The 271753-nt window shown below is 43.5% G+C and overlaps 4 protein-coding genes and 1 long non-coding RNA gene across 10 annotated transcripts; 3 read left to right on the top strand and 2 right to left on the bottom strand.

Annotated features, from left to right (window-relative positions):
• The first annotated feature begins 40722 nt into the window (after positions 1–40722).
• On the top strand, positions 40723–103968 carry PAQR8 (progestin and adipoQ receptor family member 8). 4 transcript variants are annotated; one of them, XM_075201224.1, is made up of 2 exons: positions 40723–40813; positions 100692–103968. In XM_075201224.1, exon 2 carries the CDS (start codon positions 100728–100730, stop codon positions 101787–101789), a length of 1062 nt encoding a protein of 353 aa, XP_075057325.1. In that variant the 5' UTR covers positions 40723–40813; positions 100692–100727; the 3' UTR covers positions 101790–103968. The 4 variants fall into 4 exon arrangements, with proteins under 4 accessions (XP_075057325.1, XP_075057328.1, XP_075057326.1 ...); XM_075201227.1 differs by lacking the exon at positions 40723–40813 and adding an exon at positions 81960–81984; XM_075201225.1 differs by lacking the exon at positions 40723–40813 and adding an exon at positions 89523–89557.
• A 1388-nt stretch (positions 103969–105356) lies between these two features.
• EFHC1 (EF-hand domain containing 1) lies at positions 105357–150687 on the top strand. Of its 2 annotated transcripts, none has more exons than XM_075200482.1 (10): positions 105357–105662; positions 128272–128493; positions 129677–129964; positions 131071–131220; positions 134853–135045; positions 139266–139486; positions 140691–140831; positions 142079–142292; positions 142511–142658; positions 150546–150687. In XM_075200482.1, the coding sequence occupies exons 1-10, from the start codon at positions 105612–105614 to the stop codon at positions 150595–150597; spliced, it is 1680 nt and encodes a 559-aa protein (XP_075056583.1). In that variant the 5' UTR covers positions 105357–105611; the 3' UTR covers positions 150598–150687. The 2 variants fall into 2 exon arrangements, with proteins under 2 accessions (XP_075056583.1, XP_075056582.1); XM_075200481.1 differs by lacking the exon at positions 105357–105662 and adding an exon at positions 118280–118557.
• A 966-nt stretch (positions 150688–151653) lies between these two features.
• On the bottom strand, positions 151654–187330 carry TRAM2 (translocation associated membrane protein 2). Its single transcript, XM_075201223.1, has 11 exons — positions 187083–187330; positions 169303–169366; positions 167880–167989; positions 167501–167617; positions 165328–165386; positions 164998–165082; positions 161232–161302; positions 160087–160191; positions 159108–159254; positions 157922–158088; positions 151654–156952 (listed from the first exon to the last, which is right to left on the bottom strand). The coding sequence occupies exons 1-11, from the start codon at positions 187197–187199 to the stop codon at positions 156879–156881; spliced, it is 1116 nt and encodes a 371-aa protein (XP_075057324.1). The 5' UTR covers positions 187200–187330; the 3' UTR covers positions 151654–156878.
• A 33027-nt stretch (positions 187331–220357) lies between these two features.
• On the bottom strand, positions 220358–240892 carry XKR5 (XK related 5). Of its 2 annotated transcripts, XM_075201221.1 has the most exons (7): positions 240780–240892; positions 238373–238556; positions 232406–232593; positions 229581–229790; positions 229073–229242; positions 225154–225265; positions 220358–223986 (listed from the first exon to the last, which is right to left on the bottom strand). In XM_075201221.1, the coding sequence occupies exons 1-7, from the start codon at positions 240847–240849 to the stop codon at positions 222842–222844; spliced, it is 2079 nt and encodes a 692-aa protein (XP_075057322.1). In that variant the 5' UTR covers positions 240850–240892; the 3' UTR covers positions 220358–222841. The 2 variants fall into 2 exon arrangements, with proteins under 2 accessions (XP_075057322.1, XP_075057323.1); XM_075201222.1 differs by lacking the exons at positions 238373–238556; positions 240780–240892 and adding an exon at positions 236937–237003.
• A 211-nt stretch (positions 240893–241103) lies between these two features.
• On the top strand, positions 241104–249577 carry LOC142142605 (uncharacterized). Its single transcript, XR_012689237.1, has 3 exons — positions 241104–241254; positions 246883–247134; positions 249387–249577. It is a non-coding gene; the product is annotated as an uncharacterized LOC142142605 (long non-coding RNA).
• Positions 249578–271753: the final 22176 nt, after the last annotated feature.

The following is a 271753-nucleotide window of genomic DNA, read 5'->3' as shown; positions in this document are numbered from 1 at the left end:
GGTGAGAGCGGTGAGGCAGACACAGGTGCAGCAGGGTAAGGCAGACACAGGTGCGGCGGGGTAAGGCAGACACAGGTGCGGCGGGGTAAGGCAGACACAGGTGCACGCGGGGTAAGGCAGAAACTGGTGAAGGTGGGAGTGGTGAGGCAGACACAGGTGAAGGTGGGAGTGGTGAGGCAGACGCAGGTGAAGGTGGGAGTGGTGAGGCAGACACAGGTGCACGTGGGGTAAGGCAGACACAGGTGAAGGTGGGAGTGGTGAGGCAGACGCAGGTGAAGGTGGGAGTGGTGAGGCAGACACAGGTGAAGGTGGGAGTGGTGAGGCAGACGCAGGTGAAGGTGGGAGTGGTGAGGCAGACACAGGTGCACGTGGGGTAAGGCAGACACAGGTGAAGGTGGGAGTGGTGAGGCAGACACAGGTGAAGGTGGGAGTGGTGAGGCAGACACAGGTGAAGGTGGGAGTGGTGAGGCAGACACAGGTGAAGGTGGGAGTGGTGAGGCAGACGCAGGTGAAGGTGGGAGTGGTGAGGCAGACGCAGGTGAAGGTGAGAGTGGTGAGGCTGATACAGGTGCAAGCAGGGTAAGGCGGACACAGGTGAAGGTGAGAGTGGTGAGGCTGATACAGGTGCAAGCAGGGTAAGGCAGACACAGGTGAAGGTGGGAGTGGTGAGGCTGATACAGGTGCAGCAGGGTAAGGCGGACACAGGTGAAGGTGAGAGTGGTGAGGCTGATACAGGTGCACACGGGGTAAGGCAGACACAGGTGCACACGGGGTAAGGCAGACACAGGTGCGGCAGGGTAAGGCAGAAAAGAAACAGGTGAATGTGGAAGTGGTGAGACAGACACAGGTGAAGGTGAGAGTGGTGAGGCTGATACAGGTGCAGCAGGGTAAGGCAGACACAGGTGAAGGTGAGAGTGGTGAGGCTGATACAGGTGCAGCAGGGTAAGGCGGACACAGGTGAAGGTGAGAGTGGTGAGGCTGATACAGGTGCAAGCAGGGTAAGGCGGACACAGGTGAAGGTGAGAGTGGTGAGGCAGACACAGGTGAAGGTGGGAGTGGTGAGGCAGACACAGGTGAAGGTGAGAGTGGTGAGGCTGATACAGGTGCAAGCGGGGTAAGGCAGATACAGGTGAAGGTGGGAGTGGTGAGGCAGACACAGGTGAAGGTGAGAGTGGTGAGGCTGATACAGGTGCAGCAGGGTAAGGCAGACACAGGTGAAGGTGGGAGTGGTGAGGCAGACACAGGTGCACACGGGGTAAGGCAGACACAGGTGCGGCAGGGTAAGGCAGAAAAGAAACAGGTGAATGTGGAAGTGGTGAGACAGACACAGGTGAAGGTAGGAGTGGTGAGGCAGACACAGGTACAGCGGGGTAAGGCAGACACAGGTGCAGCGGGGTAAGGCAGATACAGGTGAAGGTGGGAGTGGTGAGGCAGACGCAGGTGAAGGTGAGAGTGGTGAGGCAGACACAGGTGCAAGCGGGGTAAGGCGGACACAGGTGAAGGTGAGAGTGGTGAGGCAGACACAGGTGAAGGTGGGAGTGGTGAGGCAGACACAGGTGAAGGTGGGAGTGGTGAGGCAGACACAGGTGAAGGTGAGAGTGGTGAGGCTGATACAGGTGCAAGCGGGGTAAGGCAGATACAGGTGAAGGTGGGAGTGGTGAGGCAGACACAGGTGAAGGTGAGAGTGGTGAGGCTGATACAGGTGCAGCAGGGTAAGGCAGACACAGGTGAAGGTGGGAGTGGTGAGGCAGACACAGGTGCACACGGGGTAAGGCAGACACAGGTGCGGCAGGGTAAGGCAGAAAAGAAACAGGTGAATGTGGAAGTGGTGAGACAGACACAGGTGAAGGTAGGAGTGGTGAGGCAGACACAGGTACAGCGGGGTAAGGCAGACACAGGTGCAGCGGGGTAAGGCAGACACGGGTGTGGTGGAGTAAGGCAGACACAGGTGAAGGTGGGAGTGGTGAGGCATAGGTGGAGACATCATGTAAGTCATCTTTTGCAGGTCATAGCATTTTCCATATGACAGGGAATGATTTGCTATTCATGTCAAAGAAAACTGAACATATGACTGGGTATAGCACTGGGCACATCCCATCTGCTGGGCACTGTACTGTCCCCTGAACATCTGGCTGGGCATGGTAATGGGCATGATGTATCTCCGTGGGCATGATGCATTTGGATGAGCTTAGTACTGGGCACTTCAGATTTGACTTTACATCTTGCTGGGCATTTTATGGGTATTTTATATCTTGCTGGGTATGTTACAGAGCATATAGCTGGCACTTACCTGTGCACCAGTTTTCAAATATGTTCCCTTTAGGTTTGTTGTTTACCTTAAGTTACATGTCTACTTTGGTTATGATCATCATTTATTTATATAGCGCCACCAATTCCACAGCGCTGTATAGATAATATTTTTTGTCATTCACATCAGTACCTGCCCCACATGTTTCTGGAGTGTGGGAGGAAACCCACGCAAACTCCACACAGATAAGGCCATGGTCAGGAATCAAACTCATGACCCCAGTGCTGTGAGGCAGAAGTGCTAACCACTAAGCCACCGTGCTGCTAACATGACACTTTATTGATACAAGTCCCAGTAATATGGCAGCTAGCAGTGGCACACGCTCTTCTACAACATCTATCAATACTTTATTTGCACTCTAATACAATTACGCATGGCAAGAAAGACAGTACAGCAATGGTCAATCTCTTTAGACGCAGAGGTCTGCAGTAAACGCAGATAAACAAAACTATACATTTATTTTTAGAATTCTTTGGATTGTTGACCTCTCCACGCGGTCTCAAATTAACTTGAATAAATGACACAGGACCTCTGCTAACAATGATCAATGAACACGGCCAGACACAGAATTAATGACTGTAATGTTTATTAAATAATTCTGGGTGCGCTAAAACATCATTGCTCCCATCATCTAAGCCAAAAATCAAAGATTCTCCGAAAGTAGAGCTATTTGACCGATTTAATCAAACAAAATCTGGGTAGTTCGTTTATCAGTAAGTGTACCTATCCGTTACACACAGAGGAGGCTGGAATTTTCCTGAACCATAATTAATCAGATTTGCATCCTATCAATTCACGACTTCCTAGGCGCCTGTTTATCATTAGATCCCTGATCACATTGAGAAGTCTCATTTATTGCTGCAATAAATCACTTATCGACGGCATTACTAAAAAATATACCTGAGCTTATGCAGTGGAAGTGAAAGACCTGATTTAGGCTTCAGTTCCACTAAGAAAAAATACTTAAGTATAAAATAAGGTTTTTTTTGTAAATTAATATTTATAAATATTCTTGAATTTAAAAAATGCGTTATAAACGCAAGGTATATATTCTGTATAGACAGCGTAAAATGTTTCTATAGTAACGTGAATAGTTTATTCCCGATTTGTACCCCCTAAACCAGTCCTAGTCAATCTGTGGCTCTCCAGATGTTGTGAAACTGCAAGTCCCAGCATGACCTGACAGTTATCAGCTGGCTTTCTACTGGCAAAGCATCCTGGGACTTCTAGTTTCACAACTAGATCTGAACGATCCATTATTTTGCCATTTAATTGAGGGTCGAGAGTCCTCTTCATTATCTCGCATCTGTTTGTTTTCAGTTTGTAATGTCTGTGCCCCTCTTAGAACTGTACAGGACAATGTAGATTGTTGGCACTTCATGAATAATTGACTATAATAATATCTATTATAAATAATGTTCTTTTTATTACAGTTCAGGGACTAGGCAGATCACTCCCATCTAGTAGTAACACAGTGACAATGAAGTTACTGTAAGGGTCTGTGAGGACAATTCTTGCCAAATTGCCAAATTCTGATCTCTGAGAATGAGGTTTTGTTCCTTCCCCTGTAGGACTAGGAAAAGGAAAATATGAAAAAAACAACCGGGAGAGGTTCTGTGAACGAAAAACCTCAGGGCAGCAACGAGAACTGTTCAGTCTGAACTCTAGTAAACTAGGAAATAAAAGGCCGCTCAAGTCTTTCAGTATTGACACTGAGCACTGTCAATGCTCTTGGAGTGACTCCAAGGTTTGTTAAAATGAATGAAGTGTAGGAGGAGAAAGACAGGCCCCACTAAAACACAATACCTTCCACTTTCTCCAGCAGTCCCAACAAAAGCGCGCTGGGAATAAGCTCCTTAATAACGTGTGAATGGAGCTTTTGTCACCAGTTTAAGCAACCAAAACCTTATTTTCTCCTTCTGTGAGTTTTTCCCTAGTCAATGATCAGACTGCGGAATCTCATCTGGAGGAAACAAATGAAGATTTATGCAATGGGGGAAGTTTTAACAATAAAATATCACTGAAAAAAGAAAATGTTCAACATGTGATATAAATGAAACATAATTTATGCATTATTCCCTCGATATTACACTTCTGGACAACTTTATAAATGATCCTATTGACTACAGTGATATCACACGACTAACTGGAATGTCACACTTTTGCCAATAAAACTTCCCACAAATGGAAGAATATCATCCGCGAAATCAGGGAAGTGCTCCAATATCAGATAGCATAAACGCTAACTATTGCGATGTCTGGTAATAATCTTACGGAGCATATTATACTAACATTAACATATGTATTATTAACATTATTAATATTTTTGTTATTGATATCTAAGGCCCACAGTCTTCCTAAGTGCCGGACAGTGGGTAAAACAGAGTATAGATAAAATAAGGACATAAAAGGTAAACAAAATAAATACAGACGTGAAAACATAAGGTAGGTGTTATGATCTGCCTTGTTTCTTTGTGTGTATTTTTATGTTATGATCTGCCTTGTTTCTTTGTGTGTATTTTTGTTATGATCTGCCCTGTTTCTTTGTGTGCATTTTACCCTGTGTTATGATATGCCTTGTTACCCTGTGTGCACATTACCCTGCAGTATCTGTGATTCTCCAGAGGAGCTGCTGTCCGGCCATTCCTCTATTAGGGGTTAACTAGATTGCTAATTAATTATCCTCACCTGTCTGTGGCCTATATATGCCTGCTTATTCCTGAATCCTTTGCTGGTCATTGATGTTCCTAGCCTGCTCATGTGTCTCTCTGTTCCTGGATTACCTGCATGTTTCTGGCTGCTACTACAAACTGGTTTCAGTTAAGTCATCTGCTGCATTTCTTTATTATTTACTGCTTGTTTGCCAAGATCTGGAAATCCATTGTTCCATTCAGCCTGAACTGTTACTGTTTATTTTTGCCTTACCTGGACTTTACTGCAGTAAACAGTTTAAACGTTTATATCACGTGTCTGGCTCCATGGCTGTAATTAAGGAAGTGGTTGTGAACAGAACCCTAACAGGATGACCAGCCAAAAAGAAAGCCTTGAAGTCATGTGGAAAAACCCTGCTTCAGATTTCACCTGGAACTCTCATTGCAATTGATTTCATTTGTTTTCTCCCTGCAAACATGTCTGCTCTACAAATGGCTGAACAGCCTCTGCTTCAGTGTCTGCAAACTGACATAATTTTGTTACGCTCTCAGCTGGCTCAATTTTCTGCTATACTTTTGGACCCACTCAGGAGACTATCAGAATCTGTTTCTCTGAAATCCAATACTGTTGATTTGCTTCAGCCAACTCTGTCTGCTGCTGAAACTGTGCTGCCAGCACCTCTTAATAGTACTATGACAAATTTGCATTTAACTAACAACTACAGTGTAACAGATGCCCGGTTCACAGGTGGTCCACGCCCCCACCTGACCGAAGCGGAGCAGCGGTGCAGAATAACCAACAAACTGTGTCTCTACTGTGCAAGTAATATACACTACTTACAAGCCTGTCCTCTCCGCAGACCACGACAGCCTACCAAACCATCTTCTGTTGTTACTTCTCCGCATTCTGGATTTGTTTATACTTCACCTATTCTGCTCCCTGGCATGAGACCCAATTTGCCAACCCCAGTTACCAGCTCTTTGGTGCCAGCTCCAGCCGCCTGTCCCGAGGTGCCAGCCTCTGTCTCCTGTTCCGAGGTGCCAGCCTCTGTCTCCTGTTCCGAGGTGCCAGCCTCTGTCTCCTGTTCCGAGGTGCCAGCCTCTGTCTCCTGTTCCGAGGTGCCAGCCTCTGTCTCCTGTTCCGAGGTGCCAGCCTCTGTCTCCTGTTCCGAGGTGCCAGCCTCTGTCTCCTGTTCCGAGGTGCCAGCCTCTGTCTCCTGTTCCGAGGAGCCAGCCTCTGCCTCCAGCTCTGAGGTCACATCCTCTGCCTCCAGCTCTGAGGTCACATCCTCTGCCTCCAGCTCTGAGGTCACATCCTCTGCCTCCAGCTCTGAGGTCACATCATCTGCCTCCAGCTCTGAGGTCACATCATCTGCCTCCAGCTCTGAGGTCACATCATCTGCCTCCAGCTCTGAGGTCACATCATCTGCCTCCAGCTCTGAGGTCACATCATCTGCCTCCAGCTCTGAGGTCACATCATCTGCCTCCAGCTCTGAGGTCACATCATCTGCCTCCAGCTCTGAGGTCACATCATCTGCCTCCAGCTCTGAGGTCACATCATCTGCCTCCAGCTCTGAGGTCACATCATCTGCCTCCAGCTCTGAGGTCACATCATCTGCCTCCAGCTCTGAGGTCACATCATCTGCCTCCAGCTCTGAGGTCACATCATCTGCCTCCAGCTCTGAGGTCACATCATCTGCCTCCAGCTCTGAGGTCACATCATCTGCCTCCAGCTTGGAGCCTGCTGCCACTGTGTCCGGTCCTGAGCCTGCTGCCACTGTGTCCGGTCCTGAGCCTGCTGCCACTGTGTCCGGTCCTGAGCCTGCTGCCACTGTGTCCGGTCCTGAGCCTGCTGCCACTGTGTCCGGTCCTGAGCCTGCTGCCACTGTGTCCGGTCCTGAGCCTGCTGCCACTGTGTCCGGTGCTGAGCCTGCTGCCACTGTGTCCGGTCCTGAGACTCCTGCTGCAGCCGTTGCACCCGAGTCTCCTGCCACTGTGCTGCCCGGTTCCGAGTCTTCAGCCGCTGCCTCCAGTTCCGAGTCACAAACTGCTGTCGTTGTTCCTGCCCTTACAGTCCGCTCCAGAGGGGGCGCTGCCCTTACAGTCCGCTCCAGAGGGGGCGCTGCCCTTACAGTCCGCTCCAGAGGGGGCGCTGCCCTTACAGTCCGCTCCAGAGGGGGCGCTGCCCTTACAGTCCGCTCCAGAGGGGGCGCTGCCATTACAGTCGCTCCAGAGAGGGCCCTGTCCCATGCGGTTCAGCCCGAGTTGCCAGCCCATGCGGTTCAGCCCTAGTTGCCAGTCCATGCGGTTCAGCCCGAGTTGCCAGTCCATGCGGTTCAGCCCGAGTTGCCAGTCCATGCGGTTCAGCCCGAGTTGCCAGTCCATGCGGTTCAGCCTGAGTTGCCAGTCCATGCGGTTCAGCCCGAGTTGCCAGTCCATGCGGTTCAGCCCGAGTTGCCAGTCCATGCGGTTCAGCCCGAGTTGCCACTTGGTGCTGTCTGCTCTGCGGCTCCTCACAGTGCTGTCTGCTCTGCGGCTCCTCACAGTGCTGTCTGCTCTGCGGCTCCTCACAGTGCTGTCTGCTCTGCGGCTCCTCACAGTGCTGTCCAGTCCGAGTGGTGTGCTCAGTTTGGGCAATCCATCCAATGTGCCCAGCTTGCCGTCCCAGTGGGGGACTCATGCTCTGCCGTCCCAGTGGGGGACTCATGCTCTGCCGTCCCAGTGGGGGACTCATGCTCTGCCGTCCCAGTGGGGGACTCATGCTCTGCCGTCCCAGTGGGGGACTCCTGCTCTGACGTCCCAGTCAGGGACTTATGCTCTGCCATCCCAGTGAGGGATTCTCCAGAGATTGCTGCTCAAGTTGAAGACTCCCCAGAGTTTCCTAGTGAGCCAGAATGCCCAGATGCCTCTTCCAAGTCATCAGATCCTCCTCCAGTCTTCTTTGATGGAGACATCAAACAGTTTATTTTGGTTCTTCAGCTTTCCATGAAACTGTTTCAAGACTCGCCAGATTACTTTGCCAGCCAATTTAACCAAGTGGGTTCTATGATCATGAATTTTAGAGGGGAGCCACAGACCTGGGCCTTCTCCCTTTTAAATTCCGATAACCCCATTATCCATAATACCATGGACTTTGTTAACGCTGTGTGCAAGAAGTACTCTCCATCAACAGTTGAGTTTCCTGGTCATAGTTCTTCTGTTTCCATTCCAGCCTGTGTCTCTGCACCTAAGCTTATTCACAAGTCATCGATGTCTGTTGCTTCCATTGGTCAGCCTATATCTTCAAAAAATAAAAAGAACAATCACAAACAACAAACCTTGGTTACCGGCTTCATGGGCATTTCACCATCTTCTCATAAAATTAACAGTCCTGTTCCGACTCTAGGCTGGGACTTAGACTCTGAAAGCAAATTTTTGGAGGATACTAGAGAGTTAGTGGACGAACTTGCCAATTCTTCTGCTTCTGAAGAATTGGGTCTTCTCTGTACTCCATTAGAGAAGAGCCCAATTGTGTCTCCAGGGAGATCTTATAAAAAGAAAAAGAAGAGGAGAAAAACCTGAAAGGAGCATGTATGGAGCGTCTGGAATCCGCTCCTTAAAGGGGGGGGCTATGTTATGATCTGCCTTGTTTCTTTGTGTGTATTTTTGTTATGATCTGCCCTGTTTCTTTGTGTGCATTTTACCCTGTGTGATGATATGCCTTGTTACCCTGTGTGCACATTATCCTGCAGTATCTGATTCTCCAGAGGAGCTGCTGTCCGGCCATTCCTCTATTAGGGGTTAACTAGCCTGCTAATTAATTATCCTCACCTGTCTGTGGCCTATATATGCCTGCTTATTCCTGAATCCTTTGCTGGTCATTGATGTTCCTAGCCTGCTCATGTGTCTCTCTGTTCCTGGATTACTTGAGCGGCTAGTCTGCTGTCGTCTCACCAATTACCTCTCAGACAATTCCCTCCTCGACCCTCTCCAATCTGGCTACCGCCCCGTCCACTCTACCAAAACCGCCCTGGCCAAAGTCACCAATGACCTCCTCTCAGCCAAATCCAGGGGTCACTTCTCCATACTCATCCTCCTCGACCTCTCTGCGGCCTTTGACACTGTGGATCACCCCCTCCTTCTGCAAACTCTTCTCTCTCTTGGCCTCTCTGGTTCTGTCCACGCCTGTTTCTGCTCTTATCTCGCCAACCGCACCTTCTCTGTCTCCACATCTGGCTCTGCCTCCACCCCCGCCCCTCTCCCGGTTGGTGTCCCCCAGGGCTCTGTTCTCGGCCCCCTACTATTCTCGCTCTACACTTCCTCTCTCGGGACTCTCATCTCCTCCTACGGTCTTCAGTATCACCTCTATGCTGACGACATTCAGCTCTACGTATCTTCTCCTGATCTCTCTCCCACTCTCCTCTCTCGTGTATCTGACTGCCTCTCTGCCATCTCCTCCTGGATGTCCTCGCGCTTTCTCAAAATTAATATCTCTAAAACTGAACTAATTGTCTTCCCTCCCCCCAGGCTCCCCTCTCACCACAACCTCTCTATCGTGGTTAATAATTCAACCATCTCCTCTGTCACCCAGCTCCGTTGCCTGGGTGTCACCCTTGACTCCTCTCTCTCCTTTGTCCCCCACATCCAATCTCTAGCCCAAACCTGCCGCTTCCAGCTGCGTAACATTGCCCGCATCCGGCCCTTCCTCTCACAAGATGCCACCAAAACCATCATACATGCTCTCATCATCTCCCGCCTCGACTACTGCAACCTTCTCCTTACTGGCCTCCCCCTCTCCCACCTCGCCCCCCTTCGCTCTGTTCTCAATGCGGCCGCCCGACTCATCTTTCTCTCACGCCGCTCCTCCTCTGCCTCCCCACTCTGCCTTGCCTTACACTGGATCCCCTTCCCCTACAGGATCCTTTTCAAGCTCCTCACCACCACTTACAAAGCCCTCTCCCAGTCTACTGCCCCCTATATCTCCAACCTCCTCACCATTCACACCCTGCCCGCTCCCTGCGCTCGGCCAATGACCGTCGCCTCTCCTCCACTCTGATCACGTCTTCCCACTCCAGAATCCAAGACTTCTCCCGAGCTGCTCCCCTCCACTGGAACGACCTCCCTCGCTCCATCCGTCTCTCACCCAGTCTGTGCTCCTTCAAACGGGCACTCAAAACTCACCTATTCCTCAAAGCCTACCAACAATCCACTTAACCCTTACCTTGTTGCACCTTCGCAAACATCCTTCTCTCGTTCTCCCCTCTCTCCACCAGCCCCGCCTTTCTCTCCCTTACTTTAATGGCTCCCTCCTGTGCCTGTTTGTCCACCCTCCCTTAGGATGTGAGCTCATATGAGCAGGGCCCCTCTCCCCTCCTGTCTCCATACCTGTTCTTCTACTCCATCTTCGCTCATATGTCTGCCCGGAGTTCTGAAGTATTGGTACTTTGTGTTTATTGCTCTGTACTATGTCACCCTGAATGGTCTCCTGTTTGTATTATGTACGGCGCTGCAGAAACCTTGTGGCGCCTAACAAATAAATGATAATAATAATAATACCTGCATGTTTCTGGCTGCTACTACAAACTGGTTTCATAGTAACATAGTAACATAGTTGATGAGGTTGAAAAAAGACACCAGTCCATCAAGTTCAACCTATTTTGGATCTCCTGCGATCCTGCACTTATATTTGAAATTAATCCAGAGTAGGCAACCGCCCATCTGTTTCAATTTTGAAAATCCCCCCAGACTCAATATTGCAATCCAATTTTTACCCTATATCCACTACTATCCTTTATTTTGAATTTACGGTCGTATCCCTGGATACACCTTTCCGCTAAAAATTTGTCTAACCCTTTCTTAAACATATCTATTGAATCTGCCATCACAACCTTCCCTGGCAATGAATTCCATATCTTGACTGCCCTTACTGTAAAGAACCCCTTCCTTTGCTGGTTGTGAAATTTCCTCTCCTCTAACCTTAGGGGATGACCACGTGTCCTGTGTATGGTCCTTGGGGTAAAAAGTTCCCATGAAAGCTCTCTGTATTGACCAATAATGTATTTGTACATAGTAATCATATCTCCCCTTAGGCGCCTCTTTTCTAAAGTAAACATGCCTAAACTGGCTAACCTTTCCTCATAACTTAATGACTCCATACCCTTTATCAATTTTGTCGCCCTTCTCTGAACCCTTTCTAGTTCCAAATTATCTTTTTTATAGAGTGGTGCCCAGAACTGTACTGCATATTCAAGATGAGGTCTTACCAATGATTTATACAGTGGCAAAATTACACTGTCTTCCCTTGCATCTATGCCCCTTTTTATGCATGCCAATACTTTGTTTGCCCTTGCAGCTGCTGCTTGACATTGAGCACTATTGCTAAGTCTACTGTCTACGAGCACTCCCAAATCCTTTTCCATTATAGATTCTCCCAAATTAATTCCATTTAATTTATAGATTGCGTTCTTGTTTTTGATCCCTGAATGCATAACCTTACATTTATCTGTGTTAAACCTCATATTCCATTTAGCCGCCCAATCCTCCAGTTTATTTAAGTCCCTCTGTAGAGAAGCTACATCTTGCTCTGATTTTATTACCTTACAGAGTTTAGTGTCATCTGCAAAAATAGAAACTTTACTCTCTAAACCATCATCAAGGTCATTAATAAATATATTAAAAAGGAGTGGTCCCAGCACGGAACCTTGAGGAACTCCACTTAAGACCTTTGACCAATTAGAAAATGTTCCATTTATCACAACTCTCTGTTCCCTATTCTCTAACCAGTTTTCGATCCAAGTACAAATTTTGATTTCTAGACCCAGTTCCCTTATTTTGTAAACCAACCTCTTGTGTGGCATTGTATCAAAGGCCTTTGCAAAATCTAAGTAGACCACATCTACTGTCCTGCCCTGGTCTAAGTTCCCACTAACTTCCTCGTAGAAACTAATTAGATTAGTTTGACATGACCTATCCCTCAGAAATCCATGTTGATTCCCACTAATAATTTTATTGCGTACCAAGTAATCCTGAATACTGTCCCTTAAAATACCTTCCAGTAGTTTCCCCACTATTGATGTCAGGCTTACAGGTCTATAATTCTCTGGTTGTGATCTCGTCCCCTTTTTAAACAACGGCACCACATCTGCTATTCGCCAATCCCTTGGTACTGAGCCTGATGAGATTGAATCTCTGAAAATTAAGAATAGCGGTCTAGCTATTTCCGAGTTTAATTCCATAAGGTCCCTTGGGTGTATGCCATCTGGACCTGGAGCTTTATTTATCTTAATATTCTTCAGTCGCCTTTGGACTTCTTCCTCTGACAACCAAGTATTAATTAATGGCATGGTTTCATTTCCATTTTTATGTATTACTCCTGCCATTTGTTCCTCTCTGCTAAATACTGAAGAAAAGAACGTGTTTAATATCTCTGCTTTTTCCTTAGTATCATTTATCAATTCACCCATCTCACTTCTTAGTGGTCCTATATTATCTTTTTTAATCCTTTTGCCATTTATATACTTAAAAAACTTTTTGGGGTTTGTCTTACTTTCTTTTGCAACGTGCCTTTCATTTTCTAATTTAGCCAATCTAATTTCCTTTTTGCATGTTTTATTACATTCCTTGTACCTATGGAAGGACTCCTCTGACCCTTCAGACTTAAACAATTTAAATGCACGCTTCTTCCTTTGCATTTCTTCTCTTACCTTTTTATTTAGCCACATTGGTTTAGACTTAATGCTTTTACATTTATTTCCCATAGGAATGAACTTATACGTGTATGTTTCCAACAACATTTTAAAGACAGCCCACATTTCTTCCGTATTTTTTCCTTCAAAGGCTTTGTCCCAGTCTATGCTCTTTATAGACTCCTTTAGCATATTAAAATTTGCCTTTTTAAAGTTTAAAGTCCTAGTTGATCCCTTATACTGTGGTTTCTGGAAACTAATTTCAAATGAGACCATATTATGATCACTGTTTCCCAAGTGCTCCTTTACTTGAATATTTGATATTACGTCTACATTGTTTGTTATTACTAGGTCCAGTATAGTCCGGTTCCTAGTTGGTTCCTCAACTAATTGGGACATGTAATGGTCTTTTAGCGTGCTCAGAAACCTATTTCCCCTAGCTGTACCGCAGGTCTCAGTACTCCAATCAATGTCCGGATAATTAAAATCCCCCATAATTAAAATTTGACCTAGTTGTGTAGCCTTTTCAATTTGCTGTAGAAGTTGGGCTTCCTCAATCGTACTAATATCTGGCGGTTTATAGCATATCCCTATCAGAAACTTCTCTGAACTTTTTCCTCCGCTGGATATTTCCACCCACAATGCCTCTATATTATCACCAATATTCTCGTATATAACTTCCTGAATACTTGGTTTTAATTCTGGCTTAATATAAAGACATACTCCTCCTCCCCTTTTATTTACCCTATCCCTCCTGAAGAGAGAATAGCCTTCCAAGTTGACTGCCCAGTCATGTGCATCATCCCACCAGGTCTCAGTAATACCTATAATATCATACTGCTCATTCATTGCTACTAGTTCTAACTCCCCCATTTTACCTGTCAGGCTTCTTGCATTTGCAAGCATACACTTAAGTCTATTGGCTCCCTTAGGTATTTCTTTTTGCTTTAAAAAGGGCTGCTCCTTATCGGCTATGCTTCCCTTTCCAACCTCTCCACCCCCTTTACTCTTGTTAAATTCCTCTTTACTACTCTCAATGTCTATCCCATAAATACTTGCTTGCCCCTCCCCCCCGGAGCCTAGTTTAAAATCTCCAACCTTCTAACCATCCTCTCCCCTAGCACTGCAGCCCCCTCCTCATTCAGGTGCAATCCATCACGACAATAAAGATGGCAACTGACCGAGAAATCAGCCCAGTGCTCTAAGAATCCAAAACCCTCCTTCCTACACCAATCTTTTAGCCACGCATTAACCTCCCTAATCTCCCGCTGCTTCCCTGGACTAGCGCGTGGCACAGGTAGTATTTCCGAAAATACTACCTTGGATGTCCTTGCCTTAAGTTTGCGACCTATGTCCCTGAAATCATTCTTTAGGACACCCCTTCTTCCTCTAACTCGGTCATTGGTGCTAACATGCACCAAAACCGCTGGGTCATTCCCAGCCCCTCCCAACAATCTGTCCACCCGATCCGCAATATGCCGAGCCCGAGCACCCGGGAGACAACACACTGTTCGGCATGCACGGTCCCGGTAACAGATTGCCCTATCTACCTTCCTAATAATTGAATCCCCTACCACCACAATCTGCCTGGGTCCCTGAGTAACTTTGGTCCCCTCTGTGCTGGAGAGACCATTCCCCTGGTTGCTAGAGGAAGCAGTGTCATCCAACTCTACCAATTCTGAACTGCCTTCCACAGTATCTTCATCCAATCTGGCAAATCTGCTGGGATTGCCTAGCTCAGAACTGGCCTGCCTCTTCCTCCCTCTGCTACCCCTAGTAACTGTTACCCAGCTGCCTACTTGTGCATCCTCCTCTGTCTCTGCTCCACCCTGCTCAGCTAACGCATCAACGGTGAGCTGTAAACTCTGCTCCAGGTTGGCAATGTCTCTCAATGTTGCAATGGTCTGCTTTAGATCAGTTACCTGGGCTTCCAAAGAGACCAATTGCTCACATTTCTCACAGAGGTATAAACCTTGGAACACTTGCTCCAAGTGTGCATACATATGACAAGATATGCATTGAGTGAGATCATCAAGCCTGCTACTACTCATCTTATTATGGCTAACCTAACTTCTTATAGCCTACAGTGAACTTTAGTACTAGCCTTTCCTAGCCACTTACCAGTTTAAACCCCTTCCTGGATTCAACTCCTTAATGGAACCAACTCCACACTTTAAACAAAAACAGCACTTGAAATCAAAAAAGCAGTGAAATCACAAGCTCAATGAAATCGCTTGCTGCCTCAGTTAAGTCATCTGCTGCATTTCTTTATTATTTACTGCTTTTTTGCCAAGATCTGGAAATCCATTGTTCCATTCAGCCTGAACTGTTACTGTTTATTTTTGCCTTACCTGGACTTTACTTTACCGCAATAAACAGTTTAAACGTTTATATCACGTGTCTGGCTCCATGGCTGTATATAAGGAAGTGGTTGTGAACAGAACCCTAACAGTAGGGAGAGCCCTGCGCAGGAGAGAAGTTGCAATTTAGTGATACAAGAGGAACGAGTGTGGCTCTGTGAAGATTGGGACAATAACCAGGGTGTACCAGTGTGAGTCGTGTAGGTGGGAGTAGGATAAGCGCTAATTAAAAAAATAAAAGGGTCTTCAGAGAGTGGTTAAAGATTTGAAGGCTGTGAAAAAGTTTGGTAGAGAATTTGTTCGGTGGGTAGAGGCACGGGAGTAGTCTTGTCATTAAGATGTAGTTATCATAGATGAGGCGATGGGCAGATCAGCGGTAGGTGTAAGAGGGCAGAAGAGTATTTCAAAATAAGGGTTGAGATGTATGAAAAAGTGTGTGTTTAGGGCTTCGTAAGTGAGGGTAGGTAATTTTTATTGGATTTTATAGGATATGGGGAGTCAGTTTATGGTCTGGAGAATGCTGCAACAGATGTGGAGCAGTGAGAGAAAGATCTGGCTGATGTAGAGAGGTTGTTGTTAGTTGGGCATCACAGTGACTCAGTGGTTAGCACTTCTGACTCACAACACTGAGGTCATGAGTTTCATTCCCGACTATGACCTTATCTGTGGGGAGTTTGTATGTTCTCCCCGTGTTTGCATGGGTTTCCTCCAGGTGTTCCTGTTTCCTCCCACACTCCAATAACATACTAGTAGGTTAATTGGCAGCTATCAAATTGACCCTAGTGTGTATATTATGGAATTTAGAGTGTAAGCTCCAATGGGGCAGGGACTGATGTGAGCAAGTTCTCTGTGCAGCACTGCAGAATTAGTGGCGCTATATAAATAACTGATGATGATGGGAGTATAGATATGAATTTTAGGTAGGGAAAGGGAGTGTACCAGCAACACCGGGAAGATGAAGGCAACAGGACTGTGTGAATTAAATTAGAGTACAGAGTCAAGTGTGACACCATGGCAATTCTTTGGGAGACCGAGGAAATTGTGGTGTTATTGATGGCGAGGGAGATTTGTGGGGAGTCAATGACTCTGGGAGAAGGGAAGATGAGTTCTATTTTGAACGTGTTGAGCTTTAGATAATGTTTGGACATTAATGTCACAATAACAGAGACAGTGGGTCACACAATATATTCGAGAAGGGGGAAGGAGGGGGTAGATTTGAGTGTCATCAGCATGGAGTTGGTACTGAAAACCAAACGAAAAGATGAGTTCACCAAGAGACGAGTTGTACAGTGAGAAAAGCAGAGGCTTGTAGGACCCTAACAGATAATGGAATTGCACAAGGTGGACTCTCTGAAGGAGTGCTTGGACAGCAAGGAAGTAAACCAAAAAAGAACTGTATCACAAAGGCCAATGGTGTGAAAAAGCAGCAGAGAGATCCAGTAGGATGAGTATGGAAAAGTGACCCGCAGATTTAGCTGTAAGTAGCTCATTGATAAGTTTTATGCAGAGTGTCAGTGGAATGTTGGTGGAAAACCCGCAGGGAGGAGAGAAAATGAGATAGGCAGTTGTACACAAGTTGTTTAAATAGTTTGGAGGTAAAAGAAACAGGGCAGTAGTTGGAGAGAGACTTGGTTAAGCAATGGTCTCTTCAGGAATGGTGAGAAAAGAATGTGTTAAAAAGAAGTTTGTAAGTGTCAATGGAGAGAGACAGGTTGAAGAGCGTAGCTAGAGGTAGTGTTATGCACGTTTTGTCGCTATCCAATAAAGATTGTCGAATCTCGATTTGTGTTTCCAACACATAAATATTTATTCTCAAAAAGTAGCAGAATAATTCAAGTGAAACAATAGTAAGTACAGCCGTTACTTATCGCAGGCGCTCTGGATCCAGCGAACAGTCATTCAGTCCTGAAGTCTGTGGACAAGATGTCTGATCACTGGATCAAAAGCTCCTGCTTATATGCAAACAGAAAAACAGTGAAACAATGCGGATGGTGTGGCTTGCTCCTATTGGTCCAGGTATAAGGAAGGTCCAGGGGGTTGTAGATCATAGGCTGGTTCAATCTAAGGAATCCAAAGGTGGGGGTCATCTCTCCAGGGGATGTGCTCTGTTCTTCCCGCCAAAATTCCAATTACAACCAGTCCATTAGCATTTTACAGTCAGCATCATATTAAAGGTTTATTCCCTAACATCAATAACTAGAGTATGCAATGTGCGATCTCTTCGCCGAATGCCCTGGACAGCTGCTGATGTAAAGGGGATCAATATGATATCAGACATGACACATTTCCTTTAACCTGAACCATATGTATCACTAATATGCATATAACTTATATATTACACATAAACACTACTATATTTTGACATAAATAACTATGTGTTGCGACAACGATTAATGTGTACTATTACAAATGTGTGTGTTTGTGTGAATGTATACAAAAATGTAAAAAATGTTATTGCCACGTATTGCAGCTGGATACGCCCTTCCACGCCGTAGCATGCTCTACGCATAATTTCAGACAAAGACAATCATGTTTGCTCGATATTAATTGAAATGACTTTATCTAATTTTCTGACTTCGACAGCTCCACCCTTTGATAGTGTTATAAACTATCACCTAATCACTGTCTCAAGTTCAGGATTATACAACACTTCTTCACATAACATGATCTCGGTATCTCTCACCACCCTTTCAGTCTCGTTTTCAGTGATTCTCCCAGAAGACTGTACTCGGAGTCACCCAGGAATAAGCTTTTCTCCCACAAACAAAGTACACATCATCAGGGAGAACATAAGGAACAGTATGCACATTAATTATATCGCATAAGGTTTTGACAAAACTACCCATGCCTAGTGCCTCCATTTGCTCGAGACATGTGTAAGCATGGATGACATTCTTACAATTACCTATAGAGACCTTTCCAATGGATACTTCCTTATGTTTAGTTGCACGCCCTAATTTGTGGTGTCCATCCACAGTCCTGCTTATTGGTGACCTTGCAAGTCTCCCTCCAACATGAGTGTGGTGAGCCATTGTCTGATCTGATAGGTCAGCTTCCCAATTCTCCAGACGCTTTGCATGAGAGATGTTTAGGCACAGTAAAGATCTGTCTAAGGAGTATTGTCGAAGCTTCAGACTAGGGGACCTAGTGTTATTATACCTCCCTTCTATGGGCCTCCCTCTCCTCAATTCTAGTAGCTCAGAGATGTTTAGTGGGAATGGTACTAGTCCTATGTTATGCTGTCCCTGAGGCACATGTGAGCACACCCAGCACTCAGTTTGATTTAGAACCTTACCCACTAAGGAGTGATAATCCTTCAGAGGATGCCCGCCCATGTCCAGGGTACTGGTGAACTGGCATCGCTGGATGCACTTTTCTTCAACTAGGGAGTCACAAAATTTACAGATACAATACTCATCAGACAATAGCCCCTCACACTGTCTCTGAGTTCCCGAGCTAGCAGACCTTTTCATAACCCTTGGACCAAGCTTGATATTGGGCTGCTCGGGGTATTCTAATAACTCCATCTCATCTGTATCACTACCAGAACCTGCCTCTGTCCTCCATCCTCCTTCACAAAAATCGAGTGTCCTAGAAAAAGTAAAAACAAGGAAAATTCTGGAACAAAAGAAAAACAAAAACCGCCACTCCATCGCTGGACAGATAGTTCTGAGGCAACGTCTCTGGTTCAGGTGTCTTGACTGCAGGCTTTAGGTCTCCCGGAACAGATTTACGAGTGACAGATCAGTGTTGTCGTTCTCAGCTTTATCTCGCACTTTCTCCGGGTTACTGACTCTCCTGCAGTGGGTGGAATGGACCCAAGTGTCTCTCTCTGCAACCTTCAGTGATGTGGGACTGGTCAGCAGCACTTGGTACGGGCCTTCCCAACGGTCTGTTAAACAACCTGAGCGTAAGAAATTGCGGATCATAACATAGTCCCCAGGTTCAACATCATGACAGTTAGTTTCTGGCATACCAGGTGACAGCATTTTGAGTTTTTGTTGTTGTTGTTTTAGCTGTCTGCTTATTTTGATAAGATATTGTACAGTCACTTCATTATTACACTTTAAGTTGTCTTGCGGACTCACGATCAAATGAGGTTGTCGGCCGAACAGTATCTCAAAGGGGGACAGATTAAGAGGAGGTCTAGGAGTGGTTCGGATGCTATGGAGGACTAGTGGCAAAACTTCAGGCCACGCTAACCCAGTTTCAGCCATTACCTTACCAAGTTTGTTCTTAATAGTACCATTTACTCTTTCCACCTTACCACTGGCTTGTGGTCGGTAAGGGGTGTGAAGTCTGCTACTGATTCCCATGAGCTTACATATATTTTGGAAGATATCACCAGTAAAGTGGGTACCCCTATCACTTTCAATGATTCTAGGGATACCGAACCTACACACAAACTCTTGTACAATTTTCTTTGCAGTGAACACAGCAGTATTAGTGGCTGCCGGATATGCTTCTACCCAACTGGAAAACACATCAATACATACTAACACATACTTTAGATTCCTGCAAGGTGGTAATTGGATATAGTCAATTTGTATTACCTGAAAAGGTCCGTCTGTAGGAGGGATGTGGGATGGCTCAGTTGGAATAGTTTTCCCAACATTTTTCCTCAAACAGGCATGGATAGTATGTTCGGGGAGCTACAGTCTTACCTTGTCCATCCCTCCAGAGTCCTGAGGACTCTTGACCACATCCCTTCGCCTTCCAGACCGCCTTTTCCTGCAGGGAACACAAGTCTTGCATTTCAATTAATTTCTGCATGTCTAATGTCTGAAAAACCATCATAGTCTCGGTCGATACAGTCATAGGTTGCCCTGCTGCCCATTTAGCAGCTTCGTCCGTCCTGTTGTTGCCCAATGACACCGGGTCTTCTTCAGAGGTATGGGCTTTACACTTTATGACGGCTACCGTCCTGGGTAACTGTATCGCTGTCAAAAGTCCTTTTATGTGTTGTGAGTGTGCCACTGGTGTGCCTGCTGCTGTCGTAAAGTTTCTAAGACACCAAAGGGCCCCAAAATCGTGCACTACCCCGAAGGCGTACCTAGAGTCAGTATATATATTAGCTGATTTACCTTTTGCCAACTCACAAGCTCTCCTTAATGCTGCTAGTTCCGCCACCTGGGCTGAATGAGGTGGGCCAAGGGGTTCAGCTTCTACAACATCCTGATCATCTACAACAGCGTAACCAGTACATAGTTCTCCCGTCTCTGTCTGTCTGACAACTCCCGTCTGTATAAAACATAAAATCATTTTCTAAGGGGGTGTCACGTATGTCGGGCCTTGCAGTAAAGGTCTGGTTCAGGTATTCCATACAATCATGCGTATCAGTACTCTTGCCAAACTCATCGCCACCCAGGGTCTCCTCACCTCCCACCCTTTGTGTCTCTCGAGACACATATGGAAGGTATGTAGCTGGATTTAAGGTGCTACATCGTTTGATGGTAATGTTTGAGGGTGCCATCAGAGCTAGTTCCCATTTTGTGAATCTAGCTGAGGAAACCTGTCTGGTTTGAGCTGAGTTCAACAGAGCTGATACAGCATGGGGTGTATAAACAGTTGAATCATGTCCTAATACTACGTCCTCGCTCTTACTTACCAGAAGAGCTGTTGCTGCTACACTTCTGAGACATGTTGGGAGTGATCTTGCCACAGTGTCCAATTGTGCACTGTAGTATGCTACCGGTCTGCTAGCATCACCATGTTTCTGTGCGAGGACGCCTGCTGCACAACCATCAGCTTCCGTACAGTATAGCTCAAAAGGCTTTTCATAATCAGGTATTCCCAATGCAGGTGCTCTAGTCAGACTATCTTAAAGATTAAAGAACGCTTGCTCTAACTCTTCTATGTGTACGATACGTTCTGGTTTTGAGGAAGAGACTAGCTCCTGCAATGGTAATGCCAGAATAGAAAAACCTGAGATCCAGGATCTACAATATCCACACATCCCCAGGAAGGTACGAATTTGCTTCTGGCTCTGCGACAGATTCATGTGTTGTATGGCCTCAATTCTGTCGGTCGTCAAATGTCTTAGCCCCTGGGTGAGACAATGTCCCAAGTATTTGACCTTAGTCTGACATGGCTGTAACTTGTCCTTTGCCACTTTGTGCCCTGTTTGCGAGAGATGGAGGAACAACAATTTAGTTTCATGTAAACATGACATAAAAGAATCAGAGCACAACAACAAATCATCCACATATTGAATTAGAACAGACCCATTGCTAGGCTGGAAAGTTTGTAAACAGTCATGTAAGGCTTGAGAGAAAATACTTGGGCTGTCAATGAACCCCTGGGGAAGTCTGGTCCATGTATATTGCACCCCCCGGTAGGAGAATGCATTAAGGTATTGACAGTCAGGGTGAAGAGGGACTGAGAAGAAAGCAGAACATAGATCAATGACAGTGAAATGACTAGCAGACGGTGGAATCTGCTTAAGGATGACAGCTGGATTCGGCACTACGGGGAATTGGCTCTCAACAACTTTATTAATTCCCCTTAAGTCCTGGACTAATCTATAGCCCCTCCCCCCACTCTTCTTCACAGGGAAAATGGGACTATTTGCTGTGCTGGATGTACGAATTAAAATACCTTGTTGCAACACCCTCTCAATAACAGGATATACCCCTAGTTGCATTTCCGGTTTTAATGGATACTGTGGGATTTTTGGAGCTATCCTACCACTTTTTAGATTTACCATCACAGAAGCTACGTTTGCCATTAATCCAGTGTCCTGTCCATCTCTGGTCCATAGGGAACCCGGTATTTCCAGAAACATCCCCTTTACTTGAGATGGACTTTGTTATATAACGGTAGAGTGCAACATTAACCTTTGAGGGGTGTCTAATATATCCTGTACCTCATGCACGAACTTCTCTTGTATATCTAGGAATACACCATCTGGGGTACAGTATATGACACATCCCATTTTACATAACAAGTCTCTTCCCAGCAAGTTAGTAGGGGCTGCTGCAGCCAAGAGAAATGAATGCTTGGTATGCAGGGGCCCAATAGTAATTTCTGTGGGTTTAGTTAAAGTATAATGTAACACTCTTCCCGTTACCCCCATAGCTGGAATAGTTTTACTGGTCACCTGTAGATTGAAAGGAGAGGTTATCGCAGATCTGGCCACCCCTGTATCTACAAGAAAAGTGTGTTTTCTACCAGCTATGTCAACTATCATTGTTGGCTCTTCTCTCAGACTCTCAGTTAACCTCACTGGCTGTAGACTACAGGTATGACCTGACCCCTAGCGCTGACTATCGCTTTCCCGCGCAGCATTTGCTGCTATTACATGCACGGGTAGATGTGAGTCTTCTAGTCTATGTGAATTCCTCCTTGGAGGATATCTACGTGACCCACCCCTATGTGCATTGAGTCTTTCCTTCTTACAATCTCTCATGTAATGTCCTTCCATGTTACAGTTGAAACACCTGATCATTTTATGTTTCTTGTTATGTGGGTTGAATGCTGGTGGTTGTGTATGCATTCCCTCTAGAGCCTGTATACTTACCATCATTAACCTATCGCTTTTCTCTTCCTTTTTCCTAAAGATATTTTTGTCATGCTCCACAGCAGACTCCCTAAGAGAATCTACTGTGATGCCTCTCCAATTAGGTAATGAGGTTTGTACCCTCGTCTTTAAATTTTCCTTAAGACCATCCATTAATACCCCTACAGCTACTTCCCTGTGATGTGGATCCTCACCTATGTTTGATACCCCAGTGAACCGTGTTATCGCTGCTATAACTCTACTGAAGTAATCTGCTGCTGTTTCACTATCTTTCTGTTTAATAGTGAAAATTTTACTCCAGTTCACTACTACTGGAAAATAGATGGCTAAATGTTTGACAATTTGTTCTGTATTCTCTTGATTCACCTCATCTGTCAAGGTATCGTCTTCTTCCAACGAACAATCTTTAATACATTTTTGTATGCTAGTATTGGGAGGAAGACATGCCCTCAACACTACACGCCAATCCTTATTGGTTGGTTCGTGTGCATTTCCTAAGTCTTTAACAAATTTCTGACACTTAGCCAACTCTTTTCTAGGATCTGGCAATTCAGTCATAATGGAACGTAATTCAGATCTAGTCCAAGGACAATGCATTGTAACATTTCTTAAAGGAACTACACTATCCTTGTCCGCCTTCCCATTAGGAACTGATATTGTGTGGACTGGATACGTACCCACTGGTTCACTATCTTCAGGATTAACTACTTCAGTACTTTGGATGTTTTCCCTCCTAGTGGTCACACTACTCTCCCCTATCTCAGCCATTGCCCCGTTTCCATACTTACGCTGAACCTCTAGCATATTAACAGCATGGGCAATGGCTGAAATTACAGTGGGTTCATCTTCTTCTTCAGAAACACTTGCTTTAAACTGACTTAAAACAGGATATAACTTAGCAATTTCCTTTTTTTCATTTTTAATAACGGCTGTACTTACTCCTCCCGCCACATAGGGTGGCGGGGGCGCGCTTGCACTGAGTTCTCCACGCTTCTCAACGGCCACTTCCGCTGTGCGCGTGCTTTTCGCCACGCCTACTTCCGCTGTGCACTTGCTGCTCTGCCACGTGTTGCCTTCCATTTGCCACAATTTTAAACAATCATTATGTTTATTTGTCACTTTTGTTAACTTAATCAACCACACTTTATCTTTTACATTATTCAGTACCTCTGAATTAAAACTTCCTATTGTTGGGAAAGGCCTAACACAATCCTTAGTCATCTTGACCCACGTATCGCAATAAACTGTTGCGTATTCACCATATTTCTTACACATAAGAAACCTCTCTGAACCAATAGGCCCTTCCCTAGGCAGCACACTGACCATCTCTAGCGTATGCTTAGCACCCATGTTGAACAGTACCAATCTATGCGGATCACACTTCCACAAACACTTTCAACGCTTTGCTACAACAATCTACCGCTAGAGATCTCTAATGGCCGTGGACGTATTTCCGCTAGCCACGTCCACTCGCTTCTTCTCGCACCCGGCGAGGACCCATAACACAGAAATATCACTGTGGGCCCCAAGGGCTATCAGCTCCTCGATACCCTGGCTCAACCACAAAATCTGCTGAGTTTATTATAACTGGTAGCACCAAGTTGATACAATAAACCAGCCTTTCCAATATAATTCCTCCAAGCTGCTCTTCCAATTCGCACTCACGGTTGTCGTGCGGTTAGATTGCACCGCCTACTGATACTAATTAGCAGGAAACTTTGCGATCTATTTGTGGCGCTTTTGCAAAAAACCCCCTTTGTCTTCGCATTTGGTATACCTGCCCCGTATACCGTCCTTCAGTTGGGCAACCTGCCTCGTCAGACAGCAACTGAGCACAATCCACAATAAAACAGTGTATTTACGTTACAAAATCACACACTATACACCTTTTCTGCGGAGAAAATCAAAAGTTCCCAACAATAGTAATAACGTTTCAGAGGCTTTCACAAGTGATTATATGATTATATTATGCGTATATAACAACTATCAAAACAATTGTTTAACCACGTGGAAAATCTACCGGAAGTTCACATACGCAAAGCAGGAAGTACACATACGCTAAGCAATGCAATACATTTAAAACGCAATATGACAATAAATAGAAACAGTTTTCTCTTTTGTCCCTAGATTCAAGTTAGCACACCTTAGATAATGCAAAACGGACATTCGGTTTCACAACACAGAGTAAAATTCAGGTTTTGAACACATTGCGTTCTTACCCGTATATGACGCGTCTCCACCCTTTGTTGCGGAACCGAAATTCATTAGTCTTGCGTATCGTCCGGCAACGAAACCTCCTCTGCGAGCCCCCAAATTGTTATGCACGTTTTGTCGCTATCCAATAACGATTGTCGAATCTCGATTTGTGTTTCCAACGCACAAATATTTATTCTCAAAAAGTAGCAGAATAATTCAAGTGAAATAATAGTAAGTACAGCCGTTACTTATCGCAGGCGCTCTGGATCCAGCGAAAAGTCATTCAGTCCTGAAGTCTGTGGACAAGATGTCTGATCACTGGATGAAAAGCTCCTGCTTATATGCAAACAGAAATACAGTGAAACAATGCAGATGGTGTGGCTTGCTCCTATTGGTCCAGGTTTACGGAAGGTCCAGGGGGTTGTAGATCATAGGCTGGTTCAATCTATGGAATCCAAAGTTCGGGTCATCTCTCCAGGGGATGTGCTCTGTTCTTCCCGCCAAAACTCCAATTACAACCAGTCCATTAACATTTTACAGTCAGCATCATTTTAAAGGTTTATTCCCTAACATCAATAACAAGAGTATGCAATGTGCGATCTCTTCGCCGAATGCCCTGGACAGCTGCTGATGTAAAGGGGATCAATATGACATCAGACATGACACATTTCCTTTAACCTGAACCATATGTATCACTAATATGCATATAACTTATATATTGCACATAAACACTACTATATTTTGACATAAATAACTATGTGTTGCGACAACGATTAATGTGTACTATTTACAAATGTGTGTGTTTGTGCGAATGTATACAAAAATGTAAAAACTGTTATTGCCACGTATTGCAGCTGGATACGCCCTTCCACGCCGTAGCGTGCTCTACGCATAATTTCAGACAAAGACAATCATGTTTGCTCGATATTAATTGAAATGACTTTATCCAATTTGCTGACTTCGACAGTAGGCATGCTATGTAGGAGAGGAAGTGAAGCAGTTGAGAAGGAATGAGGTCAAAGACAGCATGGATGGTCAGAAGTGAAGTTATGACAGAGAATTTATTCTCAGTTACCGGGAAGAATGACCTGAGGGTGGAACAGAGCAGAAAATATCCAGGGACAGGTGTCCACAACCATAGGGAGGTGAGCAATGACAGGGGCCATGCTACTCTGAGGTACAATATTTTATCCTATACACGCTGGAGGAAAACTGGGTATGAGCGAGACAGAGGGGAGAGAATGATCTGGTCTTATTAATATAAGGTTGAAGAGAGCATGCTCCTGCATGTTCTGAGTGACATTAGAGAGGATGTAGTGTGCTATGAGTCTGTAGTCTCTGCAGGCAATCAAGTAGAATGTCACAGACTTGCAAAGTTGCAGCAAGTACCACTTGAGGGCTTGTTCACAAATGGAGTGCTTCAGGAACATATGGGGCAATGGCAGAAACAGGGTGGGGATACATGCTGGTGATTTAAGGATGTCCAATGTAAGTGGAGTCCCGTATGCAGATTCAGACATGAATGCTCAGGTTGTGGAGTGGGCAAGCAATCACTAAATATTTCAAAAGGGGAAGGCAAGAAAGGCATGCCGGACTTGTGGGAAGACGGAACAACACTGTTTAGAATAAATGTGATGTGACTACTGGTTTAGGATATGTCCAGACAGTGAGGCTGCATTCTTATTGGAGAAAGGATTTGAGGAGGGCTTCTGGATCCAGTATAGATAACCTAAAGAGATGAAGGAGTTTGGGAACCTGAAGTCAACTAGGAAATACCAATAGATGTTATCCTTTGATGTAAGAGTGCTCACCCCACATCACTTAATAAGGGTAAATGAGGAGCCAAGATATGATTTAAGAACGAGATAAATTTCTGTGCAGCTACAATGGTAGGTCGATGTGGCTAACTGAGGTTTGTTCAAACATAGCATGAGTAGTGGGATTAGGAGCATTGTTCTAATTGTTCTCCCCCCTCTACCTAGCCCTTCACTGGCTCCCATTCCCCTTCAGAATCCTCTTTAAGCTCCTCACACTCACCTACAAGGCCCTCGCCAACTCCACTGCGCCCTACATCTCCACCCTCCTCTCTATTCATGCTCCATCCTGCCCTCTCCGTTCTGCCTCTGACCGTCGCCTCTCTTCCCCCCTTATAACCTCCTCCCACGCGCGTATCCAAGACTTCGCCCGCGCTGCCCCCCTCCACTGGAACAAGCTCCCTCCCTCCATCAGAACTTCCCCTAATCTGTCCAGCTTCAAACGGGCCCTAAAAACCCACCTTTTTCTTAAAGCCTTTCTGTCTCCCACTTAACTTCCTATCTTATCTTCTGCCTCTGTCCCCCTACTCTCCCTCTCTCCCCTGCGTCTCTCTGTCTGTCCACCCCTCCCCTTAGATTGTACGCTCCTCTGAGCAGGGCCATCTCTCCTCCTGTTTCCACCACTTCTAACTCTGCTCTCCAGCTACTTAGCCCTCCTCCTCGAGGGTCCTCCACCCCATGTCCACTCTCGCTCCCTCCTCTCCCCTGGGGGTCTCCCTGTCTTCCGCGCCCTCCTTCTTGGGCCCCGTCATTTGCGGATCCTCCCTCCCCCTTCCCCGCCCTCTCTAGCTGTGCATTGAGCGTACTGAGTTGCTGTGTTTTCTGTACTGTGCTGTCTCCCATTGTATTGTGATTTTGTTTGTCTCTGTACGGCGCTGCGGATGTCTTGTGGCGCCTTATAAATAAATATTAATAATAATAATAATAATGTAAAGGGTCCAATTGTAAGACAGTGGTGTTGGTGGTGGAGTTATGGGGAAAAGGCTTTCAGAATAGGAGAGTATGCTGTCACTGTTATACCATTAGTGTGGCCTTGGTCATTAATACCCGATGCTTAACCTATTACAAATATTTGTTCTGCTGTTTTTAAAGGGGAACATTTTCTATTAAGCGAAGCACATGCCAGAGGTTGAGAATGGTGTAGCTAATGCTTTATCTCTATTCCAGAAGGAAGACTGTATACTGCTTCTAGCAGCAGATGGACACAACTGCAAATGCCCAGGGGTTTGTGTGGCTGACAAATTGTGAGAGAAGAAGTCAGAGGTGGGATGGTCACTGTAAGGCAGCCAATGGTGCAGCATTGGTACTGTATGGAGTGAGTGTCAGAGCTGGCTGACTACGGCTCTGGAGTTCAGATGACTAGTTCTCCAGGGGAACAGTGCTTGCTTCGAATAAGCACCATCCGCAGAAAACACAGTGACATATTGGAGATACGCCACAGAAAAAGACATTGACACCTCAGAAGACCTTATTGCCAAAGTTAAAAATATTGACACACAAAGGACCACCAGCATATAGACTCCACAAAGGACAAAGTGGTAAAAACACCTGGGGGTAAATGTATCAAGGTGCGATTTTGCAAATCCAGCGATTTTTCTCGGGAGAGTTGAAACTCGTTGATGTATTAACCTGAGATTTCATGTAAATCGCCAGAGTTGTGCTTCTGTCAAAATCGCTATTTTCAAAATCGGTAGAGATCAAAGTCCAGACTGTGTGCCACTCCAGCTATACAAGTCTCAAATGTATGAAGCTGCGATTTAACAAACTCTCCTGAGTGTGCTTGAAAACACGCCAGATACAACACGCTTCATTCTAGCATGTTGGCACTTGGAGAACCACAAGTAGCTACAGGCCCTGACACCCACGGCTGGCTGACACCTGTAGTTCCACAAAAGAAAATGTTAAATAAACCAACACACCCTCATTAAAACCACATACATTTAATAAAAATAATAAAACCCCAATAATGACACTAAACACCCTCATTTATACCACATATTTTTATTAAAAATAATAAATGCCCTTATACTCACCACTGATGTTTTCATCTGTTGTCAGCAGCTTTTAATCTGAAAATGGCTGTAAATCAAGTCCCAAATATATTTGTATCCAATAGTCCGGCTTGATCAAGTCCAAAATAAATTTGTAATTCCCAAAGTCCAGCTTGAAATGTCCCAAAAAAATTTGTATACAAAAGTTCCTGCTTGAAATGTCTTCTCTTCTTCTTGGGCATTAAACCCCCCTTGTTGCTTGAAGTATTCGCTGCCTGACCAGCCGGCTATACAGCACGCTGGTCCGGTGGCTGTATAGCTGCATTGCCGTTTTAGTGCCGGCAGTGTGATTATCAGCAGTTTCACTGTCAGCAATCACCTGCTGTTATTTTCTCCATGTTGGTATTTACACTGTTGGTATTTTGATGTTAGTATTATTCCCATTGGTACTTTCGCAGTCCACAATTCTTACCCAACCCAACAAAGCTGCTATGAACCTATGTAACACAGGCTGGTAAATGCTCAGAATTCCAATTAGATTGTTGAGGTTAGATTATACACTCGGACAGCAGGTATTAGAGTCTCTATTAAGGACGTAAATAGACATGGATGGGACCAATAATAAAATTTTGTATGTGACTCCAAGTACTGTCCATTAGTGAAATACTTCCATACAGACATTGGCATTGGCAGGAAGGGTGACTTTCCTCAGGTGCAGGGGTGCAGCTTTTATGGGACCCACAGCTATAGCAGTTACACAAGAGGAGGGATGGCAGATTTTAGCCCAGGGGCTAGACTCAACTCAGCAGCCAATTAGGAACATTTTAGAGGAAAAAAAATGCAGGTGGCCCAGTGACCCAGCCCCAGGTAGCCCAGTAAGGGACCAGCTCAGCCAGCCCCTGAGTTACACCCTTGTTTTCTATTGTCCAGGCCACCACAAAGTGGATGTATTGTACACTGACCATCAGACAATTGGCTCTGCTATATAACCATACATCATTTATATAAACCACACCAAAAAACCCCCACTTAAGTCACTCCTATTGTTGTTGCAGCTCGCTGTGGATGGGTGTATTAGGGAGAGGATTGGATTCTTCATAGGGGGCCTTATTTTGTCATGATTTTGCACTTTTTAATGAATGATTGTATGTATGTTTGTAACGAGTTCACTGGTATGTAATTCATAATGCTTATTTTTCTCTTCATTCAGATCCTGAAGCATCCAATATAACTGGATAAGTGGGGAGAGGTTTGTATAGCTGTTTATTTTTCATTTGGCACCTAAAAGAAAGTATTGGCTGGACACATGGTTCCCCAGATTTTATAGGAGCCCTGTCCGTGGACCAGCTAGGTGGCATCTTGTGACTGTTTCGTGGCAGCAAGGCGCAGCTCTGCTCTCTGGGTATGGCACTGGTAATTTGCCAATAAGAGTGGTTGGAGGTCTCCACACACTGATTGGTCATTCACTGGAACTATCCACCAATCAGAGTGCAGACTGCATTATAAAGCCACCAGATATCCAGCATCTATACAGTAAAGCCACCATAGGTTTTGGGGGTCTACATAATAAATCCACCATATAGTAGGGCTGGCATCTGTATAGTAAAGCCATGAGATATTTGTGGTTTGTAAAGCCACCAAAGATTGGGTGTAGTCTGCCTTATAAAGCTTCTAGAAATTTCGGTGTCTGCATTTTAATGTGGTCTCCAGAACAGAATTGGCATTGACGAGCATTGTGTTTTGACTAGTGGTTATGAGAATGCTCTCTGTGTTGAGGTTACTAGAATGCTCTCTGTGTTGAGGTCACTAGAATGCTCCCCGTGTTGAGTTCACTAGAATGCTCTATGTGTTGAGATCACTAGAATGCTCTCCGTGTTGAGATCACTAGAATGCTCTCTGTATTGAGGTCACTAGAATGCTCTCCGTGTTGAGATCACTAGAATGCTCTCTGTGTTGAGATCACTAGAATGCTCTATGTGTTGAGAACACTAGAATGCTCTATGTGTTGAGATCACTAGAATGCTATATGTGTTGAGGTCACTAGAATTCTCTCTGTGTTGAGGTCACTAGAATGCTCTGAGTTGAGATAGCTAGAATGCTCTCTGTGTTGAGGTCACTAAAATGCTCTCTGTGTTGAGGTCACTAGAATGCTCTCTGTTGAGGTCACTAGAATGCTCTCTATTGTATATTGTTAGTTGAGATGTCCTGTGTATTGTATAGGTGTCCCTGGAATGATCTCTGTACTGTATACAGGACGCTAGAATGTTCTGTGTATTGTAAATTTGTCATTAGAATGCTCTGTGTGCATAAAGGACCCTCACGGCAGGTTATGATTTCATGGGTGGAACGGAGGGGGGGGGGGGGGGGGGGGGGGGGTTAGGAAGGGGTGTATACACATAATCAATGTACAGTAAGGGCGTGCCAAGCTCTAGCGTCAGATTTAAACTTTGGGAATCTCAAAGGTACATGTTTTACTGTTGCATCACTAGCACCAGCTACAGGTCTGGTGTAAATGCTGATTACTAGTGATGATTGACGCGTATCCATGCTAGAACATGTGTTTACACTCAGGTGCAACTGTAAAAATATATTTTATGTACAGTAGACAATAATTACATCGTAATAAATATATTTTATTGGAAAAAGAAAAGTCAAAATGTTTAGTCATTTTTGACTATATTATTAATAGGAGACATTAATTGAATATTTTTTTTCTTCTGTTCCTTCTTTTGTGACTTTAATTCCCACATATGTATTTCAGGTATCCTGCGGTGTGAGAATAGAGCAGACCTAGAGTCCTATTCACCAACAAATGTATCTTTTACATCTGCTCCTTGAAGGCGGTCGTGCGCATGCCCAATTTGTGTGCATTTTTAAAAATATGCACAAGGCGTTTGTTTTGTGTGCCTCAATAAATCAAGTCCTTTATATTTCCAGTTCAGTGGGTGACAGGAAAACCCAGCAAAATGCCTTGATTTTTACACATCCTAAAAGGTGTTGGATATTGGGTATCAGGATGTATTTTCATTATGACACTTTCTGCACCATGCAGATGTTTTTTCTACAGGAAAGAGCATGTGTAGGAACACAATAAAACCATAGGAAAAAACAGTACAGATGTGTGGAAATGAAGACAGTCCTGACACCTTACTCTTATTTATTTAATACAAAAATGAGGTTCCAATAAGCAACATTTTGCCAACATGCATATTCCAATGTCACGTCGTAATCCCCAAATTGTTCCAAAAACATCTGCGCAGAAAGTGGGTGTATACTTGTGTGCAGGACAATCAGGTAGACGCGTTTCTTCTCTGCTATGTGTCCGTATTTTTTCTGGACCCTTAGAAACTTTCTTAAAGCAATATAATTTAGAGGTGTTTCTAAAAATAGTGATATCACTAAAATCTCTGTGTGACGCTGAGCTGCCTTTATACTGTCAGTGAAAGGGAAGTTCAAAGTGTCCCCCACACAGAAATATTTCCATAGTAACTATAGGAAGTGTCTCTGAAACAAGCGATTGATGTGTAAATAGAGGAAGCTCCATACAGAATATAAATTAACGTCACGTTCTCCTGAGAGGGATTCAGAGCGGAATCCAGGACAACAAGATAACATATGCAGATATAAAGAGTCTATAACTTCAAAAGTTTGCTCAAGTGTGTTAATGCAACCGAATGTATATGATATACATCATCATCAGCTGTTTATATAGCGCTGCTAATTCCGCAGCGCTGTACAGAGAACTCACTCACATCAGTCCCTGCCCCATTGGAGCTTACAGTCTAAATTCCCTAACATACACAAACACGCAGAGACTAGGGTCAATTTTGATAGCAGCCATTTAACCTACCAGTATGTTTTTGGAATGTGGGAGGAAACCCACACAAACACAGAGAAAACATACAAACTCCACACAGATAAGGTCATGGTCGGGAATCGAACTCATGACCCCAGTGTTGTGAGGCAGAAGTGCTAACCAACCAAAAATACTAATTAATTTACAAATATATTGGTAAGAGGCATCGCCATTCAATGCAGGGTATGGTGTAAGTTGATACAATAGCCTCTCAAACTAGTTGGGGCAGCACGGTGGCTAAGTGTTTAGCACTTCTGCCTTACAGCACTGGGGTCTTGAGTTCGATTCCTGACCATGGCCTTATCTGTGAGGAGTTTGTTTGTTCTCCCCATGTTTGCGTGGGTTTCCTCTAGGTGCTCTGGTTTCCTCCCACACTCCAAAAACATACTGGTAGGTTAATTGGCTAATAACAAAATTGACCCTAGTCTGTCTGTCTGTATGTTTGGGAATTTAGACTGTAAGCTCCAATGGGGCAGGGACTGATGTGAGTGAGTTCTCTGTACAGCGCTGCGGAATTAGTGGCGCTATATAAATAAATGGTAATAATAGTATCTAAAATAGACAGAAAAACAAATCAAAAACATAATTATAGATGCAGCAAAACATGTATTTAAAAGTAATATAAAATGCAATTATATTAAACTAATAGTTAAACAGACTTTAAATTAACAGCAGCAGAGTAGCAATGAAAGTTACACATACTTTTTTTTCTTTGAAGTACTTTGGTGGTATCTACAATACATTTTATTGTTTGAATCATTTAGTGTTGCTTGTGTTACGTTGTATCATATATTGATGTGGTAAGGAAGTTATGGACTGTGTTACAGTGTATCTGGTAGTGATGTGATGAGGAAGTTGTGCCCTGTGTTACATTGTATCTGGCAGTGATGTAATGAGGAAGTTGTGCCCTGTGTTACATTGTATCTGGTAGTGATGTGATGAGGAAGTTGTGCCCTGTGTTACAGTGTATCTGGTAGTGATGTGATGAGGAAGTTGTGCCCTGTGTTACATTGTATCTGGTAGAGATGTGATGAGGAAGTTGTGCCCTGTGTTACAGTATATCTGGCAGTGATGTGTTGAGGAAGTTGTGCTCTGTGTTATATTGTATCTGGTAGTGATGTGGTAAGGAAGTTATGGACTGTGTTACATTGTATCTGGTAGTGATGTGATGAGGAAGTTGTGCCCTGTGTTACATTGTATCTGGCAGTGATGTGATGAGGAAGTTGTGCCCTGTGTCACATTGTATCTGGTAGTGATGTGATGAGGAAGTTGTGCCCTGTGTTACATTGTATCTGGTAGTGATGTGATGAGGAAGTTGTGCTCTGTGTTACATTGTATCTGGTAGTGATGTGGTAAGGAAGTTATGGACTGTGTTACATTGTATCTGGTAGTGATGTGATGAGGAAGTTGTGCCCAATGTTACATTGTATCTGGTAGTGATGTGATGAGGAAGTTGTGCTCTGTGTTACATTGTATCTGCTAGTGATGTGGTGAGGAAGTTGTGCCCTGTGTTACATTGTATCTGGTAGTGATGTGATGAGGAAGTTGTGCTCTGTGTTACATTGTATCATATATTGATGTGGTAAGGAAGTTATGGACTGTGTTACATTGTATCTGGTAGTGATGTGATGAGGAAGTTGTGCCCTGTGTTACATTGTATCTGGTAGTGATGTGGTGAGGAAGTTGTGCTCTGTGTTATATTATATCTGGTACAGATGTGATGAGGAAGTTGTGCTCTGTGTTACATTGTATCTGGTAGAGATGTGATGAGGAAGTTGTGCTCTGTGTTATATTGTATCTGGTACAGATGTGATGAGGAAGTTGTGCTCTGTGTTACATTGTATCTGGTAGAGATGTGATGAGTAAGTTGTGTACTATGTTACATTGTATCTGGCAGTGATGTGATGAGGAAGTTGTGCCCTGTGTTACATTGTATCATATATTGATGTGGTAAGGAAGTTATGGACTGTGTTACATTGTATCTGGTAGTGATGTGATGAGGAAGTTGTGCTCTGTGTTACATTGTATCATATATTGATGTGGTAAGGAAGTTATGGACTGTGTTACATTGTATCTGGTAGTGATGTGATGAGGAAGTTGTGCCCTGTGTTACATTGTATCTGGCAGTGATGTGGTGAGGAAGTTGTGCTCTGTGTTATATTGTATCTAGTACAGATGTGATGAGGAAGTTGTGCTCTGTGTTACAGTATATCTGGCAGTGATGTGATGAGGAAGTTGTGCCCTGTGTTACATTGTATCTGGTAGAGATGTGATGAGTAAGTTGTGTACTATGTTACATTGTATCTGGCAGTGATGTGATGAGGAAGTTGTGCTCTGTGTTACATTGTATCTGGTAGAGATGTGATGAGGAAGTTGTGCTCTGTGTTACATAGTATCTGGTAGAGATGTGATGAGTATGTCGTGTACTATGTTACATTATCTCTGGCAGTGCTGTGATAAGGAAGTTGTGCTCTGTGTTACATTGTATCTGGCAGTGATGTGGTGAGGAAGTTGTGCTCTGTAATACAGTATATCTGGCAGTGATGTGACGAGGAAGTTGTGCTCTGTGTTACATTGTATCTGGCAGTGATGTGATGAGGAAGTTGTGCTCTGTGTTACAGTATATCTGGCAGTGATGTGACGAGGAAGTTGTGCTCTGTGTTACATTGTATCTGGTAGGGATGTGATGAGGAAGTTGTGCTCTGTGTTACATTGTATCTGGTAGTGATGTGGTGAGGAGGTTGTGCTCTGTGTTATATTGTATCTGGTAGAGATGTGATGAGGAAGTTGTGCTCTGTGTTACATTGTATCTGGTAGTGATGTGATGAGGAAGTTGTGCTCTGTGTTACATTGTATCTGGTAGTGATGAGATAAGGAAGTTGTGCTCTGTGTTACATTGTATCTGGTAGTGATGAGATGAGGAAGTTGTGCTCTGTGTTACATTGTATCTGGTAGAGATGTGATGAGGAAGTTGTGCTCTGTGTTACATTGTATCTGGTAGTGATGTGATGAGAAAGTTGTGCTCTGTGTTACATTGTATCTGGTAGAGATGTGATGAGGAAGTTGTGCCCTGTGTTACATTGTATCTGGTACAGATGTGATGAGGAAGTTGTGCTCTGTGTTACATTGTATCTGGTAGAGATGTGATGAGGAAGTTGTGCCCTGTGTTACATTGTATCTGGTAGAGATGTGATGAGGAAGTTGTGCCCTGTGTTACATTGTATCTGGTAGTGATGTGATGAGGAAGTTGTGCTCTGTGTTACATTGTATCTGGCAGTGATGTGATGAGGAAGTTGTGCTCTGTGTTACATTGTATCTGGTAGAGATGTGATGAGGAAGTTGTGCCCTGTGTTACATTGTATCTGGTACAGATGTGATGAGGAAGTTGTGCTCTGTGTTACATTGTATCTGGCAGTGATGTGATGAGGAAGTTGTGCTCTGTGTTACATTGTATCTGGTAGAGATGTGATGAGGAAGTTGTGCTCTGTGTTACATTGTATCTGGTAGTGATGTGATGAGGAAGTTGTGCTTTGTGTTACATTGTATCTGGTAGAGATGTGCTGAGGAAGTTGTGCTCTGTGTTACATTGTATCTGGTAGAGATGTGATGAGGAAGTTGTGCCCTGTGTTACATTGTATCTGGCAGTGATGTGATGAGGAAGTTGTGCCATGTGTTACATTGTATCTGGTAGAGATGTGATGAGGAAGTTGTGCCCTGTGTTACATTGTATCTGGTACAGATGTGCTGAGGAAGTTGTGCTCTGTGTTACATTGTATCTGGTAGAGATGTGATGAGGAAGTTGTGCTCTGTGTTACATTGTATCTGGTAGTGATGTGATGAGGAAGTTGTGCTCTGTGTTACATTGTATCTGGTAGTGATGTGATGAGAAAGTTGTGCTCTGTGTTACATTGTATCTGGTAGAGATGTGATGAGTAAGTTGTGTACTATGTTACATTGTATCTGGCAGTGATGTGATGAGGAAGTTGTGCCCTGTGTTACATTGTATCATATATTGATGTGGTAAGGAAGTTATGGACTGTGTTACATTGTATCTGGTAGTGATGTGATGAGGAAGTTGTGCTCTGTGTTACATTGTATCATATATTGATGTGGTAAGGAAGTTATGGACTGTGTTACATTGTATCTGGTAGTGATGTGATGAGGAAGTTGTGCCCTGTGTTACATTGTATCTGGCAGTGATGTGGTGAGGAAGTTGTGCTCTGTGTTACAGTATATCTGGCAGTGATGTGATGAGGAAGTTGTGCCCTGTGTTACATTGTATCTGGTAGAGATGTGATGAGTAAGTTGTGTACTATGTTACATTGTATCTGGCAGTGATGTGATGAGGAAGTTGTGCTCTGTGTTACATTGTATCTGGTAGAGATGTGATGAGGAAGTTGTGCTCTGTGTTACATAGTATCTGGTAGAGATGTGATGAGTATGTCGTGTACTATGTTACATTATCTCTGGCAGTGCTGTGATAAGGAAGTTGTGCTCTGTGTTACATTGTATCTGGCAGTGATGTGGTGAGGAAGTTGTGCTCTGTGTTACAGTATATCTGGCAGTGATGTGACGAGGAAGTTGTGCTCTGTGTTACATTGTATCTGGCAGTGATGTGATGAGGAAGTTGTGCTCTGTGTTACAGTATATCTGGCAGTGATGTGACGAGGAAGTTGTGCTCTGTGTTACATTGTATCTGGTAGGGATGTGATGAGGAAGTTGTGCTCTGTGTTACATTGTATCTGGTAGTGATGTGGTGAGGAGGTTGTGCTCTGTGTTATATTGTATCTGGTAGAGATGTGATGAGGAAGTTGTGCTCTGTGTTACATTGTATCTGGTAGTGATGTGATGAGGAAGTTGTGCTCTGTGTTACATTGTATCTGGTAGTGATGAGATAAGGAAGTTGTGCTCTGTGTTACATTGTATCTGGTAGTGATGAGATGAGGAAGTTGTGCTCTGTGTTACATTGTATCTGGTAGAGATGTGATGAGGAAGTTGTGCTCTGTGTTACATTGTATCTGGTAGTGATGTGATGAGAAAGTTGTGCTCTGTGTTACATTGTATCTGGTAGAGATGTGATGAGGAAGTTGTGCCCTGTGTTACATTGTATCTGGTACAGATGTGATGAGGAAGTTGTGCTCTGTGTTACATTGTATCTGGTAGAGATGTGATGAGGAAGTTGTGCCCTGTGTTACATTGTATCTGGTAGAGATGTGATGAGGAAGTTGTGCCCTGTGTTACATTGTATCTGGTAGTGATGTGATGAGGAAGTTGTGCTCTGTGTTACATTGTATCTGGCAGTGATGTGATGAGGAAGTTGTGCTCTGTGTTACATTGTATCTGGTAGAGATGTGATGAGGAAGTTGTGCCCTGTGTTACATTGTATCTGGTACAGATGTGATGAGGAAGTTGTGCTCTGTGTTACATTGTATCTGGCAGTGATGTGATGAGGAAGTTGTGCTCTGTGTTACATTGTATCTGGTAGAGATGTGATGAGGAAGTTGTGCTCTGTGTTACATTGTATCTGGTAGTGATGTGATGAGGAAGTTGTGCTTTGTGTTACATTGTATCTGGTAGAGATGTGCTGAGGAAGTTGTGCTCTGTGTTACATTGTATCTGGTAGAGATGTGATGAGGAAGTTGTGCCCTGTGTTACATTGTATCTGGCAGTGATGTGATGAGGAAGTTGTGCCATGTGTTACATTGTATCTGGTAGAGATGTGATGAGGAAGTTGTGCCCTGTGTTACATTGTATCTGGTACAGATGTGCTGAGGAAGTTGTGCTCTGTGTTACATTGTATCTGGTAGAGATGTGATGAGGAAGTTGTGCTCTGTGTTACATTGTATCTGGTAGTGATGTGATGAGGAAGTTGTGCTCTGTGTTACATTGTATCTGGTAGTGATGTGATGAGAAAGTTGTGCTCTGTGTTACATTGTATCTGGTAGAGATGTGATGAGTAAGTTGTGTACTATGTTACATTGTATCTGGCAGTGATGTGATGAGGAAGTTGTGCCCTGTGTTACATTGTATCATATATTGATGTGGTAAGGAAGTTATGGACTGTGTTACATTGTATCTGGTAGTGATGTGATGAGGAAGTTGTGCTCTGTGTTACATTGTATCATATATTGATGTGGTAAGGAAGTTATGGACTGTGTTACATTGTATCTGGTAGTGATGTGATGAGGAAGTTGTGCCCTGTGTTACATTGTATCTGGCAGTGATGTGGTGAGGAAGTTGTGCTCTGTGTTACAGTATATCTGGCAGTGATGTGATGAGGAAGTTGTGCCCTGTGTTACATTGTATCTGGTAGAGATGTGATGAGTAAGTTGTGTACTATGTTACATTGTATCTGGCAGTGATGTGATGAGGAAGTTGTGCTCTGTGTTACATTGTATCTGGTAGAGATGTGATGAGGAAGTTGTGCTCTGTGTTACATAGTATCTGGTAGAGATGTGATGAGTATGTCGTGTACTATGTTACATTATCTCTGGCAGTGCTGTGATAAGGAAGTTGTGCTCTGTGTTACATTGTATCTGGCAGTGATGTGGTGAGGAAGTTGTGCTCTGTGTTACAGTATATCTGGCAGTGATGTGACGAGGAAGTTGTGCTCTGTGTTACATTGTATCTGGCAGTGATGTGATGAGGAAGTTGTGCTCTGTGTTACAGTATATCTGGCAGTGATGTGACGAGGAAGTTGTGCTCTGTGTTACATTGTATCTGGTAGGGATGTGATGAGGAAGTTGTGCTCTGTGTTACATTGTATCTGGTAGTGATGTGGTGAGGAGGTTGTGCTCTGTGTTATATTGTATCTGGTAGAGATGTGATGAGGAAGTTGTGCTCTGTGTTACATTGTATCTGGTAGTGATGTGATGAGGAAGTTGTGCTCTGTGTTACATTGTATCTGGTAGTGATGAGATAAGGAAGTTGTGCTCTGTGTTACATTGTATCTGGTAGTGATGAGATGAGGAAGTTGTGCTCTGTGTTACATTGTATCTGGTAGAGATGTGATGAGGAAGTTGTGCCCTGTGTTACATTGTATCTGGTACAGATGTGATGAGGAAGTTGTGCTCTGTGTTACATTGTATCTGGTAGAGATGTGATGAGGAAGTTGTGCCCTGTGTTACATTGTATCTGGTAGAGATGTGATGAGGAAGTTGTGCCCTGTGTTACATTGTATCTGGTAGAGATGTGATGAGGAAGTTGTGCCCTGTGTTACATTGTATCTGGTACAGATGTGATGAGGAAGTTGTGCTCTGTGTTACATTGTATCTGGCAGTGATGTGATGAGGAAGTTGTGCCCTATGTTACATTGTATCTGGTACAGATGTGATGAGGAAGTTGTCCTCTGTGTTACATTGTATCTGGTAGTGATGAGATGAGGAAGTTGTGCTCTGTGTTACATTGTATCTGGTAGTGATGAGATAAGGAAGTTGTGCTCTGTGTTACATTGTATCTGGTAGTGATGTGATGAGAAAGTTGTGCTCTGTGTTACATTGTATCTGGTAGAGATGTGATGAGGAAGTTGTGCCCTGTGTTACATTGTATCTGGTACAGATGTGATGAGGAAGTTGTGCTCTGTGTTACATTGTATCTGGTAGAGATGTGATGAGGAAGTTGTGCCCTGTGTTACATTGTATCTGGTAGAGATGTGATGAGGAAGTTGTGCCCTGTGTTACATTGTATCTGGTAGAGATGTGATGAGGAAGTTGTGCCCTGTGTTACATTGTATCTGGTACAGATGTGATGAGGAAGTTGTGCTCTGTGTTACATTGTATCTGGCAGTGATGTGATGAGGAAGTTGTGCCCTGTGTTACATTGTATCTGGTACAGATGTGATGAGGAAGTTGTCCTCTGTGTTACATTGTATCTGGTAGTGATGAGATGAGGAAGTTGTGCTCTGTGTTACATTGTATCTGGTAGAGATGTGATGAGGAAGTTGTGCTCTGTGTTACATTGTATCTGGTAGTGATGTGATGAGGAAGTTGTGCTTTGTGTTACATTGTATCTGGTAGAGATGTGCTGAGGAAGTTGTGCTCTGTGTTACATTGTATCTGGTAGAGATGTGATGAGGAAGTTGTGCTCTGTGTTACATTGTATCTGGTAGTGATGTGATGAGGAGGTTGTGCTCTGTGTTATATTGTATCTGGTACAGATGTGATGAGGAAGTTGTGCTCTGTGTTACATTGTATCTGGTACAGATGTGATGAGGAAGTTGTGCTCTGTGTTACATTGTATCTGGTAGAGATGTGATGAGGAAGTTGTGCTCTGTGTTACATTGTATCTGGCAGTGATGTGATCTCGTGCTGCCTCCTCCTCCCTCCTCCTCTCTCACTTCTCATAAACACACCCTGTTTGTGATCTGTTTCTGGCTGAACATTCAGCTCCGCTGCTTATCCCAGTCTGACAGCCCCAGGAGGGTCAGCCCTGAACTCTGAGGGGGACTCTGAGCAGGTACCGCAGCTCTGTGTCAGTCTTTTGTTGTGTGAGGAGTGGATGTTATTGCAAGTGCAAGTCCTATTGTTATTTAGTGTCCTAGATACTTCACTGACCTGTGAGGGCTGCACTTACTTCATGTTCTCAACCACCCTCTGTGCTGAAGCTATTTGATCTTGTACAGATACTGTGTTACCATTAGCCTGTGTTTACCACTGTAAAACAAACTGGGTCCATCAGAGCATTAGGTAAAGTTCAAGATGTAGATGTTATCCCAAGAGGTTCTGAAGCAGCTGTGGTCCAGTGTCTCCAATGTGAGCTCTAAGGATGTTTGTGCTTACAGAACTGGCTATAGTTTTATTAGGAGGGCTAGTGGTGGTGTTAGGTGCAATATATAACTTAGAGGTTTCTCCTTCTGAGAACCTGCCCAATACAGGGTCAAGCGACTGACCTGTGGATACCTACCAGCTTGTTTTGTGACCGGTACTTCATCAATAGCTTTACTGTCACATGTTCACGTTAGTTCAGAAGTTATCCAACAATGTAGAACTGGTTACAGATACTAAGTCAGGTCTTTCAGACTATATGCAAGGAGAAGGTTACATTAAGAAGGGGATTGTCCAAACGTGGAAAATCCCTGTAAGGAGTAAGATGACTAATGGTAGTAATGATTGCAGGACGTCCTGCATCTGGAGGAAGAGAGTGTGGCAGTAACAATGAGAGGAGAGGTAAGAAGTGGAGCCTGTATTGTACACTAGCTTCCAAAGAGTGGGCTCTACATTGTGTACTAGTAATCTGAATAGGGGGTCCGCATTGTACACTGATCGCCATGTAGCAGGACAGAGGTAAGCAGCGTCCACCAGAAGATTAGGCTGTTGTTCAGGGTCTGGCTGGAAAACGTTAGCAGAGTCCCCCCAGCAAAGACAGTCCCTGCTGTTGTTGTACACTAGCCACCAGTTCAGGGTCTGCACTGTGTACAAGCCGGCAAATCCTTATAAACTGGTCACACCGCACTTAATAATTGTATCATGAATAAAATGAGTGTGTGTGTATATATATATATATATATATATATATATATATATATATATATAATATATAATATATATATTGCGTTTTTGTCAGTATGTGCATCTTTCTGCATGATATACTTTACCAAGATGGAAAATTATTTTTTGTTTGTTTTCTAACCAGTTTAATATTTAAGTGATGTTCCTCTGTGAAACCACATCCCTTGAAGATAAATCATGTCCGTGAAGTAGTCACTCAAATATATTATGTCTTTAGTTTATCCAACAGTCTTACCCTTGTAAAGACCATGTGCTGTCATTATATAGTTCATTACACTTCTAAACTTCTATTTTGGAGAGTTACCTATTGTGAAAGCTGTAGAAATCTTGGATTAGATTTTAGGTTCGATATAACGACTTATGGTTTATATATATATATATATATATATATATGGCTGTCAGAGCTAAGGGCTCTGCTTCTTGTCATCATTATTTTGCTGAGCTTTGTAGAAATGTTTAACCATCTAGAACACACAGTTGTATAATGGTGCTGGCATTTATCATGTACGTGATCAAGTTGTCGTTTTATGTCTGTGCTGGCATTGATCTTTATATGGCTGTGTTTCCATTTACCATGTCTATTGGTCATACTGTAATTGTCAGCTTGGTATGTTATTGTTCATGACCACTGGTTATGGGACTGGGTTGGCATTTGGCAAGTTCAATGGTCAGGCTGTAGTTTTTATAGTTGCTTTGACATTATGTTTATGGCGCACCCTGTAGATGCAGTGGTTGGTTGGGTCAGTCAGTAGTTGTACAGGGTGATAACATTGATCATGTGATGGATCAGCCTGTAGTTGCAGTAGTATATTGATCATGACATTGATCATGTACAGGGTCAGTCGGTAGTTGTACTGTACAGAGTGGTACAAATTGATCATGTGCATGGGTCAGTCGGTAGTAGCAGTGATCATGTGCATGGGTCAGTCGGTAGTAGCAGTGGTGTGTAGATATTGATCATGTGCATGGGTCAGTCGGTAGTAGCAGTGATCATGTGCATGGGACAGTCGGTAGTAGCAGTGGTGTGTAGATATTGATCATGTGCATGGGTCAGCCTGCAGTTGCAGTGGTGTGTAGACACTGATCGTGTGCATCGGTCAGCCTGTAGTTGCAGGGGTGTGTAGATATTGATCATGTGCATGGGTCAGCCTGTAGTTGCAGGGGTGTGTAGATATTGATCATGTGCATGGGTCAGTCGGTAGTAGCAGTGGTGTATAGATATTGATTGTGTACATGGGTTAGCCTGTAATTGCAGTGGAGTGTAGTTATGGTTAATGTGCATGGGTTAACCTGTATTTGCAGTGGTGTGTAGATAATGATCAAATACATGGGTCAGCCTGCAGTTGTAGTGGTGTGTAGACACTGATCGTGTGCATGGGTCAGCCTGTAGTTGCAGGGGTGTGTAGATATTGATCATGTGCATGGGTCAGCCTGTAGTTGCAGGGGTGTGTAGATATTGATCATGTGCATGGGTCAGCCTGTAGTTGCAGGGGTGTGTAGATATTGATCATGTGCATGGGTCAGCCTGTAGTTGCAGTGGTGTGTAGAATATATATTGATTATGTGCATGGGTCAGCCTGTAAATGCAGTGGTGTATAGATATTGATTATGTGCATGGGTCAGCCTATAGTTGCAGTAGTGTGTAGATATTGATCATGTGCATGGGTCAGCCTGTAGTTGCATTAGTGTGTAGATATTGATCATGTGCATGGGTCAGCCTGTAGTTGCAGTGGTGTGTAGATATTGATCATGTGCATGGGTCAGCCTGTAGTTGCAGTGGTGTGTAGATATTGATCATGTACATGGGTCAGCATGTAGTTACAGTGGTGTGTAGATATTGATCATGTGCATGGGTCAGCCTGTAGTTGCAGGGGTGTGTAGATATTGATCATGTGCATGGGTCAGCCTGTAGTTGCAGGGGTGTGTAGATATTGATCATGTGCATGGGTCAGTCGGTAGTAGCAGTGGTGTATAGATATTGATTGTGTGCATGGGTTAGCCTGTAATTGCAGTGGAGTGTAGTTATGGTTAATGTGCATGGGTTAACCTGTATTTGCAGTGGTGTGTAGATAATGATCAAATACATGGGTCAGCCTGCAGTTGCAGTGGTGTGTAGACACTGATTGTGTGCATGGGTCAGCCTGTAGTTGCAGGGGTGTGTAGATATTGATCATGTGCATGGGTCAGCCTGTAGTTGCAGGGGTGTGTAGATATTGATCATGTGCATGGGTCAGCCTGTAGTTGCAGGGGTGTGTAGATATTGATCATGTGCATGGGTCAGCCTGTAGTTGCAGTGGTGTGTAGAATATATATTGATTATGTGCATGGGTCAGCCTATAAATGCAGTGGTGTATAGATATTGATTATGTGCATGGGTCAGCCTATAGTTGCAGTAGTGTGTAGATATTGATCATGTGCATGGGTCAGCCTGTAGTTGCATTAGTGTGTAGATATTGATCATGTGCATGGGTCAGCCTGTAGTTGCAGTGGTGTGTAGATATTGATCATGTGCATGGGTCAGCCTGTAGTTGCAGTGGTGTGTAGATATTGATCATGTGCATGGGTCAGCCTGTAGTTGCAGTGGTGTGTAGATATTGATCATGTACATGGGTCAGCCTGTAGTTACAGTGGTGTGTAGATATTGATCATGTACATGGGTCAGCATGTAATTGCAGTAGTGTGTAGATATTGATCATGTGCATGGGTCAGCATGTAGTTACAGTTGTGTGTAGATATTGATCATGTTCATGGGTCAGTCTGTAGTTACAGTGGTGTGTAGATATTGATCATGTACATGGGTCAGCCTGTAGTTACAGTGGTGTGTAGATATTGATCATGTGCATGGGTCAGCCTGTAGTTACAGTGGTGTGTAGATATTGATCATGTGCATGGGTCAGCCTGTAGTTGCAGTGGTGTGTAGATATTGATCATGTGCATGGGTCAGCCTGTAGTTGCAGTGGTGTGTAGATATTGATCATGTGCATGGGTTAGTTACAGTGGTGTGTAGATATTGATCATGTGCATGGGTTAGCTACAGTGGTGTGTAGATATTGATCATGTACATGGGTCAGCCTGTAGTTACAGTGGTGTGTAGATATTGATCATGTGCATGGGTCAGCCTGTAGTTGCAGTGGTGTGTAGATATTGATCATGTGCATGGGTTAGTTACAGTGGTGTGTAGATATTGATCATGTGCATGGGTCAGCCTGTAGTTGCAGTATTGTGTAGATATTGATCATGTACATGGGTCAGCCTGTAGTTGCAGTAGTGTGTCGATATTGATCATGTGCATGGGTCAGCCTGTAGTTACAGTGGTGTGTAGATATTGATCATGTGCATGGGTCAGTCTGTAGTTACAGTGGTGTGTCGATATTGATCATGTGCATGGGTCAGTCTGTAGTTACAGTGGTGTGTAGATATTGATCATGTACATGGGTCAGCCTGTAGTTGCAGTGGTGTGTAGATATTGATCATGTGCATGGGTCAGCCTGTAGTTGTAGTGGTGTGTAGATATTGATCCTGTACATGGGTCAGCCTGCAGTTGCAGTAGTGTGTAGATATTGATCATGTGCATGGGTTAGTTGCAGTGGTGTATAGATATTGATCATGTGCATGGGTCATGCTCAGTCTGTATTTGTATGGCTATTTTGCTAATCTGTGTCATGCCCATGGAATAGGCTGTAGCTTTAGAGCTGTGTGACACTGAACAGGTACTTCGTTCAGGCCGTAGTTTAAGGGTTTTTAGAGATGTTAAGGTAGGTAACAGGAACAAATTATGAAACATTACCTAGTGATTGTCTTACTTGTTAGGTTAATCATTATGTACAAGTATTTATCACTTTCTGCAGTGGATAAAACAGAGTCCAGCCGTCTGTCTCGCAACTGCCACATGCTACAATTTCAGAAAACCAGACAGACGCCAGAGAGGAGTTTATTCCAATGGTCGGAATGAGTTCTAACAAGTGAGTCGCCGTGTTAGATATATGAAAACAATGGAAACTCATATCCAAACAGCTGACAATCTAATGAAGTGCCACTTTACTATTATGTAGTAGATGTCGGTAATTATTGGGAAACTTTAAGATGACCAGGTAAAGTTTCAAAAGTATTATGAAAAGCACATGTCTATACTAAAAAAAATTATACAAATAAAGAGATTTACACTTACAAGATTTGCTTTATGTATAGACTTTGCAGAGTCTTTAAATACTGTCCCCCGTCTGCTGTTTGCAGTCAAATTAGAATATACCCATCTCCGTTCTGCGCCTAATTAACTCAACGAGCCCCATTCGGGATCCTCAGTTACCTTTGAAGTGACAATTGTGAAGTTGCTTTGACAACCATGTCTGGGTGAGAGCGGGTTCAAAGGAACAGCAGGTGTCTTTAAATATTAGGAATTGCAGTACATGCGAGGGTCTGTGTTTTCTGTCTTGGGGAACAGTGTCGGGGGGCCTGCATGAAAATACATACCAGAATGGGGTGTGTTAAGAACCGCAGATGGTGGGGTGTACTGTAACTTCATACCCTTTACAGTAATTCCATACAGCGTATTCTACAATGGGGTATATCAGCAAAATAGCAGTGTATAAGCAGAGGAGTGCTGCACAATTACAGACTGATACTTTAACGATAATATAAAAAATCTATTTGTTCTTTTAATTCTGTCCAGCAGTCGAGTAGTTAAAAGAGGAGGGGGGGTGTTTCATAAGCCTGTTCTGAATCCCACCTCATGGTAACAATGGGACTGGCACCAGTGTGCACTGCAGTGAATTGTAACGCTTCTAGAGAGAGTTTGCGGCACAAAGACATTACGTTATACAACACACACATTGCCCGTCAATCTGTATTCCTATCAGGCCGCCGGTGAAGTTAAACTTTAGCAGAGCAGGAATCTACAGGTTGCTCCTGGAAGAACATAATCCTGAAAGCTGTTATAGAATAGAGATTCGGCAACTTGACCTACAGAGCAAGAACACGTATATAAATGTACTATTAAAAATAATAATAAAAGTAATTATAAGTGAGTATTATTTTATTATCGTAATAAAATAAGATAACACAATTTAATACAAAGCTATGTCATACTTGCTAACTTTCTGTTGGTGGAGTCCGGGAGATCGTGGTGGGAGGATAGAAGGGGGCAGGGCGGGGCAAATTGTGACATTTTGGCCCCACCCCTGCGGTATAATCATTTTCCGCGGGGCCAAAATGACGCGATTCATCGCAAATTGCTTCTTTTAGGATCACTACGAGCAGGATGTGGGAGAATTGCCAGCTCTCCTGGGATTCGGGAGTCTCCCAGACATTCCAGGAGAGTTAGCAAGCATGAGCTACGTTCTGCTATACTATATAGACATACTAAACTCATTGGGTGAATTGAGCCTTCTATGGATATCTAGTTATGACTGTCTGCCTCTCTGCCCACATTGGCAGTCGCATCGCGCCAGATTCATATTCGAACATAAATCCATTTGCTCGTCGTATCTAGCGGGATTTCGCTCTGCGCATGCATCAGAACGAGATTTACGCCAATAAACGCAATTGCACTAAAAACATGTCCGAACGCAAATGACACTTATGACTGCTCACAATTTGAAGGGCAAAACGGGGGAAGGGGGAGCGGCAGACGGATGTAGGTAGTGATACCATTTGGACCTCCAAAGGGCAAGTGCTGGGTGGTGTGATGACACAGAAGGGGGGGCCTTCTGTTCCGTTAGTCCAAGAGGGACTTGACAAAATGTGGGAGTCGCTGTGAATTTCCAGGGGAGTAGGAAGGTGTGTAATACATCCACCCTGTTTACTTTAGCTACTGGGTGCACTGGTTCTATCAGATGGGATAGTAGGCAGCTGGTAACAGAGAAAGAAATGGCCAAACCTACAGTACACAAACTGGAACACTATTCCAGTGTGTCCTTTGGTTCGTTAGACACGCACATTGTGTAATTTTTGTTTCCGGGTTCGTTAGTGAGTTTTTTTTAAGTCTAAATTTGTACACATACAACACATACTTGCCAACTCTCCCGGAATGTCCGGGAGACTCCCGCATTTTGCGAGAGTCTCCCGGACTCCCGGGTGAGTGTGGCAATTTCCCGAATTCTGCCCACTTCACTAGGAAGTGCCCCACTTCCTAGTGAAGTGGGCAGAATTAGCTGCCAAACGCCACGATTCCTGGGGAATCGCGGTGTTTGGCCCCGCCCCCTGCTGTCAAATGACACGTTTTGCGTCATGACGTCACGGGAGCGGGTCCAAAATGACGCGCATTTTGGAGCCCCGCCCCCGTAATGCCCACCTCCCATGACAGGCTCCCGGAAACCAACTATTCAAAGTTGGTAAGTATGATACAACATAATGCACATTTCCTCATATATTACGCCTTGACAGATACTCTGTGCATATCGTGGGTGTATTTGATATATATGTTTACCCTGCAAGGACATAAATAACAATATGTAGTCATATGGACCATAAAGTAAGTATAATAATTTTGGCAACTTAGTTACCATTGTTTGAGTGAGTGGATTTGGTAGATATATAAATAATTATTTATTTATTTATAAAGTGCCTTTCTCCCAGTAGGACTGAAATCACTTCTATCCTAGCATATACAATAAGCTCATTTCCTAAGAAGGATTCTTAACACATGACCTTGCTTTACAGCTGCTGCAAAATCTTGTGATATTATGTCATGCCCCAAGTGGAGAAAATAAAACAAAAGTATGTAAAATGTATAAGTAATGTGTATTTCTTTATTTGTTGATCTGTATTTGGTAAAAGGTGTTTTTCTGAGAAGTGAACTTTCATTTTCTGTAAAAAGTGGAAGGCGGAGCCATAACCAAACCTGCCACCAAATTAGGCCACTTCATGATTTGGACATTGGGACGTTTTGCAGGTATACATAACGACCCTACAGAGCTCAAACCATGCAGTGGCCTCTCACACTTTATACCATTATTTACTGCATCAAAGCAGCAACCACCTGGAAAATGAGGTGTGTTTTCTAACATAAACTCTGGCAGGCTATAAGAAGAATGTTGGAATTTACCATTTTCCTCTGTTTGTTTCTTCAGGCTGCTATCAATGATTTATAATTCTGCACAATGCCATGGGCTACCATGGCAACCACAGTCACATGGCACATGATGCAATGAGCAGAGAATCTTTGGAACACCCCTCTGAGCTCTGTCTGCTCTGTGTAATATAGACTTTTGCCCTTCCTCCTCTTCCCTCTGCCATCACATGACATACTGAGAGCTGTGAGCCAGGGTCTGTGCAACTTTTCACATTTAGATATTTAGAATATGCAAAGAGACTTTAAAAAGGAGTGATGATTTTAGTTATTATGTTCTTAACTTTTTATTAAACTTTCTAAAGGAGATTGTTGCTTTAAGATACATAGGAAGAGAGAGATCAAGAGGTAAACAGAATAGATAGATAGATAGATATACGTGTGGGTGTGTGAATTACTCAGGAGAATAATATGCATGAAATAACTTGGAATACTTATACAAAATATGTCCACAATGCTATCTTTCACCCATCTGCAGCAGATCACCATGTTAGGACTGAGGTGTTTCTCTGACTGAACAGGCAGAGTTTGAATGACAGCTTGACAGACTTGACACGCAGAAATGCACTGTGATCCCATTAGGACACGGTCTTAAAAATGCGGGAGGGGCTTCAGATGTCTGTAGTGGCAGTAATTATAGAGTTGCAACATGTCCACCAATCTCGGGTGATCATTAGGAATAATTATTTTCATGATATGACATGTTGGGAGTCTTATACATCCAGTTCTAGTGCTCTGTGCTTAACTAGATACAAATTTAGTGGGGTTCGGGTGCAGTAGCATATCCTAAAGCACTGATAGGCAACCTGATGATTGCCTATCACTGCATGGATGGCCCTCTGACCGTCAAAAGGGCCACACATCACCCTGAGTCTCAGTAAGAAGTTAAAACATTAATGTATTAAAATAAAGAGACACCTATCTGCAATAACATATCAGCAGACAAGTGTTCTAAACCTTAACAAACAATTCTGACAATAGAGCAGGAATGAGCTGAAGGTGAAGGCTTGGAGGGCCACATGCGGCCCTAGAGTGTGATCCAAGACACCTGCTATGTACACAAATATCAGGGGATCAGTGGTACAGCCAAGATTACCATATCTGTAGATAGTTCTACACATATCTCATATCATGGTGGACGTGAGCTGGTGTACAGGGGTATGTCATACCGTCACTTCGTCACTTCTCCTATGGCTCAGATTACCTTCACTTACACTTTCCATACCGCCACTTCTAAATTTACACTTCGACCACTGGTTCCACCATAACAGCACAAACACTACAAAGCATACTTGCCTACTCCCGGGAGACTCCCGGACTCCCGGAAGAGCAGACAATCTCCCTGATCCTTATGGAGGGGGGCGTGGTGACGTCATAAAGCCATAGCCCCGCACCCTACCGAAATTCATGGCATTGAATAGTGGGGGGGTTGGGCTTAATGGCACGATCGCATCATTAAGCCCCACCCCCTGCTACTCAATGCCACGAATTTCAGCATTTTCTAGTAGAGGGCTGCGCTATGGTGGCACAACGATTTCACCACCCACCCCCTCCTACCCCCTGTCACATGACCTGTCCTCCGGTATCTCCCGGACAGGTTATAAAAGTTGTCAAGTATAGTATAAAATGACAAGAAGGGACACCAATAAGATAGGACATTTCTGTAGGTTATACTTAGATTGTAGTGTGATATCATCCCCAGCAGAGATATATGACATAAATTGCTAGAAATTACAAATAATAAAGATAAATCAATTTTATAAATAATCTGGGACACTGTGCTTGGACTCCGCGGCCTGAGCCCCTAGTACCACGACCTAGTAACGCCCCTGGTCTAAGAAGACAGTTATGTCTGAGGTTGAAGGGAGCAATACTACATACTTGCCAATGTTGGCAGCATTATCTCCAGGAGGGGGCTCCATCTTGGGGGGCGTGGCCATGCAAAGCGCATTGTTAGACCCGCCCTCTGCCAATCTTTACCAATATCGGCCTATCACAACATGGGGTGGGGCCAGGATGATGCAATTAGCCCCGGCCCCACCCACTCCACCAACGAAGAGGGCAGGATGAGGGAGGTTGCTCGGCTCTCCCAGGAGTGCTGGAGAACCCAACAAAATTCGGGAGTCTCCTGGAAATTCTGGGAGAGTAGGAGACTTTGTAATACTAACAATATCATGTGCAGGTTTAATCAATAGCTTGGGACATGGTGTTTAAAAGGGGAGAATCCTGTGTTCCAAATCTATGCAAAGCATCCTGGGTAATGTCCTTTGTACCAACATATCTGGTAATCCACTGAAATAGGCATCTAGAGGGAAACTAATTAGCACTAATTCATATTTTCCTGTAATGCGGAGATTGCTTTTTCCGCGGCGTTGACTTGTGTTTTTAGTAGCCTGGCTGGATTATAAACCACATGCACGGAAAAGCTGTTTAGCTGAAACTATTGTGACAATTAGTCCTGTGCTGGGAGACAAGAAATTGCATTAGTTTTCATTCGTTTAGAGGTAACAAATGCCGAGAGCCTGATGTCACTCGGTAATAAAGACAAATGTGCGCTTTCATCTAATTGGATTAAGCTTCAAACTTTATGTCAGAGATACAGGAAAAAATGATATTCCTTTCGGCCTGTGGACACAACATTACAGAGAACTGATATATCATACTTGCCAACTCTCCCGGAATGTCCGGGAGACTCCCGCATTTTGGGGGAGTCTCCCGGACTCCCGGAGGAGTATGGCAAAATCCCGCATTTACAGAAATAGGGCCACAATACCGCGATTCTCCGGGAATCGCGGCATTTGGCCCCGCCCCTGACTGTAAAATGACGCGTTTGCGTCATTGCGTCACGGGGGGCGGGTCCAAAATGACGCGATTTTGGAGCCCCGCCCCCCGCACGCCCACCTCCTCCACTGAATCTCCCGGAAAGCAATGGGAGAAAGTCGGCAAGTATGTGATATATAGCATTATAAGCACAATATATTTTAATGTCTACTCGTAGCTCCATAATGCCAACATATATTGTCATTATGCACTATATAGCTTCTTGATGCCCACAATAGCCTCTTGGTGCCCACATAATACCCGCATATAGACTCTTATACCCTATATACCTATCATGTCATCTACTACCATATAGGCTCTTATAGCCATCCTCCATTCCATAGTGCCCGCATATAGCCTCACATACCTTACATAGCCTAATTAGGTGCAAAAATAGCTCCATAATGCCAATATATTTTCTCATAATGCCACTGATTACCCAGATATGCCACAATTTTGCCCATGTACTAACATCTAGGGGTAAATGTATCAAGCTGAGAGTTTTCCGGCGGGTTTGAAAAAGTGGAGATGTTGCCTATAGCAACCAGTCAGATTCTAGCTGTCATTTTGTAGAATGTACTAAATAAATAAGAGCTGGAATCTGATTGGTTATTCGAACCTGCCGGAAAACTCTCAGCTTGATACATCTACTCCCTAGTCTCTTACAGCAACCATATACCTCAATACAGAGCCGTAACTTAGAATTCTAGCGCCTGGGGTGAGAAAGACAAATGCCGCCCCCTAGCCCTCAATTTGAACCAAATTAACCTAAAATATTTCTAAATTGCGCCCCCCTTCAGCGTTGCGCCCTGGGCGGTCGCCCCTGTCGCACAGCCCTAGTTACGGCCCTGCCTCAATAATATCCCCGTGTTCCCAATATAGGCTAATAAAATTTGCACATAGTTCCGTAGCTCCAACATATATTCTCATAAAGCCATCGTATGGCCTCATAATGTCCACATATTGAATCTGAATACCCACATATTTAGCCCACATGCCACCATCTAGCGCCTCTGACACTCTGGAGGGGCGTGGCCTCCTGGAAAAGGGGTGTGCCCTTGTCCAAAACTTATATTTTTTCGCAAACTAGAAGTGTGGCCGGTATTTATGACAATGTCTCCATCAGGAATGCTGGCAGATGTGTGAGAATGTTTGGGATAATCTTGTGCATTTAATACCATATACATTTGATTGAAGGACTTGAACTTGCCAGTTTTGAACCAGTAAGAACTGCAGCGAGACTGTCCCTGTAATCACTCACCTCCCTGTCCTCTCAGCCTTAATCCCACTTGGACAAGAGATTAAGAACAAACATCATTAGTTGCCTTAATGAATCCCAGAAGAATAAATCAGGAATGTGGATCCAGCTTGTTGACTCTGGGCTTAAGCTGTCACAATGTACATGAATAATCAATTGAGCGATTGTAGTGTGTCAAAACATGTCACCTCACTCTATTCCTGCACACACCCGGGAGCCCCACCACTGTGATGTAACTAGAGCTGGATTAAGGCTTTGGGGGGCCCGGGACACTTAAAACAGGGGGGCCCCTAAGATCTGAAATTAAGAGCATAGTGTCATCATGCACGAGAGAGCGTTACAAGTAGGTGGTGAATATTTAAAAGACAATCTGACCAATTCTATCATAAAAGGAATATTTATTTAACATGTATCTAAACATAATAATGTTCTGTATATGGGACAATCGTTTATTCAGGAATCACACAGGAGCTTCAGGATACAAACAGTCAGAACGATGTGACCTGAAATGGAGGCTCAGAGTCTAACGAAGGCTAGGTGTTCACCTTCTTACAGGTATTGGACGTGATCAGCAAGTAGATGAAACCAGGGGGGTGCAGAGGTACACACAGAGTAAAGCCCAAAACCCACTGTTGTAGATGAAATTAACCAGGAACACACTGGAACAGATGGAATTAACCAGGAACAGACTGGAACAGATGGAATTAACCAGGAACACACTGGAACAGATGGAATTAACCAGGAACACACTGGAACAGATGGAATTAACCAGGAACACACTGGAACAGATGGAACGAACCAGGAACACACTGGAACAGATGGAACTAACCGGGAACAGATGGAACTAACAAGGAACACACTGGAACAGATGGAATTAACCAGGAACACACTGGAACAGATGGAACGAACCAGGAACACACTGGAACAGATGGAATTAACCAGGAACACACTGGAACAGATGGAACGAACCAGGAACACACTGGAACAGATGGAACTAACCAGGAACAGATGGAACTAACAAGGAACACACTGGAACAGATGGAACGAACCAGGAACACACTGGAACAGATGGAACTAACCGGGAACAGATGGAACTAACAAGGAACACACTGGAACAGATGGAACTAACCAGGAACACACTGGAACAGATGTAACTAACAAGGAACACACTGGAACAGATGGAACTAACCTGGAACAGACTGGAACAGATGGAACTAACCAGGAACACACTGGAACAGATGGAATTAACCAGGAACAGACTGGAACAGATGGAACTAACCAGGAACAGATGGAACTAACAAGGAACACACTGGAACAGATGGAACGAACCAGGAACACACTGGAACAGATGGAACTAACCGGGAACAGATGGAACTAACAAGGAACACACTGGAACAGATGGAACTAACCAGGAACACACTGGAACAGATGGAACTAACCAGGAACACACTGGAACAGATGGAACTAACAAGGAACACACTGGAACAGATGGAACTAACCTGGAACACACTGGAACAGATGGAATTAACCAGGAACAGACTGGAACAGATGGAACTAACCAGGAACACACTGGAACAGATGGAACTAACCAGGAACACACTGGAACAGATGGAACAAACCAGGAACACACTGGAACTAACCAGGAACACACTGGAACAGATGGAACTAACCAGGAACAGATGGAACTAACGAGGAACACACTGGAACAGATGGATTTATCCAGGAACAGACTGGAACAGATGGATTTATCCAGGAACACACTGGAACAGATGGATTTATCCAGGAACACACTGGAACAGATGGATTTATCCAGGAACAGACTGGAACAGATGGATTTATCCAGGAACACACTGGAACAGATGGATTTATCCAGGAACACACTGGAACAGATGGATTTATCCAGGAACACACTGGAACAGATGGATTTATCCAGGAACACACTGGAACAGATGGATTTATCCAGGAACAGACTGGAACAGATGGATTTATCCAGGAACACACTGGAACAGATGGATTTATCCAGGAACAGACTGGAACAGATGGATTTATCCAGGAACACACTGGAACAGATGGATTTATCCAGGAACAGACTGGAACAGAAAGAATTAACCAAGGACACACTGGAAAAGATGGAATTCACAAGGAACACATTGGAACAGATGGAATTAACCAGGAATACACTGGAGTAAACAGGTTAACGGCTCAGGCCTCCCTAGGTTAATATACTCATAGTGACCCTCGCCTTCAAAGCCAGGTTAATACATAGTAGGGAAAGACAAGCTCCTTCTTGATTTAAAAACTGGCTTCTTTAACCATCTTCCCCATCAGTGTTTATGTTCCCATGTTGGAGAAACTCGACTCCATTTGACTTTTTAAAACGGTCCCAACAATCTTTGTCACTCATTCTGTTTTCATTAAAATCAGAACTGTATAGTAGAACAGAGGCGTGAACGAGTGCTACGGAGGGTGGAGCTGTGATGGGGAGGGGGCTGTCACGCCACCGCTTGTCGCCATCCGTGACTCTCCTACTTACCTATCCTCAAGAACCTGCCCATGGATGACTCATTGTCTTCAGCTTTTACTATGGGAAAACATCAAGATTATTATGATTAATCTTTTTTTTTTTTTTACTTTGGAGAGCAACTATCCTCTTATATTTTAGTTTATATCTCTCCCTGTTACACCCCCTAAAATGTTGCTACAACCCCAAAAGCTTTGCGCCCTAGGCTGCAGCCTAGTTAGCCCATTCAATAATCAGGCCCTGGGAACAAATGGAATTACCAAGAACGCTCTCAGAGGAGCCAGAGGACAACTTCACAGAACAAGAGACTTCATAAACTGACTCTATCTTGTATCCTAAGCAGCCTATATAGTGGGAGGAAAATGGGGGGAGTGCAAGCTGTAAATCCATAAGAGGAGAGGGATCAAATAGAATGGGCATGCACTGGCTGGCTGCCATCTTCGTATATCGGCGGTGGCACCGGGGAGTGGAGGCGCCGCCCAACGGTTGCAAGAAAGTGGTAGGTAAATTGGACTGTCCGGTGCGTGACACATTTTGAGCATGTATGCATGATATCATCTCAACTACATAGACACAATCTGGCTTATTTAATGACGCTCAAATTTAAAATGAACAAACTTGCATAGAGGAATGTATTTGTATACTTGCCAATAGTCCCAAATATTTCTTTGACCATTCTCATTTCCAGGGCCCAAAAGAGGCGGCATTATATGGTTGTGACTGTAGCCTGACCAACAGACAAATATGTCCTGAATGGAATTGGTGAGGGCAATGTCTCTGATCAACTAACCACGTCTTCTGACGTTGGCCCAGAGGTAATTGAGCACAAAAAGAGGCATAGTCACGCCTAACCAAAAGGAGCATCCCCAGTTTTTCTGAATCATCACATCCTTGATAAAGGATGCTATGGTAAACATTGTGGTGGCCAAGTGGTTAGCACTTCTGCCTTACAGCACTGGGGTCATGAGTTCAATTCCCGACCATGGCCTTATCTGTGAGGAGTTTGTATGTTCTCCTCGTGTTTGCGTGGGTTTCCTCCAGGTGCTTCGGTTTCCTCCCACACTCCAAAAAAATACTGGTAGGTTAATTGGCTGCTAACAAATTGACCCTAGTCTGTGTGTGTGTGTGTGTGTGTGTGTGTGTTTGTGTGTATGTTAGGGAATTTAGACTGTAAGCTCCAGTGGGGCAGGGACTGATGTGAGCGAGTTCTCTGTACAGCGCTGCGGACTTAGTGGTGCTATATAAATAAATGATGATGATAACGTTTTTCTTCTACTATCAAGTAAGAAGTCCAGGATCGCTTAGTTGCTTGGTTTCTCTATATGTAGACCACAGAACAAAGCACTCCTGGGACTTCATACGTTTATACTAGAAGAAAAATTGTATTTTTCTTTATTTTCATTGAATTACCTCCAGGTCAATTTTAGGAGGTATGATTAATTGATCGGAGACGTTACCCTCACCAATTCCATCCAGGAAATATTTGTGTGCTCCCAAACTTCCATTGACTTTCTGACTGAATTGAACAGGGATCAGTTAAATAATTAATAAAAAATTTATATATCGATGAAGTAAGTCAGCCCAGGTTACTTCAGTCAAAATAAAAAAACAGCTACAGGTGTAGATGTATGTCTCCTGGACAAAAAAATATGGTCCTGGTGACAATTCTCATTGACGGGTCAGGGTGACATTTTTGATTGATGTACCTAGATTTCTTGAAGAGTAATTAATATTTGTGAACTAAGAGTAATGAAACACAGAGGGGTATATTTACTAAACTGCGGGTTTGAAAAAGTGGAGATGTTGCCTATAGCAATCAGATTCTAGATGTCATTTTGTAGAATGCACTAAATAAATGAAAGCTAGGATCTGATTGGTTGCTATAGGCAACATCACCACTTTTTCAAACCCACAGTTTAGAAAATCTAGCCCAGAGAGTTTTGCCCTAACCTTTCTTTTCATTATCTAAATTGTGCACAAAAAAATAATTTTGTAAACCTGGTGGTTCTTTTTTTTGTTTTTCTATTGTGCACATGACATTATTTTGGCTTTGCAACAGGACAAAGCACTAATACAAATGCCCATTGTTACGGTGTAAATGTAAGATGACCTCATGGTATTTCTGGGGTCATTTCAGTTCTTCATGAGCACAGAAACAAATGGTTTTATTGAGGCAAAACAATACAATTGTATTTTTCCCTCACATGCCTCACAAACAATGCACCGAATAGCTAAACTAAGCTCTTAGGGAGCAGACCTTATTTTTATTACCACAAAAAATAGAGGGTTTTGTTTTTTTTTATAAAAGAAATACATTAAAATCTTGCTATTCAATGCAATAGAAAAATACACATAAATTTTATTAGATATATGGTTTTGCTTCATTTTAATATTACTTCTTAAAATAGAGTCAAGTAGTTGTTTTACTCTTTATCTGTCAGTGTTATTACAATTGCCTTCTATAAGATTGAAGGCAATTAGCCTTCAATCTTATAGCAGGTATGGTAAAGAACATACCTGCCTCTGTTAAACTAGAGAAATATTCCAATTGAAGATATTGGATCATTTCCAGCCAACCTACCTTTGAACAAGCGTCTGAGGACAAGATTGACAATTCCTCCGCAGCTTTTATGCTCCAACACAGTTGTCAGCCCAGGTCAACAGCTGCTGGAGGCAGCATGGTGGCTCAGTGATTAGCACTTCTGCCCTACATCACTGGGGTCATGAGTTCGATTCCCAACCATGGCCTTATCTGTGTGGAGTTTGTATGTTCTCCCCGTGTTTGCGTGGGTTTCCTCCGGGTGCTCCAGTTTCCTCCTACACTCCAAAAACATACTAGTAGGTTCATTGGTTGCTATTAAATTTCCCTTAGACTCTCTGTCTGTGTGTGTGTGTGTGTGTGTGTGTGTATGTTAAGAGATTTAGATTGTAAGCTCCAATGGGGCAGGGACTGATGTGAATGAGTTCTCTGTACAGCGCTGCGGAATTAGTGGCGCTATATAAATAAATAGATGATGAGAGGCAAAGGATACACCCAAGAACATGGACAGGAGAACGAACGTTCCATTGGCAAATTGAGATAATTCCGGCCACTAGTCAAAGTGTTTTATGCCAGTCCTCCAGCAGATCCCAATAAGGTGGAGCTACGTAGCCCTTCCTCCTCTTCTCCAAAAAACATCTGTACAATTCTCCTCAATATTGTTATGTTTTGATTATTTGTAGACTTTCTCTTTCACTGGGAAGGAGTTTTGGTGGTAGTTTGGTGAATTCCGTTACATTTATTACCACTGACATGAGGTTGTAGTGAGAGAGCTGGTGTATCCGTTCTCCGACATATTTACTTTTCTCTCTCGATGAATGAGCTGTTTGTGTCGGCGTTTCTTAGCAATGCTCAATGTCACTCACCGGACTGTGAGTGCTACTTCTCGTGTGTTTAGGAACCGTGGCCGTCCACCATCCTGAGGGTCTGCGCATGTGCAGCCCTTTCAAACCTTCAGTACATGTTCCTTTTAGTTAATTGGCTGATCAGGCAACACTCCCTATTTAAAGCACCTGTGGTCAATACCTCGTTGCCTGATCTTGGAGTCTCATTCCCCATGAGCCTCTGAAGGTGTTCTTGTGTTTCCTCGTGTATTCAGCTCCTGCTGATTCCTGTTGTTCGTTTGTGGTTTCCAACTCACTTCAACTCTCCTGTGTTTCATCGTGACTGCACCAGCTGATTCCTATCCGCTGCCTCCGTGCTTCTACAGTTTCGAAACCACTTCTACTCTCCCGTGTTTCATTGTGACTGCACCAGCTGATTCCTATCCGCTGCCTCCGTGCTTCTACAGTATCCTGCTCACCTCAACTCTCCCGTGTTTCATCGTGACTGCACCAGCTGATTCCTATCCGCTGCCTCCGTGCTTCTACAGTATCCTGCTCACCTCAACTCTCCCGTGTTTCATCGCGACTGCACCAGCTGATTCCTATCCGCTGCCTCCGTGCTTCTACAGTATCCTGCTCACCTCAACTCTCCCGTGTTTCATCGCGACTGCTCAGCTGATTCCTATCCGCTGCCTCCGGGTTTCTGCAGTATCCTGCTCATCGCAACTCTCCAGTGCTCATCGTGTCTGCAGCCAGCTGATCCGCTCTCCGTGCTTCTACAGTGTTCCTGCTTGTGTCATCTCGCCTGTCTGCATCGGATCAACGCCCCGCTGCTTTCATCTCAGCTAGACCGCCTCAACTCTCCCGTGTTCTCCAGGTGTCCAGTTCTATATACTACTGCTTCCTGAGTATTGTTTCATTCCATGCTGGTCTACCTACCGTGCGCTGCACCTACTTGGTTACCGCTTCCACCCTCCTGGGACTTCTCATTCCTGCCGGCCTCCAGCCGTTCAGGTATCCCTGCACCTCTCTCTGACAGCCTGCTCTCCTGAACCACGGTATGCATACTTCTCATTGACTGTGCTGGTGTATTGCATATCTAGCTGGACTGAGTTGTTCTCCTCCGGAGTTTCCTATCCACTGAGACTATTGCTATCATTTGACTGTGTTTCCTTTTAGCCTGGATAGTTCTTATGACTTTGTATATTTGTGCAGTGCTGCTCAGTTATTATTATTTTGTGCCTATCATCGTGAGATCAAGTTCAGTGTGCCCGTGTATACTCTGCATTGCATTTATCTCCCCGTCCTCCTCCTCACTTATATATTTCAGTGGTACAACTTGCTAGAGGCAGACCACTGTTCCCTGTTTCCTGAGTCACCAGTTTCCAGTATCCTTTCACATAGCAGTGGTACAACTTGCTAACGCAGACCACTGACTCCCCGGATACCTTCACCTGGATTCCATTCCTTCACCTAGACAGCGGTACAACTTGCTATACGCAGACCGCTGACTCTCATCACCTCCTCGTTACTTCTGGACATTCCTTCACTATAGCAGTGGTACAACTTGCTATACGCAGACCACTGACTACCCTCTCGTTTCCTTGTCCATCCAGTTTCTCGTGTACAGTTATCTACCTATTACCAGTGCTGCTAGTCATAGACTTTCCTCGGGCATTCTCTTACCATCTGCTGTCTCCTGTTCCGTGATCACCCCGCTACCAGAGTACCATAATACCAACTATACTGCTCTGGTAAGTCCATCATCTGGTGATACCTGGGTAAAGACTCCTAGTGCCCGTGACACTCAAGCTTTCACTTCCTTTCACATGCTGCAAAAATGTCTCCATTTTCCATTTGTGTGTTAACAAAGGCACCAGTTGATATAAAATGAATTGCATGTGCGTATCTAAAACTCCATTAGTAATGACACTAAAGAAAAGTATTAAGAAATGCGCTTAGTGCATTTTAACAAATACACTGAATGAGATCACAATAAACTTGATTTTTGTGCCCCAATATAATATTTGGCAATGCTCCCGGGCACCCTGGGGTGCAGGCTATTATCCCGCATCCTGCCCACTTCCCAGTGAAGTGGGCAGAATGGCATCCTCCTTGTTGCAATTTGTGGCAAAACGCGTCATTTTGTCCACACCGCCGGAGGGCCACTAGAAAACGTGGGCAACTATACCCTGTATGGCTAATGGAGCTAGCAATAGTCAGTGTTTTGCAGTTAGGGTGTAAAATGTATAGAAGCAAATACTAAAGTATTGTTCACACAGTTATGTAGCAAATGCAGTGAGCTCATACGTGTACAGTAGTTTGAGCTACTAACAGTCATAGAGTATGAGTGTCTGAGGGGATGTAAACTCCTTTTATAAGGCTGTTGTCATGTGACACTTGTCGATGCTTGCTGATTGGCTTTTGAGCATTCCATGCCCTAGTCACCCTGTGCAGTTTAGGAGTGCATAGCTGACATTAACACGCCTCCTCCCTCGTGCTCGCTCTCTCTTTTGATAACTGGTGTATACTGACTGTACTTTCCTAATCGTATATGTATCTACTATGGCATACCTCCCAACATGTCTGTCCCCGTAGCAGGACAGGGGGCATAGGCATGGCACAACTGGGACACAGCCACACCTCCAGAGGGCTGCCTAGCGCTGTAAAATGCTAGGCTGCCCATTGCACACACCCCCTTCCCCCAACATTCCCACTCACGGGACAAACATGTCATAGGGCGGGACAGACCCCTAAAATTGGGACTGTCCCGCTGAAATCAGGACAGTTGCGAGGTATGCTATAGCTGCCATATAGGTGTATGGGGGTTGCAACCCACATATAGTATACAGTGATCTTGCCTACGGCACATATACAGTATGTTATTCATAGTGACCATATGACAAGTAATGTGTATTGCGGAGACAATAAGATGTTTTTCAACACGATAATCTTTTCAGGGTCAGAATTCTTCCAGAACCTGAAATGTAACATAGATGCTTTCAGCTGAACAAGATGCTGCAAATTACGGTTATTCCATAAATGATAAATGAATTTCTTGTTTGCTGCGGTGACTTCAATGCAGATTACCTGCTGGTAGATTTATTTATCTTTCAATGATGTACAGATAAAACTACCATCAGGTATTAGGGGAATATGAAATCAATGCAAATTGTTCTGATTACCAATGACAAACATCAGATACAATCCTGATCATCCCTCTCCCGGTCTCGTTGTGGATCCTTATGCAGTGTGAGGATTGAAGAGAGGGAGCAACCTGCTGGTCTGACAGCAGCTAAACTCACCGCATGGACACAGTTTCGGTCATATTGTAGCACAGTGAAAACAGAGATGTCAAATATTATTGGGCACAGACCATCTGTTGTATGCTTAACTAAATGAAACTTTTATTTATACTCTATTTTCCTTTTTTATACACATGGCCTTAGAAGTAGTTGCATTAAAGAGTTAACCAGGAATAACAGGATACTTCTCCTTACTCCTCCAGCCCAATGGTGTAAGTTGCAGTAGTTCCATAAGTCCGTCTGCTTACTCCAACATAGCTTGTAGGACTGGCAGGTCAGAGGACCCAAAAATGGACCTAATGAATGGAGCCTCTCCCTCTCTCTCCATTCACTCGAGGAAAACCTTGATTCGGCTCTTAATTGAGCCCAAAACGTTTGGAAAGCTGTCTTTACAATACCTCCCTGGAGGTCAGAAACCTGGGCCTTACATACAGTCCATCCAGTGTTTTTATGTCACAATATCATACTTACCAATTTCTGATGACTAATATCCATATATTTCAAAGTAGGAGGTGCATTATCCTGTATATAATCAATTACTGGCAGTATAATATAGTACTTGCACTTTATTAAGTGAGTATTGCTTAATACATACAGCGAGTGAAATAAGTATTGAACACATCAACATTTTTCTCAGCATATATATATTTAATGTGGCTATTGTAATGAAATTTATGTCAGCAACAACCCTTGCAATCCACACATGCAAAAGAAATCAAACCATAGATGTCCATAAATTAAGTTTTGTGTAATAATGTGAAATGTCACAGGGAAAAAGTCTTGGACACATGAAGAAAGGGAGGTGCAAAAAGGCATGGAAAGCCAAGACACCAGCTGAAATCTATCAGTAATTAAAAAGCATTCCTGCCAGCTGGTTCAGCCACAACTGATGGCCTATTAAATGGTGTCTCATTAGGAGGTGTCACACAAGAAACATTTCATGATGGGTAAAAGCAAAGAGCTTTGTCAAGACCTTCACTACCTTATCGTTGCAAAGCATACTGATGGCATTGGTTACAGAAGGATCTCTAAACTGCTGAATGTTCCAATGAGCACTGTTGGGGCCATAATCCAGAAGTGGAAAGAACATCATTTCACCATAAACCGGCCACGACCAGGTGCACCTCGCAAGATTTCTGACAGAGGAGTGAAAAAATGATCAGCAGAGTTGTCCAAGAACCAAGGACCACTTGTGGAGAGCTTCAGAAAGACCTGGAATTAGCAGATACAATTGTTTCAAAGAAAACAATAAGTAATGTACTCAACCGCCATGGCCTGTATGTACGCTCACCATGCAAGACTCCTTTGCTGAAGAAAAAATATATTGAAGCTCGTTTAAAGTTTACTGCACAACATATGGACAAGCCTGTGAAATACTGGGAGAATATAGTGTGGTCAGATGAGAGCAAAATTGAACTCTTTGGATGCCATAATACACACCATATTTGGAGGAGATATGGCACTGCACATCATCCCAAAAACGCCATACCAACAGTGACGTTTGGAGGTGGGAACATCATGGTGTGGGGCTGTATTACTGCACACGGTACTGTTATACTGCATATGATTGAAGGAAGGATGGATAGAAAAATGTACCGAGACATTCTTGATAAAAATCTGCTGCCATCTACCAGGATGCTGAAGATGAAATGAGGGTTGATGTTTCAGCAAGAGAATGATCCCAAACACACAGCCAAGGACACTCTATTGACAATCTATGGAGAGAACTAAAGATCAGAGTTCACAGAAGAAACTCACGGAACCTTCAAGATTTGAAGACTATCTGCGTCGAAGAATGGGGCAAAATCACACCTGAGCAATGCATGCGACTAGTTTCTCCATACAGGAGGCATCTTGAAGCTGTCATTACAACAAAGGCTTTTGTACAAAGTATTAAATAAATTTCAGGAAGCGTGTTCAATACTTTTTCCCTGTGTCATTTCACATTATTACACAAAACTTAATTTATGGACATCTATGGTTTGATTTCTTTGCATGTGTGGATTGCAAGGGTTGTTGCTGACATTTGGTGTGAATTTCATTACAATATCCACATTAAATATATATTTACTGAGAAAAATGTTGATGTGTTCAATACTTATTTAACCAGCTGTACATAAGCAATCTGCACTGCTTCCTGTTCATGAGATGAATGCAGTTAGTTTGTTGTGGTAACAGATTGTGGTTTGTGATCTATCCTGCACAAGAAAGCAGAATATCAGTGTAATGTTTAGGTTGACTGTAAACAGTTCTTTCTGAGAGCGGCTATGGGGACAGACGCTCTCCAGGGACGGCTGCTGTAATAACATAGGACGCTGACACCCAGGGACAACTGAGAGCTGCTGACTGCTTAACCCATTGCTGGAAATGTTTACTAATGGAAGTAACACAGAGTGAATCCTTACTATGGACAATCAGCAGTGGTCCTGGAAGGAACCAGATAGAGGCAGATGTATCAGAATGGGGGAAATTCATAAAACCTAGAAAATCCTTCTATGCATTCTGTCACGAACACGCTCCCAGCTGCCGTGACTTTGGGGTGTTCGCTGTATGAGGTCACACACGATTTCAGCCCGTTGTCTCTCTCTACCTATCACACAGGTTCTAGACCTACAGAATCGCCCCCAAACACAGCACTCTTACACCCCCAGACACTTCAAGGTTCAGCCACCACCTATTGAGTACAGGCAATAGGACCCCAATATACTGTCCCACACTGGCACACAGGCTTCTAGTTATCCACAAACTAACAAGACCCACGCCAGCACACACAGGGTTAACTCTTCACACCTCCAGACTGTTACACAAATGTAAATACAAGCACACACAGCTTGTTAATCAAATGTATCAACAAATCACACACTGGCATTCCAAGGGTTAACCTGGTCGCGCAATCTCTCTTCTAAACAGGCTAATGGATTCGTTAGAGTATCAAGCACGCAACTTATTAAATTATAGATTTAATATATAAAAAGTACAGGGCATTCAGATATAAAGAAAAATAATGAATAAACAATTAATAAATTTGACATAACAAGCAAAAACAGTTTAAAATAAAAAGGATTACATTCAGATTTGCACTTACATGAATTGCATTCTGGCCAAGGGGAATTGGCTAAGAAGGTGGACAGCTTATCAATGTAACTTGATTTCCCCAAAAGTCTGACAGTTTTTTCCTTCAGAACACAGATTTTTAAGCAAACTCAAATGGGACGGCATTCACAGGGGCAGTGTGAATGCTAACATGGGGGGCGGAAATGTCCCCTGGGTGTCACCTCAGGTTTGTTCAAAAGTTTTGACCGGTCTTAGCTTTCCTCAGATACCTCCCAGAGACATAACTTTCCCTTCAATAAACCAATCATAATTTCCCGCACATTTAAATACCAAATATGATGAGATTACAACAATATCCAATCTCATCCTGAAATACCTGTGCCTATGGCTGTTCCCTGTGTAGTTGGTATCTATGTTTCAAGACCCTTGTGTGGTTTTTGCCCCTCAGTACGGAGACCAATCTAGATTTCCCCAAAATGTGAATGATGTAGACATTTTCCTTTGAAACCCATATTTCCATATATCTTTACAGGCAGTCTTCAAACGCTATCTTTGTCTACAAGGATCTCACCTAGGCATATGGTTCGCCAATTTACACCCAGGGGTTAGTTTGTGTTTACACTACCTATTGAAAGGAAGTCAATTAGCTAGGGAAATACATGATCAAATACAATGGATGTCTGTGATCTGCATATCTTAAGCTGGTCTCTGCACAAAGGGTTTGCCTAACTCAATTACCTCCTCCTGGGCTCATTTGGTCACACATTTATCTGAGTTGAAGATCAGGTTAATTTAGGTATTCATGCAAAGATTTATTTGGGCCCTGACATTCAATATTCTATTTCAGCATATCAGATTTATGCTCTCATCCTGACACATTCAATAGAGTTTTTTTTTTTAATTAACTTTGTAAATTCTAAATGGTAGATGTCACATACTTGCCAACTCCCCTGGAATGTCCAGGAGACTCCCGAATTTCGGATAGGTCTCCCGGGAGAGCAGGCAAGTATCCCGCATACAGCTATTTGATGGCCACAAATGATTGGGTGATTCGCTGTGAATCACGTCATTTTGGCCCCGCCCCCCACAACAAAATTACGTTTTTGTCGCCGGGTGGGGACAAAATGACGTGATTGACCACGCCCCGCCCTCTCCCTCCCTCCATCCATGCCCCCTGCCTGGGATCTCCCGGAATTCAATGATAAAAGGTTGGCAAGTATGAGATGTAATAATGCTTATATATTATAATGCATACATGCCTACTCTCCCAGGAATGTCCGTTAGGCTCCTGAATTTCAGAAAGTCCTCCCGAACTTATGGAAGAGCCGGCAACCTCCCGGATCCTGGACGGGTCTGCAATTTGTGTAATCTGGCCCGGCCCCCTGGTGTGAATCTCAGCATTGGTCAGCAAGGGGTGGGGCCACAGTCTCACCACGGCTCCTCCCACACTTGCCAACTGACCGGGCTTTCAAGGAGATCGCGTAGGGAAGGTACAAAAATTGGCAAATATATTATAATGTATACAGCACTGCCGCGGGATAAAGTTTGGTATAAAAACAGCTTGAAGGATGGACTTACCTTATGGTACTTGTAAACGCAGCAATTTTGATGGGCAACTAGACCATTTTAGACATAATTGGCTGCAAATCACAACATTATGGGCCAAGAAGATTGCCAATTACCCGCAATTTCTGACTGGGATCTACTAGATGTTGGTTGGCACTGACAGAAAATGTGCAAATGGTGCCCTGGAAATGGGTTGGCATATGCTGGCTTAAAAATCAAGGCACCCTAGGTACTGCTTTGATCTATTTATACTATGATCCTGATCTGCCTTGAACACCCAAAGAATCCTTAGCCCAAACCTTGGCACACAGAAGCCAGGGCTGTCCTGGGATGAAGAGGACTGTTGTATGATTTAGTTTGGTGAAATGGCGAGAAGGTCACCTCTTAGCTGCAGAGGAATCACTAGGCCAAACTACCAAGGTTCAGTAGTCATACTCTTCCAGACCAGAGTGGAATTTTACTGACCAGTAGTAGATCAAAGAAATGCCCATTCTCTTGGCATAATAAATAACAGGCTACTTATCTGAAGTCCCTCTCTGACCGTCTTGACATCCAAAGTCAGATTTATAGCTTTAAAGGACTACTGAACGCACATTTATTATTTCTATAAAACCTACTCAGCCAAACATTCTTATCTGTCCAATGTCTTCTGGTCTACTTCAGCTGCTGTCCTCATAGATGATCGCTGTTCAGTAATGTTACCCGTCACGCTACGGCACATTGTACTTTACTTTACACCAATGGTTCATCACTGATTCTTTTTCTGGAAAGGGGACAAATAAAGATGATTGGCCAAGAGCCTTTGTGGATCAGATCAATAGATTTTTGAAAGGTTGGGGTGGACTTAGTAGTAATGGTACATATAATTATCAATGATAAAGTTAGAGGTTGGTGGACCTAGATGATGGTGTAGGAAGGAGGGTTGAGGGTTTTTGGAGAAGCGGAGCCCCAATTTCCCTCTTGGCTACAGCCTCTACTATAGGGATGGGCTGCACATCAACGGGGAGAGTGCACCTGTGTCGACAGAGAAGATGGTTTAAAGGCCGGCAGAACTGTGGGGGAGGGTGGAAATAGAAGCATTTCTGTCCTAATACCTTGTGCCAAAGTCTACTTTCTTTCATTAGATTACTTTTGGATTTGGAATATTGTCTTGGTCTAGCACAGGTTATAACCATGCATGCGTAAACTCAGTGAGCACCTGTTCCTTCTACTTTCTTACTTGTATTTTTAATTGAGTGTAGCTTAGTAAAGCAAATACACTCAGCACCTTATGTGAGCATGCCCAAAATAATTGTTTGAGCCACTGATGCTTCAGTCTGGTCATTGGCTATGCTCATGGTTAGATATAAATACTGACTGTAACACTATCTTAGGGCTAGGCAACTTAACCCTTGAAAAATTCTCTCCAACAGACAAACGTTAACACCTGGCAAAAGGTGACTTGAGCTATTGTTATTATCATTTATTTATATAGTGCCACTAATTCCGCAGCGCTGTACAGAGAACTCATTCACATCAGTCTCTGCCCAATTGGGGCTTACAGTCTAAATTCCCTAACATACACACACACACACACACACTAGAGTCAATTTGCTAGCAGCCAATTAACCTACCAGTTTGTTTTTGGAGTGTGGGTGGAAACCGGAGCACCTGGAGGAAACCCACACAAACACGAGGAAAATATACACACTCCTCACAGATAACGCCATGGTCGGGAATTGAACTCATGACCCCAGTGCTGTATGGCAGAAGTGCTAACCACTGAGCTGCCCTACATTATTATATTATCATTATTATTATTATTATATTATTAATAACTAGAGATGGGCGGGTCCGGTTCTCCGAGAACCGAACCCACCCGAACTTTGGGTATCCGAGTACCGAGCTGAGCAGCTCGGTACTCTCCCGCCCATTCCGAATTCAAATCGAGGCCGAACGTCATTGTGACGTCGTCGGATCTCGGGACTCGGTTCTCGCGATAGTTCAACTTTATAAATACACGCCTCCACAGCAATCCATCGCCATTTGACAGAGGGAGAGAGCAGGGTGTAGTCATAGGCTAATTAGAGCAGGGACAGAGAATACCATATTGTTCTTGCAATTGCTCTAACCAAAATCGCTAGTGCAGAGAGGAGGATAGAGGTTTATTATTTTTTCTTCATATTTGGCACTCCCCAGCGCTTTTGGGGTGTCCCCCATAATTGTGCATTAATATTTCTGGCTGTCAAAAGTCATATCTGTCAGCAGTATCTACTCAATAATTTTTAGCACTCCTCAGTGTTTTTGGGGTGTCCTCCCTAATTGTGCATTAATATTTCTGGCTGTCAAAAGTCATATCTGTCAGCAGTATCTACTCAATAATTTTTAGCACTCCTCAGTGTTTTTGGGGTGTCCTCCCTAATTGTGCATTAATATTTCTGGCTGTCAAAAGTCATATCTGTCAGCAGTATCTACTCAATAATTTTTAGCACTCCTCAGTGTTTTTGGGGTGTCCTCCCTAATTGTGCATTAATATTTCTGGCTGTCAAAAGTCATATCTGTCAGCAGTATCTACTCAATAATTTTTAGCACTCCTCAGTGTTTTTGGGGTGTCCTCCCTAATTGTGCATTAATATTTCTGGCTGTCAAAAGTCATATCTGTCAGCAGTATCTACTCAATAATTTTTAGCACTCCTCAGTGTTTTTGGGGTGTCCTCCCTAATTGTGCATTAATATTTCTGGCTGTCAAAAGTCATATCTGTCAGCAGTATCTACTCAATAATTTTTAGCACTCCTCAGTGTTTTTGGGGTGTCCTCCCTAATTGTGCATTAATATTTCTGGCTGTCAAAAGTCATATCTGTCAGCAGTATCTACTCAATAATTTTTAGCACTCCTCAGTGTTTTTGGGGTGTCCTCCCTAATTGTGCATTAATATTTCTGGCTGTCAAAAGTCATATCTGTCAGCAGTATCTACTCAATAATTTTTAGCACTCCTCAGTGTTTTTGGGGTGTCCTCCCTAATTGTGCATTAATATTTCTGGCTGTCAAAAGTCATATCTGTCAGCAGTATCTACTCAATAATTTTTAGCACTCCTCAGTGTTTTTGGGGTGTCCTCCCTAATTGTGCATTAATATTTCTGGCTGTCAAAAGTCATATCTGTCAGCAGTATCTACTCAATAATTTTTAGCACTCCTCAGTGTTTTGGGGGTGTCCTCCCTAATTGTGCATTAATATTTCTGGCTGTCAAAAGTCATATCTGTCAGCAGTATCTACTCAATAATTTTTAGCACTCCTCAGTGTTTTTGGGGTGTCCTCCCTAATTGTGCATTAATATTTCTGGCTGTCAAAAGTCATATCTGTCAGCAGTATCTACTCAATAATTTTTAGCACTCCTCAGTGTTTTGGGGGTGTCCTCCCTAATTGTGCATTAATATTTCTGGCTGTCAAAAGTCATATCTGTCAGCAGTATCTACTCAATAATTTTTAGCACTCCTCAGTGTTTTTGGGGTGTCCTCCCTAATTGTGCATTAATATTTCTGGCTGTCAAAAGTCATATCTGTCAGCAGTATCTACTCAATAATTTTTAGCACTCCTCAGTGTTTTGGGGGTGTCCTCCCTAATTGTGCATTAATATTTCTGGCTGTCAAAAGTCATATCTGTCAGCAGTATCTACTCAATAATTTTTAGCACTCCTCAGTGGTTTGCGCTCAGAATGGATTCAAAGCAGTCCACATATGATCTAAATGAGCAACCAGGTTCTGTCACCAGTCCTGATGTTAGTGTTCCCAGTACGTCATCTGGCCAAGGCGATGTCAAACAACAGAGTGTTTTCAAATTAGTGCAAAAAACAAAAACCAAAAAAAAATTTACTGTATTGAAGCGAAAAAGAAGTGTAACTGAGCAAAAGTTAAGTGACGATAAAAAAAAAATTGCAAGCATGCCATTCTACACACGCAGTGGCAAAGAGAGAATGAGGCCTTCACCTTTGGCTATTAGTGGCAGATCCCAAAAAGTTACCCAGGCTACAATTGGTGCACAACTACTGTTACGCGTCAAAGCTGAGCTGCAAGATACCAGTGAGGCATTACAGGAGAATATTTGCTCTGATTCACAAATGACAACAATCCCTGTGGAGAGTCCATCCAACAGTGGGATGTCTAATCGTGAGCATTCTGCTGATGTGTGCCTTAATAGCCCGAGTGTAGCCGGTGATACCCAAATTGAGGATGCCACTTTGGAATTAGAAGAGGATGAGGGGGAGATTTGTGTAGGCGACGAGGGCGCTAATGAGGATGTTGATGAGGATGAGGTTGTTTGTGTAAGTCCTGCACCAGTGGCAGCAGTTCTGGCACGTGACAAGAAAAAGGCCATTGTCATGCCTGGGCATAAAACAAAAAAATCCACTTCTTATGTGTGGAATTATTTCTACCCAAATCCAGACAACAATTGTATAGCCATTTGTAGTGTATGTGAAGCCACAGTCAGTCGAGGGAGGGACCTTAACCATCTTGGAACCTCGTCTATGTTACGCCATTTAACGAGAGTTCATGGCAAAGTGTTGGGAAAAGCTGAAAGTTCTTCCCAAAAGAATACAAGCACTCCCTCATCAGCTAAGACCCTCCGCTCACCGACATACCGACGGCTACAAAATACACCCACCACACCATCCTCATCAATATCCTCAGTAGCGCTCGGAGTTAGCCCGGCATCCCACTTAAGGCTGGATGACTCCGGCACTATTATTGATTCCTCTGAAGAAAGCGTTAGTCCTGCTGCTGCTGTTGCTGCTGCTGGGGGTGAATCGTCATCCCAGAGGCAGGTGAATAAAATGAGCAGTCCTACATTTCAGCAATTAACTGTGAAACAATCATTTGCGAGGGGAAGCAAATATGACAGCAGTCACCCAGTCGCCAAGCGAATCACAGACGCCATGGCTGCAATGTTAGTGTTAGATCTGCGTCCAATCTCCACAATAAACGCAGCTGGTTTTTCACAGTTAATTGAGGTTTTGTGTCCGCGTTACAGAATTCCATCGCTACACCATTTCTCCCGTAAAGCTATTCCACAACTATACCAAAAAGTGTGTAAAAATGTAGAGATTGCGCTGAAAAATGCCATTCTGCCCACTGTTCACTTAACCACAGATATGTGGACAAGTGGAAGTGGCCAAACCAAAGACTATATGACTGTGACAGCCCACTGGGTTGGTCATTCACCTTCACCAGCAGGAACAGCAGCAGCATGTACACCACTACGTAACATTTGTCACAGGCAGGCCACTCTTTGTATCACCGGCTTCACTAACAGGCATACGGCTGACAATTTGTTACGCAAACTGAGAGATGTGATTGATGCATGGCTTATACCACTCGGACTCTCCCCAGGGTATGTCATTTCAGATAACGCCAACAATATAGTGCGAGCATTACAGCTGGGTGATTTCCAACATATTCCCTGTTTTGCTCACACCATCAACTTGGTGGTGCAGAGCTTCCTACGAAATAACCGTGAGGTGCAGGAGATGCTTTCGGTGGCCCGTAAAATTTCAGGCCATTTCAGGCATTCAGCCACAGCATGTAGGAGATTACAGCAGCTCCAAGAGCAGTTTAACTTGCCCTGCCACCAACTTAAGCAAGAGGTGGTAACTCGGTGGAATTCCACCCTGTACATGCTTCAGAGGATGGAGGAACAGCGCAAAGCCATCCAAGCATATTGCACAAGTCATGACATTGGGAAAGGAGGGGGGATGTATTTCACTCTTGCACAGTGGGGAATCCTTTCAGTGCTGTGCAAGGTGCTGAAACCATTTGAAGTTGTGACATGTGAGGTCAGTGCAGACTCTGCTAGTTTGAGCCAAGTCATTCCTTTAATTAGACTATTGGAAAAGCAGCTTGAGAAAATGAAGGAGGAGCTGAAAGCAAGCAATTCAGCAAAGTATGTTGGCCTTGTCGATCAAGTACTTAATTCGCTTCACAATGATCCTCGAGTTATTAAGATCTTGAACTCGGATCAGTACGTTTTGGCCACTGTGCTTGATCCAAGGTTTAAAACCTACATTGAGTCTTTACTTGTAAATGAGCGAGATGTGAACTTTTGCAAGGAGCTATTGCTCAGCAAGTTGGCCGCTGAACTGGGCCTCGGCTTGACGACGTGTCCTCCTTCACTTTCTCAAGCTGTTGCTCGTAAAAAATTAAATTTCCAAAAAAGAAGCAGGGAAGACACAGGGGGCAGACGAGAACAATTTAACATCTGGGCTGGTTTGAAGGATTTTTCAAAAAAAAGTGTCACTTTGCCCATAAGTCCATCCAATATGAGTATAAACATGCAAAGGATGGTGGAGGATTACTTTCAAGAGGTAGTTGATATGGAAATGTCAGACAGTCCCTTTCCTTACTGGGAAGAAAAGCAGGCCATTTGGAAACCCATGTACAAACTTGCTTTGCAATACCTAAGCTGCCCACCCTCCAGTGTGTACTCTGAACGAGTGTTCAGCACAGCAGGGAACTTAGTCAGTGATCGCCGTAGAAGGTTACTTCCCAAAAATGTGGAGAAAATGATGTTTATCAAAATGAACTACATCTTCCACGAGGAAGGCCTTCACCATCCAAGACATCCAAGCACTGACTGTTCTCTAATGGCGGATTCAAGCGGCGATGAATTGATAGTCTGTGATGATGACGTACACACTGATGAGGGTGAGGATGAAGCTGAAGATGATGCCGATAACATCTTTTTAAAACTTTCTATGTAAGTGTAGGGTGCAATCTACCCCCAAAGAGGAAAGGGACTTGTGGCATTTCCATATCACATACCATCTTGAAAGGCTGCTGTTAGGGCAATTTATCCTTAAGGGTAGGGTGTCATAGACAGAGTGACCCTAAACTGGCTTTGTCCATTTTTCATAATATTGTACAGTCTATAATGGCTGAATTTTTTAGTATTTTATACAAGTGGAGGGGGGCCTAGAGAGACAGAAACCAAACTGGCTTTCTCCATGTCAATTAATATTGTACAGTCTATAATGGCTGAATTTTTTGGTATTTTATACAAGTGGAGGGGGGCCTAGAGAGACAGAGTGACCCCAAACTGTCTTTCTCCATGTCAATTAATATTGTACAGTCTATAATGGCTGAATTTTTTAGTATTTTATACAAGTGGAGGGGGGCCTAGAGAGACAGAAACCAAACTGGCTTTCTCCATGTCAATTAATATTGTACAGTCTATAATGGCTGAATTTTTTGGTATTTTATACAAGTGGAGGGGGGCCTAGAGAGACAGAGTGACCCCAAACTGTCTTTCTCCATGTCAATTAATATTGTACAGTCTATAATGGCTGAATTTTTTAGTATTTTATACAAGTGGAGGGGGGCCTAGAGAGACAGAAACCAAACTGGCTTTCTCCATGTCAATTAATATTGTACAGTCTATAATGGCTGAATTTTTTGGTATTTTATACAAGTGGAGGGGGGCCTTGAGAGACAGAAACCAAACTGGCTTTTTCCATTTCTTTACATATTTAACTATAAGTGTAGGGTGTAATATACATTCAAAGACGATGGCTGCATTGCCAATATGCATAGATGGAGAGGAAGACAATCTGTTTTGTGTGTAGAATAGGCCTACCAACGAAGAATTAAACTGTTTTTTTGGATGATTTATTACCTCAACAATTAGATTACTTGTCTCTAAAACAGTTGGAGCACTAAATTGGGTTAATTTAGGCCCAAAAACATGGATTTTCCCAAAAAATAGCAAAACAAAACCAAACAAAACCAAAACCAAAACCAAAACACGCAATGGCGGTTTTGCAAAACCAAAACCAAAACCAAAACACGACGGTAATCCAGATCCAAAACCGAATCCAAAACCAAAACACGGGGGTCAGTGACCATCTCTATTAATAACATAAATCATATTTAGTTCTGTTTTAAATGTACCATTGGGTTTCTACTTTTTTCTCAACAAATTCTTGCACATACTATGGAACATGCATCACTTTCCGTATAGCTCTCCAGGCACATGCATGCCTATTGTAGTTCTTATTGCTAAAGTTTAGCTTTGCCAAGGCTTCAGTTAACAAATAGTTGCATCATAGACATGCTCCTTAAAGCAAGGACCTCCAGATATATATTGCTTATGTATACTGCCTAAGATGAAGTAGTCTAAATGCCTCATTGTACACTCAGATTCACATCATCACCATTTATTTATATAGCGCCACTGATTCCGCAGCGCTGTACAGAGAACTCATTCACATCAGTCCCTGCCCCATTGGAGCTTACAATCTAAATTCCCTAATATACACAGAGAGAGAGAGACACTGGGGTCTATTTTGATAACAGCCAATTAACCTACCAGTATGTTTTTGGAGTGTGGGAGCAAACCAGAGCACCCGGAGTAAACCCACGCAAACACGGTGAGAACATACAAACTCCACACAGATAAGGCCATGGTCGGGAATTGAACTCATGACCCCAGTGCTGTGAGGTAGAAGTGCTAACCACTGAGCCACCGTGCTGCCCATATCATGAACTTTTACCCCAGCCTATTAACCCAGACGTTGGTTTCCTTCCTGCACTATGCTGCAAACATTTACAGCCTTAACCTTTTATAGAAATGCCATTGTTACATGTATACACAGAACACGTGAAGGCCATGTCTGCTTCATCTACTATGGTCTTTTTTGATTTTGTTCTATATGCCTTCCAAAGTCTGTTCACTGCATCTGACAGACGGACTGTGCATAAATTATTTGCAGGGGTAGAAAGCATTTGTTCAGGGGGTAAAAGGTCCAAAGAAATCCAATTTCTCTACATCAAGTACTCTGCAAAATCTCAAAATTCTATCAGTTATTGGGTAGTTGGGACAAGCACCATTCTGCACATTACTACATAGCTTTTTGAACTAATCCTTTAAGCCCATGTTGTGTATTCATTAAGACCCCTCCATTATGAAGCTTGTAATAAGTAACGGCTGAAAATGGGTTTTGAGAGAGCGCTTGAAAGATTGAAGGATGGGGGAGAGTCTGGTCAGGAACGGAAGCAAGTTCCATAAGTAGGGAGCAGCACAAGAGAAGTCTTGGAGACGTGAGTGAGAGATGGTTAGTAGAGGGGAGTTGAGATGTAGAAGTGTTGTTCAGAGAGCAGAGGGCAGTGTATCTTGCGATGAGGTCAGAGATGTATGAAGGGGAAGATTTGGTGAGTGCTTTGAAGGTGAGATTGCCCATTCCCCCATGGAAAATTCAAAAGCAACCTTGCTCATCTCTGTTTACTGTGCCCAGTAAATAAATGATTCAATTTTACTTTCCTACAATACAAATAAAGAGAGAGATATCTTAATGTTAGTGTCCCTTTAAATATAACAAAGGAGAAACGAGCATAATAAAAAAAAATGTCTGGTAGGCTAAGGGTTAAATGACAACAGTGGTTGATTGGAATCCATTGTGACTGATCTATTAGCAAACCTGTCCTGGTCTCATTAGAGCTCACTGTCATAATAGCAGACAATGGTACCTAGCAACCGTCTCCAAAACGCTGTTTCTAGAAATTCCATTGTCTACTGATCAGGTTCCTGAATGAGTTCCTGGGAGGTTGCCTGGAGCACAATACATTACTTAAAAGATTTACCTTCTACTTTGAACCTACTTGTGAGTCAAGACAGTTTTCAAAAGTTTTGGTTTCAGGATGTACCATTTATAGCTGTGCACTGAATATTATGTATATATATCCGTATGTATGTACAGAGAGCAGGCTGCGGAGATTTCATCAAATCAGACTTGCTGTGTCATATTTCATTTTCATATATCGCTACTAAAACACAACTCATTATGAACATTTTAGTGATATTTTGAACAGAAATATGATATTGTTGGTGTACAGACGTCTGATCAAAGAACAGTAAAGATTTTCATGTTTACTAAGGGACCTAGAGTGTCTGCAGTAATTTCCCATACATTAAATAGAGAAGAGTGAATTAGTTGCAAAAATTGTGTTCAAATTGAATTGTTACTGTAAATTCTTGTTTTGCTCAATTTATCATCTATAGATAGAGCTATGACGAGGGCAGTAGGTCACTCTGCTGTGGTTCGGGTATAATAAGTGATATCGGGTAAGTAATTATAGTGATAATTCCACGCGGGACACTTATGGACAAATTCCACTGGTGAAATGTGCTAATGGTGGAATAAGGCAAATATTATGTGACATAGTTTTGAAAATTTTGCTCATGTCTAACAATACACAAACGTAAATGGTCAGAAAGGGTCATTTACCAGCATGCAGCACATAGGCTCTTTTGTGACGTCACATGTCTACTCTAGCACAAACCTGTTTACAGGTTAGCACTTGGATTTATGGGTCAATACGGCGACATCGGCAGAGATACAATGGTTTGATGGGAGGAGCTCAGCAGATTGGGGCGTAGGTTGTAAAATTTGTTAGCGTACCTAGCTTTGCACTAAAGTGGAAATACAAGATTTAATTTGCAAGGTGCATTTAGCGCAGTGTTCTCCAGTTTACGGGTAAGCACACCGCTTATTCCTCACTGCAAAAGGATTTAAATTCTTGTGCGAACGGCATTTAATTTTCTAAGTCCATAGATGACTCTTAGTGAAATCAGGCCAGAGATCACTCAGTGTAGAGTAACAAAAAAGCATGATCAAATCTGAATCAATTAAAATATTGGGATATTTACAAAACAATAGTCACATACATTGGGCGCTTTCTTTAACACTCAATCGGTATATATAAGTTTTCACCTTATATGGGGAAACGTATCAATCCATACGATGTATATTCTTTTTTCGGTATATCTCAAATATGTGAAGAAAACATACAAACAAACATTGTGCGGATAGTAAACACAATAGTAAAATATTGGGGAAAATGTAGTTGGAAGATTGTCGCTATGGAACTGTGTTATCTTCCAAACATCAATATAAGCCAAATTGATCCTAGTTGCTCAACCTAAATGCTGAAAGGGCAATTGGACAGTGGTCCAGTTGTCTGGCATTCGGAGCAAGTAACAAAATCAGCATTTGTGGCTAGCTTTAACTTGGCTTGATGGGGAGATAGCCAGTTTTGTCATCTTTAGTTTAATTGCCCAAACATTACACTGTGTGTGGCTCTTCCTGCCAGATCACAATCCAATTGGATTGGTATTGACACAACAGATTGGCAAACAGGGTCGGCCTCTGACTTTTATTTGAGGAGCATTTGCAACAAATTAACATTGCAATCTAGTTATTTTGTCCTCCATATGAACAATAAGATCTGTGCAATTGGGCCATTTACATCTGTAGCCAAATGACTCAAAAAGTTCAGAGATTGCGTTAAATAATTAGATTTCAATGTCACGGGTTCCTTATGTAACCCCCTGTCACTGTGTGTAGTGTGGTGTGCAATGGGTACACAGTGCACCTCTTCTCAAGCCCTGGCTAGCTGATGGGCATGGGTGTAAATGATAAGGGGGTCCCTGCACATGCAGGTGTTTCTCTGTAGTTAGTGGGACACAGGTAATGTCACTTTGTAATGCAGTGTAAAAGTCACAATAATTTGGGCGCCAGACCATCTCTATAACAAACTCCACTCTTTATTTACACTCCTCTTCCTCCAGCACGATAATCATATTGGTTGCAGCAATAAAGAAAAATATATACAGCTCCTCACTCCTCCAGCACAGTTCTTAATGAGCAATACGAACATGGTTGCAAATATCTTATCACTCCTCCTGCACAGTTCTTAATGTTATCCAGATGTTTAATAACATAATTTACATGTCTCTTGCACTCCATAGTCACTGCAGATCACCCTTTCTGCAGGGGCACTCACATGGATGCTAATAGGCAGGCAGCTTCTCCTCCATGCAGCTCTGACACACTCTGTGTACCTCTCAACTGCAGCTCATCCCTCCTCTGCGGGGATGATGTCTCCGGTGCTCTGACACGTCACTCTGTGTACTCTCAGCCTCAGGATCTGACACTACAGCTACCATGCCTCTTGTAGCAGCCCTCACTCCAGGGCCTCTTCCATGCAAAGTGTCCCCTCTCTCTTGGGTTCTCTATAGTGACATGGAGTTCTCCCCCTCATCCAGGGCACACATTCCTTGCCCTGGTGCAGTCACCATGCTCAGACAGCCAGGCAATGCTGGGGGAGCCTGGGAGCTTCCACCCCAGGTCCCCAGCTACCATCTCTCCTCTCCTGTGTCTTCTCTCTCTCTCCCTCTCAGTTCCTATCCCCCCTTAATGACAGCCCCTCCATCCTCTCACTCAGTCTCCAGGCTGGGCTGGGTTATCACCATGGTTACCAGTTTATGTAACTTTTCAGAAACTTCTAGCTTACCCTCTAGGTGACCCCTCCTGTATTCACTGAGGTAAAGGTTTAACTAAAACGCCACTAGGGGGGTGTTACACTTATTTCAGCTTTGCTTTCTCATTTAACTTTGACTCTCATACAGTAGATATCTCGAGGAACTTTTAATATAACCAGACATGCAGACAATCAGGCTGGCAATTTGATTGCCTCAGACAAAATTGCTTTTAAATTAACTGGCGATCATATTGAGATTGGGGTTAGGGGTGTCAGGAATATTGGTTGGCTGGTGATTGACATCTGCCAGTCTGTGCTATTATTGGCCGAATACAGAGCCACAGTTTATTATTTTAGCGCTTGGGGCGAGAAGGAAAACTGGTCCCCAACCCAGCTTGTCAGTTTTATGACAAATGAGCAGTGTATAAAATATGTCCATAAAATAAAGAGAGATATAACAGGTTTGCCTGTACACGCCTTCACTGTCTTATCTAATGCTCTGCTGTATTATAAACACACCACACCTGATAACTGCCCACTTGTTCAGTCCGTTGCCAACCTTCAACATTGCAGAGCTTTTCTTTCCGTTTAGCAGTAAAAATTCCGCCTAAAAAGCTCTACATTTTATCTAAACATTTTCGGACGAGCAGTATGACAGTTTCAGAAGGAACGCATACACTTCTACTGAACACTTTGCTTTAGAAAACTACTGTTTCTTCCAAGTCATTTGGTCTACTCCAGGGTTGTCCAACCCACGGCCCGCGGGCCGCATGCGGCCCAGCACGCCTGTAAATGTGGCCCAGAAGGAGTTTTGGTTGTGGCAAGGGGGCAGCGCTGTTAATGTAAAAAAAAAATCCTGCAAAAAACCCCAAAAACTTACCTTGCGGTCACGCGGTCACGTCAGCTGGTACTCCGGCTCCCTCCCTTGTCTCCTCCTCCGTGCGGTGCTCGGATTGAATGTCGGGCGTGATGTCATCACGCACAACATCCATTGCGGAGCGCAGTACAGAGGAGACACCCGCGCGAGAAGAACAATCAGCAGCACAGAATTGGAGAAAAGAAGAGAAGAGGACAGGAGAAGAAGCCGATTAAAAGGTAAGTTAAGGGGGATTTTTATTATTATTTCAAGGGACGCTGACCAGTGAATAAAAGTCACCTGGTCCTGGAGCATCATGGACCTTATCTCCCTGCTACATACTTCTACTTGTATTATTAATGGGGCATTATATATTATTCTCTTTGAACCATTATAAGTTGTTATCCCTTAACTAACATAGTGGTGTAATTATCAAAACAGGTGACAATTTGGGGTCACAGTGGTGTATATGTCAGGTACCGCAGGCCTGGTCAGGGCACCCTGATATACAATGCCTGGCTTAAATGCACTTTATTGATATTGCATCGAAACAATACAAAAAGTGATTATAGTATAATAACTAGAGAGGATTTTTTGAACAGGGCGATTGAAAGGTAAGTATAGGGGGATTTGAAAAAAAAGTGATATATATATATATATGTATATATATCACTTTTTTTTCTCATATATATATGTTAACTATGTTTTCTATGGTTTTTTGGATGATCAGCTATCGTTATTGTTAGTGTATCTTATGTGCGGCCCAAACCAACTCGTCGTCTTCCAATGTGGCCCAGGGAAGCTAAAAGGTTGGACACCCCTGGTCTACTCCCTTTCAGCTCTACAAAGGACAATCAGAAAAGCTTCATGTCCTGCTGGTTGTTTTCAAAGAATTATTGGTGGTAGTCACTGCTTAAACCGGCCATAGCTGTTTAAAAGCTGTCAGAGCAGGAAATCTGCTTGTGTGACACCATCTAGACCAACTCTATTAATTTCAATAGGAAAACACTACTCAGCTGTGTTATCTCATCTGCTTTATGGAGGCAACAATGCCATAAGCAAACCGAGGGGGGTTCCTACTGCCTGGAACCCCCCACCAAGCCTGGGGCACTGTATAATTGAGGTGGCTGGACCCGACTTCACACGGCTCTGCTTGAAAAGGGACCTAACAGTAGTGCATGCAGCATTGCCCATGTATATTATGGGGATAGGAAGAGTTGGAGAAAAGCCAAGCACTGTCTAAAATTATAGCTACGTCCCCATGCATGCTGGTCACGCCCACTGGCGGCGTGGTGTGGAAAACCCCCTGTACAAATCCTGCGTTTGCCCCTGAAAGGGGCACTAATAATTCATAATGGAATTGTCATTATAGCCTGAAGGTGACATGTTTAATGTTATTGTCAGATGAGGATCAAGGTTATAGGAGAACAGTGCGGCTGTGTTATATGACACAGGAGCACTAGGATGAGGTCACTGACGTCACTGTGTATTCTCTCCATAAATGTGAGCTTAATTAATATTAAAGACTTATTACTTTGGTTGTATTTGGATTGCCTGTCCCTTGCACACTATGAAGCCATTTTGAAACTGAACCATCATTGACAATATTTTAATATATATAAAACGAAGTGGATGTATGTATAGCCAAAAAATGTTCAACCCACTTCCAGGAAAACCTAAAAAGTTGACAATTTGGCACGGTGGTAGCTTTTAGGCCCCAATCGTCAGTAAAGATCCGAAACACCTACATTGAAGCCTAGGATTAGTCTATGGAGCATTCATTGTTTCCCTGTAAGGAAGCAAGTGGGTCCTTACAGTCAGTGTTGAAATACAGCTGACCAAGATCATGTGACTGACTTACATCATAACCAGCTTTGTGATGTCACTCAGCTCTGGTATAAAAGTCACTGCCTGGTATAGAACAGTCACTTACCAGCTGTATATTAGTCACATACATACATATGCACCAAGACATTGCTTATTGCTGGGACGGTATCTACTGATAGAACATCTCACAGTCTAAGGTAAGCGCATTGTAACCTAAATGTTATAGGAAAATAATGTTAAAATGAACATTAGTCACATATGTGCAACACATATGAAAATATAGTTTAACACCTATCATTCTAATAGGGAGACTCCCAAATAATTAGTAGTAAACAGGTCTATTAAATATTGAAAGTTTTTAACACCAAAGAATAAAACTGCCATGGCTATCAATGAGTACCTGCTATGCTATTTCACCGGCGAGGAGAGGGCATACAAGTCCATGGACAGTGCAACGAATGGTGAAGTCTCAGTTAACTACCCCATGGAGAGTCTTCAAGTCTCTCAACCCTCCAGCGACGCCAACTCAACTTTTGTGGCATTGTTGCAGAACCTCAATGCCACAAAACTCTGCTATGAAGAATGTAAGGCTTGAAACCCCATGCCTTAGAGGCCACCATACTTACAGGGAGAGTATCTTCCTACTACGCATATATAACTAATGCTCAGCTAATGCTTCAACTTTGAGTTCAAGTGTCTGCAGTTTACCTTCAAGCTATGCCATACTTGCCAACATTTAATAATTCTCTTCCGGGAGCTGCATGAGGGAGGTGGGGGTGTAGGGGGTGGGGCTTCGGAAATCGCGTCATTTTAGCCCCACCCCCGTGACGTAATGACGCAAATCGCGTCATTTTACAGTGGGGGTGGGGCCAAACGCCGTTTGAACTGAATTCTGCCCACTTCACTAGGAAGTGGGCAGATCAGGGAGATTGCCATACTCTCCCGGGAGTCCGGGAGACTCTCGCAAAATGCGGGAGTCTCCCGGACATTCCGGGAGAGTTGGCAAGTATGAGCTATGCTTTGCCATCACCATCAAGAAAACTCAGAGGCAGTACTTCATAGTGACCAAATTAATGCCTCTCAAGTAAAATAGTTGAACATTTTAGGCCACAATCTTATCTGCGCAAGTCATACCCCTATATTATGAGTAGAGATGCTGAGGCTCAGTTCCTCGAGAACTTAGGGATTCCGAGTACCGAGCCGAGCCAGCTCGGTACTGTCGCGCGCCCTCAGAATTGAAAACGAGGCAAAACATCATTGTGACGTCGTCAAATCTCACAAGTTTTGAATTCCTTTTTAAGATCGAACATAACGGTGTGTGGGAGGGAGGGTGAACCCCCATTTTTCTTTTCTGCCACTGCTGTGTGCCAATGTGTCCTAGATGTGCTAGGAACTGCCGTGTGTTTGTGTCATTGCTCTGTCGCTTATCATCCAGCCAGGTCGCTGCAGACTTTGTCCGAAAGTGTATGAACATAATATTGTGTTCTGTGAGGTGGTCAAAATTGACTGCAAATGACTTGAAATTAGTGTAATTGAGGTTAATAATAATATAGGAACAAAAAAGGAGCAAAATTATGTGATTTTAGCATATTTTAGGATTTTTTCTAAAAATTACAAAACCAAAACACACAAGGGGGGTTTTGCCAAAACCAAGACACAAAGCTAATCCAAATCCAAAACCAGTTCACGGGTGTCAGTGAGTATCTCTTATTATGAGGTCATGCTGCAAAAATAGATATGTTGGTAGATATGATGATTATACTGGATACTATCAAATGAATACGCTGTGTTCTTAAAAATACTGGTTCACTGTCTGTAGAAATACTAGATGCCACCATCTTGCACTGAGTTTGTGTGCTCAAACTATGTTGGCATGATTTTCCTCTGAGTACTGATAATTTCCTCCCATAGTTCAAAACCATAATGGTAGGTTACTGCTTTTATGTGTTAGAGACTTTTGGTGCCTATTTATCAAACTTGCACTGATTGTGGAGAAAACTTTTATTGTTTGTTGGCCAAAAACGCGCATCAACTCAATTTAACATTTTTTTTTTTAGCTCTATTATATTTTTTTAAAACTTGAATACATAAAAATCTAGCGGTAAATATAATAGATAAGTCATATTACATTGACTGCTACCCCACAGAAAACTATCTATTTTCCAGGGCACAGGTATACCGCCTCATTTGTTTCAAAAGATCCCTACTGAAAGCAATGAATTATTTTTTTACCATTGTCTGTTTCTTTTAACGCCATAGTTGCCTGCTCTCCCGTAATGTCCGGGAGACTCCCAAATTTCTGGGAGTCCTCCGGAGAGCAGGCAATTCTCCCGGATCCCGCCCAGCTCTGTGAAAACCAATGTTTTTATTGGTCCAAAATAGTGATACCCGTTTTGGGAGCAAATGACGCAATTCTTCGAGCCCCGCCCCCACACACCCACCTGCTCCCTGGACCTCCCGGGGAACAACTTGCTTATGTTGGCAAGTATGGCAAGTTAACACCATACTTGATTAATAATCCCGCCATCGGTAACCTCTACATAGAGTGAAGTGGAAGAAAAAGTTATTTCTGGCAAAAAAACCACTTTTCTCCAGCAATGAGACTTTTCACCCATTGATAAATCAGCTACTTAGACTTAAGCTCCAATGGGTCAGGGAACAGAAGGAAAGGATGAAACATTCTCTGTAAGGCGATGCGTAACATCTTGGGAATATATAAATGTTACTAAATAAATAATCTTGGCCCACAATTCTACTCCAAAAAACATACTTGACAAATTGACCCTAGTCTGTGTGTGTGTGTGTGTGTTAGGGAATTTAGACTGTAAGCTCCAATGGGGCAGGGACTGATGTGAGTGAGTTCTCTGTACAGCGCTGCGGAATTTGTGGTGCTATATAAATAAATGATGATGATGATGATGATGTGTATAACCGGATGATTTCTGCAAAACTAGTTGCTTAATGTCACAAAAAAAGTTTGCATTGAACCTTTTAAGATTGTAAATCGTCATCGTTAACGTTTATTTATATAGCGGAGGCGTATTCCGTAGCGCTGTACAATGATCCTTAACGGCTACGTGTTATGTCCCAATAGATCACTGTCCATATATCATAATACACGTTGAAACGCTTGCTTAAATTGACCAAGAGTTGACACAGAATGTCTCCAGCATGTTTACTATACAAAACTTTCAAATGAAGTTGAATAGTTCTACTGAACTGTCCAGAATGTTTGGCTGTCTATCCTGCTAGCTGACTTCCTCTTCTGGGTTATTCTAAACTCTTTCCAAGAATGTACCGGTCACACCCAACCTCGGTTAGTTACGTAAAATCATCTGTTCATTCCAGTTTGTATCTCCACTGTGTCCTCCCACTTGTAGCTACTCACACACATGAAAACATCTGTATACATTAATATATATCTAACTCATGACAAGCAGTATGTAAGGAACCTGGGGAGTGATTTCATGGGCAATTTGTAATGGAGTTGGTTAATGTTTCTTAGAATTTGTTACATAAACACACACTTGTACCGCAATCAGGGAGGCAGCTGTGTTTAGATTATTGGGAGCAGAGCAAAACTAAAAGGACAACTTATCAACAGGACCGTGGACGCGATACAGATTTTATATCGCCACTTTCCCCTTCACCCGGTCGGTCTCTGTGTGTTTTCAGTGTCACTAAAAGTGGGGGGGGGGGAAATAAAACAAAGTTTCAAAAAGATAAAATTTATTGAAAAATATTTAAAAACCTTTAAAAAAATGCTTTATTCAAAGAATAAAGTATTTTTTTTTAAAATTATTTTAATCTGTTTTTCGGCATTCTGAGATAGATGGTGAAAATAGAACATGAGGGTAAATGTATCAAGCTGAGAGTTTTCCTGCGGGTTTGAAAAGTGGAGATGTTGCCTATAGCAACCAATCATATTCTAGCTGTCATTTTGTAGAATGTACTAAATAAATGATAATGAATCTGATTGGTTTTTCAAACCCGCCAGAAAACTCTCAGCTTGATACATTTACCCCACGGAGTTGCAAGTAAAAACGCAAATATTTGTTAAATAGGCTCTGGTGGTAACAGATTAGTGTATAGGGCGGAATGGAAAACAATTGCTATCTCCAGTGAAAAAAGGACTTATGCCCATTGATAAATCTGGCCCTATGTAACTGACTCACACTTGTCTACTCTCCTGAAATGTCCAGGGAAATTCCGGAAGACCTATCATCATCATCATCATCACCATTTATTTATATAGTGCCACTGATTCCGCAGCGCTGTACAGAGAACTCATTCACATCAGTCCCTGCCCCATTGGGGCTTACAGTCTAAATTCCCTAACATATTCACATACACACAGACAGAGACATAGACTATGGTCAATTTTGATATCAGCCAATTAATCTAACAGTATGTTTTTGGAGTGTGGGAGTAAACAGGAGCACCCGGAGGAAATCCACACAAACACAGGGAGAACATACAAACGCCACACAGATAAGGTCATGGACAGGAATTGAACTCATGACCCCAGTGCTGTGAGGCAAAAGTGCTAACCACTAAGCCACTGTGCTGACCTACCTGGGAAGAGCAGGCAATTCTCCAGCATTGAGCTCACTTGGGAGCTTCATGACTTAATTCTTAATTTGCCATGAATCGCTGCATTTTGGCCCCGCCCCCACGGCAAAATTCCGCTTTTGCAAAATTCAGTCATGGAGGAAGGGTCAAATTTGTCACTCGATTTGTAACTCCTCCTTCCATCCTCACATTTCACCTCCCCTCCGGGATCTCCCTGAGGGAAAGCGTAAAAAGTTCTGAGGTACCATAAACCCTAAAGTGCTCACTCAGCGCCTCATTCAGTGTTGGACGCAAGTTCTTTCTTGTATAAAACACACATTTTCGTACTGCGTATGCGCACCAGAGATACGTGTACGTCCGTATTTAGATTTTTGCGTATCCCTCGCTTACTTCTAACGGCTGGAGAGGCGAAATGGGGGAGAGAAGGAGCCTGCAAGTGCAGGGAGCGTACATTAAGGGTGTGGTCACGCAGGGTCTGATTAACCCGAGGTCTAACTGGTCTTCAGCCCAGGGGCCTCGGGCATCCTGGGGGCCCTTGAAAGTGATCAGCAGTATTATTGATCGGTCGGGGGCGCCCCCGGCCCGATCAATGCTGCTGAGCACTTTCACTGCAGTCCGTCCCCGGCGCGCTGTAGTCTCCTTACTGAGGAGATCTCGTGAGTCTCACTCTCACGAGATCTCCTCACTAAGGAGCGTAAGTGCCTTGGGGGCTGGGGGCGGCTCGGCTCACAAGGGGGGGCCTCACCGGGGGGCGGCTTGGATCACGGGGGGCCCAGGGGCCTCCATTCCCTTAATCCGGCCCTGTGGTCACGTAATTACTTTATAATAAGAGGTGAACGCAGCCGCGGATATGCCTATCAGGAGGCGAACCTGTTGCAGGTGTTCAAAACGCTGGGGGAAAGATCCATCCACACTGCTGATGTTGATGATGGTGGTCATCACGGACCTTTGCAGTGTAAAATAATGAATGAAATAAACAAATAAATTAAAATTAGCATGCCGGAAGTGATCTAAGCAGCAGCGCCCGTATCCTGGGCTAGTTGCCACTAATGCAGGGGAAGGAAGGGGAGAGTGAATCAATCACACCCCCCTTCCCCCCGGCACTGGGGCTCATCCAAATTTCCCTAGGCAGTGGTGGTTGAGGAAGCGATGTTTAAAAGTCCAAAAATAGCATTTTGATATGGGACACCACTGTTCCCAGCAAGTCCTGGCAGCCATAAACTGCTCGGGTATGCTGTCGCTTGTAGAACTACAAGTTCCAGCATACCATAGCTATGGCTGCAGAGCATACTGATGCTTGTAGTACTACAGGCGCCAGCATGCCTTGGCTTCCAGGGGTCTTGTGGGACCTATAGTTCCAAATAGGAAGATGCAAAGAAAAACCCCTAACAACACTGTTGAAAGTAAAATAATCCTTTGCTTGGGTAGTTGAACACATGGATGAGTTATGCAAAGTACAGGAACAATGGGTTGGGATTTATGAAGGAACTGAATGCACAGATTTATTGGATCCAATACATTGTGAGTCACTGCACTGTTTAATGTCAAAATAATAACTAGGCAAACAGGCAATGATGAGATTTATGAAGTGTGCACAGAACAGTAGTGAAGATGAAGATAAGAATAGTCCCTTATAGTCACAGCTCAGAAGTAGCCGCATTCACAGACGTTTCCTGTTGTAAACTCCTTTTATAACACTATAGACATGTGACAGTTCTTCATTCGGGATGATTGTCGTCTTTACATCCCATGCACTGTGACTGATCCCCCAGGAGTCCGGAAATTATCTAGGGAATTGCTGGGGAATCTGGATAGATTCATGAATGAATTTACAGATTATGAATTGCTAACAAGCGACTGAAAAAAGGGGATGGAGAAAAATACTTCTGACCTACTGCAGTGAAAATCTACAAACTTGTAAATATAAAACAAATCCTGTGCCTTGTTGCGTCTCACCCTAATGGTATCATTACCTTGTCCCCTGTTTGGATCAAGGTGCAGGTGACACATGGACAAAACTTTCCTGCAAACTAAAATTTTATGAATGGGATAACGCAGTGGCTCAGTGGTTAGCACTTCTGCCTCACAGCACTGAGGTCATGAGTTTGATTCCCGACCATGGCCTTATTCATGTGGAGTTTGTATGTTTCCCCCGTGTTTGCGTGGGTTTCCTCGGGTGCTCTGGTTTCCTCCCACACTTAAAAAAAAACATATTGATAGGTTAATTGGCTGCTATCAAATTGACCCCTAGTCTGTGTGTATGTTAGGGGATTTAGATTGTAAGCTCCAATGGGGCAGGGACTGATGTGAGTTAGTTCTCTGTACAGCGCTACGTAATTAGTGGCGCTGTATAAATAGATGATGATGATATCAGTGTCCAATCTGCAAAACAGTTCATTTACCGACTGAAGTTCTGTATCATTTTTATATTGGATACCAAAATTCGCTTTCTGAGCAGGGTGACCATAGATGTTAGCCAACTATTCCTATTTCCCAAGTCCCAAATATTAAAAATTAATTCCTGGAAATGTCTCTACAGACCAACTACACAGTACAACTCCTCTCACATACCTCCCAACAATCCGCTTTTCCCAGGACAGTCCCGATTTTCCGAGACCAAAGGGGACAATATCACAGGTGGCATGTGGTGAGAAAGTGGCGTAATTGTGAGATATGATTTTATTTCTGTACCTGGGATATAATTCTCATGATCTTTTGTGATTTTTATGGGCTTTGTAAGGTAAAATGTAATGAAAGTGTATTTTAAAATACATTATAAACCAGTCCAGTGATCATGTCATAAGGGTTGTGTGGATGAAACTGTCCCCCACTAGGCGTATGCACTTTGACATACTGTGAGTTCCTAGAAACTATATAAAAACCTTGTCCAACCAGGTGAGTCAGACAGCTCTGACAATGGTCTGGTGTTGGCAACCAAGGACGTGTAGGTTAAATATAGGGATCTGCAAGTTGGGACAAGTTGACCTGGAAGTGTGCGGTGAGGTGACAGGTTTACATAATGTGTCATTCATTGTTTAAGACGCCCACAACACAAGACCTGCCTAGTAACAGCACAGGTAGCGATAAGAATAGGAGGGGTAAGGATGGAGGTGTAACAAAATAATGCACTTGTTTAGCTGGTTCATAACAAGGTTGATTTTGGCTAAGGAAAGACGAGGAGCAGAGAGACCAAGAGGGGTAAGAAAACAGGAGGACATTGATATGACATGTAGAAAACACAGCTCCACTCAGAATAGGTATACTGGGACTTGTAGTTCTACATTGGCGATAGATAGATAGATAGATAGATAGATGCAGGTCGCCTATCTCTGTTATATAAGATATACAATGTACTATTTAACCTTAAAAGTGGGTGACAGGGAATACTGGGACTTGTAGTTCTACAACAGCTGGAGATGTATGGGTTATCTAACTCTGTTATATGACACCATACTATGAATATCAGATTGGAGACAGAGAATTTGATGGATTGACATTTAGCAGATCTGTTTTCTTCTTGGTGTATGCTGTGGTTTCTTAATGCTGGAGGATCAAGCATCTCATAAAAAATTAATGTGTTGCTTGTGGTCTCTGTGTGCAAGTAATGGTTCTGCAAGTTATTGGCCTGTCACAGCAAAGTCGCTGCTACTCACCGCTGAGATGCATTATGTCATGTGATGTCTAGTAGGGACAAACGCAGGATTTGTAGTGGGGGGGTTCCACACCACGCCACCAGTAGGCGTGACCAGCATGCATGGGGGCGTGGCTATAATATTAGACAGTGCTTGGCTGCTCTCCAACTCTTCCTATCCCCATAATATACATGGGCAATGCTGTGTGCACTGCTGTTAGGTGCACGCAGCTCTCCCTTTTCAAGCAGAGCCGTGTGAAGCGGGGGCAGGGTCCGAGCCACCTCAATTATACAGTGCCCCAGGCTTGGAGTGGGCTTTCCAGGCACTATGGAACCCCCCCCCCCTTGATTTGCCTATGTCTAGGTCATACTTGCCAACTCTCCTGGAATGTCCGGGAGACTCCCTGCATTTTGTGAGAGTCTCACGGACTCCCGGGAGAGTGTGGAAATCTCCTGCATCTGCCCACTTCCTAGTGAAGAGGGCAGAATTAAATCCCAAATGCCGCGATTCCTGGTGATTCGTGGCGTTTGGCAAATGCAGCGTTTGCGTCATTACGTCATGGGGGCAGGTCCAAAAAAAAAATATATATATATATATATATATATATATATATATATATTAGTGGCCACTTAACGTACCTTTCAATGGCCTAAGTCCGATCCCCTTCTTTTCTTACTTCCTGCACTCCTCCGTGCTGTGCTCGCAGCAGGGCCGGACTGGCCATCTGGCACTTCTGGCAAATGCCAGAAGGGCCGATGGCTAGATGGCCGGCCAACACTTCTTGGATTCCTGCACCTCTGCTGTGCGACGGACGAGGGCTCCTCTGCTCCCTCCCCCCTTATCTTGTGCACTGTCGCCCTGCAATGTGGACACAGTTTTTACAGTTTTTATTTTTTTTTCTGACTAGGAAGGGGGGGGGGGATGCCGCGATTTTCGCGGGAGGGGGGTGCGCGAATTTCGCACGGGATTCGTGGGGGTGCCGTGACTTTCGTAGGGATATGCGGACTTTCGCACGGAGGGTGCCGCGATTCTCTCGGGGTGGGGGGAGGAGGGGGGCAGGGTTTTCACCAGTGTGGGAGAGCCAGGGGGAGCTGGTGCTGGAAGAGGGTGAGAACCATGAAGGAAGAGGGTGAGAACCATGGAGGAAGGGGTACTGGAAGAGGGTGAGAGCCAGGGGGGAAGGTAGAGGGTGAGAACCATGGAGGAAGGGGGTGCTGGAAGAGGGTGAGAGCAAGGGGGAAGGAAGAGGGTGAGAACCATGGAGGAAGGGGGTGCTGGAAGAGGGTGAGAGAGCCAGAGGTAAAGGGGGTGCAGGAAGAGGGGTGATAGCCAGCGGGGAAGGTGGTGCAGGGAGTAAAGTGAGAGGGACAAAGGAGAAGATGGTGCAGGGGCATAGGTAAAAGAAAGTGTAAAGGGAGACACATCTTAAGAATGGGAATGTCAGGCAAGCAGCCATCATAAAACACAAGTAGTAATGAAGAATGGGAATGCACAGAGGGGACAAGAAAAAGAAAATAAAGAAGATAAAAGAAAATAAAAAATCAAGCCTTCATACTCCATTCACTTATATTTTCCATACCCCCACTTCTAAATTACCACTTTAACCACTTCCCTCTGTCCCTGCTCCCGACTGGCTGTGTGAGCTGACAGCTGCAGATCCCTCATTGCCCAGCGTGCCCAGTAGGAATACAGAACACAGGATGCCATAATCAGGTAAGTTCATATATTTTCTCATGTGCAATGTGTTTTTAACCATCCTTTGTTGAACTGGGGGCACTACTGTGTATCCAATGATGTTTAAAACACTATGCATTGCTCATTATTGCGCTGTAATTTTCTTGCATATTTATCTGTACAGAGACTTTTAATTAAGAGGAAAAAACACTGCTTGTCATAAATTTTATCTGTGATTGTGTCAATATATCTATTTTGTTTGCATTGTAAATGGTGTATAAAGCTGCTCCTGGGACTCACACTTTAGTATCTGATATGCTGTACCATTTTTTATTTGTAAATGAGTTTTTTGTCTGGGCAATACTGTATGGCATAATGTTATTTGGGGGCACTACTGTATGGCATAATGTTATTTGGGGGCACTATTGTGGCATAAATACTGTATGGTATATGATTTGTGGCACTACTGCATGGCTAAATATGAATTGAGGGTAATATTATGTGGCATAATATGACCTGGGGGCACTACGGTGTGGCATAATATGAACTTCTGCCAAAGGCAAGTCTCTCATTGTTGAATAAGACAGGGCCCAAAGAAGTTGCTGTACTGGGTCCCAAAATTCCTCTTTTCAGCCCTGCCTGTGAGTCAAGGGGGTAGATGTCTCCAGGTAAATAATCTAAATGTTTCCTATCTATTCAAACTGATGGATCACATCCAATTATCTCTCACCCACCTCCTCTATCCCCCTTAATTAATATACTGTGTTATTTAAAATGAATAGAAAGGACGCATAACCAGTTACAGTAGTATACAAAAATATTTTTCTCTGACATTTTTCTGTAGTTGGAAATACTTTTAATGCAGCCGCGTGGGTTCAAATGATCATTCAATAGTTATGTTTTTTCTGATTTTTTTGTTAGAGTTTTATTTCATGTGGAATGAGTCATGAAAATTCTGCCATTACTGTTGTTGCTATTTTGTGGGAGATTTGAAAAAAGCAAAACATTGGTTTCCTACAATGGCGCCTGTATAATTGGTGGTATTGCTGCAGTATGGGGTGGCGTGGTGGGGGCAATGTTGTAGTGTGTTTGGGGCTTAGTATTGCTAATAAGTATGATAGGGTATTGCTGTAATGTGAGGATGATGTCAGTTGCTGTAATGTGGGGGGTGATGCTGGTTGTTGGAATGTGGGGTGATGCTGGTTGCTGGAATGTGGGGGTGATGCTGGTTGCTGTAATGTGTGTGTGTAGGGGCGGTTGATGTCGGTTGCTGTAATGTGGGGGTGATGCTGATTGCTGTAATGTGGGGGTGATGCTGATTGCTGTAATGTGGGGATGATGCTGGTTGCTGTGATGTGGGGAAGGGGGGTGATGCTGGTTGCTGTAATGTGGGGGTGATGCTGGTTGCTGTAATGTGGGGGTGATGCTGATTGCTGTAATGTGGGGGTGATGCTGATTGCTGTAATGTGGGGGTGATGCTGGTTGCTGTGATGTTGGTGGGTATCGATGTAGTATGAGTGTGTGTGGGGGGTTATTTATTACTGTAATTTGGGTACTAATGATATAATGTCATGGCATTTATTGATGTAATATGGGTGCTAATAATGTAATGTTGAGGGTCATTTGGAGAAATAAATACCCCCCTCACACACACACTCATACTACATCATGTTGTACTGCACCAGCAACGCACACTACCCCAGCATCAGTGTGCAACCATATAGTGCATGGAGCCCACAACACATGGGCCTGTGTGCTTTAAATGCCAGGGCTGATTTTTAGTCCCAGTCCTGCCCTGGCTCGCAGTGAATGTCGGGCGTGACATCACACCCGACATTCACTGCGAGCACAGCACTGAAGAGGGAACCCAGGAGGGAGCCATATTGTCACCTGACCTTAACGGTCAGGGGACTGCAAAAGCTACGTTTTTTTTTTTGTTTTTTGTTTTTACTGGGATTTTTTTTTCACATTGCCTTGGGAGCTGGGCCCCCTTTCCCCATGGGCCCCAGGGCACCTACCCATCGTCCCCAGTCGGAAAGACAGCCCTGTGTCTAGGTACCACTGAGATGTGTAATCAGGCCAAACAGTTGTTTAGCCTATGATTGGCCCGATAATTGGGTGAAAAACCTGTAGTATGTACCCAGCCTAAGACTTTCAATTGTCAGATCTCTAATGCTGTTATTGGAAGGGAGGGGATAAGCGATTTGTTTGGTAAAGGTAGAAAACCTCTTACAGCGGCACATTAGGGAAGTATTGTATATAAAAAAGACTGGGTTTAGGGGATCTGTGCAGTATAATTAAGACCTAGAGGTATATTTACTAAACTGCGGGTTTGAAAAAGTGGAGATGTTGCCTATAGCAACCAATCAGATTCTAGCTGTCATTTTGTACAATGTACTAAATAAATGTTAACTAGAATCTGATTGGTTGCTATAGGCAACATCTCCACTTTTTCAAACCCGCAGTTTAGTAATCTAACTCCTAATGTCACTAATTCACTGCGGAGGACAACTCATTGGCATACTTAGGGGCCTATTTAGGATTAAGCCGCGATAGGGCTAGTTTTCTATCTCCGCTTCTATCACTGCAACTTACCATAAACTTTTATCCAGGGCAATGAAGTGATGTTTTGGTCCCCGGTGATACAAACTGCCAGCGGTAAGAAATGACAGATAGAAGGCGATTGGTTGTTCTGAGTTACACCATCTTTTTGACCCAAGTATCAGAATTCATAAAAGTGCCCCTGATTTTTAACAATAAGCTTTGGCTGAATTACTAATTACTATATGGGGAAAAAATCTTCTGCAGATTATGTACAATATGCAATGGAATTCTGTGCTCCCTGTGAAGTGTCTTCAGTCAGTTATCAAAATCATAGACTGACATGAAAGTCACCAACGTCTCCTATCGTACAACCCTCTGTAATAATGTCTGCTGCTAATTAATGATAGCGGATTATGCTGAGCTCAGTCTGTGTGAGAAGATGGTGATATGGATGCAATGTCTGAATTACAAAATAACCATGGCAGAAAGAGAGATGTCTTTCTGTTCATTTGCACAGTACATTGGAATTTCCAAGAAATAGTTTTGAATAATCTAACACTAATTTTATAGGAATATAAGAAAATAGCTTTGGTCGACATTAATCAATATAACCAGGGCCGGATTTACCATTAGTAAACCTAGGCAATTGCCTAGGGCCCAGCGGTCCCCAGAGGGCCCTCCCAGGGCTAGCGGTGAGACCAACCTTTAAAAATTGGCCGCTACTTATGGGCCAGTGCTATGTGCTTGCACCCCCGGGCTAAAGTCTTCCAGCCAGCCCCTGAATAGGGGTATATGTTATGCTAAAAAACTATAGTGCTATGGATTTTTTCAGGGAGGGGGTCCCAAACCAGTATCTTGCCTAGGGCCCCATGTGGTCTAAATCCGTCTCTGAATATAACGCCTATGAACGGTATCTTTGAGCCGTGTGACTGTTATTAAGTCCCTTCTAGACATACATCAGTGGGAAATTTTGTTGTATAGATTGATGACGTTCTTTCTAAACTGTGTAATCCACAATTTTTTTATGACAAATTTACAATCCCATACACCAAAAAGCTGGAGGGCATTCCAGTTTGTTTATATTGGTAAGGCTAGTATTGTGCAAGAAGTGGCTTGTCACTGGGACATAGGCCATACTTGCCAACTCTCCCGGAATGTCCGGGAGACTCCCGCATTTTGTGAGAGTCTCCCGGACTCCCGGGCGAGTGTGGCAATCTCCCGAATTCTGCCCACTTCACTAGGAAGTGCCCCACTTCCTAGTGAAGTGGGCAGAATTAGATCCCAAACGCCGCGATTCCCGGTGAATCGCGGCGTTTGGCCCCGCCCCCGCTGTCAAATGACGCAATTTGCGTCATGACGTCACAGAAGGCGGGGCCGAAATGACGCGATTTCGGCCACCCCGCCCCTTCACGCCCCCCTCCACTGGCTGGCTCCCGGAAGGGAGCTGAAGAAAGTAGGTAAGTATGACATAGGCATGTCGACTGGACAGAATATCTGGATACACCTGTTCGACCAGTAATTTGTTTGGATTCACTTCTTGGAGGGGAAGACTGGTTTTCTAAAAATATTATCACTTTGATTTTAAGTTTTTAAGTGATCTTGAAAAGTGGTCATGGCTTATTTAAGCTTATATAACATAAGTAAAGTCTATGTTCTAAAAGTTCATGATTACCATGAGGGATGAAGCTTTAAAGAAGTCGTCTTTTTTTAAAGAAGTCGACTTTCAAAGGAGGTTTGCAGCATCTGATTATTTTAATTTATTGGCTTGTACACGTCCCCCTGAAACTTTAGTATATTTTGCTAAATATATTGCTTTTTATTTCTTTTTATTACCAAATCCATTTTGACATATTATTATTGATTATCGTAGTCACCTGGGGGTCATGAATGCCTTTGTATCAGAGCAATTTCCAGCTCTCGCTTCCAATCTCTCCAGGATTATATCTAATCATCTGTTCTTAAGCTTCCTCTCTCTCTCTCTCTTCACTTTTTTCTCCTATCTGTTATTACAAGAGGGAAGAGACAAATTAACCAGCGTTCTAGTAAAACCAGTGTTGGCTCGTGCCAATATTACCCAGGGGAAAAGACAGAAAGTGTAGCTACAAATCTCTTTTCTGTTATTATCACTTAGTTATTGCTACACAGTGTTCTTTGATGTTTTAAATACCTAAAGGGTTTTATAGAGAAATGACAGATTTAAAGCTTGGAACATAGCTCAACTTTAATGTTTATTGTATAGTATACTTGAATACCTTTTGGTCTCCCGCCCCCCCCCCCCCCCCCCCCCCCCCCCCCACCGTTTGGGAGATAACGGAGAATAAGTCCAAGGGACTAATGCTGGGGGGAGAGAGGGGGCTTGACGATGCAATTTGTGTCATCATGACTGCCAAGATGAGAGCATAAATCTGATATGCTGAAATAGATAATTGAATGTCAGGACCCAAATAAATCTTTGCATGAATACCTAAATTAACCTGATCTTCAACTCAGATAAATGTGTGACCAAATGTGCCCAGGAGCAGGTAATTGAGTTAGGCAAACCCTTTGTGCAGAGACCAGTTTAAGATATGCAGATCACAGACATCCATTGTATTTGATCATGTATTTCACTAGCTAATTGACTCCCTTTCAATAGGTAGGGTAAACACAAACTAACTCCTGGGTGTAAATTGGAGAGCCATATGCCTAGGTGCAAATCTTGGAGACTCTGGTATAACAATCTGCATGGTCTTTATGCAGGTATATAGAAATATGACCTTCAAAGGAAAATGTTGTCATAGTTCATATTTTGGGGAAATCTGGATGGCACTCCGTACTGAGGGGCAAAAACCACACAAGGGTCTTAAAACATAGATACCAACTACATCGGGAACAACCATAGTCACATGTATTCCAGGATGAGATTGGATATTGTTGTAATATCATCATATTTGGTATTTAAACGTGCGGGAGATTATGACCGGTTTATTGAGAGGGGTGTTATTTTATTATTATTATTCTCTGAGATATATCTGTGAAGAATTACCAACAGGTCAAAACTTAGGAATAGTTTGACCAAACCTGAGGTAACACCCAGGGGACATTTCCGCCCCCCACGTTAGCATTCACACTGCACCTGTGAATGCCGTCCCATTTCAGTTTGCTTAAAAATTTGTGTTCTGAGGGGAAAAACTGTGAGACTTTGTGGGAAATCAAGTTACATTGATAAGCTGTCCATCTTCTTAGCCAAATCCCCTTGGCCAGCATGCAATTCATGTAAGTGCAAATCTGAATGTAATCATTTTTATTTTAAACTGTTTTTGCTTGTTATGTCAAATTTATTAATTGTTATTCATTATTTTTGTTATCTGTATGCCCTGTACCTTTTGTATATTAAATCTATAATTTAATAAGTTGCGTCCTTGATACTCTAAAGAATCCATAGCCGGTTTAGAAGAGATTGCTCTACCAGGTTAACCGTTGGAATGCCAGTGTGTGATTTGTGGTTACATTTGATTAACAAGCTGTGTGTGCTTGTATGTACATTTGTGTAACAGTCTGGAGGTGTGAAGAGGTAACCCTGTGTGTGCTGGTGTGGGTCTTGCTAGTTTGTGGAACTAAAAGCCTGTGTGCCAGTGTGGGACAGTATATTGGGGTCCTATTGCCCGTACCCAATAGGTGGTGGTTGAACCTTGAAGTGTCTGGGGGTGTGAGAGCGCTGTGTTTGGAGACGATTCCGTAGGTCAAGAACCTGTGTGATAGGTGAGAGAGACTGCGGGCTGAAATCGTGTGTGACCTCATACAGCAAACACCCCAAAGTCACGGCAGCTGGGAGCGTGTTCGTGACAATGACCCTGCTGCACAATGGCGTGTTCCGCGACATCACACTTTGGGGATGGGACCATGATTATGTGGGTGCATCGAATCTCATCATCAATGCACCGCCCACTTTAGAAGAACCCGGGGAGAGTCTCCAAAATTCTGGAGTCTCCTCAACATTCTGGGAGAGTAGTCCAGTATGTTGTATGGCCCTTCCTCTTGTACATTTACCGTTATTACTAACCAGTGACCCACTTACTTCGTTGTAAACATTGAAGGTAAAATCATCTAAGGCTGGGTACACACTACATGTTTTTGACCTGAATATCGGGCCGATTACACAATAAACAACCGTTAGCTCCGATATCGCATTAGTGTAAACTCCAACGTTCATGTTTTATCGTTCCAAAGCTCATCGTGTCATTTGATTTTATTTTATAAACGGACTAAAAATCTCTATATACGATGGAACTATGTTGTGCCAATCCTGCAGTGTGTATGTACTTAGCACCGGCAGTGTCCATAGATCTCTATGGAATGTGCAGAGTCACCATCTTTTCAGCCGATAGTTATGACAGATGAAGAGCACAGATCTGACGGTAAATCGTGTAAAACGTGTATAGTGTGTACACATGAACCGGCATGCTGATCGGGACTTTCAGTCGTTGGTAAAATCGTTAACGATATCGCATCAGAAGAAGTTTTCTGTAGTGTGTACCCAGCCTTATTAGATGGTTTCACTCAACAAGATAGCTGAAGTCCGTACAGGGTTCCTTTTTGACCAGACCGCAATTCCCAAAGAATACTGAAACTGTCTAAAGTTTCCTGGAAAACTGAGACAGTGCGGTGTCAGCTCTTACAGGCAAACCGAGGGGGGTTTCCTAGTGCCTGGAAACTCCCTGCAATGCACTGTATAATTGAGGTGGCTGGACCCTGCCCCCGCTTCACACGGCTCTGCTTGAAAGGGGAGAGCTGCGTGCACCTAACAGTAGTGCACGCAGCATTGCCCATGTATATTATGGGGATAGGAAGAGTTGGAGAGCAGCCAAGCACTGTCTAATATTATAGCCACGCCCCCATGCATGCTGGTCACGCCCACTGGCGGCGTGGTTGGAAACCCCCCTCTACAAATCCTGCTTTTGCCCCTGGCTCTCTAAAATGTCGGGAGTCCCAGGAGATATTCCAGAATGCAAAATAAAAGATATTTTCCTTTATTCTACCTGTGGCCATATTGTAGGCAGATCCAATATTATTCATGAAACTGCAGACTATCAGGTGACTAAGTTCTAGTGACAGTATTGAGGTATAAGCCAATTTTTTTGTATGACTGGGTGTAATTTGGTGAACGATCAGCCTCATGCTTCATCGGTGTGACTGCTTTCTAGACAAATAATAGCATGATTATTGGTACAGGACACAGAATGGCCACTTTCACTATGTGCCAGCAACAGGTACACTTGAGATAAAAACAAAAACTGAAATACACTGGACCAAACTGTCATGAACACCGCAGTCTGTCCCAGATACAGCAATCTGAACAGCTGGCCGTGACTGGCGTCACCTTAGTCACTTAGCAATGAATACACCTTTTCTGCCACCACAAAGGATTTACTATGGTGTCCTTACATTCACCAGAACCACTTATTAATGTTTAACACTAAAATCACATACACATGTAGCATGAGCCTCCCTGGGCTTTGTAAGTCACATAGAACACACTAGATTAAATTTATTTAATCTGAAAAATGTTTCCAAGGCTTATTTACAAAAATTAATAACAAGACATACAATATTTTACACAAATAAGTTTCAGAAAATAAAATAGAATATAAAATCAGAGTTACTACTTACTAGTTAATACTTGAAGTGTGAGGGAACACAATTGAGGAAAATGGGATATTTCAGTCTTGATAGACTCCCTCATGAAAATGTACACTGTACTACTGATACAAGGGATTTTTAAACCATTTCTTTTTGGCTCTTCACCCCCCACCTTAGGAATTTTATTTCCACCTAAATTAGATGGATGATCAAAATGACAAAGGGCTTTCCGAAGTAAATTATCTATCACTAAGATATATGTTTGGGCACCTCAGAGAATCTCTCACCTCTGAGCTGCTTTGAGTGGCTAGATGGTTTACAACTTTGGTCTTCCAGCTCCCCCGAGATCCTTATCTATCTGGCTAGTTTCAAAAGACTCTTTGTTAATTGCACAGGTCACCTAGGTCAGTCAGCAAAGCACACTTTGAGAGGTTACATAAAATATTCACATGGTCATACATGAATTCAACAGAAAATAACAATTAGTCATTAGATATCCTACAGAATCATCACAAAATAAACATCTTTATTTTTCTAGAGCTGATGCTAATAAGTAACTAGTGAAAATACTATCACCATCGCAATTTGTCAGTTCTTTGTGGTTCTATATATGCATCTAGCGGTAAGCCACAAAGTTTCATGTTCACCAACACCTTCAAACAAATCAAAATTATTAAATTAGAAGATTACTTTTATTATCTAACATTTGCCTTTGTTAGTCATTTGTTTGATGGTTCACGCACGTTCCAGTTTTCCAAATAGGATTATTGCACAGAGATGTGGAATGGAGGCTTCTTGATTCTTAGGTGTATACAGTCATGTATTGTCTGGTCTGACTTATGTCTTTTTTTTCTCCACTGTAGGTCAAAGTCAGATTTTTTTATGACCTTCCTTCTACAATGACTACAGCAATTTTGGAATGTATCAGCACGTTATCCATTAGTGCCCAACAGTTGCGCCACTTCCCCAAGCTCGTAGAACGTCGCCTATTGAAGATGCCTTCTACAGTCAAGGACTCGGATGTTCCTAACCTCTTCAGAGAGCCTTACATTCAGACAGGATATAGACCAGTAGACCAAGACTGGAAATATTATTTTCTAAGCCTCTTTCAGAAACACAATGAATCTGTTAATGTTTGGACACACCTCCTGGTGGCCTTGGCTGTTCTGTTGAGGTTCAAATCCTTTGTGGAGACTGAGGGCTTCTCCTGGGAAATTTTATCCATGCCTTTAGTTCTATATGTAATAGCCTCGTTGACTTATCTCACATGTAGCATCCTCGCACACCTGCTGCAGTCCAAATCTGAGTTGGCTCATTACACCTTCTACTTCATGGACTATGTTGGAGTTAGCATTTACCAGTATGGGAGTTCCTTGGCCCACTACTACTACAGTTCCAACCAAGCTTGGTATGACAAGGCCTGGCCTTTCTTCTTGCCAGGAGCTGCTTTTCTAGGTTGGATGTCCTGTATAGGTTGCTGCTATGCCAAATATCGCTACAGCCGACCATATCCAGTCATGAGGAAAATCTGCCAGGTCGTCCCATCTGGCTTAGCGTACATGTTGGACATCAGCCCAGTGGTTCACCGGATTATAGCTTGTAATACGGACGACTGCTTAGACAGAGCTCTTTGGTTCCATTGTCTACAAATCGTCTTCTTTGTCATCGGTGCCTACTTTTTCTCTTGCCCAGTCCCAGAGAAATTTTTCCCAGGCGGGTGTGATATCATTGGCCACGGTCATCAAATCTTCCATGTGTTTCTAGGCTTGTGTACTCTCTCCCAGCTGGAGGCTGTGCTCCAGGACTACAGAACCAGACATGAACATTTCACGGCACGGTACAGTCCGGCAATGACCCAAGCATCTTGTCTCTCGTTCTTCCTGCTCTTCATCTGCACAGCGGGCACGGCGATTTATCTGCGGAAAAGAATCAAAGAGAAACTGGAAGAGAAAGACTTGTGAAAAAGACAAGGAAGTTTTTTGTATACATTTATATACTTGATCAAATTATTTAATAACATAGGATGTACTAATTTATTTACCACTAGAAATGAGTTTTGGATGTGAAATTGAATGTGTGGTTAATATTGTTGTCCGATGCTGTTAAGACAGAAACAATCTAGTCTCATGAAAGAAAAACATTTTTAAAAAATGCCCTTTTTTTAAAAATCATGCACAGTCGTCACGTTTATTTTTGTCTGTGACATGCATCAAAATTTCAGCCCACCTTGCACCCATTACCTGGAACAATTGGTTTAGCACTCACTTTAATAATAATTATAAAACATATATATGTTAAGTTATATTTTTGGGTTTCCATAACAAATGCATCCCTGAGTAAATTTTGATAAAATGTGGTCTGCAAAAAAAAATATGACATGTTGTTTTGCACTCAGCCAAGATTTGGGAGTCTAGTTCCTTCAAATGTAACTTTTAAGAACGGACGGTATTATGTAATAATGTGCCGGCAAAATTGCTGGTTGTCATTATTTATTTATTTTTATAAAATGGTCAGTAATAGTTATTTTCATTGGTTTGAAACCTTGTTTCTCTCACTATCGTCCACCTGACCTATAACTAGTGAATAGCAGTTATTTGCTGCAAGCTGAAAGTCATGGATAAGACAGGGATTAGATAGAGGGACCATCACCTAACAATTTAGAGAAGACATATCCCAGGAGATTTTATGAGGTGAGATCTCCAAACTCAATGATTTTTACTGAAAGCCCCCGTTCTTATCTTGTAGAACTTTGGGAGTTCCGAGCCCGGAACCTACACAGTTCGGAGATCGCTAGGCTAGCCTGAAGAATTTTGCATTTGACCAAGTTTCATGCATTGTGCCGATTGAAGTTCATCCAACAGCTGCCATGGCTTATCCAGGCATCCTGGTGGAGTCCCAATCAGGTTCAAAATTCTTTTGGCCTTCATGATTGGACAACACATCTTGTGTAACCACCGGGGGGTTGGGTGTCGCCCAGACTGCTAAGGTCTCAGAAGGTGCGAACCAAGACTTACTAAAAACGTTAAACTTTATTAGCAACATTTTGTACTGACAAACTGTCTTAATAGGAAATTAATTGGTGCTGGCAATTAGAGCCTCTTATGTGTGTCCATCTTCCTTATTAAAAACTGTACAGGATGATTTTGGTGCCTGCTGGTTGAGGTGTCTAGGTTGCACTGACAGATAAAGTCTAGATGCAATGAGGCTAGCCCTTCAAATGAAGTCCATCAGTTCTCCGTGAGGATATTTACTGCACGAGACCCGTGAGCGACTGCCGGCCTCATTATCTGGCAATGGCTTGGCAATGAACGGGACACTGCTACGCTGCTAACACGGTGGATCCATTTATCCACCAGATGTGAATGTATGATGAAAATATGGCTATATTATCTGGCACTGTTCTAATATATCTATACTATAAACACATTTTAGTGGTTAGCTCATGGGTAAGTCCCATACAGGATTAAAAACCATTGCCAACTCTTTAAATATATTTGTAAAAATGAATCCTCCACCCCTTACCTGTTTTGGGGGTTTCGGTCTCTGGGAACCCTTTTTTCTGCAATTTTGGGTTCACTATGAAATCAGAAGAAGGTATTTTGCAGCAGGGGGATATATATGATAACTAGCACAGGGAATTGCAGCTTTCTATATAGTTATTTCACTTTAAAACTACTTACCAGCTGTAAATAAGACATCCGTGTCATAGATGTAAAGCTGTTGATAGACCCTGAGCCCAGAATCTCAAGCACAATGACCAGCGTTACTCTCCAAATAAATGTTGCAAGACTTTGACACCAGTATAATTAAACAAAAACAGAATTTCTCTCTTTTATTAGTGTTACTTATGAATGTGGGCGGTAGGAGTGACTATGACTGTGCCAAGTTTGGTTCTAGGGCCGGACCCTGGACCTTCTGAGAGCCTGGCACCACACCCTGGACCTAGTGAGAGCCTGGCACCACACCCTGGCCTAGAGTTTGCTCTCAACCAGTTTTATTCTTGCCCATCCCAAATTAAAAACACTTCATAGAGAATTTCAGTAGCTGTGTATCTTACCTGTGGTTTTTCTATCAATTCTTTTAGTCATGCATAACTTGTACATTGTGACCAAATAGAATAAATCGCTTTTTCCACTTACAGATGATTATCAATATAATGTAATTTTTTTCAGTGTAATTAATGTCTGATCAACTGCTGTGTAAATTAAGAAATAAAGTGGAGAAGTGCACACAGGCGAGGAACAGAGCATTGCGGGGTCTCTACCGAGCATGTGTAGTCTGGTGCTTCTGGTCAATGCCCTTCATCATCACTCTGCGCACCTTCATCATATCATTGTGCCCCTTCACAATCACATGTGCTCCTTCATAATGACATTGTGCCCCTTCACAATCACATGTGCTCCTTCATAATGACATTGTGCCCCTTCACAATCACATGTGCTCCTTAATAATGACATTGTGCCCCTTCACAATCACATGTGCCACTTCACAATCACACTGTGCCCCTTCATCGTATCATTGTGCCCCTTCACAATCACATGTGCTCCTTCATAATGACATTGTGCCCCTTCACAATCACACTGTGTCCCTTCATCATATCATTGTGCCCCTTCACAATCACATGTGCTCCTTCATAATGACATTGTGCCCCTTCACATTCATATGTGCTCCTTCATAATGACATTGTGCCTCTTCACAATCACATGTGCCACTTCACAATCACACTGTGCCCCTTCATCATATCATTGTGCCCCTTCACAATCACATGTGCTCCTTCATAATGACATTGTGCCCCTTCACAATCACATGTGCCACTTCATCATATCATTGTGCCCCTTCACAATCACATGTGCTCCTTCATAATGACATTGTGCCCCTTCACAATCACATGTGCCACTTCACAATCACACTGTGCCCCTTCATCATATCATTGTGCCCCTTCACAATCACATGTGCTCCTTCATAATGACATTGTGCCCCTTCACAATCACATGTGCCACTTCACAATCACACTGTGCCCCTTCATCATATCATTGTGCCCCTTCACAATCACACTGTGCCCCTTCATCATATCATTGTGCCCCTACACAATCACATGTGCTCCTTCATAATGACATTGTGCCCCTTCACAATCACATGTGCCACTTCACAATCACACTGTGCCCCTTCATCATATCATTGTGCCCTTCACAATCACATGTGCTCCTTCATAATGACATTGTGCCCCTTCACAATCACATGTGCCACTTCACAATCACACTGTGCCCCTTCACCATAACATTGTACCCCTTCACAATCACATGTGCCCCTTCACAATCACATGTGCTCCTTCACAATCACACTGTGCCCCTTCATCATAACATTGTGCCCCTTCATCATATCATTGTGCCCCTTCACAATCACACTGTTCCCCTTCATCATAACATTGTGCCCCTTCACAATCAAACTGTACCCCTTCACAATCACATGTACCCCTTCATTACAACACTGTGCCCCTTCATGGTAACATTGTGCACCTTCACAATCATGTGCCCCATCATAATATTACTGTGCCCATTCACAATCACAGGTGCTCCTATATAATAAATCTGTGCCCCTTCATAATAACACTGTGGCCCTTCATCAGTTTCCCTTTTATTACAGTGCCCTTTTAATCTCTGCTCCTTTTCTTACCTTTTAATTGGACTTCTTTCTTCTGTTTTCTTCTTTTTCTCTTCTGTCTTCTTTTCTTCTGGGTCCTCTCTGTGTCGCTCCTCGCTGAAAATGTCCAGCGGGATGACGTAATGTCCGGCAGTCAGTTCAAAGGGAGGAGAGTGCCGGGTGCCGTACTACTAGTAAGTATTTTCTTTTGTCCTGCGATGGACAAGCGGGGAATGCCAAGCAGAGCAGAGTGCTTGGAACCCCCCCCCTGCCTTGCTTACCCTGCTTTCTGCCAGGCCCTGGCCCCGGCACCCCAGCTGGTGTTCCATTGACATGCGATGTGGGTCCCACACACCCTCACACAATCTGAACAAAGCATTTACCATTGACTTAATTATATTCATGTGATGTGGCTGGGAGGGGGGAGGAGTATGAACAAAACATCTGTATGTACAGGTACTTTAACAATCTTCAACCTGATAAAATAGTGAGACTCAATCACCCTAACTGTGACTAAAGACAGTTACAGACAAACAAACCCTCTGCCATTGAGGAGAACCCTACCAGACAAACTAAGTTTCCCCGGCACAGACTGTACCTGCTTCAAAGTGACCTTTTTCATAGCAGTTACCTGCTGTGTGGACAGCCTCAAGTCATGAAATTTGTCATCAAGTAACCAGGAGTTGGTGTGACAGTGGTGCCCAGCAGCTGAGGTATGACAGTGGTGCCCAGCAGATGAGGTGTGACAGTGGTGCCCAGCAGCTGAGGTATGACAGTGGTACCCAGCAGATGAGGTGTGACAGTGGTACCCAGCAGCTGAGGTGTGACAGTGGTACCCAGCAGCTGAGGTGTGACAGTGGTGCCCAGCAGATGAGGTATGACAGTGGTACCCAGCAGCTAAGGTGTGACAGTTTTACCCAGCAGATGAGGTATGACAGTGGTGCCCTGCAGCTGAGGTGTGACAGTGGTACCCAGCAGATGAGGTGTGACAGTGGTGCCCAGCAGCTGAGGTATGACAGTGGTGCCCAGCAGCTGAGGTATCACAGTGGTGCCCAGCAGATGAGGTATCACAGTGGTGCCCAGCAGCTGAGGTGTGACAGTGGTGCCCAGCAGCTGAGGTGTGACAGTGGTGCCCAGCAGATGAGGTATGACAGTGGTGCCCAGCAGATGAGGTATGACAGTGGTGCCCAGCAGATGAGGTGTGACAGTTTTACCCAGCAGCTGAGGTGTGACAGTGGTACCCAGCAGCTGAGGTGTGACAGTGGTGCCCAACAGCTGAGGTGTGACAGTGGTGCCCAGCAGTTGAGGTGTGACAGTGGTGCCCAGCAGATGAGGTATGACAGTGGTGCCCAGCAGCCGAGGTGTGACAGTGGTGCCCAGCAGATGAGGTGTGAGAGTGGTGCCCAACAGCTGAGGTGTGAGAGTGTTGCCCAGCAGATGAAGTGAGACAGTGGTGCCCAGCAGATGAAGTGTGACAGTGGTGCCCAGCAGCTGAGGTGTGACAGTGGTGCCCAGCAGATGAGGTGTGACAGTGGTGCCCAGCAGCTGAGGTGTGACAGTGGTGCCCAGCAGCTGAGCTATGACAGTGGTGCCCAGCAGCTGAGGTGTGACAGTGGTGCCCAGCAGATGTGGTGTGACAGTGGTGCCCAGCAGCTGAGGTGTGACAGTGGTGCCCAGCAGCTGAGGTATGACAGTGGTGCCCCAGCAGCTGAGGTGTGACAGTGGTACCCAGCAGCTGAGGTGTGACAGTGGTACCCAGCAGCTGAGGTGTGACAGTGGTACCCAGCAGCTGAGGTGTGACAGTGGTGCCCAGCAGATGAGGTGTTACAGTGGTGCCCAGCAGCTGAGGTGTGACAGTGGTACCCAGCAGCTGAGGTGTGACAGTGGTGCCCAGCAGATGAGGTGTGACAGTGGTGCCCAGCAGCTGAGGTGTGACAGTGGTGCCCAGCAGATGAGGTGTGACAGTGGTTCCTGAAAATGTGGTGTGTCAATCAGATGCCTCCTCGAGCAGGGGTCATGTCCTCCTGAGAAAACTCGTACAACCTCCCCTCTGTCCCACAGATGCCCTCTCCCTCCTTCTGCTCATTCCAGTTACCTTATCCTCAATCTGAACTCCAAGTCTTCCTTCCCCCATGCCCCCTCCACCCATCTGAACCCTAAGTTTCCCTTCCCCCTGTTCCAAAGAGCACGGAGGGGCTGATACTGCTGTAAACTTAGTATAACTCTAATAACGCTCTTATTAGATCATTGTAAACTTTAAATTTATAAATAAGCGGCTCCAGGAGCTGGTGAGGGAGCCTGTGGATGGCAGTGATTACTCTCCTACTAGTAGGGGCACCACGGTGGTCTGCCATTAGCACTTACACTCGGTGAGTGTCTGGTGGCTGAGTAGCACCATCAGGAATGGTCAGTAAAGACAGGTTACTGATGGTCAGTGGAAACCAAAGACAAATCTGTAAAGCCCCTCCTCTGACAAGGTGGCAGAGCAAGATCATCCTGCCACACTTACATAAAAAGCTGGCTCTGTGAGAAATTTCACTGCACATCTGTAATATTCACACCTACACACATCTGTAATATTCACACCTACACACATCTGGATTAGGATTGCACAAACTTTGGCTGGGATTGTTAGTTCCGCAACAGCCAGAGATCCAGAGGTTTATACCCATGATGAAGAGGTGTACAGTTCTGTGTGCAGAACTCATTAAACATTGTACTGAACATTAAAAGACAACCAGTAAAGTATGCCCAGCTGATATATGGGTCAGATTTTCTCTTTAATATCAGTCTTCCTCCCACAGCACCAAATATTACGTATATGTGCACAGACATTTTTTATTTTTTTAATAAAATGTGTGTAATCTCTACTAATACACATATCTTACATATCTTATCTTGGAAATGCATATCCCAGGCAGAACACTTAAAGTGGGGAAGCTGTTGTCCAGTCACCAAAGGATAAATACACAACACACAATAATGGCATCTCTAACCCTCACAAGTGAGTAATTACTCTCTGCTCTTAGTTGCCTCGTTTTTTTGTTCCCAATTCACAACAAACCCGTATCCAGATAGACAACTTGTATCTCTTCCTAGACAAAAGTCAAAAATAGTTTTGATATGCTGAGATCTGCCACCTAAATAAGGGTTTCCAAATTCCATGCTCAATTTTGCCGCCATCTAAATGACTTCTGTGGTGGTCGAGTACTGATGGGAAATCCTTCCCTTACCTTGTCTCCCAGATACGAGTCAGGTTCTTTTCTCTTTTGGATATCCGGTGGTCAGGAGATAAATACTTCAATGAAAGGGACAAGGATTGGTAAAACAACTTGGGTTTATTGAGAATGCGGTAAGGACAGTTTTGGTAAGCCACCGCGCCACTGACCCCTTCAGCTCAATAGTAATGACAAAATAATGCGTCTGATCAGCATAGAGCACAATAGCATTTAACATATAACATACACCTGGTGAGTATAAAGCAGAATAACGATAACATCTTCAATACACATTGTCTAATAAGGCACACTGGTAATCACAGTTACTACTTTCACCTTAACAATATCTGACTGGTGATGATGCAATAACCATCAATAATAACCCATCAAGACTCTTGCGGTCACTACCCCGCCCACTAGAGGGCTACTTCTTATTCAGGTGTTTGGGGTACCGTGCCATTCCCTATGGGTCAGGCGCCCCACTTTTAGCATCTACTGCTGAGTTAACTTGAATTGCAGCGGTACCACTAACACTGAATGTCACACCTTCAATATTAATAAATCAATTCTTAGGTAAATCACATAACATTAACATCATCTAAAACATTTGGTGCACCAATATTATCCCCGGTAACGTTACCATATTTTCCACTCAGTCCTGGGCTGATCTGTGCACAGGAATTTGGGTAGTGTTCCAATGTCCTGCAGAGGTTTCCATCAAGGGTTAAGTATTATAGTAGAAAGCAGGGCTGTTGCTCATTTCAGCCACAAGATGGCGCTGTTCTCTCAACAGTCAATGAATATCAGCACATGTGCTCTGCAGCAGGGTATAATGTCCAGATATCAGCACACACACACACACACACACACAGGATATAGCTGAAACGACCGTCTTAATTGTTCCCTGCAGCCTGTGTATAGGTATGATCTGGGGGAAAAGCTCTCACAATCCTTCCTTGTACAAGAATGCAATGTCAGTTTTGGATAGATTCTCTCATCACTCTTCCCTCTGACACTGGGGTGTGTGCAATACACTGCAGGCTAAGGTTTTACCTTGAAAAGAGTTCTGTAGTTAGTGAATACTGTCTTTGGCGCCCCACTGCGTGTCCCCAGCTGTTCTTCGTCCGCTTTTCTGGCAATATCACAGTTCTGGCAGCAGCTTATCTTCTCTCTGCTCGGCTGCACATCCTCCCCCTTGTTCCTTCTACTTGCGTAACCTGTATTTACTGTATTACAGGTTACGCAAGTAGCGTAGCGCATGCGCAATGCACTACGTTAATTGCGTAAGCGCTAAATACTGTAATATGTGATTTCCCCACTAGCGTGGGAAAATACCATAATACAGTACTTAGCTCTTACGCAAACAGCGTAAGAGCATTGCGAAACGGACCTCCTACTAGGTAGGCAGTGTTTGCGGCGGCTCCTGGCTTTTATTTTTTTTTACTTCAATCAAGACTAAAGAATCGGGAAATTACAAATATGTGCCCCTTCTGGGTGAAGTGTTCCAGTTGGCACAGATTCGTTTATGGAGGTACAAATGGCTGGGACTGGGGCAAGCCGGTAAGATGGATGTACAAATAATAAGGGACATTGGATCAAGAAAGAAGACATAATCGGTAAGTATTTGTTTTTTTTTATTTTTAATAAATAGTTGTGGTTTAAAAGAGGGTGGTTAGTGTCTTTATTGTGGGTTTTATTATTTTTAATAAATATGTGTGGTTTGTATGAGGGTGTTGTTGTTTTGTTAACTTTTTTCTTTGTGGAACTACAGGGCCCAGCAAGCCAGGAATGTCAGGGCATGTTGGCACTTGTGGTTCTCCAAGTGCCAATATGCCCTGGCTGCCGTGGGTATGCTGGTGCTTGTAGTTATGCAAGCACCAGCATGGCCACACTGTTTTTGGCAACTTGGCTGGCTGGGGCTTGTAGTTCCACAAACAAAATTGGTGTCAGTTTTTTTTTTTTACCATTTAGCGCCGTATTACCCTACTACCCACAGCCCAGGGGTAGTAGGAAGAGCCCTAGTGCTATCAGCACTGGGCTGGTTCTTTCTAGGGGGGGGGGGGGCCCGCTCATTTTTTTCAGCGGACCCCACTCCCTAGGGAATCCAGCCCAGCGCTGAACAGTCTAGGGTTGGTTAGTCATTATGGCAGGGGGACCCCTGCCGCGCGTCCCCCTGCTATAGTGCCGCCAACCCTGGCTGGTTTGCCTAGTGCTGGTAAAGTGAAAATCGGGGGGACCCCACGCAAAATTTTTCCCCGATTTTCACGGGACCAGCACTAGTCAGGCAGCATTAGGGTTAAGCATAAATAGCGGGGGGACCTCACGCTTTTTTTTTTTTAACTTTTATCTGTTCTTTAACTTTTTAACACTGCCAGGGCAGTGTAACAGTGATGTGTTTGTACAACACGCTGCTATCAAGCAGCGTGTTGTATCTGGCGTGTTTAGAAGCAAACTCTCCTGAGTTTGCTAACTCGCAGCTTCATACATTGTAGACTTGTATAGCTGCAGTGGCAAACAGTGGTGAGTTTGATCTCTGGCGATTTTGCAAACAGCGATTTTGACAGAAGCAGAACTCTGGCGATTTTGCATGAAATCTCAGCTTCATACATCGGCGAGTTTCAACTCTCCCGAGAAAATCGCTGGAGTTGCAAAATCGCAGCTTGATACATTTACCCCCAGGTGGTTGTTTTTGATTAACCCTTTGTCACACACATGTCACGCAGGCTCAGGTGATTGTGACATACTGGGCACATGCATATATCGTCCTCCTCCAAGTGGTAGATTAACTAACATTCCTAAAAAGGAAATGTGGAGGTGTTGCCCATAGCAACCAATCGGAATCTAGTTATCATTTTCTAGAATGTACTGAGATAAATGATAGCTAGTATTTGATTGGTTGCTATGGGCAACACTTTCACGTTTCCTTTTTTCAAATGTTAGTAACTCTACCCCCAAGACTTTATCTTTTCCCATAGCATTCTGTCCCCTCCACAATCACACTACTTTTTCTCATTTTATTACCCCTTTCTTCACTTTCAAAAGCTTACATACACTACCCATTGGGATAATATTACACATTTTACTGAACATTTATAGAAACATAAATGTACAAGCAGTTTTACTCCCACTACCCTAAATGTTACATATCTGCACAGCCAGTATTTTTTAATATAATGTCTCCACTTATAACAGACACACATTTCTTATCTCAGGAATGCATGTACCAGGCAGGAATCTTTCATGGAAGAACGCTATGTATATATTGCTGTATAAGCAGCCAAACATGTACAAAGAATTCAGCAGTTTTGCATATTAGACGGTTGAGGACTGACAATGGGGTAACAACACTGAACTGTACAAAAACAGTCTTCTGAAAACAAGAGACCAGATTTGGGCTTTGGTTTCCACTAGCAAAAATATAATTTTAATTAAGTATAAAAAAAAACACAAAAACACCATTATATATAATATATAACTTATATCATATTTAATGTTGTTTTTAACTTAAATTAATAAACATTTTTATTTATTTATTTTACAAATAAATAACAAGAATGTACAAAGATCATCATTAGAAAAATGCTTTATTCCAAGAATACCCCAACAAAGAGCCGTTTGTTCTTCAAACCTCCCACGTTGTCGATGTGGGGAAAGGATCCATTGTCTCACCAGTGGGGGTGAGTACTCCAGAATTGGAGGGGTCACATTGGAACCCCACAATTGTACTTACTGGGCAGAGGCTGTGAGTAAAAATGTATTTGTGATTGGACATATTGTTTAGGTCTATAAACGAAAATTGGCCTAGGGCCCTTGTACTATGTTTATGTAGTCAGATCTATGGAAAAGACATACTGATTACATACCTGGTGACAGCCAGGACAACTCCCACAATGCACCTGGACACAGGTAGGACAACTCCCACAATGCACCTGGACACAGCCAGGACAACTCCCACAATGCACCTGGACACAGCCAGGACAACTCCCACAATGCACCTGGACACAGGTAGGACAACTCCCACAATGCACCTGGACACAGCCAGGACAACTCCCACAATGCACCTGGAAACAGGTAGGACAACTCCCACAATGTACCTGGTGACAGCCAGGACAACTCTCACAATGCACCTGGTGACAGCCAGGACAACTCCCACAATGCACTTGGACACAGGTAGGACAACTCCCATAAATCACTGGGACACAGGTAGGACAACTCCCACAATGCACCTGGACACAGGTAGGACAACTCTCACAATGCAACTGGTGACAGCCAGGACAACCCACAATGCACCTGGACACAGGTAGGACAACTCTCACAATGCACCTGGTGACAGCCAGGACAACTCCCACAATGCACTTGGACACAGGTAGGACAACTCCCACAATGCACCTGGACACAGGTAGGACAACTCCCACAATGCACCTGGACACAGGTAGGACAACTCTCACAATGCACCTGGTGACAGCCAGGACAACTCCCACAATGCACTTGGACACAGGTAGGACAACTCCCACAATGCACCTGGACACAGGTAGGACAACTCCCATAAATCACTGGGACATAGGTAGGACAACTCCCACATTGCACCTGGACACAGGTAGGACAACTCCCACATTGCACCTGGACACAGGTAGGACAACTCCCACAATGCACCTGGACACAGGTATGCCGAGGAAACTACTTCTGTTTTTTATTGGAATCTCTGCTGCCTGCTCTGAGAATGGAACATTTCTCATGATGGTTTGCAAGATAGCAATACAGTGCACTCACCAGGATACCAACTAGCAATTAGTGTAATCCATTAATGAGGAGTATGGTCCTTAAAGGATTTGTCCACTTTGAGAAAACCCCCCCTTTTTATTTTTAATCCCCCATCCCCTGTATAACTCCCTAGTTGTGGCCACCTTTACTGGTTAATGTTTGACCGGAGCAATGTTGAAAAGGAGCATTAAGCAGGAGATTCGTACATCTATAGACGATAGGGGCATCGTTTACAGTTAGGAGTAAATAAAGTAGAAGGTAGAATATTGCACCTTGGCAAATCCATGTTGCTCCTCAGGGGGAGGGGGCAAATTTAAAATGTGCGGACAGATATAGAGTTGTGGGTGGGGCACATCTTAGCTGCCCAGTATTGTGTCCTACATGCAAGGATGAAGCCCCGGCAGCCCCAATGATGGCAGACCAGGTCTCTGGGGGGAGGGGGAAACGTCTCCGGGACGCAAGCTGCCGCATCACCGACCGTGGTGGAGCTTAGACCTGTGGCGTGAAAGCTGGCTAAGGGAGCCTCATGTGGGTTACCAGAGTCTATGAAGACTGTGAATAGCTAGGAGGGAACAGCAACTGCCGCTGGGAGTAAGAAGGAGGTCCAAGGTCCCGAAACAAGGGGGGGGTTGTGTGGCTAATGTCCTCAGGACACAAATTGAAATAGCGCATGGAGGAGATAAATGGAGGGGGGCCATTGAAACTCAACTAGGGAGTCTAGTCCCCCCACTAACCCCAATACCCCTTAATAAGAGTGGGGTGCACGAAAGGTGCTGTAGAACTACCTGTGTCCAAGTGCATAGAGGGGGCACAGTAGAGGTGGGGACACATGGTAGATAGGCTTACATCATTTAGTATGTTTTATATTATACTATATAGTGCAAAAATGCATCTAAAATGAATTTCACTCTATCAAAAACCTTTGGGGGGCCCAGACGACCCCCGAGCCCCAGGCCGTTCATTTCAAAGTGGAAGTTCCATACCAGCACTTCTAAATTTCCACTTCAACCACGGCACACAAATGCAAGAAACCCAAACTAAACTTGAATAAGCAAATTCAGACAAAACGCTCATCTGAACCAACCAGCAACCGGAAGTCATGTAACGTAACAGGGAACAGGATCCCAGTACCGTGCTACAAGCACCAAAGCCAGTGACTAAACGTTTCTATTGTGTGATAACACCACCGTGTGGCAGACACTGGGAGAGTCTTGTAAAACTGTTTCTTACTCTATCTCCAGACTGAGATATTACTACTATATAGTAGGCTGTTTTACAAACCCTCCCCCATTAACTAAACAATTTATTTAGATGCTAAGGGGATAATTTATTATTGTGTAATAAACAGATAAAACAGGATAAACAGGAAATATAAGTCCCCCAGTGGAAGTTACTATTCAGGCCTCTGTATGGCCCAATTCATGAAGGAACGTAAATGCCGATATGTGCCGTATTTAGCGTTAAATGGCACTGGTCATGTCATGAAACTATCTATACACCAGTAAACGCCGCAACTTCCAATTCATCTTCAAATGCAAAGGACCCTGACTACAGCCCATGTTTTCATGTGCGGAACGGGGAGCCGATTGGCCGTATGCACGTATTATTATTATTATTAATTTTTATTTATAGGGCGCCACAAATTATCCGTAGCGCCGTACAAGGACAAACAATGGCATAGTACAAGGTGAAACAGCACAGTACAAGTAACAGTAAGCACTATAACTGTGGGAGCTCAAAGCACAGCTAGAGAGAGAGGGTGGGGGATAGTCAGTACAGGATGGTAACTTGAGCCCAAAAGGGTGGGCGCGGATGACAGGTTAAGATCCACTGAGGAACAGAGAGAAGCAAGAGGAGTCGGAGGGCAGAAGGTCCGAGAGGAGGTGGGCTGAGTAGCTGGAGAGCGAAGTTAAAAGTGGTAGAGACAGGAGGCAGGAAAGCCCTGCTCAAAGGAGCTTACAATCTAAAGGGAGGGGAAGACAGACAGAGACACAAGGGTGAGGCGGAGAGACGGGTGAAATGGAGACGGAGTCAAGGAGGGGGGGAGAAGTGAAGAAGGGATGAGAGGGAGAGATAGCCGACAGGTGGGAGGTTAGGCAGGTGACTGGAAGGCTTTTAAGAAGAGGTGGGTTTTTAATGTTCATTTGAAACAGGAAAGATTAGGGGAAGTTCTGATGGAGCGGGGGAGCTTGTTCCAATGGAGGGGAGCGGCGCGGGAGAAGTCTTGGATACGTGCGTGAGAAGAGGTAATCAGAGGAGAGGCGACGATCATTGGACGATCACAGTGGGCGGGATGGAGCGTGAATAGAGATGAGGTTGGAGATGTAGGGAGCAGTGGAGTTGGTGAGGACCTTGTAAGTCAGAGTGAGGAGCTTGAAAAGGCTTCTGTAGGGGAAGGGGAGCCAGTGAAGGGCTTGGTAGAGTGGGGAGACAGAAGTGGAACGGCGAAAAGGAAGATGAGCCTAGCACGGCGTTGAGTACAGATCTAAAAGGAGCGAGATGAGAGAGGGGGAGGCTGATAAGGAGAAGTCAGTGTACAGTAAGGACGTGCCAAGCTGGAGCGCACACGGCAGCGTCCGATTAAAGCTTTGGGCATCTCTCAGGTACATTTTTTTCTGTTGTATCACTGGCTCCAGCTACAGGTCGGGTGTAAGTGGCGATTACTAGTGATGACGGCTGTGTATACAGCTAGAGCATGTGTCTGCAATCAGGAGCGACTGGAAAAATCTATTTTATGTACAGGAGACATTCATAACATTCTGATAAATGTATGTTTTGTCATTAATGATTATGCTATTAAGAGGGATGTATGGGTGAGGCCGCGCTTCCTGATATGTAGGGGTGCTGCCACAAATGGACCTATATGATGTTCAAGGGGAGTCCCCACCCTCGAAAGAAATAATAAATGCAAAATTGGGTTAGGTACCTGGGCACAGAGCAATATGTACATAAAGCTTTGAAAGGTTAAATACCAAAATTGGACATTTTATTACATAATATAACAGTAACAGGTTCTGGACAGAACAATAATAACAATGATGAGGAAAGATATTGTAACATGCAAGGTGTATAACATTCAGCTGCAACAAGGTAAGTCCTGTATTGGTTACAGATAACAAGGAGCAAATGTACATTCAGCTGCAACTAAGTATATCTTGTACTAGTTGCAGATATATCCAAGAGCAATTATGGTTCTAATGGCTCTAATACTGTGAATGATGGTAGAAAAGCAATAGCAAGTACACCTGGATTCCAAACGTGTCCAGTTTATGTGTTTGGAGAACCATTAAAGTACATTAGAACACTCACAATTGTGTAGAGTCGTAGTTCCGTCAGCTAGGCGTGTCCTTCTCATGCAAATCAGGAATCCAATTACTCGCCCTGATCCGGGTAGATGTTGTCGTCGGTCCTGCTGTGAGGTGTAATAGAAGGGAGGCGCATGCGCGCTCTGATCACCGGGACGCTGAGTGCGCTATTCTGAAAAAGTACTTATAATACAGAGAATATTGCTAGCATGCTAGAGGACCGGGACCCACAGTTGTTGTAATTGAGCAGAATACTGAATGGTATTGTGAGAGTGGGCAGGGCCGCCATCAGGGGGGTACGGCCAGTACTGCTGTGAGGGGCCTGGACAGACTAGGGGGCCCGGACAGACCTCTCCGTCTGTCCGGGCTTCCTGGACTGTCCGGGCTTCCTGGACTGTCTGGGCCCCCCAGTCACACACCGTGCTGCCCCTTTTCTTTCTTACCCTCTTCTCCGCGATGCTGCAGCTCCGCCTCCCAGACTCTGAGAGGCTGGGAGCGCGGCACGTTGACGTCATCACTGCGTGCCGCGTTCCCAGTGTATTAGTGACCGGGAGCTGCATCATCGTGAAGGAGAAGGTAAGTTAATTAGCTATTCTTTTTTTTTAAGGAGGGGGCTGGGAGAGGGACAGCCCAAGGGACCATAACTGTGGAGGGAGGGGAAGAGGGAGAGCCTGGGGGACCTTAACTGTGGAGGGGGGAGGGAGAGGGGGACCTTAACTGTGGAGAGGGGGACCTTAATTGTGGAGGGGGGGGACATTAATTGTGATTGTGGGGGGGAGAGGGGGACATTAACTGTGAGGGGGACATTTACTTTGGGGGCAATGTACTGTGATGGTGAAGAGGGAGAGGGGCACATGTATGGGGAGGGGGGTCCCCGACAGATTAATTAGCACTGGGCCCCACAGTTTCTGATGGCAGCCCTGACAGTGGGTGCAAACGAGCAGGTTAAAAATGCAGGGATGCCGTTAACAGAATAAATTGCATGGCATACAGAAAATATAAATATAATATAAATAAAATATAAATAATAAGTTATTTGAGGATTCCGCAGTCATTACTCTGAACTATGTTGTCCTTACCTAGCTCCAGTTTTTCATTAACCTGTTACTATACATCTCCAGGATGATTTTTGAGACATATATACATTATATCACTAGAGACAGTAAACAGAATTACTGGCAGGGTTTTAAGTCAGTTTATACATAAAAGCAGTTGTCTTATAAAAACTATTGTTATTAAGCAACATGTTTTAATTCCCTAAATATTCCCTAAAATTCAGCACATTAGTTTTAAATGTGTTGAAGTTTAACCTTGTTGGCAGCATATAAAGGGTGCAGAATATAAAGGGTGCAGAATATAAAGGGTGCAGCATATAAAGGGAGCACTTATAGTGATATACAATGGTGAGCACAGCAGTCACTGCAGACAGCATACATAGCATACAGTACAATATATATAGTAACCTGCCTCATATAGAACAAGGGGCGGGGCCAGGCAGTCTGTTTACTGTTACTATGGAGACAAGAGTCCGCCCCGTGTGCTGCCTGGTAACCGAGCACGCTGCAGAGAGACAGCAGGAGAGAGACTGCAGGAGAGAGACTGCAGGAGAGAGAGAGCAGGGGAGATACTGCAGGAGAGACAGCAGGAGAGAGACAGCAGGAGAGAGACTGCAGCAGAGTGTGATAACCTGAATGTAACCTGCAGGAGAAGGAAGCAGGAGACATCCGGAGACCTCAGCAGTAATGTCCTCACACCCTGTACATGGGCTGCCATTCCTGCCAGGGAACACCTACAGGGACCCAACCGTAAGTGTGATCCAGAGAGACAGTGTGTATGTGTACCCTACCTATACTAAGAGTGTACCTGGGTATAGTACCCTACCTATACTAAGAGTGTACCTGGGTATAGTACCATACCTATACTAAGAGTGTACCTGGGTATAGTACCCTACCTATACTAAGAGTGTACCTGGGTATAGTACCCTACCTGTACTAAGAGTGTACCTGGGTATAGTACCATACCTGTACTAAGAGTGTACCTGGGTACAGTACCCTACCTTTACTAAGAGTGTACCTGGGTACAGTACCCTACCTTTACTAAGAGTGTACCTGGGTATAGTACCTTACCTATACTAAGAGTGTACCTGGGTACAGTACCCTACCTATACTAAGAGTGTACCTGGGTATAGTACCCTACCTTTACTAAGAGTGTACCTGGGTATAGTACCTTACCTATACTAAGAGTGTACCTGGGTATAGTACCCTATCTATACTAAGAGTGTACCTGGGTATAGTACCCTATCTATACTAAGAGTGTACCTGGGTATAGTACCTTACCTATACTAGGAGTGTACCTGGGTATAGTACCCTATCTATACTAAGAGTGTACCTGGGTATAGTACCTTACCTATACTAGGAGTGTACCTGGGTATAGTACCTTACCTATACTAAGAGTGTACCTGGGTATAGTACCCTATCTATACTAAGAGTGTACCTGGGTATAGTACCTTACCTATACTAGGAGTGTACCTGGGTATAGTACCCTACCTATACTAACATAAGAGTGTACCTGGGTATAGTACCCTACCTGTACTAAGAGTGTACCTGGGTATAGTACCATACCTATACTAAGAGTGTACCTGGTTATAGTACCATACCTATACTAAGAGTGTACCTGGGTATAGTACCCTACCTATACTAAAAGTGTACCTGGGTATAGTACCTTACCTATACTAAGAGTGTACCTGGGTATAGTACCCTACCTATACTAAGAGTGTACCTGGGTATATAGTACCCTACCTATACTAAGTGTGTACCTGGGTATAGTACCCTACCTATACTAAGTGTGTACCTGGGTATAGTACCCTACCTATACTAAGAGTGTACCTGGGTATAGTACCATATTTATACTAAGAGTGTACCTGGGTATAGTACCTTACCTATACTAAGAGTGTATCTGGGTATAGTACCCTACCTATGCTAAGAGTGTACCTGGGTATAGTACCCTACCTATGCTAAGAGTGTACCTGGGTATAGTACCCTACCTATGCTAAGAGTGTACCTGGGTATAGTACCCTCCTATACTAAGAGTGTACCTGGGTATAGTACCCTACCTATACTAAGAGTGTACCTGGGTATAGTACCCTACCTATACTAAGAGTGTACCTGGGTATAGTACCCTACCTATACTAAGAGTGTACCTGGTTATAGTACCCTACCTATACTAAGAGTGTACCTGGGTATAGTACCATACCTATACTAAGAGTGTACCTGGGTATAGTACCTTACCTATACTAAGAGTGTACCTGGGTATAGTACCCTACCTATACTAAGAGTGTACCTGGGTATATAGTACCCTACCTATACTAAGTGTGTACCTGGGTATAGTACCCTACCTATACTAAGAGTGTACCTGGGTATAGTACCATATTTATACTAAGAGTGTACCTGGGTATAGTACCCTACCTATACTAAGAGTGTACCTGGGTATAGTACCCTACCTATACTAAGAGTGTACCTGGGTATAGTACCCTACCTATACTAAGAGTGTACCTGGGTATAGTACCCTACCTATACTAAGAGTGTACCTGGGTATAGTACCCTACCTATACTAAGAGTGTACCTGTTTATAGTACCCTACCTATACTAAGAGTGTACCTGGGTATAGTACCATACCTATACTAAGAGTGTACCTGGGTATAGTACCCTACCTATACTAAGAGTGTACCTGGCTATAGTACCCTACCTATGCTAAGAGTGTACCTGGGTATAGTACCCTACCTATGCTAAGAGTGTACCTGGGTATAGTACCCTACCTATACTAAGAGTGTACCTGGGTATAGTACCCTACCTATACTAAGAATGTACCTGGGTATAGTACCCTACCTATACTAAGAGTGTACCTGGGTATAGTACCCTACCTATACTAAGAGTGTACCTGGGTATAGTACCCTACCTATACTAAAAGTGTACCTGGGTATAGTACCTTACCTATACTAAGAGTGTACCTGGGTATAGTACCCTACCTATACTAAGAGTGTACCTGGGTATATAGTACCCTACCTATACTAAGTGTGTACCTGGGTATAGTACCCTACCTATACTAAGTGTGTACCTGGGTATAGTACCCTACCTATACTAAGAGTGTACCTGGGTATAGTACCATATTTATACTAAGAGTGTACCTGGGTATAGTACCTTACCTATACTAAGAGTGTATCTGGGTATAGTACCCTACCTATGCTAAGAGTGTACCTGGGTATAGTACCCTACCTATGCTAAGAGTGTACCTGGGTATAGTACCCTACCTATGCTAAAAGTGTACCTGGGTATAGTACCCTCCTATACTAAGAGTGTACCTGGGTATAGTACCCTACCTATACTAAGAGTGTACCTGGGTATAGTACCCTACCTATACTAAGAGTGTACCTGGGTATAGTACCCTACCTATACTAAGAGTGTACCTGGTTATAGTACCCTACCTATACTAAGAGTGTACCTGGGTATAGTACCATACCTATACTAAGAGTGTACCTGGGTATAGTACCTTACCTATACTAAGAGTGTACCTGGGTATAGTACCCTACCTATACTAAGAGTGTACCTGGGTATATAGTACCCTACCTATACTAAGTGTGTACCTGGGTATAGTACCCTACCTATACTAAGAGTGTACCTGGGTATAGTACCATATTTATACTAAGAGTGTACCTGGGTATAGTACCCTACCTATACTAAGAGTGTACCTGGGTATAGTACCCTACCTATACTAAGAGTGTACCTGGTTATAGTACCCTACCTATACTAAGAGTGTACCTGGGTATAGTACCTTACCTATACTAGGAGTGTACCTGGGTATAGTACCCTACCTATACTAACATAAGAGTGTACCTGGGTATAGTACCCTACCTGTACTAAGAGTGTACCTGGGTATAGTACCATACCTATACTAAGAGTGTACCTGGGTATAGTACCATACCTATACTAAGAGTGTACCTGGGTATAGTACCCTACCTATACTAAAAGTGTACCTGGGTATAGTACCTTACCTATACTAAGAGTGTACCTGGGTATAGTACCCTACCTATACTAAGAGTGTACCTGGGTATATAGTACCCTACCTATACTAAGTGTGTACCTGGGTATAGTACCCTACCTATACTAAGTGTGTACCTGGGTATAGTACCCTACCTATACTAAGAGTGTACCTGGGTATAGTACCATATTTATACTAAGAGTGTACCTGGATATAGTACCTTACCTATACTAAGAGTGTATCTGGGTATAGTACCCTACCTATGCTAAAAGTGTACCTGGGTATAGTACCCTACCTATGCTAAGAGTGTACCTGGGTATAGTACCCTACCTATACTAAGAATGTACCTGGGTATAGTACCCTACCTATACTAAGAGTGTACCTGGGTATAGTACCATACCTATACTAAGAGTGTACCTGGGTATAGTACCCTACCTATACTAAAAGTGTACCTGGGTATAGTACCTTACCTATACTAAGAGTGTACCTGGGTATAGTACCCTACCTATACTAAGAGTGTACCTGGGTATATAGTACCCTACCTATACTAAGTGTGTACCTGGGTATAGTACCCTACCTATACTAAGTGTGTACCTGGGTATAGTACCCTACCTATACTAAGTGTGTACCTGGGTATAGTACCCTACCTATACTAAGAGTGTACCTGGGTATAGTACCATATTTATACTAAGAGTGTACCTGGGTATAGTACCTTACCTATACTAAGAGTGTATCTGGGTATAGTACCCTACCTATGCTAAGAGTGTACCTGGGTATAGTACCCTACCTATGCTAAGAGTGTACCTGGGTATAGTACCCTACCTATGCTAAAAGTGTACCTGGGTATAGTACCCTCCTATACTAAGAGTGTACCTGGGTATAGTACCCTACCTATACTAAGAGTGTACCTGGGTATAGTACCCTACCTATACTAAGAGTGTACCTGGGTATAGTACCCTACCTATACTAAGAGTGTACCTGGTTATAGTACCCTACCTATACTAAGAGTGTACCTGGGTATAGTACCATACCTATACTAAGAGTGTACCTGGGTATAGTACCTTACCTATACTAAGAGTGTACCTGGGTATAGTACCCTACCTATACTAAGAGTGTACCTGGGTATATAGTACCCTACCTATACTAAGTGTGTACCTGGGTATAGTACCCTACCTATACTAAGAGTGTACCTGGGTATAGTACCATATTTATACTAAGAGTGTACCTGGGTATAGTACCCTACCTATACTAAGAGTGTACCTGGGTATAGTACCCTACCTATACTAAGAGTGTACCTGGGTATAGTACCCTACCTATACTAAGAGTGTACCTGGTTATAGTACCCTACCTATACTAAGAGTGTACCTGGGTATAGTACCATACCTATACTAAGAGTGTACCTGGGTATAGTACCTTACCTATACTAAGAGTGTACCTGGGTATAGTACCCTACCTATACTAAGAGTGTACCTGGGTATATAGTACCCTACCTATACTAAGTGTGTACCTGGGTATAGTACCCTACCTATACTAAGAGTGTACCTGGGTATAGTACCATATTTATACTAAGAGTGTACCTGGGTATAGTACCCTACCTATACTAAGAGTGTACCTGGCTATAGTACCCTACCTATGCTAAGAGTGTACCTGGGTATAGTACCCTACCTATGCTAAGAGTGTACCTGGGTATAGTACCCTACCTATGCTAAGAGTGTACCTGGGTATAGTACCCTACCTATACTAAGAATGTACCTGGGTATAGTACCCTACCTATACTAAGAGTGTACCTGGGTATAGTACCCTACCTATACTAAGAGTGTACCTGGGTATAGTACCCTACCTATACTAAGAGTGTACCTGGTTATAGTACCCTACCTATACTAAGAGTGTACCTGGGTATAGTACAATAACTATACTAAGAGTGTACCTGGGTATAGTACCTTACCTATACTAAGAGTGTACCTGGGTATAGTACCCTACCTATACTAAGAGTGTACCTGGGTATAGTACCCTACCTATACTAAGAGTGTACCTGGGTATAGTACCCTACCTATACTAAGAGTGTACCTGGGTATAGTACAATACCTATACTAAGAGTGTACCTGGGTATAGTACCCTACCTTTACTAAGAGTGTACCTGGGTATAGTACCTTACCTATACTAAGAGTGTACCTGGGTATAGTACCCTATCTATACTAAGAGTGTACCTGGGTATAGTACCCTATCTATACTAAGAGTGTACCTGGGTATAGTACCTTACCTATACTAGGAGTGTACCTGGGTATAGTACCCTATCTATACTAAGAGTGTACCTGGGTATAGTACCTTACCTATACTAGGAGTGTACCTGGGTATAGTACCTTACCTATACTAAGAGTGTACCTGGGTATAGTACCCTATCTATACTACGAGTGTACCTGGGTATAGTACCTTACCTATACTAGGAGTGTACCTGGGTATAGTACCCTACCTATACTAACATAAGAGTGTACCTGGGTATAGTACCCTACCTGTACTAAGAGTGTACCTGGGTATAGTACCATACCTATACTAAGAGTGTACCTGGGTATAGTACCATACCTATACTAAGAGTGTACCTGGGTATAGTACCCTACCTATACTAAAAGTGTACCTGGGTATAGTACCTTACCTATACTAAGAGTGTACCTGGGTATAGTACCCTACCTATACTAAGAGTGTACCTGGGTATATAGTACCCTACCTATACTAAGTGTGTACCTGGGTATAGTACCCTACCTATACTAAGTGTGTACCTGGGTATAGTACCCTACCTATACTAAGAGTGTACCTGGGTATAGTACCATATTTATACTAAGAGTGTACCTGGATATAGTACCTTACCTATACTAAGAGTGTATCTGGGTATAGTACCCTACCTATGCTAAAAGTGTACCTGGGTATAGTACCCTACCTATGCTAAGAGTGTACCTGGGTATAGTACCCTCCTATACTAAGAGTGTACCTGGGTATAGTACCCTACCTATACTAAGAGTGTACCTGGGTATAGTACCCTACCTATACTAAGAGTGTACCTAGGTATAGTACCCTACCTATACTAAGAGTGTACCTGGTTATAGTACCCTACCTATACTAAGAGTGTACCTGGGTATAGTACCATACCTATACTAAGAGTGTACCTGGGTATAGTACCTTACCTATACTAAGAGTGTACCTGGGTATAGTACCTTACCTATACTAAGAGTGTACCTGGGTATAGTACCCTACCTATACTAAGAGTGTACCTGGGTATATAGTACCCTACCTATACTAAGTGTGTACCTGGGTATAGTACCCTACCTATGCTAAGAGTGTACCTGGGTATAGTACCCTACCTATGCTAAGAGTGTACCTGGGTATAGTATCCTACCTATACTAAGAGTGTACCTGGGTATAGTACCCTACCTATGCTAAGAGTGTACCTGGGTATAGTACCATATTTATACTAAGAGTGTACCTGGGTATAGTACCCTACCTATGCTAAGAGTGTACCTGGCTATAGTACCCTACCTATGCTAAGAGTGTACCTGGGTATAGTACCCTACCTATGCTAAGAGTGTACCTGGGTATAGAACCCTACCTATACTAATAGTGTACCTGGGTATAGTACCCTACCTATACTAAGAATGTACCTGGGTATAGTACCCTACCTATACTAAGAGTGTACCTGGGTATAGTACCCTACCTATACTAAGAGTGTACCTGGGTATAGTACCCTACCTATACTAAGAGTGTACCTGGGTATAGTACCCTACCTATACTAAGAGTGTACCTGGTTATAGTACCCTACCTATACTAAGAGTGTACCTGGGTATAGTACAATAACTATACTAAGAGTGTACCTGGGTATAGTACCTTACCTATACTAAGGGTGTACCTGGGTATAGTACCCTACCTATGCTAAGAGTGTACCTGGGTATAGTACCATATTTATACTAAGAGTGTACCTGGGTATAGTACCCTACCTATACTAAGAGTGTATCTGGGTATAGTACCCTACCTATGCTAAGATTGTTCCTGGGTATAGTACCCTACCTATACTAAGAGTGTACCTGGGTATAGAACCTTAACCAATACTAAGAGTGTACCTGGGTATAGTACCCTACCTTTGTTAAGAGTGTACCTGGGTATAGTACCCTACCTATACTAAGAGTGTACCTGGGTATAGTACCCTACCTATACTAAGAGTGTACCTGGGTATAGTACCTTACCTATACTAAGAGTGTACCTGGGTATAGTACCTTACCTATACTAAGAGTGTACTTGGGTATAGTACCATACCTATACTAAGAGTGTACCTGGGTATAGTACCATATTTATACTAAGAGTGTACCTGGGTATAGTATCCTACCTATACTAAGAGTGTATCTGGGTATAGTACCATACCTATACTAAGAGTGTACCTGGGTATAGTACCTTACCTATACTAAGAGTGTACCTGGGTGTAGTACCCTATCTATACTAAGAGTGTACCTGGGTATAGTACCTTACCTATACTAAGAGTGTACCTGGGTATAGTACCTTACTTATACTAAGAGTGTACCTGGGTATAGTACCCTACCTATACTAACATAAGAGTGTACCTGGGTATAGTACCCTACCTATACTAAGAGTTTACCAGGATATAGTACAATACCCAGTCTTAGGGGTAAATGTATTAACCTCCGGATTCTTGAACTCCCGCGAGTTCGGCGTCTTCAGCGCTTAAATTTAAAGCGGCGCTGCCTTGTAAAGGGAAACCTAATTTAAGCGCTGAAGACGCCGAACTCGCGGGAGTTCAAGAATCTGGAGGTTAATACATTTACCCCTTAGAGTGTATCAGGATATAGTACCATACCCAGACTTAGAGTGTACCAGGATATAGTACCATACACAGACTTAAAGTGTACCAGGATATAGTACCATACACAGAGTAAGAGTGTACCAGGATATAGTACCATACACAGAGTAAGAGTGTACCAGGATATAGTACCATACACAGAGTAAGAGTGTACCAGGATATAGTACCATACCCAGACTTAGTGGGTACCAGGATATAGTACCATACCCAGACTTAGAGTGTACCAGGATATAGTACCATACCCAGACTTAGAGTGTACCAGGATATAGTACCATACACAGAGTAAGAGTGTACCAGGATATAGTACCATACACAGAGTAAGAGTGTACCAGGATATAGTACCATACACAGAGTAAGAGTGTACCAGGATATAGTACCATACCCAGACTTAGAGTGTACCAGGATATAGTACCATACACAGAGTAAGAGTGTACCAGGATATAGTACCATACACAGAGTAAGAGTGTACCAGGATATAGTACCATACCCAGACTTAGAGGGTACCAGGATATAGTACCATACACAGAGTAAGAGTGTACCAGGATATAGTACCATACACAGAGTAAGAGTGTACCAGGATATAGTACCATACACAGAGTAAGAGTGTACCAGGATATAGTACCATACACAAAGTAAGAGTGTACCAGGATATAGTACCATACACAGAGTAAGAGTGTACCAGGATATAGTACCATACCCAGACTTAGAGTGTACCAGGATATAGTACCATACCCAGACTTAGAGTGTACCAGGATATAGTACCATACACAGAGTAAGAGTGTACCAGGATATAGTACCATACACAGAGTAAGAGTGTACCAGGATATAGTACCATACACAGAGTAAGAGTGTACCAGGATATAGTACCATACCCAGACTTAGAGTGTACCAGGATATAGTACCATACACAGAGTAAGAGTGTACCAGGATATAGTACCATACACAGAGTAAGAGTGTACCAGGATATAGTACCATACACAGAGTAAGAGTGTACCAGGATATAGTACCATACACAGAGTAAGAGTGTACCAGGATATAGTACCATACACAGAGTAAGAGTGTACCAGGATATAGTACCATACACAGAGTAAGAGTGTACCAGGATATAGTACCATACACAGAGTAAGAGTGTACCAGGATATAGTACCATACACAGAGTAAGAGTGTACCAGGATATAGTACCATACACAGACTTAGAGTGTACCAGGATATAGTACCATACACAGAGTAAGAGTGTACCAGGATATAGTACCATACCCAGACTTAGAGGGTACCAGGATATAGTACCATACACAGAGTAAGAGTGTACCAGGATATAGTACCATACACAGAGTAAGAGTGTACCAGGATATAGTACCATACACAGAGTAAGAGTGTACCAGGATATAGTACCATACCCAGACTTAGAGGGTACCAGGATATAGTACCATACACACTTTGGTAACACAGAGAGTGTTACCAGCCCAGTCAGTGATATTTTGATAGTATATAAGTTTTTTTATTTACATATTATCAGCATTTTTGCTCTTCTGTGTTGCTGTGTGCTTTATTCTGTATATACCCAGGCTGTAAATATGTGTCATATTGATCTATTGTCATTGGATATATTGCTTTCTTGTGTCACCAGAAATCTGCCTACCACCGCTCTCAGACACTGACCTACAGAAATGGGTTTAGTCGCCCTGTGCTCCCCACTGTAGGGATCGGGGGAGACCCAATCACGGTGAACCAGTTGTCACAGGCGGAACTGGACGAGCTAGCCAACAAAAGGCCAACTCTGATCTACGGACAGGTGAAGCAAGTACCCCCATCTACCTTCATCCCCAGTCATGTGGCTTTTGACAAAAAGGTAATTCAGTATTCTGCGTTTATTCTGAATAATAATAATAATGATATAATAATAATCTTTATCCTAGCAGCAGAACCTCAAGATCTAAGTTTTGTATATGTTAGAAATCCAAGTTCGCTGCTAATACTGGGCTTGTTTACATGCCGGGAGACATTTGACCCACAGTTAGATTTCCTACTAATGCAGCACAATTAAGAAGGCCTCTAAAAAAAATTAGGGTATACATTTACTAAACTGCAGGTTTGAAATAGTGAAGATGTTGCCTATAGCAACCAATCAGATTCTAGCTGTCATTTTGTAGAATGTACTAAATAAATGATAACTTAAATCCGATTGGTTGCTATAGGCAACATCTCCACTTTTTCCAAACCCGCAGTTCAGTAAATATACCCCATGGCAGTCTCCTCCAATACATGATACAAATATGTATTTGTTAAGAAAACCCCCAAACCATAAAATAAAAAAAAAGAATTTGAATCTCAGACTTATAGCCTTTGAGGTTATCTGTATGGGGGGTTTTGACATGTATTTGAATTTAGAGAGACAAGGTAGGTGCTCTTTAAGTTATAATTAAAGGACATGTTCAATACATTTAGTAATGATCCGGAATATTACTATCTAGTACCTGATCTGGAGGAACGCCAAATCCCAAATAAGTATATTATTATTTAACTAATGAGCTCCACATAAAACTGAATATTCTATTTTGGGTAGAATTGTCTTTAATAATACATTTTAAGAGTTCTTATCTTACCTCTCTGAATTCAAAATAGCGTTAGAAACCTTCAAGCAGCATAATCAGTTACATCGCTAAGATACGTTTTGTGTCTTGTGTTGGAGTCTAGAGAAAACCTAATACATTCTACTGTCTCATGAATATTCAATTTTCTTTTTTTTTTAAATAGATATTTGAAACTGAGGAGCCTCCTTGGGGGGGGGGGGTCGTGGTCTTTTATAGTATAGTACAGGCCTAGCCAACCTGTGGCGCTCCAGCTGGCAAGGCATGCTGGGACTTGTAGTTTCACAACGCCTGGAGAGCCGCAGGTTGGCCAGTCCTGGTATAGTATGTAAGTGATTTTTGTGAATATTCTCTGGAATATCATATAGTGTTCATGACATCTGATATTGATGACTGTCTTTGTTTTTCTACTTGACTCCAATTTATTTACTGCTTTTCCTGTAGGTATTAAAATTTAACGCTTACTTCAAAGAGCTTGTTCCCATCTCCCAAGACGAAGACTACAGGGTGCGTAAAGTGTGTCTGTATTACTACCTGGAAGATGACAGCTTATCGGTGGTGGAGCCCCCGGTGGAGAACTCTGGAATACCTCAGGGCACGTTTCTCAAACGTCAGAGACATCCTAAGAATGACAACGGGGATCCTTACCACTGGAAAGACCTGAATGTGGGCATCAACATCACCTTTTACGGCAGGACGTTCCGAACTGTCGGCTGTGACCCATTCACACAGGTATTGCTCACAAATGGGGTAACGGCGCTTTGCTAAGGTATACTGGAGGTCATAAGTGATAGGTGGAGCGCAAAGTCCTCTGTCGCTAGTGCTAAGTACCTAGACTTCCCCCAAAGTGCATAGTTTTACAGAGTAAGATGGCAGTGTTGGCTTAGGATCAGAAGTTAGCATAGACTGATGGGAGGAGTTGGGTAGAATGAGAGTACGGAGAAGGTGCTTCAGTGCACCCGGTCTATAATGTGCAAGAATATTGACATAATGTAAAGGGGTAACGAGGGAACATTTTTGGTCTGTGGTTGCAGAGATGGGATCCTGTCCTATACTTGTAATGGGATACATTGTACGTCTTCCCGTTGCAACTTGATGGGACACGTCTACAAGGTTGTATTGTGATGTGACGTTTGCGCCTTTTTGTTATTTTTTTTCTGCCTCTCCCAGCGCACCTCAGCGCACCTCTAGTCTTGTGGAGCCGTCTGCCGAGATACGTAGGACAGGCGTTGGTGCACACTGTCGACAAACTCCACACAGATAAGGCCATGGTCGGGAATCAAACTCATGACCCCAGTGCTGTAAGGCAGAAGTGCTAACCACTGAGCCACCGTGCTGCCCCCAATTGGCTGTATATATAGGCACACAATAGAAATAAGTAAGGGCTCTTTTGTATCTTGAGGCACTGGCGATGAAGCCGTTCCCATCAAGGTACGTCTGGATTATGTCCCTAGAGCTTTTTCCCCAAGAGTGGAGCCTTGGTCATCCCAACTGTCATACTAGGCAGGAGTCCATCCGGTCATTGTATGTACTGGAGCGATATCTATTGGCAGAGAGCCAGTCACAAGACTCGGGATACTTACACTGGAACAAATAAGCTCAATGGGTTTCTGTTTCAGGGAGTTCAATCTTCTCACTTTTGGTGAAAACTTGTGTATTCTAAGGGATAACATTCCCCCAGCCGTAAGTTATTGCAGATATCAGACGCGTTGGAGATCCGTGATCTTTATAATATTTATAATAGCTCCTCTCTGAAACTGTAAAACTTTCGTTGTAGAAATACCTTTGTGCTTACGCTATAAATTCAGATTAAGAGGCCGCTGTTTGTGTTCCGACAGGATTTCCTGGAGAGTGAGGGCATTGAATTAAACCCACCGGAGGAGATCCCTCCAGATTACTACACCAGATCCCGCAAACAGCCGGATTACACCTCCGTCACCAAATCCGACTTTGACAAACTCCAGCAATTCCTGACCATGGACCGCAAGGTATCGTGAACTATAAATACGTATGCTGTGTTCTGTGTATAGGACGGTCATCTCTTGTGTGCTCATCTGTTTCTGTATCAACTCATTCAGCTTAATCATTGGACATTTCAAATAAATAATGCTAATAGTAAGGCAGATATATGTAGATTTAGGTTATGTCCAGACTGGCCTTTTATTTAACTTTATTTTTTATTTATCTTTTTACAAACGCCATAAGCATTTTTTCCCTTACACCTTGTCCAGGAGTGTGGAAACTGTGACAATCCTCATTTCCATCATCATCATCATCAACATTTATTTATATAGCGCCACTGATTCCGCAGCGCTGTACAGAGAACTCACTCACATCAGTCCCTGCCCCATTGGGGCTTACAGTCTAAATTCCCTAATATATACACACACATTTCCATGTCTATATCTGCGGCGTTCTAAATATCTGTCGCGACGTTTCCTTGTAATTATACTAGATATGAAAAATGTGTAATAAGCAAGGGTAAAAACCTAGTACTCATATGTCTCTGCTCAAAATTCAAATGTACTTTCTCTGTAAGGCTGGGTACACATTACAGGGTTTTCAGCTGATTATTGGGCCAATCACACGATAAACGACCATTCGGCCCGATATCGCATTAGTGTGTACACTGCAACGATGAACGATTATCTTTCTAAAGCACATCGTACCGTTTGATTTGATTCTTAAACTGAACTAAAAATCTCGTTCAACGATGGAACAATGTCGTTCCAATCCTGCAGTGTGTATGTACTCAGGACCGGCAGTGTCCATAGATCTCTATGGAGTGTACAGAGTCACAATTTTTTCAGGCGATGGTTATGACAGATGAAGAGCACAGATCTGAAGGTGAATCATATAACACATGTACAGTGGGTACACAGGAATCGGCAGCTGATCGGGACTTTTTTTTTAAAATCAATTATTGGTAAAATCGTTATGGATAACACATCGGGAGAATATGTCTGTAGTGTGTGCCCATCGTTACTCTTAAACAGACGCTGCATTGAAAGGATTTTTTCTCTCCAAATGATACAGTACTATTTAGTTATAATCGCTATATAATATCATACTATATATTAATATACTATAATATAATAGAATTGATGTACCCAATTCAGCCGGCCAACAAAACATACTGCAGTCTCTAAACAAAGTTACAATAGTATTTGGTATGACAGCGCGAATTGGAACATTTGATTGTACAAAAAAACAATATACAGAAACCATTTGCGTAGATGGAAAATTACATTTATTAAAATAATTCAAAAGTACCAATTAGTATTGCTTCACTATATAAACTTTAAAACAACAGACTTGTTTTAATGCACTTGACACACAGTTCACAATGCTGCAGAGATGTTTAGGCATATTAGGAGAGAAAAAACGATGATTAATTTGGGGGTAAATAAAGAGTCTTATGGAACTATGAAAGACACTCCGGGGTTATTTCAGCAAATATATCAAAGCGAAATAAGGCTAAAAATTCTAGGATGTATATTTACAAAAACCGCAGGTTTTAAAAAGTGGAGATGTTGCCTATAACATCCAATCAGATTCTAGCTGTCATTTTGTAGGATGTACTAAATAAATGATAACTAGAATCTGATTGGTTGCTATAGGCAACATCTCCACTTTTTCAAACCCGCAGTTTAGTAAATCTACCTCTAGGTTGGAAACTAACAATCTGAATATAGGTAAAGAGACCTGACGCGTTTCTCTGTCACGTTTAAGAGTTTCATCAGAAGGAAAGATCAAGTGCTTGAGTCCGGCCTCTCTCCTGTTGCCCAGTCTCTGCCTACTCTACTATCTTCTACTTACCCCACAGGATCCAACGCAGCCTCAGAAGGAGGTTTTACAATTCTAAATATAGATGGAGACACAATGACGTCATCGTGTAGCCTTCTGTGATATTTCAGTGCGGCTTTTCCGAATTGTGAAGACAGCATTTAGTATGAACGCTGCATACGTTGCCCCCATGCTAGGGGTACTGTTGCCCCTGGGCTAGGGGTACTGTGAGGCCCCCATTTTTCAAGCGACTTATGCCTAATCCGATATTATTGGGGGCTCCCTAGTAATATTGGATTGGGCATAAGTAGTTTGAGCTGTGTTCCTTTTAATATACTAAATCAGTATTCTCAAAATGCACACTTTGCCAGCCAGCCCCCAAACCCCCCCCTGCAAATATCTCCCCCAAAAGTGCACACTGTAACAGCCAGCCCCCAACCCCCCCCCCCTTGCTAATATCTCCCTCAAAAGTACACACTTTGCCAGCCAGCCCCCAAACCCCGCCCTGCAATAATCTACCCCAAAAGCACAATATGCGTGCCAGCCAGCCCCTCCCCTTGTAATTCTCTGCACCAAAAATACAATAAGAAAATGGTAGTGGGAAGGGGCCGCACCTCCTTATATGTGAGGATGCAGCCACAAAATAGAACCCGTGGTATACGTAGGGAAATCCCCACCCTCCCAAATAAAGATGGGTAACAAGATGAGGTTCAGGGCGCAAAAGTACAAAAGTATGGGCCTAAAGCTGGATATACTGAATAAGCAAAGAAATGTCCAAATGTAAAAAGGGCAAACTTTCGGTAGTATCGTGCTACTTACTTTTCATTTTATGGGTTTTGGCCCCAACTCATGTGTGTTTGGACTCTTTTTTTTGTTTTTCATTTTTTCTTTTTTTTTATCTATTTTATATCATTTTTTCATAGACTGTTTAGTCGTTTTTCATACCCCTGATCAGTTTGCCCTTTTTACATTTGGACATTTCTTTGCTTATTCAGTATACTGTTTACTGTATTGCCCAGTGCAATTATCTCATACCGTGCTCTGCATTGTGCACATTTTATTGTTTATATGTCTTTGTTCTGGCCAGAACATGTTTATTTGCATTTATGTACACATAATAGAATAAATTCCAGCTTTAGGCACATACTTTTGAGCCCTGTACCTCATCTTGTTACCCAAAAATACAATGTACAGTTGTCTGAGCCAACCAGCCCCCAAGAGCGAGCTTACCTCGGTCTTCATCACTGGTCTTCTCTTCTGTCAGCTCACACCCTGTCCCTGCTGCCTGTAGTGTCCGTTCCGCGGCGTGCACCTATCTCCTTCCTGAGGAGATCTCGTGAGAGTGATCTCACTCTCACGAGATCTCCTTAGTAAGGAGATAGGTGCACGCCGCGGACGGACCATTGCCTGCAGCCTGTCAATGGAGGTGAGTGACGTGACGTCACCATCATTCAGGACTCTGAGTCGCCGACCGCGGTACAGGCTGTAGCGTGGCCGGCGGCTCGCTACAGCTCAACATAAAAAAAAAATACTTTCAAGAAAGGGCCCTACGGATGCCCGAGGCCCCTGGGCTGTAGCCCAGTTAGACCTCGGGTTAATCCGGCCCTGCCCCCATGGCTTGGAGCCAATCATCTTACCAGTGTGCGGGGGACAACCAAATTGCTCAGTGATGGGGATGCTTGGTGCTGCCCGCTATGTGACTTGGGAACTCCAGGCCATACAGGGTCACGGAGGTCTCAAATTTGTGAATTATTAGGCTGCATTCTTATGAGTATTCGCTCAGTCACAAACTGCCTTTGCAGGTTACATTCCTAAATTATCTTTGCCTCTATAGGTCCTACGTTTTTTCTCTCTGTGGGACGACTCGGAGAGCATGTTCGGAGAGACCCTTCCAGTCATCGTACACTATTACCTCATGGACGACACGGTGGAGGTCCGGGAGGTACACGAAAGAAACGACGGGAGAGACCCCTTCCCCGTGGTAATGAAACGGCAGCGCGTACCCAAATCTGTGAAAGATCTGAAAGGTGAGAAGGTGCTTTTGAGGGAAAGAAATGTATTCACCTCCTGAGGACTTGTGGGTGGAGATTGAAGCGTAACGGAACTTCTGGAATCACATACGTGTTGCCATTGATCCTAACTAAGACTATGAGTGAACCAAGTTCTAAACTTAAAATAATAAGATATATCAGTACTGCCGCTGCTCTCCTATCGCTGGCGATGGCCGGGGGAGTTACCACCAGAATAATGCTTTATTAATAAATAATGTATATAGTTTGTTTGTTTTTTTTCTTTCTCTATTTTAACTTTTTTTTTTTCGTTTTCCTCAAGCGAAGATTTTCTATTGTTGCAGTAAGTCATGATCGAAAATCTTCATTAGTGATGGGTCTTGATAAATAGACGCCCAAGTCGGTGATTACACCAAGATTGGAGGGTAGCGGAGTATTCACCCTCTTGAAATTCTTGATTGGAGACGAGAGGGAGAAACCAAGAGTAACAGGGGGGAACGATTAGATTTGAACCATGTCATTATATTGACATGGATATTAGAGGATTGTACGTCAGTGTATCGGGGAGGAAGAGTAGGGGAATTATTGGGTTTGTCTGGAGCGAGAGCTTGTTCCAAGAAAATAATATGCGGTTATTTGTATTATTCCTCCAGTCCATAGCGTAGCTGTAATTTGCTTCCGAACTATATTCATTGATGTTGGGGAGATTATCTCCTCCGAGTGCTAGCGGTTGTTGTAGGTGAAATAATGACGCTCTTTGTACTTTTTTGAAAAGTCTGGATAAGGGTTTTAATATGTTCTTTTGTGAATATAATTGGCAGCACTGGTACGGGATAAAGGAGATGTGTGATCTGCTGTAAATGACAGAGGGAGATCTTTAAAGTAGTGGAACGTCACAATGATTTCTCTGATGAGAGATATTGCTAGTATATAATTGTGTGCTGGCTGGGGATGTTAATGCTGTGATATTATAGTGAATTTGCAGTCTGTTTGAAAGGGAATGTGTTCTTCCAGTCTTTTTATAGCAACTGGGTTAAGTGGTAGCGTTTCTGTTTAACATGTAGCAAGTGCAAATCCTGAAATGTATTTAGTTTGATCAAAATAATTGGGGGGCTCCTGTGGGCTGTGTATTTATATAAGAAGTGTAGAGATGCCATGGAGAGGCTGTTTGACATTTTTAATAGTAAATGTGAAAGTCACATTGCTCTAAAACACAAATTACAATTACAAATTAAGGAAAAGCAACATCTGGGGGCCAATATTGCCCCATTAAATCCTCAAATGAACCCAGGTAGCCTAATAATATCTGCATATAGCTCATACTTGCCAACTCTCCCGGAAAGTCCGGGAGACTCCCGAAATTCGAGTCAGTCTCCCGGGCTCCCGGTGGAGATGGCATTTCTCCCGCATCCCGGATTTCACAGAGAATCGCGTCATTTGACGCGATTCTCTGTGACTCACGCCATTTTGGAGGGCGGGAGGGGGCGGGACGAGGCCAATCGCGTCATTTTGGCCCCGCCCCCCACGACGCAAATTACGTTTTCACGGGGGGGGCGGGGCCAAAATGACGCGATTGGCCTCTTCCCGCCCCCTCCCGCCCTCCAGTCTCGCCCCCTCTCCCGGAAACAAGTTTCCGGGAGTTGGCAACTATAATATAGCTCCATAATACCCACATATAGACTCTTATACCCTATATACCTATCATGTCATCTACGACCATATGGGCTCTTATAGCCATCCGCTAATTCCATAGTGCCCCCATATAGCCTCACATACCCTACATAGCCTAATTAGGTGCAAAAATAGCTCCATAATGCCAATATATTTTCTCATAATGCCACTGATTACCCAGATATGCCACCATTTTGTCCATGTACTAACATCTAGGGGTAAATGTATTAAGCTGAAAGTTTTCCTACGGGTTTGAAAAGTTGAGATGTTGCCTATAGCAACCAATCAGATTCTAGCTGTCATTTTGTAGAATGTACTAAATAAATGATAGCTAAAATCTGATTGGTTTTTCAAACCCACCGGAAAACTCTCAGCTTGATACATTCACCTCTTGCTGTTTTCTCCTTTTAAACATCAAATGAAAATCATCATTTTTGCGGTAGTCAAAATGGAAATGTGATTTAAGTATTGTGAATAGGCATCCGCTATCAATCAGCCAATCAGAAGCAGCTAAATAGTGTGTGTTATCATGATCCTTACGTATCATTGCACCATCCCTACAGCACTTGCAAAAGACACAGTTACTGATATGTATCTACATCTGCGCCAAGGTCTACTCGAATCGCAGTTATGTGAGCACACTACAGGATTTTCAGCTGGTTATCGGGCCAATCACATGATAAACAACTGCTTGGGCCAATATCACATTAGTGTGTACGCTCCACAAATGAACAATTATCGTTCCAAAGCACATTGTAAAGTTACATTGGATTTTTAAATCAATGTCGTTCCAGTCCTGCAGTGTGTACGCACTCAGGACCAGCAGTGTCCATAGATTTGTATATAGTGTGCAGTGACCATCTTTTCATCCGATGGTTATGACAGATGAAGAGCACAGATCTGATGGTAAATCATGTAAAACGTGTATAGTGTGTACACAGGAATCGGCTGCTGATCTGTAGTGTGTACCCAGCCTTACTGTATTTGCCCGCTCATTCGTTGCCCTGTTCTGGGCAGCACGGTGGTTAAGTGGTTAGCACTTCTGTCTCACAGCACTGGGGTCATGAGTTCAATTCCCGACCATGGCCTTATCTGTGTGGAGTCTGTATGTTCTTCCCGTGTTTGCGTATTTTTCCTCCGGGTGCTCCGGTTTCCTCCCACACTCCAAAAACATACTAGTAGGTTAATTGGCTGCTAACAAATTGACCCTAGTCTCTCTCTCTCTCTCTCTCTGTGTATATTAGGGAATTTAGACTGTGAGCCCCAATGGGGCAGGGACTGATGTGAGTGAGTTCTCTGTACAGCGCTGTGGAATCAGTGGCGCTATATAAATAAATGGTGATGATGATGTTCTGTCTCTCCCATTATAAGGAGTTCTACGTGTAAGATGCACAAATATCTGGATATAATTGTTTGCATACTGTTTTATGGTGTACTTGCACAGTACTTACGCGAAACAAACATAATCCAGCTCTATTTGAGCCCCTCAGTGTTTAGGTTTTCGATTGTTAGAAACTCTTTTGGCTGGTCGTATATGGTTCTGGATAGGCGCATGTCTTCATGCAAACTAACAATGGCGTCATCTTTATGTAAATGAGTATGAGCAGTGGTGGCTATCACTAAACATTATGTTTTATTTCCAGCTCACTCTGGTTATAACTTACTTTGGTAATATACTTCTAAATTGCAAAGTATTTCATTACAGAATTTTCCATTCTGACAATATTCTGCTCTTCGCAAGACGCATTAGCAACAGCGACACCTGCTGGTACAGAGGAGGTGCTACACATCACCAAATATCCTCACTTTTTTTTATCAAACACAGCTCCCAGTATAATTATAAGCAGCGGCCAATATCTGGGCCATCTTAACAACATTATGGGCCCCCGGGCAAAGCAGTGCACCGGGGCCCCTATATATAATATATATATATATATATATATATATATATATATATATATATATATATATAGATGTATAGAGCTAGAGACCCTTGAAGGTTTTTTATGCAGGTTTTTTTTTGCAGGATTATTTATTCTAATTAAGAGCCCTGCCTATGGGGCCCCCTTGACCGTGGGGCCCCCGGGCACCTGCCCATCTTGCCCAATGGAAAAGATGGCCCTGACCAATATATTATACAGATAGGTATAATGTGTTGTTCTCTTCTGGATGTGCAACGCTGAGTGGGCATAGATTTATAGAATGTGTTGGACATTGATTAAATAGTATGGCAGAAAAAAGACATTTATTTGTTAAGTTATATATATATAGCACCTATTATGCAGCAAAAATGGCAATTGGATAAAATCTCCAAAACACTTCATCATAATGTATTCTACTTATAGCTGCAGATCCTAATTCCTGTAAGGAAGGCGTCCGATCAATTTTTCAATTCTGTCAGTGAATTTTCCATCACTGCCTCACCTGAATACATTGACTTTAGTGACGAATAAGATTTGGGGACTAACTAGAAAGTTTCGGGGCGCTTCTAAATCTAACTACGGAACCCAGCAATTTCTTGTTCCGTCCTTTGCTCGCACTAATAACATGGAATTCTGTTCACACAGACACCTTCCCAAAATGTGTCCTGGAAATGTCCGACAAGGAGGTCATCGAGTGGTATTCACCCAAGGATTTCATTGTGGGCAACTACATCACGATAATGGGGCGCAGGATTTTCCTGTATGACTGCGACGCTTACACTAAAGACTTCTATCGGGAGAACCTGGGGATCTCGGAGCTGAAACCGGTCGACGTGAAGAAGAAGGAGGAGGAGGAAGTGAAACGGGTAAATATACACCAGGATCTTCGTATTATGTTATGGACTTATGTAGAAGTATTTATACATCTTAATTTGCAGGAATATCCTCATTCCTCCTCTTAGCTGTGAAATGGAAAAGAACAAAGTAGGCAATTATGTGCGAAGTTAAAATTAAATATATCGCTTACAAAAATATAATGGAGAGCCATTGGTGATGTGTTTATTTGGTTTATATATTAAGCGTCTAATACGAGGGGGGACAAGACGCGGCTCAGCAGCCAATCAGGAACATTTTAAAGGAAAATAAATGCCGGTAGCTCAGTGACCCGCCCCCTCTGCCCTACAGCTCATGCCAACCTCCGACTGATGGCATTCAAGGTGCCTGGGGCAAAGGGGCTACTTTTCAAAAGGTCCATTGAAATATCCTTCAATATGCAGCATGTCCCAACCAACCCTGGGCCCAGACCAAACATCCCTTCCAGACATCACTCTGCAGACCCCGTCTCAGACATGACTTCCCACTTTATACCAGTCTCTAGTGTTGACCCCACCGCTCGCGGCTTAATGCAGAGACATACTGCAGGATAGACAACCTGGGAGTTTCCAGCAGCTGGTGAACTACAAATCCCAGCATGTTCTATTTAGCAAAGCATGCTGGTATCTGTAGATCTCTAAGAGATGGCTGTTCCTGCCTCGTGCGGCTGATACCAATTGGCTGCGCTATTGAAACCAGAGAATGAATCTTCTTGTTCAGTGGGAGCAGACCGTGAAACCAATATAATATTATAAATTGGAGAGTTATATCTAATTACGCATCATCTCCACCCCTGGGGCCAAACCTCATTGTCCGTCGTCACAGTCTCTCTGCTGTTGTCTTCTCCAAATCATGCCCTCTTTTATGGGGACCCAATTTAACCAGGGACCCCAACGTCACATGAACAGTACAGAGGAACCATCCAATGTAAGGTGATTACTTTTTAGAATTTTGGATACAAAGGTGAAGTTATGATTCAATGCCTCCCTTTATGTATACTAAATGTAATATACTGTCACGGCTGTATTAAAATGATACATAGCTGAACAACTAGAAACCTAAATGACTTAAGGTTTCGTACATTCATGAGTTAAATAGTACAGAAATACACTGAGTGTTATAAGCTACAAGTGTGAAGGAGTCCAGCAGCCTCCAGCTGTGTGATCACTGTCTGTAATCTCCATCCTGCGTCACCAGGAGATTCCTCCTTACAATGGCTTCGGCTTGCTGGAAGATTCCCTTCAGAATTGCCTGACTCTGGTCCCCAAGCCCCCCAAGACGGATGTGATAAAGATGCTGGAGAATGACCACAAAGTCCTGCGATATGCAGCCGTTCTGGTAAGAAGAGACTTATCATCGTTTTATACAACACTGTATTCAACTCAGAAACATCTTACATTAGAGATTAATTGACAAGCATCCAAACCCTCCATAAGGATATTTATATCATACGTGCCATACTTTTAGATGTTATCCTCCGGGAGATCCGAGGGAGAGGTGGGCGTCGTGTGGGGGCAGGGGATCGGCCAGTCGTGCCATTTTGGTCCCAATCCTATGACGCAATGAGGCAAACCAGTCATTTTAAGGCAGGATGTTGGGCCAAAATGATGCGATTCCCCGGGAGGCTCCAAATCCTACCCACTTCTCTAGGGTAGGATGCGGGAGGATGTCCTACTCTCCCGGGAGTCCAGGAGACCTACCCTAGTCGGGAGTCTACTAGACATTTTCCAGGATATCTGGCAAGTATGATTTATATATCAGATCCGACACAACATAGGACTTCTGAGATGCAGCTAATCTCTCTCTATCTCTTTGTCCCTCTCTATCTCTCCTCTCTATCTTTATGTCATTCTCTCCCTCTTTTTCTTTCTTCTACTCTCTCTTTTTCTCACTCCATTCTCTCTCTTTTTATCACTCATGCAGTCTCTGTCTCTCACACACTTTCCCTTTCTCTCTCATTCTCTTTCTGTCCTAAATTTGAGTTTTGTTGAAGTTCACAGTTGGAAGCCCCTGGACTCATAACTAAGTTAGTAACATACCCCAGTGCTACTTTAGAATGATTTAAGATAAACCAGAAAACTCAGTACATTATTTGTTTTATTACCCTATAGATTGATATTGTCTATATAAAATAAACAATGTTTAAAACGCAAGGCAGTAATAATACGGAGCAATAAATAGGGGGTAAAGACAAATGAGATAGAACCAAATTCTGGGATTAGGGAGGTCTGTCTAGGATAGGCCTGTCCAACATGCGGCCCTCCAGATGTTTGTGAAACTACAAGTCCCAGCATGCCCTTCCAGCTATCAACAGGTTGTTTACTGGCAAAGCATGCTGGGGCTTGTAGTTTCACAACACCTGGAGGGCCGCAGGTTGGACAGGCCTGGTCTAGGACCACACATCAGAGATTTAAGAGAACAACCACATGGACGTTTAATCTCACTAACCTTAAAAGTTAAAGTCAAAGTGTAGGTTCTCTTCTCTATTATATGTTTCATCCTCTTTCTCTTGAACTCTATAGAACGGGTCAGTGTTCTCCCAGAATTCCTTTATATCACATGATTCTGGATCTCTCCTTCCCCAGGACTCCATGAATCCAGTGGACAAAGGGCGACGGTTTATCCTGCACTACTACCTGTCCAACGATATGATTAGCATATTCGAACCCCAAATCCGGAACTCCGGAATCATCGGAGGGAAATTCCTAGAAAGGATCAAAGTTCTCAAGCCCGGCTCCACAATTGACAACCCAGTGTACTACGGGCCGGCGGACTTTACCATTGGAGCTGTCGTAGAAGGTGACCCTCATACCCTGTTAGTCAGCGACTACTGTCACATTAGCAGATAGCAGTAATACATGTGTACAAACTATGCTTGGAAAATATGGAAGATTTCTGTTTTGTTATATAAAGTTGGATTTGTTTGTTATATTGACAATGGTACCATTGTTTTCCTTCAGTTACAAAGATGTAATCTCAGTCCAGGGATGTCTGTTTAAACCCCTGTCTTTGTCCAGTCTTCAGATACCGATTCACCATCACAGACGCGGACGAATATGTTTTAAACTACATGAAGGCTCACAAAGATCAGTTTCCCTGTGAGGTGATGAATTCATTGGAGAGACACTTACACCCACAGGCCCAGGATGGAGAGAGAGCACTGGGGTAAGACATCTGTCAACTGTTAGACAGTCTGACCTCAGGCTGGATGGTGCCTAAAATAAATATACTGCACCCCATTCTACTGTATCTCTCTATATAACCTATATATAATCAGCAGTCATTTGGCATTATGTCGGCCCTCTTCCTAGCTTTGTCCTATTTCCTGGGTTTTATTGTTACCTGAACACCCCAACATTGTGACCCTTATACCATACTTCCAGACAATCTTATAATGAAAGCAGTACATACATCCCAACTTTTACGATTTTAAGTCATGTGACATGGGGTAGGAGGGAGGGCGTGGTGACATTGTCAAAAGGCGAAATTCACGGCATTGAATGGAGGGGACGGAGCTTCGTGATGCAAATGAGCCCCGCCTCCTTCATTTAGGCAAATGCTGGAGCTTTGCCGCTTTGCCTACTAGTCCGGGAGTACTCCCCGAAATTCGGCAAGTATGAAGATTTATCACATCTAATTAGTATTGACAGGAGGGTGTCTGAGGCTATTAAGTGGTTTCCTGCTCTCTTGTATGTGGTGAGGACTAGAAGCAGACCTAATAACCCCTTTACAGAAGCTTAGACATACCTGCAACAGGAATATTATTATATCCTCTGTTAATGTTGTCAGACAAATACAGTACAATAGGGTTAGTGTCTCAGCACTTGATGTAAAGTAAGAATCACAGAAGACCACATGTACTATGAATATTACAGGCTATTCAACCCCCTTCATCCCATGGAACCATGGGACTCTCCACGCCAGCCCCAGCTCATGGTAGAAGAGGTGGCTGTGAGTTACTAACGGGAACAAATACCACTGACGGTTTAGTGCTTCAGTAAACATCCGCTATCTCTTGTACTGAGGATATTATGAATTCAATTGTAAGGGGCGACTTCTAGTCTGGAAATCTGGATTTTGGCTCATCACAATCATGATTGGGAGTATTTTATAATACATTTGCAAAGAACCAAGTTGATGCTGACAAACAAGTACGAACATAATAAAAATACAGTTAAAAGGGCTTGTTACAGACCTGCCTGTGTAAATCAAATGAGTGTGACCCTGTCCTAAAATCTGCATATCTGACTAGTAACAGATTGCCAATGTGCATCTTGTTCAATGGTTGCATTAGAGCTCCCTCTACTGGATAGATATAGATATATATATATATATATATATATCTCATCATCATCATCAACATTTATTTATATAGCGCCAGCAAATTCCGTAGCGCTTTACAATTGGGAACAAATATTGATAAGACAATACTGGGTAATACATACAGACAGAGAGGTAAGAGAACCCTGCTCACAAGATTACAATCTATGGGACAATGGGAGCTTGAAACACAAGGGCATGTGCTACATCATATTGCACAATGGAGAATGCTAGAATACAAAGGTAAAAGTATTGAGTGGGCTGTGTGTGTACCAATGTTGGTCAGATGGTTGTTGTCTTGCGTTATCAGTGTAGGGGGTGGTAATAGGGTAATCTAGGATGGTGGTTGAGGAATATGTCTGAAGAGGTGGGTTTTCAGTGAACGCTTGAAGGTTTGAAGACCAGAGGAAAGTCTTACTGTGCGAGGGAGGGAATTCCACAAAGTGGGTGCAGCCCGGAAAAAGTCCTGTAGCCGAGAATGGGAGGATGTGATGAGAGTGGAAGAGAGACGTAGATCTTGTGCAGAACGGAGGTGTTGAGTTGGGAGATATTTTGAGACAAGTGAGGAAATGTATGTCGGTGCAATTTTGTTGATGGCCTTATATGTTAGTAGAAGAATTTTATACTGGATTCGTTGAAATACAGGCAGCCAATGTAGAGACTGACAGAGTGGCTCAGCAGAGGAAGAACGGTTTGCAAGTAAAATCAATCTAGCTGCTGCGTGCATAATAGATATATATATATATATATAACATAGATAAGAGAGAGACAGCTTAGAGCAGTGATAGGTAACGTGAAATAGGGTCCGCACGGAGGAAGGACGGGCAACGCAGTACACGCCTTTCTCCTCCGGGTGTGCTGTGTGACCTCCCTATACTGTACGGAGGAAGTCATGGGACACAGACGTCGGCTGGAGCAGCCAGCTGGGGGGGCCACAGGTGAAGGCCCCATGTGCTGGCTGTTGCCCATTGCTGGCTTACGGCTTTATACTGCTCTTAAGAATAATGCACAGTTTTAAAGTGCACCCGTCACCTAGTGGAGGCAGCCATTTTGTGTAGTAAACCATTTTCATCAGATCGCTAGGAATCAGTCGTTTCACTAGGGTACAAAACAGACTTCCCAACTTTTTTTTTTTATGGAAAATGCGGAGACGTGTGCACTAAAAACAGCTGTATCTTAGGGGGGTGTCCAGCGCTTCACAGAGCACTGAGCCACCCTCCAGCCCCGTTCCCCTCAAATGAAAACACTCCTTCAACTGCGCACACACGCGGCACCCTTTCCAGGTGTTAACGGAACACAAGACCCAACTTCCTGACCTCAGGACAGTGCTGTCCTGATCAGGACAGAGCCCTCAAATATGGGTTATCCCACCTACAGGAGACAGCCATTCTGTAGGGTAAACTAACTTTAATTAAAATGCAAAGTACAAGCACTCAATGAAGGCATCCATGAGCATGTACCCGCTGCTGGCCTGTGTGTGGTGGGGTAGTGTGTACCACAATCTCAGGCTCAGGACTATATCATCATTTTTATTTATATGCCGCCACAGAATCTGCAGCACCACACGTTACAACAAAAAATAAAGTAAAAAAAAACAATAGATAAGTAAAGGACAGGAGAGACAATAGAATCAGTGAAAATGAATACAAGAGTCTATAGAGAAAGCAGCAACATAAGACAACACAACTAGAACAAAAGAAACGTTACAAAGAGGACGAGGAGAAAGGAGCGTAGAGGGGCCGAACTTGTGAGAGCGAACATCGAAGAGGATGTGGGGAGTAAATGGAGACAAGAGAGGTGGAGAGAAATGGAGAGGTGAAGTGTGAGGAATGGAATTGCCTTAGGATGGGGCGAGTAGGTGAGTGTTAAAATAGGAGTTTTGAGGGAGTATTTGAAACATTTGAAATGGGGGGAGCCATGATTGGGCGGCATGGGGAGTTTCATATGTGGGCACCAGTGTGGACAAAGTCCTGAAGGCAGTGAAGATGTGATAGGTGTTGGGGAGAGGAGAAGGTCATTGACAGAAGTGGTGGGCGAGTATTTTTGACAACTTTAGAGATGTAGGAAGAGGAGGCAGTAAAGGGCTTTTATAAGTGAGGGTAAGCAACGTGAGTTGTACTCTGGAGGGAACGGGGAGCCAATGGAGGGTTTTGCAGACAGGAACATCAGAAGATGAAGATTAGTTGCGATGCCGCATTCAGCACTCAGTTCAGGGGGGACGGAAGTTTGTCAGACGAGAAGATTGCAATAGTCAAGACGGGAGATGACAAGAGCATTGATCATGGTCTTGGTGGTATCCAAGGAGAGGAAAAGGCGAATCTTAGCAATGTTGCCAAGATGGAGATGACAGGAATGGGTAAGGGACTGGATGTGGGGAGTGAAATTGTCAAGGAGTAGAGGATGGTCAACTGTGTCAAAAGCGGCAGAGAGATCAAGGAGCAAAGTGGGAGAAGTGGCCAACAGTAGATCATTAGTCACTTGGTGAGAGCTGTGTTGGTGGAGTAGAGAGAGTGGAAGCCTGATTGTAAGGGATCAATGGGGAGTGATCAGTGAGAAAGTGTGTTAAACGGTTGGTCAAGAAGTTAAATGGTTCAGGAAGTTTGGAAAGGAATGGGAGTGGTGATATGGGGCAGAGCTGGAGAGGCGTGAGGAGTGTGTGTATGAAGGCAGAAGGGAAGATGCCTGTAGAGAGAGATTGGTGGAAAAAGCGACCTAGGTCACTGCAAGTGTTAAAGGAGAGTGGAGCAGGTGGGATGGAGCAGGGTCGAGAGAACAGGTTGAGGAAGAAGAGAAAAGAAGGAGTGAAAGGACCTAAGAGTCTGTGACAGGAGTAAAGGTGGACAGAGTGGCTGTAAAGTTGGCTAGTGTGGGCGACGGGAGAGCTGTAAGGAGGAGATATAGCGGATGGAGTTTATTTTTCCCTTGAAGTAAAAAGCAAAGTCATGGCCGGTGAGGGCGAGAGGAGGCGGCGGGCAGAGAAGGGAGTTGATGGTGGAAAATAGGCAACGGGTTTATTGACTTGGAGGAGATAAGATCATTGGAGTAGGACAGTTTGGCAAGAGAGATGGCAGCTCAATAGGATGACAGGATGAAATAATGAAGCACTGTTTTAAATTCTCTTGCTCTGGTAGAGCTATCCTGGGATAGCATTATAAAGTTCCCTCATACGAAGGCATCCCAGGAGTGACCCCTCTGATTCGGTGATACGGTAACAAGCCCTAGTCACGTCATCGGAGCTCCTCGACCTTACCTAAATAGTTTGAAAACACAAAGCAGGCCATTGTATCTTGAGTTAAATGGGGTCTGTACCTTCTGCTGCTGTAGCGCTCAGTAGACCAACACTTACAATTATTTTATTTTTCAACATTTTGTATCACATATTTTTTCAATGCATTACATAAGGACTAGAGCCAGAGAATTTGTGGTCATTCGGTTGTCCAGTGTTGTAGTGCAGTGTAACTAGTCAGAGCATCAGAATGCTCATAGTAGCACAGATTATTTCAGAAGATTGGTGTGCTGGTCTGTTGAGAGGAAGTGACTTGTACACTTGTGTGATTATTATTGAGGACAGGGCTGCATGTGACAGGAGCAGTGACATGATGTAAGGAGGGGAATGGAGGCAGCAGGAAGCCACAGACTGAGTTATATAGTGGAAGAAGCAGGGTCCCCAGCAGCACAGAGTATATCAGGAAATGGGTGATGTGTTAGTGAGGACAGAGCTGCATGTGACAGGGGCAGTGACATGATGTGAGGAGGGGAATGGAGGCAGCAGGAAGCCATAGACTGAGAGTTATTTAGTGGAAGGAGCAGAGTCCCCAGCAGCACAGAGTATATCAGAAGATGAGTGATGTGTTAGTGAGGGCAGGAAAGTGGGGAACCACGGATTTAGTCAGGGTCCCCCCATTAGCGATGTCAGGCTCGTGTCCAACTGATGCAGAAAGATTCTGATGGGAAACGCACCTCTATCAAAGTCCAGAATTCAACTGGTATAATTTGTTTCCTAAAAAAACGTTATTTTTTGAAATATGAAAATGAACAACCAAGGATGACTGTAGGTAGGGCAAAGCTCTGTAGGGCAGATACAATTAGCCGTGAGGCGCATTTAAACTCCTCAATGTCCGACTGCTTATTTTAACGGCTAATATGGTACAGAAATCGCCTCTCGTTTTCCCTCGTATCGCTATGGGACACGGGAGGGAAACAAGCGGAGATTTCTGTATAAACTCTGAAACGCTGGGTCTCGGCGGATTGTTCCAGACACACATCGCGGCCCCTTCTGCCAAATTCAATCCGCCCCTGTGAGTAAGATGGAGTGGGTGAGGGGAGATTTTAAAACCGTTTAAATTTGCACCACAAAGCTAGTTCTAATAGCAGCTTTGTTAATCCAGCCTCGTGTTGTAACCAGTGCTACTCAGTAAAATCACTATGGTTGACAGACACACAATGTGAAGAATCCTTTCCTTGTTAGATGAGCCAAGGCCCCATTATCGCCAATCTGTCTCCATATCACCCTGACCAATTATTCTGCCCGGCTAGAGTCAGGTGACCACACACACAGACCAATAGTGTTCATCGTCCCACTGCATTCTGCTTATCAATTTTAATCAAATTATCGTCAATACCAATTAGCCTACAACACAATGGGCATGATTCATCAAGGCACATATCCTGAGTGCAACCTGCACTTGGTTTAAATCTCACGTATTCCTGCTTTATGTACGCCCGGATTCAAGGCATGGATCTCAGGATACAGTGCATCCAGAAAGTATTCACAGCGCTTCACTTTTTCCACATTTTGTTATGTTACAGCCTTATTCCAAAATGGAAAAAAATTCTTTTTTTACCTCAAAATTCTACACACAATACCCATAATGACAACGTGATAAAAGTTTCTTTGAAATTTTTGCTAATTTATTAAAAATAAAAAACTAAGAAATCACATGTACATAAGTATTCACAGCCTTTGCCATGAAGCTCAAAATTGAGCTCAGGTGCAGAATGATTTTGCAAACGATACCCTCAAAATCGTCAGATAAGTGTCTTGGTGAATAAGGTCCAATATGCGCAACTATATTAACATCTTATACTGATCTATAAGATCCCACAATCTCTGAACCTGCTCATACATCGTACTCTGCTCATCTCCGCTGCTGTTTGTAGGAACTAGTTTGGTCAATGACAACCCAACAGCAAAAGACAACAAACCACCAAATGTCTGATTTGTCCAGTTCTTATTGCTTGGAAACCAGATAAGCCAAAATAAAACAAAACAAATAAATTAGCCGAAATTACTGACCAGGCCCGTCCACCCATTACATGTATTGTGTAATCAGACATGAAAGCGATATCACCACAATGTGTAGCTCACACAGAACATTATCCACATCACAAGTGTTAATGTTACATCGTCACATTACTGTGTACAAGCAACAACCAGCATCGTTAGAGGTAATAATAGAAATGCTATAACGGTTTCCTCTGCCCCAGTGTTCCAGGACAGATCATCTCCTTCCGGTATTCCCCCAATTCTTCCTAGCAGTAACCAGAGAGGATCCAGGCGTGAGGTTTATATCCTCAGCAGACGTGGCTGAGAAATGTAATCATTCTTGGGCAGTGAATCACCGGGCTGGGCGAGGGAGGCTTAGCACACAGGATTTTTAGACAAATTTGGCACCGTACTAAAAATACACAAATCACAAATAGAGGAAAACAGCTCTACTGTGTATCTTGGTGATGTTTTATATATAACGAGTGGACAGTCACACAGCGCCTACTCTCTCTCACCCTGGGTGCACTATTAGTTTTATTCTGCACATTACAGATTGGACGGATTTTTCGGGGAATATCTATGAGAACCGATGCACAGGTAACGGTAAAATAAAAGTGCAATGATTCAGATTCTGACATTTCTCTGGTAGTTTAGCAAACATCGGTTGGTTACCACGGGTTACAGCAAAATATCCGTGCACCGGTTTTCAGAAACATCTCTGAGTTGGTTACTGAGGAATGCAGATTTGTACACTCAGTACCCATTAAAATAGACATGGGACCTGGATTCTCCCAACATTCAGAAATATTGGCCAAAAAAATGTGGAATCGAAATTCAATCCTCGTTATTTATTATAGAATGTACCAATGCTGGTTTCAGTCATACCGTGCAAATTATATGTCCATTTGGCTTTGACGTACTTGTGTGTCTGTTATATGTATGCTATTATAATACTGGTTTGCAAATTTCTCATAAATAGGTTTACAAAATGGCCGTCTCTGTGACCCTTCCTTGTGAAAGTACAGGCTGCATTTTAAAATGGCTGCCTCCACGCTGTGTTGGAGACAGGTAGTTTTGACAGGTTTATTGCAAATGTGGTGCAAAAATGAATTGCAATAACAGCTATATTCATAAAGAGCAGTGTTCGAAGTGTGTTTTGCTAATGTAAAAACCTTTTGTGGACACATCCAGTGTCTGCTTGTAGTGTGTACTCGCCATGGCCCCACGTACTAGTGTTACAGGTCTCCTATTCACTGTCTGTATGATTATATATAATGTGATACTTGTGCCAGCTGGGTCGCTCATAGCACTAAGACACTGTCAGCCGCTTGCTCTGAATAATACCACCTTTTTCCTCTGCACCCGTTGTCATGGTCACTGACCATTCACGAGGGCAGCGGAGCTGTTCCACGATCTTGACATAAATTCTCTGTGTCCTGACACTGATCTACTTCTGTTCACAGACGGACCTGTCTCCAGGACTCCCCTACTGGAAGGAACCATACGCTCGTTTAACCGCTGATGAACATCCCCCGTCTACATTCAGAAGAGGACGTCACTGGATGGTTACTGTATGCGCTTATTAAAACATGAAATGTTAACAAATATAGCTTTTAATTTATTAATTTAGTCCCTACTTTCTTCCCTCTTAAGAAGACAGAAAAGGTCAACTATAATCCACCACCTCACTGGCCAATAAAAACACCATATATAGCGGTTTATGTTTTCGATATCCACGGAGGTGGGGGAAACCGTAATCAGGCTCAAAATATAAAACAAACAAAAAAAAACAACTTTATGGTTTAATTATTAAAATATAAATCTGTCACAACCGGTATTTCTTACAGAAATTCTTAGTTTTCTGTCCAGTGTTTTTATTCAGTCTATCGTCTACTTTTTTGGGGGGTCTTTTCCAACCGATTCTTTGGCACGGAGGAGAGAGATTGAGCAGCATTCCAGTAGTTGAAGGGGAGGATAGAAATTGCAGAGCTGCAAGGGCAGCATAGTGGCTCAGTGGTTAGCACTTCTGCCTCACACCACCGGGGACATGAGTTCGATTCCCGACCATGGTCTTATCCGTGTGGAGTTTGTATGTTCTCCCTGTTGTCTCTGGGTTCTCCGATTTCCTCCCACACTCCAAAAACATACTGGTAGGTTAATTGGCTGCGATCAAATTGACCCTAGTCTGTCTCTCTCTCTCTCTGTGTGTATATTATGGAATTTAGACTGTAAGTTCCAATAGGGCAGGGACTGATGTGAGTGAGTGCTCTGTACAGCACTGCGGAATAGCAGCGCTATATAAATAGCCAATGATGATTATGATGGGACTTGTAGTTTCACAGCTTCGCAAGAGACAGTCTACATCCTGCCAATCTATATTTCATATTTAAAAAAAAAGAAAAAGACACCTATACCGGTTTAGAGAGGGGACAGAAATTCTGTTACAGTATGGAAAGTTTTACAAGAGACACATTTGTGGACGTTATAAGTTGCACTTTTACAGTACATTTTTTTTTAAAGGTAATTTTATATCACCCCAGAAATTCTACACAGAATAAATGTGAAACCGTCTTTGTGATGCTTCTACACCTTTTATTTTTTGAAAATAATCGGTCAGTTTACAAAAACAGATTTTAACAAAATTATCCGTATAAAATGTTTCTTCCCCGCCCATGTTTTACAACAAAGTACTAACATGAGAGATCAAGACACTTACAAAATATATAAAAAATTAGAGAATGGAGCCCAAACGCTGAAAATACAGATTCCCTAGTTTGTTTGGTCTATTGTAGATAACAGTCTGTTTGTGCATTAAATTGGAGATACGAGTAACAGGAAAAGATCCAGACACCCCAAATAATGCAATCACGGAACAAAACAAAAACAAAACAAAAAAAAAGGAAATTAAAAAACAGCCACACCCTCATACTCACCTTAATAAGGCTTCCATGCAGTGGGATTGGTCATAAATCATGAACTACAACTCCCAGCAAGCTTTGCCAGCCAGACTGTACAGCTGTCTGTTATTTAAAGTGCTCCTTACTTTGTTGTACACACAGAGTTATGAAGACCTTTGCCAGCGTCACTTTCAACGTCTGAGAACGTCTCTAATAAAATTTGAGACAACTAAAAAATTTCGTTGGCTGCATAAACTTTATAACATATCAATTCGCTAGAAACTAGTTACATCCGAGGCGTGAGGCACTTTTTTGGATCATATTCACCTCGTCTTTCTTACTCCATAGATCAAACATTAAAACTGCATTTTCTGCCAAGGGAATAAAGATTAATGCATTTAGTCATCTAGCCGCCATCTCATGGTGGAATAATACCAGCACTTTAAGTAGGTGCCCATACATGCCCAATAGATGTATAAGTTCGTTATTGGGCATGGCTAATATTTCATGGGGAGAAAAATGTCAGCTCTTATTTAGAGACCCTAAAAGTAATATCTCGTCCAATTTGACCACACACACACGTGGTTGAGCTGCCAGTATGACCAGCTTAATGAGAGTTTACCGCAATTCCAGTGTCATTAAGGATACCAGTGCCGAGTGATAAGCACTACTTGGGCTTTTGTCAAGAGAATGAGAAAATAGCTTGTGGTCATCCATCTTTGGACTGGCAAATTCACACATGACAGAGTCTATTCGTAAGGATGATGTAGACCAGGCCCGGCCAACCTTGTGTCTCTCCCTGTGTTGTGAAACTACAAGTCCCAGCATAACCTGCCAGCTATCGGCAGGGTATCTACTGGCAAAGCATGCTGGGACTTGTAGTTTCACAACACAGTGAGAGACACTCTTTGGCCAGACCTGAAGTAAACAATCAACTGAGCATGCCCCAACTTCTTATCTGGTCTTAGCAGCAGTTCAGTTGTTGACTTTTATTTTGGCATTCGGCTGCTCTTGAGATTCGGGGCAAGGTTGAAAACTAGGTTTTTAATTACAAACGCTCATCTGAAAAAATGTTTTATTGATGGGGTCCAATTTCCCCTTTAAAAAGGCATTTAATCTAAAAACACCCAAGGAAACCTTGCAAGAGAATCTTGTAACATTTCTAATTGCGTGTGCTCCCGTACAATGTCAAACTCCTCCTGCAATGATATGTAAACGTCTCTACTGCAAGCTAGGGCCTTATTAGCCATTCTAGGCTCAGGACTCCTCGTCCCTCCAAAAGCCTGTGAAACAAATTTTAGTTTAACTAAATAACGTTCGATTTAGAGGTCCCTTAATACGGTAGCACCTAAAGTGACAAAAGAACGACAAATGTACTTGGTTTTGTGTGGACATTAAATATCTGAATTAACACTGAATCAGTATCACTGAATGATCTATAAGAGAGTGTATAGATGTTTCAGTGCATGACACTGTATGACAGGGGTCAGGACTAGTCACAAAATAACATCTCCAAGAAAGAAGTGAATTACATAGATGCAGCCATTTTATATAGCAGAGGCTGAATTCTCATGCTCACAAAATGGCTGCTTCCACTGGGTGCCGGCGACGTGTCCTTTTACGTCACGTACACACCAATACCGCAACGTAAGCACAGAAGGGCCATCCTGGGTGTAAAATAAATGAAATTCAGAAACTCCCACATTCACTAGTGAAATACCAGTGAATATATAGTTGCACAGTACACGAAGCGGGCGATAGTCACAGAACACGGAAACTGAGGTAGAAATTACCAATTTTTCATTAGTCGGAAAATGACTGGACGACTACTATTGGAACAAGCGTAACCGCACAGTAATGTCCCTGCTCCCCATCCATACTCAGTCATGCTTGCTCGCTCGACAAACACTCCATTTGCAGAGGAATCAAAAGATCCTCGTTCCGATCTCTAATATCGGGTTCACCACAGGGTGAACGGAGTATAGATGGGGCGCAAGCTGCCCAAGAGGAGACAAAAGGGGATTTATCGGAAACAATAGACACACACGGCAGTCCTCCTTGGTCTCCTGCAAGTGTGATCTTATATTATTGCAAAGGCAAAAAATAGTTTTATTTGAGGGAGGATTATAGAAGAGATTATACAGCATTGGTTGTCTAAACACATGCAGGCCGCCATTTTGCAAACTGAAAGTCACAAAGATGTAATAATTTCACAAGGAACCAGTGACATCACTGAGGTAAAATCATGGCATTGATGATTCAGGGGGATGATTCATCCACGAGACGCTGCATCCTAGTGAACGGATACGGCTACACTCTCGTCAATATTTCTTCGCTTCACAAAATGGCCGCCTCCATTATGTGTATCCGACAGATAAACATTAAGGGGGGTATTCAATTGTTCGTCCGGACCGCCGAAAAACTCGCACTCTAAAACTATTACCGTTAATACGGTAATATTGCGCGTAAAAACCGTTCACACAGTAATTTACTCGCTGAAATTCAGCGAGTAATTACCGTATTAACGGTAATAGTTTTAGAGCGCAGGATTTTCGGTGGTCCGGACGAACAACTGAATACCCCCTTAAGGGTTATCAAACGACATCCATTGACTTCTAATCTCTATTCTGTGTCTTGATTTATGCTTCTCCTCAATGATATTTCTATTATTCTGTGTTTTACAAGCTACATTTGTCACTGCCATAATCCTAGTGTGTAAACTCAGTGTACCCCCTCAGGTGACTAAAGTTGGTTTATATTTAATTTTACACAAAATATTTAAGTAACTCTCTTGATGAATGCATCCCCTAGGTTACTACACCTGTGATCTTTAGAAGAGTGATTGTGTGCAAATCACGTGATGTTTAACCGAATCAGTCACGGTGTTGAAGTCACGGTTGTATCTGGTACCACAAATATCCATTAATTATAGATTATGTGGTAAAATTTCACACAATTGCACTTACAGGGTCATTAAAAATTCAGGGCGGGTTTCACACTCAAGTCATACTGGTATTATATTTATTTAGGGGGCAGTGGTGATAATAGATGCTCCCGAAACAATCAGCAACTAATAAAATATAAGGGGTATGACTGAGGTTAAGAGACACTACACACTTACTGGCAGTAAAGACCACCTATACTGGGGAATATAGGACACCATTGTGCTATTCTCAGACATTTTAGACCAAATCACGCCCTCAAAACATCTTCTCAAAAGAGATCATTTGATCGGGCCAATTTATCAAAATCCTGTACATTTATTGGCAGAAAGATAGTGTATGACTATAATGTGACGTAGACTAACAAGCTACCTGGTACAAAGTGCAAGGCTGTGCCATCACACACAGCAACCAATCGGATGTAGGCTTTCATTTAGCTAACTGTACTAAGCTGCCAAAAGCTGACTTTTTATTGGCTGCTATGGGTTAAAGCACATTACTGCTCATTGCATGACAATTTTAGATAATCCCTGTATCTTAAAAAGTTTGGCAGTGTGTGGATTTCCTATTAAAAGGTCCTAAAACTAATAAAAAAAAAACAAAAAAACACAACCACCCCCGAGAGTTCTAGCCAATGATTTTTAGGTCAGAAGGAATAATTTACCAACATTGCATTGAGACAAAAAGAGATCTACTAAGCCAATCAGACACTTACTTTCATTATCCAACGTGCACTAGAGAGATTACAAGCCAATTGCCGATTGGCTGTCCTGGCAACTTTTGCAACTAAAGGCAATGTTAGTAGACTAGACATAATGGGGGGAATTCAATTCGTCCCAGAACATCGCTGCGCTAACCCTATTACCGTTATTACGGTTGATTAACCCGTAATAACAGTAATTAAGCACACTATTACCGTAATAACGGTAATAGTGCGCAGGCCACATTACTTTGTACAGTAACGCGGCCAATTGAATCCCTCCCATTGTTTAGCCATCTAGACAGGATATTCAATTTCCCCCATATTTCATTTTGCCTCAAAAAATATTTATTCGCTTCATTTGCTTATGCGTTTTTGAAATAACTAGATATACGCCCAGTGACCTCGTCATTTTAGGAGTCACTTGCTGAAAGCATCTTAACAAAATCACAAGCTAGACTGGCTGTTATCAGGAGTTCTGTGTGTGAAGGTGTTATGGTCAAACGCTTATATCTCCACTTCATACAAGAACCTTTTGAGGGAGGAGAAGCAGGTAGAAATTCAGGGGATAAAGGACTCCGGGAAGTGCTGAAAACGAGATTGATTGCAATTCCGCAGAACAAATTCAGGAGGCATCACGACAGAGCAGATCTTTCTGAAGGATCCTCGAAAACCTGTCCGTTCAAGGCAGACATCTGTGTCACATAGAATCACATCCGGTTCCAAAATTATTTCCATCCTATAAAAGGGAGAGAGGCAAAAACATTCCGCACATTGCAAATCCTTTGGAAAAAAAAAACAGGCATAAACTAATAGACAGTCCGACAAAGAGGATTGGTGGAGCAGATCCGTGCCGTGTACACACGTTACACGGTAGGAATATAGCGCTGCATGACCACGGAGGAAGCAGCGTTCCAAGTAGAAGACTTAAGATGCAACTGGCTTTGAAAATGATTCACTGGGCAACAGGTGAAATAAAAAAAAAAAAAAAGGAATAATCGCTCAGTAGAGAAGGAGCCGTTTTTTTGGCTGGAAGTTATCAAGGTTTGGGTGGTAGGCAAGTCCGGCACTTTGTAGAACTTTGTTTTTTCCTTTTTAAATATGTAACAAAAAAACAAAAAAAAGTTTCTAATGAGGATTTTTTAAAGGCACTTATTTTTCTAGCCCAAAGAGGCGCGATAATGGCAGCGATCTGGGGTACAGCGTTAGTCCCTGTCCTCTCTGTACCCCGGCCGTCTGACACACGGGGTTTGGCTTTTACGGAGCTTTGACTTTTTTCGGTCGAGGTGTGGATCCATTCTCGGCTTTTATCAATCCATTTTCATGATAACCTAGAAGGGAGATGCGAACAGGATGAGAGGTGTCACTATATTCGGTTTTATTTCCAAGCTGATTAAACATTTTGTTTTTTACCCACAGAAAGGACGTTAAATAGTTTACACATTTTTTAATACTGTTTTCTAGACAATAAACCAGATTAAATCTGGTGCACCCACACATTGGTGTTTAGATGGAGACCTCAATCTTGTAAATATCAATATGATCATTAGCATCAGACCAGCCAATGGTGTTCACGAAACAACCTTATTAACTGATCACCTCATTGAAGCTGCAAAATAAATTTCATAATAAAAAAAAGTGTCTCAATCTGCTTCACAGCCAGAAGACAGGACCTTCTAAAAAGCCACTTCGTTTCTGGACCATTAATGAATTATTACCAGCAGCTTGGAAAGGTTTGCAAAACGCTAAAATAATTTGTATTGTATGTTCTGGTAAAGACAATTCTGTGGAGATGACGATTTATCCAATTAATTTATTTTTGTTTAAAACACATCGTACGCAGCCATGAGCGGTCTTTTCTGCATCCAACTCTCCTTTCACCTATTCTCCTCCCCTCTAATCAAATGTCCGATAAGACCTTCTATTGCAATATGGTAGGGGAATGGTACGGACGTAGGCAGGGCGATAGAATGTTTACTGCAGACATATAGAAACATTAATTACTAAGACCAGAATAACGATAGTGCTTCACGTGGGAGGTCTGTGCAGATATCCTTCCTGTACAAAGGCTTCTATTAATTTGTTTATAAGTCCGCTACGGAATATAATGGGAAAAGTGGGAAATGTCTTTATCCACTGAGCCACTCCAGGAGCTCCAGCTTGGTCGTAGCTTCGATAACGGGACACGTTTGGCCGTGCAGAGCTCATGGCTTATATGGACTATGTAACAAATCAGAAATGGACTATACAACCTTCGACATAACCATTGGTTTGTTTTTTTTAGCAGACTCTTCTCTTACCGGATTCCCTTTTAAGAACCTTGACCTGTTTGGCCAACACGGCCACCGCCGTTCGATTTTTGGCCGCTTGCTCCTTACAGCACTCCCGCCAACGGCGCAGTTGAAAATGGATGAACCTCCACATCATCCACGTCTGGGAGACGCACATCATGAGTAACACGACCATTCTAGAGAGAGACGGGAGAACGTACAGACCACTAAACAGGCAACAGACGGAACATATATATAGTTTAACGATCCAGATGTACACGGGCTCCAGAAACCACAGCTATATATGTACCGCTATGGCCGTCCTCCCGCGTGTCGTATTTTGCCATAAGTCAGACTCCTGACGCACCCAAATTAACAGGATAAGCAGGGACACGTTCCTATCCCTGTCTGGCCTAATTTAATCTTAAATTTAAAGTCCCGATAATTCTTTTCAGAATTATGCGAGCGCTACTCTAGTCCCATACGGATTAACGCCGGCCGCAAACAGATAAAGCAGAGAAGATACATGGAGTACGTGGCTCACGGACTTGTGTCCATTTTTTTTGGGGATCTGGTTTGAAAAACGTGCCCCCATTGTTCTGTTACGGCAACAAGGTCACTAGAAGTAAATCACTTCGTTAATAGCTTTAGTTTTTAATCTGTACTATTAGTTTAGTGATCCTTTAAAAGGGTAGCTCCACTCAGACTAAAAAATTATTTTGCTTAATCAAAAAAAAAATGTAAAAAAAAAAATCATAACGCCGGGTACTAAAATTTACGGAATATCGTCCGATACTTGAAATGGGATGTCAGAGTGTTAAATTGCAGACTTTAGGTAGGTCTGTGGCTGTCATCTGCCAGACATGTTATGAATATCAGACATTCCTTAGTAACATCTGTAACCATGGACCGAGTACAGATGTTACCAAGTAATGTTGAATGACCACAACAGGCAAATAGGACTGTTACAAGAAATAGGCAGTTGAAAACTCTGAGAAGTTCTATTTCAAGTACAGAGAGTTAATCCAGTATGACATTAGTTTAGCAAACTAATTTTGTTTTTTTGTTTTTTCTTTAATATTTAATCGGGGTTCCCATGACATATATAGACATTTTACCACGAGTAAGTTCCCTATAGTGGGTGGGTGGTTTGACAACGAAGCAGTGGTCAGTAAGCCCAGTAGTATGGATTCCTCCACTCAACTCAATGACTTACCTGAAAAGTAAAGTATTGAAGAAGTTCCCTTTGTCTGGGTTGAAGGTGTGGATCTCTGCTCGGGCCAGGCCGAATCCAATCGTTAGAACAGAGAGGGTGAGAGTAAAAAGCCGCGAGACCACAAACACTACAGCCCAGGCGTTAAATCTGCAGGGTGTAAAGAGACGTTCTTAACCATTGCTCCAAGGCCGTGACGTACGCCAAACAAACACGACTAAGCGCTAACAGTCCATCAACACAACTAGCTCACAGCACGAATCATAAACCAGACGTACAACACAGGAAACCCAGATTACAAAATAAGGTACAAGAAAAGAAAAAAGTGAAAACACCAGGAAACGCCTACATTTTAGTGAAAACGTAAAACATTTGCAAACCATAATTATAAAATGTATTGGCGGACAACTGATGATTATTCGTAGACTCATCTCCGACTGATGAGATTTACAGACATTGATAATCATGGGTCCGTTTATGAATAAATGATATAATAATTAAACTTGTCTCTACCGTACGCCGTTAAACCACACAGAGGCGATAGAACACACGACACTGTACGGAGCATTTTCCTCCGCTACATCAGTCCATGCTCCAGAGGAGCTTACGATCTAATATCCGCACCTCAGGCACGTACAACTAAGGCTAATGTTGCCTAGACCACGTGGTGAAACCGGGGCACCCAGAGAACACCTGCATGAATCCCGGACGAGGGTTGTCGGGGGCAGGACATACCCAGTCCACGCGGATAGCACTTACGGGTAGGAATCAGACCCAAGCCCCCAGCACCTCGAGGCAGTAATGGTCTGTCCCCTGGTAGAGACAAGTTTAATTATTATATAATTTATTCATAAGACAGAACCATGATTATCAATGTCTGTAAACCTCATCAGATATGAAATTAATTCTCCCACCAGCAGAAGTCCACGATAATCCCCCACTCACACGTACCCCGAGGGTCCCACCAGACACCCACACTTACAGTTTTTGATTGTTCTCATCGGTGAAGTAAAACAGCCGCGCGATATGGAAGAGTAACTCGGCCACCGACTGTAATAACAGTAATATCAAACCCAGACGGGTTAAACTGTGTGGGGGAAAAAAAAAAAAAATGAGACACAAAAAAGGTCACAAGCATCAGAATAAAGGGGAAATGTAACAGTTCTCTTTGCTGAATTTTACACAATACAATCACCACCCTGACTAGGACATGTTCAGTGTAATACAGAGGGGGGAGCTGCCCGCTGCAGGAACTTGCTGTGTAACATTGTGTATATTTAGGAGTAATGTTTAGAACGCTGAGATATTACAGTTACAACACATGTGGGAGTAGATTCTAGTGAATAACAACACAGAGCTTCATTACGGAAGGATATTGTGGCACAAAATAAACAAATATCGTTTGACAGATTCCTCTCACACTTCAGCTTTGCTGGTAATGAGTTGTGGCCCCGTCAGACAACTTTGATAAATATGTCCTCACCTAACCTGCACTGAATACACAAATTTAACCCATACTTGCCAACTCTCCCGGAATGTCCGGGAGACTCCTGAAATTCGGGTAGGTCTCCCGGGCGAGCAGGCAAATATCCCGCATTTGGCAACATGCTCCTCAAAATGACGCGATTGGCGGTGAATCGCGTCATTTTGGCCCCGCCCCCAGCAGGAAAAACAGCATTTTGTCACGGGGCAGAGCCAAAATAACGCAAATTCCCCGCCCCTCCCGCCCTCCAACCACTTCCCCCTGCCTGGGATCTCCCGGAATTAGCTTGTCAAAGGTTGGCAAGTATGATTTAACCATCAATGTTTCCTTTGGTCTTTTCAGCCATGTCTTTATACAATCAAACAGATCAGTTTATTTTGTTATCCTGGGATACGCCAGCTCTTCTGCCATCTCTGCATTGGATATAAATTGTATTCACAGAGCAGCTCTATGTTGTATCCAAGGGCAACAAATTAGCTTCGCCTAAGGAAAGGGGAAAGAAAAATGGCTGAAAAGCACAACAGGAATCTGAAAGAAATGATAATTTAACGTAGGAGGACACAAACAAGGCAAATAATTAAAGTCATCTGTCGGTGGGGAAAAACCCCTTAAAAATACCTCTATGTCCTAGTTTGGTAACTTACTTGAGTAAATAAGCACCTCCTATATGAAATAAATATAGAATAATATATTGCAGCTGGCGTGGAATTTCCTCCTGAAAGGTGAAAAATAAATACATGTAAATGACACGTACGTACTAAGTCACATAGTCTCAGCCCCAGTGACTATAAACACCCCAGGGATGCAAGTACCGAGAAACGGGCAGACACCGATACTGGAAGATAATATTTATAGGCAGCAAACTCGTTAAATGACCCTAAAGATCTGTAGGTGTCCAGGAAGCAATGTGGGGGGAGGGGGGTAATGGAGTTTCGGGACTATTCCTTACAGTATATTTCCATCAAAGGTTAGGATAGAAAAGGACAATGAGTGACAGTTCTGAGAGCTGGCTCAGAAGAAGAGGTGGTGTTGCCCATAGCAACCAACTGTTTACTGTCACTTTCTAAATTAAACTATAAAATGACACTGACAGACTGTTCCACGACGTACTGTGTGTTACCATAGGGCTAACACACACCAGCCATATGGTCATAAATATTCATCGCTTCAGTCTATAAATTGGCAGCTTCTACACTTTCTGTGTAATTAAGCTACAATTGAACCTAATCTGCTGCAAATTAATACTGGTCATGTACTAAGGTCTCAGCATATTGTGCTGATCTGAGGCTTCCACAGATCATCTCTCCCTTCCGGTGGAGTATTGCAGTGTCCTCTACACTATCTACAACAACAGTTTCTCTCGTACTTTTTTTTTTTTTCTCTACTTGAAATATAGAAAACAAGGAACTATTTACTTCCTGAACATTAGCCGAGTTCAGCAACTTAGCTGCTACAATGTTCCCCATACATCACCTTGAGCGCATTCGGGCATCTCTGCACAGACTATAAACAGACAACTAGAACGCTGACAATTGTACATTTTACTGGTGCCCGATAAGCGCTCATATAACATCACACACTGTTTAACAAGCAGTGAAGAGCCAAAATGAGATCGGCCCATACAGGCCCACTCTATCCCGGAATATCCGGGAGACTGGGCCTTTATGTCCTGCTCTCCTGGGAGACTGTCCGGTGAGTCTCCTGGGAGAGGCCATTCTTCTTTTTTTTTTTAAATAACTAAAAAGTCACAACAAGCAGCCAATGCGCCATGTGGAGCGGATGAGCGCTCCAATACGGCAGGATGAACGAGGACATATTATACGTCATCTTTACTTACGTTTGTCATTATAGATCAACAATAACTAGTTTTGAGAACATGTATTACATGTGCCAAACATACGCACAGGGAAACAGATAACAGGGTTATAATTAGAGATGGGCAAGACTCGGTTTCCTTGAAACCGAACTTAGGGGTTTCCGAGTACCGAGCAGAGTCGGCTCGGTACTCTCCCGCCTATTCGGATTCCAAAACGGGGCAAAACGTCATCGTGACGTCGTCGAATCTCGCGAGTTTTGGACCCGGCGCAGCCGGCTGTAGGCTGAGCGTCAGGGCTGATTGTTGGAGGTCGGGACTGTGCACTGAGCCACTTCTCACTGCAAATCATGTCCTGCCCTCTATGCACTGTCTGAAGGGACCATGCACAGACCCCCCGGCCGGCTCCTGCTGCCCCTGCACGGAAACTTTGTCCCTGGTAAAGAGGTAAAGAATTTCCTTTGTGTGCAGATCAGACTGCAGACCGCTAGGACTGGTGGTTGCAGACTAGTTACATCTTGCCTGGGCAAAGTAGCGTGGCAGTGACATTGTGCCAGGGGTACATGGGCTGGGAGAGTTGGGGGGGGGGCATCTAGTCTGGGGCATTGTGTGCCAGTGATCACCCCAAATGGCATCTGCACTTTACATTTTTCTTTCACACATCTGATCTGGTGCCAGCCCATATGCTCCTCTTATTATTAGTAATAAATAAGGTTGCTATGGGAAACACCTCTGTTTCCACACTAATAAACCTGTTTTACTAAATGTTCCCCAGTGTCATCTCTCATTGAAAAGTAATAACTGGGCCAAATCAGTCTACAATATTGTTTTGTTGAATTGGAGATACCACGATTTGTTTCATAGTGGCTGATACTGCACAAAGACGGCATTTTGTTTAAATTTGATATATAAACATTATACAAAATTAAAAGAAAAAAGTTTGTTGTGCTATTAATTCTAACACAATATAGCTGTTTTTACTCATCCAGTTTAGTCATGTGGGATAGACTTTCTAAGACATATGGCAGGACTCACTGATGACATTTGAACCTTTTTTTTTCTGTGCAAACAAAAATTGACTGGAAATTAGTGTTATTGAGGTTAATAATAATGTAGGTACAAAATAATACCTAAATTATGTTATTTTAGTTCAAAAATTTTGTAAAAAAAATAGCAAAACAAAACAAAAATACGCAAGGGCGGTTTTGGCAAAATCAAAACCCGATGGTAATCCAGATCCAAAACCAAAACACGCGGATCAGTGAGCATCTCTAGTTATAATTCAGGCAGGTTTTCAGGTAGATACATCTCTAGCAGTACGACTCAGTATCCTACATCACTCATTTATCATTTGCCAAGAGAAGTCAATGGGAGCTGACGGGACATTGCAATCTACAGCAGATGGAGAGGATGATCCCAAGGTCAGACAGACACAGCGGCAGCTGTATTATAAGTGGTCGCGTACAGCACATAAACAACAGTTTTCTATACTTTGAGAAGGAGCAAGCAGCAATAATGTGGAGTACACATCCTCTTCCAGTCAGACACGTTATAATTATACCCCCTCTGCTTACCACAAGTGACCGGGAGTAAGCACAGGACTGTCATTAGTCCTCATTGAGGCTTTACCCTCCGTACACATTGTGTTTATAAACAGACTTGTCCTCGTTCACACTGCAATGGGCGGCGTTATCGTAACAGGGCTTACACTAGGTTCCTCAGAGCCGACAGGTCAACATTAAATCCTTAATTAGTTTTTACAGATCTCACGGTCAAGGGATTGGACGACATCACTGGTCACATGACTCAAGACAATTACTCCCCTCCTATCCTGAGCCAAAGAATCATGGAGGAAATTCTTACAATGGGATTCCAGAGACAAGTGGATTTCTTTAAAAGTGGGTTTATCTAACTTGTCCTTCCACAGTGCTGCCCCCACTCTCGACTCCCACCCATTACCCGGTGGTCCCTCAGTGTTGTATATGATCGTGGATATAAAGAGCGGTCCATGGGGATGAGGAGAGGTTATATCTCCCACGTCTATGGGCAAGTACTATATGTGGCCCTGATGGAGTCACACCAAGCCCCAAATCTGTCAAATCTGCCCATGCCACGTGTCCACGCCCCAAGGGGTTGAGCAATACGATGCATGAACGGCTTGCCCTCACAGATTTATTATTAAAGATGATCATTGTTTAAATGTTTTGGGGTGTACTCGATGCCCGATATGGACAGGAAAAAAAACAAAAAACGCTCCTGTGGACAAAAATTAACAAGAGGGCTCTGAGGTGAGATAAACGGATTATGCCACAGAAACAAAACAAAGGCTCTGGCTGAACTGCGCCAATTTTAGTAACACACTTAATGTGGTTAGGAGAATTCCTGCATCATGAATATTATCACGGTCTCTCATAATATTTACAATAGGCAAATGAGAAACGGAAATGAAAAACATATATGGCAACGGTCTCCTTAACAAAAATTGGTTGAGCACACCTGTGTGCCTAAACCAATGGGCATAAAGAGGGATTACACACTAGTTCGCAGTCTGCTTGTAGAAAGACCATTATGGGGAGTGAAACAATGGAAGACGTTACCTTCTTCACTTTCTGGAAGTATAATTCTGGCAGAGCATGGAGCCAATAAGCCAACTGGCACAAGTAGAAAAACTTCACTTGAAATCTGCAAAAATGAGAAAAAAAAAAAAAAAAAAATATATAAAAAAAAGTAAATAAATAAAAAAATAAAATCAGGATTTAGAAAGTGTAAACCACGGGTTCCATTAAAATATTAAACAACTACATATTGAGGAGGGGCACAAGACAATAGAGACTCATTCTATCCAAAGTGTAAAACGACTGAGCTAGCAGACAAGGGGCGATTTCGGTACCGAAAGGGATCACTGAATTTTTAGAAAAACTACTTACGGTAAATAGACGTGAGGATAACTCTCCCACAAGGTCTTTGGGTTTGATAAATAACCTTCCTGTAAAGGAAATACAACAAATTTGGATTTCTACCATCAATAAAAATGTTACACGCAGCCAACGATCCTTCAGTATAACAAAGATGTGATTATTATATCTGGATTGTATTTTATGTGTAAATAGTTTATAGTTTTACGAGTATACTCGTTCCCAAGGATGTTTTTACGATATAGGATGTAAAATAAGATGAGACTAAGTGGCAATGTCCGGTCTGACATCAGATCCCATTAATATAATAACCGGAAGGGAGCACAAGGGGCGGCTTTGCGGCTCATTGAATTCACCCTATATGCCTGCAAGTATATCTCACTCTGTTATTTATTTAATGTATACTTTGAGCGATGTTTAATAAATGGGTTTTCATTGCCAATGATCGCCGCCTCTCCTCCACACTGATCACCTCTTCCCACTCTCGAATCCAAGACTTCTCCCGTGCTGCCCCCCTTCACTGGAACGACCTCCCTCGCTCCATCCGTCTCTCTCCCAATCTGTGCTCCTTCAAGCGGGCACTTAAAACTCACCTGTTCCTCAAGGCCTACCAACCATCCATTTAACCTCTCATCTCTTCTGCTCATCCTCCCTTGACCCCTCATCTCTCTCCCCTTTGATTCACTGGCTCCCTTTTGTGTCTGACTTTGTTTACCTTCCCTTAGGATGTAAGCTCGTATGAGCAGGGCCCATCTTCCCTCCAGTCTCCATACCTGTTCTTCTGCTCTGTCTCTACTGTATCTGCCCTCCCGGAGTTTCTGAAGTACTGGTACTGTGTGTTTATTGTTCTGTACTGTTCTACCCTGTATAGTCTACTGTATAGTCTACTGTTTGTACTATGTGCGGCGCTGCGGAAACCTTGTGGTGCCCTACAAATAAACGATAATAATAATAATTGTTAAATACTCCTTTGAAACGTAGTATTTTACTTTACGTTATTATTTTATTGTAGCTATCTCTCTAGGAATATATATATATATATATATATATATATATATATATATATATATATATATATATAATCATATACACACACCCCCTACATTTCCATCATCTTTTGGTTTTAAGGTGGGTGCGCTTGTTGAATGTATGATTAGGTTCTATCCTTTAAATGTATGTGCGTTATCAGCGATGCCAGATGGCGCTGCCACTTTAAGAAGAGGACACCTGCGAGCAATAGCACCTAGAGGCTATAAGATAACATCAAAGGAGATGGCAGCAGATTAATACATAGCCTTACTACGGCAGTCTATCTAGAGGTGCGGTACAATATGTACTATGTTAAGTAATAGCAAACCTAAAAAGTACGAGGTAGTTTACATTATCTTGGTGAATGTTCTTAAGCTGGGTACACACTACAGGGTTTTCGTCCAATAATCGGCTCAACCAGCCGACATACGACCGCTCGTTCAAAAGTCTGGTCAGTGTGTGTAGTGACACGATGGTCGAAAGTCTGCCCAAATGGACGATTATCGCCTCATTTGGTTGGTCGTACCGTTAAATATTTTCGTTCCAATCTCGTTTCCGTTGTGTAGTGTGTATAAAACTTCCGACCGATGTTGCATCAGTGTGTACGAAATTACAGTCATTGTTCACGGCAACATGGCTGTAAAAAGTCGCTAAAGGCACAATCGCTCTTCCCTTTATCGTCTAAAACAAGGCTAGTGTGTATGCAGTCCATGGACAGAGTGATCGGACCATCGATCACATGTAAAATCGATCGGCAACTAAGTTGGTGGAAAATTCTGTAGTGTGTACCCAGCTTAAGAAGCTCTTTCTGGAGCTTAATCAGAACTAAAGATATTTGAGAAAATGTTGTGCTCATGAGGGGAGTTTTTTCCCCGCTGCACGACAAACTTCCCTTCAGCAATTTCACTATCGGACACTGCAGCCAACCTCTATGTGCATGGAGGGCTGACAACAGAGAACAACAGCTTGCCTGCCACCGCACAGCAAATATAAACAGGTCAAGCATCTCAAGTTTAGTCAAGGTATGGGAACTTTTACATATATTTTTTTGGTGAACGTTATAAATAGCCCAACTTGCATTTTACATTTAGCGGCCCTCTAGGTTATGCTTCCTCTTTAGATCGGAGACACCACACAAATTAACGTTTCGACTCACCGTGGCCGCTACGTACAGACACCAAAACATGGAGGCCAAATGAAATGACGCCAGCTGCCCAGACTCGTTAAACCGGCTTTGTTTTACTTTGGAAAGGTGAAGCCGTCTGTTTATTTTCTGTGAAGGTAAAAACCAATTAAATTAAAAAAATTAAAAATTAAATAGTTTAATCCTCTTTATTCTTAAAAGGTCACAATAACAAAAAAATAAAAGTAAATAATATGTCAGATTTTAACTTTCATTACTCCGACACCGCGTAAAGCTGGTAAACAATAATTTGCAGAAGGTTTCGCTGTCGCAGGGACGGCGCAGCCCAGCTATATAGAGGGTTACGTGTATGATGTAATATGAAATAAGAGCTAGACGGATCCCTACTTACATCTAGGATATATTCCTGCACGACCGCATGCAGTATGATGGCGATGATGACGTAGAACAATATGGTGACTAAATCCTTTGCACCATAGTGATAATAGACTATCTCACCGTCTGGAAGGGACGAAGGAGGAAATAATTACTGTATTGTCTGATCCATCTAAAACATCAAAATCCAAACTCACAGAAAAGAAATATATACAATTAGAAAAAAATAATTCTAAACATATCGAACAAGAAAACAGACTAATCCAATAGCTCAGATAATAAGGTTACATGTTATAAGTGATTTAAACGTTTTCTTTTTCCCTTAATTAGGACAATCACAGGAGAGCGAACATACTAGACATCGGTTTAGGATATCCCTATGTGAGGGCTACGAGCTATAGGTTAACTTTGTCTGTTTTGTCCGGAGGTTGGCCCTGTCCGGACCGCTCTAATTTGCAAGCATTTGTTAAAAATTAGATTATGCGCTTTGTTTCAAACGGGTGTATTTGAAACTAGAGTCTCTGCACCAGTTTGATTGGAGTGTCAAAAATAGTACTCTGTGCTGCTGGAGGACCCTGCTCCTTCCACTATATAACTCTCAGTCTGTGGCTTCCTGCTGCCTCCATTCCCCTCCTCACATCATGTCACTGCCCCTGTCACATGCAGCACTATCCTCACTAACACATCACTCATCTCCTGATATACTCTGTGCTGCTGGGGACCCTGCTCCTTCCACTATATAACACTCATTCTGTGGCTTCCTGCTGCCTCCATTCCTCTCCTCACATCATGTCACTGCCCCTGTCACATGCAGCCCTGTCATCACTAACACATCACTAATCTCCTGATATACTCTGTGCTGCTGGAGGACCCTGCTCCATCCACTATGTAGCTCTCAGTCTGTGGCTTCTTGCTGCCTCCATTCCCCTCCTCACATCATGTCACTGCTCCTGTCACATGCAGCTCTGTTATCAATAATATAAATCAAACAATGGGTAGGTCACTGCCTCCCTCACGATCGGCTCCCTCATCTCTGGCTTCTGGGACCTTTCCAATTATCTAATCTTCAATTACTTCCCAGCTGATACATCCCAGACTAGGAGGAGATGAAGATGAACTTGGGTCTGAGCACCTTATTCTATTCAAACACATCTTCAAAAGGTAATGACAGATGGATGGAGTTATACATTGTTATAATGATACATTAGGGGATGTTAGAATCTGCTTGGTTGTTTTTTATGGACACCATTTTTCATAAATGTGTCACAATTTGCCCGAGGCGTTGCATTGCAGTGTTCTTCCCAGCACTAATTCCCGGGTGCTCGATCCGGTTGTTTTTACTGACCACCCGGCTATTGGAGCCAACAGAGCCCTATTATAATATAATAAACCATTGTTTCTCCTATTAGAACAGGCACATATAGACAGACGCCACTTACCGAGTGATTGTAGACTGCTGTTATACTGAGGTAAGATGAAGATAAAGGCAGTTTTAGCGGTGACCTGTAACAAATGGATATTAGCGTTACTATAGAACGAGCTCTGGATAAAATTTACATTCGAAACACTTCCTGCAACATTACAGTAAGTAAATAAATGTACAAGTGATTACCTAACTTTTATAACTTTCAAACACAGACATCATAGCAAATGGCATCACTCCATCTTCCCATACAAGCTTAAACTGTGTACAGACATCCAAGCCTTAGTTTACTTGGGGGCCAGAAGACTGGACTATAGAGGTAGGAAGTGAACTAATCAATCGGCAAAACAACGGAGATGCACAGAGAACTGCCGTTTATGAAACCGCCATGTGTATCAAAACATCATGCACTAAAAGAGAGCCGACAGCGTTGTAGGATTTCACTGTAGTTTTTGCAGAGACAAAAGAATCACAGGAACCAGGATAGCAATGGATTGTGTGACACCAGTAAGTAGTCTCATATTGGATATTTAGAATATTATTGTGCTATTTATTTATTAACAGAGAATAAATCAATCAACAGCCCATGCTTCAATGTAGCTTAAAATCTACATTCCCTATCGTAGAGACAAAGACACAATCACAAGGGTTAATCAGAAGCCAATTAACCCAACAGTATGTCTTTGGAGTGTGGAAGGAAACCAAGGTACCCGGAGAAAACCAGAGCACCGGGAGGAAACCCACACAAACACGGAGAGAACACAGAGATAGGGCCCTGGTTCAATCCAACCCATGACCCCAGCTTTGAGGCAACAATGCTAGCCACTGTGCCACAATGCTGCCTACGCAATATTGCGGCAATAAAGTTTGCTCTCACTGCAGTAGATTTTAGTCAACCTCCATAACAAATATACTGTGTGGGGCTTCTCTATCTTTCATTGCTCTGGAATAGGAAGGATATATATAACCCTGAAGTCTCCCGGGCATAAACACAGTGAGAATGGATTCAGCACACAGTGGCTCGCCCAGTCACTACACTTTCATGGAGGGATAAATCTACATTTTATTACCTTGAATATTTTACTAAATAAAATAAAGAGCGGTCCTGTAATTAGTGCACAATAGAGAGGCCATATTCCACCACACTTGCAGCCAATATAAAACTGAATCTCACGTGTTAACACGCCTGATAATTACACATCTCAAGCTGAAGGATTAACGAGTGAGCAGGACATTACAAGGAACGGAGCATGTATAGATTGTCAGCTCTTGTACACCACAGCCAGGGAGCAGTTAAAATCAACTGTTTGTATAAATAATTAACTTTGGAAAAGGTAACCAAGTAGGTATTTTCATAACAGCCAAAGGCTAGGGAGTGTATTACATTATATTTACCCAAGTAATTGAAACTTTGCATTAGAGCTTAATGCTCATTAATTAACATTGAGTCTGACTACAATTACTCTTTAGGCTCCGGTAATAAAATGGACCAATTCAATTAGCCCCGTAGTAGCCTTGCAGTTATGTTACCATGTGCTGTTGTACGGAATCTTGTGGGGGTGCGACAAAAAATGAACGAGGATTTACCGTAATTGCCTGTAATGTGTGCAGGGACAAGGGAAACAGCCCCATAAGGGAAAAGAATGTTCAGCACCGTATATATTCTAATAAAAGGGAATTACCCAACCTTACCCTTACTGGGTGCAAGAGTGCGCAGATAAGACCTATCATGCAGCTATCTGGCTTCTTTGGCTATGGTTGGAGCATAGAAGTCAGATACTTGTCAGCAGTATCCTGCGAGTCATTATAGGAAACAGATGTATTAAGTCAGGCTCATCTATATCAAGATAACTTTAGAATCAATGGAAGTTTATTTCCAACCAGTGGAGCTCTCGTAATCACGATTGTTGCCGATTGAACAGGGATGTAGACTTGCAACACCTGAATTTGTTAAATTCTGAACCAACACATGACCTCTACCGCTGGATTGTACCATAGGGGGGTAAGCTTTACCCTAAACTAGTATTCGGTACCTGCCCAAAAAGACTGATGTGGACATTGCCAAGGTGATTCTCCAGGTTTTGTCAAATACATTTTAATCTGTGGGTCACGAACCCCACCTACCCAAAAATAAAAAATGACTCCTCTTTAACAAATTCACATTAACTCTTACTTTCATTTTGAGCCACGCTTATATTCGTGCCTAAGCACAGTTTTGTCTGCCTAAAAGAAACCTATTATTCACCATCATTTATATGGGTAAAGATATTAGCTATATAAAATAATACAATTAGAGAAGTACTTTGCTCCATCAGAAAGAAAACTCTCCACCCCGGGTACGTTAGTACCTCAGCTGGTGAAAGCAATTAGTGAGAACATCACCTACACAAGAAAGTCAGCGTCAGTCAGGAAAAGAGAAAAATTTACCTTTCAAGCTGTGACCATTATTTTATATGTGACATAAATTAAAACAACTGAAATGTAATTTACTTAAAATATAATTCAGTGTTAATAGCGTTTTAAAAAGGACCATCTGTATCATACAAGTGGAAGCTGCCATTTTCTGGGCTAAACCAAGATTAAGAACAAAGCAGGGTATCATTTCACATGGTCTCCTCTTGTTTCAGCTGTGCCCTCGTCCACTTAGAGTGTAAGCTCTCAAATACCCTTTGTTTTCATGTCTGTCCCTGTTTTCCCTACAGTACGGCGCTGCGGTTACAAGTTTCCGATAATATCATCGTAAACTACATCAAAAAGACATCACAGCGGCAAACAGTTTTCCTAATAATAGATTAGTTGCATTCTCCTAGGTATTGGTTCGGAACACACAAAATAGCTGCCTCTACTGTGTTTAGCAACAGGTGTGGACTGAAAACCCCTCTAGATTTTATAGACTGCATGTGCTGCTGTTCTGTGAACAACGGAGAGGGTTAGTCAATGACAAACACAAAAAACACAACGTAGCAAAACAAGAAGAATCCCAAGAAAACAATTCATTTCCCGAATGTTTTTCACACTCAAGTTGGGATAACCCTGCCTTGGTCATTCATCTTTTCTATACACTGGTGTTAGTACTGCAATAAAAAATTATTTAATATTTGAATACTGGAAAAATTATGAGAAACCAAAAAGTCCTCTCTATTGGTGTCACCTACTAAAACACTTATTTGAATAACGGTCGATATTGAAGTCACAGAAAGCTTCTACTTACCTGGTTTCCAAAACATTACAGCGTCTCAAGTAAAGAAACTTAGGATTGTTGCTCTCCAGAGAAACCCTATTACATACTGCACAGAAAAGACTAATGGAAGTACACATAGTTTGGAGAGTTGGCACGTCCTCTTAAACTTGGCGTAGTGCGACCAATGTATGGATACAAATAATTAATTAAAACAAGATGTCTAGTAACATTGTAAACTAGTTTGAGTCTACTATGAGATGGAGAGATGGAGAGATGGGGCATATTTATGAAACGAAAAAAGTGTATTTAATTTAATTGAATACACCTTGAACCTCAAAATTCTTTATTTACTATCACTGCACATCATAGATATCTGCTGCTTTGCATATCTCTTCATTTTACTGAGCAGTCCCCATAACAGTGGTTGGGCACTGCTCAGTATCGCTATTTACTAAAGTTTGATTAAAAAAAAAAAAAAAAAAAAAAAATTTTTTTTTTAGCATGTTATCATAACTGAAAAGTTTCAGTGCCGTCAGCTCTGCTCCGAAGATGCGGTGGTTGATGAATGTGCCCCTTTCAGAGATAGAGAGATTTCTATTCCTGTTTTGAAAGGTGCCCGTGTGGCTTAAAATACCTATAAAAGCTGTTGTTATAGCAAAGGTGGCGTCATACACAGCTTGACATATAATAGATTAGGACATTTTAATGTACATGCGAAGAATACACCTAGTTAGTTACAAAGGCACAAGAGAAAGTAGGTCCTCAGTACGCAAGGAATTCCTTCATTATCCTAGAACGCAACGAGTCACTATTTACATCTAGTCAGAGGGGGGCTCTGTAAACTTAATAGGACTAGACCAGAGTTTAGACATGATAAGGCACTCCAGTCCAATACATTTTTAAAACCACTTTTATTGGTAACTTTAAAAATGACGTATTCACATCTCTACACTCACCAGGCCTAAAACGGCAAAGTATTTAAAATAAAGATAAGAAGAGTGACGAACAGAGAAAAATAAAGTGCTCCGTTAATATTAGACCTTTGAGTGGGGCGGAAATATACCATCTAACAAGTCAGGGTCTATAATTTGTTGTACCATTACCATCATCATCTATTTATATAGCGTCTCTAATTCCGCAGCGCTGTACAGAGGACACACTCACATCAGTCCCTGCCCCATTGGAGCTTACAGTCTAAATCCCCTAATACACACAGACAGACCAAGAGAGACTACGGGCAATTTTGATAGCAGCCAATTAACCTAACTATGTTTTTGGAGTGTGGGAGGAAATCGGAGCACCCGGAGGAAACCCACGCAAACACAGGGAGAACATACAAACTCCACACAGATAAGGCCATGGTTGGGAATTGAACTCATGACCCCAGTGCTGTAAGGCAGAAGTGCTAACCACTGAGCCACCGTGCTGCCCAAACCATATTGTGCATCTGCTTTCACCAATGTACGTTTATGATCAAATTGTAATGTGTATCATTATTAATATTCAGCATTTAATGACAAAAATATAGTGTAATAATCAAAACTTTACAAAAGTGCACTTTAATGTGGTGTAGTTACAGTCACTTTTTAATTTGCTTCTTTGGGCCCACACACGGGAACGGATAGCCTACTAATCGGTTATCAATCTGTGCTGACCATTCCCCCAATCACATAATACCCTGACCCCAATTCCCTTGTCAGGGGGCCAAGCCGCCAGTTATTGTATTATAATAGAATTATGGCACAGTATGATCATGGTGACCAAAAGAGTGTAAGGAAGAGAAGGCAAAGAAGGGCACCGCTCCTGAATGGCAGACTCCGCAGGCAGATTAACTAGCACCGTCATAAAAACCAGTCAAAGCTTAAAAACAAGATTATTGGCGAAAAAGTGGGAGATTTCAGATTCAGTTAAAATATAGCGTAAATCATATATATATATATATATATATCTATATCTCTGAAATACTTGCGACAATCAGACTGGTACTTTGATGGGCCTCCTCTCACTGGTTGGGAGTCTCTGGCCGCATGTTATATACAACTTACTGAAGTGATTACAGCTCACTCAGGCAAGAGATCACTAAACACAGCAGCATGGGAACTCGCAAACCTCCCCCTCTACAGTAAATAAAAAGTGGTCAATAGATCTTTTCCCACCAGCAGAGCACTGAGGCAGGATCCAGGCCCTGTGCCAGTGTCCTGCCAGTGTAAATACTGCGCCAGGCCATCCTAAAGTCTTCAGTACGAGGCATGGAAGGGACACTAATCTGTGCTAAAATATGTAAGTTTTAGGATACAATTCAGGTGCAAACGCAGGATTTGTAGAGGGAGGTTTCCACACCATGCCACCAGTGGGAGTGACCAGCATGCATGGGGGCGTGGCTATAATTTTAGACAGTGCTTGGCTGCTCTCCAACTCTTCCTACCCCCATAATATACATGGGCAATGCTGCGTGCACTACTGTTAGGTGCACACAGCTCTCCCTTTTCAAGCAGAGCTGTGTGAAGCGGGAGCAGGGTCCAGCCACCTCAATTACACAGTGCCCCAGGCTTGGAGGGGGGTTTCCGGGCACTAGGAACCCCCCCCCCCCGCCCCCCCTCCATTTGCCTATGCAATTGTACATGAAAAATCGCTCTCCGTGTGTTGCGAAACTACAATCCGTAGCTATCAAATGGGTTCACTGGGATTATAGAGTGGAGCTTATACCCACACTATTCGTTCTACAAGATAGGCATACTAACCGCACATCCCACCACCCACATATTACCAGTGAACAGTACACAAAGCAGAAATCCCCCCCCCCCAGTATATCCCTTGTAGCCAGTTTAAAAAAAGCAGACACCACTTACCCAAATATAACCCTTGCCCTTCCCAACATATTCCTGGTGGGCAGTACATAAAGGAGGCCCACCCCCACCTATATTTCTAGTAGCCAGAATACACAAAAGCAGACCCTACCCCTTATATATTCCTGGGGGTTAGTAAATTATGCAGATTCCCCCTTTCACACACACACCTATTTCATAGTGGCTAATATTCAATATAGACCTCACATTCCGGTGTTGCTATGGAAACATCTGTCAGGAGGAGGATAGCATTCCAATACACCCGATAGGTGGTACTAGCCGTACCCCAATGACCAGCTGCTATAAGTTGAATGTTATGGGCGATGGTCAGGAGTAAGATTTATGGGGGCTAGTGCAATATAACAATGTGCTCTCACTCGTGGCAACATTTTTATTCATTACACCTCTGCCTTTTTTCGACCTGGTTATTTCCATTCACAATATGGTTGCCGAAACGAACACCTTTGCCCATAATAAACTGATCAAATATAAACTGTCCTCACACAAAGCCTTTGTATGGGAATCACAGTGATTTTGCCTTGTGTACACTCACAGATATTCAGGTTCGTAGCCTCAGATTATAACTCCGCTCCACATCCGAGAGGTCTATCCCTTTGGCACTTTCCCCACTATTGTTCCTCACAATTGGTTTTTAGTTTCAGGCACAAAATTACAGTGAAAACAGCCAGTGTCTGAGGAATTCCTCCGCACTGTGAGCTTATCTCGCCGTGAGCATATCCCATATCAAAGATTCCTTCCCCATCCAGGAAATAGATCTGCTGATGGATGAGCCAGAGCTATTGTAACACCCTAGAAACTGGCAGCATTATTCAGCGGAAGAGACCAAGCTAGGCAGGTATCTACTGGTTCAATGAAATATCGCCAATTTCCCATGAATCTCCTCGTCCTTCCCACCCAACAAAATGAGACCCGGCGCCCTTAAAACGTACCACTCTCTTTCACACATTGAAGGCAGCCATTTTGTTGGCTCACATCCCAGGGACATCTCTAGTGGCTGGTGAAAGGATGGTTGGGCCTGCACAGCACGGAAAATGGCCACCTAACCCATGTGTAAGCAACAGATCTGCTACCACTTTAAAAAGAGATTTAGAGTATACTGTGTATCCTCTTTACCATTAGGCTAAACCAGGCCTGTCCAACCTGCGGCCCTCCAGGTGTTGTGAAACTACAAGCCCCAGCATGCTTTGCCAATAGACAACCTGTTGATAGCTGGAAGGGCATGCTGGGACTTGTAGTTTCACAAACATCTGGAGGGCCACAGGTTGGACAGGCCTGGTTTAGCCTAATGGTAAAGAGGATACACAGTATAAAGCACACTTAAAAGGCCACTAAACCAAACTACTTTATATAGAAGACCAATATATATCTGAACACTAACTTTATATGACTAAAAGTTAATTGGAAGATCTTTGATAGTTGTAGTTTTTGGGGTTTTTTTGCACACCACTTTTAGTCAGTAATCGGGGAATGCCATATTCCCCAGGGGCCCTCCCCTAAAACAACCCTGCATGTTCGATGAGAAAGATGCACGTTCCAACAGTCCCAGAAGTCGGCCAGTCCCATAGTATCAGGATGGTTGGGAGGTGTGGCTGCGATATATTGGACCCCACTTGTTTACCTCCCGAAGGTCTGCAAACAGCCACCAATGGTATTTTAAGGAACTTCACTAAGAGTCTGTGTACTGCCAGCCCTTGTACCCACTATAACCCACCCTCTCTGCCCTCTTCCTAGGCAAACCACCTCTGATACCCCTTCCCACACCTTTAAATGCCCCTCCTTACATGTCCTATCAACGTCTTTATTTTTAACCCTTCTTTCCTCTCCTATTTTTACCTATTTATATAAAACCCACTGTCCGCAACCAGTCAATGTGTTGTGTTTTGGTTTGTGTTTTGGATTATGTATGCTATAACTTGTAATACCCGTTTTCTCACATTGTTTTTGAAGTTATATATTTACCAGTACAATCTGTATGTCAGCTGCTTCACCTTTAGAATTGTTTACGGTGTTGTGCTTTATAACCTTATGTGCACTGAAGAGATTTTCAGTCTATTCCTTTCCCAGTTCGTAGCTGAAATTAGGCATTTTTATGCTTCGCACACCCATCTGGTTACCAAAAGCAATAACAAAATAAGAATATGTTTGGGATTTATTGCATCTGTTGGGAACTGGGCTGGACAAGATAGTTGGTTTGGACATAATCGTCTCTTGGTAGGCACACCCGTCTACTCCTCCTGCAATCTCCAGGAGACTCCCAAATTTCGGGTATTTCTCCCAAGCCCCTGGGAGAGGAGGCCTTTCTCCCAGATCCTGCAGGACAGTGGCCGCAATGACGCAAACCGCAGCTTTCTGTCCGTGCCACCATGGCAAGATGACACAAATGCGGCATCTGAAACGGACGTTATACGGCCACTGATATTTCACGCTTTAGCCAGTGTTGGAATAACATACACAATCATCATCATTTATTTATATAGCGCCACTAATTCCGCAGCGCTGTACAGAGAACTCACTCACATCAGTCCCTGCCCCATTGGGGCTTACAGTTTAAATTCCCTGATATAGACACACACTCAGACACAGACAAACAGAGAGGGAGAGACTAGGGTCAATTTTGATAGCAGCCAATTAACCTACCAGTATGTTTTTGGAGTGTGGGAGGAAATCGGAGCACCCGGAGGAAACCCACGCAAACACAGGGAGAACATACTAACTCCACACAGATAAGGCCATGGTCGGGAATCGAACTCATGTCCCCAGTGCTGTGAGGCAGAAGTGCTAACCACTAGGCCACTGTGCTGCAAAAAGGTATACAAGCGTAGCTTTGCACCCTGGTGATATCCAGGCTGTGCATTACTATAGAAGCACGGGAACCGGGGTATATCCTCCAATTTGGCAGGTGGCGGAAATTAAAATGTAACATTAATGCAAATCTCTAATAAAAAGTATATGATAGTTATCAATATTAACAGCACAGTTCTAGAATAAAAAATGTTTTATAGTGTATAGACTGCAAGCAGGGTCCTCTTATTTCTCTATATATTACTTAGTATTGTTTTATTACTGTTTGCACCCAAATTGTACAGAATCTGCTGGCGCTATATAAATAAATGCTGATGGTGGTGTATATTACGCATATATAATATGTATATTTAGTTTTGCTAGAATAGTTTCCCCCAACGTTCCGAGATTCTCACACATTTGCATAGGACAGAAACCAGCATGTGTTCTAAGTTCTAGAACGTTTCTGTTACTGTAACCAGCGAGTACTGAGAAGGAAATAGACGTTTCACTTCTACATTCATAGAGAGCTGGAGGACAGCGATATTTAATAAGCAGTCCCCCCCCCCCCTGTACCCCCTCTCCCTCCCAGCTTCTCTCCATTCAGTTTTGAAAACGTGGCACTCTGCAGCAAGAGAGGGGGGGGTTAAAAGAAAAAAAAAAAAGAAAAAAAAAGGCCCACCAGATCTGTTAGTCAATAGTCAAGCAGGATTCCCCAAGAGCCAGGTGTACAAGGGCCGGGTTGTTTTAAACACTGCAGTCACTGAAAACCAAAAAGCTGCAAGCGGGGAATAAGTGAAAAAAAAACACCCTCCTCTTAGGAAAGAGACACATTCCAGACATATTTTGGCTCAGCAGAGGAGCAGTTAGAGAGCTCGACTTCTACTTCCTGCAGCGAGAGAAGGAAGCCAGGGACAGATTTTCCCCCTTAATAAATTTAACAAGATAAGAAAAAACCTTTTGCTGGTGGCTGTTCATGCAGTTGAGAGTCTCTTCCCATATCGGTACACGGACGAGCCACTATATCACGTGGCACTTTACAGAGAATATTAAATCGTTCACATCAGCCGCAGCGGAGCTTACAATCGATTTACCCTAACACGCACTATGGTTAATTTCGTCAGCAGTCGATTAACCTACGAATGTGTTTTTTGGGCGTATGGGAGGAAATGGGAACACACAGAAGAAACCAGGCAAACACGGGGAGAACATACAAACTCCACACAGATAGGGTCCTAGTTGGAATCCAACCATAGGTGTCCGTGCTTTGTGACAGCAATGCTAGCCACTGTGCCGGCATGTATGCACACCATGCACAAGTCATTTCGACCTCAAAAGTATTTAAGTCTATAGAGGCTACAAAGCCACATCACCACCAAAACACACTGCACATTGTAGGCTAATCAGAGTGCCAGGTTTAAAAACCAGAAGGTCAAAACAAAGCAGCAGCCTGTTCTTTACTTCTGTAACTAGAGCAGAATTGGCAACCTGGGAAAATCCTCTTTACTGGAGGAAATTACATACATGTATCAACTTCTTCCACCAAACAATTTTTGAATTTGCAAATGCCCCATTGCCGTTTATGCCCTTAATTGCCCAACACAGTATCGCTTCTGATAACGGGCAATTGGCCTGATAACTACTGCCACGTCTGATAATAGTCCAACCAAAATCAATCGGCTACTCTGGAAACAAATGGATTCAATTCTGCCGCAAGCTAGAGCCAATCATGTCCATGGTAACGTAGGTCAGATGCAACCAACATATAAAGACTTTGGGGGGGGGTGTTCTGTAAACTGCAACCTGGTCTCTCTCAGAAGCGTCTAGACGTATACGTGGAATAAAATGGATGGCTCAAAACACTAAATTTGGAATTAAATTGACTGGACGCTTGTGCATTGTGATAGACGCGGGTGGGAGATGGTCAATAGTGGGCTTTGCACAAGTCATCTTCATAGTCAAAGCAGAAGTGAAGTGGCCAAACTGAGCAAGATTCATCCTTCTAGGGCTGTTGGCCGACGGGCTGCATCCCATCACGCAGAAGGCAGTATCGGCCCATCTAGCCAGCATTATACATGCAATACGTGCAATTGTTTTTATTTAAATCTGGATTGGGAACTTTGGAAACTTTTTAGTGTCAATCACATTTCCCATGATGCTAAGCAACAACATTACAAAGGCTGCTTATTCCTGCCTTAGTAATTCCTAACGATGCTTCATGCAGGGGCAAACGCAGGATTTGTAGAGGGGGGTTTACACACCACGCCGCCAGTGGGTGTGACCAGCATGCATGGGGGCGTGGCTATAATTTTAGACAGTGCTCTCCAACTCTTCCTATCCCCATAATATACATGGACAATGCTGCGTGCACTACTGTTAGGTGCACGCAGCTCTCCCTTTTCAAGCAGAGCCGTGTGAAGCGGGGGCAGGGTCCAGCCACCTCAATTATACAGTGCCCCAGGCTTGGACGGGGGTTTCCGGGCACTAAGAAACCCCCCTCGGTTTGCCTATGTCATGTTACCACATATTACCCATTATTACCGTCCCACTTCATAATTCAAATATCAATATTTATTACTATCTATTTCTATCCTGCTTCTCCGAACAGTTGCAGCCATGACTTCTGAGGCATTAAAAAAAAAAAAAAGTTTAGTCTATGGTAATTGCAATTCTTTAACTTTTTGAATCAGATCATGTTCGAGATTCAGATTTTCTACAGAAAACAAACAAGCCACCGCACAGAAGCACACATTCACATCAGCGGTAAGCGACTAGACACGTTTCCAGTGAATTCTGTTGCAAGAGGTGGATTGCAAAACTATCTGTAAACTAAAAGTAAATTATTACAAGTGAAAAGATGAATTAGTACTTGATTGAGAAGTCGTAAGCAACGAGGTACTGTGAAATCACATGATGGACTTGTATTAAAAAAAACAACCGGTAACGTTGTTGACGGAGGTTCACAAACGGAGTGATAAAATGACAGGGTAACAGATAAATAAAGATCTTAGGGGGTTTCTGATTCAGTGCAATAAAATGACCAGTACCCCAATATATAAAAACTCAGGAGAGCCAATCACAAGCCGCAATATCTCTGTAATCTCTCCTGCTCCCTGGTCTTCGGCCAGGACTGTCTGTGGAGGTGGTTACCTAGAGAACTATTCCCAGGTAGTAATGCAGCTTTAAAGAAATACAGAGCAGCTACGAAAATGTATTTACACTAGCTGTACCATTTGACAGTCATGACTCCAGTGTTAATCACCATTACATCACATACGCCGGTCGATAGTTCAGATCAGTTTGTTTATCAGAGCTGACCTCCAGATAATCTCTGCTTCAGGAGAAAATTAAGTTACGTTCGTACTGGTGGACAAAACACATTCGCACATGGATGGTGTGCGAGTGTGGCAGGAGGTCATTACCCAGAATCCTCTATGGCAGCAGAACCATTACAGTTGTTAAGTTCATGGAGTTTATTTCCCAGCAGAGTCACTCCATGCTTGCTGCGTGACCGGGGTAATGGAGGCAATTACAGAGAATCATTTACTGCAGCAGAACTACTAAACGCTATAGGTCTGTAGCAAAAGAGGACAGTGCATATTGTGCAACTATCAAAGACACACGATCCTATCAATACATCCTGCTCGGTTGTTTTATGACAGTAGAACGAACTAGGTAATGGCATAGTATGCCACAAACTCCCCAGGTACACCACAGACCAGGATAGGCAATATGAAGATTGATTTGGCAACTTGGCCATTGTGGTAAAACATTAAATAGTAAAGTTCGAAAATAAGCTGTTGAGCATTTAGTTAAAAGACAACAATTTTTTTGAGACAATATATATTTTCTTGAAAGTTTTATTTATAAGCTTTTTTCCATATACAGGCGAGGTCGACAATACATCCTTAGAATTTTAAATTTATACGCAATAATTTAAGTGTAAAAAAGTATGGTATTAAAAAAAAAAGTTGCACACACACGATGGGTTTTGTAGTGTGCCACAATCTGCAGACAGCACCAATAGCAGCAAGGGTCTCTGGGAACTTTTAAAACATTGACCACAAGGGTATTTAGTGAATGACTAGACTGCATTTGTTTGTGAATATTGCATCACCGACAAAATGGCTGCCAGCACAGAGCGTAGGGGACGGGTCTATTTTTTTACAATTGTAGTGTTTAAGCAGTCTGCATGAGAGAAATTAACTGGGGGGGGGGGGGGGGGGTGGGGTGCAAATAGCTAGCCTCTGTTCTACCCATCGTTCCTTGGTGCAGGACTTTTTCCTGTAGTTGGTTTTTCTTTGGGGGATCTAGGAAATAAGATAAAACCGATCGGCATCCAGGTGAAATGAAGGAAGTGGAGGGTGGATAGGACACACGCCAAGGGAGCCGGATAGAGCCGCGTAGAAGGCAGCTTTGTATTGGGATCTCGGAAACGTGGTTGTCCAAAGGAGACAAGGAGGAAGATCATGGAGATGGAAACCCTGGCAATATGGAGGACATGGAAGAAAGTAGAGAGTCTTGCTAGCAATCCAACCTAATGGGAGGAGCTAAAGGTAGAAGGTGTAGCGGCTTCCTACGACCAACCTCCCCCGCTAACGACCGAAGCCATTGCTGCGGTAGTCACCTGCTAGCCCTGCCTATAATCCTACTTGGACTAGCAGACGGGGCTGTAACTGTGGGCTCCCTGGGTCACCTCATCCGTCGCACCGGGTTAACAAGTAGGCCCACAGCTAGCGGTCCTATTGTGCTAGGACATACGGAGGCTGTTTCGGCATTTCAACAAAACACATACACCCCGGTGTTTAAATACACAAGTCTCATTTTTATATTTTTTTTGTATCCTTAATTTTAAATATAGTGCACATGTCTATTATCAATGTTACAACAGGAACATGTCAAGGGAACACTTAGCATTTCTGTGCTAATGGTTTGGGTCCACCCAGTTTCCACAAGGACAGTCCGGTCTCCTCTTTCCTGCTCCATCCTCCCCTGGCCCAGATTACCCAGGTGAAACATAATCTGTTAACTCCCCAACACTAATAAGTTACTGTACGCAGCTTAGGGAGCAGAGCAGTGAATAATTAATGTACGCTAGACCAGGGAGAAAGGGGTTAAAGCTCTGTGGGCGGGATGCAGACATGACACTGAATCATTAATCAACAAATTAAGTATAAACAAATTAAGTATATTATTAATGAGTACTGTGTAGGGGGGATCATGGTGTGTTGATAACATAAGTGAGTTAGAGGCGTTTTGGTGCCTTTATATATATGAAATTGCATCGCTCCCACCCAATCTATTCTGTTTATCGGTTACTGCATTCATAATTGTCACAGCTGGTCTCATGCTTGCCAAAAATAATTAATAGCAAGTCATTAAATTTAGTACATGCCCACCGAGGATACAGAGACTGGCATCCGATAAGGTGTTGTGACACCAGTAGTATTTTATCTTGAAACGTTACAATTAAAGAAGGTCGGTAATGAGGTATAAAATACGCATTTTAATAAAGGCTTATTCAACCTCCATCCAAAAAGTGATGTACGAGTCTTGAAGGCAGAGGTGCTCAAGAACAGGTCATGTTTTCAGGATTTCAGTCAGTAGAAACAGGTGGGATAATTATTGACCAAGAAAAAACATATATATATATATCATCATCATTAATTTATATAGCGCCAACATATTCCGTAGCGCTTTACAACTGGGGACAAACACAGTAAACTAATAAACAAACTGGGTAAAACAGACAGATAAGGCCCTGCTCCCAAGCTTACAATCTATGGGACAATGGGAGTTTGACACATGAGGTTAAGTCTACATTTGCAGTCGGCCCAGCCAGACCGCAAAGGTAAAAGTGACTCATAAGCTAAATGATCCCGTCACACAACAATGTTGGTCAAGGGGTAGTTGTACAATGGGTGGTAATATGGTAATGTAGTGAGGTTAAGAGGGTGGTTGAGGAATATTATAAGCTTGTCTGAAGAGGTGGGTTTTCAGAGAACGATTGAAAGCTTGTAGACCAGAAGAGAGTCTTATTGTGCGAGGGAGAGAATTCCATAGAGTGGGTGCAGCCCGAAAAAAATCCTGTATAAAAACTCACCTGTGCATGATTAAAGAAGTCCTGAAAACATGACCTTTGAAGACGGAGTGTGAGCAACTCTGGTCTAAGGTGAGGATGAGGACTATTAAGGTCTAATCTGCCCCAGGTACTGTCCCCTCAGTCTTTGGGGGAAGTGACAAACCACCAAGGCTGGGAACAGAGTAGCTCCAACGATAAGTCTACATCCAGACACTTCTTTTAGTGTATTTGTGGGGCTTCTACGCAACTCGATGGAAGCTAAAAGGAAAATACTGACAAATACACACCAGCTATATAAAATTCCAGGTACAGTGCTCTTTGTACACACTGGATAAAGAAACAAACTAAAATACTTTTATGTTTCGTTTTATTAAAACTAGAAGGCATCCTTGTGGACACAGTCGGACAAAAGTACAAAAATTAAACTATATGACAAATTTTACTGTACACGATATAGCCATTAACTAGATGCTTCTCAAGTTAACATTATAAACAACTTCAATGCTGGTGCCCCCTGTAAGGCAAAATATAAATAAATAAGAGAAGTGAACTATCAGACAACTTCTCACCAACTTGTCCACCTCCCTACATGAAGACAATAACAACAATGTAAATAGCGCATTTCTACCAATGCTAACCCCCTATGCGGAGGGAACCCTCTCTCTCCTCTCTGAAGCCGGGAGATGATCACACTGCATGTTTGGGAGAAGAGGCTGATCCATGGCTCTCCCATAGAGTGATCAACCCCCTGTACCCCACCTTAATGTGCAAGAGCCAATCAGTTCCCAGTACACTCACCGCTGCCCTGGCTTTAAGTTCTCTAAGCTGATGTATGTCGGGAACCACTTGGGCACGGGAAACACTTGTGCAAGGCCGAGGATAGGTGGCCAGTTTCTAAAGAAAAAAACTTCAGGTGCCAATCGTCCTTAAAGTTTGAAGATCCATAGGAGGTCATGGTTCAGGAAGAAAAGATTAGTATTAATTTAAACACTAATGATCCTCAAGTTTTACTGACAGGTGGTGACTTTCGGCATTCCTACCAATATCTACCACAGAAGGTAATGGACCCACAATTGGGTCTAATTTAAAAAAAACAACTGCAAATCTGCCCTAAACCATAACAACTAATTAAATATTTGCTTTGTCTATCTTGCACTACATCCATGAACACTAATTGATGATTAATCGCCATTGGCTACTGCACAATTACTGAATAACACCGAATGTGCGCTTAGCAAGACATTTCTTTGTTTTCCCATCAATCCAAGATATAAAAGCATGCAAACCGCTTGGCCAGTATTTGGGGCATCTGAACTGTGCAGGTGACCATCAGGGGTGAGGTTCCTGTCAATCAGTATCGGAACCACATGGATCATCGGCTCCTAGGTTTTGTAGACAATTAGGAGCTCATCAAATATTGTCTTAAGGCCTCACTGCCCCCTGCCCAATCAACAAGCGGCCGGGTTTTCAGACTCAAGTCTGCAACCGTCAATGACCCACGCTGCATTGTTGCACACGTACCATTTTTTGCATGCGTTATATACCCACTTGTCTAAACCACCTACCGTGCAAACACTTGTCTAAATATATGTACCCGTAATTTAAATGCAGCAAATTTGTTCCTCAGTGTTCCTTACATAACCATAATCCAATATAATAGGGTCGTTCACTGACTGACTTTTAAATTCCCACCTTTATCACAAAGTAATTGAACAAATGACTGTACAGTCTAGACTCAGACACACAGCACTTGAATATGACTCATGAACTGCACTGGGAATCCAGAAATTCCAACCTACATGAACCTCTCTTGTGTCTAGTACTTGGCAAAATCAGTCTAATCCGTTACCAGCCCACATTAAATCTGGAGATGGAGCGAGATTTTCACGACATATGCAAAATGCTTTTCATTAATTGATATATTTAGTCATCATTAATAAAAAAAAATCATATTCAGGCAATAATAAATATTTGTTTAAGAACCAATGTTTATCACATGGAAGCAACCAAATGCTTTCCCTCCCTCTGGTGTGGGACTACAAGACCCAGCAGGCAGGCCTGGCTGGGACTTGTAGTCTTACAAAAGATGAAGAAGCTGGCTATATCTACCCCATCTTCTCCAAAAGATTTGCCTTGTCTGGAATGACATATGTTGATTGACATAACCCACGCTCTCTCTGGCTTGCCAGTGTCTGACTTGGGGTTGTATAGGGACACAATGGCAGTCTGATTAAGCCAAGAGCAGACACCCATACACAAGTACACAACCAGCAGGCACCCATACACAAGTACACAACCAGCAGGCACCCACACACAAGTACACAACCAGCAGGCACCCAGACTGTCTGAAACTTTCTTCCAGCCAATGGAAGGGGCGGCAGAGCCCCCTGCACAGAATGAGGGGACCACACTGTGCAAATCAAGCGGGTTAACCTTATTACAGAGTTTTATGGGCAGAGTTACTGGAGGCCAGGTAATTAAATAAATGATAAACAGATGCATTTTTTTTTTCTTGGCAATAGGATTAGAACAGACTTTTTCCTATATAAATTTAACAAGCACTGAAAAAAATAAAAGCAAATAGCAAATCATCATGCCCCCGCCGCCAGGGGGCGCCGTGGAGACCTAGAAGAGACAGAGGTAGATGCAATCACAGTGAAGTCCGAGGGGGTCAGGCAGGAAGCGGAACATTTGAGACAAGGACACATCAGCACTGCTCCTGTGAATATTAAACACCCCCCACAGGGGTTAACAAGCTGCAGAATGATCACTGAAGGATTCTGCACCCCACTGTCCTAGTGCAATGGCCAAACTGCCCCCCTCCAGCCCCCACTCCCCCTACAGTACCATGCTTATATTTAGGGGGGGCAGAAGACCCTCCTTACCTCAAACATGAGCCCGATGAGGATGCACAGCACAAAGAAGAAGCCGATGTCTGCGTGGTTGTGAATGACAAACTCCTGGCTGAAGATGGGGTAACTTTTCCTCCTTCTGAAAGCCATGTCCGTGTCCCAAAGTCTGAGTCTCCCCCCTCCCTGTTCCTCTCCACCCTTCCTCCACTCTCCCACTCGGCGGTAATGAGCAGATCTTACCCTAAACTTCTCCTTCCCCAGTAACAAGTAGCAGCGCAGCTAAGGGGGAGCCCGTCCTCCTCTCCCTCCACCCCCGGCAGCGCATGAGCAGCCCGGCCCCCCCTGCTTAACCCTCCCGGGCCCGGCTGCCTGTGTGTGGAGTATTCTCCTGCCTGCCTTCTTACACATTGTATCCCATCCACTGCACTGGTAACTTGTTATATATCTGCAAATAACATTGTTGCAAGTGAAAAACAAGTTTTTGGAAACCTTCTGTACCATTGTTTTATATATATATATATATATATATATATATATATATATATATATATATATATACTGCATTGTGCATGGGAAAGCAATTTGCAATGAAAGCACTTGTTTGAAAACCCCGGGCAGGGAAGAGCTGGCAAGTTTTAGCCCAGGGGGCTTATTAGGAACAATTGGGGCAGCACGGTGGCTCAGTGGTTAGCACTTCTGCCTCACAGCACTGGGGTCATACGTTCAATGCCCGACCATGGCCTTATCTGTGTGGAGTTTGTATGTTCTCCCCGTGTTTGCGTGGGTTTCCTCCGGGTGCTCCGGTTTACTCCCACACTCCAAAAACATACTGGTAGGTTAATTGGCTGCTATCAAATTGCCCTTAGTCTCTCTCGGTCTGTGTGTGTATGTTAGGGAATTTAGACTGTAAGCTCCAATGGGGCAGGGACTGATGTGAATGAGTTCTCTGTACAGCGCTGCGGAATCAGTGGCGCTATATAAATAAATGGTGATGATGAATTTAAAGGGAAAAAAATGCAGGTGGCCCAGCCCAAGGTAGCCCACTATGGAACCAGCATGTGCCCCCCTGTCCCCAGCCCAGCTTGCCCCTGCATAGGGGCCATTCGATCCGACACCATAAGTGAAACTTTTTACTTGCGGCCAAATATTGCAGCTTATCCAACCCAAAGTTTCAACTACTGCAGTAGAAGTTTCCGTCAATTCGGTGATAGGGGCCGATTCAATTAGCCGCGAGGTTCTGTATGAACCTGGTGATAGGCATCTCCGCAGGATATTTATGGTTAAAATCTTTACTCGTTTTTGCTCGCACGTCTGCAGGAAGATTTCGGTTCCACGAGTGCTGGTATCGTACTAGGAAATACCCAACGGCTAATTGAATCAGTCCAAATTCTGCTTGTCGGAACTCCCGGGAAAAGTGCAGGATTTGGTAGGCAGGAAAGTTGGAAGCGAAATTTAGAGTGTTGCGTACAAATAAGCGCAGATTCACCACCTGTATTTGGCTCAACTAATGAGGAATTGCTGCCAGCTATGGTAAAACTACATGTCCCAGGATGCTCAGGCAGCCATGGACTGGAAGAGCATGCAGGTGCTTAAAAGTTTCATACAAAATAATATAAAGCTTAGAGTAGAATAGAACACTCCCCCAAACCCTTGTTTACCCCTTTACGGTAAAATAATATCTCTTTTTGTTTATCATCTTCATAGTGGGAAATCCTTTTTTCATTGTAATTCAGTGGGGCAGATTCAATTAAGTGGGAAGCCCTGTAGGAGCCTCACGCAAGGTTCCTCTGTGGGATGTTCAGGGTTAAAATCGTTGCTTATTTTTATTTTAGAGAAGTGAGCCAAGTAAGCAAAGATTTCTGTAACATAAATGCCGTAACAGCACTTGTTAACACCTCGCCCTTGATTGAATTGGCCCCAAAAACCCTGCCCTTTATAGCAAAATAGTATATATATATATATATATATATATATATATATATATATATATATAAAAACACACACACATACTTTTAAATTAAATGTATTTGAAAAGCCTTTTATTATAAAATAAAATGTTTTTTCTTTCATGTTTGGTTGTAATCCAATGGGAAATTCATCTGTAAATGAATGGGCCATTGAAATGAATGGGATAAGCTTAGTGCCGCTTGTATCTGGAAATCCTGCAAACACAATACGAATGAATTCAGCGCATTTCAACTGCATATCAAAAGTATTTATTTACGTGCTTACATGCAGTTTGCACTTTTATTACACAAACGTAACACCATTGGGTAACTGGCCAAGGGACTTGCTCTGAAAAAAACATAATTTATATTTTTTCTTTTCGGTGGTCTGTTCCATTAATGCCATTCTGAGATGGCGTTAACAGAAAAGGCAATGGGGCAATACTTAACGCTGACGTCAACGACGGAGGTGGACAATCATAGCGAGCAGTGTCATTGAAGTTTAAGCTTCTTTTAAATACTTAAAAGTGTTTTTTATTATTTTATCTGGAAATAACATATACATTATTTATAGATGGGGGCACAGACTGGTTTAGTGTCCCCGTGACTTAGGGTCAGAGACAGGATGAGAGCACTAGTGGAGGGGGCGTACGCTGGTACAGTGCATTGCTGAGGGGCACAGACAAGTACAGTACCCTGTTTAGGGGCACAGGCTAGAACAGTGCATTAATTGGGAGCACAAAATGGAACAACTTTCCCACCCCTATAATGATATAGATCCCTAAGATCCTTGACCATTATACCCGACAAACAGACACACAAACTTCTTTCTGGTTCCATTATAATCCATAAAGAAGAAATAAATCTTGACTAAAAAATACACCAAACCCACACACTACTGCTAACTGATCCTAAAAGATTATAGCGGGCACTCCCATTTATCGCACAGCCAATCATAAGCAAATTCTCGCTTTGGCGTCTTGTGATAGGCTGGCTGGTTAAAGGGAGTCCTGAGCAACCAATCATAAACGTCCAGCGCTTGCCCCTGCTCCATTCATCATAGTAGAATAGGCTGAATATGATTACTGAATAGATAAATCAAATATCCAGACAGATTGAGGAACATTTTTTCACAGTTCAGTGCCCCAATGCTGCAGGGTTCCATAGCAATGACACGGGCTAATATTAAAGTAAGAATGGGCCAATCTTCTGAACTGAGCTAGAGGCGCATACATCACCTGCAGACATATTATGGACTTTACCATTATTCATGAGAATATAGTATTAATTCACTAATAGCATTAGTGTAGCATGAGCTTCAAAGTACCTCTATCTTGTCACCATCTTTCCTTACCTTTGACAAGAGTTAATAGTATTTCCATTTTAAAACAAACTACATGTCAGGAGAGAGCCAGCAAAATCACCTATAAAGCATGGGTGCTTACTCTCCAGGAGTTTTCGGGAGACTCCCGAATTAGGGGGAGACCTCCCCTACTCCAGAGAGCAAGCAATTCTCCCGAGGAAGGCTTACCTGCCGCAAGTTGGGCAGGGGCATGGCTCAACTTGTATGCATCAAGCCCCGACCGCACCAGTAGGCACTGAGGTGGGCAGGACTTGGTGACATGATTATCCTGCCACTGGATGGCGCAGATCACATCATCAGGCCTCGTACACCGCTTTATTTTTCCAGCCCACTTCTGGCACCAAAAGTAGAAAAGCTATAATCAAAACTAACAGAGACCACCCACTGTCCCCTTTTATTGGGCTAGTTATCTCACAGGTTTGATATGATTTTTTTAAAAAGTTATTTATATTGAATTTCTGACATTCCCTCATCCATTAATTTCAATAAATATTGGAGACTATTATTTGTGCCACTCAACAGGTATGAATAATTAGCGCTGTTCATCGTATTGTCTTTTAAGTGTGTGATAAATCATACTAACCTCATAACATCACAATCTCACGGACCTTTATTTAATGATACCAAACTTAAGTCATTTTCTGCGGGTCGTACCGGGTTGACCTCCTGCTCCATATCATATCGGAGATTGACATCTGGAGCAAGGTGGGAGATGGCAGCAGAGCTCGGAGAACTGTCTAGGACTCTTCATCATCATCACCTTGTGCAATACCCACCTAAACTCCTGCTTATTATAAGACAGTCCTGTGCTTTGGTAGCCAGAGGGGTGAGGTTTACCCATTTGCGACGTGGTATTGGTAAATTTGAGCATGACTGAACATTTTGGAGACCTGGCTTAGTTGATCTGTGGCATAGTCAATTTTTGTCCCTTCAGTTGGCTAACCTTGCCTCGGACCCTCCTGTGTAGCATCTGGGGGGAGGTGGAGGTGCCCACATGCCAAAGTGTTCAGCTCTCCACACAACAGCGCTGCATATATGTAAAATACTGCCAAGCCAGAGACAACAGTGGACACGGCATCAGCAGAAGGTGCTGCCGCTCCAGAGGCCAGACCTTCTCCGGGGGTTACTGCTAACAGAGGCTGGAGGCCGCTCACATAGTTGGGTCAAGGCATATGGCATCATCACGGCACTTCCTTGCCCACTTTGCGGGTAAGTGGACGCTCTTCCAAGAAATTACCCTGTTCTCCCAGGAGTATGGGAGGTGTGCCAATAATCCAGGAATCTACCTGATTGTTCCTGAAGAGTGGGCAGAGCCTTAAATAAGAATTCTAGCGCCTGGGGCGAGAAAGAGAAATGCCGCTCCCCCTAGCCCTCAATTTTAACCAAACTAACCTATAATAAACCCCTTCAGTGTTGCGCCCTGGGCAGTCGCCTCTGTCGCACAGTTATAGTTACGTCCCTGAGAGTGGGCAACTATGCCCTAATTACAATCAAACTGTAACTCTAAAAGAAACGGTAAATGCATCTTTCTCATACAGAGGATGTAACATGACTGACCGGAGAAGAGAGTAAGCGTTGCAATCCAGAAAATTGGAGTCAATCATCAGCTTTTGCTGGTAGAACCAGTAAAATAGTGAACAGCATATTTAGTGGGATGCCTAAATTTCTAGTATTGACAGTATAGAGTACTTATAATCATTATCATCACCATTTATTTATATAGCTCCACTGATTCCGCAGCGCTGTACAGAGAACTTATTCACATCAGTCCCTGCCCCATTGAAGCTCACAGTCTAAATTCTCTAAAATACACACACAAACAGACTAGGGTCAATTTTGATAGCAGCCAATTAACCTACTAGTATGTTTTTGGAGTGTGGGAGGAAACCGGAGCACCCGGAGGAAACCCACGCAAACACGGGGAGATCATACAAACTCCACACAGATAAGGCCATGGTCGGGAATTGAACTCATGACCCCAGTGCTGTGAGGCAGAAGTGCTAACCACTGAGTCACCGTGCTGCCTGAGGAGCGGGGAGATACTCCACAGTGATAAAGCCTCCTATGAGATGCTGCTGTTAATGCAGTGGTATTTTAGGTCCCATTTGGGCCATAAGATCTTTTTGGCCATTTGTTTGCATCTTATGGTCCAAAATTACAGCATAGCCTCATATGTTTTCATCTAGCCAATATAGCCTCCTATTAGCTAGTATGCCTCATATATCCCCAATATGACGTCATATTACCTCCTTGCCTTTCTCATAGCACAGAGTATTTGCCCCCAAACCTGCGGTGTGGCGTCCCAGAATGCAGCAGGATGTCAGCAGGGTGACATAAGGTGACAATACAGTCTAACCGGTGTAGGGAGAAGAGGACCAGCAGAGCGCACCACCCTCTGGCCACTGTGTCTTGGCGCCAAAATGTGTATCACACGGCTTATCTTGGCAGGTTTACTATGTGGTTGTAACATGGGGTCCCACAGAAGGCACTAGGGGGCAAACACAGGGTTTTAAGATAAGGGTTTCCAAATGTTTGATAAGGACACAGTTAGACAAGAACAGGTGGGGTCAAATTTACATTTTTTTTCGTGCTCCGGACCCTTGTTTTTAGTGCCACCTCCACTGCCCGTTGGCACAGGCTCCTACTAAATGAAAAATGAATGTAAATCCTTACAATATGTAAATAATAAATTATTAATGAACATGTTTTGTCTATATTTACACATTAGAAATTAATAAATTCCTTTACATGTTAAGCAGGATGGAATAGAGAGATATATCTACACTGGTAAACTCATTTATATTCATCATTTAAAACATTTTGTTTGATAAAATCTCATACCTGTCCCAGAGAACAATCAGCCTTCGGTGAAGTGCTTCCTGATGACTGCTCCTCGACTCGTCAAGGCATGTTGTCCATGTCCCCATGGCAGGTACAGAGAGCCAGGGACTCGTTCACAGAGAAACCTCCTGGGCAGTCCGCTATGACTGTGAGCCTCTGATGGCTCAACATATATCGTGACTAGCCAATCAAGAACCAGAACTCTAACATGAACTCTAGCACGTAACTTCAGGAGTCCCAACTAGTGATTGTCAGCCCTGTGCACAAACGCTGTCATTTTTCTTGCACGGTGTGACAATACTTGATTGGTGATTTCACTGTGTCATTAAGTAAGCCCCGATGACACTGAGATACGCTCTGTAGCCTGTTTTACAGAGTAATTTTCCCATCCGACATCTTTTGCAGCCCGAACAAACTTCCAGACAGAATCTAAGAGTAATCTTACGGCTGTAATGTGTATATTTTCAATTTCACGTATCTTAAGATATACCCTGATAGAGTTTCTTCAATCAGAGGAATGAGGATATCCTCATTGGTATATAACCAAGTTCTGGAGTGATCGCAGCGCTTTGCCTCTTACACCGACACAGCAGTGTAGAAATACCAACCTGTCCAGTGCTGAGTGACCCATTAGCATTTAGTTTTTCCTTGGCGCCCCATGTCCCGCTGTGACAGACTGGGATACACCCTTAGCAGTCATGGTGTATATCTATAGGGCAAGTCCCACTAGACTTGTGAAGTGAAGGCGTTAAACCAACTCCTATGTGATCACAGTAATATGGTTTGGGGAAAAATTGTCGTAGGACGTTGAGCTGGGAAGTATGGTGGGTCTTCTCATCGAGGTCCATTTCCCAACCTGAATGTTTCCCCCCCTCCCCCCTGGGCATGGTACCTAAAAAGGATAAAGGCTCTGCTGGAAAGTACCAGTTGTTGCTGAATTATTTTCATTAAGTCGGTGATAACTTTGGTTTACCCTTGTCAGAGGAAGTTGGACCAGCGACTGTGTTATCTTTCTTCGGCAGGGGAGGGCTGTCATATTTTAGCCGGGGGGCAAGACTCGATTTTTTTAAGGAAAAAAAATTGGAGGTTGCCCAGTGACCCAGCCCTAAGTAGTCCACTATGGGACATCCCCCTGCCCCTCAGTCCAGCCTGCCTCTGGATATCATTATGACATCGTGAAGGTAACTCCACAGCAGATGCCGTCACTGTTGGGTCGTCTAGGGTTTTCTTGCACGATCAGTGCAGTTCTGGGTAATGCTTGATGTGCTGGCTAATCTCTGGATCTTTAGGATGAGTACGGTTTCAGGTGTAAACTGACTTTATTGGAAATGTTCTTTACTCCCAGGTGGACCCAGTGAGAGGAGTCTGCTTACCTTTCTTGTGGACATGAATGGACAAAAGCTCAGTTAGTTCTTCCATGGTGCCATCAACATGGAGTAGTCATGGTAAACTTTGGAGGGAGTGGTGGTCTGTGGTGGACTTAAAGACATCCACTAGGATGTCAGCCATGGTGGAAAAAGTGGTTCATTATCACCCGTTGGCGTCACTTTTCTTTCCACGCTCCTCAGACATTACAGTATCACAAAACATTTCTTCATAATCCAAGTGTTAAGGAATTTTAAGAAAGAGGTGGTTGGCAAAGGAATGAGGAGCCCAATTTCATTTCTGCTGTCACTCCACTTTGCTGGCGGCCTTGAAATCAATTTTCTTTATTGCTTTTTAGGTTGCCCTTTTAAGGGCCATTTTAATAGAAACTGAGAATGTGACGGCAGGAAAACACCTACATCTAGCCTGCCCTTTGCTTTGTGTGTTTGACTTTTTGTTAAGCTTTCTTTAGTGCTGTGGCTGGATCACTTATAAATAACTTATTGTAATAATATATTGCAATTATTAGTACAGTGTGCCAAATTATATCGTTGGAAATGTACTGAATTTGGATACTGTGTATTAGAAATGTAATGATTTTATTATATTGTGTTGTATTTATGTATAGGAAATGCATTCTTTTCTCAGGTAGTGATTTGTAACTTCAGAGACAGTATGTCATTATTTGGTTTTGTAACTTTGTTAGAGGAAGTCTGTTTTGCTGATAGCAGGAAATGCTAAATAAGTCTTTACATGTGAAGTGACAAACTCCTTCTTTGGCCTGAAGGCCCAGCAGGGGGTAGTTATCTGTGTGCAGGTCTTGTTGGACAGACATGAAACCTAACAATGTAGACAGCAAGTCTGAGAAATAAGGTTGATGTGGAAGTTAAATTGTTATAGATGCAAGATTAGATTATATCGTGATGTTAAATTATCTGATCAAACATTCTGGTGCCAGCTAGGAAAGGGCTGGGTTAACCCCTGCACATATGTGTGTGTGTGTGTGTGTGTGTGTGTGTGTGTGTGTGTGTGTGAAAACTGTATAAAAAGGCCCCTGTTTGACCAAGTAATGTATTATTGTTCCATCGGACCTTCTGATCACTGGTACCATAAACCAGTGTGAACTGTCCTTATTAGGACACTAGAGCTAATAAATATCATTTGCTTCAAGAGCCTGCTTTACGACGACTTCCCTGCTGTAATTCCTGTGACCTACAGATTAGACACAAATCTAATACATTCTCCGGCTGTTCTGAAGTTTGGACCCAACCAGCGGCGCACGGAGGATTGTCGGGGGGGGGGAGGTTCCCCCCGCCGACCCAAAAAAAAAAAAAACAGAGAGAGAACTGCTGCGTTTCGCCAGCGCTGTCCTATACAGCAGCCGCGGCGCTGTCTAAGAAGCGTCTGCGGCGGTGCTGTATACAATACAGCACTGCCGCGGACGCTTCTTTGACAGCGCTGCGGCTGCTGTATAGGACAGTGGCCACTTAGTTAGCGCAGGGGGGGGTTTCTAGAGACTCAGAAACCCCCCCTGCGTGCGCCACTGCCAACGTCTAGTGCCACCACTCTTCCCGCTACCTAGCAACTCTGGCCAGTGTAATAGGCCAGGGGGGGTCCCTGATCTAGAGGAAGAGGTCAGGAGTACCTGCCCAGTAAGGGGTACACTAGCAGGAACAGTTACACAGAAGAGCGCGGTTCTGGATGCCGCTAAGGAGTCCTGTGGTGGCAGCCAGCTTATGCCCCTTCTACCGTGGTTAGAGTGTGCATTTGGGATAAAGCAAAGGGGACGGTGGTAAGGCAAGCCCAGCCGGTTCCCAGCAACACAACAGACAGGGTGGCATAGGCGGTCCATCCTGTCACAGGTGTTCCTTGTGGGAACAAGCCTGCTCCTTCAAGTGAATCTCATAGTGGTGGTTTGATGCATGATGATGTAGTCCTACCCAAAGGTAACATGCGGGTATCCACAGGTCACAGACCGACAACTTTCATCACGTTTGATGGGTAGCTTTATATGTATTGCAGAGTACAACATGATCAATCAAGATGTATTCTGGTTACAATTCTCTTCTTGTGTTCGGACTACATTAATTCTGTCGCCCATTACGAAGTTCCAATATGAAGCTAATTTCTAAAACTGCCTCGCCCTTCTTGGCTTCCCTCCATCTGAATTAGGAACACACTCATTTTGCCGTGGTGCGGCGAGAGTTATCAATAGCTTAGGCCTGTCCTTCAAAGAAGGTAGCAATATTGTCGGCAATACTCCTGAGTTATGTGCATCTAGATCTGTTAGATAACTTATTGTTCTTTTGTCACATGTGCTGGGTGACCATGTGCCTGGCTGTTGGGGGACTTGTGCATCTTTTAGGAAGTTCATTGGGTAGATATTTACCCTGCCGCAGGACCTTGTAGGTTCTCCTGATTTGTATGCTCTAAGCATAGGCAAACCGAGGGGGGGTTCCTAGTGCCTGGAAACCCCCACCAAAGCCTGGGGCACTGTATAATTGAGGTGGCTGGACCCTGCCCCTGCTTTACATGGCTCTGCTTGAAAAAGGAGAGCTGCGTGCACCTAACAGTAGTGCACGCACCATTTCCAATGTATATTATGGGGATAAGAAAAGTTGGAAGCAGCCAAGCACTGTCTAAAATTATAACGACGCCCCCATGCATACAGGTTACGCCCACTGGCGGCGTGGTGTGGAAACCCCCCTCTACAGATCCTGCGTTTGCCCCTGGTATGGGTGGTGTTGACAGTATGAGGGAGACAATTGAACGCTTTCCCCTAATGTAGGCCTGGATATTTCCCTATCTTGGCTCCAGGATGGCATATCAAAGAGCTCTGTTTTTTGATTGGTGGTGGTCAACGTTTGATGAAGGTGCACAGACTTGTTTTGGCAGTTGGTATGTTTGTCCAAGAAATTATGGCATCTACTGTAGGCACATCGCTATGCTATAATCAGAATTGGTTTAGATGATTAATCAACTAATCCTTATATGGAAACGCTTTGGTTTAGTAAATATACTTTTTTTATATTAACATTATTTCAATAAAGCTATGGGGAAAACCTACCTGCCTTGTGTCATTGTGTTATTTATTGGGTACATTTTGGGGAGAGGGGGGGGGTGGTTGGATGGGGTGAGGGCTTCCTAGAGACCCATTCTCCTTGCAGTCAAACTTTAATAGTTTAAATGAATGAGCAGTTTAGTCGTGATACAGGAAGGGTGATTAAAAAAGCCTCGGGGAGATGATCAGAGTATAACAGTTGTACTTACATGTTTATACTGGTGTTTGAGGGTTACCTGCCATCCACGGCTGGCACAGGGCACACACAGTTGTGAATGTTGGCAGGAACTAGGAGATTTTTCTAAGTCTCCAGTAAACATAGTAACTGACAGCACTGAAGATCTCTGCAATTGTTCATATATGGCTACAAAAACAACAATGGATGAGCATAATTAGACCTCAAAAGAGTTTGCAAAACCTAAAACATTAGTTTGAATATCACATTCTCTTCTCAAATCACCAACTCATAATGTCATCAAGAAAAGAATTAAAACTATTTTAGTACCTAATGCATCACCCCACCCTCTTCCAGGTGTTATATTATTAACACGGGTACATCTGGGCCCTGGAGATCTGTTGTGGGACAGGTTAGGTCCGTGTGCTCCTGCGTGTTAGAGGTGGACGTGTGCTTATCACCGGCATGTTGTCATGACGGAATGTTCAGAATATAAAATAAGTTGCGGAACTTGTTTATTCAGATGGATGACGCAGTTTATAATACTGAGTGTAGAGGTGACTGACAGTTAGAGGATAACCAGCTGTAGAAAGCCGGGAGGCATAAACTGTTCTAAGTGACTGAATGTTGCATCTCCTATAAGCCGGTTTTCGTTTACAGGTATTGCAGCAATGCTTCAGATCTCTACTGCTCCAGCACCGAAGGTGGTCAGCAAAAGTCACAGCTATGTATGAGTACTCTGCACGTTGCAGAGCGGTAGCTCTGGTGCCTATGTGCAGGCCCTGAGGGTGCAGGGATTCCCATGGGGGGTCCTTGGATGCAGATACTGGTATTACCCCCAACCCCCCCTCTGCACCCACAGTAGTTCCACCAATGAAATGCTGGTGGACCCAGTTGAGGGGTTGCTTGCAGATTCTGGTGGCATAGCCTCAGAAAATGGGATGATATTAGGCAACCTGCTTCAGAGACTACTGGCATAGTTGTACCCAGCGGTCATGAAGTGGAGGAAACAGTGATACAATTAGATGCAGCTACAGCAGGCAGATGATAAAAAAAACATTGGCTGTCCCACCAACCGCATCTAAGTGGCAAAACTGCGGCAGGTGTAGTGCAGGTGTAGTGCAGATGCAGTAGGTGTAGTGCAGATGCAGCAGGTGTAGTGCAGATGCAGCAGGTGTAGTGCAGATGCAGCAGGTGTAGTGCAGATGCAGCATATATAATGAAGATGCAGTTGGTGTAGTGTAGATGCAGCATATATAATGCAGATGCAGTTGGTGTAGTGCAGATGCAGCAGGTGTAGTGTAGATGCCGCATATATAATGCAGATGCAGTAGGTGTAGTGTAGATGCAGCATATATAAGGAAGATGCAGTAGGTGTAGTGTAGATGCAGCATATATAATGCAGTAGGTGTAGTGTAGATGCAGCAGGTGTAGTGTAGATGAAGTAGGTGTAGTGTAGATGCAGCAGGTGTAGTACAGAGGCAGTAGGTGTAGTGGAAATGCAGCAGGTGTAGTGTAGATGCAGTAGGTGTAGTGTAGATGCAGCAGGTGTAGTGTAGATGCAGTAGGTGTAGTGTAGATGCAGCAGGTGTAGTGTAGATGCAGTAGGTGTAGTGTAGATGCAGTAGGTGTAGTGTAGATGCAGCAGGTGTAGTACAGAGGCAGTAGGTGTAGTGGAAATGCTGCAGGTGTAGTGTAGATGCAGTAGGTGTAGTGTAGATGCAGCAGGTGTAGTGTAGATGCAGTAGGTGTAGTGTAGATGCAGCAGGTGTAGTGTAGATGCAGTAGGTGTAGTGTAGATGCAGCAGGTGTAGTACAGAGGCAGTAGGTGTAGTGGAAATGCAGCAGGTGTAGTGTAGATGCAGTAGGTGTAGTGTAGATGCAGCAGGTGTAGTGTAGATGCAGCAGGTTTAGTGTAGATGCAGCAGGTATAGTGTAGATGCAGTAGGTGTAGTGTAGATGCAGCATATATAATGCAGATGCAGTAGGTGTAGTGTAGATGCAGCATATATATAATGCAGTAGGTGTAGTGTAGATGAAGTAGGTGTAGTGTAGATGCAGCAGGTGTAGTGTAGATGCAGCAGGTGTAGTGTAGATGAAGTAGATGTAGTGTAGATGCAGCAGGTGTAGTACAGAGGCAGTAGGTGTAGTGGAAATGCAGCAGGTGTAGTGTAGATGCAGTAGGTGTAGTGTAGATGCAGCAGGTGTAGTGTAGATGCAGCAGGTGTAGTGTAGATGCAGTAGGTGTAGTGTAGATGCAGTAGGTGTAGTGTAGATGCAGCAGGTGTAGTACAGAGGCAGTAGGTGTAGTGGAAATGCAGCAGGTGTAGTGTAGATGCAGCAGGTGTAGTGTAGATGCAGCAGCTTTAGTGTAGATGCAGCAGGTGTAGTGTAGATGCAGTAGGTGTAGTGTAGATGCAGCATATATAATGCAGATGCAGTAGGTGTAGTGTAGATGCAGCATATATATAATGCAGTAGGTGTAGTGTAGATGCAGCAGGTGTAGTGTAGATGAAGTAGGTGTAGTGTAGATGCAGCAGGTGTAGTGTAGATGCAGCAGGTGTAGTGTAGATGAAGTAGGTGTAGTGTAGATGCAGCAGGTGTAGTACAGAGGCAGTAGGTGTAGTGGAAATGCAGTAGGTGTAGTGGAAATGCAGTAGGTGTAGTGTAGATGCAGCAGGTGTAGTGTAGATGCAGTAGGTGTAGTGTAGATGCAGCAGGTGTAGTACAGAGGCAGTAGGTGTAGTGTAGATGCAGTAGGTGTAGTGCAGATGCAGCAGGTGTAATGTAGATGCAGTAGGTGTAGTATAGATGAAGTAGGTGTAGTGTAGATGCAGTAGGTGTAGTGTAGATGAAGTAGGTGTAGTGGAAATGCAGCAGGTGTAGTGTAGATGCAGTAGGTGTAGTGTAGATGCAGTAGGTGTAGTGCAGATGCAGCAGGTGTAGTGTAGATGCAGTAGGTGTAGTGTAGATGCAGCAGGTGTAGTACAGAGGCAGTAGGTGTAGTGGAAATGCAGCAGGTGTAGTGTAGATGCAGTAGGTGTAGTGTAGATGCAGCAGGTGTAGTGTAGATGCAGTAGGTGTAGTGTAGATGCAGCAGGTGTAGTGTAGATGCAGTAGGTGTAGTGTAGATGCAGTAGGTGTAGTGTAGATGCAGCAGGTGTAGTACAGAGGCAGTAGGTGTAGTGGAAATGCTGCAGGTGTAGTGTAGATGCAGTAGGTGTAGTGTAGATGCAGCAGGTGTAGTGTAGATGCAGTAGGTGTAGTGTAGATGCAGCAGGTGTAGTGTAGATGCAGTAGGTGTAGTGTAGATGCAGCAGGTGTAGTACAGAGGCAGTAGGTGTAGTGGAAATGCAGCAGGTGTAGTGTAGATGCAGTAGGTGTAGTGTAGATGCAGCAGGTGTAGTGTAGATGCAGCAGGTTTAGTGTAGATGCAGCAGGTATAGTGTAGATGCAGTAGGTGTAGTGTAGATGCAGCATATATAATGCAGATGCAGTAGGTGTAGTGTAGATGCAGCATATATATAATGCAGTAGGTGTAGTGTAGATGAAGTAGGTGTAGTGTAGATGCAGCAGGTGTAGTGTAGATGCAGCAGGTGTAGTGTAGATGAAGTAGATGTAGTGTAGATGCAGCAGGTGTAGTACAGAGGCAGTAGGTGTAGTGGAAATGCAGCAGGTGTAGTGTAGATGCAGTAGGTGTAGTGTAGATGCAGCAGGTGTAGTGTAGATGCAGCAGGTGTAGTGTAGATGCAGTAGGTGTAGTGTAGATGCAGTAGGTGTAGTGTAGATGCAGCAGGTGTAGTACAGAGGCAGTAGGTGTAGTGGAAATGCAGCAGGTGTAGTGTAGATGCAGCAGGTGTAGTGTAGATGCAGCAGCTTTAGTGTAGATGCAGCAGGTGTAGTGTAGATGCAGTAGGTGTAGTGTAGATGCAGCATATATAATGCAGATGCAGTAGGTGTAGTGTAGATGCAGCATATATATAATGCAGTAGGTGTAGTGTAGATGCAGCAGGTGTAGTGTAGATGAAGTAGGTGTAGTGTAGATGCAGCAGGTGTAGTGTAGATGCAGCAGGTGTAGTGTAGATGAAGTAGGTGTAGTGTAGATGCAGCAGGTGTAGTACAGAGGCAGTAGGTGTAGTGGAAATGCAGTAGGTGTAGTGGAAATGCAGTAGGTGTAGTGTAGATGCAGCAGGTGTAGTGTAGATGCAGTAGGTGTAGTGTAGATGCAGCAGGTGTAGTACAGAGGCAGTAGGTGTAGTGTAGATGCAGTAGGTGTAGTGCAGATGCAGCAGGTGTAATGTAGATGCAGTAGGTGTAGTATAGATGAAGTAGGTGTAGTGTAGATGCAGTAGGTGTAGTGTAGATGAAGTAGGTGTAGTGGAAATGCAGCAGGTGTAGTGTAGATGCAGTAGGTGTAGTGTAGATGCAGTAGGTGTAGTGCAGATGCAGCAGGTGTAGTGTAGATGCAGTAGGTGTAGTGTAGATGTAGTAGGTGTAGAGTAGATGAAGTAGGTGTCACTGCTGCTATTGTCCCAGTTTATCTCTCACACTGGGTAACAGGTCATACCCTCCATCCGCAGGTACACTTCAGACACTGGCATGTGTGCAGTCTCAGACTACTTGGCTGTCATTCTGAGTGAACAACAATACTTACCTTACTTGTCTCACAGTCTGGGCAGGGTAGCAGCCTTCAGCCATAACGGTACTCTTGTCCACGCATTACCAAACCTCTGAAGTCTGACTTTTAAACTCTGGGTCCCCTGAAAAGCTCTCACACTGGCCCCTGATGGTAGCGCACACGCTCACAAAGGACAGGACCCTTCCGCATACACCTTTGGGGTGTTACAAGAGTAACAAGAATAACATGGCAATGGTAAAGTGTACAGTATAAGCACTAAGGATTAAACAGCGTTGCCTGGAAACAATTCTTGGAACGTTGGCCCTGATGCAGTGCATGGAAATGCATCACAGCCAACCGAAGCACAGAAGAGCTGACAAAACCAGACGGCAGCACCAAAAATAAAAAATTAATATGTTAATTGTACACCTAGGACCCGATTCATTTTTGGACGCCACCTGCACGCAAATTGCATTCTAAAATGAGCATGGAACCTGCTCTCCCTGAAGGTTACTTGCCGTATATAGACAGACAGAAGAGAGTGCGGTACGCACAAGCGTAAGTGCAATATACATAACATCAAAATGTATAAAAATAAATAAATGATAAAATAAATTAACAACTCTTAATATAATCACGAATATAAATATGGATTTTAAATAACTTTTTTTTTGTTACCTTAAATACATAAATCAAGAAGCTTCAAATCTTTAGGCACCTTTCCCGATGTTCACTTATATTCTGTCCTTTCTGCCGCTACCACAGAGGGCGCATAGGGGTAATTGGAAGTGGGAGGGGCAAATAGGAGCTGGGATAGGGGAACTGCAATCTGCAAGCAGAATTTAGGGGGGGGGGGTTTGCATTGACTTGTGAATTTTACGCTGAAATTCGTTCAAATCGTGGTGAACACAATTCCTGGAGCTTAATGTGACCCTACTCATGTTTATTGATTAAGGACACAAAGGGCTAGATTTACTAAACTGCGGGTTTGAAAAAGTGGAGATGTTGCCTATAGCAACCAATCAGATTCTAGCTGTCATTTATTTAGTGCATTCTACAAAATGGCAGCTAGAACCTGATTAGTTGCCATAGGCAACATCTCCACTTTTTCAAACCCGCAGTTTAGTAAATATACCCCAAAGTGGCTGGTTCCATTGTGCTAGTTCTTAGTGAATTGATAAGCTGCATTCTCCTAAACAATGGTTCGGCCTTGTACCTTGTCTAGGTAACCAGTATGAATCTACTACTGGTTCCAACAAAAAAAAAAGTAAATATTTTTTCTAATGTCATAAAAAGTGACCTTTTTATCCAATGTGTTGTTAAAAAAAAAAGATATTTTAAAAGACAGTTTGGCTCATTTCATTACATTGCAGTTTGGTTCGAAATTTGCCGTGAACAACACTGACCAACCAGCAATTAGCTTTTATCTGTCTAGTGAAAGTCAGGCGATGAAAGCAAGTCTGTGATTGGTTGTGATGATTTAGTGCAAATAGTGCACCTAAATGCTGTGTTAAGATATCAGGGTGGAATTCACTAACGTCTCCTCTTAAATTCTAACATGACTTCCTAAAATTGTCTTTTTTTAAAATGATGTTCATAAAGCGATTCTGAATGCTTTGTGAAATATTAAAAGTTTTGTCATTTTATCACTACCAATGAGTTATTTTAGTGCATTTAACTATATTAAAGACCAAGGGGTAGATTTGCTAAAACGTTTAAAAAGGAAAAGTGGAGGTGTTGCCCATAGCAACCAATGACATTTCTAGAAAATGATAGCTAAAATCTGATTGGTTGCTATGGGCAACACCTCCACTTTTCCTTTTTAGACTTTTTTTATGAGTAGCACACAGCACATCCATATAACAATGTTGAAAGAAGAGTTTTTAATGAAGGAAATCAAATGTATTCATTTTAGAAGTACCGTTAAGTACAGAATAATTTTACGCCCGCAAAAACATTGTTTATATATAACGGTAATTCGCCATGCTCATTCTTAAGTACATTTGCAGGAAAGAGATTCCTTGTTTGTGAATTCTTTGTTACAGAAACAATTCTTAGAATGTGCCTTATGTAACGTAATAAGAATCCCTTTGTGAATTCCACTGGATTTTTTTCCAGCCCGTCCGAAATTCACACGTTGAAATTCATAGAAAGTGGATATTTGCCAAAAAATGTTTAGCTCATCTCTAGTTGTTTTCATACATATCAAGAGATGGTCTGCTAACATTTAATACCAGGGGCTAGATTTACTAAACTGCGGGTTTGAAAAAGTGGAGATGTTGCCTATAGCAACCAATCAGATTCTAGCTGTCATTTATTTGGTACATTCTACAAAGTGACAGCTAGAATCTGATTGGTTGCTATAGGCAACATCTCCACTTTTTCAAACCCGCAGTTTAGTAAATATACCCCCAGGGGTGGAAGACAGCATTGCCCTGGGGCGCAAAGCCAAATTTGCGGGAGAGCTGGTAATCCTGGACGACCCTTCTGAAGCCAAAGTGTCCCTCTTTTGGGTTTGATCTACAGACCTTTACGGAAAAACGCCTCTATTAAAACTGTCCATCTGGCTCACACGCAAGATCCAAGCAGCGTTGACCTTTGTGATGTCTATGACCCCACTGATAAGTTTGCCTTTCAGTAACAGGTATGATTTGAGCCTCTTTAGTCCCATTGGGAGCTCCGTACAACACAGGAGAGCCTGTTATACGTCTGTTTATGTTGCCTAGGGACAGGAATGTAACGCTGAATTCAACGTTTTAGAATCTTGCTCAGCCAGACTCCCTAGACATAAATGGCAACATTGTTTAACACGCAAACACACACATATATGTCAAATATTAATGCAGATGTTCCCAGGCTATTAGCATGTAGCGCTGCGTGTGTGGATATAGTGGTATTAGTGATCACTGGTGAATTATAATTGGGACAGATATAAGACAGGATCCGGGGCTGTATTATGTGAACCCAAAAGTCTCAACAGTTCTTTATGAACGGATTTTGAGGATTACATTGTAAATTCCCGACAGAGCACATACTAGGGTCAATTTTGTTAAAAGACAACTAACCTCACGGTATGTTTTTAGACACTTCTCTCCTCCTCTGAACTTACATGTGCTGCTGGTTCCGCGACCTCTCTGCGTTCTGCGGAGGTCACGCGATGCAGAGGAAGTCACGCGATGCGGAAGTTGGATGTTCTGGGCGAAGATTAAGGTCAAGTTTGATTAATGGTTAATGCAGATGGAAAGAAAAATATTAAGTGTAAACTAAATAAACTGTTCACGATAGGAAGAAACAAATACTGGCGAAATGCGTGAGTTCATAAAGTATTTGCATTGTGTGTAATGTGGATTAAGTGATAATCGTAAATCAATATTGTGGGTGTATAAACAGTTTGTGTTTGTGTAGTAATGTTATCAGGATTCTTAATGTGAAAATAATGGAAATAGCAATAAATATACATAAGCAGCATATTTAAGGAAACAATAACAAAAACCTACAAATTTACAGTCACATCCGAATACATTTTGTAAGGGGATATACGAGACTTTAATAAAGTTCTATTCAATAAAACTATCTCACTTTATAAGCATAAATCACTTCTGCATTTTGGTATTGAGTGATACACTATTATTTATATGGTAATGTTTTTATATTTCATCTTATTTTGCATGGCTAATTATTGCGCAGTAGTGCTTTGCATGTCACTCTTATAATTAATGTCTATTTTATTTATTTGTATTAACGGTGTATTTTCTTTTTAACCGCTCTGTGGAACGCTTTAGACACTTTTTTCGGTTTCTTGTCCTGTATTATTTATGATCTGAATACACTGCAGCTTTGTCCATCCTCATTTTCCACCCATATTATTACTCCCAGCACATATTTTCCCAGTTACTTTGTCCTTATAAATCATAATATGTCAGTTAGGCTTCCTGTGATAGCATTGTCCATAAATGGACAATATGCCATTTATCTGAGTGGTGTCTGCAATGTTCTACACTAGACACATTTGTTTCCTGTTATGTAGCCATTCTGATCACACTGGAATAACTTTTTGACCAATACAGAGTGTTTACCTCCAGGAGATCCACACTGGACTACCTGTGTCGACCAATCAGAAATGAGCTATCGCTCAAAATGAGGTTGAACAGGAAGATGTAACTATGATATCGAGAATAAATGTGTTAAGTGCTGCCGATCCGTGTAATGTTTTAAGATTTTTTTTTTATACATCTCTGTACACCCAGTCACACTTTTAGTTTGCAGAGGTGTCTCTCTGGAGTAGAGAATAGGTGTGTTGCGTGCAGGGCGTACAATCTAAGTGCACCACTGTGAATCGAATGTGTGTTACGAGTAAGGGTCTTTTGGAAATCTTACTTAAATTTACTTTAGTGCTGGAGATCTATTTGCCAAAACAGGAAAGTTAATTTGCGGAAGGGTAAAAATGCAACTCACTACAGTACAAATGCTATTTGCGCATGTTAGTGACCTAGTGGCTAGCACTTCTGCCTCACAGCACTGGGGTCATGAGTTCGATTCCCGACCATGGCCTTATCTGTGTGGAACTTGTATGTTCTCCCTGTGTTTGCGTGGGTTTCCTCCGGGTGCTCCGGTTTCCTCCCACACTCCAAAAACATACTGGTAGGTTAATTGGCTGCTTTTGAAAATTGACCCTAGTCTCTCTCTCTCTGTCTGTGTGTGTGTGTGTGTGTGAGTGTGTGTCTATATTATGGAATTTAGACTGTAAGCTCCAATGGGGCAGGGACTGATGTGAATGAGTTCTCTGTACAGCGCTGCGGAATTAGTGGCGCTATATAAATAAATGATGATGATGATGATGAGATATGCCCAATTATAGATCTATTGTACATGGCGCCATCTGCAGGCAGGTTGGAGGAGCTGGGGAGATCTTTGCTGGTCATCATGTGCGAAAATTACAACCTTGGAGAAGTATTCGAGGTGAAAATGATTAAATGTCGCTAGGAGAGACGCCCCTACTTGATTGCCCAGGTAATTCTCCTGGTACAAGGAATTGTAGGAGTTGGTGAAATAGATTCAGAGGTGTTTATTTTCTGCTCTCTGAATTTTAAATAGAGAGGTGATGCTTTGACCCTCTTAGTTAGATAAGTTGAGTAATAAAGCCTCCGATTTTGTGATATTGATTTTGTAGCCGGAGAAAAACACCATAATGATCCAAAAATTCTGAACAGACTGCAGGGGTCTCCGTCTACCATTACATATTACATGTAGAGCAGTATGATATGTATACTAGCCACCAGGAGGCTGCTATGCTGTGCATACTAGCCACCAATAGGTTACGTTACTATGTATTTAAGCCACCAGCATGCTGCTCCACTATGTATACTAGCCACTAACAAGTTGCTCCACTATGTATATTAACCACCAACAGGCTGCTCCACTGTGTATACTAGCCACCAATAGGTAACTCCATCGTGTATACTAGCCACTAGCAGGCTGCACCTCTGTGTATACTAGCCAACAATAAGTTACTCCACTGTGTATACTAGCCACCAATAGGTAACTCAATCATGTATTCTAGCCACTAGCAGGCTGCACCTCTGTGTATATTAGCCACCAATAAGTTACTCCACTGTGTACAGTAGCCGCCAGCAGGCTGCACCATTGTGTATACTAGCCACCAATAGGCTATTCCATTATGTATACTGACCACCGGTAGGCTGCTCCGCTGTGTTTACTAGCCATCAATAGGTTATTCCATTGTGTATACTAACCACCTGTAGGCTGCTCCGCTGTGTATACTAGTTATCAGGAGGTTACTCCACTGAGCATACTATCCACCGGTAATGACAATGTTCAGTAGCAATCAGCAAGTTATTCCGCTATATATACTGGCCATCATTGGTTGCTCTCCTGTGTATAATGGGCACCAGTAGTTTACTGTGCTGTATATAGTAACCATTAGTAGATTTCTCATTTGTGTATACTATCCACCAGTAGCTTGCTCTACGGGTAATAATATAGCCAAATGTATTGTTCAATTGTGTATATTAGCCACCAGTACTTTGTTCTACTGTGTGCACTACCCACTAGTGACTCTACTGTGAATGCTAGCCACCACCAGTTTGCTTTGCTATGTATTCAAGCCACCATTTATTTGCACTGCTGTCTATACTCTCCAACACTAGGCTGCCCTACTGTTTGCACTTATTGTTAGTTGGGGGGTGGGATCTGGGAATGCAAAACCTAATCAAAGGAGAGAATGTAGGGTGGAGAAGCTGAGAAGGTGCACAACATATTTTTGGGGGGAGTTGCTGGTTGTTGGAAAAAATGAAATGGGCTGTTAGCATATGTAATCTACCACCATACTGGTGGAGTGTCTGCAGAAGGACTCATGGAGTGAAAAAAAAGCTCCTTAATCCATGCCTTTTTTTTTCTTTAATTTTACATTTTTGTATTTTGGGATGGGGTGGATTATAGCATTGGCCATTAGAAGCTGGTCCCACAGTCACGTCTTGTGACCCTGAACACTGCTGGGGAGTCCTACTATGTATACTAGCAGACCACCTCCGATCCCTGGAGGCGCTGGCTCGCCAACTTCTGATGAGCACCTGAAAAATGTAAATATATATTTACAAATAGTATTAGTCGTTATGCTATAGGGTTCTTTTCCTAATGTAAAACAAATCGCATTGTAGGCTTAATAATTAGTGATGGTTTAAGATACAGTTAATGAAAATCTCTTCGTCAGCAACAGCTGATGGGTGGAAAGAATTTCACAGTACTTTAAATAATACAGAACTGCCAACGTTTGCTTTGTCCTATCCTATTTCAGGACACATTTATAAGATAAATAGAGTTATTTACCACGTTAAAAGGAATGTGCTTGTCATCGCTTGTCATGGACGGAATATTTGCTGAACAAACTTCTCTCTCACTTTATTTCCGGTCCCTTTTCTCAGTTACTGTTTTTCTTAGGATGAAAACAGCCTCATTTGCCTTAACACTGGGAGAAAGTCATCATCGAAATGATATAGGGAGTGCTGTGCCTCTATCGTAATTTAATTTAATTTAATATAATTAGAATTATTACCTTGGCCTTCAAGACTCTGTCCTATCCTGGTTCTCATCCTACCTATCAAACTGTTTTTTTTAGTGTTTGTTTGTTGCTCTTGGGTCCACCTCCTCTCCGTTTCCTTTAGCAGTCGGAGAACCACAAAGCTCAGTCCTAGTTTCTCTGCTTTTCTCTATCTATACCCCTTGTCATGGAAAACAAATAAGCCCCTTTAGGATTTCAGAATCATCTCTATGCGGATAATACCCAAATGCATCTATCCTCTCCTAATCTCTCACCATCTGTGTTGGCCCACGTTCCTGACTGTCTCTCTGCCATTACATCTCGGATGCTGTTTCGCCAACTCAAACTTAATCTTTTCAAAAATTGAGTTAATAATATTCCCACCAGTCACCAGAAGTTACCTCCCTGATATCTCTGTATCTGTGGATTGGAAACTAAACCCTTCTATTCAAACTCGCTGTCTAGGTTTCATCCTTGGCTCAGAACTATCCTTTGTTCCCCGCATCCAACCTGCTTCCAAATCCTGTTGCAAACATCTCAGAAACATCTCCATAATACACACATATCTCACTCAAAACTTTAACACATGCACGCAATCTCCAACATTGACTACTGCAATTCCTCTCTTACTGTTTGTTCTCTTAACCAGACTTTCACTCCAATCTTTTAGAATGCAGCGGCGAGACTTAAATGTTCTTCTTCCACTCTGCTAGTCCCTAACTTGATTGCCTGTACTTCACCGAATCAGATATAAAACACTTCTACTAACAAAGGGCAAAAACAGATCTGCACCAATACACATCTCAATCTCATCAGCGTTATCTTTCTCCTAACTCTTGCATAGGCCTTACATTAACCCAAGAGATATATCTAATCCTAAATCAAAGCTGCAAAACAAGCATCTTAATAGGGTAACGGGTGGGTGGCATGTTTGTTGTAGGTGGTGCCACATTTAGTTTACCAAAGGTCCACCTGTGACGAAACAAGTGTGATAACACTAACCATTTTGTTTCTCGTTTCCACCATAAATGTGAAGATACCGGGTTTATCTGGCCCAATGCTACCCACTTCACGCTGGCTGGCCACCCACGGGTGCCTTCCTATGCCAGGGAAGTCTACCCAGTACCTTCTAGGATTCGTATAGTCACTCAGACAAATGCAGTTAGAAAAGTACAACAGTAGATTATTATGCACACACAGTAAATAAATGCCAGGCAGGTTTACCACATCATCTGTCCCTTACCCCAATACCTTAAGGAGTTACAGTCACCTGGCTGTCCAGACTTGATGACCCATGGATCTCTCTCAGCTGCATATCTAGACTCTGGTAGAGAACGACAACTCAAAACCAGATCTTGCACCTTTCATGAATGAAAGGTGCAATTTCCACAGTGTTTTCCCCTCCCTGGGCAAACCCCTGGTTCTATTCTTCTTGAACATTGGTCAGTGCTGGACTAGGGGGGGTTGGAGAGGGGAGTGAAGATGAGCTGTCCTTCCACAGAACCTCCCCTGTTAGATGGCCTGTCTGGAATAGTCTTCTGAAAACAATGGACACTAATTAGTTTAGACCCGCCATAACCTGATCCCTGCCCATAACCCCTAGGCTTCACTTTAAGGACAAAAAATAACAACCTCACTGCCACATCATCAATATACAATACACAATATACATATTTACACTGAGCTACAATGTCCCTTTAGCCACATGTAGTTAGACAATGTAGTTGTAGTCTGGTGAGCTGGGGAACAAAAGCAAGGGCTATAAAAAGTACTTGTTATGATCCACATTATGGGGCATATTTAATTGTTGAATTTGCCCGCGGCGTTAAAAGTATTACCGTTATTACGGTAATACTAAGCCGGATTTCAGCTCGCAGCTCCCTGAGCTGCGAACTGAAGTCCAGCGTGAAAGGTACCGTAATAACGTTTTTTACGCGCAGTATTGCCGTAATGACGGTGATATTGCGCGCGCCGCGTTACTTTCGCCAGTAACGCCAACAATTGAATATGCCCCTATGTGAGAAACGAGGAACAGGATGGTGTGGTTAGTGTTATCACACTCGTTTGGTCGCACTATTATTCATTACAATGGTACACACCCAAACATCAACTTCAAAAGCAATATTTGAGGAATATTCAAAGCAGCAGAACAAATAAAAAATCATTGAGCAGTTTTCATTTTATAATTTGTAGAGATGAGCGCACTCGGATTTCTGAAATCCGAGCCCACCCGAACGTTGCCGATCCGAGTCGGATCCGAGACAGATCCGGGTATTGGCGCCAAATTCAAATCTGAAACCGAGGCTCTGACTCATAATCCCGTTGTCGGATCTCGCGATTCTCGGATCCTATAAATTCCCCGCTAGTCGCCGCCATCTTCACTCGGGCATTGATCAGGGTAGAGGGAGGGTGTGTTAGGTGGTCCTCTGTCCTGTTATATCTCGTGCTGTTCAGTTCTGTGCTGTGCTCTGTGTTCTGCTCAGTCCTGTGGTGCTGTGTCCTGTGCTCTGTCCTTCTGAGTTCAGTGGTGCTGCTGGGTCCTGTGCTGTGTCCTGTTCAGTGACAGTCCAGTGGTGCTGTGTCCTGTGCTCTGTGCTTTTAAGGGCATAGTTATTTCCCCATTATTCCCAAGTGTTTTAAAAAAATAAAAAAAAGTTATAAAATTTTTTTCCAAAAAATAATAAAAAAAATAATTAATTAATTACAACTAAATTTGCAAAACCAATCCTGCAGTATAAGCCCATTGGTACTGCAATATTACCAAGTTCACACATTCAGCTGTAAAAGTCCAGTGGTGCTGTGTGCTGTGCTCTGTCAATTTTGAGTTCAGTGGTGCTGCTGGGTCCTGTGCTGTGTCCTGTTCAGTCCAGTGGTCCTGTGTCCTGTGCTCTGTGCTTCTAAGAGCATAGTTATTTCCCCATTATTCCCAAGTGTTTAAAAAAATAAAAAAAAGTTATTAAAAAAAATACAAAAAACTAATTAAATTTTTTTTTAATTACAACAAAATTTGCACAACCAATCCAGCAGTATAAGCCCATTGGTACTGCAATATTACCAAGTTCACACATTAAGCAGTAAAAGTCCAGTGGTACTGCAATATTACAAAGTTCACACATTCTGCAGTATCAGTCCAGTGGTGCTGTGTCCTGTGCTCTGTCCTGCTGAGTTCCGTAGTGCTGCTGGGTCCTGTGCCGTGTCCTGTTCAGTCCAGTGGTGCTGTGTCCTGTGCTCTGTGCTTCTAAGGGCATAGTTATTTCCCCATTATTCCCAAGTTTTTAAAAAATAAAAAAAAAGTTATAAAAAAAATAAAAATAAAAAATTAAAAAAAATAATAATTATAACCAAATTTGCAAAACCAATCCTGCAGTATAAGCCCATTGGTACTGCAATATTACCAAGTTCACACATTCTGCAATATATTGTGCTACATATAATGGAGAACAAAAATTTGGAGGATAAAGTAGGGAAAGATCAAGACCCACTTCCTCCTAATGCTGAAGCTGCTGCCACTAGTCATGACATACGCGATGAAATGCCATCAACGTCGTCTTCCAAGCCCGATGCCCAATCTCCTAGTACAGGGCATGTAAAATCCAAAAAGCCCAAGTTAAGTAAAAGTAGCAAAAAGAGAAACTTAAAATCATCTGAGGAGAAACGTAAAGTTGCCAATATGCCATTTACGACACGGAGTGGCAAAGAACGGCTTAGGCCTTGGCCCGTGTTCATGACTAGTGGTTCAGCTTCACCCACGGATCTTAGCCCTCCTCCTCCTCCCCCCCCCTACAAAAAATTGAAGAGAGTTATGCTGTCAGCAACAACAACAAAACAGCAAACAACTCGGCCTTCTGAAGAGAAATTATCACAAATCCCCAAGGCGAGTCCAAGGGTGTTGGTGGTTGTGAACTCTGACCTTCCCATCACTGTACGGGAAGAGGTGGCTCCTTCCACCATTTGCAACACGCCCTCTGCATATGCTGGAAGGATCACCCACAGTCCAGTTACAGATTTGGCTAATGAAGGTGTGACTGTTGTACACCGGGAGGAGGATATTGATGTAGCTGGGGGTGAGGAGGATGTTGATGATTATGATGCAGACAGATACCAAATTGCCTTTCTTATTTTCTATTTATATTCTAGATTATATAACGGCTGAATAGTTTTCTATTTTACTACTAGTGGAGAGGGGACCTGATGCAGACAGATACCAAACTGCCTTTGTCCATTTCTTTGTATATTTGAATTTCTAGTTCTACAGTCTATGCAGGCTGCTTTTTTTATATTCAACTACAAGTGTAGGGCGGGGGGGCATAGATACTAGCCACCCAAAAAACGTGGTCTATTTAATTTAACTTTCTAGCTCCAGTTTGTGCAGCCTGCTTTTTTTTATCTTCAAAGTATTTACAAGCCTTGCAATCTAAATTAACAAGAGGTAGTGACGTGCTAGAACTCCACCCTCTATATGCTGCAGAGGATGGAGGAGCATCAAAAGTCCATTCAAGCCTACACAGCCACCTACGACATAGGAAACCCTCATTTTCTTCCACATCTATGGCTGCGAGGAAAAAGCTCAGTTTTCCTAAAAGAGGCGCTGGCGGGGATGCTGATAACATCTGGTCCGGACTGAAGGACCTGGCAACCATTGCAGACATGTCTACTGTCGCTGCATTGGATGCTGTCACAATTGAAAAAATGGTGGAGGATTACTTTGCTGACACCATCCAAGTAGACATGTCAGACAGTCCATATTGTTACTGGCAGGAAAAAAAGGCAGTTTGGAAGCCCCTGTACAAACTGGCTCTATTTTACCTGAGTTGTCCCCCCTCCAGTGTGTACTCGGAAAGAGTTTTTAGTGCAGCGGGTAACCTGGTCAGTGAGCGGCGAAGGAGGTTGCTTCCTCACAACGTTTACTACCGGGGCCACTCCACTGTGCAGTCCATATTTAGGTGTATCAGATATTAAACAACGGTGACAGTTGATGCCCAATTTTTTAATTATATTGTTGGCGCTGTAAAAAATTGTGTTCCGGGCACACCACACTACGCAGTCCATACCCTGTTTTGGTGGAATTCTGACCCGTGGAGGGTTTTTTAATTATATTGTGGCCTCGGTACCAAATTGTGTACCGGGGCCACCACACTACGCAGTCAAGAAAGATAGATGCGTATCATAGATAAAGTACATTCAGTGTTGTGGGGCAAATTGAAAAATATTCAAAATGCACTGTTATTATCAAAAACAAGAGGTTTTGACACGCTGAAACTCCAACATGTATATGATGGAGAGGATGGAGGAGCAGCCGTATGTGCAGTGTAATGCAGACCTGTTGAAGGTTTTCTCTATATATTTTATTGTGGTGCCCAGTGCCCACTACTCTACGCAGTCCAGATACTATTTTTGGGTGTAATGCAGACCTGTTGAAGGTTTTCTATATATTATATTGTGGTGGCCAGTGGCCAGTCCTCTACGCAGTCCAGATACTATTTTTGGGTGTAATGCAGACCAGTTGATGGGTTTTTAATTATATTGTGGGGAACACTCCTCTACACAGTCCAGAAAGATACCTCGTTGCAACGTTTTGTACAAAAAAATATTGTGAGGTGTTAGGTGTTCAGAATAGCCTTTAAATTAGTGGAAATGATTGTTATTGAATGTTATTGAGGTTAATAATAGCGTAGGAGTGGAAATAAGCCCAAAAACTTGATTTTTACACTTTTTAGTTTTTTTTCAAAAAAAATCCGAATCCAAAACCTTAAATCCGAACCAAAACCTTTCGGCAGGTGTTTTGCAAAACAAATCCGAACCCAAAACCGCGAAAATCCGGATCCAAAACACAAAACACGAGACCTCAAAAGTCGCCGGTGCACATCCCTAATAATTTGTTGAATATCAAAAATTCGGAGTTGGGATCGGCATGTGGAATAAAGAACCTCCATGGTAGTATATTCTGAAATATTATCTGTGCCACATGCTACACCTGAAAAGCCAAATATATGGGAGTTTAAGAAGAGGAGAAGTTGGTGTACCCCAATGGGTAAGTTACAGCTGTGGTTTTGATTTTAAACTAGGAAGTGGGGGTATGAAGATATATAGAGAACAGGGATTACTCAAGGAAAATGGGGGAGGAATTATAAGAGGGTTAAAAAGTGGAAGTAAAAATATCAAAGGTATGGTAACAAATGCCAGGATTATACCAAACAAATAGAATTAATGATAATAGAAGAGAATTAGGATATAGTGGGTTAAGGGAAGGCCGGCAAATTGTAGCGCGGGGGGAGGCAAGACTCGACTCGGCAGCCTATTTTAATGGGAAAAAAATTGCGGGTGGCCCAGTGATCCAGCCCATGGTAGCCCACTAGGGGACCAGCCCCCTGCCCTTGTAGTGGGTATAACCAAGACTTGGCTGGATAAACGTCATGACCGGAAGGATATGCGGTGGATATAAGAAGTCTACACATCTTTGTTGAAATTACAGGTGTGATGTAAAGCCTGATATCAAGGTAAATCACGTCAGCCCTTTTTCCACCATTGATGTGACCTTGAAACAAATAACATTCAAGTGGAGAACAAAATAGATAATTTTAGCAAAAGGAAGTAAAAAGAAAAAACCTCTAACGCCCCGGGTGCATAAATGTGGACACCCTTAAAAACTAATACTTTGTGGAAACAACTTTACTGTTATTATCGTAGAGGTCTGAGCTCTGATTGGGCCATTTCAAGACATTGATCCTCCCTTTGTGTAGCCGTTCCTTTGTTGACTTGGGTGTGAGCTTTGGAGCACTACCATATGCCAAAATATCTTGATATTTGGAACTATTCATTGTACCCACTATCCAGACTAGAGCCCATCAGAGCTGAAGAGAAGCAGGCCCAACGCATTTTACTGCCCCCACCATGCTGCACAGAAGGCATGGTGTGATTTGGGTGATGAGCTCTTGCACTTGCACCAAACATATCTTTTAGCGTTCAGGCTAAAAAGTTCAACCTTGGTCTCACCAGACCATAAGACATATCCGATTGGGTTTGTGGTGAATGTATTTTCTTTGCAAAATTTAGATGGACCTTAATGTTGTTTTGTGAAAAATGGCTTCCGTCTCGCCACTCTATCCCATAGCCCGGACACGAGCAGAATGTGAGAGATTGTTGTCACATGTAGGAAGTGAAAGAAAAAAGGAACTGTCGCACTAAATCACTCTTTTAGGAATCTGATACCCTTTTCTTTAAGATTTTTGTTTTATTCTATTTTAATTGCATATGTAAATTCCTAAATATTTATGAATGAGGGGTGCAACCTTAGACTTGATTTAAATATATTGAAAAAGAGGAAGACGTTAATTTAGAGGTGCACTGTCAGCTTCAATTAGTAGTATTCAATGAAATTATCTAATGTTAAAATATATTATTGTATTAAGAAAATTAAAATAAGTGAAATATTCTTCCTCTTTTTCAATACATGTAGGAAGTGACCAGTTCCTGGCAGAAATTCCTGCAGCTCCTTGAATGTTGCCGTAGTCCCTGGTGAGTTTTCTCTTGATCCCGTCGTCCACTTTGAAGGGTCGTCCTGATCTTGGCAATGCCCTTGTTGTGCTATATGGCCCCCACTTATTGATTATCTTTAATGTTCCACGGTACGTTAGACCCCTCTCCCGATTGATACCTTTCAACAATGATATACTGTAGATGTTTTGAAAGCTCCTTACAGACCATGGCTATCCCAGTAGGATACAACCAAGAAAACTGCAAAAAAATCCTATAGGAACAGTAGATATTTGGGGTTAACCCCATTCTACTCCATTGGAGGCAGGTGGATACTAATAACCTTTGAACACAATTTTGAATGTGATTACTTAACTCTCTACAGCCCCATTAAAAAGCACTTTAGAGGCAACCTAATTAGTATCCATAAAATATTAGAATCCAATGCAAAGATTTCACTTTCCGTACCAGGGACCTTACAGAGGAGCAGAGCTCAGTAGTTGCGAATGGAAGAAGAAAGGTTTCACTTTCAGCATAGAAAGGATTCTTTACTGTAAGGGTGGTGAAGCTGTGGAATCCCTGAGCACATGACGTGGTGCTTGCAAATTGAGTAATATAATTAAAAATTGATTAATTGTCTATCTTACAAGAAATGTAGCTGTAATTAGTAGAGAACCTTATGGGGCTGATGGATACAAGGAATTGATCAGGTTGCTATTTTTGGGGACAAGAAAAAATTGTTCCCTCCTTTTAGACTAAATTGATAACACAAGAGGTTTTATTTTACCTTACTCCGAATTAACACAATTACAATTTATGAAAGATGACGGACCTGCATCTTTTTTTTTTAAAACCAAAATAACTATGTAACAATTTGATATTGTGTTTTAAATGTTTAGCCATACGGTGCATTTTGATAGTACTTACGTTTTTACATTTTTGGTACCTTTTTTAAACTTGTTGCTTTGGAGACCACAGGCACTGGCCCATTGTAGTGCATGAATCTTTCATCCGTTGGCTGGATTGGGGGTTCCACTGACTTTCTATAACAATACAACACAAAGATGCAGAGAAATGACGATCTTTGCCCTGGATAACCTAAGTCCTCATTTACAGTCACAAGAATTCTCTGAGTCGTTTGATAAAGAACTTTGCATAAAATAAAACTTGACAATAGCAGGCGTGATACATGAGTCAATGGTCTGCTGTAACCTTTACACATTGTCTCTATGCGCTGAATAAATACTTTTCAGAAATGTCACACTGCACCGGACAAATCGCTGTAAAAAAATAAATGAAAACAAGGCTGGGAAACGAGCCAACCCAGGTAACATTCGCACACGTTTAATACACAAAAGGTAGAGAGCATCACGTCCTGTTGATGTAAAAGACATTTTTACCTCTAACAAGGAAAGAAGATACTTTTAATAGCTCAAAGTTTCAGATTTTTTTTTTGTTGTTAGATCGAACAAAAGAATACTCAGGAGGATTAAATTGCGACGGAAGACAAATTATAATATTACACTTAGGAGCTAGATAGCTTTACTCCTATTTGTTGCCATCTCTCCATGGTCTCCTCCGGAACGCGGCTGCTTAGCTGGTGGCTCTCTAAGGCTGACCACACTCCCGCAATCAATTAATTGTCTGACATAATTGCTGTTAAGAACCGATATTTAGTTGATTGATGGCCAAAAGGGCCTGAATAACTAAATCTGTAAGAAGTCATAAAATGATAGCGCCTCCACTTTGTGTCTATTTTCCTTAAGGTTTTAGTTACAATGGTTTTTTTCGGGTTTAAAGTCTACTTTAGTTGGTTTTTCTTGGGGTAAACGGGGTGGGTGTTATAATTAGGGATTTTGTATTTTTGCTCTAGTTTAAGGTAAGGGGGATTTTTAGGTAAGGGTTATATTCCAGATAGATTTCTGTTATTCTGCTAATCCCTTAGCTGTTCTCACCACAACGATTTTGTGTTTACATTTACTTAGGTATATTTCATCTTTCCACGGTGCACTGGACGGGCCACCGGACTCCTCCCTCCAGCTCTTGGCTCCTCCCGCTCTCTCCAGTTATCATGTGACTCTGAATGGTTGCGAGTAGAATGTCTGGGGGACAGTTCCGCTTGATCACATGGAATACCAGAGGTTTAAATGATAAGGTTAAGCGCTCCCTTGTGTTATCCCAAATCCGACCCAGACACCGCCTCTCTAGACGAGACAAATTTATATGGCAGTAGGGTTCTATCCCTAAAGCGACAATTTGGGGAGTTAGACGTACCACACTACCAATTCCAGAGGGGTCCTCAGGCCTAGTTAAGAAATCCCAGAATTTCACTTTAGAACATGTACAGACTGACCCATACAGATGGTATGTGCTTCTTAGGACACACAGTAAATGATAGCTATAATCGGATTGGTTGCTATAGGCAACATCTCCACTTTTTCAAACCCGCAGTACTCCTGGGTGTTTAACAACTTTGTACGCTTGTCTCAGGGAATCCCTAACTCTGCTTCATATTGCTACCTCTAACTGCGACATGCCCTCGACTCCCTTTCCCTCCTCCTTTAGTCCAAACCTCCCCACTAAAAACTCTGCCGCCCACAGTGGGTACTCAGAAAACTATTTCAGTTCTATACTCTACCCCCACTGAAGTGGCAGATAGATTAGGACCAGCTGCTCCCTTACGGATTAGGACTGGCTCCACAGGCTAAAAAGTCTACGTCTGCCATGTCCTACCCCCGTTACCAACAAGTTCTCCATAGGGTCTATCACACCTCATTCTGCTTATTCTGTATAGGTCAGAGAAGAAATTCCTCTTGCCCGTAAAGTAATTCTGTCCCGGTAGTTCATATTTTCTGGTTGGACGTCTGGGACTGTGTTCTTAATACTGTTCCTGCTGCCAAATTTTGTCTCTATAGTATCTCCCTAGAGGACATTACTGACAAATTTACCTCTGTATCTTTAATATTTGCTTGGGTTTGGCTTGCTTCTGTCCAGTAAAAATTTCCTAAGTGGAGGGCGCTGCATGATGTCACTGTACAATACAAAGAATGGATGTAGACACGTGTAAGAAAACGAAAACTAAATATCTCAAAAATCTGGTACAGATGGTACCGTTCATGTGCATGTCCGAAGGATTTATGGCAGGACAGGGGTAGGAAAGGCAGCACTGCCATAAGCAATGTACAGGAAGGGGTGCCAAGCTAGAGCGCACACATCCATGCTGCCAATCCAAGATTTGGGCATCTCAGAGGTACATTCCTCTAGTACCCGAATACGTCCAGACGTACAAATACGTGCAATCTTGTTTTTAAAATGCAAATTAGTTCCCTTTGATTAAAATGTTACTGATACTGGCTGAGATCCTCTCTCATCATTTCCTTCTTGTGTGAAAAAAGACGATACACAACAATCAAGGCACTTTCTCGTTTATTACAAACAGATACAAAAGTTATAATAGTTCCATAATATTTTTATTTTATATAACAATAACTGGATTAGTGGGCAACAAGGAGCTGGCACTGGCCTCATTATACATTATATTTGTGAGATGACAAATGACTTATTGCACGTTACAAACAGTATCCCCTCCTCCCCCTAAGCTCCAATGAGGAACAGTGAATGACACCGGATGGCGACGGGCGTACGGAATCCTTGAGCGCTAGCTGCTGCGTACTACTGATCTATACAGTACACAAAAGCTGCGTCTTCGGTTATAAAACTGTCCAGATACAAACGCCAAACGCAAAAGATTACACCGCGCCTGAACCTGGGCTTCTAAGCTCATTGGTCACCATCTAACATAGTGGTTCCATGGAGCAAATTCATGATATCTTCTAGATTATTCTGCTCAAAACCATTTTCAATTTTTTTTTAAATATAAATATATGCAACAGAAGTGCAATTTCATTATTAATAGAGCATTAAGGTCCCAAAGTAGAGTCTCAGACTCAAATCTGTGTTCCGGAATGATCAAGTATATGAACCTGTACAAGTATTGCTAAAATCGATTGTTAATGCAACAAACATTATAGGCTGAAGGGCTGAAAATAAGCCAGAATCATCCTGGCCCACCGGACGTTATTCTTCTATCTGGGAGAAACAGCGCTGAGAGAAGTCGATCGGCCAACGCGCTCTCTGGTCCCTAAACTTAATCATATCCATTAATCATTTATAGGAATGTTGGGAAGACAATATTCCCAGGAACAGAGAGCCGTCAGGAAATGTAAGACCAAAAAGAAAGACAATATTGTTAATAAATATTTTATATATAAAAAGTAGTGTATACAAAGACTGCATAGTAAGATTTATAGGCAGTAAAATATATTAAAACTACATTACAAGTCTAATACTTCATGAGCTAAACATTAGATGATGGATTCTCAATGTTTGCCTTTGTTCCAGTATAATATAAATACTAAGTTAAATACAAAGATTATTCGAGTTTCTGTTATGTTTTAACAGAACTAGGAGTTATTATCGCGGGTCCAAGAGTTTTTAATAAGCGACGTAAACCAAGCTATCCACTCCGCAAAATGTGGGGGCCCTAAAAACACCCGAAGGGGCCACATCTCCACTTAGGCAGACCTTCAGCAAGACCTATACCACATTGAGGCAGAGCCCAACACAACTGTGAGGCCGTCGGTACGTTTCCCTTTAGTTTAATAGAAAAGTGGTTTAAATGAGGATTTGTTACCCATTTAACATTTGATCTCTGGGGTAATCAGAGCCAAACAGCTTAAATCTGGAGTAAGGTTTGTATTGTATGTACACCGTTCCACTGCCAGGCATACTTTTATAGGATAACCGTGGCGTACACATACAATCTGAAGGCAGCCATTTTGTGGGAACATCCAGGAACCAATGACATAATTCAGTTCCTCGTGCCGATAGGTTGAACATCCATTCTGCACACAAAATGGCAGCCTCAGTGTGTAGGAGACAGGAACCTATTCATTTCACTTTCTATAAATGTTTTTGCTCTCTTGGCAAAAAAAAAATAAAAAAATTGTAGTCTACAGTTAAGTTACATGTGAGGAAGCACAACACTGACAGACAGGGCAGTAATTCAGGTACAATAAATACACACGTCATGTCACACAACCTATGGGGTGTAACTGCAGGAACTGGCTATCCCTTGACAAAATACTGTCTATTAATACATAAAACGTACATATTACAGTTAAATACAAGATTATTACTACATAAATTATATAGGAATGATCTCCTTAGAATGTTTTGAAATATGGACAAATACAATCACACATTCCAGAATAAAATTCTCTCCCATAAAATGGATTCTGGACCATAGTCAATAGCAGATATGTATATACTGTATTTAATATAGGTTTAGGAACATCATGGCGCTCTAGCTGTTTTTTTTTTAATAAAGTTGTAGCGTTCCCTAATGAAGCGCCACGAGATGCCATCCTACAAACGCCTGACTTGCATGGCACCTCATTGATTTACACATGCTTTTAATATCATGCAAAGCAAAAAGACACGGTCCCACAGACACTGGGCTATATGTTCTGTGATCGTTTTACAATCTGGATATCCATCTTGCTGCAGTGCAGGTGAGAGGACTGTCCCGGACGTACCTTTATATGCTGACAGGCTGTTCACACAATGATAGGTTTGCACTATCAACAACAATCATTATCGTACAAGACAGCAATTTCTGTGCAATAGACCATGTACCATTGATACAACCAGAGCAACTCTCCAACACTACTGGACAGGTCTCTACAGTAATTCTGGTGTCAATATCAGCAACAGCATATTTTAATGTAAATCTCAACGCCGTTTACCAATCCTGTTGGAAGTTGGGTTGTAGACCCTGAACCAGAACCTCGTCATACTTTAGAAGACATTCATCGGATTAGGTCGTCTCAGTCTACTGGTCGAGCCTCCTCCTGGCCGTCGTCTCCTCCCGTGGTCCTACGTCGACCGTCGCGGCTTGTGGTTTGGGAGTGGATGTGAAACAGGGTTTCTCCTCCTGGATGAGTCTTCCTTTCACAGAGGGCGGGAGAACCCCAGCAGTTAGCAAGTGGTAACGCCTTTGCCCCGACAGGTCCTCCGTCTCCAGGATTTCGGTTTCGTCAGTGGACATATCCGATTCCTCACACAGACTGTCCACGTCTTCGGCAACGCTCCTCTGGAAGTTACTGTTCGTAGCCAGGCTTAGAATAGGGCTGACACACATGATGGGAAGCTCCTTGGCCTCGTTAAGCTCGTTGTCTGCAGTTTCCTTCAAGGGACTGTCGAGTGAGGTCTTTATGCCCATCTCAGGAGCCACAACCATGCAGTCTGCATCCTTCTCCAGTAGGACCATCTCATCGGTGTGCGCACTGAAGTACAATGTGAGACTGCCAAGCATCCCATTGCCCGGGGAACCAGCTGTATCCACCTCAGATACTTTTCCAGAGCAATTAGTCCCACCATCAGCAGCCAATTTATCATCCACATCCTTCTGCTCTACACACTCACCCACTATAGAGTTTCCAAGAGTCACGTACGTAGAGGATTCCTGCCGACCACACTTGTGACCTTGGTCAATACCCCCCCCTGGCGTTTTACCCATGAACCACGGCTCAGACTTTAAGGCGGTACCATTAGGGTGCCCAGATTTGTTTTGATCTTCTGATACAACATGGTTCTTAATCGGAGTTTGCTGGGCAGTCAGTGCACACCCAAGGTAAGAGAGGTCTTCACCGGCGCCAAAGGCAGCCTTTATTTTCGACAGGTTTCCGGTTTTCATGGCTAGTTTCAAAAGCAATGAGTGATGGTGATTTTTGGCAATCTTCATCCAGGTGAGGTCTTCGTTTTCGGCTACTTTTTCCTGCCCTCCCGTCTTCGGACCGAGATCTCGTCTTCCAAACAAGTCATCTACCTCTTTCTTAGAACTTCGATCCCACCATCTGGAGGAGAAAGACGTCGCGTCCCCCTTGTGACGGGTCGCTCCCACTTTCTTAAAGCTCTGTGAGATTTCTGTCGATTTGGGGTGCAGCAGAGTGTAGTAAATAATTATGGCGACACAGCCTGTAAAGCATTAAAAAAATATATATATATTACTCGAATGGACCTAGCAACAGACAAGAGTATATTTAAGGGTGATAAATACAGGATTAGAGTCCCTTAATTTAGGGTGGGGAGGTGGTTCACGCTAACATGGGGGTCCCTTTGTTTCATCCAAGCCTGAGTAGGCATGTGAGAGACTTCACCAGAAGTATGACAGCTTTCACTCAGCAACTATGGTAGACATTTTTACACTTCAGAAGCAACAGAATACAATTCACCCTACTTATTTTTGGTTTTTATTCCACTTATTTGTCAGATGCAAGTAAGTGGAATCGGATGAATCAAAATCGCTCATGTCCCAGCTATGAGGCACTAATCAATAAAACTGGACATCCCTATTGGGCAGCACGGTGGCTAAGTGGTTAGCACTTCTGCCTCACAGCACTGGGGTCATGAGTTCAATTTCCGACCATGGCCTTATCTGTGGAGTTTGTATGTTCTCCCCGTGTTTGTGTGGGTTTCCTCCTGGTGCTCCGATTTCCTCCCACACTCCAAAAACATACTAGTCTGTCTGTGTGTGCATGTGTTTGTTAGGAAATTTAGACTGTAAGCCCCAATGGGGCAGGGACTGATGTGAGTGAATTCTCTGTACAGCGCTGCGGAATTAGTGGCGCTATATAAATAAATGATGATGATGATGTATAAAATTACTCAAGAGGAGAGGTAATTTCTTCTTACCTATAAGAATACTTGCTGAATCCGTCTCATCACTGATTTCATAGAATGTCACGGACATTAGAGACATTAACAGAAGAACTAACACACTAAAAAGTGTTTTTGATATAATAATAAGATCTGTTGTATTTCACATAGAGCTGTATATTATGTAAGAGAAACGCAGACATCATTCACTGCAAATCGAGGATTTAAATGAAGCTTATGTATGTACTATTTAACCAGAACCATTCATTCACAATGATATTCCTACTTTTAAGCTAACATGCCTGTTTTATTGTTCTATAAAGTAATTTAGATTATACAACATGGAAAATTACCAGTAAAATGTAATAAAGTTCGTGGTCCGGTTTCACAGGGAGTTTCATTGATACAAGTCTTCATCTCCGTTACGCTTTTAACAAAGCAGAAAGAATTGCGACTGAAGTTTATTAGCCTTGTCTAATCACTCACCAATAAAGAACCCCGACATCACAGCCACTGACAGCTTAACGTTGCTCCACACCGCCCCCTGCAGGAAGTCTGTGGCCAACAACAGCAGAATGCAGTTTTCTAGCAACATGGTCTAGGGAAAGGGACGAAAGGAATGACACGGATACAATTTATTCCATACGGACAGGACGAGCTCTTAATAAGGATCATTACAGTACAAGTAGCCAATAACATTCATATATACGTATATAAAGCTTCCCATACCTTGATGTCAAGTCAAAGCTATTGAACTCTATGGTAAGGGGCTGAAAACCGTGTACTTCAATGGGATTAGTAGCGAGATCGTCCCCACGACCAACTTCATCATCTGTAACATAAGCTGACTGTTGATAGAGACCCCATAGGGCCCTAGGCAATATACCGGTTTGGGCGCCCTTCCTCCCCTCCATTTGTTAAAATAAATTAAAAAAATAAATAAAAAAAAGTGTTAAAAGTTATCTGTCCCCCCCTCAATGTCAACTGGGTCCTACGCAGGAGCCTAGATTTCCTAATGGATGATCAGACTCTGAAACTAAAATGCAAGTTAGTATAAAACCACTTGTCCTTTAAACAGCAATTAATAGAACCAATTTCTCAGCTACCATTGTTACGGCATCTGTAGCCCTTTCCCCCCTGAGAACCAGATAAAATAATATACATTTATTTGCATAATAAAATATGGACAAAAAGGGAGATTTAACCAATGTTAGGACAAAGGAGGTAGAACAATTTGAATATTTAGAAAAGTCTCATGTACAATAGTCCGATTTATCATCCTCAATTAATCAGTGTCCTTGAGATTTAATATGGGGACTGTACCTGGAAGGATATGAAATCGGATCACTAAAAATATTCATATAGTTGAAAATTCTAGGTACACACCCCGTCAGGTACTACAAATACATATTTGACAAGGATTCTTACACCCAGGGCAGAAGAAAGTTCCTATCCCACATCCACTTTCCTCCCTGCTGTAGAATCGGTGGACTAAGAGGGATTCCAGTAATGAATGTTGTCACACATTTTTTTGCTACTGCATTTCGTTAATTGTGTTTAAAGATGCTTTTCTATTAAGATTAATGTGTGTTCCCTAAATGGTGTCAGACAAGCAGATTTTCTGCTCTCCCTGATTTTACAAAGCAGTATTTAAGGCCAGCAGGAAAAAAACTCAAGCAAATCACAGTGGACTTAACGCAAACAATTCGCTAGGAACCAGTGAAATCACAATGGCTAATTGAAATCAGCCAATCAGTACAGAAGAAAGTGATGTCACTGTTTCAGAAACATCCCTGGCTGCATTCTTCTCTACACTGGTTCAGGTCACAAAGGTCACAAAGCAAGGTCTCTATACAGTCTTATTTTGCATCAATCCGCTTCATTTAAGAGATAACATAACGTCTTACAGAAGTAACTATACTGCAATTCAAACAGTGTCCCGGGACCTTCTACAAATGCTTCCTTGAAAGGGAAAAATAGAACCTAGTTTTAAATATTCCTTTGTAAATAAAATGTTCTACAAAATATAAGCGTAGAATTAATTCAGCAAGGATATTTCTCTGCAAATCTGTATCAGTGGATGATGCTGCCACATTGCTTTCTTATCGGATTTACAAACCGATTGAGAGACAGATTCAGCTGTGTCAATCAATTATTACAGTAAATGTAATCGTGTAATTGTACTTTGTGTAATTCACACAACAAAATACAGTAAATCAGAGGAAGCGATAAGGTCTGCTCTCAATTACTTGTTGGAAATGCGTAGCAGAGGTTTTATAATAAGACGGAGACTGTCCAGTTCTAAACACCATCTGACCTGCATCACCGGTCAAAGACAGAGCACACGAGTGTTCCCCAAAATTACATCAGTAGAACAGGCTGTAATCAGAAATGAATATAGGAGAAAGTATCCACTGTCAGAGAAGAGCTGGTTCTCAAATGTAACCCAGATATATATTGTGTTATTGTATCATGTGCTTTTTTTTTTTTATTATGCACAAGTTGCATTTTATTGTGTATGTCTATTTTGGGTAAAAATGTACTGTATCCCTGTCACTGGCTGCATGGGTATTATTTGGCTAGTGCCACCATATTATGGAGCGTTGTACAGAGAATATCATTCACATTAGTCCCTGTCCCACTGGAGCTTACAGTCTACAGCACAGACACCAGGTTATCAAGTTGTATTTAACAGAGAACACACTGGTTCCTGATGAGCAAACTGAACTGTAGTACAGTTTAATGGTGTCTGTGGGTATAATTGATCTGTTCAGAGTGAATTTTATTTACATTTTTGGTACCACCCAAAATGTAGACGTTTAACCCTTAAATTGCCTGAGCACCTTTTCTCAATATATTGGATTTAAAATCAGTTACAGGACCCAGTATTACAGCACCTCTGGGAGCTATAAGAAAACAAATTGTTGAGCACTTGTTTTACACAGCATCTCTCGGATGTGGGAGACGCCTCTTTCTATTCAGCGCATTGATAATCTACTTAATTTGTCAATTTACTAATGATTCTGCATCATGTGAGTACTTTATATAGGCCATAATTTCAGGATTTCCCTGTGCGAGTACATCTAAGACAACTACTGTTGGAGGTACTTGTAATGGGATTGGACTATGCATATAGGTGGCAGCCACTGGTCCAAGTGCACATTCTGATTTGGTTTCTGTTCCAGAACCATCAGTCATAATAACACAGAGTTAAATAGGAATACTGTTCTACCGAAGCGGAAAGATGCACTGATCTTGGGGTGAAATCACTTGGGCCGCGCACTATTTATTAAAGTACTACGCTATTATGAATTATTTTTGATTTGAGGATATCTACATACCCCTGGACCTTCCTTTGAAAGAATCACCGTTTCGACATCAGTATCTATGAAAATTGGAAGATTTGATGCGATATACACTAAGTGACTTTATGGCATTTAGTTACATCAATACGGTGCATTAGACTATATTGGGGTTTGAGCCGTCATTTACTTGCAGTTTTTCTGTGTATGTATCTCTGTGTAAGGAATTAGCGCTGTATTGCTATACTAGTTTTTGGTATATATGTGTTATAGAGGGTACCTGGTGGAATCCTTTTAGGTTATAGTATTCTTTTGTGCGCGGTCAGTTTTTCATCACACACTATTACCGTTACTACGGTAATCTCAAAGCTGATTTTTCCTCGCAGCTCACAGAGCCATGAGCAAAAATCTGCGTTAAAGTTCTTTGTCAAAACAGTGCGGGGAATTTAAACCCCCCCATAATGTGTTTAAAAAAAAACAAAACAAAAGAAAAAACCCCTGATGTTACAGCTTCTCGCCTTACTGGGTCATTCTATATTTGGGGGAGACCAGAGAAAACAATGGGTGCAAGAAGATACAGGAGATGGTTTCTGATCCTAGTCTAAATTATCTTCACTTCGTTAATGACAGGGATAGCGGCAGGATTCCACTACATACATCTGATTGGTTGTTGGGAGTGCTTGGCTGCTCTCCAACTCTTCCTATCACCATAATATACATCAGCCACCTCAATTATACTGTGCCGCAGGCTTAGCGAGGGGTTTCCAGGCACTAGGAGCCTCCCCCCCCCCCTCGGTTTGCCTATGCTTATAGTCTTATAATTGGCTTTCCAAGTTGAATTTAGAAGAGACAGCCAATCATAAAATAGTACTGGGTTGGTGCAGTCAACTGCACCATGGAGAAGTTATCAATAGATAGCTGGAAACCCCGAAATCTGCAGCAGAGTAGAGTTTCCTTTACAACCAGCAGTCCATTACGGAGAAGACATTATTCGGAGGGTGCTATAAGTCACGCTAAGCGTAGTCTGGAGTATAAGGAGGTATTTGTGGGGTTAAAGAATGTAAGCACAGGAGCAGAGGGACGTACAGAGATGGAGTCCTTACCACATAGAAGATGGCAATACGATACCGCGACGGCCCATCACGGACATTAATAAAGCAGAAGACGTAGACTGCTCCGAGGAGGATATTAAACAGCCTCCAGTAGCAAGGTCTGGAGATAACATCGGTCTGCTGAGCCACCAGCCAGAAGGACATCACCAGCCAGTGAGCACCTGCAGAGGAACGAGGTGTTTGTTAGGATCCAGACAAGTTTCCCAATTTTACCTCCTTAATGAGACCAAGAGATATGCTTTTTTTGTGTGCTGGGATAGAGCAACTTGTAGCACGAGCTTTGGGGTGTTCACAGCAGCACAGAGTATTTCATATAATCACATTTTGAACTACCCAAGACGGCTCTGCCCTCTTCTGCTCCGGAGACAGGAATGCAGCCAGTTTATAATATAACGTATATACAGGGCCAGATCACTGAATGTTTTCTCACATACAGACTTTGTACAACCTGGGGAACGTCCTAATCCCAGAATTAATAAGGTTTAACGTCAATCCTCACCTCCTACCGCAAACACCCAGAAGTGATAAACTCTGGCAAAGGCCGCCAAGGCCATCGCCCGCGTCCCGACCATTCCCATCCTCCACAGGAGCTGGCACAGCACGGATGCCCAGGGTAGGCACAGGTGCCCGGGTCTGAGGATACACAGGAAGTGACTGAAGGAGACCAGCGCCCAGGATACAGACAGCAGACATAGCAACGCACCGCAGGCTGGAAGACAAGGAAGAGTCGTAATGTCGGAACGTTACACAATGTTGAGAAGAATGGAATATAGGGCCTGATTCATTAAAGGAACTTAGGCAAGAAATTTCTTACATAAGTCTCCTGGACAAGACCATGTTACAATGCAAGGGGTGCAAATTAGTATTCTGTTTTGCACATAAGTTAAATACTACCTGTTTTTTCATGTAACACACAAATACTTGGTAGCTTATTTGTACACTGAAATTTAAAGTTGATATTTGTGTGCTACATGAAAAAAAAGTCAGAATTTAACTTATGTGCAAAACAGAATACTAATTTGCACCCCTTGCATTGTAACAGTTAAGATCCTTAATGAATCAGGCCCATAGTCTTTAAAACAAAGATGGGAAATAGCTATGTGATCTGTTCTGCAGAACACGCTGAAAAGCAAATCAATTAAATCATTGCTACTGTTTAGTCTATATTAGACATGGAGCTCCATATTGAATAAAAAGTTGTTTATTCAGAAAATCTTAAGTCCCAAGCGTTCAGATAATAGTTCCCGTACCCACCTACTCAATCCAAGCGATAGAAGCTTGGGATTGGTCCTCTCACTCACTCTGCCTCCACTCAAAATCAGTCCACAAAATTGGATTTGTCGGTAAAGATGGCTGCAAGCTACAACCCCCGACCACTAGATCGGAGAAGGGGGACGTTAGCAAAATCTTTTCCATAGGTGGCAGTGCAGCTATACAGTAAACTGCACTGGAACTAGTCAGGCCAATACGCAAAAACTATTTTATTTTTTTTATTATTATTTTTAAACTGAGCAATTAATGGTTTTATATTTACACATATTAACCAATAAAGGAAAGCATAACCCAGTAAATTAAGTGTTAAAATGATGTGTCCAAGCGAGGGAGTTACTATCCTGAATACATAGATCTAAAAACAGCTGTATCGGAAAGATCAGAAAAGTTTTTTGTTTTGGGTGGAGCTTAGTACATTAAGCTAAAATTAGTGACAAGTGTTACATTATTTTAGCGGAAAGGTCTGAAGATCCCTGGAGTGGTCCTAGCACTGCTGTCTCTCCTCTACGCTGCTGCCCGTTAGTGATGCCAGCAGTGATGTTGTCAAAGCCCCTCCCCTGTGAGATCCTCATTTCCATGAATAAAGTCATGTAGCAGGGTATGGACAACACACATGAATGTACGACACAGACCAGCAGGTAGCGACAGGAGAGCAGTGACGGACTGTTGGAGGCATGAGAGTACCAGCCAGCACTGCGAGGTCAGTAAGTAGTACTCTATATCAGAAAACAAATAGTGGGGGATCCGCGCTATCCACGTGTGGGATGAAATGGGCAGCCAGAGGAACAAACAGAAGGGGTGGTCTCAAACCCCTATGGGATACAACAACAATGGATTCCCCAGCGCGATAGAGGGATGGAAAGAAAGAGAGGGGGGGGGGGGGGGGGGAAGGGGAAGTCTGGTCGGTGAAAAGGCAAAGTGGGAATGGTAAATTTATATATGATTGTGACAGTGTAAATAACGTGGACTCACTAATGCAGACAAAATAAAGACATCTCAATATGGTATATGTATATAAATGTGGCAGTGTTAAAAACAATGTGGACTTACTGATACGGACAACAAAAAGAGATCTCAATATGGTATAAATATCCGTTGATGATGTAGAGTTGTAGTAGAATACTAAATAGTAATTCACAGTCCAAAGTGGCAACCACTAATAAAAAATATATTATATGCAAAAAATACCAAAACAATGAATGTTAAAGCACGAGTCTGGGAAGGTTGGGTAGTGCACTTACCTCCCTCCCCAGAAGATGTGTCCAGATAATCCTTTCAGAGGTCCTTCTTTCACTCAGCGATCCCACTCCTGGAGAGTGTGTACTCCTAACGTGATGACCGAGTAGTAGTCTCAAGGTCCCCGCAAAAATGGCCAACAGTAGTGCTCAAAACAATAAACCAAGAAGTGTGTAGGCAGACTGATGTTCCTCCGTGTGGGGGATCACCTTCCAGGCAGCGATCCCGCTCCTAGGTGTTGTGTGATCCTCACAAGCAGCCGGAAAGCAAACACGAGGTCCGCGCATGCGCGTTGGGACCGTCGGCAATACTGCTGAATTGCAAAAAATGTTCTGTATATTGAAAAAGTATGCAGACAATGTTAAAGTGTTAACCTACGCGTTTCACCCCAATATGGGCTTCTTCAGGGAAAATGAAGAGTGACTGTGAATTACTATTTAGTATTCTACTACAACTCTACATCATCAACGGATATTTATACCATATTGAGATCTCTTTTTGTTGTCCGTATCAGTAAGTCCACATTGTTTTTAACACTGCCACATTTATATACATATACCATATTGAGATGTCTTTATTTTGTCTGCATTAGTGAGTCCACGTTATTTACACTGTCACAATCATATATAAATTTACCATTCCCACTTTGCCTTTTCACCGACCAGTACTCTATATCAGCCTATCGTGTGGCACTCCAGCCAACATCAAACAGTAACGTTTGGGTATAAACACGTTCAGTGCAGAGATTTGATTTCAAATCCGTCAGCCATTGATGTTCCAGCAGCTTGTAGAGACGCCGGCTGAGACAAACCTAACCTGCATAGACGTCCGCGTAGTCCAGGGTCAGGTAAATGTACGTCTGTAGTAACAGGTGAGGGAGGGCCTGAAGAAGGGTTTCCATAAGCCTGAGAAGTAACAGATCCCCCTGTGTCATCACCAGCTCGTGCCCCTTGCACGCTCCCTCGCCGCCTCGTCCAAGAGCGAGCCGCAGAGAGTCCACGTGTCTGTCAGGAACAATAAAATAACACAATAAACACAGATCAATAGGAAACTTAATAGAACATCCAACTAACACAGATTCCGCCAGTACTAGATTTACCATCACTGAATTTCAGCGTCGTTCTAAATCTACTTTTAGAAAAAAATGTCTAATTTAGGACTTCCATCCAAATAATCTCCCCTCCCTAGTTAACAGGGGGGGGGTGAATTATCAGTCTGCGGGGATTACAGAGGTGGGGGCCTAGATCCACTAATTGAGCAAAATGTTCTAATACTGCAGTGAATCTAACATGTACTGGAAAATGTATAGAAATTCAGCAGGGGGGGGGGGGTTAATTGGTAAAATTTGGTGTGTACCAGGGTAGGATGGTTACACGATCAGCTCACATTTGGGGAGATCTTTCGACCACATACACCATTAATATTACCATATAGCTGGGGTTTTCCTGCTCCTTTAAGTAACTAAAAAATTATTACTGTGACATATGGTAAATATGAAATTACCTTACACTGAACGCTCTCATAGTAAATGCCAGTTTACGCAGTTATGTGATCCAGCTATCTGGCACTGGAGCCAAATGACCGTCTTATGATAATTTACTATCAGATTGTGCTGACTGGGAAGGGACAGTCCGTAGCAGAAACTCAAATCTCCTCTTATATTAGAAAGGAAGTTTAAAGGACAACCAACTCCCAAAATTCAGATTTTCACATTTGAAGCAAGAGGGTCATAGACATCAGTTACCTGAGCATTACACTACAGCTTGGGTTACAAGCTTAATACCATTTTACCGCCCCTCTTCATTACAGACAGTTGAAGCCCCCTCTCACATCACCAGTATAATATTCTAATAAGATCTGATAGAGGTCAAAGGATCCGACAACTGTGTCATCACTTCCCCCTGAACCCACAAATTCACACAGGACGTTTCTGCAAGAGCAGGACTACAAACCTGACAGTCACACTCTGCCTGCTCAGATAAAACTACCTCCCTCCTAACATGGCAAACTGCTGTAAAAAAAGGCTAAAACATTTAGATAAGTATAAACACTTCCATTCCTACAGGTACATTATTCAGAACATTCCAGTCTCCCATCCTCCAATATCAGACTATGATATAATGTTCTAGAAATGCCTGTGTGTGTGTGCAACAGTGGTCAGGTCAGTCCGTCTCGCATCTACCAGCTTATAATGTGTCTCTATATAATTCTTAGTGCTTCGTACGTTCCTTGTACCCCAACAACCATTTTGCAAACAAGAACTTTTTATATCATGATTACCAATTATCACACATATTGATATCTGCTTTTTTTGCACACAACTTATGCCTATTAACAAGAGCAATGTACTGAAGGTAATCCTGGCAAGATCTCTGCAGTCTGAATAACAGAGGGCGGGATAGAAGTTAGAACAGACAGTATAACGACTCAAATACACAGAGCATTAACAGAGTATGAAATAGGGATCACTGATCCCTACACGAACATTAACAGCCTATATAAATGCAGTGGCGCACGCAGGGGGGGTTTCTGAGTCTCAGCAACCCCCCCTGCACTATGTGGCCACTGTCCTATACAGCAGCCGCGGCGCTGTCAAAGAAGCATCCGCGGCGGTGCTGTATTGTATACAGCACCGCCGCGGACGCTTCTTAGACAGCGCCGCGGCTGCTGTATAGGACAGCGCTGGCGAAACGGAGCTGCTGCTCTCTCAGGGGTTTTTTTTTTGGGTCGGCGGGGAAAACCCCCCCCCCCCCGAGCGCCCCTGAAATGGACATGAAAAGAACCAGAGAACGGATCGTATGCACAGAATAACGAATTCTGTTTAGTCCAGGGTCCTTCATCCACTTTAGAAATGGTTTGCAAGATTACCGGCAAGTCCCGTATATCAAAAGATTGTTTCTCTGTCTCCCCTCAGATTCAGCTAGGATCGGCAGTGTGAAAGTTTATCTAAAGTCGTGTATTTGGTGGACATACTTTTTATCCTTCAACAGACAACTAGCACGTCTGTTTTATTAACAGCAGGCGATGAACAAACATGCTCAGTCATCCTCTATGTTAGGGGGTTTCATTTTAAATCTAATCCCAACCGTATGTTCTAAAGCACTAGAACCACCTCACTGAGTACCTGGTGGTTTCTGCTTTAAATCTTTTTTTTGGCAAACGGCCGCTACATATCAACGCCTCAAGACGCCCTGCGTGATCTGGTCACACGGCCTGTGCGCCAACAAGCCAAGCTCCCCAATCAGCCAGCCAAGGATGTGGCCTAACTGGGAGAGTATCTGTGCTTGGACCAAACACTAGGATCACGCCGTCCGTCTGCAGCAAGTTCTGTAAGATAGGCAGCATGTGGGTGAGCCATGCCGGGACAGAGTGCCAACCATCCCGTAAAGGGCAGAGTGTCATGAGACACTTTGAAGTTATTCAGCATCAATGAATATTATTAGCAGTGGAATTTTTTGACTTCGCTCATTTCAATTTTTAAGGCAAATCCAAACGGTTCCCAATCAACACGTCTTTTAGCAAGAGACAAAGTACTTCTTTATAAGATTTAGACCAACCATGGTGCAATTCAGCACAGTGGCCTAGTGGTTAGCACTTCTGCCTCACAGCACTGGGGCCATGAGTTCAATTCCCAACCATGGCCTTATCTGTGTGGAGTTTGTATGTTCTCCCTGTGTTTGCGTGGGTTTCCTCCGGGTGCTCCGGTTTCCTCCCACACTCCAAAAACATACTGGTAGGTTAACTGGCTGCTATCAAAATTGACCCTAGTCTGTGCGTCTGTCTGTCTCCCTCTCGGTCTGTCTGTGCCAGTGTGAATTAGACTGTAAGCTCCAATGGGGCAGGGACTGATGTGAACGAGTTCTCTGTACAGCGCTGCGGAACTAGTGACGCTATATAAATAAATGATGATGATTCAAATGCATTATTATTATTTTTTCGGATGGAGGGAATGTGATGGCTGTTTTGGTATACTTGCTCCCAATTAGTTTTACTGCAGGATCAACACAGAGCCAATCACACACGATCGTTCTCCAGTATGCCAACCTTTGCAGTCCCGACACCATTGTAACCACAAGACATTATTACCAACCGAAACGTTTACCTTACTAACTCTGCCTTACAGTGTATGCCAACACCGGTACAATGTGCCCCATACAGGTGACACAAGGCCTGGTGCATTAATGAGTAGGGTTAGATTAAACAGTAGGTGTATTGACAAAGCGCTCATATCTATTTCTTATACGACTATGCAGCCATCGGTGGCACCGCTGACAAATACAGCACATCATAGGTAACTGGACTATGCTGTATGTGTACACTTACTGGGCACTAGGTAACACTACCAGCACTCTGTTCCCATCAGACCTGCAGTACCCATATACCAACATATTTTAGTCGACAAGGCTAATACAAAAATGTGCCCACAGTATGACAACAGTGCCCGGTCATGTGTCCATAATGTCATTTTACCCACCACATTATACCCTTAGTGTCCAACATGTACAAGAAATACACATCATTTTGGAACGGTACCCAGCACGTACCAGCAATGTCCAATATTCAATAGTGCCCAGCAACCACTGGCATCTTCTATCATAGCCCAATATCATACTAATAGTAGCCAGTACGTTACAGCCAGCCAAGAGTGGACACCGTATGCCAGTGCTGCCCGGCTCCGAACGAGAGCCCGACAGTTTTTGGATACCATTTGGCTTACTATGAGGTACGGGGCACTGCGATGCCTCCAATACTGACAAAACATTTCCTAGTCGCTGTTGTTCCATTAGTTACACAATGCCTGGACGTTATTGCAACACTGCATCTAACAGTTTCTCAGAGTCTGCAGAACAATCCCGATCATTATATCACCAAGGCTGCGAAAAAGCACTTTATTATATGTTGAAAAGCCAACAATTCAGAGACTGATGAATAAAACTCATACAAGAGTCTTCTGTTTTCAACCTTCTGTGGCCAAGAACTCGTTCCAAGAGAGCAGCTGGAAACACAATTAAAATATTGGGAAATAAATCTTGCAGAAGAGATGATGGCCTTCCAGACCGATTCCCGTTTCCTGCAGTGTCTGAATCACACTCCTTAACAATGGATTTCACGTAAACATCTCGTATAACAGACCTGCGGGTCACACACAGAATGACCCAACATCTGGGTCAATGGCCAGATGTGCAGCTAAAGGGTTAACGGCGTAAATCCTGCCGGCCTGGGAGGATCTGATTGGAGGGCAGGGTTCCTCCTCGGGTATGAGTAACAGATGCCCTATCCAGATGTGTGCCCAGCACGATGACCGAGCTAGTTACAAGGTCACATTCCCTCTGCATTTAATACATACCAGGTGGTTTAGCTTTCTATTGAAGCCGCTCAAGCCCAGGTCCTCAAGAGCCAACAGCAGGCCATGTTTTCAGGATATCTGTCTGTAGAAACAGGTGGGATAATGACTGACCCAGTATATTGATTAAAGAAATCCTGAACTGTTGGTCGCTCGAGGACAGAGTTAGAGCACGTCTGCCTTAGTAGTTAAACTGAACGTCACATTTACAGCTACGAGGAAATATAAAAAGGCATTATATAATCTTCCAAACTTTTCTTCATTGTGTCTTCACAAATTAGATCCAGTGGTTGAAAGGAGCACATTAAAATAGGTTTGTTTTTTTGTGTGTGTATCTATGATCTATTTAATAACTATTTACAAAATGGAAAAAGATCTCCTACCAGTATAGATGGGCAGCCGTGTACCGCTTAACGAGATTTTAATGAGAATTTTTTTGTAATCACTGCAAGAAGCAGCGATATATTAAAAAATCCTTCTTGCTACATTTGATAAATACACCCCCTAAGCCTTCCAGATATTTTATCTATTTAAAACAAATTTACATCCTCTGTTCAGAAACATCATTACTTCCAAGTGAACATGTGGCATGCTCATGAATATATTGGCTGATGACCATCTCCACTGGGATTTGGAAATACTTAAACATGTCCTGTGTATAGTCCTTGGGGTAAAAAGTTCCCATAAAAGTTCTCTGCATTGACCCATAATGTATTTGTACATAGTAATCATATCCCCTCTTAGACGCCTCTTTTGTACAGTAAACATGCCCAAACTAGCTAACCTTTCCTCGTAACTTAATGACTCCATACCCGTTATCAATTTTGTCGCCCTTCTCTGAACCCTTTCTAGTTTCAAAATGTTGTTTTTATTTAGTGGTGCCCAGAACTGTACTCCGCATTCAAGGTGAGGTCTTTATATAGTGCCAAAATGACACTGTCTTATCTATGTCCCTTTTTATGCATGCTAATACTTTACTGGCCCTGCTTTACAGCTGCTGCTTGACATTGAGCACTATTGCTAAGTCTACTGTCTCCAAGCACTCCCAAATCCTTTTCCATTTTAGAGTCCCCTAAATTTATCCCATTTAATTTTGCTCAGCACACCATTGTCTATCCTGGGCAGACACCCAGTGGTGGAGGTTGCTGGCATCCTAGGGTAGCACTCACTGGCTTTCTTCCTCCATAGCTCTTCCGAAGGCGCAGGTCTGCCCAGGAGAGAGCGCAGGGCATAAACAACACTTCTCTGCCAACTTGTACCCTTGGTGGACAGGTCTTCTATGGTAATACAGTGAGGACCACACAAACAGTAAAAATTAAACACCTCCTATCAGATTAATACAGAGAATGAATAAGCTTTACAACAAGATTTCACATATATTTAATAATAAAGCCGGTTTCTGATCTGGTTAGATTTTTCCTGGACTTTAAGGTTCTTACCGCTTCAGGATCCCGAGCTGCAGGACGTGAGTCAGGCTCAGAGTGAAGCATTGCGGGTGCCCGTCAGTCCGGTACCAGACAAAACTGAGGGCCTGGATCAGGCATCCAGGAAAGAGCAGGCCAATGGTCCATCCAGCCCACTGAAACTGCGCAGTGAGGAAGTAATGAGTCACCACGGCACACTCTGCCAACAAAACACAACATGCAATAAGAATATGCTGCAGCCATCTGGTGGGCAGTAGATATACAGAAAAAAATTATATATAAAATATACATATTTTTGAACAATTTCTTAAGATTCCCCATATAATCATTTAATTAATATTAACAATAGCTAGTCATGTCTCGACTATTTAATACACCTACATAAGTGACAATTCATAGATTCTAACTCCATGTTTTAGACAATTGTCCCTGCAAATGTCCCTATTTTTCACCACAACCAACTGTACATCTGTAAACGCATAACGGACGCTCCTTAAACATGGTGTATTTGGATTTATAGTACATAAAAGTCTATCTAGACTGTATTGCACATGATACGATTAAATGGACCTGCTCCATAGCGAGGTGCCCCCGAGAACTGAAGATATTGGCAGCTATTTATAAAACACCAACATGTTACACAGTTATGCACATTAATATTGTCATCTTGGGGCTGGATATATGAAGAGCAGATGAAACTCATCTTGAAGACTTAAGAGTTTATAGGAGGGGAGATGGTCAGTCTGAGGCCGATACAGCCCCCTCCCTCATCCACAGGGGTCCGCCGATACAGCCCCCCTCCCTCATCCACAGGGGTTCCCCATACAGTCCCCATCCCTCATCCACAGGGATCCCCCATACAGTCCACCCCCTCCTCCACAGGGGTCCCCCATACAGTCCCCCCTCCTCCCTCATCCACAGGGGTCCCCCCATACAGTCCCCCCACACTCATCCACAGGGGTCCCCCCATACAGTCCCCCCCTAATCCACAGGGGTCCCCCATACAGTACCCCCTCCTCCCTCATCCACAGGGGTCCGTCCCCCCATACAGTCCCCCCCTCATACACAGGGGTCCCCCCTCCCTCATCCACAGGGGTCCCCCATACAGTCCCCCCCCTCCCTCATCTACAGGGGTGCCCCCCATACAGTCCCCCCCTCCCTCATCCACAGGGGTCCCCATACAGTCCCCCCCTCATCCACAGGGGTCCCCCATACAGTCCCCCCCTCATCCACAGGGGTCCCCCATACAGTCCCCCCCCTTCCTCATCCACAGGAGTCCCCCAATCCCTCATCCACAGGGGTCCCCCATACAGTCCCCCTCCCTCCCTCATCCACAGGGGTCCCCCCATACAGTCCCCCCCCATCCCTCATCCACAGGGGTCCCCCCCATACAGTCCCCCCTCCCTCATAAACAGGGGTCCCCCCCATACAGTCCCCCCCCCATCCACAGGAGTCCCCCCATCCCTAGGGGTCCCCCATACAGTCCCCCCTCCTCCACAGGGGTCCCCCCTCCCTCATCCACAGGGGTCCCCCATACAGTCCCCCCTCCCTCATCCACAGGGGTCCCCCCCATCCACAGGGGTCCCCCATACAGTCCCCCCTCCCTCATCCACAGGGGTCCCCATACAGTCCCCCCCCCTCCTCCCCCATCCACAGGGGTCCCCCCTCCCTCATCCACAGGGGTCCCCCCCCATACAGTCCCCCCTCCCTCCCTCATCCACAGGGGTCCCCATACAGTCCACCCACACTCATCCACAGGGTTCCCCCCCATACAGTCCCCCCTCCCTCATACACAGGGGTCCCCCCATACAGTCCCCCCTCCTCCCTCATCCACAGGGGTCCGTCCCCCCATACAGTCCCCCCCTCCCTCATCCACAGGGGTCCCCATACAGTCCCCCCCTCCTCCCTCATCCACAGGGGTCCCCCCTCCCTCATCCACAGGGGTCCCCATACAGTCCCCCCCTCCTCCCTCATCCACAGGGGTCCCCCATACAGTCCCCCCCTCCCTCATCCACAGGGGTCCCCCATACAGTCCCCCCCTGCTACCTCATCCACAGGGGTCCCCTATACAGTGCTCCCTCCTTGCAGACATACAGAAACTTTCCCTTAGTGCTGCAGAACTAATAACTCCAGTAATGTACATGATGCACCGCCCCCTCCTGTACATACATCGGGTCACTCACCCGCCTCCTCCTGTACATACATCGGGTCACTCACCCGCCCCCTCCTGTACATACATCGGGTCACTCACCCGCCCCCTCCTGTACATACATCGGGTCACTCACCCGCCCCCCTCCTGTACATACATCGGGTCACTCACCCGCCCCCTCCTGTACATACATCGGGTCACTCACCCGCCCCCTCCTGTACATACATCGGGTCACTCACCCGCCCCCTCCTGTACATACATCGGGTCACTCACCCGCCCCCCGCTCTGCCAGGTACAGCAGCAGAGACACGGCCGTGAACCAGCCGGTGCCCGCAGCCCTCATCCCGCCGCCGCCCGGTGACTCCAGGATCCGTATCTCCCGCGTTCCCGCCAGTTACTGCTGGCCCCGCCCCCCAACTCGCAGGTCACACCCCCACACACGCCCCATTCAGCCACACAGAGCTGGAGTACCATAGGCCACGCCCCCACACACGCCCCATTCGCCACACAGAGCTGGATTACCATAGGCCACGCCCAGTGTTAACCCTTCCCTGTAACACACTGCTGTATAATCTCATTTATCCTCCTACATCCAGTGTCAGCAGCCAGGACACTGAGCTGTGGGGACCAGTGATGGGATCTGGGGCAGAGACACCTGGAGAAAGCTGTAGGGGGCGGAATAATAATATATACAGTGTAAAATCAACAGAATAACAACCATACAGAACAATATGACCACTTCCAGCAGGTACAACATACTCTGCTCCAGAGCTCCCAATTTGGGGCTCATTGGCCGCATTGACGCTAATGTAATATAGGTTGCGCATATCTTACAATACGCTCAGTACAAAATAAACACGTAAACGTGTCCGCATGAAGATACCGTCATGTAGCGGCATTCTGCAGGAGACAAAAAAAGTGCCCCCAGCACTCACAGCCTAAAGGGGGAACAGTGCGATGAAGGGGCACAACTCATAGCCTAGGCTGGTCGTGCAAAATGCCAAGGCCAAACTATAACAGAGAAACCTGTAGCATTATAATTATTATTACCATTTATTTATATTGCACCAAACATTTTCCATAGTGCTGTAACATCATATCAGTCCCTTGTACCCTTGGAGCTTATATTCTAAATTCCCTACCACATAGATTCATTCTGTCAGAAGCCGATTAACCAACCAGTATGTTTTTGGACTGTTTGAAGGAAACTGGGGCACTCAGAGGAAACCCAGACAAACACGGGAGAACACACAAACTCCACACAGACGGGGTCTTGGTAGGACATACAACGCTGCTCTGGGTGTTTTTTGTTTGGGGGGTTCTGGGGCAGGATGGGGAAATTTGAGGGTGCTTGTTTTTACTTTCTTAATATTTTTATTTTAGGTCTTAACATAGCAATAAGTTAATGTTCTGTGATCTTAATTTCAGGTGCAGACCTGACAAGAGACAACATACTTTTTTGTATTTTTTCTCTTAAAGATGGCCGCCATGAATTGGCTCCCTTTATGTGTAGCGCCTGCGGGGAAAGAGGACAGACGCAACCCTAAAAGAACTTACCTTGTAAACGATGGTCACCTTCAATCTGCCTCCGATATCCCAGCTGCGATTTGATCCCAGCAGATCCGCAGCCGCAACCCTTGTCACCTCCAACCACGTCCCTCTAGGAAAGAGACAGAGATTACGGCCGTGCCTACCAGGTAAGGGCTGTCCGAGAATACGGCAAAGAACGAGGACACGGTCAGTCCAAGCTCACTTGCCGCCTCCTCACTTTGCTCTTGCCAAGGCACGGGGGACTACAGGCACTTGAGACCAGGACTAGTCCCGCCTCAAGTACCTCGCACACCTGCCGGTGAGGGCCCAACCGAAAGGGGGAATCGAGCGTGATACTCACCGGGACACTCCCGCTTCCGATCCGGTTCTCCTGCACCTCCCCGGCACCTGCGGATGACAAGGAACACACAGCCTCCCTCTGCACTCTCAGTGAGACTAAGATGGGCACCCACAAAACTAAACTGACTACAACAGCGACCCGACCCTAACAACGCTCTAATGGTCGGCAACGCAACGAAGTCAAACAACTATGCCTTACTAGGTGTGGTGCACTAACGGAACTGCTCACTAACCACTACGGGGAACACCAGCCAGTGTTCACGGACTAAACCGGAGGGCGGTTCCTAACCCCCTCACCCAGACCGTACCAAGAAGCTGCCTTCTTGCTATGGGGTCACCCACGGATCCTAAGGACCGGCTGCACCAGGCCCTACTGAGGCTCACTGGAACAGCCCACTAACCTGCGTACAGACTGCCGCCCGGAACAGCAGATCGAACTGAACCGCCCGACTGCCTGCACCCGGGTATCGAACACGTGTCCCACTCTGGAACCGTCAGGGAACCTGCACGGAACTGAGGACTGGGACTCTCAACCTGAACCACGGGACGCCCCCTGGAACTGTGTTGAGCTGTGCTGCACTGCCACTGACTGACTCAGTCACCCCCTCTGGAAACCAGTGCGACCCCAGGGACCTAAGGGACGGGAAAACTACGTGTGTTCTTCCCTGACTATGTGTACGCTGGTAACTACACTTGTCCCCACAGCACGGGTTAGTACAGGAAAACACAGGAACAAGAGCCTACCTTTAATGGGGGCCTGACGTCTTGCCCCTGGACACAGTTATGTAGCACACCCCAAAATACCGTAATACAAACAATACTCGCCGCACAGACAGAATAAATACAGTATACAGTACTTTGCACACTACTTACCAGAGCACACCGCTGCTAGCCAACCAGCCGGTTGCTACAGCACCACAGGAGCCTCCGCTCTACTGTACCTCCTAACCACGTGTGCTCACCTCACACAGGATCGCGCCTACACTCACGAGGCTCTCACGCCTCTACCACACACCACCAGGGCCTTATGCCCTACACACCATGGGCCTCTGCCCAGCTACACACAGAGCCTTGTGCTCTGATTAATGGGCCTCAGCCCCCCTCTCTAACTCAGGGCTCTGAGCCCACTAACTAGGGCCTTGTGCCCTGCTACCTAGGGGCACTAGCCCCTGCCTACTTAGGCCTGTGGCCTCCCTAACTGGCTGAGGGCCTTGTGCCCTTTATAGCCTATGGGCTACCAGCCCCTACTCAGGCCCTGTGGCCTTCCTATGGCCTTTAGGCCACTACCTACCTAAGGGCCTTGTGCCCTTGTACCTGGGGGCTCTGAGCCTCCCCTGACTCCTCTAACTAACAGGGCCTTGTGCCCATTAACAATATGGCCTACTGGCCCACTAACTTTATCGGGGCCTAGTGCCCAAGTCCCTAATTTTTCTGTCCCCCGGGCCTTGTGCCCGACCACGGCCACGGGCCTAGAGCCCGACTTAACGTTAAGTGTACTTACCTGCTCTGCGCAGGATACTCAACTTGCCACGCCATCTTCTGTCTTCTTTTCCGGGTCTTCCAGACCCTTCAGCCGGCGGCGCCGCTTCTCACATTCGGCGCGGGTCTTCTGGCTGGTCTGGAGGCGGGGGCGCTCTCAGCCCTCACAAGGGCTCCCCGCCGACGTCTCCGCGATGAGTGATTAGTGGCAGGGTCGCTCCTAGCCCTTACAAGGGCTCCCTGCCACTTCCGGCGTCCTGTTGATAGATGTTCTCCTCTGCCGCTCCGGACGTCTGCTCTTCTCCTCCGCCGACGGACTTCTGCCAAAATGGCGCCACTTATATAGTCGCCGGCGTGACGTCATTAGCCGGCTCGAGCGCTGATTGGCTCGCGTCGGCGCAAATCTTTTAAACGGCCGGGCGCGAGCCGCGATTGGCTCGCGTATCCGGCCGCTGATTGGCCAGCGGGGAAAGATGAGCCCTGATTGGCTCATCCTTCCTCCGCGGACAAGACCTGCAGGAAGAAAGTCATACTTACCGCCGCTGGAGCGCTGGACGGGTGAGTACTTCTCTTCTTCCCTCTTCACCCGCTTGTAGGGCACCACCATCTGGGGAGTCTTCAGCCCCTCCAGGGGCACAGCGACAGCCGGAATCTTCGCCCTCTTCACGGGCACCGGCTCCGGGGACCTCTCCACATATGTTCTTTAGAGTAATGGGTGCAATTATACTGGATAGTCCGGCGGTGGGGTGCCGCGACGCTGTCACAGGGGTGCCGCGATCGCCCTAGAAGAAAAAAGAAAAAAAAAACCCAAAAAACAACAAAACTTAGCCATCATCCAGCGCCGGATCCTCCTCCTCACTGACTGCCGGGCGTGACGTCATCATGTCCGGCAGCCTCAGTGAGGAGCAGCAGCAGAGAAGACTTCAGGGAAGAAGGTAAGTAAAGGAAGTGAAGGGGGCACTGAGAGACGCTGAAGGGGACACAGACAGGGGCTGAAGGGAGACACAGACAGGGGCTGAAGGGAGACACAGACAGGGGCTGAAGGGAGACACAGACAGGGGCTGAAGGGAGACACAGACAGGGGCTGAAGGGAGACACAGACAGGCTGAAGGGAGGCACTGAAGGGGGACACAGAGGCGTTGAAGGGGGACAAAGACGCTGAAGGGAGACACAGACAGGCTGAAGGGGACAGAGAGGCACTGAAGGGAGACACAGAGAGGCTGAAGGGGGACAGAGAGACGCTGAAGGGAGACACAGAGGCACTGAAGGGGGACAGAGAGATGCTGAAGGGGGACAGACAGATGCTGAAGGGGACAGAGAGAGGCTGAAGGGGACAGAGAGGGGCTGAAGGGGACAGAGAGAGGCTGAAGGGGACAGAGAGATGATGAAGGGGACAGAGAGATGATGAAGGGGCAGAGAGAGGCTGAAGGGGACAGAGAGAGGCTGAAGGGGACAGAGAGACGCTGAAGGTGACAGAGAGACGCTGAAGGGGACAGAGAGACGCTGAAGGGGACAGAGAGACGCTGAAGGGGGACAGAGAGACGCTGAAGGGGGACACAGAGACGCTGAAGGGGGACACAGAGACGCTCAAGGGGGACACAGAGAGACACTGAAGGGGACACAGAGACGCTGATGGGGGACAGAGAGAGGCTGATGGGGGACAGAGAGAGGCTGAAGAAGGCAGAGAGAGGCTGAAGAAGGCAGAGAGAGGCTGAAGGGGACAGAGAGACGCTGAAGGGGACAGAGAGACGCTGAAGGGGGACACAGAGACGCTGAAGGGGGACACAGAGACGCTGAAGGGGACAGAGAGATGAAGGGGACAGAGAGATGATGAAGGGGCAGAGAGATGATGAAGGGGCAGAGAGAGGCTGAAGGGGACAGAGAGAGGCTGAAGGGGACAGAGAGAGGCTGAAGGGGACAGAGAGACGCTGAAGGGGACAGAGAGACGCTGAAGGGGGACACAGACGCTGAAGGGGGACACAGAGACGCTGAAGGGGGACACTGAGAGACACTGAAGGGGACACAGAGATGCTGATGGGGGACAGAGAGAGGCTGATGGGGGACAGAGAGAGGCTGAAGAAGGCAGAGAGAGGCTGAAGAAGGCAGAGAGAGGCTGAAGGGGACAGAGAGACGCTGAAGGGGACAGAGAGACGCTGAAGGGGGACACAGAGACGCTGAAGGGGGACACAGAGACGCTGAAGGGGGACACAGAGACGCTGAAGGGGGACACAGAGACGCTGAAGGGGGACACAGAGAGACACTGAAGGGGACACAGAGACGCTGATGGGGGACAGAGAGAGGCTGATGGGGGACAGAGAGAGGCTGAAGAAGGCAGAGAGAGGCTGAAGAAGGCAGAGAGAGGCTGAAGGGGACAGAGAGACGCTGAAGGGGACAGAGAGACGCTGGAGGGGGACACAGAGACGCTGAAGGGGGACACAGAGACGCTGAAGGGGGACACAGAGACGCTGAAGGGGGACACAGAGAGGCTGAAGGGGGACACTGAGAGACACTGAAGGGGACAGAGAGACACTGAAGGGGACACAGACGCTGATGGGGGACAGAGAGACACTGAAGGAGGAGGATAGAGAGACACTGAAGGAGGGGGATAGAGAGAGATGCTGAAGGGGGGTCAGAGTGTGAGATGGGGAAAAGGGGGACACAGGGTGTGAGATGGCGAAGGGGATACAGAGTGATATGATAAAGGGGCACAATGTGATGGTGAAGGGGTCTAAATACATCTTACGTCATTTTGACCCAACTACTTAAAAATTATTTTTGCTTAGGAGTGCCTTGGAAAAATTATGGTGACCCTAAGGGTGCCTCGAGCTGAGAAAGTTTAGGAACCACTGGGATAGTCCCTTGATGAGTTGTCTATAGTATGATCCAAATAATATCCATCCATATTATATCCATCTTACGACTATGTAACCAAGAAATAGCACTTTAATGACTGCAAACATATTTTTCTCTGTTTAGTAAATAGCCAGTTTATTCTCAATCATTTCAGGAATAATGGTACATGCGTATGGTCCTAGGACAATGAAGGTAAAAAGATCAGCATCTCATCACGACACTAGATATTCTCTGAAAATGTCATTAACAAAGTCCTAGAATACGGCTGGAGCATTATATAATACACACGTGTCTAGTAGTCAGTAAGGAATGTACAGGATCTGCCCATCTATTCCCAAACCGCAGTCAGCTGAAGTCTCCATCATGGCCTGAAAATACATGCGCCTCTCTGTAAAACCAGGCCCAAGTATGTAAACGTATGTGTGTTTTGCAATATTGCAGTTCATAAATGACACTTATTGATAATGAACAAACTCTCAGCAACCAGGATCAGAGGAGCACAAGGGATGTAGACCAGCATGACATGGGTTAAAGAGGACTATTTATGGAAAGGCCACATAAGCTCGAGATAGAACCGCAGACTTTGAAGGGCAGCCGGCTGTCTGTTTATTTTCATCATCTCACCAATTTCTTTTCTTATCTCTACTTAACTTAACTTCCTTTTTGGTTTGTGACAGTTCCTTAAACTTTATTTATCACAAACGTATTAGCAGGCGTGATGGGTCATACAAAATTATCAGCATGTATGAAGTAAAATACCTTTATGTCTATAATATATAACTTATACCATCTAAAGCCATACAACCATTACACTGCTGCCTTCATCATCACACTATTCCTCATTCATCACAATGTGCCCCTTATTCACACTGTGTCCCTTTCATCACACTGTTCCCCCTTCATCACACTGTTCCCCCTTCATCATACTGTTCCCCCTTCATCACACTGTGCCCCTTCATAATACTGTGCCCCTTCATCACACTGTGCCCCTTCATAATACTGTTCCCCCTTCATCACACTGTTCCCCCTTCATAATACTGTTCCCCCTTCATCACACTGTTCCCCCTTCATAATACTGTTCCCCATTCATCACACTGTTCCCCCTTCATCACACTGTGCCCCTTCATCACACTGTGCCCTTCATCATACTGTTCCCCTTCATCACACTGTGTCCCCTTCATAATACTGTTCCCCCTTCATCACACTGTGCCCTTCATCACACTGTGCCCCTTCATCACACTGTCCTCCCTTCATCACACTGTCCTCCCTTCATCACACTGGGCCCCTTCATCACACTGTGCCCCTTCATCACACTGTGTCCCTTCATCACACTGTCCTCCCTTCATCACACTGTCCTCCCTTCATCACACTGGGCCCCTTCATCACACTGTGCCCCTTCATCACACTGGGCCCCTTCATCACACTGTGCCCCTTCATCACACTGTCCTCCCTTCATCACACTGTCCTCCCTTCATCACACTGTGTCCCTTCATCACACTGTGCCCCTTCATCACACTGTCCTCCCTTCATCACACTGTGTCCCTTCATCACACTGTTCCCCTTCATCACACTGTGCCCCTTCATCACACTGTGTCCCTTCATCACACTGTACCCTTCATCACACTGTTCCCCTTCATCACACTGTGCCCCTTCATCACACTGTACCCCTTCATCACACTGTCCTCCCTTCATCACACTGTCCTCCCTTCATCACACTGTCCTCCCTTCATCACACTGTGTCCCTTCATCACACTGTGCCCCTTCATCACACTGTCCTCCCTTCATCACACTGTGTCCCTTCATCACACTGTTCCCCTTCATCACACTGTGCCCCTTCATCACACTGTGTCCCTTCATCACACTGTGCCCCTTCATCACACTGTCCTCCCTTCATCACACTGTCCTACCTTCATCACAGTGTACCCCTTCATCACACTGTACCCCTTCATCACACTGTGCCCCTTCATCACACTGTCCTCCCTTCATCACACTGTGCCCCTTCATAACACTGTCCTACCTTCATTACACTGTACCCTTTCATCACACTGTGCCCCTTCATCACACTGTATCCCTTCATCACACTGTCCTACATTCATCACACTGTACCCTTTCATCACACTGTTCCCCCTTCATCACACTGTGCCCCTTCATCACACTGTCCTCCCTTCATCACACTGTCCTCCCTTCATCACACTGTACCCTTTCATCACACTGGGCCCCTTCATCACACTGTGCCCCTTCATCACACTGTCCTCCCTTCATCACACTGTCCTCCCTTCATCACACTGTACCCTTTCATCACACTGTGCCCCTTCATCACACTGTCCTCCCTTCATCACACTGTCCTCCCTTCATCACACTGTACCCTTTCATCATACTGTGCCCCTTCATCACACTGTACCCCTTCATCACACTGTACCCCTTCATCACACTGTGCCCCTTCATCATACTGTCCTCCCTTCATCATACTGTCCTCCCTTCATCACACTGTCCTCCCTTCATCACAGTGTCCTCCCTTCATCACATTGTTCCCCTTCATCACAATGTGCCCCTTCACAGCCATCTCCTAAATGATAAGGCTGTTAGGACAAGGAGTGGTGAATTATTACCAATCTTGACATATAGAACCTCATCTTTCTATTTCTCTTTTTTTGCCAGGAGAATGAGGCAGACATTGCAAGCAATGGATTCACTTCATGATCGGACAGTTGACTATGGATCAGCTATGAGATAAGCACATACTCCACCCAGTGCTAAATTCACAGACGTGCAAAATATAACATTTATTACTAGGATCACAGTAAGATAGAAGTGCCAGGGGACACTCCCAATATCTGCTGAGCCACAGAGCTGAGATATTTAACATTGTTCATAAAAAATTACTTGGTTTATCTTTGAAATAAAAGTCCATTCCACCATCTTCATTAACATATTATTATTATTATTATTATTATTATTATTATTATTATATTATAATTTATTACTACCTGCCTTCACTTCATAAAAAGTACATAGACACTGGAAGCAATAAAACAAGCTGTACACACCATAATTTCAGTGATGTAAAATAAGATAGAGCATTTAATAAAGCTTTCTGTGAAAACAATACTGAGAAAACATAGCACATAATAAATCAATAACAAAAGGACGCCTGTTATAGACATTACCTCATTTCAGTTAAGTACACAAAAGCCTATTTTCATAATATATTTTAACCTTAGGGAAGGTAGTTTTGGAAGCATCCCTAAGTCCCAACGCAAAACACCATGGTCTCGCACAGGTACATCTTGTCACCCGTCCAGCGTACCTTAGGATCCACAGCTCTCCGGGGGAGAGGTGGTTAAATCTTTAGGAACCGCATTGTGCAAAAGTGTAAACCACACATTAATTTCCTCCTACCCCTTTAGTACCATGTTTTTCAATAATAATGTAAATTGTTTCTTTTTTTTTAGCTCTCAGTTTAACCTCATTCATGACATAAACACTGCATCTCAGCCTGACCGACTTTTGCTTGCTACCGATAATTCTTGTCTACTGTCCGCCCTGACCTCGGTTTGTGATGCCTTTTTTTTTTGTTTGACTTACTCCTAGTATACCTAGTCATCTATCACTATTTACTACTCAGGGCTTAGACAGTGTATGCACCAGTCTTTATATACTTATAGACCTTATTGCTGACTAATGGGGGAAACCTCCTTGTTATAAATAGCCCTTGCAGCTGTAATGAAGTTATTACGCACCGGGAGCTCTTCATGTGAGGAGCTAGTTACCGTCCTTCTACATGGTTTTTTATTTTGCCAAACACCGATCCTGAAGCTTATTTTGGGTTTCAAAGCTGCAAGACTGTGGTCGTATTTTATTTTATTTTATGGACAAGCATGGATTACAGATGAAGAACCTGGATGTTGGTGAGTACTACAGGTTTTTTTTTAATTTATTTCAAATAAAGTTATTTTTAAAACAGTAGTGGTGTGTTTTATTTACATTTTGCCTTGGTGTGCTATAGGTCCCAGTGGTGAAGAGATGAGCTAGATGTGAGCAAGCATTCGGGGGGGGGGGGGGGAGCGGAGAAAGAGAGCAAAGATCTTGTCTTCCATAATGGGAGAGATAGTACTTAGAGTAGGTAGTTAAGTGGAGGGGAAGGTGGACGTGAGGTGTCGGATCTTGCAAGAGGAGATTTCTTAAAAGATGGTCCTTGTTTTGCATTTGAAGTAGGTGGTGTAGTCATAGACAGCGAGGACAGACTATGGGGGGAATCTTTGTTATTGGCCAGCTAATAAAGGGGAATCCCAGGTTTTGACTTTGATCATGGAGCAGTGATTGGCAATAGTGTTTGGGTTGGTCATTTTTTACGAGAATTTTTGGATGTTTTTTTTTTTTTTTCCATTTGGACTAAATAAAAAAAAGAACATATATTATTTTATATTTAATAAAGTGTTTAAAAAGGTTTTTGGGGAGCCTTCTATTCAATTAAAGTCGGCTGAAAATTGTGCGTTTGTGTGTTTTACTCACACTTGCCAACTCTCCTGGGCATTCCCGGATTGCGGGTATGTTCCCTGGGAGAGTATGGCAGCCTCCTGCATCTGCCCACTTTCTAGTGAAATGGGCATATTTAGATCCAAAATGCGGCATTTGACCCCACTCCTCGCTGTAAAATGACGAGTTTGCGTCATTACGTCACGGGGACGGAGCCAAAAATGACGCAATTTGCTGAGCCCCGCACGCCCACCTCCCCCTGGCAGCTCCCGGACGCCGACTTCAAGAAATCGGCAAATATGGTTTTACCCTATGTGCTGGGATCAATGGTGTCATGATTTGGGGTCTTAGCCCTGTTTACGCCACTCGGTGGTATCATATCATTGTCCACCGCCCTCCTGTCAGAGTGCAGCATTCCAAATCCTGGGACAAAGTGTGACTTCTGTCTGCTGCACTGGAGGCTGCCATTTTGAGTGAGACATTTTGCTACATACTGCTATTCTGAGCACCTGACTTCGTCCACCAATTATCTCCCTCTGCAGACTATAAAAAGCACCTTCTGCCAATGCAACACTTCCATAGTTCCTGATTCCAACTTACCACTGTTACTGTTTGTTTGCTGCTTCAAGCTGCCTGCTGCTGTACAGACTTCAGCCATTAACCCTTTGTGTAAATACAGCTTCATTCTGCCTGCTGCTGTACAGACTTCAGCCATTAACCCTTTGTGTAAATACAGCTTCATTCTGCCTGCTGCTGTACAGACTTCAGCCATTAACCCTTTGTGTAAATTCAGCTTCATTCTGCCTGCTGCTGTACAGACTACAGCCATTAACCCTTCGTGTAAATTCAGCTTCATTCTGCCTGCTGCTGTACAGACTTTGGCCGTTAACCTTTCGTGTGGATTCAGCTTAATTTTATCTGCTGCTGTTCAGATTCCAGCTTTCACCCCTCGTGTGGATCCAGCTCTCTTCAGCCTATTCCACTGACTCACCTACTGGCTAATTGGGGTAGTTGGTTACTGCTCTGAGTCTTCCAAATTCTGGAGCCATCCCTGGGTACCGGCTTCCAGTTCCAGGCTTGACGCAAGTTCTGAGTTGCCCGGGGGCCAGTTCCAGGCTTATCCAGTTCAGGAGGTAGTCACCCCTGATAATCCACTGAGTTCTGGGTCTTCCCAGTCCCATATAATCCTCTGAGTTTCTCGATCCATGGGCTACTGAGTCTCTGGCCGTGGGTTCAGTCCCTCTATTCCTGCATCCAGACTCCAGTCCACCAGGTCCAGATTCCAGTTGCTTAGTCCAGTCCAGCATTACTCCTCCAAACATCTGGTATACACAAATAGAGTACATCCTCCCTCTATGAGCAAGACCTTCATCCGGCCTCCCATTTACCACTTCATCCCTGTCACAGATAGTCCCAAGGGTCCCGAGACGGATCCCAGAAACCCTATTGCTGTGACAACTGGGTTGGCAAAGTTGCCAATGCAGAGGTCCTAATCTTGGTAATTCGCCCAGCCCTCAAAGCACGGGGCTGGTAGCCTTCATAGGGACACCAGCCCTGCACAGTCCATCATGGGGCTGGTATTAACTAAGGCAGGTGGATCCCATGCTCGTAAATACTGTCTGTTTTATCATGTAACACACAAATACTTGATAGCTTATTTGTACACTGAAATTTAAAGTTGATATTTGTGTGCTACATGAAAAAACAGTCAGTATTTAACTTATGTGCAAAACAGAATACTAATTTGCACCCCTTGCATTGTAACATGGTTTTGTCCAGGACACTTAAGTAAGAAATTTCTTGCCTAAGTTCCTTAATGAATAAGGCCCATAGAGTTCATCTATTACCATATTAAGGGTAAGTTACACTTTCTGCTTCCTCCACTTTTAGAAAATACCTCTCATTGTATGAAAGTGATGCTAATCCCAAAATACTATTTGATTACTATATACTTAATAATAAATTGCGAACACAGCCTTTAAGAAAGGGGAAATCACCAGTGTATATTAATCTTATTACCTCACTGTATAGCGCTGTGGAATATGCAGATAATGATAATAATAAAATGATAAAAAAAATGACCAGTGAAAAAAACAAAATGGTCTAAGAAAATGTTCTGGGTTTTGACGTTTGATCGTTAGTCCTCTACATCTTTGGTCTTTGCTCCACTGCAGAATTCTGTATAAATAAATAAATGCTGATAATATTGTATGAACATGCCCAAGTAGAATTTATTATAAAGTACCACTAGATGGCGATAAAGTTTCATAAATCGACCATAATATTTGGCCTGTTCATTGGTACTCCCATGCGCGGTCTGACTCGATAATTCAATAACTTGAACTTGTATCACCTTAATCTGTTTAGCATCTTTAGTAATAGGAAAAACCATCACATGTATATACAATCCACTGATAAGAACCAGGTGTAGTACACTACACTGCAACACATTTCCCTCTCCAACCAGTGGTGATGCCTGGGAGGGTCTCTCTAAACTGCACCAAGTGCCCCCCGGACCTCTCCACCACTTAGAGGGGCCACACCTTTGTTGATGCAGCTTAGAGGCTACATCCCAGCTACCATTAAGCGTCTTGTTAAAGGCAGTGGCTCAGCCTGGTTTTTGCCAATAAGAGGTAAAAGAGGCATTTAAGGGAGTGGCTGCTATATTAAATATTGGTATACACACAAAAGGGGGAGAGGGAGATTGGAAAAGACAGTGTAAGTTGAGGCACTCCGGGAGTGCTTGATAAAAAGTAACCTTTATTGAGATTGATTAACAAGGAAAGTAATGAGCGAAATAATTAAAAGAAAAAGATAAAAACTTGTGATATGTGGTTAAAATGCAAAAAAGAAAGATTTGCAAAGTCCCACTTAAATCCTCCCAATAATATAGATACACGCTAAATTAGCACTATAGAATTGTATCTGCAAAGTATTAGGTTGGTGTATTATATAGCCATCCTAAGTAGTATGAGGCAGACATCAACTAGTGTCAATTAAAGAAAGTCCACACATGCTGATGGTTCATACATATGATCCACTAGAAGAATATACTGCAAGGGTACTAATATCGTAGTATTCCCAAATTGGATCAATAGAATGCAGCATAATACAATTTATAAAGTCACATTGATAAATGGAAACATGAATTTAGTATGTCCTTAAATCTCGCCTTGACAAAGTCACGGAGCGAAACGCGCGTTGGCGTTTAACTCTCACTCATCCTCCAGCTCTTTAGCACCTACCAAGAATCGCTCCCCAGTTTTATTTGAGGCAGGGTATTTTCACATAATCCCGCGATTCTTGTAGATTAGTCTTACCGATCTTTGGTGCCTTTGCTATAGGGTCTTACAACCTCTTGTTTATTATTTTTGACGCATTGAAACTTTGAATTAGATTCTATGGCAGTCATTTAAGGACATACTAAATCCATGTTTCTATTTATCAATTTGTGATGCCACAGATGGTGAAGCCGACCACGTCTTGTACTGGCTCAGCATCAGGGAGAATACCAGACTCTTCAGGGAGTAAGGGAGATCACCCCTATTTCAGGGAGTCACCCTGACATTCAGGGAGAGTTGCAAGTATGCACTTACCGCCTCTGTATCAATACAACAAGATCATTTGAGTCAGGTGTTGCTAATCGAATGCATTTCATTAGTTTATCACCAGGAAGTGCTAATATCCCTATATAAAAGCAGAACCTTTTATAGTATGGTCTGTAACATTCAGGTTTGTGTTACAACCAAGCCAAGGAGAGCAATTGTTGCTGCTTCTAGTCTGGAAAGGGTAGAAAGACAATTTAGCCAAAAAGTGAAGTCCATCGTTTTACAATGAGGAAATGTATTTACAATTAGAGAATCCTGAAGACAGATACCAATCTTCCCAGTAGGGGGCGCCTGTCACATTCATCCAAAGGTCAAAATGTGTGATACTCAGAGAAATTGCAAAGAGCCCTTGGGGCTAGATTTACTAAACTGCGGGTTTGAAAAAGTGGAGATGTTTCCTATAACAACCAATCAGATTCTAGCTGTCATTTATTTAGTACATTCTGCAAAATGAGAGCTAGAATCTGATTGGTTGCTATAGGCAAAATCTCCACTTTTTTCAAACCCGCAGTTTAGTAAATATACCCCCAAAAGCTACATCCAGGGATCTACATGTAAATGTTAGAGTTTACCATCAGAAACATTAATTTGCTGATGACAAAATTCCCAGCCTGCTTGTACCCGTGTTTTTAGGTCACAGTAACATAAAGGTTTTAGTAAACTTTCCATATTAACTGTACCATTGAAAGTATAAATTGATACAGAGTTACCAGCACATCACAGGAAACAAAAAAATCAGGTAGTTTCATAGCTCCGAACTGTCCCGATTTTGACGGCACATCCTGATTTGTGGATTGCAAAAGGGGTTGGACTTAACAGAAAGTGGACGTCGCTTTGCCTCATTATGTCCATTTGTGGGGCTTATTTTGTCCCGCTTCTAGATGCTGTGAGGTATGTAGTTTTGCATAGGGAAAATGTCTCTGTAACCAACCCCCCACTAAACCAGGAATGGACCCCTGAGGGCTCCTTGACACTAAATGTTTTTTAATACAATGAGTTAAATGTATACAACCTTCTAAAATTGTAAGAGGAGAAGTTGCCCATAGCAACCAATCAGATTCTAGTTATGTTCTAAATGATAGCTCGAATCTGATTGATTGCTACGGGCAACACCTCCCCTTTTATTTTAGAAGGTTTGATGTGTTGTAGTTTATGCATTTTTTATCAGCTGGGTGAACTTTAAAATAAATAGCTTTATTGTGTGATATCTTTTATGACATTTAAGTGCACAATTCTTCACGTTTTAAAACTGCATGGATATTTTGTTAGTGCAGTTACATGGGGTTTGTTTACCGGTTCAGAGTAAATGATCATTTGTGCATTCAAAATAGTTTGGGAAGCGTTTTAAAATCTTAAGCTGAGAGATGAAATTTGAAGACGCATTGATGTAAAAGGCACTGTTGAAACCAATTAAACCTGTTTATAATGTGCTTTTGATTACCATTAATGAGCTCCTAATTTACAATTTGAATATCTCATCTCACAACACTAAGGCGGAAATTTACTAAAGTCTGGTTTTGCAAATCGCATGTTTTGAAACGGTGCAATTTGAAACTGCCACCATGATTTGTTTAAATGTCAGGAATAAAAACCGTGTGATTTGTGAAGCTGCAAAACCGCAAATCAACGTACCAGAAAAATTACAGTTCTTTTCAGATATGGTTCAGATAGAGGAGATAACTGCATTCTGTTTGAGCTATTTGAGCTGTTTGAACTATTTGAGCTGTTTGAGCCTTTTGAGCTATCTGAGCTATCTTGCTTGCCGAAACTGTAAAAAATAAAGAAAGAGTTTAAAAAACAATCCCTCCCTTCCCTTCTATATCCGCCTGCGCTACTAAGATCTGGTCCTCTAGAGAATGGGGGGTCTCAAACAAACAACCATGCACCCAAACCTAGAGATGTTGGCACTGGTCCCCTCCTAGTACCCCGGGTCAGTTGGTACCAGGGTAATCATGTGAAAAGGTAGTGCACTGTCTGCCAAGTGCATGCTGTTGCTTGTAGTTCTATAACCGCCAGCATGCAGGAACATTCACGGCCTGTAAGTGCATGCTGACACTTGTTGTGCCACTATTGCATGCATTACGTTACGGAATGTAAGGGGTAAAACTGGATGTTTTACATCTGATTTTTACCATGCATTTTGGCACAGTTTAGGGGTTTGCAAACCGCCACACATCTCCAGCCATTTGAGTTTTCACTCTGTGAACCGTAGGACAGTAAATCTTGCAGTTTGGTTGTAAAAACCTCTGCGTGGTGGTTGGAACCCACAAAAAAACCCGCCCCTTAGTGAATTTGCCCCTAAATCTACATATTGCCCCCAGACATAATATGAGTCTAATTCCTGGGCCTAATTCCTACGACAGCTCGGATACGTCCAGGTTCTTAGCAAATGACCTCACTTTGTGTTATACTCCGGAAAATTAAATTGTAATCTTGATTGGGCAGAAAACTGTGTCCTGATAACGTTCTGTGTACTGAGCTGCTTTACATTATGATAAAAAATAATAATAAATATATATTTTGCCTGTTTTTCCCCCTCACATTATTTATGCTAAGGAGGGTTCCCGAGAGACTGTCTGTATTCAGCTTTATAACTCGGCTATGACGGGATAAAGTTAGCCAGAGGTCAGCCATGCTGCCAGGCGGGATTCTTAACGGCATCACTGTTCCACCCTAGCATAAGCTGTCACTGATAAGTTCAGACAGTAGAAAGAGCCTCTGGTCTCTGCATGTTTGATGTCCAAGCTGTGAGGTTCTGCAGGAGTCTGTATAACAGCCAAAATAACCAGCATCTTCCTCTCGCCTCTCTCTCTTCTACAGGGCTGGCAGGAAGCTGAGATCACCCGTGATGTCATATGTTTTCAGTGCTGGGTGACTGCAGTGTAGACGGTGTGCCCACTCTGGCGCCTGCCATCAATGCACGTCTTCTATGTGTAGGCCGCCCTTCGTCTTATCAGTGGGACTGATGTGGCTGCACGTAGCTTGGTGGCAGAGATGCTAGGTTAGCAATATCGCGATGGGACACTAGAGGGCAGTATACTACAGTGACTTTGTCATTGTTCCACACATTAATGTTTCCTCTCTCTCTCCAGCAAACACTAATTATATCGACACCTAATGTTGTGTATTTGCCTTCCTGCTGTCTCTATGTAGACAGGGGGAAATTTTCATAAATGCTTCCCGACATATTCACCTCGTTCGGCGTTTGGTCACGAAACGTTGACCGTTTCGCCCACTGGAATTTGGCCTTATGTGTTCTCAGTCCCACGTCGACCACAACACATAGCAGTCCCAGCTCAATGCATAGATTTAAATTCAAATTTAAAAAAACATTGTGGAGTGGTAAAAATTTATAGTGGAACGCGTAGGTTCTGTCGCCGGAACTTCGCACCTCTACGAAACGGCTTGTTCCAGCGCCACTATCTTTCTCATCTGTAGATGTTGTGTGAACGGATCTTCTGTACTCTTCTCTTACAATAACACAAGAGTAAGACTAGAAATGAGTGTCTGGAACATTCGTTGTTCCAGGGGCATATTTATCAACGGGGGAGAAGCACTATTGCTACTATAACTACTAAAAAACAAGTGTTTATTAGTAGTGATATTACATTTTTTAGGGTTGGCCCAATAATAGCAAAGTATTAAGATTCCCGTTTGCATGGGGAAAGAATTTAACAAGCATCATGGCCTTAAAAATTACCTGTTGCAAATTCAAGTTTACTGTCATGTGACAGGACTACGCGAATGTTTCCGATGGTTACAGATGTTGCTAAGGAAAGTCAATTATTCCCAAAGTATCTGTCAAATGGCAGGAACAGTGTGTTTCCACTTTTTCAACAGCCAATTTCTGTCAGGAGTCCTATTTGTCAACAGTATTAAGCGTTATTATCTGGGTGTCGTACGCAGACAGTCCAGATGGAAACATTTTGTAGGCCTTTAGCTCCAAAGCCTCTCCTCATACCTCTTCTATGGCTAAAACCATACCCTAAAACCAGACACAACAGTACAAAGTACAAATTAAAGTAGAACTATAAAATGTCTAGTCCCAGGCACCCATAGCGGATACAGGGCTGTAGTTATGAAAGTAAGGGGAGTACTCCTATCAATAACAGTTGACACAAACACACGTATTGTGAAGCATAGAGGGGACTGAGTGGCTTTGTACTGTTAATATTTTCAGTCAGCATCGTGACTAACATGTCTGCTCACAGTATTTTAGGAAGCTGGATTTATTTAATGTGTAATGTGTTGTTCTAGGCTGGACGCATCTGACAGACTCTTTCTCTCGCAGATCTGTTATCGGACCTTCCCACACAAAGGATATGAGGCAGTTATGAGATCACTTTCCAGAGTGCCTGTCGTATTCTCATGGACGGGGTGAGAGCTGAGGGTGGGGGGAGACTCTGCTGTGATACCAAAAGGACATTCAGGGTTAGGCTTTACATTATCTTGGTTACATATATATATCTCTCCATGTAGACAGGATACTGGGACACGAAGCCTTAACGCAGTCTGTTTAACCTCTCTGTTCTGTGATTGTGCCTTCGTAACAGGTGTACTAAGTACATAAATAATGTCCCTATTTTTAAACAACTCTTGCAAGTCAGGATGCAGATAATAAAGGGCAGAGATAGAAGCAGAAAGACTGCCCCCTGCTGGTCTGTTTACAAACAGATCACTGCAGAGTTACAAACAGATCAACAGCAAAGTTTGGTCAAAGACTGGGGCAGTTTGGTGCAATTATTGGCAAGACACCATGTAGCGATACGGGGACACGGGCCGTGGGAAGCAGAAAAGGTCATTCTGCCAACTTTATAAAGTTTCATTATTATAGTACTTTTTTTTTTACTAATTAGTCTCTGCTATTTCCAAATGGTCTATAGTATTGTATAAAGAGCTAACACCATATATTCAGAGTTGCTCCATTTGGAGATTATTTCGTACCTTGACTATATGTGTCCGTTCCATGACGTCTTCAGAGCCATCAGTTTTTTTTAGATGCTCCATAGCTGTTGTTGAGTCACATCACTGTTTGAGTTATCTGCTGCAGCTGAGAACAGGTATTAATAGCAAATATTCGGCTTTCCCTATGAAGGACAGTCCTGTAATCAGCAGTCTCCTGACTTCACACCCCAAACCCCAAGACCAGCACTATTTTGAATTAATAGACCAAATACTACGTTGGGTGGTGGCTTAGTCTTTGGGCCAACTGGTAAGAGATGTGCAGTACATTTATTGAGAGTTTGTATAGTTGTAAGATGACAGCGGTATCCTAGAGAGTAAGGGGTTAATTTATCAAGCTGTGGGTTTGAAAAAGTGGAGATGTTGCCCAAAGCAACCAATCAGATTCTAGTTGTCATCTTGTAGAATGTACTAAATAAATGATAACTAGAATCTGATTGGTTGCTTTATGCAACATCTCTGCTTTTTCAAACCCACAGATTTCTTTCTATCCCCCCAAACTCTATTCTCCTACTTCTGCCATTGAAATCCAGAGAGAAACAGTTTCAGAGACCTGTCTGAGTACACCAGTAAGCCTTCGATTAAAGGCTGCATTGAGGGTAACCTGGATGACGTCAATAGGTGTCCTGTCTCCTCGTTCAATCTACAGCACCATGTTGGGTCTCAACAACTGTCTACCTGAAGACCAGATTTACTGCTGCAGACTGCAGGTTAGGTGGTGTACAGAGTGGAGCTGGGTGTGAGGACTTGAGGACCACAAGTCTGAGTTCTAGAGAGATGATTATTCCAAGTAACCATTTCCAGAGGAGAAACTGAGACTGCCGTATGGAGCCCATTGGAGCTTTTGGATTATGGATCCACTTATAATGATAGACTCTTTGAAACAGAGTTCCTGATCTCAGGATGGATCAATGACGGAGTGGGAAGACAACATTATCTAAAACAGTGTGTTGAATATTGAACTAATATTAATTTCCATGCTAAAACCTCAGTACGAGGGATGAAGATATATCACAACATGTGATTGTACTCCATCTGCTTCTTCTGACACTTTGGGCTAGATTTACTAAACTGCAAAACTTGGAAAAGTGGAGATGTTGCCTATAGCAACCAATTAGATTCTAGTTATCATTTATTTAGTACATTCTACAAAATGACAGCTAGAATCTGATTGGTTGCTATAGGCAACATCTCCACTTTTCCAAACCCGCAGTTTAGTAAATATACCCCTTTGACTCCATACCTCCTCGGCAAACGTCCGATTCATCTGAATCTCACTTAAGCTTTCAGTATTTAGAACAATTCAGATTTGCGTGACAGCTTAGCCCATATATCGATGACACAAGACAGTTTTGTGCCATAACTAGGTGCAACAAAACAGAGCCAGTATTTCACGCATTACAAATGTAGGGACGGGGTGCCCAGAAACGTGTCTTACATATTTAGATAAAAAACTCCATTTATCTTGTTGCCTTGAAAGAAGTGGGGAAACAGATGTCGGCAACATACCCTTCTCTTGGTCACTGGGCTGACATTTTTTTTAACCCTATTTTAACAAACGGTCGGCTGTTTTGCATAATGATTGGACAAAAAAACTCCAGTGCGTATCTAGCGTTAGTAAAAGAATAACTCCCTCTGTCTCTTGCTATGTAGTCTAAAACTCCAAAAATAAAGAGAATTCTGGCATTTAGCGAGCAGATAACACTAATTGCCTGTAGGCTAGTGTCACACGAGCTGACACAACTTTGCCATGCGCACGGCAATATTGGTTATGAACGGCAAGGAGCCTGTGTGACACTAATTGTAAGGGGAGGAGGTAAAGTAATATTTTTGGGGGGTGCAAATGAGACCCACACAAGTAAAAGCTTAATTTCACTTTCTTGCTTTGATTTGATGTAACTTATATATATTAAAGTATAACTTAAAGGGGCTGAGTCAGTTGGCCACGATGTTCCCCAGGCATTTTTACTTTTACTATAGCAAAATGTAATGCTCAATTTGGTCGCATCTCTATGGGGCACAAGCAAAAATGAGCGTTACTTCTGTAAAAAGAAATAAAAATATCAGCGTGAGGTGTGTCATGCCCGTTCCAGAGGCACCTTGCGTAGATTTTTTTTGCAATTGAATTCCCCCCAAAGTATACTAAAATTTTAAAACGTACAGGAGATTCCCAAATATTGAGCAGTTCTGGTCAATATTCGGGAATCTCCTGTACGTACGTTTTAAAATTCCGGGGAGAAAGGGTCACTTGCCCACTGCTGACTGGTGACGCCAATTTTATCATGCACGGGGGGGGGAGCGAAGCGCTGTAATGACGTGATAAATCGAATCGCTGCACCCCCCACCACTTGGACCTTCCCCCCAGGGAAAAAGCCTCCGATGGTTCGTTAAGTGGACGGAGCTATAATGCTCCAGATGGTACCCCATGCTTACCAACCTTTGAATAGTGAATTCCGGGAGATCCTGGGCAGGGGGCGTGGTTGGAGGGCGGGAGGGGGCAGGGTGTGGTCAATCACGTTATTTTGACCCCACCCCAGCGACAAAAACGTCATTTTTGTTGCGGGGCCAAACTGACGCAATTCACCGCGAATCGCATCATTTTGGTGAGTAAATTGCAGTATGCGGGATACTTGCCTGCTCTCCCAGGACCCTGGGAGACTTACCCGTATTCCGGGAGTCTCCCGGACATTCCGGGAGAGTTGGCAAGTATGTGGTACCTGTAAAGTGTACCTGTCACCTACACACAGTGGAGGCGGCCATTTTGTGACCTTAAAAGAGAGCGCAGACTATCGATTTGCTAAGCACTGGTGACAGAACCAAGAAAAGAGCTACAAAGCACAGCTCGCTCTGCCAGCACCTTTCTAAAGAAGGTCAGATTCACCTTAAAATATCTTGGGACTTATTTGTATCTTACATAAAAAATGAAGCTGTGGTATTTCTTGTCAGGTGCTGTGATATAAAGGGGTCAGCCAGTTCCATTTATCTGTTTGATGAATGACAAGACATTTATTACATTACAGACTACAGAAAAGAGAGATTACCCAACCTGCTCTCTCTGACCTGACAGCAGAGACTGTTATCAGCACAAATAGTCATTACAGCTCACAGCCCTCACCCAGGATTTGCTACTTCTGATAACAGGGTCCAAAAATACTTTTACTGCAGCCATTTTTAATTTTAAAGAAAATGATTCAAAATGAAAAAAAAAAAATAGTTTTTTTTGTACACAGAAAAATAATTTTAAATATTAACCTACTTATAATGGGAGCATATTATATCTATGTAACAATTAGAGATGGGCGGGCTCGGTTCCCCGAGATCCGAATCCTACCGAATTTAGCCTATCCGAGTACCAAGCCGAGCACGCTCGGTACTCTCCCGCCCGTTCGGATTCGAAATCGAGGCAAAACGTCATTGTGACGTATTCGTATTTCTGAGCTCGGTTCTCGCGAGATTTGAAAAGCATAAATACCAGACTCCACAGCAATCCATCGCCATATGACAGAGGGAGAGAGCAGGGTTAGGTCACACTGGATATATCAGCGCAGGGACAGAGCAATAATTGGACACATTATTGTTACTATTCAATACCATTCTAATGTTAATACCAGATTGTTACAGCAGTAAGAGGAGAAGAGAGGAGGTTTTTTGTTCAGTTTCTGGCACTCCAAGTGCTTTTGGAGTGTCCCCCATTCTTTTGCATACATTTTTCTGGCTGTCAAAAGTCCTATTTGGCAGCAGTGTCAAAAAAATATATTTAGCACTCCCAAGTGCTTTTGGGGTGTCCCATATTCCCCAGTGTTTTACTGTAATTTTTCTGGTTGTCAAAAGTCATATTTGTTAGCAGTATAAAAAACAATTTTTAGCACTCCAAGTGCTTTGGCCTCATTAAAATGGATTCAAAGCAGTCCACATATGAGCAGAATCAGCAACCAGGTTCTGTCACCAGTCCTGATGGTAGTGTTCACAATACGTCATCTGGGAAAGGCGATGTCAAACTACATAGTCTTTTGAAATCAGGCAAAAAAACACACACCAAAATGTTTTTTACCGTGTTGAAGCGAAAAAGAGGTGTAACTGAGGAAAAGTTAACTGCCGATAAAAAAAAATTGCCAAAATGCCATTCTACACACACAGTGGCAAAGAGAGAATGAGGCCTTCACCTTTCTGTATTAGTGGCATATCAAAAAATGTTACCGAGCCTTCTTCTTGTACGGTCACTCGTGACCAAGCAACACCAAGTAATTTGGAGTCTACAAGTGGTGCACAAGTACTGTTACATGTCAAAGCTGAGCTGCAAGATAACAGTAAGGCATTAGAGGATAATGTATGCTCTGAATCAGAAATGACACCAATCTGTCAGACACCGTCCCTGTGCTATGTCTGCCGCACAGAGACGGACGTCTGCTTCTGTTGCCGAGCGCCCGGTTGCTAGGCAACCGGGCGTACTTCCGGGTCGGCGGTCACGCGTTCCGTTGCTAGGCAACGGAACGCTTCCCAGTAATTCCGGCGGTGGTGTTTAGCGTCACCACCGCCAATGATTGGACTACAGGTGTATAAAAGCCTTACTCTGGCACATGGTGAGTGCCAGAGTATTAAGTCCCATCCTAGCTCCAGCGTTCCTGTGTACCGTTCTCCAGCGCTTCCTGTGTATTACCCGGCTTGTTACTGACTACTCCTGTTCTGTGCTCCCTGTGAATTTGACCTCGGCTTGATTGACTACTTCCTCCTGTGCTTCTGACCCCGACCCGGCTACCCTGACTACGGCTTTGGATTTCCCCTGTGGCATCTCCTGATTTATCGGTTTGGACCCGGCCTGCACGACACCGCTTTCATCTACTGCTTCACTGGTTACTCCCTCTGAGGACCACGACCTGCGTGTCTCCCGCAGCTAAGACCACACTCCCTTGCGGGGGTCCCTGGTGAAGACCAGGGACACGTTAGACTCCGCGCCTCTTTGGTGAGTAGTGCAAAAACCAGTAAGCAAATACCCTAGTCTGTGACAGTATACTCTGGCCATGATGTCAGATGGAAAAGGTGAATCTACAACTCGGGATCTCATCCACCTGGGTCGCCGAGTGGAACAGAAGGAGGCAGACCAGGCTCGTTTACTCCAGTGTGTTCAGGGAATTCTATCTCGCCTGGACTCTCTACGGGCGGAACAAACTCCTCCTATGGAACCATCCGAGGCTCCTTCTCGCTCTGCGGTGGCTCCCGTGGCTCCTTCTCCCCCCCTAGCCGCTACTACTGGACTTAGAATACCTTCTCCAGATAAGTTTAACAGAGACCCAAAAAGATGCAGAGGGTTCCTTAACCAGTGTGCCATTCACTTTGAGTGTAACTCTTCAGCATTCCTCGTGGTAGGACTTATCTCCTGTCTTTACCAGAGACCCAGGCAATGTCACAATACATATCCAAGAACCTAGCCCGAGGGTTCATTAGAAAATCATCTTCTCGGCCGGAGCAGGATTCTTTTTTGTTAAAAAGAAAGATGGATCCTTACGTCCTTGCATTGACTATCGGCAACTAAACAAGATTACTATAAAGAACCGTTATCCATTGCCCCTTTTTATGGACCTTTTCGACAAAATCAGTGGAGCCCGCATCTTTACCAAACTAGATCTCAGAGGGGCATATAATTTAGTACGGATTCGTCAAGGAGGTGAGTGGAAGACAGCGTTTAACACGCGGGACGGACATTTCGAATATCTAGATATGCCGTTCGGGCTTAGTAACGCCCCCGCAGTCTTCCAATCCTTCGTTAATGAGATCTTCCAAGACTGTTTATATCACTTCGTCGTTGTCTACTTGGACGACATCCTAATCTTTTCCCAAGATGTTATCTCCCATCGACACCACGTTAAGGAAGTCTTACTTCGATTACGAGCTAACCAACTCTTCTGCAAATTAGAGAAGTGTATTTTTGAAGTTGAACAAATCTCTTTCCTTGGGTACATTGTTTCCGGATCAGGATTAAGCATGGATCCACAAAAGGTATCTGCCATAACCAGCTGGCCTCTTCCCCAAGGCACCAAGGCCATCCAAAGATTTATTGGGTTCGCCAACTATTACAGACAGTTTGTTAAAGGGTTCTCTTCCATTATTGCGCCAATAACCGCGCTGACACGAAAATCAGCCAATCCCAGAAATTGGCCTTCGGATGCCCTGAAGGCATTTAATCTCCTGAAACAGGCCTTTTCATCTGCTCCAGCCCTTTCTCAACCGGATCAATCTGAACCCTTTTTTCTGGAGGTTGACGCTTCCGCTATAGGTGTTGGGGCAGTACTCTTCCAAAAATCCAAACATGGTTCTCATCTGCCTTGTGGGTTTTTTTCAAAAAATTTTTTTATCTCACGAGAAGAATTATGGAATTGGTGACAAAGAGTTACTAGCAATCAAAGCTGCCCTAGAGGAGTGGCGACACCTACTTGAAGGCTCACGTCATCCAGTAACAGTTCTTACCGATCATAAGAACCTGCTCTATATCAGCGAGGCTCGATGCCTCAATCCACGTCAAGCTCGATGGGCATCGTTCTTCGCATGCTTTAACATCATCCTGACTTACCATCCAGGATCCAGGAACATCCGAGCAGATGCTCTATCTCGATCTTTTGACAACACGGATCTCTGTACTCCCCTGGAGCCTCTACCCATTCTTACTCCGACCAGGGTTATCACCCTTACCAAAACCACGGCCAAAACACCCCCTGGGGGTAGTTCCTTCTTGGAGCCTAATTTACGAATCAAAGCTCTCCGGTGGGCACATTCCTCCAAATTGGCAGGACACACCGATGTTAAGAAAACTTACGAATTCCTTCGTCGAAGATATTGGTGGCCGACTCTACATTCGGATGTACGAAGTTTTGTGGCCTCCTGTGATGCATGTGCCCGTTGTAAGAACCCCAGGTTGGCCCCTTCTGGGCTACTTCAACCACTTCCCATTCCAGATTTTCCTTGGCAAAGCATATCCATGGATTTCATCACTGACCTTCCCTCCACCAATGGATGCACCACTATTTGGGTTGTTGTGGACAGATTTTCTAAAATGGCCCACTTTGTACCATTGTCCGCTCTACCATCTGCTTCTCAGTTGGCTCCTATCTTCATTAAAGAAATATTTAGACTCCATGGATGCCCTCGTCATATCATCTCAGACCGTGGAGTGCAATTCGTTTCCAAATTCTGGAGGGCCTTTTGTAAAATACTTGGTTCTGACCTCAAGTACTCATCCGGTTATCATCCGCAAACCAATGGCCAAACGGAGCGGGTTAACCAAGATCTCAAAGTCTTCTTACAATGTTTTTCTTCAGACAACCAAGCAGAATGGGCTAATCTCTTACCTTGGGCAGAGTTTTCTCACAATGTCCATCATCACGGGTCTACTGGGGCCTCCCCATTTTTTATTGTTTATGGATCCCAACCCACCGTCCCAGATTTCTCCGGTCAAGGTTCCTTGCCAGTTCCCGCGGTGGAGGATTTCATGCGGAACCTTTCCCAGATTTGGTCTAATACTAAAACTAAACTCCAAGAGACTTCTCAACGCTATAAGCAAGCAGCAGACCGCTATCAGAGACTAGTCCCTCTTTTACAGGTTCACAACAAAGTATGGTTATCCACACGTAACCTCAAGTTGAGAGTACCTTCTCAAAAATTGGCTCCTCGTTATATTGGCCCCTTTTCCATAACACATGTGATCAATGCAATAACCTACAGACTCCGGTTACCTCCTTCCCTGAAGATTCACAATGTCTTTCATGTCTCTCTTCTCAAACCACTTGTACTCAATAAGTTTCATCAGTCGCCTCATCGTCCAGCTCCTGTACGTACCACGGAGGGTGAAGAATTTGAAGTGAGTCGCATCCTGGATTCCCGTATCCTCCATGGACGACACCAATTCTTAGTACATTGGAAGGGGTTTGGGCCAGAAGAGAGATCCTGGGTGCAAAAAGAAGATCTCCACGCCCCACGGCTATTAAAACAGTTCCTCGAACAAAGATCTATCCAACAAAGTAGGGGAGGAGGTACTGTCAGACGCCGTCCCTGTGCTATGTCTGCCGCACAGAGACGGACGTCTGCTTCTGTTGCCGAGCGCCCGGTTGCTAGGCAACCGGGCGCTAGCAACCGGGCGTACTTCCGGGTCGGCGGTCACGAGTAGGCAACGGAACGCTTCCCAGTAATTCCGGCGGTGGTGTTTAGCGTCACCACCGCCAATGATTGGACTACAGGTGTATAAAAGCCTTACTCTGGCACATGGTGAGTGCCAGAGTATTAGGTCCCATCCTAGCTCCAGCGTTCCTGTGTACCGTTCTCCAGCACTTCCTGTGTATTACCCGGCTTGTTACTGACTACTCCTGTTCTGTGCTCCCTGTGAATTTGACCTCGGCTTGATTGACTACTTCCTCCTGTGCTTCTGACCCCGACCCGGCTACCCTGACTACGGCTTTGGATTTCCCCTGTGGCATCTCCTGATTTATCGGTTTGGACCCGGCCTGCACGACACCGCTTTCATCTACTGCTTCACTGGTTACTCCCTCTGAGGACCGCGACCTGCTTGTCTCCCGCAGCTAAGACCACACTCCCTTGCGGGGGTCCCTGGTGAAGACCAGGGACACAATAGACTACGCGCCTCTTTGGTGAGTAGTGCAAAAACCAGTAAGCAAATACCCTAGTCTGTGACACAATCCCTGTGGAGAGTCCATCCACCAGTGGTATGTCTAATCGTGAGCATTATGTTAGTGACAGTGTACCCATAAAGAAGGTTCCTTTCAGCAGTTCTGCTGATGTGTGCCTGAACAGCCCGAGTGTAGCCGGTGATACACCAATTGAGGATGCCACTTTGGAATTAGAAGAGGATGAGGGGGAGATTTGTGCAGACAGATACCAAATTGCCTTTCTCAATTTCTATTTATATTCTAGACTCTATAATGGCTGAATAGTTTTCTATTTTACTCCTAGTGGAGAGGGGGTCTGATGCAGACAGATGCCAAACTACCTTTGTCCATTTATTTTTATATTCTAATTCTACAGTCTATGCAGGCTGCTTTTTTTCTATTCAACTACAAGTGGAGGGCGGGGGGGTCATGGACAGCCACCAAACTACCTTGGTCCATTTATTTTTTATATTGTTCAGTCTATGCAGGCTGAAACCAAACTGCCTTTGTTCATTTCAATTATATTGTACAGTCTATAACGGCTGAATTTTTTAGTATTTTCTACAAGTGGAGGGGAGCATAGAGAGACAGAAACCAAACTGCCTTTGTCCATTTCTTTATATATTTAACTATAAGTGTAGGGTGTAATATACACCCAAAGACAATGGCTGCATTGCCAATAGGCTAAGATGAAGAAGAAGACAATCAGGTTTGTGTGCAGAATTAAGGACGGCCTGCCAGGGATTAAACTGTTTTCTTCCTAATTTATTAGCTTTAGAATTACCTTACTCATCCAAGAAACAGGTGGAGCACTAATTTTGGTTATTTTATGCCCAAAAACATTGATTTTTAAACAAAATAGCAAAACAAAACCAAAACCAAAACACGCAATGCCGGTTTGGCAAAACCAAAACACACAGATCTAAAACCAAAACCAAAACATGGGGGTCAGTGAGCATCTCTAGTAACAACTCACCCTTGTATGGGTTTGCTGCCTGTTGGTGGAACCAAGGGGTAAATTTATCAAGCTGCGGGTTTGAGAAAGTGGAGATGTTGCCTATAGCAACCAATCAGATTCTAGTTATCATTTATTTAGTACATTCTACAAAGTGACAGCTAGAATCTGAATGGTTGCTATAGGCAACATCTCCACTTTTTCAGACCCGCAGCTTGATACATTTACCCCCGAGAATCCATTTTAACAGCTGACAATTTAGTCAATTTCAGATAAGATATTTGTTTTATATAATTTAGCAAAATAAATATATGTATTATTCGGGGGGAAACAGGGAAAGATAACACGAAAAGAACACTCGTTTGTGAATTTTTCCCCTTGTACTGTTCCACAGTTACCCGAAAATTAACCCTATAATTCTCCCGTGAACGCAGATACCAAATATACGTCCTTGCATGCTAGGTGTGGGTTATAGGGCCCAGAAATAAAAGATACAGCCTGTAACGTCCGTTAATTCCAGCGTTGGTACATTCATGGTTGATTGAATCCAATAGTAACTGATGAATCAGTTACTATTAAGCTTCATTTTACACCGGATCTGATCCAGATCTCTTCTCCATCTCACTTTATGCTGGGGAATCCTTAGTGATGTCACTACTGTGACATCACAGAATATCACTTTATCAGTATGGAAGTGCACAATTCTGTCGGCCAATCATCTCGGGCGCTGCAATGTTCTCTCAGCAGCAGGAGAGCTCCGACGTAGCGGTACTAAATGAGATCCTCCGATGGATTTATCATTAACAGCGCTGTGTCGGATGTGCGCTGCTACTGAGAAATCCTTGTAGTGCCGGAGGCGATGGTTAGAGATATCGGCTCTATGTGAGCGCCGGCACGCTGCTAATTTCAGCCACTGGTGGTGGTATCAGGGGAGTAACCTCCACTAAAGTATCGTATTTTTCGCTCCATAAGACGCACTTTTCCCCCCCAAAATAGTGGGGGAAAAAGTGTGTGCGTCTTATGGAGAGAATACTGCAAAAAGGAGTCACATGTAGCCCTCATTTATTTCCCCGAGCCTCATATACCGCGCACGTGCGGCTCACAGCGCTAATCCAAGTCAGAACAGCGGGAGGTCGCATTGGAACGGAACGGAAAAACCTGCTGTACCAGAAACTGCCGGGATCAGATTTCCGGATTTTAAATCGGCGGGCGTGACACTGCGCAGCTAGAGGATGAAACTCCCCAGCTCAGTTGGACAGAAGAAGATTAAAGCCCTGGATCAGATGCTATCGGAACTCGGAGTAGATTTTACATACTACATAGCCGAACCAGACCACCAGCGCCCGCCTGACTCCTACGACATCCTACATCTACAGGCAGACCGGACTTACTGCGCACAGCATAAACAACCAAAGTCGGGACTCCACACAGGATTCAAGACATCACGCATGCTGTTAGTCAAAAGCACATTGACTACCATCTCAAGGTAATTGCAATATATCGCTGCACCTCGTTCACCTCAGCTGCCATCACTCTGAACATTACTTTGCTGTTAATCCACAGAGCTACAGATACTAGCACTTCCGTTTTGCTAAACTGACACTTTGTTATACCACCATAACACTGACTAACACCTGCTTGGTTATACATAACGCATATCATTGTATTGCATTTTATGAATTTCTCTGTATTGCATACCCACTGTCAATATATATTTATTAAATATTTTATTACCCTATTTGGTTCAGAATATTTTTTTTCCTGTTTTCCTCCTCTAAAAACTAGGTGCGTCTTATGGAGCGAAAAATACGGTACTAGTATAGGGAATGATTTCAAACTACGTAAAAGCACCAAGGAATCTACAGTAACTTTTCCTGGCTACAGTCAGTGGAAGCTGAAGCTGCCAACGCTGATCTCACTAAAGAGTACGATGATCCAAGGTCTCTAATCAGCCTCCGTCTCTCTCTGCAGCTTAGATACAGTCAACTACCGTCTTCTGCACATATATCCATGACCAACGGGACATTGGTCTCTTCTTTTTCACCTCTTACTTTCCTATATGGTCCTTCAGTGCCTCTATTTTTGGCACATCCTCCCCTCCAGCTATCTGATGGGAGCCCTGTTCTCGGCCCTCTGCTTTCCTACCTCTTTTCCTGGTAAGCTAATACACTCCTTCAGCCTCCACTACTACCTAAGGCTCAGCAGGTCCAGGAGTGAGCTCACAGTCTCCCCCTCTCCTAGTGTTACTGCCTCTAATCCGCCATGCCATTGGCAGTCCCCCATGTCGTCTGCCTTGGTGTCATCCCTAACTCTGCCCTCCACAATCAGTCTCTTGCATTCTCAATGCTCCTACAAGGGGGTTGGGTACACTTG

The sequence above is a fragment of the Mixophyes fleayi genome, chromosome 3, assembly GCF_038048845.1.
Source record: "Mixophyes fleayi isolate aMixFle1 chromosome 3, aMixFle1.hap1, whole genome shotgun sequence".
Lineage (NCBI taxonomy): Eukaryota > Metazoa > Chordata > Amphibia > Anura > Limnodynastidae > Mixophyes > Mixophyes fleayi.
Note: the sequence above shows the minus strand (reverse complement) of the source record. Positions and strands in the feature narration are given on the sequence as shown.

What these genes read in the sequence shown, in the direction of transcription:
- TRAM2 (XM_075201223.1), bottom strand. Translation starts at nt 187,199, where the DNA reads ATGGCTTTCAGAAGGAGGAAAAGTTACCCCATCTTCAGCCAGGAGTTT. An exon ending in TCATCGGGCTCATGTTTGAG is followed by an intron (nt 169,367 to 187,082) that starts GTAAGGAGGGTC and finishes CATTTGTTACAG; the next exon opens with GTCACCGCTAAAACTGCCTT. An exon ending in CAGCAGTCTACAATCACTCG is followed by an intron (nt 167,990 to 169,302) that starts GTAAGTGGCGTC and finishes CGTCCCTTCCAG; the next exon opens with ACGGTGAGATAGTCTATTAT.
- PAQR8 (XM_075201224.1), top strand. Translation starts at nt 100,728, where the DNA reads ATGACTACAGCAATTTTGGAATGTATCAGCACGTTATCCATTAGTGCC.
- EFHC1 (XM_075200481.1), top strand. Translation starts at nt 118,495, where the DNA reads ATGTCCTCACACCCTGTACATGGGCTGCCATTCCTGCCAGGGAACACC. An exon ending in ACACCTACAGGGACCCAACC is followed by an intron (nt 118,558 to 128,271) that starts GTAAGTGTGATC and finishes TTGTGTCACCAG; the next exon opens with AAATCTGCCTACCACCGCTC. An exon ending in GCTGTGACCCATTCACACAG is followed by an intron (nt 129,965 to 131,070) that starts GTATTGCTCACA and finishes GTGTTCCGACAG; the next exon opens with GATTTCCTGGAGAGTGAGGG.
- XKR5 (XM_075201221.1), bottom strand. Translation starts at nt 240,849, where the DNA reads ATGAGGGCTGCGGGCACCGGCTGGTTCACGGCCGTGTCTCTGCTGCTG. An exon ending in CTGGGTGTTTGCGGTAGGAG is followed by an intron (nt 229,243 to 229,580) that starts GTGAGGATTGAC and finishes GTTCCTCTGCAG; the next exon opens with GTGCTCACTGGCTGGTGATG. An exon ending in GATGTCGGGGTTCTTTATTG is followed by an intron (nt 223,987 to 225,153) that starts GTGAGTGATTAG and finishes AATGCTTTACAG; the next exon opens with GCTGTGTCGCCATAATTATT.